The sequence below is a fragment of the Panthera pardus genome, unplaced genomic scaffold, assembly GCF_024362965.1.
Source record: "Panthera pardus isolate Hobbes unplaced genomic scaffold, ASM2436296v1 HiC_scaffold_16, whole genome shotgun sequence".
Classification (NCBI taxonomy): domain Eukaryota; kingdom Metazoa; phylum Chordata; class Mammalia; order Carnivora; family Felidae; genus Panthera; species Panthera pardus.
In genome coordinates, this window is record NW_026526721.1 from 82,513,750 (window position 1) to 82,802,107 (window position 288,358).

At 39.9% G+C, this 288,358-nt stretch overlaps 4 protein-coding genes across 15 annotated transcripts; 2 read left to right on the forward strand and 2 right to left on the reverse strand.

Moving 5' to 3' along the window:
* The first annotated feature begins 17,352 nt into the window (after positions 1-17,352).
* Positions 17,353-66,205, forward strand: PARL (presenilin associated rhomboid like). Of its 2 annotated transcripts, XM_019463311.1 has the most exons (10): positions 17,353-17,511; positions 29,198-29,393; positions 29,883-30,023; positions 32,623-32,671; positions 45,068-45,163; positions 46,195-46,344; positions 48,021-48,091; positions 62,253-62,354; positions 62,494-62,591; positions 65,880-66,205. In XM_019463311.1, exons 1-10 carry the CDS (start codon positions 17,387-17,389, stop codon positions 65,989-65,991), a joined length of 1,140 nt encoding a protein of 379 aa, XP_019318856.1. In that variant the 5' UTR covers positions 17,353-17,386; the 3' UTR covers positions 65,992-66,205. The 2 variants fall into 2 exon arrangements, with proteins under 2 accessions (XP_019318856.1, XP_019318857.1); XM_019463312.2 differs by lacking the exon at positions 48,021-48,091 and having other exon boundaries at positions 65,880-65,995.
* A 113-nt stretch (positions 66,206-66,318) lies between these two features.
* Positions 66,319-77,568, forward strand: MAP6D1 (MAP6 domain containing 1). Its single transcript, XM_019463314.2, has 3 exons — positions 66,319-70,053; positions 74,724-74,841; positions 75,342-77,568. The coding sequence occupies exons 1-3, from the start codon at positions 69,677-69,679 to the stop codon at positions 75,420-75,422; spliced, it is 576 nt and encodes a 191-aa protein (XP_019318859.1). The 5' UTR covers positions 66,319-69,676; the 3' UTR covers positions 75,423-77,568.
* Positions 77,569-78,665: 1,097 nt separating this feature from the next.
* YEATS2 (YEATS domain containing 2) lies at positions 78,666-191,201 on the reverse strand. 5 transcript variants are annotated; one of them, XM_053903594.1, is made up of 32 exons: positions 191,011-191,201; positions 181,195-181,302; positions 170,218-170,335; positions 166,784-166,881; positions 166,150-166,242; positions 162,606-162,851; positions 160,086-160,201; positions 148,876-149,037; positions 143,886-143,997; positions 137,847-137,895; positions 135,200-135,376; positions 130,459-130,698; positions 128,843-129,001; positions 127,092-127,195; positions 125,359-125,466; positions 124,649-124,831; positions 116,589-116,847; positions 113,664-113,825; positions 111,339-111,511; positions 110,400-110,558; positions 106,866-107,042; positions 103,749-103,932; positions 96,454-96,582; positions 95,865-95,963; positions 89,825-89,927; positions 88,848-88,921; positions 86,670-86,749; positions 85,373-85,574; positions 83,657-83,883; positions 82,671-82,745; positions 81,861-81,934; positions 78,666-80,436 (listed from the first exon to the last, which is right to left on the reverse strand). In XM_053903594.1, the coding sequence occupies exons 3-32, from the start codon at positions 170,318-170,320 to the stop codon at positions 80,328-80,330; spliced, it is 4,236 nt and encodes a 1,411-aa protein (XP_053759569.1). In that variant the 5' UTR covers positions 170,321-170,335; positions 181,195-181,302; positions 191,011-191,201; the 3' UTR covers positions 78,666-80,327. The 5 variants fall into 5 exon arrangements, with proteins under 5 accessions (XP_053759569.1, XP_053759568.1, XP_053759570.1 ...); XM_053903593.1 differs by lacking the exon at positions 181,195-181,302; XM_053903595.1 differs by lacking the exons at positions 181,195-181,302; positions 191,011-191,201 and adding an exon at positions 190,818-190,925.
* A 22,472-nt stretch (positions 191,202-213,673) lies between these two features.
* On the reverse strand, positions 213,674-256,792 carry KLHL24 (kelch like family member 24). 7 transcript variants are annotated; one of them, XM_019463298.2, is made up of 9 exons: positions 256,689-256,791; positions 249,635-249,763; positions 247,575-247,637; positions 239,617-240,597; positions 230,690-230,874; positions 229,368-229,486; positions 225,027-225,215; positions 223,500-223,688; positions 213,674-218,799 (listed from the first exon to the last, which is right to left on the reverse strand). In XM_019463298.2, exons 4-9 carry the CDS (start codon positions 240,534-240,536, stop codon positions 218,599-218,601), a joined length of 1,803 nt encoding a protein of 600 aa, XP_019318843.1. In that variant the 5' UTR covers positions 240,537-240,597; positions 247,575-247,637; positions 249,635-249,763; positions 256,689-256,791; the 3' UTR covers positions 213,674-218,598. The 7 variants fall into 7 exon arrangements, with proteins under 7 accessions (XP_019318843.1, XP_019318844.1, XP_019318846.1 ...); XM_019463299.2 differs by lacking the exon at positions 256,689-256,791 and adding an exon at positions 256,525-256,624; XM_019463301.2 differs by lacking the exon at positions 249,635-249,763 and having other exon boundaries at positions 256,689-256,792.
* Between the last annotated feature and the right edge of the window lie 31,566 nt (positions 256,793-288,358).

A 288,358-nucleotide genomic window follows, 5' to 3' on the forward strand; every position in this document is an offset into this window, starting at 1 on the left:
CTGAGTTTACCTTCCAAGAAGGTGACAGAGTCAGCAAGAAGAGCCCCTACACGGTCACCCTGTTGAAGCCCCCTGCTGCATGCGACCCTTCCTCCAGTGTCCCTCCTTTTGGTGCTGTTCTCTTATCTCTCTTGGTCTTTTCTCACCTCCCTCTCCCTGCTTTGCCCCTTAAATGGAGACATTTCCTGCCTTTTCTCTCCTGCGTGGATCTTTCACTCTTAAGGGCACAGTGACATACCTTCAGCTGCGGGCTTGGCCTGTCTTAGCGCCGAGCATCGCCACTGGCGTCCTCCAGGTGCCTCAAATAGCCTCTCGAAAGTCTAACAATGCTCCCTGTCTTAATTAGCAGTCCCGGGGCCTCCTTAGTCTTCCAGGCTAGAAGCCTTGAATTATTTCTGCTCTCCTGTCTCTTCCCAAATAAATTCTGTCATTCCAGGTCCTACATATCACCACCACCACCCCTTTCTCTCTCTCTCTGCCCTAATTAAGGCCCACCTCCCTTCTTTTTCATATTGTAGCTACAGCTCATAACTAGTCTCCCTGCCTCATTGTCCTTCTACTGCCCAAATGCTGACCAAAAATGCAAGTTGGTCAAATGCTTTACCCATCAAAAATCTTCAAGGAACAATTGCCTATAAAGTGGCCCATATTCCTTAGCTTGGCATTGAGGGTGTCCATTATCTGGCTCTAACCCTCCTTTTCTATTCAGTATTCCTAAAAATATTTTTCACACCTTTAAGTCTTGGCTATTAGCTTGGAATCTCTCTTATTTAAAAAAGCCATGTTTTGGAGCACATCGCTGGCTCAGTCGGTAGAGCATGAAACTCTGGATGTTGGGGTCATGAGTTCAAGCCCCACATTGGGCATAGAATGCACCTAAAGTAAATAAATAAGCTATATTTTTTAAAACTGGTCAACTATTATCTCCCCCACAAAACCTTTCTCTTCACATCCCTCTGGGTTCCTATAACCTTTTCCTTACGCATCTATTTTAGGGTTTGTTTCTGTTTTCTTTGCATATTATAATGGATCATTTTCTTATATTTCTGCCCATGAATATAAAATTCTTTTATTTTTTAAGTTTATTTATTTTGAGAGTGAGAGTATGAGTGGGGGAGGGGCAGAGAGAGAAGGAGAGAGATCCCAAGCAGGCCTCATGCTGACATTGCAGAGCCCGATGTGGGGCTCAAACCACAAACTGAGATCATGACCTAAGCTGAAGCCAAGAGTCAGACGCTTAACTGACTGAGCCACCTATCTGAATATAAATTTAAAGGCAGCAAATCTTATTTTTGTATGCTTTATAATTCCTGGCTTAAATACTATGTTTTACATATAGTGGGTGCTTAATAACTGTCATGCTACTCAGCTGACTCTTGAATAGTGCTGCCCTGCCTTCAAAGCTGAGGTTCAAAGAGAGCAGCTCCCTGTGGGGAAGCTTCCTGGAACACTCAGCAGAATTCTAAATGCCAAGTTCATTGCAAACTGTCAGATGTCACATCACTATTTCCCCTTCTAGAAAGGCTGGAGACTAGAGTCAGCAGTTGTAGAGTGTTTACAGGAAGCAGAGCGGATACTTGCAAGAGTGAAGGAAGGCACAAATAATAAAATGTGCAGGGGCGCCTGGGGGGCTCAGTTGGTTAAGCATCTGACTTTGGCTCAGGTCATGATCTCATGGCTCATGAGTTGGAGCCCCACGTTGGGCTCTGTGCTGGCAGCTCAGAGCCTGGAGCCTGCTTCAGATTCTGTCTCCATCTCTCTCTCTCTCTCTGCCCCTCCTCTCTCTCTCTCTCTCTCTCTCTCTCTCTCTCTCTCTCACACACACACACACACACACACACACACTCTGTTAAAAATAAACATTAAAAAAAAGTTTAATAATAAAATGTGCAAAACAGTGCCATGCCCTCTAGCACTGACCTTTGCCCTGGTTGCCTGGATATAGTGTCTGAGACTAGAATCCCTCCTTTGGTTAGAGGTCCCTGGGTCTTCCAACCCTCCCTAGTCATAGCTACAGTCCCTTGGGGACTTTACCTAACTGTCCAGGGCCAATCAGGCCACCTGTATTTGTTTCCATTCACTCCTGTGGGACACTGGGGCACATTGCACAAGTTAAACACAAACAAGAAATAAAGGCCCCTCTTTGTTCAGGTGTATGGAGATAAGTTTGGGGACCTCTCCTGCCTCACCTCTCATTTCTCCCATCTCTAGTGGTCTCTGTATCTCCTGATACTTGGGTTCTTTCCCGTGGATGGAGATGTGGGGGGCAGGATGGAACATCCTCTCGGCACTGAACATGGATTAGGCACTGGATTTGGGTAGATCTAGAGGTGGGAGAAGCCACCTGAGCCCATCTATTGAGGTGGGGGCTGAGAGCTCTATAGTGGGGGGCAGTCTGTCACGGGAAATGGCTCCTGCCTGGGGCACAGCCCCCTGGGATGAGTCTGTGATGTGCACTCCTTATCCACTTTCTTCAAAGGCCACAGAAAGGGCTCTCACCTGGATGGAGGTCTGTGGGCAGAGAAGGGAGGCAGAGAGGAAAGGGCATGTTGGCTCTGAAGAAGGGGTTTCTGAGGGCAGCATCAGACAGGTGAGGCCTTGCAAAGGAGTCCCCTACAGCTGCATCAGAGCCTCTAGAAGCATGACTAGCTTCTAGAAAACATCTGTTTTCTGTTAGCCTTTAACAAACTTCCTTTTGAGTATGCAGGCTTGTCCCAGCTGGGAGGCAGCTGTGGAAAGAGAAAACTGAATTTGGAGACAGAAGATCTGGATTACTAAACAAATCAGTTCACCCTTCTAAGCCTTGCTTTCTTCATCTGTAAAGTGGAAGCAGTTTTCTTCACAGTAGTATAGAGGGGACTGGTTTAGAAATTTGATGTGAAAATACCTCATGCAGGGAAGGTGCCCAGCCAAAAACATCTTAGTTGATTTGAGTTGTTCCTAGAGGACCAAGAGAGAGGGGTCTGAGTTTTGTCCATCCTTGGCCTAGAATCCTAAAGAGAAAACAGGGGGCCCCGTGGCTTGGGTGGCAATGATGGCTAGAATCACAGGGAGGCCGCCTATGAAGGTACAGCTTGAGGGTGGACTCCCACGGGGTCAGACATACTCTGCATGGGAGCTTCCCTTCAGGTGGGTAACTTGTGGCCCACCTCCACCATCTCAGGAGCCCACAGCACACAGTCTGACACTGAAGGCCTTGGCCAAGAAATGAAGGAGTTGGTACCCTGCTGGGGTCTCCATTCCAGATCCGCGTCCCTGGACCTGCCACCCCTGGAATCTGAAGGCTGTCAGGCCTTGTGTGCTGGGTGTGTCTCTGGCTTAGGAACTGCATCCCACCCTCAGCAGCCAGACAGTGTGACCTTGGGCAAGAGAAGAAGGAGGGGGAGTTTAAAGTTCAACACATCTGGGAACATTGAGTAGGCAAGCCTCCCACTAGGGTAATACGTTTCTGCAACTTAAAGAAAAGTCTTCAAATGCCCTATCTGATTTTGAGGAGGTTTTGGACAACATTCCCGGCCAAGATACCCAAATGACAGCTGAAGCCAAATGGAATGTGGTCAGTGGAGTCAAAGACAGATGAAATATCCATCTTTCTATGTCACCCCGATCTCCAAAAGTAGGAGTTACCATCACAGCCCCTGCCCAACTACCTTCATCAGCGCTAAAGCCTCTAACAAAACCCCCATGACTACTAGCACCCCCAACTACCATCCACGTATACCAAAACCACCAAACTGTCTGAATTTCATCGAAGGCTAGAAGAGTATTCTAGGCTACATGTGTAATATTTCAGTTGAGAATGGTTGCTGGCCTCGAGTAGCTCATGCTGCAGTGGGAGAGGAAGTGGTCAAAGAGTCTGGGCATATATAAAAGGAGCCCCAATGTAGAAGCTCCTATAAGTAGGTCACTGGTGTGCTACGGAGGAAGGTTGTGCACTGTGGGACTGGGTCCTGGGGGCCACCATGTCCTGTCAACGAGTCCACATCACCCAATGACACCTGAGGACTCTGACAATGCTGGAGAAACCCAAAGAAAGGGAGACCTGGTACCCGCCTTTAGGTGCTTGTCACATTGTGGAAAAGATGACGGAGGCACAAAACGTGGTCAACAGAGCTGGGGAGTCACCCAGAACAAGGCAAGGACCTTAGGTCCTTATAGGTGATGGTTGGCATGTTTAGCGAAAGTGGTGAGGGATTGGTGGGGTTGACTAGAGAAGTCTTCGGAGAGGTTAGTTTCTGAAACAATGTTATGAGGAAGAAGAACATGATTTATGGGAGAGGGGAAGGGAAGTTCTAACAAACAGGTAGCAGTTTTGTGGGAATGGCAGCAGCAACAAATATTGTACAAGCATTGTACATTATCCACACGTAAGGTCTAATCCCCCCATTCTGCCCAGTCCTAGGCAATCACTGATTTACTTTTGGTCTCCATAGATTTGCCTATGCTGGGCATTTCATATGAATGGAATCAATATGTTCTTTGTGACTGGCTTCTTTCACTTAGCATAAATTTTTCAGGTTCATCCTTGTGATAGCATGTATCAGTATTCCATTCCTTTTTATTGTCAAACAACACTCCCCTGTATGATTATACCACATTTTTATTTACCCATTCATCAGCTGATAGACATTTGGGTTGTTTCTACTTTTTGGACATTACGAATAATGCCACTATACACATATGTGTGCAGGTTTCTGTGTGTGCATATTATCATTTCTTTTCCGTATATACCTAGGAGATGAATTGCTGGTTTACATGTTAAAACTCTGTAATTAATCATTTGAGGAACTGCTTCCAAAGAAGCTGCACTATTTTACATTCTCTATGGGATCACTCACCCTCCAGCTGCTAATTAGATTGATCGGAGAGTGAAGGAAAAGTGAGGATGGGGTATTTATCCCTACAGAATTGCCATGAACCAGCTGCCTTCTTCTATCAAAGGCCAGAGCTCTTGCCAGTGACCCTCTCCACCAAGCTAGGGGCTCCAGGTTCTTCCAACATCCCTTTCCTTTAACTTAAAAAAAAAAATAGTAGTAAATAAGTCAGTCAATAAATAAATAAATACATAAATAAATAAATAAAATCCCTTGGGGCGCCTGTGTGGCTCAGTCAGTTAAGTGTTTGACTCTTGGTATCAGCTCAGGTCATGATCCTGTGGTTTGTGGGTGTGAGCCCTGCATTGGGCTCTGTGCTGACAGTGTGAAGCCTGCTTGGGATTCTCTCTCTCTCTTTCTCTGCCCCTCCCTTACTTGAGCTCTCTCTCTCAAAAATTAATAAACTTAAAAAAATTTTAATGTAGTAAAATATACATAACATAAAATTTACCATTTGAACTATTTTTATGTGTACAGTTCAGTGGCATAAAGTGCATTCACTGTTGTGTATTCGTTACCAGCAACCATCTCCAGAACTTTCCCATCTGCCCAAACTGAAATTCTGCACCCAGTAAACAATGTCCCTTGACTCTTTAAGCCTCAGGTGGAAAAGGCCCTTCACTGTGGCTAGCCCTGAGCACTGCTATGCTCTATGGTTCCCCTCACCCCTGCCCACACACCTTCTTGTAAACCATCTTTTATTAAACTACCCTCAATTTACCAACCTGAGCATACCGTCTGCCTCCTGCCGTTACTGGTACAGGTATAGAGTTCTGTGAGGGCAGTTGGCTTTCTCAGTTGTACAAACGAGCACACCCAGTTAAATGGAGGCTGCATAACTTGCCTGAAGTCACTCACCTAGTAAGAGAAAAGCTAGGATCTAGACCCAGCAGTCTGGCTCCAGGACGGTTGAGACAAAAGCAAAGGCTGCAGAACCTGACGACTGATGAACATGGGGACCCCAGGCAAGGTAAGGGTCCAAGCCAACCAGAGCTTAGAGCTGGGTAGAGCGCGGTGACGGGATGCTGGCGAGGCCTCCCGGGGGCTGCTTAGTGCCTGGTCAGAGGAGAGAAGGAACCATGAGCTCGGGTTTCCTCATAGCAGGAATAGCATATCCTGAAGGGAGACGATGCCACTCCAGGGGCTGCCCCCATCCCTCCCTGAGCAGACCCACGCAGCCAGCTGAGACTCCCAGGTAGAGGCTGAAAGGAGGTTGACTAGGGTTGGGCTCCATGGGCCAGAGGTGAGTTTACTGTGAGAGTGAGAGTATCTCAACCTGCCTCAGGCTGAGCAGCAGGGCCTGAGTGTGACTGGTATGACCAGATGGATTTGCTCCATTGGGAAAGATTCCGGAACTTGAGTCCCTCCACACCAATCCTCTGAGACACCACCGGCTGAGAGCGCTGGCATAAATGCTGAGGTCAGGCAGGGTGGGCGAGGAAGGTGGCCAGAGGGGACTAAGAAGGAGGCTGGAATGAACTAGAAGCCCTGGGACCAGGAAGCAGAGGGGTGAGGGGAGGTGCAGGTCCAAGATGTAGCCCCTGCTCAACGGGCTGGCTTTACTCACGTTGGCCTCCTGCTCCAGAAACTTGGCACCTTCTCCTGAGGAAGGGCACTTCCTGCTGGTTCCCTCCCCTTCCCATCCTAGGAAACCTGTGGCAGCCAAGCTTTCAGCTGCACCCGGAGACACTGCTCCAGGTGGCAATTCTGTCCTGGATTGGAGGCCCCGAAGGGGTAGGCAGATGAGCCTCCCTCTCTCAGTCCAGGGACACTAGAAGGAAGGAACTGAGGTCAGAAACGTGGGGGTGAATCCTGGTCCTGCCACTCACTCTGCGGCCTTGAGCTTCAGTTTCTTCACCCTTCAAATGTGGGATTTGGGAGGGGATTGCAAAAGTTGAAGGTTAGGACTGTGCAGAGCCTACCTCTGCACAGAAAATTCTGAGCTGGTGGAAGCCCGCTGCCCATGGACGTAACACAGCAAGGAAAACTAACAGGATTCTGCTCAGGAGGGTGCCTTTATGGATGGGAGGAATTTTCTGAAAACCCACGTGGGATGAGGGCACACCCAAGAAACAACTCTATACTAAGCCATCTTCTAGGGTAGATGGATCTCATCGGTTGGAGGGCTTCTGTTATGTTAAGTGGGGTTTGAAATCCAAGCCAGAGGTGAATGGCTGCTGAGAACGATTCCCTTCCCCATGACAGCAGTCAGCCCTCAATCAATGTTGACTAAATACTTTAAAAAATTTTTTTAATGTTTATTCATTTTTGAAAGACAGAGACAGAGCACAAGCAGGGGTGGGGCAGAGAGGAGGGTGCGGGGGGGGGGGGGGGCACAGAATCCGAAGCAGGCTCCAGGCTCTGAGCTGTCAGCACAGAGCCCAACGCGGGGCTCAAACCCACGAACCATGAGATCATGACCTGAGCCGAAGTCGGATGCTCAACTGACTGAGCCACCCAGGTGCCCCTGACTAAATACTTTTTAAAGATTTGGTGGAGCATACTAGATGACAGACCCAGGCTTCTCAGGCAGTGAGAAGAGCACTGCACTGGGAGTTGGCAAACCTGGGTTTTCCGTAGCTCTTATCTTCTGCTTTGTTGTTTGGCCACTATTTTCTTCCTTCCTTCCTTCCTTCCTTCCTTCCTTCCTTCCTTCCTTTCTTTGTTTCTTCTTTCATTATTTTAATGTTTATGTATTTATTTTTGAGAGAGACAGAGACAGAGACAGAGAGTACGGGAAGGGCAGAGAGGGGGAGAGAGAGAGAGAGAGAGAGAGAGAGAGAGAGAGAAAATCCCAAGCAGACTCCAACGCTGCCCACGCAGAGCCTGATGTCAGGCTCGAACTCCTGAACCGTGAGATCATGACCTGAGCTGAAATCAAGAGACAGATACTTAACCGAATGAGCCACCCAGGTGCCCCAGGCCTCTATTTTCTAACTCATAAAATGGAGATAATGATACCTACCTCAACACTTACACTTATGGTGGACTCATGTAATGTATGGAAAGTCCACACTGGACACTGAGCCCTGAAGAAAAGTATACTTACAATTTAACATTATCTGTAAAACGGGTAGATCACCTCCCAGGACTGTTGGGGTCCAAACAAGATGCTATGTGTTGAAGTGCTGGGTTCCTGGCTATTCTAAGTGCACAGCTGGCACCAATGTGGACTGTGGGTTTGACTTGTGTGAGGAATGGGTTGGGGGTGCTCTGAGAAGGTGCACTTGAACTGAGTGTTGAGTGCAAGAAGGCAGGAGATTCACGCCAAGAGGAAGGTCCCAGGGTTGTTTGGGACCAGCTGGGCTTTCTCTACAGCCCTGGGACCCATGTCTCCACGGGGTTGGCTAAAATGGACATTGTTGTGGGTTCCAGCCTCAGTGTCTGGGCGTGAGGGGTGGGGGCTAAGAATTCACCATTGTGACAGGTCCCAGGCAGGGCTGATACTTCAGGTCCAGGGACCACATTTTGAAAATCACTGTTTAAGAATATCACTCTTGGGGTGGCTTAAGTTTGAACCCCATGTTGGTGTAGGGATCACTTAAAAATGAAACTTTAAAAAAAAACAATATCACTCTTAATGGCTGCATAACATTCCACCAAATGGATGTTTTATAATTCTTAACCCTTATTGGTGAACATTTAGGCTATTTGCAGTTTACGTGCCTTTAGCTTGGTCTGCATTTTGTATTATTTCTTTGGAACTGATTTCTAGTAGAAATGCCTATCTTGTTTTCTTCATTTGATAACAAGGTTAAGATAACAAGCACCAAATCATGATAGAGGAAGAGAGTTGTATCAAAATATTTAGGTCAAGAACACCTACTGTACATGTACATAAAACTTCAGTCTGAGCTTCCTTGGAGTCAAGGCAAAAAAAAAAAAAAAAAAGAATCTCCAATTAGTTATAACCCTTGATCATTATTCACAATATCCTTTTGAGGGTCAGTGGACAATGTATTGGGTGGTGCCTTAAGTAGGAGTTTTTGAAAGATGCAGAAATATTCTTCAAAATAGTAGCTGCTTATCTTAATACCTTTCAAGAGATAAAAGTTTAACATCAAGTTCAATACGTTTCTTTTTTTATGTGTATTTTTGAGAGAAAGAGAGAACAGGTGCATAGAAGGGGCAGGGGGGGCGGGGTGGAGATCTGAAGCAGCTTTGTGCTTACAGCAGCAAGCCTGATGCAGGGCTTGAACTCACAAACCGTGAGATCATGACCTGAGCTGAAGTTGGACGCTCAATCGACTGAGCCAGCCAAGCGCCCCAGTTGAATACATTCCTACACGAAGTCAAAAAATATGTCGTTGAGCTTTGTAGCTCTCTGGCAACCCAGCCTGAGACAGTCTCTATGCAGGTTTCTGACATGGGCTGGACAATAACACAGTGGTTCCTGCTCTTTGCCAAGGTGTACTGGGTGCCAAGGGCTTTGCACCCACGATATCATCCAGTCCTCACTAAAGGATATTGAACTGTGCTCGGCAGTAACTGGCCAGCAAGTTCATAGGTTTGACAAATGTCTACTACGATGTGAGGACAGGACCATGGACCGTGTCCTCAGGTCCTCTTAATGTTGGCAGGTAGGAGGCCCTGAGCCCTGGTGGTCTAAAAGCTGTGTCAAATTAGATCAAGTTAAAAAGGAGAGAATCAGAGTTCAGTTGTTTTATGCCACTTGGAATCAGAAATGTCCGTATTAAGAGCTCATTTCTGCCAGTTTCTTTCTGGAAATTATTCTGTAACAAGAGCTCCAAGGAGCCATTAATAGCCTGGGATCGATACTGAGCTATTGCAACTTGGGTGGGAGATGCTTTCTGAAAGAGAAATCAAAGCTTGCCAGCAGATCAGTAAATGTTACAGGTATTCCTAAACTGTTTTTAACTACTCCATCAAGCCAAATGATAGCAACACCAGCACGATCTCTAATACAGGGATGGCATTCAAGCCTGTCTTCTCAGACATTCTATTTGATTATAAGCTCCCAACTGTCATTTCCTGGGAAGAAGCTGACATGGAGTCCACAGGGGGTACCCAGCAGGCAGATGGCTCTGTAATTTGAGCTGCCCATTCTGTGTACTGGATAGGTTATACTCTGGGGCTGTTCCATGAATTATGATCAGTCACTTTGCAAGGAATCCAGAATGTCACCCAGAACAGGAAATAACAAATTCGGGTGGAAAAGAGAGTCTTGCCAGGGCCCTCCGCATCTAAACATGATTATTAATAAATGTTATAATGCAGAAGTTCCTTCATCCCAGGTAGGGAAAACAAGGGGAAATTCCCAGGGCTGTAATTAAGAAATATATCGCTCACTCAGGCAGAACATATGCCTCCCAACGCCTCTGGTAAAAGCCATAGACCAGCCTCGTGGTTCAGATGGCTGGGGTCGGCCCCCCGCTTAAGTCTGCAGTAGTGCAACTTAAAAGAAGAAATGGGGGGCGCCTGGGTGGCTCAGTCGGTTGAGCGGCCGACTTCAGCTCAGATCATGATCTCGCGGTCCGTGGGTTCGAGCCCCGCGTCGGGCTCTGTGCTGACAGCTCAGAGCCTGAAGCCTGTTTCAGATTCTGTGTCTCCCTCTCTCTGACCCTCCCCCGTTCATGCTCTGTCTCTCTCTGTCTCAAAAATAAATAAACGTTAGAAAAAAATTTAAAAGATGAAATGAAGGGGCACCTGACTGACTCAGTTGGTAGAGCATGTGACTCTTTTTTTTTCTTTGTTAATATTTATTTATTTTTGAGAGAGAGAGACAGAGACAGAGCACCAGCGGGGGAGGGGCAGAGAGAGAGAGAGGGAGACACAGAATCTGAAACAGGCTCCAGGCTCTGAGCTGTCAGCATAGAGCTCAACACTGGGCTCAAACCCACAAACCATGAGATCACATGACCTGAGCTGAAGTCAGATGTTTAACTGACTGAGCCACCCAGGCACGCCAAGAGCATGTGACTCTTGATCTCAGAGTTGTGGGTTAGAGCCCCACATTGGGTGTATAGTTTATTTTTAAAAAGGGGAAAAAAAGAAAAGTGACTTCTGAAAGTACTGTTTACATTGGCTGAATTTCTGCATTCTTAATTTGCTTCTGTTTGGGATGGAGGCGTCAAACTGCTAAGTTTTTTGTTTTTGTTTTTAACTCCAAGACACCCTATTGAAACCAAGAATCCTATGGCTAGTCTTCTGGCCTCCACAGGAGTGGCTAATTTAATTCTCAGGTGTTAGTTAAATGAGCTGTGAGTTATGAACCCTTCCTCAGAATCCCTGGAGCTGAGTGTCCCAAGTCCTGGATGCATGACCAACCCCATCCTGGTTCCACTTTGACCTTCCTCTTAGCCCAGGGCCACATGGTAAAGAGCAGAAGTCACCCTGTAGGGACACTTGGCTCCTTTATGCTCCCACCTGATCAGGCTGATTCTCCTTCCAATCACTCCTCCTTTGAGGTTGGAGTGAGGACTAGGCTAGGGTTCAAGTTCTCCTCTCCCCACCCCCCAAAAGAGTTAAGGTTAGGGTTAGGGCTAGGGCTAAGTTGGGGTTCATGTTCTCCACTCCCTGGTCCTAAAGAGGGAAGCTTTTTGTCTCATCCCCTTTCCTCTGCCTCATCACTCAGTTTTTCTTTCTCTGACATTCTGTTTCTCCCCTCATCTCCCCCCCACCTCATGCTATATTTGTTGCCCTATGCAGAACCTGGTCCTTTTCAGGTCCTTTTCAGCTGCTGGTTTTCTCCATAAGTGACAGCAGTTGTGTCTCTAGATCTGGGCTGGGAGTCTTCAGGATAAAGACAGGTGGCCCTTAGCCAGGAAAGTAAGATGCTCAGCAACTTCGCTGATGTGAGCCTGGACAAAAGAAACCCAGAAAGAGATGCTGCTGAATCTCCTGGAGGCCTCCTGCCCCTGGGTCACTCTCACCAACACAATGGGTGTTCTCACAGCTCATTTAGCCCAGTGTCAGGGCTAGATGCTGGACCAGCTGACGCTCCAGAAGCCACACCAGTGTCTCTCTGCAAAGCACCATCATCTTGCCCAATCTGGCCTCTGTGCTCCTCGATCCTGAGTGTTGGGAGACACCGCCCCCCCCCCCCACACACACACAACAGCTCAACCCAGGCCACTTATCAGACAAGGATGGAAACTTCCTGGTCAATGAGGCTTTCCTGCCATTCTCTGCAGATACTGGGCAAAACATCGGGTTATGGGTGGTAGGTACGGGGTGTGATGGAACAGCCACAGAGACAGCTGCCACCATCTAACCTTTCCCTCTGCTTCCAGGGCATCAAGTGTGCCCAAGGGACCAGCTGGCTCAGATGGAGCTCTTCCTGATGTTTGCTACCCTCTTCAGGACCTTTTGGTTCTAACTGCTGGAGGAGCCCAGGGCTCAGGCTGGACTACATTTGGGGCAGTTTGCAGCCCCAGCCCCCAAGAATCTGTGCAGTGCCCCATCTGAGCTGCCCTAGCCCAGGTCCTAGGTGGGGAGGGTCCGTAGCCAGCAGAGGGTCTGGAGACCTGTCCTCCCACAAAGTCCTTCCTCAGTCTCTCTCAGCTTCTGCAAAATTGTAGAAGAAAAGCAGGGTTTTACCCAGCTCAGCTGCTCATGGATCCCCTGATACAGGCTCTATGGAGTGACATTAGAGGGTAGACTTAATAAGGATTCTATAATAGCTTCAGTAGCTCAGTCTTGGGTTAGTTATGCTTTGGCAGGAAAGGGTTTTACAAGGTTACTTAAGGTTTGGCATTGAATCACTTGACAAGATTAGCTTGGGGAGTCAAGACTCACAAGGTAGCAACTAACTAGGTTTAGAGGGAAAGACATTTGAGAAAAACTGTAAATATAATGCTGAGGGCAAATACTATGGATGCTGGCCCCTAAGAAGCCAAAGACTGGGCAGTTTATTTTCTGCCCTCTCCTGCCCTCTCCTGACCAAAGGGAAGAAGTGCAGGTCACTGCAGACAGATCTTGTCCGTTACCAGGCAAAACCAGCGACCAATGCCAACTGTTCTCAACAAATTCTCCAGCAAGCACTCTCTTTCCTTCTCCCTAGCCCCTGGCCAAGTTTTGAAACATTGTGTCTCCAGACAAAGGCCTATTTATTTAAAAAAAGATATTAAGTAAATGCAAATTAAAAAATTTTTTTAACGTTTATTTATTTTTGAGACAGAGAGAGACAGAGCATGAACGGGGGAGGGTCAGAGAGAGAGGGAGACACAGAATCTGAAACAGGCTCCAGGCTCTGAGCAGTCGGCACAGAGCCTGACGCGAGGCCCGAACCCACAGACCGCGAGATCGTGACCTGAGCCAAAGTCGGACGCTCAAGCGACTGAGCCACCCAGGTGCCCCAAGTAAATGCAAATTAAAATAAAAATGAGATACCACTACACATGCTTTAGAACTGCTAAAAACAAAATCCTGACAATCCCAAGTACTGGAAAGGGTGCAGAGCAACTGGAACCCTCATACTCTGCTGGTGGGAATGAATGGTACAACCATTGTTTTGACAATCTCTTGTACAATTAAACATTATACCATAAAACCCAGCCATCTCAGTCCTAGGTATTTACCCAACAGAAATGAAAACATGTCCACACCAAGATATACTGTGTGATTCTATTTCTATGATACTTTGTTTAAATATGCAATTTATTGTCAAATTGTTTCCATACAACACCCAGTGCTCATCCCAACGGGTGCCCTCCTCAATGCCCATCACCCATTTTCCCCTCCCCCCACCCCCATCAACCCTTAGTTTATTCTCAGTTTTTAAGAGTCTCTTATTCTATGATACTTTTTAAAAGACAAAACTATAGGGACATAAATCAGATACGTGGTTGCTGGGGTCTGGGAATGGGGTTATGGGTTGACTGTAAAGGAGCATCAGGTGATGAACATCAGGGTGATGGAAATGTTCTGTATCATAACTGGTGATGGCTCTACATGGGATGTATTTGTCAAAAGTCATAGAACTATATACCTGAAAGGGTGAATTTCATTGTATATAAATCATGTCTCAATAAATCTGACTTCTAAGAAAGGCACGTCTTTCTTTTTCCTCCTTTGAGGTATTTAGAAGATGTACATATGAATTCATCAACATTTCAAGTTAGTAGGATATCAATCGTTGCTGCTACACTGAGCTGGGCGATTCCCATTAGAATTAAGGAAAGTTGATGTATTAATTAGCCTCTGGCCTTTTCGCAAGCAAGCTTACCAGTTCCTCTAGACTTTGTGAAATCTTGAAGATTTCTCACAGACAACTCATTTTCTGTGTGGAACCATACCTATGGCCTGGAGAGTCCAGACTGGGACCCACTGAGCAAGTTGGGTCCCAGAAAGTAGCAGAAAGACTGGGGATTTCCTGTCTGGGGTCTCCCCCATCCCTTCCTCAAGGTTGGCAGCTGTTTGTGGCCCAGGCAGGCTATAGGGTGGAGGAAACACCTAATCCAGGACCCCTAATCCAATCCCTTTTTGCCTCCCTCTCCTAAGCCTCTGTCAGTTCTTGCCCTGTTAGAGCCCCTCTGGAGTCTCCTGTTTTCTGCCAGCAACCAAACTCATTGGCTTGCAAATAAGGTAAAATGAAATCCCAGACTCGACACCTATGACATAGCCAAAGGGAATTTATTTTAGTTTCTCAAACAAACCATGCCCTGAAGGACATCACAAACACTATTCTCTGCCTAGAACATTGCAGTTCTTCCCTACTTTTGGTCACCTCCATCCGTTTCCCTGGGAAGCATTCTCCCTGCCACCTGTTCTGTGGTATTTCCCCCTTCTTCTAAACTCCCATAGAGCCTTCTGTTTCTTGGCTCATAGCACTTCTTGCAGTGTGTTGTAATTGCCTGTTTATTTACTTGCTCCCTTCTCCACCAATAGAGCAGGATCTCTGGGAGGTCAGAGATAGTGTCTTCCAAAACACATCCTAGTATATTGCCTGGTATACTGAAGGTGTTTAATAAATATGTATTGGATGAATACAGTATTAGAGTGATAAGCATAAAGCAGTATGAAATCACAAATAGAGGCCATATAAATCAGAGTGGAGGACTGAGAAATATCTCAAAGGAAGCCAGAATGTCACCCCAAAATATGCCTCTTCGACATAAAAATTATTTTGAGCTGAAGGCAATTAAGAAGTAAATGCAGAAAAAGCTCCCCTTTTTCTGCCTAAAGGCAGGAAATGTCTCCTTTCCTCGAGACAGACTCTTAACAGCCCAAAAGCCAGAGACCAGGGACCGGAGTAATCTGCAAATAAACCTTGTAAAACTAACCCTTATCTTTAGGTGGGAAGGAAGCTAGGTAGCTAGCAACTACCTAGCCCTAGTTGGACTACCTATAATCTGAACTTCATTGCCAATTATTCACAAATTATTGTTTCTTTGTCTAAAAGATATAAAAATTTCCTGGTCTCTTCTTCAGATCTTTGTTCTATTGTGAAGACTCCTATGTACATGTAAAAATAAAATAAAATTTGTATGCTTTGCCACTGTTAATCTTCGTTTTTTAGGTTTATTTATTTATTTATTTTGAGAGAGAGAGAGAGAGAGAGAGCACGAACAGGGGAGGGGCAGAGAGAGGGAAAGAATCCCAAGTAGGCTTTGTGCTGTCAGCATAGAGCCTGATACAGGGCTTGATCTTATCAACCATGAGATTGTGACCTTAGCTGAAATCAAGAGTCAGGTGCTTCAGCAAAGGAAACAATCAACAAAACTAAAAGACAACCAATGGAATGGGAAAAGATATTTGCAAATGACATATCAGACAAAGGGCTAGTATCCAAAATCTATAAAGAGCTCACCAAACTCCACACCCAAAAAACAAATAATCCAGTGAAGAAATGGGCAGAAAACATGAATAGACACTTCTCTAAAGAAGACATCCGGATGGCCAACAGGCACATGAAAAGATGCTCAACATCGCTCCTCCTCAGGGAAATACAAATCAAAACCACACTCAGATATCACCTCACCGCCAGTCAGAGTGGCCAAAATGAACAAATCAGGAGACTATAGATGCTGGAGAGGATGTGGGGAAACGGGAACCCTCTTGCATTGTTGGTGGGAATGCAAACTGGTGCAGCCACTCTGGAAAACAGTGTGGAGGTTCCTCAAAAAATTAAAAATAGACCTACCCTATGACCCAGCAGTAGCACTGCTACGAATTTACCCAAGGGATACAGGAGTACTGATGCATAGGGGCACTTGTACCCCAATGTTTATAGCAGCACTCTCAACAATAGTCAAATTGTGGAAAAAGCCTAAATGTCCATCAACTGATGAATGGATAAAGAAATTGTGGTTTATATACACAATGGAGTACTACTTGGCAATGAGAAAGAATGAAATATGGCCTTTTGTAGCAATGTGGATGGAACTGGAGAGTGTTATGCTAGGTGAAATAAGTCAGGCAGAGAAAGACAGATACTATATGTTTTCACTCTTATATGGATCCTGAGAAACTTAACAGAAACCCATGGGGGAGGGGAAGGAAAAAAAAAAAAAGAGAAGAGATTAGAATGGGAGAGAGCCAAAGCATAAGAGGCTCTTAAACTGAGAAAAACTGAGGGTTGATGGGAAGTGGGGGGGGGGGGGTAGGTGATGGGCATTGAAGAGGGCATCTTTTGGGATGAGCACTGGGTGTTGTATGGAAACCAATTTGACAATAAATTTCATATAAAAAAAAAAGTCAGGTGCTTAACCCACTGAGTCACCCAGGCACTCCTCCTGTTAATATTTAGCAGTTTAATTTTCAGACCTGGCCAGGGACCTCAAGGAAATGGAGGAAAACTTTTTCCTCCCCTACAGCCTGCTAGAAAAGATGACAATTGAGGTTGGTCTGAAGGACAAGTTGGTTAGGTAGGTTGAGTAGGGAGAGAAGGGGAAGGTGTTTCAGACAGTGAGAATGGTATATGAACTCTGGAGAAGCAGGTGCTTTTAAGAAACTGCAAATCATACAGTTTGACTGCAGCTAAGGTCGGAGGGCAGGATGGAGTGGCAGGAAATAAAGCTGCCTGACAGGTAGGCAAGGTTGACTCATGAAGTTTGTATTTCACCTAGAATCCGGAGTTTCATTTCAGGTTTGGACTTTTTGTTAAAGATCAGAGGCACATCCTCTTAAGTATGTCATAACATGAAACTAAGAGATCAGAAAAAAAGAGAAGTAATATAAGAGAACTTGGGTTGCAATGACGGTTCCTCCACTCCTTTCTGAGCCTCTGTAAACCAGCGATGATAATGGCCGCCTCAACAGTTTTGCGAGGATTACACGCAGTAACTTCGGTAAAGTCCCTGGTACGTGGCATTACTCAATGAGTGCTAGTTTTTCCGTCTTTTTTTCCTCTGGACCTCATGTGCAAACCAGGCGGAGGCCGCGCCGCTCTCCGAGCGCCGCGGAACCCTTGGGTGCGTTGGGCCTCCGCTCAGCCGTGCAGGGGCGCTCTAGGCTGCTCCTCGGCGCTCTATGGTTTTTCCTTCGCCCCGGAAGTGGTTCCGCGGCAGGGGTTCGTAAGGTCGGGCCATGGGGGGGCAGAGGTTGGGAAGATGGCGTGGCGAGGCTGGGCGCAGAGAGGCTGGGGCTGTGGCCGGGCGTGGGCTCCGCCGGCGGGCGGCCGCAGCTGCGAGGAGCTCACTGCGGCCCTGGCCCCGCCGCGACTGCTCGGACGCAGGTAAAGATCGCCTCTCCTGGCTTCTTTCTCCTCGGTTCCTCAGCTCTGGCCGAGCATCCTCGGGGGTGCAAGCCGTGGGGTCTCTGGAGCTGCCTTCGCTCACCCCTCTCCTCACCCGTCCCTTCCGGTTTCCGTCCTGCTTTCTTCTCTCTCTTCCGTCCAGTCCTCGCTTCTCGCCGCGCCACTCTGCCCCGAGCCGGGGTGCACAGTGACCGGCCCTACTCTCCGTGAGCTCGCGCGGGCTGTTCCTTTTCCCATCAGGAAGGACGTGGGGGGAAGGGGAACTAGTCTCTGAGGGCTGAGGGCGTGCAACCCTCATAATCCCGCGAGGAAGTTACTGGTACCATATTTTTAAGTGAAGCGGTGACACAGGTGTTAGAATAGCAGAATTGAGAGTTTATTCTCTGTCAGTCTTTATAAACCTCTGTTCTACAATTATTTTCTTTAGCGTTAAGAGAAAGAACTAAGGGAAGACGGGGTCAGAAGAGGGCATCCCTTTGCCTTCTACGAAGTCGTAGGAAAGGCTTTTTTTTTTTTTTTTTTTTTTTTTTAAAGAATGGAGACCCTGGAATATTTTGTTTTCACATGATTTGGAAAGAAAACTACAGTACTGGTTTTCCCGAGTAGAAGCTGTATGAAGAGTGTTGTCTATCAGTGTTTGCTGCTTTTGTTAATTCACTTCTGAATTAAGAGAAGAGAAAAATCCCTCAGCTGTCCAAGATTTTGATGTGTATTTAACTTGAAATTTGTTCCTGGGTGTTTGTTTGTTTGTTTGTTTGTTTTGAGAGTGAGTAGGGAGAGGGGCAGAAGGAGAGAGAATCTCGAGTGGGCTACACGCGCAGCATGGAGCCCGACACCGGCTCGATCCCACTACTCTAGGATCATGACCTGAGCCGAAATCCAGAGCGGGAAACTCAACCAACTAAGCCACCCAGGTGCCCCTTGTTCCTGTTCTTTAATCCGGAGTTTCATCCTTCCCCGTTTGAGTTGGAGTTGGTTCCAGATGCCTGGAATCCATCTGATTGTTGGTAGCAAGGAAAGGTAGAGCGTTCAACAGAGGGGCGGCCAGTAGCAAATATTGAGGGTCCATACTGGTAGAGCCATTACCCAATTTTAAGAATCACCTGGAGTGCTTGTAGAATGTATTTTCCAGGCCTCACCCCAGTTCTATCAACTCAGAAGGAGGGTAGGGAGTGGAAGAGCCTGTAGTTCTTACAAGGACTGCAAGTGAATCAGGATAGGGATTTGTGAAAACTTGCATACACACTGTACTTTAACTTCATGATACACCTTAAACATGGAGATTCAGGCACTAATCTTAAACTCCCGGGGAGGTGGAGAATGAGAAGGTCAGGTGGAGGTGGTAATAGATTTCAGGGGTCCAGGTTCCATAGTTTATCCCAAATCCCTATCAGAATTGCATGATTTGAGGGGAAAGAAAAATTAATATGGCTATTAGGAAACAACAGGTGTGTTAATATTAAAAATATGTGTAAGGAACGGAAAGTGAAAGACATTTTTGAGAGTGTGCGTGTGCCCGTGTAAGTAGGGAAAAGGGCAGAGAGGGAGAGGGAGAATCCCAAGCAGACTCCGTGCTGTCACTGCAGGGCCAAGGCAGGTCTTGATCCCATGTACTGTGAGCCTAAGCCAAGAGTAGGACTCTCAGCCAGTTGAGCCACCCAGGTACTCCTCATTTTTTTTTTTTTTAAGCTTGCCATTTATTTGCAGAGTTGGAAAAGGACATTTTTATGGTTGCGTAGAAAAATGTGCATTACAAAAGAATATGAGTAAGCCTGAAATAGTATATATGCCTACTCACCTCTGGAAACAAGCACTTTAAAGTTAATAGGAAGAATGAGTTACCTTGTATGTAACTTTATTAGGTCTGCTTTGACTTCTTGTATTTCTAAGATTATACAGAAGAATGAAGCTAGAGGTGAGGTTAAAAAGCAGAGTTCTGGGCTTAATCCTTATGATTCTGTTATGATAGGCCTGAAGCATGGCTGAGAATTTGCACTACAGGTAGTGATATAGAAGTTCTGTAAACTGGCAGGTCTAAGGCGGTCCACCAGCTAAAAATGGTTTCTACATTTTTAAAGGGTTGCAAAGCAAAATAATATGTGACAGATGTTTCTTCAACTAAAATATTTAGTCTCTGTTCCTTTACAGAAAAAGGAAAAAATATCAGGCTCTTCAGAAGCTTTACCATATTCAAATTTCTGGCAGCACTTCTGAGAAATGGTTTAGTGTTGAAAGAAGCCTGCATGATTTCATTTGTATGGGAGTATCTAAGAGAATAGTTGGTTGTTCAATTATTTTCCCTGTTTAATTTACCATCTGTTAACTCAGGATAGGTTTTAAGAAAATAATTTGGTCATGCAAGTGTTTGTCAAAATCCCCTCTCCCCTAAAAACATTTATTTTTAAGTGGAATGACTTTATGTATCCTTGGACACATGCTGTCTCCATTTGAACATTAGGCCATTTCTACTCAATTTATTCATGAAAATCTTTAATAACATAGACATTAGTGCCGACTTGTACTTATACCCAAGTTGCACTGTTAAAAACAACTCACAAGACAATTCATCATTATGCCAGCTAATACATAGATAATACTTTTTTCTATTTAAAAGTTATGGGATCATGTTAAAAAATTGAACTATAACAATTATATGGCCAGTAGTGACTCAGGTATTCATGAGATCTTCCCCCTTTGAGTGCATTAGACTGCTTTCACAAATTCCTGGTTATTGGCGGAAGGACCAAAACAGCAGAGCTAAATGGCGGGCATGTCTTTATGAGATGGTATATGCCTCTAATACCCCTCTCCTCCCATTCCGCTCTCCCCTCACACCATCCATTTTATCATGTTGTTTTTGTTTTCCGAACTTACTTAAGGTAAGTGATTTATTAAGTCATCTTTTCCATCTTTTGCACCGATGTGAATGGGTAGCGCTAAAGAACCTAAGCTTGTAAATATCTCTAACATTTGCAATTGGAGACATTTATCATGTTTTTCCTTCTTGTTGTTGCATTTTAAGAAATTTAACACAAAACTCCCCCTAAAGACAAATGTACTTTGTCATATAATGTGTGATGAAGTACTCCATCTAAAAGCATTTTTGTAAAAAAAAAAAAATTTTGTACTAACAGAAAACTGTACTCTAACCAATCTCAGTGATTAGGGGAATTTATTGGTTTTTGCAGTTAAAAAAGTCCAGAAGCAGGACTGGTGAAACAAGATTTGGTGTTTCAGATTGTCACCAGGATTCCATTTTTCTTCATGGCTTGGCTCTGCTTCCTAAGTGTTAGCTTTATTCTCTCAGCATGCTGTCTCATTCTCATATCTCAAAATGGCTGTTAACAGCTCTTGGGACTATATACTTTTAGGTTCACATCCAGCAGAAAAAGTTCTCCAGTATTCAAACAAAGTCTTGAAATTGAATTTCACTGGACCAACTTGGCCTGATTTGAGATACATGCCCATCCTTGAATCCTTTGAAATTGGCAGAGAGTGGGGTGTGTAGGTTAGCTTAAGCTAGTCCGGAGCTTGGGTGCCTCCCCCAACCAAATGGCTAGAAATTCCAGGACACTGTTACGAGAGGGAGAAAAGGGCATGGATGCTGGGGGTCAGTGAGGAATGCTTACTGTCAGCCCTAGTTAAATTTTTGTGTTTAAATTCTTTGTTACAAATCTGAATTTTTGTTAGTCCTAGTTAAATAGGATTAACTTGTACATAACCTTTTTTTAAGTTTATTTTGAGACAGAATGTGTGAATGGCGGAAGGGCAGAGAGGGAGAGAGAGAAATTTCCCAGGCAGGCTCTGCACTGATAGCAGAGAGCCTGATGTGGGGCTCGAACCCACAGACCGTGAGATCATGACCTGAGCCAAAGTCGGATGCTTAACTGACTGAGCCATCCAGATGCCCCTGTACATAACCATTCTAATTGAAGTAGAAATATTGTTGGGGGGAGTGGTCAGGTTCTAGCTCCTTGCTATTGAAAGTGGTTTGTGAACCATGCTTAGGCATCTTGGACCGTGGTGGCAAAATTATTTTGTGAAAGGCCAGATAGAAAATGACCAGGCCACATATAGTCTCTGTCACATACTCTTTCTTTTCCTTTAAATAATTCCTTGGGCCACCTGAGTGGCTCATTCTTTTAAGTGTCAGACTCTTGATTTCGGCTCAGGTCATAATCTCATGGTTCATAGGGCCCCCCACCTCAGGCTCTGGACTGACAGCTGAGGGTCTTGCTTGGGATTCTCTCTCTCCCTTTCTTCCCCTACCTTCACGCTCATGTGCCCTTCCCCTCCCTCCCTCCCTCCCTCCCTCCCTCCCTCTCTCTCTCTCTCTCTCTCTCTCCCTCCCTCCCTCCCTCCCTCCCTCCCCACCCCTCTCTCCCCCCCCCTCCCCCCCTCTCCCCCCTCTCTCTCCCCCTCTCTCTCCCCCTCTCTCTCCCCCTCTCTCTCCCCCCTCTCTCCCCCCCTCTCTCCCTCTCTCTCCCCCTCTCTCCCCCTCTCTCCCCCCTCTCTCCCCCCTCTCTCCCCCTCTCTCCCCCCCCTCTCTCCCCCCTCTCTCCCCCCCTCCCCCCCTCCCCCCCCCCTTGCAGCTTTCACCTTTTCCCTCTTAGAACACTCCCAACTGCCATGACAGAAGCCCCCACTAGCTTGATTACTGAGAGACCATTTGGTGAGAGATGGCCAGCCGATAGCCCATACAGGCCCCAGGTGTGGGAGTGAGGCCATATTAGACTGCCCAGCTCCAGTTGAGCGCTCAAAGGACGGGTTGTGTAAGTGACCATAGGTGACACCAGAAGGACTGCCCTCCTGAGGGCAGCTAACTTAGAAAGTCTTGAGAAATAATTACGGTTTCAGGACAGTTAAGTTTTGGGGTGGTTTGTTATGCAACAATAAACGAGAAGACTGGGGAAGCTGCTGCCAAATCAGGATCTGCTGACCTAAGTAAGAACTATGCTGCCTTCACCGTTATTTTCGCTTGCAAATTGATGCCTTATGTCTTGCCTTCTTATTCAGTTTTGACTTCAGGTATTGAATAGGTATAACACTAATCAAAAGGACATCTGGAACCTAACTGAAAGGATACCTGGGAAACACAGTTTTTAGGTTTCCAGCCCCTGTGGTGTATGAATATGTGCTGGGTAATAGGAATAGATGTTCAGTGAACCAATACATTGTACTTAATTCTGTCCAACAAGGTCTGTATGTCTAACTGTAATTCCCAATAATATGTTCTTTATATATATATGTGTGTGTACATATACACACACACACACACTTTTTTTTTTTTTTTTTTTTTTAAGATTTTAAATCTACACTCGTTGTCAGGCTCAAACTCACAACCTGAGTTGCATGCTCCACTGACTGAGCCAGCCAGGAGCCTCTGTGTGTGTGTATTTTTTTGTTTTTTTTGGTTTTTTTTGGTTTCACCTTCAAGATACATATATTTATTTTTTTTACTTTCTATAATTTATTTTTTATAATTTACATCCAAGTTGGCACATGGTGCAACAATGATCTCAGGAGTAGATTCCTTAAGCCCCTTACTCATTTAGCCTATCCCCCTGCCCTCAACCCCTCCAGCAACCCTCCATTAGTTCTTCATGTTTAAGAGTCTCTTATGGTTTTGTCCCCCTCCCTGTTTTTGTATTATTTTTGCTTCCCTTCCCTTATGTTCATCTGTTTTGTATCTTAAAGTCCTCATATGAGTGAAGTCCTATATTTGTCTTTCTCTGACTAATTTTGCTTAGCATAATACCCTCTAATTCCATCTATGTAGTTGCAAATAGCAAGATTTCATTCTTTTTGACTGCCAAGTAATACTCCATTATGTGTGTGTATGTGTATATACACACACATCTTCTTTATCCATTTATCCATTGGTGGACATTTGGGCTCTTTCCATTCTTTGGCTACTGTTGATAGCACTGCTATAAAATTAGGGTTCATGGGTCCCTTCGAAACAGCATACCTGTATCCCTTGGATAAATATCTAGTAGTGCAATTGCCGGGTGGTAGGGTAGTGCTATTTGTAATTTTTTGAGGAACCTCCATACTTTTCCAGAATGACTGCACCAGTGTGCATTCCCACCAGCTGTGCAAAAGAGATCTTCTCTCTCCACATCCTTGTCAACCTCTGTTGTTGCCTGAGTTGTTAATGTTAGCCATTCTGACAGGTGTGAGGTGGTATCTCATTGTGATTTTGTATTTCCCTGATGAGTGATGTTGAGTATTTTTTCATGTGTTGATTGGCCATCTGGATGTCTTCTTTAGAGAAGTGTCTATTCATGTCTTTTGCCCATTTCTTCACTGGATTATTTGTTTTTTGGGAGTTGAGTTTGATAAGTTCTCTATAGATCTTGGATACTAACCCTTTATCTGATATGTCGTTTGCAAATACCTTCTCCCATTCCGTTGGTTGCCTTTTAGTTTTGCTGATCATTTCCTTCGCTGTGCAGAAGTTTTTTATTTTGAAGAAGTCACGATAGTTCATTTTTGCTTTGGTTTCCTTTGCCTCCAGAGACGTGTTGAGTAAGAAGTTGCTGCAGCCCAGGTCAAAGAGGTTTCTACCTGCTTTCTCCTCGAGGATTTTGGTGGCTTTCTGTCTTACATTTAGGTCTTTCATCCATTTTGAGTTTGTATCTGTGTATGGTGTAAGAAAGTAGTCCAGGTTCATTTTTCTGCATGTCGCTGTCCAGTTTTCTCAGCACCATTTGCTGAAGAGACTGTCTTTATTCCATTGGCTATTCTTTCCTGCTTTGTCAAAGATTAGTTGGCCATATGTTTCTGGGTCCATTTCTGGGTTGCCTATTCTGTTCCATTGATCTGAGTGTCTGTTTTTGTGCCATGTGTGTATTCTTAATATATGTACTCTGCATCTGAATTTAACCCTGGAGCCAACTTGTGTCACGTATTCTTGGTGTCCTTGGCCTCATACTTATTTCTAAGGGGAATATTATTCTCAGCAAAAGGTCTGAGTTTGCTTCAAGTTTAGATTCCCGACCTGGTGTGTTTGTGTTCCTTTTCAAACATTGCACTTCAGAATTTGAAATAAGTCGATGAGCTGTGGAAGTAATCTTTCATTAGATCTGATTGAGTACGTTTCTTCTATTATTATACCATTAGAGATACAAAGAAGTCTCATTCTTCATCTTTCTTGGTCTAATAAAAAAAAGTAATGCCAGAAAACAACACTGGGTTACAACTTGTGGTCTTTAAAGGGAACATATTCCTGTTACTTTATGTCACATTTTTGTTTTTTGGCCCAAAGTGGTGATGTTACTTTATTTATTAACCTAGCTCCGTGTTGCTTTGAATTGTTTAATAAAAATTAAATCCAGAGGCACCTGGGTTGCTCAGTTGGTTAAGTGTCTGACTTTGGCTCAGGCTATTATCTCACAGTTCGTGAGTTCCCATCCCAAGTCAGGCTCTGTGCTAACAGCTGGTAGCCTGCTTCAGATTCTTTGTCTCCCTCTCTCTTTGCCTCTCCCCCACTTGTTCTCTCTCTCTCTCTCTCTCTCTCTGTCTTTCTCTAACATAAACATTAAAAAATAATTTAAAAATTCAATTGTAGAGTGTTAACATTTGCCACCTAAAGATATTTTTAGTGTTTTTATTATTTTGAGAAAGAGAGCATGAGCAGGAGCGGGGCAGAGAGAGAGGGAACGCAGGATCCGGGCTCTGAGCTGTCAGCACAGAGCCTGACGTGGGGCCCAAACCATGAGATCATGACCTGGGCTGAGGTCGGAGGCTAACCAAACTGAGCCACCCAGGCGCCCCAATATTTGCCACTTTAAAGGTGTTGTCATGAATACATTTGACTGTAAGTAAATTTATTGTTTAAATGAGGGGGGTAGTTTGGGGTGCCTAGGTAGCTCAGTTGGTTAAGCATCCGACTTCAACTCAGGTCATGATCTCATGGTTCGTGAGTTTGAGCCCTGCGTCAGGCCCTGTGCTGACAGCTTGAAGCCTGGAACCTACTTCACATTTTGTGTCTCCCTCTCTCTCGCTGCCCCTCCCCCACTCACACTCTGTCTCTCTCTCTCTTTCTCTCTCTCTCAAAAATAAAAACATAAAAAAATTAAAAATAAATGAGGGGAGTAGTTTAAGTAGATGGAGGTAAGTGGCTACTGTCTGCTCAGTGGGTTAAAAATGTCAGTATTTGAATCTCTTGGCATTCAAGATGACTGCCCCGGGGCAGCTGGGTGGCTCAGTCAGTTAAGCACCGGACTTCCGGCTGAGGTCATGATCTCACAGTTCACATCGGGCTCTGTGCTGACAGCTCAGAGCCTGGAGCCTGCTTTGGATTCTGTGTCTCCCTCTTTCTCTGTCCCTTCCCTATTCACGCTCTGTCTCTCCTTCTCTCAAAAATAAACAAATATTAAAAAAAAGATGACTGCCGCAAATCTAGGCATTTACATCCCCATTCAAGGCAAACAGAAGGGGGGAGGGGTGTGACCTTGGTGATATGCCAATTTTTATCAGATAAGCAAAATCTTCCCAAGAGGTACCTAAAAAATTCTTTTTTTGTTTTTTAAGTGTATTTATTTGTTATTGGAAGAGAGAGAATCCCAAGCAGTCTCCATGCCAGCAGCACAGAGCCTGACATGGGGCTCCAACCCACAAACTGTGAGATCATGACCTGAGCTGAAACCAAGAGTCAGATGCTTAACCGACTGAGTCACTCTGGGGAACCCCTAAAAAACTCTTGTCTCTCATTTTGTCAGAATTCTGTAATATGGCCACCTTCTGCCATAAAGGATGCTGAAAAAGTGAAGATACTTATCTTTTTTAGTCTCTGCAGAAAAAGGCAAGAGAAAAAGAACTAGACATAGATTTGGGATTAGCTATTTAACAGTATCTGCTAAGAGATATTCATAATTCTGGTAACAGGGCTCTGAAGGAAGTTCAGAGCCAGTGAAGGCAACATTGCCTTTGTTTGAATAAGTTCATCACTTTTCAAAATAGATTTCCTTGAAAAGAATAGCACTTATTTAGAAGTATAAGTTATGAGTTATTAAAGATTTGGAGGTAAATTACTTTATCACTATTGCCCACCCTCACAATGTGACTTCTGAGAAGTTGATTTGTGGAGTGGACTCAGAATTTTCAAAGAGCATACTAGGCAAGTAATAGTAATAATAGTCACTATGCCATTTTTCTGAGTTTCATTTGTTTCCAGATGCCTACTAGACACCATCTAGGTATCCTACAATGCTAACAATACTTGATGTGTGTAAGTGTTAAGTGTATGGCCCATGGATTGTGGCAAATGTATACACCTATGGAACCATCACTGAAAGATAAACATTGTTTTGCTCAACAGTGTTCCTGAGATTGATCCATAATGTGTGATCAGTAGTTTTTTGTTGAGTAGTACTGCATTGTATGAATATTCCACAGTTTATCCTTTCCCCTTTTGATGGAAATTGAAGTTCCAGTTCTTTGGCTATTAGAATAGAGCTGCCATGACCACAAGCGTTTTGAACACTGCCCAACATGGAATTTTTCATGTTTTATCTTCCAGTTTCCTATTTTGGTGCTTCTGATTTCCCTTGTCTTGGTGAATACTACCATCTTCCTTTCAGTTATTCTTAATAGAACTAACAATCATTCTTGACCTCCTTCTTCTAATATAATTATTGACCTTTGTTAGGGACTGGGCTTAGTGATAGAGGTACAGTGAATACAAAATTGTCCAGTTGTGGTAGAGGCAATAGTTGACATAAGTAAAAGAGTCTATACAGGTTGCTTTGGGACTCTAGGAGTCCAAAGGAGACCCCCACTCTGGGCTTCCTGGAGGAGGAGATAAAGGTACCAAAGGGAGGTACCAGACAGAGGAGTAGCCCTGCTGAGTTTGATGGAAGAATGGAAAACTATTGTGGGGTTTAGAGCAGGAGAATGACATTACATTTGTGCTTAATAAAATGTGGAGGATGAATTGGAGTGGGACAATATTAGAAGCAATGAGACCTGTTAGAAAATAGTAGAGTATTCCAAGTCAGAAGGGATGAACTAAGGAGTTGTATTGGAACTGGGGAGAGATTTTTGGCCCTCTGAAGAGGCATTTGAGGAACTGTTGAATGTTTGAGAAAAAGTGGTAGGAGAAAAAACAATACGTTAAGATAAAATGTTTGGAGTTAAGTAAGCTGTTGCTGTAATCCAGGCATGAGGTGAGGGACTAAGAATGAAAAAAATATTTTTATTTGACAGAGTTTGTTTTTCATTGGACGGAAAGAGTAAAGGAGAGAGAGAACTCCAAAATGACCTCTAGATTTTTAACCTCAGTGATTGAAAGAACTGTGGTCTCTCCAAAAGATTGAGGATGTCAGCCATTTGCAACTACGTGGATGGAACTAGAGAGTATTATGTTAAGTGAAATTAGAGGAAGACAAATATCATATGACTTCATTCATATGAGAAATTTAAGATACAAAACAGGTGAACATAAGGGAAGGGAAGCAAAAATAATATAAAAACAGGGAGGGGGACAAAACATAAGAGACTCTTAAATATAGAGAACAAACTGAGGGTTGCTGGAGGGGCTGTGGGTACGGGGATGGTCTAAATGCGTAAGGGGCATTAGGAATCTACTGTTGAAGTCATTATTGCACTACATGTTGCACTAACTTGGATGTAAATTAAATAAATTAATTAAAAAGAAAAAGATTGAGGATGTCAGAAAATGGAGCTGTTTATAGAGGTGGAGTTTTCTTTTAATACACTGGTTTTAAAGTAATTGGGAGCATATCCAAATGGAAATATTCAGTATATGGTTGGAAATACAATATAGAAGATGGAAGTTAAGACTAAAGAAATATATTTGAATCATTTACTTACAAGTCATCCAGGCCACAGAAATACATTTATTCTTCAAAGTTTTGGAAGGCCTTTCCGATTTCTGCTTTCAAGGAGCTTTGAGTCTGGAAAGATGGTATGTTTAGAGTACAATGGGAACAAACAGAAAGGGGATTCTACATTGTCTACTTAGGAGAAGTTACAGTTTTACAAAAGAAAAAAAAAAAGAGATTTGTATCGGTTGAATGGAGAGTGTGTAGAGGAACTATTGGAGCCTTTGAGAATATCTGTCACTAAGGGATAGGAAAAAAGAGCCATGAGGAAAGTGAATTTGAAGAATAGGGAATGCAATCTTACGGGAACTAGGCAGAGCTGGTAAGTATCATCAATAGTGTCAAATATTTTGAGGTCAAGCTATGAGGACTCAAAACAACAAAACCTGGGTGAGCCTGGGTGGCTCGGTTGAGCGTCCGACTTCGGTTCAGGTCATGATCTCACGGTTCGTGAGTTCGGACTCCATTTCGGGCTCTGTGCTGACAGCTTGGAGTCTGGAGCCTGCTTCGGGTTCTGTGTCTCCCTCTCTCTCTGTTCTTCCCCCGTTCATGCTCTGTCCCTCTCTCTCTCCTTCAAAAATAAATAAAAACATTTAAAAAAAATAAAAAATAAATAAAGTTGCTATATTTTTCTAGAAAGGCACGGTTCAGTGTTTTGACTTTGAATTCTACCTGGGAGTAGGCATCTTGGCTTCTTTGGAGCTACAGAATGAGAGTGAACTAAGATGTTGATGATGGCAGGCCAGGGGTGAGGCTCATAGAGGTTGATGTTTCCAAGACAGTGCTCTTGGTAATCTCTTATTTTCCCCTTAAAGGTTTAACTTTTTTATTCAGCAAAAATGTGGATTCAGAAAAGCACCCAGGAAGGTTGAACCTAGAAGATCAGACACTGGAACAACTGGTGAAACATACAAGAGAAGTGCTTTGATTCCTCCTGTAGAAGAAACAGTCTTTTATCCTTCTCCCTATCCTATAAGGACCCTTATAAAGCCCTTGTTTTTCACTGTTGGGGTAAGTGCTCGTGTCACTAGGAGTCACCTAACTTGCTGCTGGTGTAGTGTTGAAGTACTGTTTGTCCTATTTGGTCTATCTTAAAGGCAAGTGGAGGGGGATTTAAAGGATCTGGGTATCTGGGGTCATGAATGATTACAGGAGAATGTGAATTTAATAATTACTATTAGAATCTGGTTCATTTATGTAAGCCCTGGAGAAGAAACTTATGGGCCTCTTATTTGGGGTAACTTTTCATGTGATACTAAGTTGATACTTTGAATTTTATTTGAAAATTTCTGGCTGTAAACAGGCTCCAGGGTACTGTGGAGTTAATAAAATGTGGGAACAGTTAAATATTCTTTTCACCTAATAGGTTTTACTGTGACAGATGTTCCTGTTCCTTCTGTTGCTTTGTAAGAAGCAATGAAAATGAAATATTTTCCTTGGAACTATGTGTAGGTCTATTTCTCTTTTGAATTTATTTTGTGATATATTAATTTTATGTAGTTTACAGGCTGTGCATTTGGATCAGCTGCCATTTGGCAATATGAATCACTGAAATCCAGGGTCCAGAGTTATTTTGATGGTATAAAAGCTGATTGGTTGGATAGCATAAGACCACAGAAGGAGGGAGACTTCAGAAAGGAGGTAAAGATAAACATGGCTTTCTTCTAGTTGATCATAAATTTTGAAGTCTGGTTATTTGTGAAGTGTTTTTAGTGACTGACGACCTTTAGATCAGCAAATATGTAGTTAGTGAATTTAATATTCTTCTTTAGAGTCATTTCATTGTGGTGAGTATTTACTTATGCTTTGTATGTCTGGCAGTATTGTACTTGACAGTGTTCCAGGAAGTTTGTACCTCTACCCACATGTATCAAAAATCAAGTTGCTAAAAATTAATGTTGTGGTGTCTCTCTCAGCCCTACTAAAGTTGAAGGGCTACTGTTTTGTATCACCTTGCTGGATTATTTTAGAGTCCATATTAGAATCATAGGCAGTTTTTCAAAACATTTATGCTTCAGGTACAGAAATAGTATGTAGATTTTATTTTTAAGTAATCTCTACACTCAGTGTGGGGCTCATACTTACAGCCCTGAGATCAAGAGTCATATGCTCCACTGACCACACCAGCTAGGCACCCCTATTATGTGGATTTTAAAAAGCTTGGTGACATGTTTACATACCTTTGATAAATACCCTCTATTTCTAACTGCTCAGGGCATGAGGATGCAAGAAAAGGGTACAAATACAGAGCTTTTAGAACTTTTCATTATTTCACATGTAAGTTGGTGACCCTCTTTCAATTTCTTAACTTTTTTTGTTTTACAAATATTGCCTTTCAAATAAAATATATTTATGTCATTTGACAATACTTATTGAGCACTGAGGCCTTAAGTTAATATGTGGATCCAGGTTCATTTGGTTTTCAAGTACCTTTGGTTTTTTTGTGTGTGACACATGCCTCTCTACTTGGGAGAGAAGGTTGATGTCCGCTTAATTTTCTCCTAATGATAATTCAGCGTTCTTCAAAGTACAAAGAAGTATTCATTCTTCGTTTCCCCATAGACATGCAAGTAGCATGAGCCATACCTGTTTTAGAGAGGCTTGGTGTCAGAAGGACAGTGGGTGTAATATTTGCAGGTGAAAGCTACAATAGTTAACAGTGATTTATTCAGTACAATATGTTTGAGGAGGTAATCACACTGACCTGTTCCATAATCTTGGATTCCTTAGAATGCTATGGGTTTCCAGCACATGGCTGTATTATAAAGTTTTGATGGCCCAGTTGGTTCTTTAGAATGGTGAAAAGTGACACAAGCAATATACATAATCTTTTCCAAAGATGGATTTGTTTATACTAGGTAAACAAATGATAGGTTATAAAATATAAAATCCATGCCCATTAAAGAAAATTAAAACAATACATAAATATAACATGGGGAGCAAAAGCCCTGGGAACCCCTGCCACACCACTATATATTGTAGGGAGTAAGGTCTGAAAGCTCATACACAATTGAATTATAAATACAAAAATGGAATCATTGTATATGCATCAATATACATACTGATCTGTAACTTTTTTTTTTTTTTTAACGTTGGATTTCTTTCTGTATTGGTATACAAAGTATGGTTCAATTTCATAGTTAGAATTTGTTTTTTAGGGGCACCTGGATGGCTCAGTTGATGAAGCATCCAATTCTTGATCTCAGCTCAGGTCAATCATGATCTCCTGGTTGGTGAGATCGAGCCCCATGTTGGGTTCTGTGCTGATAGTGCGGAACCTGTTTGGGACTCTCTCCATCTCTGCCCCTCTCTGTGCGTGGTTTTTTTTTTTTTTTTTTTTTTTTTCTCTCTCTCTCTCTCAAATAAATAAACTTAAAAATATATTTTTTACTTTAAAACTTTAGTCATGGAAAAATTTCAAACAGATTTAATAAAGAAAAATATAATGAACCCCTGTCATCCATCCTCAGTGATTATTGACACAAGGCCAACTTTGTTTCCCTTCTTTCCCCACCACTGATTACTGTAAAGCAAATCCTAGGCTTATTTTGATGTGTGTCTTTTTTTCTAAACCTCAAATTATCATACCTTAAAAGGTAATTTTAGAAAATATTCTTGGTTAGGATTCTACAACTAGATTGGACCTTGGTGAATAATCACTTAAATTTGATACCTATTACATCTGATAGTGTGCTAGGTGCTTTATGTTATTGATAGTTCTCACAGCAGTAATGCCACTGGTCTATTTACTGTCTGCATTTCATATATCAGATAACAAGTTTAGGAGTAATTTGTCTGATGTCCCAGAGCTAGACAGTCGCTCTGTAGAGAATGTGAGCTAGCTATAAAGCACCTGCTTTTCTGTTTTGCCACATATTTATTATGTCTGTTTATTGGTAAGTTTAAAATATTTTCCTAACGTTTATTCATTTTTGAGAGACCGTGCAAGCAGGGATGGGGAAGAGAGAGAGGGAAACACAGAATCCGAAGCAGGCTCCTGGCTCCAGACTCTGAGCTGTCAGCATAGAGCCTGACATGGGGCTGAACTCAGGAACTATGAGATCGTGACCTGAGCTGAAGTCGACTCTTAACCGACTGAGCCACCCAGGCGTCCCTGTTTATGGGTATTTTTACACATGAGGAATCTTTTTATGCACAAAGCTTTTTCTCTCTGGCTTTTCATTTTCCTAGCCTGAAAGTATTTACCATATGGTGATAGGCAATTTTCCTTCTGTTTTAGATTAACAAGTGGTGGAATAACCTAAGTGATGGCCAGCGGACTGTGACAGGTTTGTGTTAGCTTACACGTTTTAGCCATTCAAGGGAAGAGAAATCAAACCAAAAGGTACAGTATGTCACAGTCAATGGCTTTTGTACTCTGCTCACCAGTGGTTTAGAAGACAGAGTCTCTGTACCTTCAGGCTAATGTAATAGTATAACAAGTAGTGTGGCATAATGGTATATGTGATGCTGTGGGTCAATTGCTTTCTAATTTTGACGTAGTATGACACTGATCAAATAATCTATCTTTGTTGTAGAATCCTAGCTTGTGTAATAGGTTGTATTTATTACTTCCCTATTAAAGAAATTAAAGGGGATATTGATTAAGCACCTTCTTTATGCAGAATGCTTTATACACATTCTCTCCCTACCTCACAGGGTTGTTTACCGGGTAGTTATCTCCCTTTTTACCAGTAAGGAATGGCTTTCAGAGAAGGAACTTTTCCAAAGGTCACACTGCTAGTAAGTAGTAGAGCTAAGTTGCAAAACCCAGGTCTGTCTCATTCTGAAGCTGATTTTCTCTTTACCATGCTGTTTATAAAATCCTCTTTGAATAAATATAAGCATGCCATGCATGTCACCATGATAATTTAATTTTTGTTCTTTGTAAATCTTTATGACAGACAAAGCTGGCTTTTCAAAGTAACACTTACACAATATTTTATGGACTTAGTTACTTGAGAAATTTGGGGAAATGGATTTGAAAGTTTAACAATTGTACGGATAGGAAAAAAAATCTTCCTAGAAAAATAGCAAAATACTGCTTTTTCTCAAATACAGTTAGTCTTAATGGTACTCAATTTTTTTACCTACCTAAGTGGAGAAAAGGTGCTTATTTTCTTCCTTTGGACTCTTTCCTCTGTCTGGAAGGTTTACTTTTTCTGTCTCCTTGTTGGAACCTGAGCTGGTTTTTTAAGCTTATGCTTCAGACATTTCTTCTCATAGGAAATGTTACTGGACTGAAGTGGGTCTGCTCCTTGCTGAGCTATAGACCGACTACACAGGTGGAGTTGCCTCACAAGGTTATCCTTATTTGTACAAATAAGGAGACCATGGGGAATAATTTCCAAAGCCATGACTCTCTGACAGGGGTAAGCAGGCTCCTTTCATCAGGGCTTGAGATGAATATTGAGAAGGCACTTTGTGATTTGTCTGTACAGGCTTCCCCTCACATGTTTCTTCTCCTGTTACAGCAGTTCGTTAGTATCTAAAAGATGAAAGTGACCATTAGGCAGAAGCTTCTGGGAGTTTCCTGAGTTCAGGGAGTCTTGCTGGTAACAGAAGTGCTTTCATTTTTTTGAACTCATTGCACTTTTTAATCATTTATAACACAGCCTGCCTTAGTAATTGTGCATGCAGCATCCTAAAGGACAACGGTGAGATTTTTTTTTTTTTTTTTTTTCACTTTTTGTAGCAACTAGCACATGTCTTGCACACACAGTAAGGGCACTTGATGAAAATCTGTTAAGTGAATGAATGTTAAATGGACTCTTGAATCAAAGGATTGAGATTTTTCAAAAGTATATTGCCATACTGTAGAATTGATTAGTCAGTGAGGTTTAATAAATATGATACCTTTCAAGATAGCTCTATACTAATACATCTCTTTCCATTGGGATTAACAGGAGAGTTTTGGTTTGTTTGCTTGTTCTCTGAAAGTAACCAAAATTAACAGTATTTCCTTGGGATAGCAAAGTTTTGATTTCCTTTGACATTTTCAGATTTTATGCCATTAAATATTTGAAGAAACTTGGGGTCAGAATTTAAAATATTTCTCATGCCAGGGGTGCCTGCCTGGTTGCTCAGTTGGTTAAGCATCTGACTCTTGGTTCTGGCTCAGGTTGTGATCTAGCGGTTCATTGAGCCCATGTTGGGCTGTGTGCTGACAGTGTGGAGCCTGCTTGGAATTCTCTCTCCCCTTTTCTCTGCCCATCCCCTGCTCGCGCATGTGCTCTCTCAAAATAAACATTAAAAAAAATAAAATATTTCTCATGCCAGTGCATAGCGTATTCAAAGAAATTGGTATTTGGAGATAACTGAAAATCAGAATTTCCCCTAGCTTTTTTCTTTTCTTTTAGTCTAATAATTTATTTGGCACATAGGATGTAGCAGTAGGAATAGACAGATGTTTTTAATCTAACTAGCAGCTTGTATGTAAAGTATTTTGAACCACATAAACGTGAGCAGTCATGCCAAATCCTTATTGTGAAGTTATCTAAGTGACTTTAAAAGCTGAGGAGATGCTCTTTGATCCATTCAGCGTCACCTCAGACTTCTGTTGTAGGAAATAATTATTTTGGTAGCAGTGAGTCTAGCTATACAACATTTGTTCGTAATGTTTAATAAGTTAACTATATACTAAGAGTCTCATGTTTATGTGCTATTCTCACGATTACAGTTACGTCTTGTTTCTTCAGAAGTGTCCATTCATCCAGCTTACCTTGCTTAGCTCTCCCAGTTGCTTCCTTTGGGCTGATCCTAAATGAGGTTGGCTTAGCTCCTGATTTTATTTGAGGATTGATTTATGGGGTGACAGATTGACTCTGTACCACTCTCTTTCTTGGATAGCACGTGCTTTCTGTTGTTGTTGTTTTGTTTTCCTTTTTGAATTTTGAAAGAACTTGAAAAGTCCTTTCAAAGCTCTTTGAGACCAGTGTGTTTCTTTGCTTTGTAGTATTCACTCCTCGGTAGTGGCAACATGAAAGCTCTGGTAAGTTAAGGATGTCTGATTGTTACATTGAACATTTTACATAAGGACTCCTTGCTGTCTGAATCTAATGAGCTCCTGAATTTGGATGGCAAGATTTTGGATACAGGAAGTCCAGGCACATAGTTGAGGCATAGGAAATGTTTGGTTCCCGAGCTTGAGATAGCAAGGGGTATCTCAGATTTACCCATATCTCTTTGGTTCCTAGGTTTAGATAAGAACAAATCATAAAGGATACCTGTAATTTATTGTTAAGGTAGAGTCCAGTGATGAGGTGAAAAACCTCCCTGCCTTAGAGTTGATGATGTCCAGTTTGGAATCCCTGGTTTTGACTCAATCTCAACCTGTCCCTGGGAATCCCTTTTTCAAGTGTGCTAGATAACTGGTCTTGCTCCTTGTTTTTCCTCCTTGTTTGGTTATTTTGGGGATTTTTTTTTTTTTTAATTTTTGGTATTAATCTTAATTACTACACAGAAATCTCTCCCCAAACTTCACATTTCTTTGAACAGTTTTTATATGTTCACTTCATATTTGTAGGTGCATCAGATAGCATTCTTCAGGTTAGACTTGTGCCTGATGCTTTTACATTTAAGCTCTTCTCCTGTTCTGTTGTGTTGATCTGCAAGGCTTTTAAACCTGCACTTGAAGTCCCTAGGCAACCTCTAAGGAGAGGATTTCCTCTACCTTTCTAGTTTTCAGACACTTGCCTGGTTTTCCTGTTAACCCAGTAGAATGCTTACTTTACTATTTGGTAAAGCTGAGAGAGAAGAACCTACCAAATTATTGTATCTGATGAAGGAGGAGACAGGAAGGAGGAGGATGGGAAGAGAAGACTGGAGAAAACAATGCCCCATCCATATCTATTGTCAGCTCCAAAGTTTAGGCACTGCTACCCCAGGGCCTTGACCCTTCTGCCCCAACTTCTAGAGTCTATTTTTTTTTTTTTTTTAACATTTGTTTATTTTTGAGAGAGAGAGAGAGCGTGCGCATGCACAAGCAGGAGAGGGGCAGAGTATAAAGGGAGACAGAGGATCCTAAGCAGGCTCTGTGCTGATGGTAGAGAGCCTGATGTGGGACTTAAACTCATGAGCCATGAGATCATGACCTGAGCCAAATTCAGACACTTAACCTACTGAGCTACCCAGGTGCCCCTAAAGTCTGTTTTTCCTTTGCTTTCTGCTTCTACCAGGATTACTTTATTTTTTAGTTTCAATTTTCTTTCCCCTTATACCTTTCAAAGATTTTGAGCTATACTTCCTAGACTAAGGTCTGCTTCCCTGTTCCTGAAGTTGTTCATAAGGCAGTGTTTACTTGGTCTTCTAGTTAATCTTAACCTTTTAATTTGTCACTGTTTTTCCTGAAACTCGTGGTTTCTCAGTCTTCAGACAAGTTATTTTTATAGGGTAAAGAAAAAACTAATGGTTGAGTGCCAGTTAGGCTTCAAGTACTAGGATAGGTACTTTACATACATACTGTTATCATTATTAGTCTTCATTGAAAGAGCCCTGTTAGTGGTGTCCTTATTGTTCAGAATGGGTAACTGAGGCTCAGAGAGGTTAAATAACTTGTCTGATATCACACAGTTTTAGCTGGAGATGGGGAACACACTCCTTCTTAGTTTAAATAATAGACTTTTGATTACGTCTTTTCACTTTCAACTATAGCAGATCATCACTAAATTACCTTTCTGGTGAACCACACTGCCTACTCCCATCCCAGGTATTTGGGTGTTTATTGACAGCCCAAATTGCAGCAAATTGTCCCGAAATGGCAGGCTGGCATAGGATGGCTGGGATAAAAGGGAGCCCTTTTTTGGCTACTTAGATTAGTCTTTGCCATTGTAAAATGAATAAATGTGCATGCAAACAGATTGAAATAGTGGTAAAGAATATATCAAGTGAAAAATAAGTCTTTCTCACTGTAGACTTCCAGTGATGCAGTTTCTGTCCCCATAACAACCACTCCTTTTTAGTTAAACTTGTATGTTCTATTAAAGCATCTATTTTTTTTTTTAATTTTTTTCTTTTTAACATTCATTTTTGAGAGGTAGAGCACAAGCGGGGGAGAGTCAGAGAGCGACATAGAATCTGAAGCAGGCTCCAGGCTCTGAGCTGTCAGCACAGAGCCCAACGCGGAGCTCAGATCCACAAACCGTGAGATGACCTGAGCCGAAGTCAGACACTTAACCGACTGAGTCACCCAGGCGCCCCAAGCATCTATTTCTAAATAGGCATTTATACTTCTCCGCACCTATTTTTTTTTAGTCCCTTGATATTTTAAAGGACATTGTATCAATACAAGTAGGTCTATTGCTTCTTTATATTTTATTGAGGTATAATGTGCATAGAAAAACATGCACATTTCAGAGGTACAACTAATTTTCACAAACTGAGTACATCCGTGTAATTAGCACCCGATCAAGAAATGGAAATTACCAGCACCTTGGGCTCAGAATGTTCTTTTTTAATAACGTTGTGGTAACTCATGGAAATGAATATTATGTAGCAAGTCTTTTATTAATGGATATTTCAATAGGTTATAGTCTTCTATATTCACTGCAGTGAATATCCTTATATAGAGATATTTGTACTCTTTTGCAAGTTAATTTTTAGGATGAGTTACTGGAAATAGATTTGCTGGATGTCAAAGTTGTCTTGAAGTTGTATACCAATGTAAACATCCTCCATTAACATACAGAGTTTAAATAAGTCCTTTATTTCTAAAAGTTGCTCACAGAGGAGGTTACATATTCTCATCTGCAGGGAGGGTGCAGAGAAATAACCCCTTTTGTGGTTAGTTTGTAAAGGTCTTTGTCTCCCTTATTGTGGATTTGCCCTATTCTTTTCATCTACCCCTATCAGTTTCTATTTGTCTCCCGGCAGGAGGATTGAAGATGGGTAGTCTTTCTGGATTTTCTCTTGACTCTAGAAAGCTGTGGGACCAGTCCTTAACTGGTTTTGTCCATACTGCCCAGGAAGAGAAATTGTAGTCACTGTGTGAAGCCAACAGGATGATCCCTGTGCCTATAGTCCTGGTTCCTAGGGAACCTGAGGTAGGGGCCACTTGAGCTCAGTTCTTTGGTTGTCATGGTTGTATATACGAGTCAGTGTCTGGACTGGCCAGGTTTAGCTTCCTTCAGATAGAGAAGCTGTGGAGTGGTGAGCTGGCCCACCTCATCAGCAGAGGGGATCCTGTACTTAGCTACTGAACCCCAAGTGGGATAGTGGGTCCTTTTTTAGGAAAAGAGAAAAAAAAGGTTGTACTACCTTCGTTGGGCTAAGGAGGAAAATGGACTGAGATTATTGAACCAAGCAGGATTCCCAAATTAGTATATATTTCTTTTAATCAAGATATTATTCACATATCTTATAATTTGCCACATAAAAGTATGCAGAACCACTTGAGTGGTTCTTATTGTATTCACAGTATTGTGCAACTGTCATCATCCCAGGACATTGTCATCCCAAAAAGAAACTCCATACCTATTAGCAGTCACTCGCCATTCCCCTCCTCCCCTCAGCCCTAGGCAGACACTAATTTATTTTCTTTCTCTATGGATTTGCCTGTTCTGGACATTTCATATTAATGGAATCACATATGTGGCCTTTTGTGTCTGCTTTGTTCACTTAGTGTAATGTTTTCAAGGTTCACCCATGTTGTGGCATGATGTATCAGTCCTTCATTTCTTCTTGTGGCTGAATATTCCATTATGTTGTTTATTTATCTGTTGATGGACGTTTGAGTTATTTCCATTTTTTCGTTATTATAATGCTGTGGATTTTTGTGTATACATTTTCATGTAGACATGTTGTCATTTCTTTTGCTAATATACCTTGAGTGGAATCATAGGGTCATATGGTACTCTAACTTTTAAATTGTGGTAAAAACAAAATATACCATGTTAGCCATTTTTTTTTTTAAACATTTATTGATAGCATGAGCATGGGAGGGGCAGAGAGGGGGGAGATACAGAATCTGAAACAGGCTCTGAAAAGTCAGATGCTTTATTGACTGAGGCACCCAGGCACCCCCATGTTAGCCATTTTTAAGTGTACAATTCAATAGTGTTAGGTATGTTTACATTGTTATGAAACATTTGTAGAACTCTGTTTTGTCTTGTAAAACTGAAACTCTATGCTAATTACACAACTTTGCACACACAGCCCCCCCCCCCCCCCCCCCCCCCGCAGTCCCTGGTAACCATCATGCCACTCTATTTTTACAAATTTGATTATATACCTTATTTAAGTAGAATCAAACAGTATTTATCTTTTTTGACTGGCTTATTTCACTTAGCATGCCCTCAGAGTTCATCCATGTTGTAGTGTGTGATAAGATTTCCTTCCTTTTTATGGCTATTGGGTGTATATCTTTATTCCATTGTGTGTATATATCACATTTTGTTTATGCATTCACTCATTGATAGACATTTAGGTTTCTTCTACCTCTTGGCTATTGTGAATAGTGCTACTGTGGAGATGGATGTGCAAATACCTCTTTGAGACCCTGCTTTCAGTTCTTTGGGATATATACCCAGAAGTGGAATTGCTGCATTATATGGTAGTTCTATTTTTAATATTTTTGAGGAAGTTCCATACTGTTTTCCATAGTGGTTGCACCACTTTGTAATCCCACCAACAGTGCATAAGAGTTCTAATTTCTCCACATCCTCACCAGCACTATTTCCTTTTCTGTTTTTTTGATAGCAGCCATCCTAATGGGTGGGTGAAGTAACACATTGTGGTTTTGATTTGTATTTCTGTAATCGTTAATGATGTTGCACATCTCTTCATATGCTTGTTGGCTATTTGAACATTATATTTGGATAAATGTCTATTCCAGTCCTTTGCCTATTTTTATTTATTTATATTTTAATTTTTAAGTCTACTTTGAGAGAGACAGAGTGTGAGCAGGGGAGGGGCAGAGAAAGAGGGAGAATCTCAAGCAGGCTCTGTGCTCAAAGTGCGAGATCATGACCTGAGCCAAAATCAAGAGTTGGTTGCTTAACCCACTGAACATAATTCAGTCCCTGTTATATTTTTGTTTTCATTCATCTCAAAGTATTTTCTGATTTCCCTTACGATTTCTTCTTTGGACCATTGGTTATTTAGGAGTGTGTTAATGTCTGCATCTTTGTGACTTTCCCTATGTCTTGTTGATTTGTAATTTCAGTTCATTGTGATCAGAGAATGTAATTGTATAATTTCAGTGTTTTAAAAATTTTTTGAGGTGGCTCAGTCGGTTAAACATCCAGTTCTTGATTTTGGCTCAGGTCATGATCTCATGGTTTGTGATATCAAGCCCCACTTCAGGCTCTCCGCTGTTGTCAGGCTCAGCACCGACAGATTCTTGGGAATCTCTCTCCCTCTCTCTGCACCACCTCCCCAAATAAATCAATAAAACTTTAAAAGAAAAAAAATTATTGAGACTTGTTTGTGGCTGAACATATGGTCTATCCTGGATAATGTTACATGTGCTCTTGAAAAGAATGTATTGTCTTGTGTTGAGTGTTTTATAGATGTCTGTTAGGCATAGCTGGTTTATAGCTTTGTTCAAGTCTTCTGTTTCCTTGCCAATGATCTCCTCTCTTATTGCAAATAAGGTATTGAAGTCTCCGACTATTATTGTTAAACTGTTTATTTCTCTTGAGTTCAGTTTTTACTTCATATATTTTGGGATTCTATTGTTAGGATCATCTATGTTATTTTCTTGTTAGGCTTGTGGTGTACAAGATCCCAGGAATATATTGAGGTTTTATAAGCTCCTATGGACATCTCATTCCTCAGCTTTTCCTTTTAAGATTTTTGTTTGGTCTCTTGTTTACTCCAAATATTATCCCCCACTGCAGGTAGCCATGGACTTAAAACACTTGCCTGTAATTGTTTTTGACAAGTGCCCCCTGGAAAAAGGAATTGTGTACTTGAGCTCTCAGTCAAGTCAAATATAGACAGCCTTGCAAGTGGGGCTTTGCAGGGAAATATTATAACATCAAATAATAGTTCTTTGGGAATGACACTTTGAAAGAGTTCCAGCTCCATTGTACCATCTCTAGTGCTTGCTAGGCTGTACGAGAAATGTGGATTGTTTTCATAGCTTATAGCTTCAACGTATAGCTGGAAAGTGGAGGATGGGACCAGGGCAAGCTAAAGTGCCCCAGAGTTGCTGTTCTTCTTGAGATTCAGCCATTTTCCTTAAATGTCGAGTTGCTGCAAGCTTTTAGCTAGTTTCCAGAACTGTGAAAAAGTTGCTTCTGACAGCTTTTTGCCAATTTTTCATTGTTTTGTGAAGGGGAGAATTTTTCAAGGTCCTTACTTCATTATTTTCATTGATGTAATCCATTGCCTCCTTTTTGGTAAAGGTAGGTGTTGAGCCAGCAGCAGTCTTAAATCAGCGGTGTCGAGCTTGTTCAAGAGTTGACTGAGTAGGGAGGAGGCAAGTGACACTCGCTGTAAATGGAGATACAAAGACCTTAAGCAGTTCTATTTCTCAAAGGGTAAGGAGGGAACCATTATGTGAGCTTCTGCATACTAGGCACGTGTGGTATTTTGTTTAAGCCTCACTACAACTTTTGTAAGGTATATGAGGTATTTATCTTCATTTTACAAATGAAGCTGAGGTGAAGGAGATGAAATGCTTCAGACCACAAAGCTCTAATAAGTGGCATATGTAGGATTCAGACTGGAGAAGGCTGTTCCCTTTCTACCATAGTTTTCATTTATGGGTTTTCACCGTGTGACTGCTGCATTTAATTGTGCTTTCTCATTTCATCACACTCAACTGTTTAAGGGAGATTTTATTAGCCCTATCTTCCAGAAGAGAAAACTGAGGCTGAGAGGTTAGGGGCCTCTTCCCTAAGTTATAAGTAGGACAGTCAGTTCAGCTGGATTCCTTTATCCATGCCTTTAGGCAACGTGCAGTGCTGCCTCAGGCCTAGGATTACCTCACATCCTGTCCTATTCACTGGCTTCTGGGGACCAACCTGCTGTTTCCTAGATAAAGAGCCCTTTGATCTGAAATCCTAGAGTGACCAAGGTCAAAAGAAATCCTATTGGCTACCTATGTCTGTGTATAATAGAGCCCTAGATTAGGAATTGTGGCTTGGCCACTGAATTTGGCTAAAAATTTATATCTCTTACTTAGAGCCTCAGTTTTTTCATCTATAATTGGCCTTCAAAATGGGATGTGCATCAAGGAAAATAACTGCATTTTGCTTTTCTCATTTAAAATTTGTTAGTGTATTTTAGAATGAATTACAGTAATTTGTGTACATAATTTGGGTATGTATGTTCAGTTGTTTAGTGATGGGATTCTTAACTGTAGACCACAGGTCTATGAAGTGAGAGTTTTTTGTTTTTTGGGGGTTTTTTTAAAGTTTATTTATTTTTGACGGAGACAGAGTGCGCGTATGAACTGGGGAGGTGCAGAGAGAGAGAGGGAGACACAGAATCTGAAGCAGGCTCCAGGCTCCAAGCTGTCAGCGTAGAGCCTGACATGGGGCTCGAACTTGCAAACTGTGAGATCATGACCTGGGCCGAAGTCGGACACTTAACCGACTGAGCCACCCAGGTGCCCCTATGAAGTGAGAGTTTTAAGTACAGCGTGTTCTGGTGCTGATATTCTGTCTTAATTTACCAAAAAGGCCTCTTTGGGGTGAGAATTTGGCAATATTAACTCTTCGGCTACTGTTCACCTTGATATCTTTGGTTATCTCTCCCCTTCTCAAGGCTTTTCCCTAGTTGTAATCTCTTCAGTCAGAGACTAGACTCTGCGGTACTATGCTGCTTGCAGTTTCCAGAACTGTCTGCTGTATGTCACTGGTTTCAGAAAGTAGCCTGTGGAACATGCAGAGTAGTTGTTGCCATTTTTCAGCCTAGCAGGCAGGATCAAGGACCCCATTTTGCTTTCTTTGCAGTGTACCACAATTGGAGCAAATTGTATAGCCCCAATTATTTTCATGATCATGGCAGCCTGGGGCCAAACTCTTCTCAGGTCCTCCTTACCCTGAGATACCAGTCACTATGTACAGCAACCTAGACCTTAGAGGAATCTTTGGGTAATAAAGATGTTAAATAAATCACTGCTCACTTTCATAGAATAAATCTGGTCTGTTCCTCTGTCTTTGGAGACTCCGCCCTTCCTCTCCCCACCTCCCTTGTTCCAGGGTTCCAGGCTCCTCATTGGGAGGTGTACATAGTACTCGTACTTGCCTTCCTTATGACCCCTTTTTCCCATCCTTTCATGAATACTGTTCCTCTCACCATCTTTGAAGGAGTTCTAGTTGGTTATTTACTGAAAATGTATAACAGCTGTCAGTCCCCACTAGTAAGACATATGATAAAATTAATGGAACCAATTCAGTTAAATACAACAAAATACCATTTCATGTGCCATGGAGAAAAAAATGTTTCTAGCTCATCTGTGACGTACCACCAGTTGTAAGATGCATCCTGATTACAGATATTAAAAAGGAGATGTCTTAGAATCTGAAAAATAATAGCTTCCTTTCCTATCTCTCAGAAGAGAGAGAAAAACTGGAGAGACTAGTAATGCCAAGGGATAGCTGAGAGCTAAAGATGTAACAGCTGGTGAGGATTATACAATGAATATCTTCTAAAATAAATCCTCTTACCAGAATGTTGCTGGAATCCGTGCTTATTGTCCTTGAAGGAGTTGAAAGGGCTAGTTGCCTGCTAGCAATTCCTTTAATTAATTCAAGTAGATGAGTGCCTACTATATGGTCACGGAGTTGTGGTACATTGCAATTAGTGTGGTTTTTAAAGTTCATAGTTTTTAAGAATAACTTAGAATTAACTATTCAGTCACATTTTAGTGAAGAAACTATCATTAAACAATAAACCTCCGTTTAGTGGTAGTTCTAGCAGCATCTGTTCTTGGAGAAAAATGAAACAGTCCTCCAGCTCCTACATGTAAACAGTTTTAAAAGCAGTTGCAAAATTCCAGATTATTCCTGAATTCTTATCTAACATGTATTTTCTCAGACAAGTGGATTTTTATTTACCCAGTTGATACGTAGGTGTTTCCATAAGTTTAAGAGGTATTTTATTCCCTATGGAAAAAGAAGCATGCTATGTAATAGAGCTTTTCTAGTCTTAGCCAGAGAACCCAATTCTGTACATTAGTTGTCTTTGGCTTGGCCATTTTCAAACAATAATTATAGATCTGATGATTGTTGGGTACAGTGTGAACCATTCTGAAGAAATAAAATAAGGGGGCACCTGGATGTCTCAGTCAATTAAGCATCCAACTTTGGCTCAGGCCATGTTCTCACGGTTCGTGAGTTCAAGCCCTGCATCGGGCTCTGTGCTGACAGTTCAGAGCTTGGAGCCTGCCTCGGATTCTGTGTCTCCCTCTTTCTCTGCCCCTTCCCCATTCATTTTCTTTATCTTTCCAAAAATAAACATTAAAAAAAAAAAAAAGTAAAATAAGGATCTGAGCGAAGGAAGTCAGCTTCTAGAGCATTTGCAATTTTCTAGGAATTTTCTGACTATACAAAGGCATAGTTTGATACTTAAAAACATTGATTTCACTTACTTTCCCTTAGCTCACCCTCTCCCCGCCCCAAGTATATAATACTCTTACATAATTGTGGTAGAAAATCTTATTCAGGTGGACTTTTGATCAGACTTTCTTTATTCCAATTTTTAACCTCCCTAAATTATAAATCTTTATTTTGTAGGTATCATAGCTGCGAATGTTTTTGTATTCTGTTTATGGAGAGTACCTTCTCTACAGCGGACAATGATCAGATATTTCACATCCAATCCAGCCTCAAGTAAGTCTACTTATGACTTTATTTTGAGATAGAGGTAATATGAAAGAAATAAGCTTTGTGTTAACTGAAATGCTATGCAGAGGATGAGTTGCTTGTCAACAGTTGTAAGTAATATCCAGAAAATAGACTATAAGCTCCCTGAGGAAAAGGACCCCATCTCTCTTAGTGTTATATCCCAAGTACCTAAAATGTGCCTTGCACGTATCAGATAAGTATTATTTTTTTAATGTTTGTTATTTTGAGAGAGAGCACCAGTGGGGGAAGGGGCAGAGAGAGGGAGAAAGAGAGAGAATCCCAAGCAGTGGGATCTGACAGTGCAGAGCCTAATGTGGGGCTCAATCTCACCAACTGTGAGATCGTGACCTAAGCTGAAATCAAGAGTTGGATGCCTAACTGACTGAGCCACCCAGGCGCCCCAGTAGATATGTATTTTTTAATGACGTAAGGTCCGTGATCACTACAAGTTCACTCTTTGAGGAGATTATTATATACAACTTTATATCTGTACTTGAAATAACTTACTAATTCTTTTTTCTAACTTTTGCCACGAGGACAAGTTGCTTTCATTGAACTGAGAATTTTTATTGGTTGCTTACTAAGTAGAAGAGAGAGATTTAAGATAACTTTTTACCACTTTGAAAAATGCTATCTTTTAAAATTTTTTTTAGTGTTTGTTTATATTTGAGAGAGATGGGGAGTATGAGCAGGAGAGGGACAGAGAGAGATGGAGACAGAATCTGAAGCAGGCTCCAGGCTCTGAGCTATCAGCACAGAGCCCGATGTGGGGCTTGAACTCACAAGCTGTGAAATCATGACCTGAGCTGCAGTCGGACGCTTAACCAACTGAGCCACCCAGGCGCCCAAAAAAATGCTACCTTAAACCATCTTATTTAAGCTTTTGAACTGGCTCTGTTTTTGTTTCCTATGTTCGAGTTGTTTCATAATAATAATGAAAAAAATCAAAAGTAGATAATTTTTAGGTCATGGCTGTGTGTCCTATGATTACCAGACTGTTTTTCTTTCTCTTGTAGAGGTCCTTTGTTCTCCAATGTTGCTGTCAACGTTCAGTCATTTCTCCTTGTTTCACATGGCAGCAAATATGTATGTTTTGTGGAGCTTCTCCTCCAGCATAGTGAACATTCTGGGTCAAGAACAGTTCATGGCAGTGTACTTATCTGCAGGTAATAAGCTTTAATCTCAGGATCTTTTGGAGTACGAGCACGCTAACCTATCTGGAGAAGGAACAAAGGGAACGATCATAGCTGAATTCTACATATGAGGATTGTATGTAGGGAATTATACATACTGTCTGTAGAGAAGGACATCGCAGGCTGGTGGGGTTGTTGGCTTTCCTGCTTCTTGTTTCGCGATTTCTTCTTAGATTATTTAGGTATGTTTAGTTTTAAATTAGGATAGGATGGGTTAAGATTCAGTGGAGAATTTAAGCATGTCGTTTTTATCTCATTAGGCCTTGGCTACTTTAGCTCAGGCCCACCGTTTTATAGATAAATTCTTCCCAGACTTCCTGGCTGTCTCAATCATCTGGATCTTTGTTAAATAACCTTAGGCTCATTTCCCACAGTGTGTTCAGTTTCCAGAAAGCTTTATTTTAGACCAGAGCTTTGTAATAAGATCGTCAAGAATGAGTTTTTTCTCTTTTCTGAAAGCATATATCTTAGTCTGGAGCCACTCCAGTTGTGGTCCTGGGGATATCATCGTTTCCTTATTTCAACTAGGAAGTGGTAGTAAAGGATTCCAGGTTCCTAGATGCTACTAAACTGGCAATTGGTCTGTTAAATTTTACCTCTCTATTTGCAAAATGTATTGAATTAAAAACCACATGGCATGAAAATTCGTTTCTGAAGTTCCTTCGTTTACTTTTTTTTATTAAAAATGTTTCTTAAGTTTATTTTTTTTAGTAATCTCTACACCCAACATGGGGCTCGAACTTACAACCCTGAGGTCAAGAGTTGCATGCTCTTCACACTAAGCCAGCGAGGTGTCCCTGAAATCCCTTTATTTAAAAAACAGTACATCATACTGTAGTCATATGGTAGTATGGAAAAAAAAGCACTTGAGAGCTTGAAGACAGAAGACCTAGTTTTACTGGATCTTATTTCTGCTACTTGCTGTGTGATACTGCAGAAAAGACCATAATAACACCTCTTTGAGGATAATGATACTCTCTCATGACAAGTGGTTGTAGAAAGGATTAAATAGACACATCTACCACAAGGCATCAAAAATGGGTGCTTAGTCATTGTTAATTAAATACCCATGTAGCTGGTCCTTCAAAACTAGAAACTGAGCAACATCTTTGGCCTGTGCCAGAAGTGTATAGTTTTTTCCCCAAGCACTAGTTGTATTGTTGTAGGTTACACATGGGTCTGTTTCAGATGATTAATTCCTGCTCTACAGGAAGTTTTTTAAAATGAGCCACATTCAGCTTAGATGACATTGGAGCCAAAGGGACTTGTAAAAGAGCATCTAGTCTAAATTGCAGCAGAGTCATTTGGCAAGCTGGGTAAAATATAGATTCCCTGGTCCCGTTCCCAAGAATCCGATTTAGTGTTTGGAGTGCAGCCCAGAGGATTCCCTGACAGTTGGTGAGTTTGAAACTAATCTCTTTTATGTTATAGATAAGGAAAGTGAGAACTGAGAGGTAAAGTGAAGGACCCTGTGTCACTCAGTAAGTTGTGTAGTTGGTCACACTTACAAAATATCTGAAGTGATAGGATAAGTATTCATACCTGCACCTTGTACTGATCCAGGTAGAAATCCAACATTGTTAGTCTCTGTGGGGTGGAAACCATTTTTATACTACACTAAAATTATTGAAATGTGACTTATTTCTCAGGCGTTATTTCCAATTTTGTCAGTTATGTGTGTAAAGTCGCGACAGGAAGATATGGACCATCACTTGGTGCAGTAAGTATTTGTAATGTAAATTTTCTTAATTTAGTCTTTAACTTCATTTTGAAATAATTTTAGACTTATGGAAAAGTCCAAAATTATTACAAAGAGTTCTTATATACCCTTTACGCTACTGTTAAGTACAGAACCACAGTAGAATGATCAAAGACAGGAAGTTAACATTGAAACAATACTAACTAATCTGTGTCTAATTTAGAATTTATAGAGTCTTGGGGCACCTGGGTGGCTCAGTCGGTTGAGTGTCCGACTCTTGATTTTGGCTCAGGTCATGATCTCATGGTTTGTGGGTTCGAGCCCTGTGTTGGGCTCCATGCGGGCAGTGTGGAGCCTGCCTCAGATTCTCTGTTCCCCTCTCTCTCTGCCCTTCCCCCACTTGCGCTGTCTCTGTCTCAAAATAATAAAGTATTTACAATACTTTATTATAATAATAAAAAATTTAAAAAATAGAATTTATGGAGCCTTGTAAACTTCAGGCTATAGCTTTTAACCATTGGTCATTTACATATACTGTACTTACTAGAACAGACTACAAATCAAGAGCATAGTCAGAACAGTGGGTATCCATTCCTCAAAACCAGACAGCCTAATCAAGCATTGGAAAATTCTCAGTAATTACAGATTTGAATCTGGTACTATATCCTCTGTTTAGTCACTATTTGAGTGTCTTCTGTGCAGATTAGACTAGTAGGCACTGTAGTAGAAACTGGGGATATACCAGTGAGCAAGATGATCACAATTCTCTTCCTGAGCTATGTTCTGGATGTTTAAACAGAAAAAGTGTTGTGTTTTTTGTTTTTGTTTTTTGTTTTTTTAGTTTAATGGAAATTTCTAGGCACATGGAAATCTTTGTATAACATCTCTCTAAAGACTACACATTCATTTTGTACATGTTTAAACACTAATACACTTAAATATATTCAGATAGAGAGTTTCATATTTAAAGAAACTAAGAAGGTTCAGTTTTGGAAGAGAATTCTTATGTAATCATCCCATAATGTGTGTGTTCCTCATATTTGTGCATACTTAATTGTCCTTTTTTTATACTTAAATTTCTTAATGAGACCTGTATCTTGTCCTGTCACCTACGTGATTTCTTAAGCCCCCGTTTTTTCCTTCATGGAATGTTTTATATACAAGATTTGGTGCTGGTGTAATTTACATATTTCAAATCTTTTACCTCATTCACCGCCTAAGCACCTGTTATGTGAAGGCAACGAAGACCACGCTAAAAGGGCTGAGTGTTCTCTAGAGGACTTCAGGGGTTCTGAGAGTAGGGATACTTTTTTCATTAAATGAGAGGATCTTGGAGGGCATTTTGATGTGCTACAGGTGTTATTCTCATTTTGCAGATAAGAAACTAAAGTCCAAGATGAGAAGAGTGTGACAGATGGTATTTGGAATTAGGCTGGGTTTGAATCCAGCTCTGCCACTTATCTGTGATTTCTAAGACATATTACCAACCCTCTCTGTTTTTCTGTATAAAATGGGGACAATACATCTCTTTCTGATCTGCAGTGCAAGTGTGTTTAGATGGCCTAGCATAATAAGGAGCATGTACTAAAAAACGTGGTAGTGGTAGTTCCTGTTCAGTCATCAATTTTGTAGAGCCATGTCAGAATAAAATTATTATCCCCAAATATTTTCATTCATTCTTAGTTAAAATTAAAGAAAACTAAGTCACCAAGTATAATAATATTTTTAGTGAGAAATCTAGAAACAAATACTGTTGACAAAGTTATGTTAGAAAATACGAAGTATTGGTCTTACTGGCTTCCTTGTAATCCTGTGTTAAAGGATGAAGGGCTAAAGAATATTTGTCAGTTGACATATTGGCATTAGGGAGCAAGAATACTGGATTTTGGTAAGGGTTTTATTTAGTTAGAGCTCTGGATGTTCTGAATCTCATTTAAAAATTGTTTCTTAGTTATTGGTAGGAAGCTTTAACCTGCTTTTAAAAAATTTATTTTCTGTGAAATGTAACCCTTAATTTTGAGATGGCAAAGATCAATGAAATGTTTGCGGTAGGAAACCGCATTTGTTAAAATGTTAGAGATGTGTTTTTTGCTTGACGTATATCACAGGCCAAATTGAAGCTTGCTTAACATACGATAACTTGCTTACTGTAACTTCATTGATTTAAGTATCACTGATTTAACCTGTTCTTAAACTGAGTTCTCTAAGTCAGGAAAGTATCTTTAGTCTCTTCTTACAGCATTGCAAGTAAAATAAAATGGTCACTAGAATGGATTCATTTGGAATTCCTTTTTTATTTATCTATCGTGTTTGGAGTATATCTCTTGTATAACTTTCTTAGTGGCTTTTCCAGTATCTGTACTTCAGTTATCACAGTCTGCTGGTGGGAGTGTCATTTTACCAGTTTGACGTGAACCTTACCTCCCTTTTCATCCCTGTGTCCTCCCCAAATTATAATATATAATTGTCTTAAATATTTCCACTGCGTGCATTTAGAATATTGGCTACTGTTATTATCATTTGTGCTTCAACCATTAAACATCATTTAGAAAATTCCAAGGGAGGAAAAGTCTGTTGTCTGTATGCATAATTTTTCTTCTTCTCCATTGTTCTTCTTTCTTGATGTTTCAAGATTCTTCCTTCTATCATTTCCTTTTTATTTAGAGAATTTTCTTTAGCCATTCTTTCAGGTAGGTATGACAAATTCTCTTTAAGTTTTTCTTGGAGGATGTCTTGATTTTCCCCTTCATTTCTGAAGGATATTTTCACTGGATAAAAAAGATTCCAGGCTGACTTTTCTTTTGGCACTTGAAAAATGTTGTGCCACTTCTTTTTGGCCTCCATAGTCTTTGAAGAGAAATCCTTTGTTGTTCAAATAGCTGGACTTCAGATCATGATCTCACTGCCCCCATCAGACTCTGTGCTGACAGCTCAGAGCATGGAGCCTGCTTGGGATTCTGTCTCTCCTGCTCATTCTACCCCCCACCTCCCTTCTCTCTCTCACAAGAATAAACAAACATTAAAAAATATATATAGCTTTTGCCCTGTACGTAAGGTGGTGTTGATCTCTCTGAAGATTTTTTACTTTGTCTTTAGTTTTCAGAAGTTTGACTCTGTTGTCATGGATCTCTTTATGTTGATCTTGTTTGGGGTTTGCTCAGCTTCTTGAAACTAGAGGTTTATGTCTTTGGGGAAATTTTCACCTGTTATTTCTTTGAATGCTTTTTCAGCCTCACCTTTCTTTTCTTTGGAACTATGATGACATGATGTTAATATAATCTCTAGGGTCTCTGAAATTCAGTTAATTTTTTTAAGTCTGTCTTTCTGTAGTCCAGATTGGGTAATTGCTACTCTGTTTCAAGTTCACTGATTATTTTCTTTGTCCTTTCCATTCTGTTTGGGCCCTATTATTGTTTTTATTTAGGTTATTGTATTTTTCAGTTCTAAATTTTACATTGTTCTTGGTATCTTCTGTTTCTTTTGGCCTTTCTGTTTCTGTGCTATTTTTTCACTCGTTTCAAGCATGCTTGTAACTACTTATTAAAGCATTTTTATGATCGCTGCTTTAAAATACGTGTCAGACAGTTTTAATATCGCTGTGTCATCTTGTTGGTTTCTGTTGTGTTATTCAGGTTGAGGTTTTTCTGGTTCTTGGTATGTTGAGTGATTTTTAAATGAGACCTGGACATTTTGGATATTATGAGACTTTGAATCTTATTTAAATCTGTTCATGAGGCTGCCCCTGCCACTGCTTTGACGAGGGGAAGGTTGACCATTACTGTCTGGTGAGGTGAAAGTCCAGGTTCTTTACTCAGCCTCTTTTGATACCTAGGGTACAAGGACTCTGGTTACTAGGAGGCAGGACTTGGAGTTCTGGAAGTTCAGTCTCCTATGTAGACCTTTCCTGGCTAGGAGGAAGAGGGTGCCTTGTTACTGCTGCCCACATGACCTCCTCTGACACTACCCCGTCAGCGGTATCATGATGCCTCGTTGCCATCTGCAAGGGTAGAAGTCTAGGCTCTCCACTCAGCCTTTGTTGATGGGGATTGGGCTGCAAGCTTTTCTGTTGTTTGGCTGGAGTAGAGTGGTTATTATCTAAAAGCTGACTGTCTTGCTAGGCTACCCTTTCTTGGTCCTTTGGCTAGAGAGAGCATTTTGGGGGATGGGGATAGACCTATTATGTCTGAGTTCATTGGGATTTCCAGGTCATGAGCTTCTCCAGAGCCAAGTCTGAGCTGTATGAGGCCAAAAGAAAACCCAGGGGACTCACCACTGTGTCATTCCTTGGATCCCAGGGTTCCTTAGCCACTCTCCTTTTCTTTCTCAGCCTTTCAGAGTTGTCTTATGTTTGTTTTACATGTAGTGCCAAGGTTTTTGGCTGTACTTATAGAAGCACAAAACCCCTTAGAGTAAATTCATTTAAAATTTATGGTGCAAAAAAAAATCATACATGTAAACAATATGATATGAAGATTATATAGATATAGGAAATTATTTATGAAAATTATTTACTTATGAAATAAGTAAAAAAATTGTACGCATGTTGATTGCAAGTACATAACCAGTGTACATAAATTGTTGGTGGAGAATAAAAGATCTTCATCTCTAACCAAGGAGGCAAGTGTCTAGAGTCTGTGTGAGTTGGGGTTAATAACTCCCTGAGATTGTACCTAAAACATATATGAATGTGAAATTTTTCTGAGGAGAAAGGGTCCCTGTTCACTGTATTTTTAAATGCCCCTGACTAGAAAAGGTTAAAAAAAAAAAAAAAAAAAGGGGCACTTGAGTAGCTCAGTTGGTTGAGCATCTGACTCTTGATTTCGGCGGGGGTTATGATCCCAGGGTCATGGGGTTGAGTCCTGTGTCAGGCTCCATGCTGAGAGTGGATATTCTCTCTCTCTCAAAATAAAAACTAGAAAGAAAGAGAGGGGCACCTGGGTGGCTTCATCAGTTAAGTGTTCACCTTTGGCTGAGGTCATGGTCTTGGATTTGTGAGTTCGAGCCCTGCGTTGGGCTCTGTGCTGCCAGTGTGGAGCCTGTCGGGGATTCTCTCTCTCCCTCTTTCTGCCTCTCCCACACTCTCTCTGTCAAAATAAATAAACTTGAAGGAAGGAAAGGAAAAGAAAGAGAATGAATGAATGAATGAATGAATCTGTGCATGGAGGTAGGCCCAAACATTTGTCAAAAAAGGAAGTTGGGATTTATTCAGATACATAAATGTTTACATTTGTGTAGGTAAAGGTCACTTTGAGAAAATTCTAGGACAATGGAACTGCCTTCTATCTTTAAAATAATGTATAAGGGGCGCCTGGGTGGCTTGGTCGGTTAAGCGTCCGACTTCGGCTCAGGTCACGATCTCGCGGTCCGTGAGTTTGAGCCCCGTGTCGGGCTCTGGGCTGATGGCTCAGAGCCTGGAGCCTGCTTCTGATTCTGTGTCTCCCACTCTCTCTGACCCTCCCCCGTTCATGCTCTGTCTCTCTGTCTCAAAAATAAATAAACTTAAAAAAAAAAAAATTAAAAAAAATAAAATAATGTATAAGAACAATAAGATATAGAGAAACTGGTTTTACATAGAAATGCACAGTAATGAGAATTTTCTTTCATACTAAAATATCTGTAATGAGCATTTTAGATGGAGAGCATAATCATCTATGGAGAAATAATGTAGAGGCACCTAACAGAATTTTAATGTTCTTCTTTCACATCAAGCAGTCAAACTCTGTTGGCTTCATTTGAGGGAAAGTGTAATTTTATTGGGTTTTTTCCCTCTCAGAAAATAAGGTTTCAGCTTGATTTGTTTGGAGTTTCATTGAATTGACATTTAAAAAAAAAATTTTTTTTTAAAGTTTATTTATTTTTGAGACAGAGACAGAGCATGAACGGGGGAGGGTCAGAGAGAGGGAGACACAGAATCTGAAGCAGGCTCCAGGCTCTGAGCTGTCAGCACAGAGCCTGACGCAGGCTCGAACTCACAAACCGCGAGATCATGACCTGAGCCGAAGTTGACTGCTTAACCGACTGAGCCACCCAGGCGCCCCTCATTGAATTGACATTTTTAGTTTGTTTAAAAATAAACCTGGGATACTAGAGTTGCTTGTATGCAATAAAACCTGGAAGGTGATGAGCTACTGTTCACTCCAACTTTACAATTCTTAGTGACATTGACACCTACTGTGCTTAATGTTAATATAGCACGTGCTGATAGTTTTGGGGGGCGGATATTGATGTTCTAGGCAGAACAGATCTTTCAGAATAAATATAAATATGGCCAGTATAAAATGTTGTACCATGACCCAGCAAGTTTGTGAGGAAATAAACCTGCAATCTTCTGATGTGGTTCTGATATCCTGAAAATTTGCTGTGAACCCATTTAGGACCTGGAGTAGGGAACCAGGGAAAGGTGAACAAGTTATGGAGGCTGTGTATGTGCATATGTGTGTTTCCATACAACCAGTAATCTCCCTGTTAAGGGAAGTCAGGATTTTGGAAGAACCTTGTGTGTTACAGTTAGACTTGTACAGAAGCCAATTTGGTCCAATATGCAGTAGCAGAGAGTTGATCTTAAATATAGAAAATAGAATGCTGGGGGTGTCTGGCTGGCTCAGTTGGTGAAGCATGTGACTCTTGATCTCAGGGTTGTGAGTTTGAGCCCCACATTGGGTGTAGAGATTACTTAAAAATTAAAAAAAATAAGATAGAATTCTGACTCCTAACCCCCACTGCATAATGGCAGGTACCACCACCACCTGCCTTTACTGTGCAGTTGAGGTTATTGTTTCCTTGTTGGTCTTAGCACTTTTTCAGCCCAAGGACTAGGGTTTTTTTTTTCATATTTAAATATTTTTATTTAGTTATTTAAATCCAGGTTAGTTAACATATAGAGCACTAGGGTTTTTGTTTTTGTTTTGTTTTGTTTTTTGTCTACTTACCTTCACTGAGATCTTTGGTTTTCCTTCCAAGGGATACTCATACTGTCTTTCCATCCTGCAGTTATCCCAGCCCATTCCTGGGAATGCAGCCTGAGCAGGTTTCCCTGTTTGGGTCAGTTGGCAACTGTGTATTAGGGATTTGGGATATCTGGGATCCCTGGGACTCCTAACACTTTATTAGTAATTACTAAAATGTCACATAATCCTGTGTTTTGAGTCAACCCTTTGTACAAATGGTGGTTAAGAGTGGTAGATGCTAGGGGCGCCTAGCTAGGTAGATGCTAGGTGGCTTGGTCAGTTGAGGTCTGACTGTTGGTCTCTGCTCAGGTCATGGTCTTGCAGTTGTAGGATCAAGCCTCTTGTCGGGCTGTGCACTGACAGTGTGGAGCCTGCTTGGGATTCTCTCTCTCCCCCACTCTGCCTTCCCCCACCAAATAAATATTAAAAAATTTAAAAAAGAGATGCTATTTTTTCAGAAATAGCATTTTTAATACAAAAATGTAGGAACCTTTCCTTTTATTTATAGGGGTAATCAGTTACAGGATACCTTTTATAAAAATCATTCTTCTCTTAGATGTCTTTTTTAACCTCCTCCTTAGAAATTATTTATTTATGTATTTATTTAAAGTTTATTTATTTTGAGAGCAAACATGAGGCAGAGAGAGAGAGAGGGAGAGAGAGAGGATCCCAAGCAGGCTATGTGCTGTCAGCACAGAGCCCAATACGGGACTTGAACTCCTGAACAGTGAGATCATGACTTGAAATCAAGAGTTGGATGCCTAACCGACTGAGATACCCAGGAGCCCCAGAAATAATTCAAATCTTACAGAAAATTTTCAGTACAAAGGACTTCTAAGTCTTTTAAAAAATAAAATCACTAGGGTTTACTGAGGTATAACCGATGTGGAAAAAACTGCACATATTTAAAGTTTACCATTTCAGGACGCCTGGGTGATGCAGTGGGTTGAGCGTCTGCCTTCAGGTTATGATCTTGCCGTTTGTGAGTTTGAGTCCCACATTGGGCTCTCTGCTGTCAGCACAGAGCCCTCTTCAGATCCTCTGTCCTTCCCCCTCGCTGCTCGCTCTCGCTCGCTCTCTCTCTCTCTCTCTCTCTGAAAAAAATAAACATTTAAAAGATAAAGTTTATAATTTGGAAAGCTTGGACGTGTGGATCAAGATAATGAATACAGTCATCATCCCTGAAAGTTTCCTGGTGCTCCTCTGTAGTCCCTTCTTCCTGCTTCTAACCCCCTTCCTGGGCAACAGCTTCTCTACTTTGTTATGATGATTTCATTTGTACTTATTTTCTAGAGTTTAGTATTAATGGAATCATCCAGCATATACTCCTTTTTGTTACTGTTCTGGCTTCCATTACTCTATTTGAAATTCATCCATGAAGTTGTGTATATCAGTCTGTTCTTTTGTATGAGCGAATAATGTTCCATTATTTGGATATGCCAGAATATGTATATCCATTCACCTGGTGGACATTTGGGTTTCTAGTTTTAGCTGTTACCAAAAAAAGCTGTTGTGAACGTTTGTGTATAACTGTTTGTGTGCTTTCATATGTCTTGGAATGTCCAGATCATAATGGTAAATAAGTATTTAACTTTTAAGGAATTTCCCAGCAATTTTCCAGAGTGATTATAGAATTTACTTTCCTATCAGCAGCATGCGAGATTTTCAGTTTCTCCACATCCTCACCAACACTTGGAATGGTTGGTCTTTTTATTGTAAGCAGTATGTACTGATACCTGTGTAGTTTTAATTTTTATTTCCTGACTCATCTTTTCATGTGCTTACTTGCTATTCATATATCTTCTCTGAAGTGTTCAAATATTTTGCCCAGTTAAAAAAAGATTTTAATTATTTTCCTTTACATAGTCTGGATACAATCCTTTATCAGATTTTTGAGATGCAAATATTTTCTTTTAGCCTATATCTTGCCTTTTCTCAACAGTGTCATTTGAAGACTGTAAGTTTTTAATTTATATGAAGTTTGATTTATTAATTTTTTTCTTACAGATCATCCTTTTTGGTCTCATAACTGAAATCTGTGCCTAACTTAAGGTCACAAAGAGTTTCCTCTTATGGCTTCTTTAGAAGTTTTTATTGTAGCTTTCACACTAGGTCTTTGTGTCACTCTGAAAGTGCAGCAAAATGCTCTTGAACCACATTCACCAGTTTTTAACATTGTGTCACATTTCACTTACTGTTTTCTCTATTCACACTTTTTTTTTCCTGAACTGTTTGCAAGTAGGTTGCATATATGATGCCCTTTTACCCCTAAAATGCTTAAGTGTATATTTCTGAGAATACGAATATTTTACTCTTTCCAGTTATCAAATTCAAGAAATTTAATATTGATATAATACTTTAACTTATTAACATATTCCAGTTTTGTCAATTGTCCCAGTAATGTCCTTTGTAGTTATTTCTCCCCTTCTAAGATCATGTATTACATTTAGAGGTTATGTTCCTCTGGTCTCCTAAAAGCTGGAACATTTCCTTCCTTAGCCATTTTTGTTAATTGAGGTATAATTGCCATAACATTGTATTAGTTTCAGGTGTACAACCTAATGATTCGCTATTTGTATATATTGCAAAATGATCACCAGAGGTAATCTAGTTAACGTTAACAGTAAGACTGTCACTGTGTATAGTTAATAAATTTTTTTTCCTTGTGATAAGAACTTTTAGGATTTATTCTCTTAGCTTTCACATATGCAACACAGTATGAACTGTGGTCACCATGCTGTACATTACATCTCTGGCTTATCTATTTTAAAATGGGAAGTTTGTACCTTTTGACCCTTTTAACCCATTTTGGTCTCTCCACCCCCAACTCTGGCAACCACCAGTCTGTTCTTTCCATACACGGGCTGGCTTTTTTTTTTTTTTTTTCTTTTTTCTTTTTTCTTTTTTTAAGATTCTGTACATAAGTGAGATCATACAGTATTTGTCTTTCCCTGACTCATTTCAGTTAGCATAATGCCCTCAAGGTCTATCCATGTTGTCACAAATGGCAAGATTTCCTTATATTTTTGTGGCTGAATAATATTCCTCTGTGTGTGTACATACCACATTTTCTTTATCTGCTCATCCATTGTTGGACACTTAGGTTGTTTCCATATTTTGACTATTGCAAATAACTGCAATGAACACGGGGGTTTATTTACCTTTTTCGGTTAGTGTCTTTGGAGGGATAAGTACCCAGAAGTGGAATTGATGGATCATGATAATGCTCTTTTTAATTTTCTGAGGAACCTTCATAATGTTTTCTCTAGTGACTACACCAGTTTACATTCCCATCAACAGCGCACAAGGGTTTCCTTTTCTCCACATCCCCACCAACACTTGTTATTTTCCTTTTGATAATAGTCATTCTAACAGGGGTGAGGTAGTAATCTCATTGTGGTTTTGATTTTCATTTCCCTGATGATTAGTGACGTTGAGCATCTTTTCATATGTCTGTTGGCCATCTGGATGTCTTCTTTGGAAAAAGGTGCAGATTCTTCTGCCCATTTTAAAATGGACTGTGGTTTTTTTGTTCTTGAGTTATGTGAGTTCTTTATATATATATCAGAAATTAATCCCTTATTAGATAGGATTTGCAAATATTTTCTCCCATTTGGTAAGTTGTCTTTTTATTGTGTTGATGGTTTCCTTTGCTGTGCAGAAGCTTTAGAGTTTGATGTAGTCCTACTTGTTTTTGCTTTTGTTGCCTTTGGTCAGCCTTTCTAAAATTTTTCATGGAATTAACAATTTTGGACAGTACAGGCCAGTTATTTTATAGAATGGTCATCGGTTGGGTTTGTCTGTTTCTTCATGATGAGATTCTGAGTGTGTGTTTTTGGTTGGAATGCTACATGAGTGGTGTTATGTCCTCAGGTACCACACAGTTGGAGGCAATAATGTCCATTTGTTGACTGGTTGTTATTCAGCTTCTCTACTATAAAGTTGCTGTTTTCCTTTACCTTTTAAAGTTAATGTGTAATGTGTGAGGGGATACTTTGTGATTTATGTAAGTGTTGTGATCTCTTCTTCATCGACCCCTCTCACCCCCCTGAAATAGCATCCATTGATTATTGTAGCTTGACTCAGTTTTTGCTGTGATGGTTGTTACAATGGTGAATGTAACAATGCTGTGATGGTTGGCGGTATAGTACATCTCATTTGTTTTCCCTAATGTTAACGTCTTCTATAGCCATAAATTATCAAACCTAGGAAATTAACATTGGCATAGCCCTTTTTTTAAAATTTTTATTTTAGAGAAAGAGTGAATGAGCAGGGGAAGAACGGCAGAGGGAGAGAAAGAATCTTAAGCAGGCTCCATGCCTAGTGTGGAGCCCAACATGGGGCTCTCCCACAACCCTGGGTTCATGGCCTGAGCTGAAATGAAGAGTTAGATGCTCAACCGACTGAGCCACCCAGGCGCCCCGGTATAGGACTTAAACCGCAGACTGTATTTGGATTTCCTGTTTTTCCATGATGTTCTTTGTTTTGTTGTAGGATACCGCATTGCATTTAATTATCATGTCTTTTCAGTATCCTCCAGTCTGTGGTGCTTTCTCCGTATTTGTCTTTCATGACCTTGAAACTTTTGAAGAATAGTGGGAAGATGTTTTGTAGAATAGCCCTCAGGGAAGTGTTATATTATTACTATTTTTTTTAAGATTTTATTTTATTTATTTATTTGGGGGGCAGGGGGGATAGGTGGTGAGGGGCAGAGAGAGTGAGAGACAACCCAAGCAAGCTCCCCATTGTCATTGCAGAGCCCTACATGGGGCTTGAACCCACGAACCATGAGATCATGACCTGAGCCAAAATCAGGAGTTAGACGCTTAACTGAGCCACCCAAGTGCCCCTAAAAATTTTATTTTTAATCTGTACACCCAGTTTGGGGCTTGCATTTACAACCCTGAGATCAAGAGTTACACGCCTCACCAACTGAGCCAGCCAGGTGCCCTGGAGTTTTTTGTTCGTTTGTTTTTGTTCTTAATGTTTTTATTTTATTTTTGAGAGAGAGAGGGAGAGAGTAAGTGGGGGAGGGGCAGAGAGAGAGGGAGACATAGAATTCGAAGCAGGCTCCAGGCTCTGAGCTGTCAGCATAGAGCCCGATGCAGGGCTTGAACCCATGAACCATGGTATCATGACCTGAGCCGAAGTTGGTGCTCAACTGACTGAGCTACCCCGGTGCCCCAGTTTTATTATTTTTAATAAGTGACTAAGAACCGAGAATTTTGGCTGAAGACAAATATAGTTAAAGTACCAGCCTCCCTTTGCTTTCCCACTGGTCTCCAGCCACACACAGGCTTGGTTCAACTTGGTTTTCTGCTTGGAACACTCTTCCCATCTCTTCCCCTTCTACTTCGCCAGCGCCTGGTGACCCTTCCATGCAAAACTTGATGTCATTACGAACCCTGAGCTGAGCTTCTATCGGCTCTCCCTTCCATGTGTTGCCAGAGCATGCCCTGCTTCATCATCATGGCTGATCGTGTTTTGTTGTTACTTTTTCTCTGTAAGCTCCATTAAGGAAGGAATGTGGGTTTTGTTCCTTTCTGTACCCCCAACATTTACATAGTGCCTGGTGCAAAGTAGGCCTCAAGTATTTGGGTGAATGATTATTGTGAGACTTAATATTAACTAGGGATTATGACCTAATTTTTCAAGTATTCTACCATTTAGAGGAAGTGGGAATATGTCTAACATTAAGAGTTTAAATTAGCATTATTTATCAAGATATTTCATAGCCATTATACATTTAAATTATGAAGATTATGTAGCAACCTGGAAAAACACATGATTAAAATAAAAAATACAGCCAGGAGCACCTGGGTGGCTCAGTTGGTTAAGCGTCCCGCTCTTGACTTTGGCTTAGGTCATGATCTCACGGTTTGTGAGTTCGATCCCTGCGTCAAGTTCCACGCTGATAGTGTGGAGCCTGCTTGGGATTCTCATATTCTCTCTCTCTCTCTTTCTCTCTCTTTCTCTCTCTTTCTCTCTCTTTCTCTCTCTCTCTTCTCTCTCTTTCTCTCTCTTTCTCTCTCTTTCTCTCTCTTTCTCTCTCTTTCTCTCTCTCTTTCTCTCTCTCTTTCTCTCTCTTTCCCTCTCTCTCTCTCTCTTTCTCTCTCTCTCTCTTCTCTCTTTCTCTCTCTTTCTCTCTCTCTCTCTTCTCTCTCTCTCTCTCTCTCTTACTCTCTCTCTCTCTCTCTGCCCTTCTCTCACTGTCCCTCTCAAAATAAATAAATAAAACTTAAATTATCATTATAATTTCAGTTATAATAAATGGATGATTGATTGTAAGGTTGTGACAATGTAGACTTTTTTTCATGTTTGTTTATTTTGGAAGAGAAGGAGAGAGATAATTCCAAGCAGGCTCTGCACTGCCAGCGCAGAGCCCAACATGGGGCTCGAACCCACAAACCATGAGATCATGACATGAGCTGAAATCAAGAGTCAGACACTTAATTGACAGTCATCCAGTCACCCCTAGATTTTTTTTTTTTTTTTAAGTAAGTTCTAGGCCCCACGTGGGGCTTGAAATCATAACCCCAAGATCAAGAGTTGCACGCTTTACCAACTGGCCAGCCAGCCACCCTGACATTTAGGTTTTTATTGCCTCATCTGAGGCTGTTGGAGGAAGCGCTTCTAAGGCAGGTGCATGTGTGTCCCTGGAAGGATGCTGTGGGGGGTGGGTCATGCAGAGCCATGGGACAAACACGGCATGCTTTCCTGGAGCAGAACATTTGCTCAAAGGTTTTAAAGAAAACGCTTAGTTTTATTGTGAAGTAGGATGGAAATTTCATGTGAATTTATTTATTTATTTATTTATTTATTTATTTATTTGTAAACAGAAAGCATTCTACTTGGAAGAAATTCCACACGTCTGGGTTTCTTTGGGCAAATTCATGCACACACTGGTTGAAATGGCTTTGCTTTGTGGGAATTTGAGAATTTCTTTTATAGTTATTAAATGATGCATAATCATGCTTAACATTGTCCCTGAAGTTCATTAAGCACTCACATGCTGTTTGCTACACACCTTGTTCTTTCCAGGTTAACTGTGTAATGGACTGGAGCCCTTTTGCCTGATACTTTGTATCTTAGTAACTAAAAAACTTTTAAGCTTTGTGCTAACCTAGAAATGTGTGGCTTATAAACTTTCTGGAAAAAGTATTGCTACTTCAGATTGTAGTCACTAAACGGTTGCACATTCAGAGTTTGACCTTTTCACGTGTGTTCATTTGCAGTCAGGCGCTATCATGACCGTCCTTGCTGCTGTGTGCACAAAGATCCCAGAAGGGAGGCTCGCCATTATCTTCCTTCCAATGTTCACATTCACAGCAGGGAATGTGAGTATTTTTATGAATTGAAGTGCTGGGGACAGTGGTGATATTTTTACATTCGTTGAATTCTTGCCCTTAAATTAGAAATGTCAATGCTGGAGGAATCAAAGTTGTACCAGTTCTGTTCTCTTTTGCTGACTTTCAGGCCCTAAAAGCCATTATTGCCATGGATACAGCAGGAATGATCCTGGGATGGAAATTTTTTGATCATGCAGCACATCTTGGGGGAGCTCTCTTTGGAATGTAAGTTTGAATATAACTGATCGCTACACTGCCTTCTTAGGTGCTCTCCATCCCCTCACCTTAGGAAGGCAGAGCAAGGCAGTTAACTGTGTGAGGGAAGCCGGAGGAGGTAGGGTTAGGAGGGTGAGAAAACTTCAACGTGCTTTGCTTCGGCCTTGCCCACTTTCACCATGTGAGGTGGGAGGAGAGAGGATCGGTCCTGCCCCAGCCTTAGTTGTTGGTAGAGAGACTATGCCTTTACTCTGCCCTTAACCTCAGTTTAGGATTGAGGTGAGCGGTCAGGATTCCTCGTGAGCGGTCAGGATGCCTAGCCCTGCTTGGAGACCGTTTCCCAGCCCCTGGTGTGTGCTGTCCTCTTCTTTCCCTGCTCTCAGGCCTCCTCTCTCCTGCCACCACTCACACCTGCCTGTCGTCGGTGCTGGGCAGACAGAGAATGGACACTCTGCCTGTGGCAAGTGTGTAGGTGTGTGCTGTTTGAATTAGTAGAGGCTGGGGATCATAAGCCAGTGTTGACCACTTACTGGGCACCTTCTTCATGGCAGGCTCTGAGCTAGTGGTTTACATTCCACTGTTATTCCTTCCATTTTACTGATGGGACACAGGCCGGAAGTGATCTTCCCGTGGTCAAACAGCTGGGAGCAGAGCAAAGATTTAAACCCAGATCCAAAGCCCTTCCCGCCCCCGTCACACCAGATTGAGTACAGTAACATTGTGTTCACAAGATCTTCCATTTCTGCTTCAGACCACAGACTTTTGCCTAAAACATAGTAGTGCTGGAGTGACTGTCGCAGAAATTGCTCAGAACTCCTGGGGCCCATCTGACCATGAGAGTAATTGTCTATCTGATACAGTGGCTCCCCTGATAGACTATCTTTTCCTGCATAAATGTTGCCTTTTGCCCTTACTTGATTTTTATTTTCTTTCATGACAATAGAAAACTGAAGTTTTTAGATTTAAAAAAAAAAAAAAAGAAAAAGAAAGAAAAATCTATTCTAAGTGGAGAAGTTTTGCCCAGTAGGCGGTGGAACTAAATGCCATTATGCCATTTATAATTTTCAGTGATGATTAAAGAATAGCATATGTGAGTTCTAGCTTTAACAGCAGCACATTATAAATAGTAGAAACTGACCTGGTATTACAGTATGAGAAACATAAAGACTTACGAAAAAGAGTTCTGTTTTATGAACTCTAAATTTATCTCTCTGGATCCTCCCATGTATACTTAAAGGATCTTCTCCCCAGCAGGTTTTTATTCTTCTGAACTATAATTAGATGACCTTTTCCGTTCTGAAAATAATTGGATCAAATGTATTTTAAAGTCCATGATCTGAAAGGCAAAGGAATCCTTTCTCTTTGCTGTTTCTAATTTCAACTCCTTTCATTTACTAGATCTCAGTCCTATCCAAAATTCATCTTTTCTAACATCTTTAATTAGACTTATAAAGCAAAAGATTTAGAAATCCTTAATAATGGTAAAGATTCCATTAGTTTCATCCTGCATGTTTCCTTGACTCTGTGTCCCTCACCAGGTATTAAGGTCTTCACCTCGTACTTTTATAATAATAAGAGCCAACATCCATTGGCTATTTGCTGTGAGCCGAAACCTAAGGCCTGACTTAATACTCTTAAGTCCTGTGAGGTATTCCATTTTATAGAAGGGAAACTGCTTTGAAGAAAGGAACTGTTGGAGGTCACACAGCTGGTCCTTGAAGAGTGGAGTTTCAGAGTGAACACTAGGTTGTGAGGCTGCCGCAAAACAGGGGGAAAAAACCCAAAAACTTAGAAATTAGTCATTTTAAAGTGTTTTCCTAATTTTAATTTAGCCAAATGACCTATTTGAATTTCTAAGTATGATTGGAATAGTTTACCTGTAACATTAAAGTATTTAACTCTCTGCTTGAAATAAGTGGGTTACAGAGATTTGGGAAGACATTTTATTAATGGAGCGTTCCTGACAAATGATTCATTTCTTGCAAGAGTTTTACGATTGCATTTGAATCTTAGGTAATCCTTTTTCTGTTGTTCTAAGTTCCACACAGAATTTGACTAAGTCTGAAAGAATTTTGTAACATTCCTGTTACATGTCTTTTTTTTTGTTTTTCAAAATTCTAATGGTGACTATTTTCATGTTCGTATTTTAACTATATTTAGTGAATATTAAGATTCAAGTACTGTATGGTAAACATACTCAGAACATTAAAAAAAATCAAAACATTAAACTGCTATTCTGATACTAATCTAAGCCATTTAAATAGAGCATTTTTTTTAGTCATTTGTCTGGGGAGATGCAAAGATCAACACAGTCTGGTCTCTGCCTCAGGGAACATGAAATCTGTTTGGGTAAAACAGGGCAGAAATAAAGGCTTCAGTCATAGTAGCTTTCAATAACAGCCATTCCACATCAACCCCACCTCCTCCAGGAGGCCCCCTCAGCCTTCCCCTAGCCCAGGAGAAGAGGAGGTAGATGCCCCTGAGTTAGGCTTGCAGCCTGTGCTTCCCTCTCAGGTAGAGCTCCTGGTCTTGTAGTACCTAGGCCCATGGGCGTTTAAAGTCAGGCCCTTTTCATTGGTCACTGAACTGTGTGTGCTTGAACTTACAGCAGGTGCTCCCTAGACTCCCCAGCAGTGGTCTGGGTATAGCTTTCAGAGGCAGATTTAGGTTCTCGTCTTCGTTCTGTTGATTCCTAGTTGTGCGGCCTGGGCAAGTTACATTACTAAACCTGTTGGTGCCTTAGCTCATTGCTTCTGGCTGCTGTGTAGGCAGTTTTTAACAGCAGAATGGGGATTGGAGCTATATTTTAAAAGGTGGGAAGAATTTGGATTAGCAGATGACCCTTTGTGTAGCCAGATGGAAGATGATGAGAAACATTTAAACTATTAAAGCCATCATTAGTGAACTGTAATTCTGACATTTCATACACTTCATGTAGAAAAAAGAGTCCAGGCTTAGAATCTGTGTGACCTTCAGGTGAGTCCTTGATCAACCACTTAAAAGCTGTTAGCCCCTGAACCAATTGCTTTTTCTGAAAGGAGGTGAGGCTTCATTGCAGTGGTGAATCAAAGGTAGTGTGTCACACACGGCCCCATCCCACTTCGACCTTTTACATATTCCATATTAAAGATAAATCATTGATCTCCATCAAATAAATTCATCAGCTATTTTAATAAGCAAGATAGTAAATGATAGTGGCATTCAGTTTTATATGTCAACTTGATGTCGTCATTATACTTAACATTTGTATGTCCTACTGTTTGAATGTTGAAACTGGTTTGTTTTTCTTTTCCCCAGATGGTATATTACTTATGGTCATGAACTCATTTGGAAGAACAGAGAGCCTCTAGTGAAAATTTGGCATGAAATGAGGACTAACGGCCCCAAAAAAGGAGGTGGCTCCAAGTAAAACTGGGGTTGGATGATCCTGGTGCATGTGGCCCATGCCGCCTGGAGAGCCCCAGGAATACGTTGGCCCTGGAGTGACCACATCTTTGCTCCTGCCTGGAAGACACCCAGCATCTAGCTTTCCCAGTATTTTAAACTGTCCTCAGCACATGTCTTACTAGAAAGTGAATTATGACAAAGTTGTGAAATAAAGGTTTATATCTCTAGTTTGTAAACAGAGGGTGTGTGTCCCTTTAGAAGAGTACTCATGGTGTCCTGGAATCTTTGCTGTTAGTTGTTACAGTTGACATAGTTTAAGCCGTGGACTTGGCAGGAGTGCACAGGGAAAGACATGATATTCACAAATGCAGGTGTTTGTGCTTTGGCCTTCTTGCATTTCTGCTTACTCACCTACCCCTTTCTTTGGTTGGTCTACAGGTTTAAAAAAAAAAAAAAATGTTAAGAGTATCTCCTGTCTGGCTTGGTCTGAAACAACAGCTGTAGTATTTTCTACATTTTCCCAAGAAAGGTAATGTTTTCTGGCAGTGAGTGGCATATACAAAAAGCTATTTTTAGGCTTTGCTTTCTAGGTTAAAATTGTAGCTAAATTAAGAGTTAGAAGGAACTATCACGGATAACCCAGACTTGAATTTGAGCCTGACTGCATCTTACATTTGAAAACGTACACTCTTGAACTGAAGCATCTTACTGAAATAGACAGTGGTCATTGTAACAGCTTCACTATAGCAGAACTCTTGTTGCCCTCGTGATTGAAAATTACTTCTAAGAAATGCCTTTTGAATTTAAAAGTATTTGTTGAGAAGATTTACAGGAGAGTTTTCAGTCTTTCAGTGGCCTTGAAAGGTAATGCAAGATCTTGCACCTTGCATGGGAGAGGAGCACAGCCATCTGTATTGTGTGGTGCTGGGCATGGAGCATTGGGCTGTAGGGAAAGGAGTGAGTCGTGCCACCTCACGTGGTGTTGAGAGCTGAATGGCAGTATGTGCCTGCACATAGGAATTGTCCAGGATTGGGCGATTCTTTATATTTTTCCCCCAGATTCTTCTCTAGTATGAAGTGCCGCTTTTTACCAGGCAGAAAGGATTCTATTCTAAACTAATATCACATCCAGGAGAGAGTTGTTTTTTAACCCAACCCTCACTTTGCCAGGAAGGAACCGGGGTGGCTGCGTGTGGGAACTGCTCAGGGTCACACTGCTGTGCTTTGACATTTCTGACTACATTATGCTAACAACCCTGTGACATACAGATGAGGCAAGAAGCATTTTTCAGAGTTGGGATGGGAGGCTGAGATCACATGGACATTCCATATGGAGTCCACAGTGAAATTTATGTCTTGCTGTGGGAAGGCTAGGAGCACAGGCCATGAAGACATGTCTCTTCCTGCTTTGTGTTGGTTAGGGAAGGAACACTGAGAAGGTCAAGTCCCTTAAATCACTTCTCTGTCCATAACATACCTCAGTGCTGGAGGCTTTGAACAGCCCAAGTGCCATTTTCTCCGTGAATGGCATTGTGAAGGGTCAGAGCCCAGCTCTGGAAGCCCCAGCCTTACTGTCTACAGCTTTGGCGGTGGTCCCTGCTCTTTACCCACTAGGGTGTTTGCTCACTTTGGCTTCTCTGCTGACGTGTGAGCACCCGAAGGCTGTGCTCCACCTGGCTCCTGTGCCTCTCAGGCCGTGTCGCCTCTACTGGTCTGGTAAGTGTCGTGTCCCTAGGAATGCAGCTCTCCTCTCCCTGCACTTCCCCTGGCTTCAGTTTTCTTCATGAGCATGTCTTCTGAGCTCCAGGCCCACAGACCACCTCCGTCCTCAGTATGTGCATCTTCTGCGTGCCAGGTATGGTTTCAGGTGCCGAGACCCCACTGCACAGGCTGGCACCTCAAATATCACTCCTGGCTTTAAGGGGCAGTCTCACCAACTGGAAGCCAGAGACAGAGCCATTCTAGATTTCCTTCCCTCATCTCTTATTTCTAGAATCCAATGCCCCTTCCATTTCCAGTGCCTGTGCCTTATTAGTTCAGTCCCTTGTCTCTAACCTGGACTGTTGAGACTGTTCTCCAGCTGGTCTCTAAAATTTCCTTGTGTGTCTCCATCTGGCCACATAGTGCTAAAACACTTCTGTCCTTCCCTTGTGTCCCCCGTGAAAAGCTTTAAGTATGGCTCCTGAGGCTTGCCCGGTCCCATCTCTCTGCCTTTTGCTGAACCTCCCGACCCCCTACCCTGCATTTCCACCCTGACCCAGGGCCCCTCATTACAGGTGGCGAGGCCAGCCTCCCCACCCTCTTTCCACTTGCCTTAATCCAGTTCTGTTGTTGCCCTACTACACTAAATCTTCTGGGGGCCCCCAGCATTATTCCAGGCGCATAGAAATGCTCTTGGTTGGTTGATGAATGAAGAAATAGAAGAGCTGCCTTTTTTTTTTTTTTTTTTCTTTTTCCTGCAGGACGGAATACTGTAGTCACCAAATGTCCCCACTGCCTAACCCTGGGCCCTGGAGCACAGAGGTCACACAAAGACAGCTTACCCCACCCAGGGAGAGCAGGTGTGTAACCTCCCAGTGTCTCCAGTGTGTTTCTCTTCTCTTGGGTCATGGCCTGGTAGGGCAGCTGCCCTGTCACCTGCTGTGACTGGAAGCTTAGAGAGGCGATGGTTTGGGAGAGGAGTCCTGACTGGTCAGGGCTGTACTGCAGTTCTCTTTTCTAAGGTGCAGACTGGATACTGTCCAAGTATATGCTTGAGATGGAGCTGTGGGTAATTTCATGCTTTCAGTAGCTTAATTAGTCATTGCTCTGCAGTGCACGTTGAGGTCACAGGTCAAATGCTCAGGAAGTCTATTGTGTGGCCAGGGAGTTCGTTCTGATGACCTGTCATGCTTTAAACAGGCTGACCTTTCGCCTGAAGGATTACCCAAACTTTGCTCTGCAATAAAAAAAGAATGCCTGCAGGAGGGAAGAGAATTTTTAAAGCACAATGATCAAAGATTTGTCGGCAGCTTTATAACACTAAACCCTCTGTTGCCGTGCTTTAAAATTAGGAATTTTAAAACCCAGGGAAAGGGTTTAAAACCCAATTGAGGGCTAATGCCAGTTCTCAATGAAAATTGAATTGGTTGTTACAAATTTAGCACCGTAAAGGCAAACAGTGACTCACTGGCCGATTCAAACACGTGTTCTCTGGGAAGCATGGCCCCACGTCTGCCCTGTGATCCCCGCATCGTGGCACCTCGGTTCTGTGCGCCGCCCGCAACTCCCCGCGGAGCAGTCGAGCGCAAATGCAGGACCGCCACCCTGGCAGGTGCGGACTGCGGTCAGCAAGGCATCAAGGCATCGTTGCCACCCAGCCCTCGCTCTCTGTGAAGCCAGGTCCGATTTAGAAGACAGCGTTAAAGGGAACTTGATTAAATTATGAGACCTTCAAGTTGGACGCTGGTAAATTCCTCCAGGCAGTTTCGGTTGCCTCCGCTCTCCCTTAACCCCCTCCCCGTCTCTGCGCCCATCCGGCCGTGCTCTTCCGCGGCTGTAGCCCAGGCCAAGCGCTGTCGCCGAGCCCTCCACCCTCCCCGGACGGCCACCCCCAGGCCAGGGGGCGGCGCTGCGGCGGCGCGGGGAGGGCCGCGGGGGCGGGGACGCCGGGCGGGGGCGGTGCGGCCGGGAGCGCGGGGAGCCGAGCGGCGGGCACCGGGGCCGGCATGGCGTGGCCCTGCATCAGCCGCCTCTGCTGCCTGGCGCGGCGCTGGAACCAGCTGGACCGCTCCGACGTGGCGGTGCCGCTGACCCTGCACAACTACTCGGACCTTGAGAGCGAGGAGCCGGGCCCGGGCGGCGGCGCCGCGCGCAGGGGCCCGTCCCCTGCAGGCGCCCGGGACCCTGGCCGGGACGTGCCACTCACTCAGTACCAGCGGGACTTCGGTGTGTGGACGCCCGCGGGGCCCAGGGATGCGCCGCAGGGGCGGGGGCCCGGTGCGAGCGGCCGTAGGAGCAAGCCCCCCACGGCCCCCAGCCGGGGCGTCTACGTGCTCCCCATCGGCGACGCGGACGCGGCTGCAGCGGTGACCACGTCGTACAGGTATGGGGCTGCAGGCAGGGGAGTGCTTGGAGTCGGGACCTGGCGGTGGGAGGAAACAAGCCGAGAGCCTTGAGGACCACGTTGGGTGGGAGGGAGGAGGCGCCTGGAGCCCCCATCGCACACCACTCCGGGAGGCGGCCTCGGAGGCCATCCCCTTTGGTCCCAGAGCACGGGAGGCGTCGCCTTTGCTGCTCCCTGACCAGCCTGAGTGAATGAGCGAGCATCTCTGCTGACAGGGAGCTCACTACCTCGCTCACAGCCCGCTCTCCTCTCGGGCAGCCCTGTCAGAAATACCTGCCTTTGACTGAGTTAAAATCTGCTTTAAGTTTCACCAAGTGGGCCTAACCATAGGCAGGGGGCGTGCAGGCCAACTGCGTGAGCTCCCTCTGGCCAATGTACTGTGGACTTTCTGGTGGTGAGGACCACACGGAGCTCCCAGTAGGTGGTCCCCGGGATCTCATTGAGTGCCCGAGAGCCAGTGACTTGGCCTTCGCTGAGGACAGATCTGTGGGTCCACCCTGCCCCCACCTTAGCTCTGCCCCTGGACAACTGAGGGCTTCCTTTTTTCTCTTATTTCAAAAGTAACATAAACTCAACATAGAAAAATTGGAAATTATAGACATTACAACAAGTTAATATTCCCTTAATCCTACCCAAACTGGTAGTTCTTTCTAATCCTTAACATTTGAGTGTATATCCATTTGTAATTCTTCTATGGTTAGATCCTTACTGTACACATTTTTCCATCTATTTTGGGTGTCTGTGCATGTTACTAGATGTTCTTTTACAACGTGAATTTAATCGATGTGCAGTATCTTATCCTAGGGATATACTATCCACGCATTGATATGTCCAGTTATTAATCTGCCGTCGTATCATTGAATATCTGGGATGTTTCTAATTTGGGACCATAAAAACCCTTTCTTTGATCCAGTACTTCATTTCCAGGAGTTTTCCATACAAGTATCCTTGAAGGTGGGGTGGGAGCTAAGGAGTATAAGGTATGTTGCAACATTGTACCCCGGAAGATAGAAACAGTCCCACTGCCCTACTGATGTAGGGGCTGGTTAATTATAGTCCAGAGGATGGGCTACTGGGAGGCCTAGAATGTACTGATAGCAGAAGATCTTGGATGGGTATGTGTCAAAAACAAAAACAAAAACAAAAACAAACAAACAAACAAACAAAAAACCCAAAAAACAAAACAAAAAAACCCCAGAGTAGTGTGCTTCTTATTTGTGTTTTTAAAAAGGGTATTGATATACACTTATCTGCTCAAATAAGCATAGGTTATCTCTGGATGGATATGTGAAAAAACAGGAATCTTTGGGGAGAGGCAGAGTGGGGAGAAGGAAGGGATGTTGCCAGGGTTGGAAGGGCACTGAGTGACTTTTCATTCTCTGAAGAACTGTTTATTTTTAAACATGTACACATACTACCTTTTAAAAAAGTTTTTTAGAGGAAAAAATAACTTCTGTGATAAGCATCCTTATAGCTGTCTTTACTCTTATCAATTTCATTAGTATAAACAGAATTAAAGGGACAAAAAGGTATGAACTTTCTCCCTTAGTCTGTTGTTGATTTTGAGAGGGAGACAGAGTGAGTGGTGGAGAGGCAGAGAGGAAGAGAGAGAATCCCAAGCAGGCTCCATGCTGTCAGCACAGAGCCTGATGCGCGGCTTGAACCCACAAACTGAGATCATGACCTGAGCTGATGCCAAGAGCCAGGCACTTAACCGACTGAGCCATCCAGGCACCCCAGTTTTATTATTTTTAAAATCAAAGGTGTTAAGGTAGAATTTCCATACAGTAATTTTCAAGATATGTAGAACATTCTATCTCCCCAGAGGTTCCTTCCTGGGCGTGCAGTTTTTCGGGAACTTCATAGGGGAATGGTAGTTGCAGGATGGGTCTTGCATTCACTGATGCATGCTCTAGCCAAGCTGCCGAAATTCACAGGGGAATGTCAGGGCAAACACGGAGTCCAGCTCAGGCCCTAGCCAGGCTGTGGATGGTTCTGACTGCTGTGTGCCAGGCCCGGCTGGAGGGGCCTGGATGGTGAGAGGTCTAGAAGGCCAGAGGGCCTGGGTGTGCACCCCTTCAAATGGCTGATGTTCCAGACCTGGAGCAGGACCCGGGGCAGAGCCCGTGGGGAGCTAGCTTCAGCTCAGGGAAAGGAAGAGCTTTCTAATAATTCGCATGGAAGGAGGGTGGTGTGAACTGCCTCAGGTGTGCTGAGCTCCTCCTCACTGGGAATGTTCAGGCAAAGATTGGGCTTTTAGAAGCGGCCCCTCACTTGTCTTAAGCAGATGGTGGGTTTGGACGTCTTGCTGGGTCTTCCCAGCTCCAGTAACGCCAAAGGTACCAGTCGTTATTCTCTGCTTAGCACGTACCAGGCACCAGGCTCAGGACCTCCTCCCATAGATTATCTCCCCAAGACCTCACTCCCCAGATGTTGCCGCCTCTGAGCCCCTTAGTTTCTTGAGGTGTCCTGCAGTGGTGGAAAGGTACTGCCCAGAGTTGGGACTCACTGGAGCTCTGGTTTCCTGGGGTATACACTTGGCGGGTCACTTGGTCTCTCTGACCCTTTCCTTGTTTGTAAAACAGAAACAGCCAGAGCTTGGCTCCCTAGGCCCCCATATCCCAACTCTGGCCAAGACCCACGACCACTGCTGAACTTGGTTTCCCCCAACACCATGCCAGCTGACCTCTGGGACCCCTCACCTCCCCACTCTAGGGCTTGACGTGTGCAACTCCATCCTGACTCTTCCTCGTAAGATGCATGTTATCTGAGCAAACGGTTTGAGGAAATTCAGTAGGAAAAGTAACAGATCCAGGGAATCCAAAATACCAGAATATTTGTGGCCACTCACCAGCCCCTGCTGCTCCTGTGAAAGCTATCTGCTTCACTTGCTTGGTCAGATGGGTGCAGGGGATCTTGCTCTCACGACCAGCCTGGGTCTCTCCTGAGAAGTTCCCAGAGCCTCCCCTCTGGAATTCTCTAGGTGCCATTGGCACCTTTGGCCCAGGTTCTAGCTCCACCCACTCCAGAGACCTCTTTCCTCAGTCATCCTCCTTTATCCTTTCTCGGTGAGTCAAAGGGCCAACCATTGAAGTGCCCAGCACGAATAACCTTGTACAAGTGGATCAGTAGCCTTTTTCATGAGGAAACTGAGGATCAGAGGAACGAATGGCCTTGAAGCCCTGTTGGGCTGAGAACTCAGGGCTCTCGGTGTTGCCACAGGTGGCCCCTGACCCTCAATGGGACAGCCACCCCCAGGGTCCAGCTGAGGCCCAAACGAGCTGGATGGGAACGGAGCCTGGTCAGGGGAGGCGCATGGTGTATGTGGCTGTGTTCTTATTCTTTGCCAGAGCCATTTCTGCCTGCCTTCTTTCCCAGGCAGTCACCCGGTTTCTGAGGTCCCTTCTCCATCCCACTGCAGTCTTTTCTCACTGGTCTCCAGCACCAGCCTTGCCCCAGGAGCAGCCATGGGCATCACTCTCACTCCTGGCTCTGGTCACTTTCCATGTTGGGACCCCTGCAGCCACCGTGGGGTGGCAGGCTTAGGCTGCCAGGCCCAAGGCTCAGCTCAGTTTGGGGACAGAAGGGCACGCCCAGGGGAGGACCCGTTTCCGCAGGAGAAACAGAATGGCAGATGGCTCAGGCAGCTGGTCTTTGGAACCTTGCAGCTTCAGAAGCCAAAGTGATGTGATAGGACCCTGGCCCCACTTGCCTCCTGGCACCCCCAAGTGCTGACTGTGGCCAGGCGCAGCTGCTCCCTCCATGAGCGGCCTGCCCAGTGGTGCCCAGCTGTGCCACTGCCACCAAGGAGAAGAGGCAGCTTTGTTGACTTCTGGGCCTGAAACCCAGCCAGGGCTGTGGGTGGGATGGGACAAGAATGGACCCAGCCCACATGTGGGTGCTGCCCCTGGCCAGCTGGACTCTCTCCTATAGAACATTGCCTTGGCCAGGTGTGCCTATGGACACAGGAGGTCTCTGCCTTCTTGAGCTTTCTAGCAGGGGAGCTGATAGAATTAAAGGAAAGAGGGCTTTTTTGTGTGCGGAGGAATTGAGGAATTAAATCTTTATCAAAAAATGGACTCCGGGAACATGGAGCTAATCTGTGCCTGCCTTGTCGCTTCTGTCCCGGGAGCCGCCCCCCCAACCTCCCCACCACCTTCCTTCCCGTACCCAGGCAGATGTACCCATGTGCACGGTGCCATGCAAGAGCCAGACCGGCTTGTAGTTTTTTGAGTCACCCCTCCAATCTGTCCTGTCTTTGTAGGAGTTAATAAGACAAATTATTAAAACATAAACATGATACTCTTGTTTTTCCTTCTCAGTTGGAACCAGGTATGGAAGACTTTTGCTGCACTGGGTGCCGTCTAGGCTGGCATCCTGTGGATGTAAAGGCCACCAGTGAGCTGGGGACTGACCATCATAGGTTCTGGGTGGCTTGGAGACAAAACAGGAAGCACTGAAGGAAGGGCTGGGATGTGGTTTCTGATGCCCAGCACCTACTAGGTGCTTGCGTCTGGATCCAAAGCAGGATTTTAGCAGTGGAGGTTGGCCAGGGCATTCCAGGAAGCACGGGGCAATGGCAGTGGCCCCTGAAGAGTCAGGAGGGATGACTGACATTGTGCAAGGGGAGTCCGTGTTCTCTGTTGCAGACAGGAATTCCAGGCTTGGACTGGAGTGAAGCCGTCGAGATCCACAAAGGCAAAACCCGCCACGGTCCTCACAACCCACAGCTCCGGCTGGGACGGCAGCCCTGGGGTCAGCTTTCAGGTCAGGCTGAAACTGGTGCTGTGGGGCAAGGGGCTGGGCTCCCGGCTGCACCGGGTGTGGGAACAGAGGCCTTTTCCCCAGGCTAGGGACTGAGATTGGATGGTGCAAAATGTCATTATAGCCACGGACAGCACTGAGCACTCAGTCATCCCCCAACAGAGAACCAAGATGGTCCTTTGTTGCCAGCCAGGTGGGCATCTCCTTACTGCTGGCTTGAGTGTCCCCTCCCCTCCTAAATCCATGTTACCCATTACCAGTGAGGACTAGCAATGAGCCTTCCAAGTCCCTAGCGTTTGTGTGAGAGGAGATGGGAGGGAGGTGATTCAGGCCTCAGCAGAATGGAAAGTCCTTGCCCCCTGCATATGTTTCCCCTTGGACCCTTTAGGTCAGCAGTCTCAACTCTTGGAGGACAGGAGGAGGGAATTTTCTTCCTGGAGCTGGGGGAAGAGGGAAAGTTGATGGAGAGGCACACTGATATGGGGCCACATTTCATTTTTCAGGCTACTGAGGGGAGGAAGAAGTTCACCCCTAACCCATCAGCCATCTTTCATGCTCCTGCTCCCCGGATCCTCAACGTGTGACTGCCACCAAGGAAGAGTGCCATGGTGGAGTCGGAACACACTGCTGCTGAGATGGGGAATGGGGTGAGATCTTGGGACTGGTCCCCTGCTGTCCCAGGGGAAAGGCCTGTCTTTTGCTGCGGGCACCACTCTCCCCCACTGCCACCCGGACTGTGGGCCTGGTGCAGAGCAGAGGCGCAGATGGACATGGCCCCACACAGCTGGGCTCTGGGCCTCAACCATCCTCTTGTTCCTCAAGACGAGTATAGAAGGCTTCAGATCTTTTTTAAATTGCCTCTTTTGGCCACCCTTCCGTTTTTAAATCTGAAGAACTTAAGGATCAATTCTGCTGTGAACTGAATTGGTCCACGAGGGCTGAGGACTAGGGACAGAACAGTTGCTCGAAAGAAACCAGTAAGGTCCACCTTCTTGTTTTCCCAGGCTGCATGGTAACTTTGTAACCTATGGCCACCCACAGTACTGTCCTTGGATATTCCTACAAATGGCCCCACCATTCAGGTTGTAGAAGAAATCTTAGGTAATCACCTGCATGTGACTCATGATGATGCTGAGTAACCAGGATGACATTTCCAAAAGGTACAGAGTATCAATTATATGGTTTCAATTTCAAAGACATAATTTAGGGCCAAGATGACCTTTACATTTTAACAAAAGGTTTCTTGTGCTGAGTGCTTTAAGTACTGAATGAATGACATTTACCTTGGGGCTTCTGAGCCCCATAGTTTATTACTAATTCCAGTTTTTTCCCTTAACAGTGGACTAGAAGGGAACATGGTACACACCTGCTAAGCACTGGGAGCTTTTTGGGGTAAGAAGTGTCATTAGCCTTACTCCCTGAAAGACTTTAGAGTGTCATCTCTACCAGCCCCTGGACTCCCACCCTGCTCTCTCAGTCACAGGGAGCTGTGAGGAAGCAGCTGTTGTCTTTGGAAAGCTGCCTCCTTTCCCAGTAAGTCCCAGCCCATGTGGCCATAGCCACAGGGAGCCAGCCTGGCCCGGGTTTGCACAGCAGGTGGTCAAACCTTTGAAGGAGTTTCTGCCCCTTCTTATAGATTAGGGTGCACAAGGTAATGGCAGTTTTGGGTAAAGGAAACTCAAGGATTTCCCTTTGGATCTTTATCCCGCTCCAGCCCCAAGGGGCTCTGGCGAACATTTACTTAAGCAGCCCGCAGTGGCACTCAGGTTTCACAGCCCCTGAGAGCTGGAGGGAACCTAGTCCCTCAGAGGGGCTAGCTCTGGCTGGCACAGCCTTCCCTCAGTCCTGCAAAGGAGATGCTCTGAATCATCTTAAAGCCAGAACCCAAATCATATGCTTACACAAAGAGTTCCATTATTTCAGACTTCATTGGTTTGCATGTTAAAGGTTTCTGAGGGAAAAGAGACTGCCTGCTGCTGTGCATTCTGTGGGAAATGAACAGATTAACCGTACAATCCGATTTTACTAAAATGCGAAAATGCACTGTTACGGTTTGTTATTTCCTTAATTATAAACATGGAGCACCTTCTCATATGTCTTTATCCTCCTCTTGGTAATAAGGACTTTATCAACTACTGCTGGTTGACCCTTGGAGGCTTGCAAATCTTAGGGACTCCCCCTTGGGACTGCCCTCCACACTGGCATTGGATGCAGTACCTCACGGAGATCACCACCCTCCCTGCAGCCGAGCCCTGGTGCGGTACCTCAGCGGGGTAATGGGGGCCTGCCTCTGGAAAGCATAGTGCGTGCCCAAGGAACCTTTCTGGAATGTGCCAGGACAGCTTTTCACAAAACCCCCAATCCAATCATCGTCCTCACCATACTTCATTAGTAGGCGATCTGGGTTCTGAAGAAGGAACTTCCTCCACCCATGCTAGGTCTCAGTAAAGCCTGCCCTCATGTTACTGGAGTGGCCTTCCAAAGCACCTGAGACCGTAGTCTCAACTGTGTGGTGTCAACCCCCAACATATGTCCTACACATCTATATAAACTAAAGTAGAAAAATACATTGGAATACTAATGGTGGTTATCTTTGGGAAGGGGAATTATGGGTAACAAATTTTTTACACCTTGCTATATTTGCTAAAGTTTCTACATAAGCATTTTTGTATTAATTCTGTAAAGAGCAATGTTTTTAAAAATAAAAATTCAATCTGTTAGCTAATTTCAGCCAAAAGAGTTCAGAATCAATGATTCCATAACCAATGTTAGCACTGCCGGCAGCCGCCTTGATCGGCCTTGAGGATGCACCATGAGGCCCAGCCAGAGGGAGGCCCCTCCAAAGTCCTCACCTGCATTTCGATCAAGGTCTGGCCTCTGTTCCATGGTGCTTCAAAACTCAGAAAAACCCATCACAAATGGGAATACTCTCACACCTGTACTAACACCAGGATTTTAGGCCAAACTCCAAAAAGCAGCTTTTGAGAAAACCTTGACCCTGCAGCCCACCCTGAGGAAGATGGGGGAACCTCCCCTTTGAGTGGGATCAACTCTGCCAGCCCTGTGCACACAGGCTTAAGTAAGAGGGAGTCTCCAACTGAGGTGGAGTGCCTGTGACACAAATCCCTGTCCCATGGTTCCCGTCAAAACTGTGGCTGAGGCACACACTCGGGACAGGAGCCTAAGCACTGCCCCTCTTCTCCTTCCTCCAGACACTTCACTTCCCTAGAGGCTGACAGTAAGTGAAGTCTGGTCCCAAGAAAGCTACGTACCTGGACTCCCATCACGTCCTTCCCTTCCGAACTTCTTGCCTTTGAAGAACCAAAGCTTTCAAAGCCCTTAGTTCTTACTAAGGGTGAATGTAAAAAGTGGTCAGTTCTGAAATATTTCTGCATCTTTGGTAATTTTTTTAGACATTCTGATAGCAGATGGTCACAGCAGGACTGTGTCACAGGAGTAACTTCTTCCAGACCTCAGCAAAGACCAATTCTATCTTTCCGGAAAATCCAGTGTGCTGCTTTGTTAGACAATAGGAGCTGTTTTCCCTCTTGGCCTTGGCTTTGAGGAGGCTCTGAGCTCAATTAGGTAGTTTGCCCCAAAGCTGTCAGAAATAATTACTTCCACAGTCAACATGCATCTTCCAATTTTTTTTTTCAGATTTTTATGTAACTGTAATCCTTTATCTTGAAGAGCTGTAAATTCTTTTTGGAAGGAAGTGGAATAATTAATGTAAACCCACAAATACCTATACCTCTGCCCCATTCCAGCTCTCTCTGACTTAATGTAAGAACCCTACCAAGTGTAGTGTTCAAACTCCGAAGAACCCATCACAAATACTAAAAGATTTATTGCAGACTTCTGTTACACAATTATGTTACATGTTATGATACAAACACATTTGAAACATTAACACATGGGAACTATTAAATCATTTAATATTTCATTTGCAAAAAGATAATTACTTTAGGCTTCCATACATGTACTAAATGAACCTGTTGCCATTTGGACCAAATCTTCCTGTAGATCTGTCACAGTCCACTGCTGAATAACTCTGTGCACTTGCCCACTCACCTTGCTTGCAGCAGTTCATGTATAGAGTACCTGAGCCTTTATGTACTCGATTTTTTTTTTTTTTTTTTACTAAATCTGGGCCTCCCACTGCCTTACCAAATAGATTTCCTTTTGCATCTGCAATCCTCAGATGTTGAATAAAGAAGTGCAGATTTCTCAGTCATTACCCTGTCTTCCGTTCCTGACCCAAACGCCTACAGAACTCATGAAAATGTGAATTATGTTGGTTGGATAAGTTTGACTCACAGATTTCAAACTTCCTCCAAGCAGATTCCCAGTAACACAATAAATTCTTTCCTTTCCTTCGACACAGACTATGTTAGGAAGATTAGGACAGAGTATCTTTAATGGAACTGGACGTCACACGGGGCACTGCAAACCTCCCTTCTTCTGTTCACCTCTCCCACCGAGAGGGCTCCACATATGGATACAACCTATTCTCACTGCTTCTGAGCACTGACATTCCTGCCTTTTGGCTTCGGCAGTTATTTCTCTTTAAGGCACTCAGTGTTTCCTTGAAAAGCTTTTCTTCTTTGAAAAGACTGAATGGAAAAGAACAGGACACTAAATCCACTGACAAGACTTACGGTCCAAGCAGGCCTGCCCCAGAGGCTGCCCCCCAGGCACTCAACCAGGCACTCAACATGGGCTCAGTGGCAGGTGCTCCCACATACCACTCTCCGCCCCGCACGCACGCTCGCAAAGCTGGTACAAGTCTGCCAAGTACCTGGAGTTTGTGGGTGTTCTCGATTACTAACATTATTTTAAAAGCTTCCCGACTATAGCAAACCTCTCCCTGACTATGCTGGGATCTATCCCTGGACAGTTCTCTGAGCCTGGCTGTAGTAATGTTCCTGTGCTCCACGAACAAAGACTTCTGCTCAGCGTGCAGGCTCCCAGACTTTCTTGTTTTCCACAAGGCATTACTGCTTCCTATAGCTGACTGGGTCCTCTGCACCACGGCCACCGAGTGCCGAGCCCAGTCTGTCTCCAGAGGTTACCAGGTAACTGCTGGAACTGCCTGTAACCTCAGAATGGGTGAAAACCTCTGGTGCCAGTCTTATTCTCTGCCTACACTCAAGCCGAAGATGCCCCTTGACGCCCAGAGGAAAGAAGGACCTGCTACACATGGCCTGGCCCAGCTCTAAGATTCTCTTTACAGAGAGTGAGCAAATGTCAGCTGACAGAGCACACATCCACTCACAGCTTCATTCTAGAATCAGGAAACAAGGTTCTGTCCTGAAGGGATTTGACCTGGGACTGAACACTCTTGGTGTTACAGAGAATTAGGTGGAGACAATGGTTTGGTAGCCATAATATTCTGAGGGACACAGAAAATAACCTCCTTCCCCAAAGAGGAGACATCACAGTTCAAAGCTTCGGCTACATCTTCAAATCCTGCTTTTCCAAGGGCATCTTCATTGATCTTCATTCAATATCCCCATGTGTTTATTTGTGAGGAAGTCCAGAAAAGGAATGTTGCAAATGGCCTGGTGGATGTTGCTCACTGTGATTTCTTTGGGAATCCTGTCGAAAAAACAAAGGATATTAGGTGCAATTTTCTCAGGCATTTAATAATTGAATTAATCCTTTTATCAAGCAGACCACCCCGTACACAGGCCCTACTGGAAGGGGACAATGCTGACACCCGGTTTAGGGCCGCATGGGGTGCAGAGAGGCCAGGTGCGTCCTCTCACTCGTTCTCCTTCCCTATTCATTTCTTTCACTTCGGCCAAGACTGGCTTGCCCTCTTCACTGCCAGACCTCTTTAGGGCTCAAATCTGACTTCCCAGTCACAGGTATGAGATGGATTTCAAGAACTTGATTGAGTGGGGAAAAAAGACTCTGAGGATTGAGGAAAGAGGAAGGAAGTAAAGTGGACAGCACAACAGAATGTCTTTGTAATTCAATCTTAGACTAAAAGCTGAGTCAAAGGACCACAGTACTGTGGGCCCCTGTTTCTGTCTTGGGAAGATGGGAGGCGGAGTCCTGCCAGGCCAGTGTAATGTTAAATGTTCTCATCAAGAGCGCCCAGGCTACCCTGTATCTGCACAGCCAGGACCACGGCAGTGAGCAGGGGCCGCAGAAGGCCCTCAGCCCACTCTTGGATCTCATGCCGGGAAAGGAGCATTCCAGAAACTCCCGTTTCCCCTTCCTTCTTTTTAAAGACATCTTCCACGCTGCCCAATGTATTATATTCTTGTGATGTCTCACCTAACGGTCCTCTGATCTAGGCCTCTTCATGTCCTCAGACACTCATACATCTGTAAATTTTACAAATTTATGACACGCTTTAAGCATATATACTGGGATAAAATACTTGCTTCCTTTGAAAGGAATGCCAGGATGTGGAACAAAGAAAAGCCTGTCTGCCATTCTTCAGGGCCTAGGAAAAGGCAAAACTCCGTGTCCTGATCAGTGATAATTAGGGAGGCAGCAAAGCAGTGGTGAGCCTGTGGGCTTTAGAGCCAGTGAGGTCTGAGGTGAATGTAGGTTCTCTATCACACATGTGCAGGGAAAGGCAGGGAACACTAACTTTCAAAGCCCAGATTCCTGACTTCTAAAAACAGGGTTACAGTTCTCCAATGGAAAATAAATCAGGTAACATATGCAATGTGTGACTCCAACATCTGACACATGACAGACAGTATTATTATCTTTAATTGCAAAGAGTTGGTATTTGTTCAACCCTGTAGTGTTGGAACAGTGTGTCTGAAGTAGTGACTGGAAAGATACAGACCTTGGGGAAACAGTGAGCTTTCACAACGAGAGAGTCTCTCAAAATGACCAAGCAGACCCCTGAGCCTGTCTACCTCTGAGAATGTCCCAAGCACGGCCACCTCCATCTCCAACTGGATTGATTTCAGTAAGTATAAAACCTTTGGATGGGCAACTCAACTGTCAGGAAAGATCTGTAAACCTAGTACCACGGACTAAAGAGATAGGAGTACCTGTTGTGAGATGCTGTCTGGTATCCAACTGCCAAAGCCTGTCTCAGGATGTCGTTCACCAGCTGCTCTGTGGCCTATGACAGAAGACGTGATTACTCTCAGAAACGGCCACCTGCCTGCTGGTAAGAAGGGACACATCTGACCCCGTCCCATACACAAAACTTGGAAAACAACTGTATCTCAGGATCAAAAGTCCTTAAGAAAAAACTCAGCGTTCAAGTAACAGACCACGAATATTAGCTCACAACAATAGAGCCCATGATTCTGAGAAATTTTGAATGGGGATAACGTTCATTAATCAGACACTGTTTTTTAAGGAAAAAACAGGTGAGGGTTATTTGTGAGTGATATCTGCTGCGAGAGGGGTCCATCAGGAAAGGAGCTGCTTCAGGCCAGGTAAGGAAGCAATTTTGTCATCCTCTTGCCCAGGGAGGGCACGGCTGTGGTTATTTCTCTGTTGCTGTGACATGTGGAGAAAACCCAAGGCTTTGCTTTGAGAGCATGTTCACCTCAGAATGCTTCAAAAGGCACTAAGAAGTATCATTAGAGTGACACCAGCGCAAAAACTCTTGGAGATGCTTTAACACTCAGAAGACCCATGATTTAGTTCATTTAAAAATCAGAAGGAGGAAAAAAAAGAGGAAATGTTAAGCCTGAATAAGATGAAAAAACTTATCTCCGATGTTCCATTTCTGCCTTTGTCCCTTATTCAAAACAGCCTGGGACCCAGACTATCCTGCCTGGCTGGCACCTCAGTGCTTCAGCCCCTGGAGGCAGCTCATGGGCCCTCTGCTGCCAGCAGGCACCCACCTTTAAAATCATGTCCTCTACCACAGACGCATACACGTTCTTGTGAAGTGCCACGGGCTGCAGGGTGATCCCAATCTGGAAAAGGAGAAGAGAGCCATTTGTTCCTCCTTCTACCCTACAAACAACCTCTCTCCAAACAAGCACACTTCTTGGATACCCAAAGGGATGTCCAGTTGAAAGAATAACTCTCAAGCAATCTGGACAGAACTCAGGGGAAGTAACACAAAATGTAACAACTGGAAGAATACGCTATCCTATTTCTCTTTGTTTCTGAGTGGTTGTTAAAAAATACTATTATAATCCTGCTTTTACCCCCAAATCTCCTTCATGAAGATCATGGTCAGAATTGCCACGAATTCTGAGTGTAGGATTAAGACACTGGAAAGCCTAGAATCAGACTTCAGGCCCTGTTTGCAAAAGGTGATGAACATATACCTGGAGACTGTGTCTTGCCCCATCTGGTATTTTCTCCTGTAAAGAAAGACTCTTCCCCTCTGGGTCCCAAGTACAGGTGACAGATGCTGAAGAGCAGCTGAGCTCCACCAGAGGAGGAGAGAGAACTGTCTCCAGTACCGCAGGGTAGTGTGTGTGCCACACCCACACCACAGGCAGGGCACGTGGGGGCTATAAGATGTTAGGGCGAGCTGACCCTCTCAAGTACCACTTGGCAATATTACCGCGTGCCTCAGGAGGGAGAGGTGCTTCTATACCGAGGCGAATGAGAGCAAAGATGAAAGTAGAAAGTGTCTACACCTAGCTGCCTCTGCTTCAGTTCCACGGCCAGCAAGCAACCTTTCCACATGTAATTAGTTTTCCTGCCCTGATGTAGCAAAGGGGACACCCAGAGAGCATAACCCAAGTCCGTCAGGCACAAGTGACTCACACATTTCAGACAGGAAAGTCTGGTTGTCGGTTTATAAAGCTGAGGGTCTGAGTATGAAGCACCTGGTTTGTGACCAAAAAACACAACAGGCCACAGCCCCTACCTTCTGTGTGATGTCACCAATAAATTCAGACCCCAGTGTGGGTGGCAGGTACAACTTCATTTCTTCCTGCTTCTCTTCCTGTTCTTTTTTGACGTTGATCTTTAATGGCTCTGGGAGGCTGAGGATATCCACCTCCTCTTCATTCTCCGGCTCTCTTTTCTGGAACTGCTGTAGGTCCTCCAGTTTCCGGCAGAGGCTGTCCGCAGAGGAGAATGACGACGGGCACTCTAAATGAGAGGTACTTAGTCTTAGGGCAGTTGTGGTGGCAAAAGAAAAGGACTTTCCATCTCTGTAAGACCAACAGTCTGAGACCCAGAGAAGAAGGGATGAGTATCAGGGGAGCTGACCTTCTCTCCAGTTCTAGAATTCTATGGATCTGTAACTGTGAGAACTAGTGATTCATGAGACAGACAAGCACAGAGACCGGCATCTCGTGTTAATGTATATGTGATGTGACTGCAATCTAAGACAAAGCAGACACTACACAATTCTGACTTACGCCACCCAAAACTAGGCCATCCCCTCAAGCCCCAAATGCTAATGAGTAACTGATTTTCATATCTTAAATCTGGAAAACTTAAAAGTGCACAGTGAAGAAAATAAAAATCACCCACATGAGCACCTCTCACTGCTCAGAGGTTAAGTACTGTTAACATTTTCATTTTTAATAAGTCGATTTACACAAAGTCTAACAAAGAGTATTAGAACTTGAAAGCCAGAAGAGGAGGACCTGGGAATCTTACAACGGGCTTAGGGGTGCCTAGCAGGGTGGTGGCAGGGCACCAGCTCCTGGCTTATTTTGCTTCACTGACTGGGTACTTACAAATTAATCGGCCATATTAACAGAAAGCATTGTATATGTAAAGTATGGTGCTTCATGTATGCCACCAATGAGGTATGGAGATAATCAGTATGGTTTCTGTCCTGCAAAGAACTTAGATATTTCTTTCTGACAAACTGTGAAGGTTTGATACTAAATGCTGCTGGATTTCAGAGGAAGGAGAGGTCGTCCTGCATGTGGGCTCTCTGGACAGCTTCAGGGAGAACACTGAACTTGTGTCTCAAAGGTCTCCCACACTGTCCCTGGATCCCAGGCTCCCTCAGAGTGGGAGGTGGCGCTTCTGCTTTTCTACACAAGTAGTGTAGGTCTGGGAGGAGAAAACAACCTTTCTTATTAAGGTAAAACTCAAAATATCTTTTATGCCCTGCTCCCACCCCATACAGCACAACTCTTGGTTTCTTTACCATAAAACAATTCATCCTGTCTAAAACATTATTAGTTGTTTCCAGCTGAGCCTCCAATGCTGGGTGCTGCACTTCCTAGCTAGGTCTGGAAATAAAGTAATGGATAAGGCAGCAACTCCATCTTCAAGGAGATTGGGTAGACTTGTCTACGAGTGGTTGCAAGGTTACAAAGGAAGGAGAAGTCAGTTCTATCTGGAGGAAAGGAGGTGGGTTAGGAAAGTCTTCAAAGAAGAAATGATCTAACTGTGTGCCTGCTGTATGTCACAGGCTGGAACATTCCTGGCTGGGGCAGGGGAGGACAGGACACACAGCTACAGGTGAGCACATGCTCATGTTCTTTAAGGTGGCTCTTCAAGTCCTCTGGGGTTGAAGTGGTCCAAGAACCGTGGAGGCTGAAGGGATGAGAGCGTGTTCCACGGAAACACCTCTCGGGCTACTGATGGTGCCCAGTGAGCCCCACCAAAGGTGTACCTGGCTCACTGTCGATTTGGGTCAGCACATCCTCAATAGAGTCCCCGTCGCTCCTCAGTGTCTCAGGATCAGGTGGGGTATAGCCATGGCAGCGACACCAGTGAGCAATGTGCTTGGTTTTAAGGGGAGTCAGGTGGTGAAATCTTGGATTCTTCTCCAGTATTTCTTGTAAGACTTTGCGCATTGTCATTGCTCTTTGCCACTTAAAAAAATATTTTTTTGAACCATAATCAATTTCAACTTAGCAATTTGTTAAAATAAATCATTCAACTGTAAATTACCATGCTAACTTGTCAGAATTATTTTTTTTTAAATCTGATTGTGCTTTTTAAAAGTTAAAAAAATTTTTTTCTTTAAATGTTTATTTATTTTGAGAGACAGAGTGTGAGCAGGGGAGGGGCAGAGAAAGAGGGAGACACAGAATCCGAAGCAGACTCCAGGCTCTGGGCTGTCAGCACAGAGCCCGATGCGGGGCTCAAACCCACAAGTGAGATCATGACCTGAGCCTGGCTCAACTGACTGAGCCACCCAGGCACCTCTAAAAGTTTTTAAAGGAAGTAAAGGAGGGGCGCCTGGGAGGCTCAGCCAGTTAAGCATCTGACTTTGGCTCAGGTCATGATCTCATAGCTCGTGGGTTCGAACCCCACATCGGGCTCTGTGCTGACAGATCGGACCCTGGAGACTGCTTTGGATTCTGTGTCTCCCTCTGTCTTTGCCCCCCCCCCCCCATCATGTTTGGTCTTTTATCTCTCTCAAAAATGAATAAACATTAAAAAAATTTTTTTTAAAAGAAGTCAAGGAATGTATATCAGATGTTTATGAAATAACAATGAAACTCCTAGGCTCTTCACCTGGTCTCAACCCATGGTCTCCTACTGCCCTTTTCCCCCAGTCTTCCCCAAACCCATCACACCAACTTCCTCAGAGTATGCCTTCACACGTGCCAATTTCTCCTGTAACCCCATCATCTGGCATAGGAGCTGCTGCATTGGAAGTAATCAACAAATACCTGGTTTCATTTTAATATACTGAAATTCATATAAGATTTTTAGAGATTTTTACCAATGCAGGATAAACAAGTAGACCTTTCAAAGGCTAGCTCCAAGTGTTTAAAAAATGAGATTTTTAATGGAGGAAAAAATTCTACCACCAAATATTTAATAAAATATGTTGCAAATTTTGTCACTGTTCCAGAAGACAAGGTTTATGGAAGCAGCCTGAATGTACATGTGTTCTGGTTATTTTCTTCCCAGACTCAGTGGCAGCCTGCATCACAAACAGGCAGACAAAGGATTACCTCAGCAGCTCTCCTTTTTCCAATGTTCCAGCCATAATACTGCTCCACAGACTTCGCAGAAAAACAGCTGGCATCTTCACCTAGAATGCACATATCCAGCAAACTCTATTAATAAAGTTGGTATGATTTAAATCAAACCTTATCTGCGAGGGATATGTCCCAAAGTTTCTTTAGACCTATTTATTGGATATACATTCCTTACTGGGCAAAATGGATATACGTTCCTCACTAACACAGAGAGAGAGCTTCTCCTTAAAAGAGAAGGCATCTTATTACTGGTGTGTACTCAAAACAACATTAGTCTCTGGGAAATCGGCTTCTTTGGCAGAGCAACCTTCATGGCAGTCGACTACCTATTCAAATCAGTGGAGATGGCACTCCACTAGGGACATGAGGTCTGAGGTCTAGCCCTGGCCTTGCCATGAACTCACTAAGTGGTGTCAGGCATCCTATAGCACCCCTCTGGCTTCAGTTCTCTGATCTGTAAAATGAGACCATTGGGACAGATAGTCTCTAACCTGCCTTCCAGTTCTAGTATTCTATATTTGTATCTAAGTTTTTAAAAAACATTTTTGGGGCACCGGGGTGGCTCAGTCGGTTAAGCATCCAACTTCAGCTCAGGTCATGATCTCACAGTCCGTGGGTTTGAGCTCCACGTTGGGCTCTGTGCTGACAGCTCAGAGCCTAGAACCTGTTTCAGATTCTGTGTCTCCCTCGCTCTCTGCCCCTCCGCTCGTGTGCAATCTCTCTCAAAAATAAACATTAAAAAAAATTTTTTTTAAGTAAAAATAAAAAACAGATTTCTGATTTTTTTTCTGCCAGGCTAGGAAAATGTCCCTGAAAGTTTCCTTTGAACTACCTGAGAATGACCCCCCCTGACTTCAACCAAGAAAAAAAGAGGTAATTTCTTTGCTGTTAGAAAAAAATAAGCAGGGGGGCGCCTGGGTGGCTCAGTTGGTTAAACATCCGACTTCAGCTCAGGTCATGATCTCACGGTCCGTGAGTTCGAGCCCCGCGTCGGGCTCTGTGCTGACAGCTCGGAGCCTGGAGCCTGCTTCCGATTCTGTGTCTTCCTTTCTCTCTCTCTCTGCCCCTCCCCTGCTCACCCTCTGTCTCTGTCAAAAATAAAATAAAACATCAAAATAAAAAAAATTAAAAAAAAGAAAAGAAAAAAATAAGCAGGGCAGGCTGTACTTGGCCTGTCATTTTCATATTCCCATGAATGTAACATGATAATCTATTTCATCCCTTCCCTATAAATGTTTGCAAGGTGCCTGGGTGGCTCAGCTGGTTGAATGTCAGCTCTTGATTTTGGCTCAGGTCATGATCTCACAGTTCATGAGTTCAAGCCCCGCATCGGGCTCTGTGCTGATGGCATATAGCTTGCTTGGGACTATCCCTCTCTCTCTGCCCCTCCCTCCCTCTCCCTCTCAAAAATAAATAAATAAACTTTAAAAAAAAAAAAAAAAAAAAAAAGGAAGTTTAAATGTTCGTAGTCATCTTGCCCAAGAGCGTACGCCTGAGTATCAACAGGCTATCTGCCCCCTAAAGGCAGCTGATTCTGTCCAAAGAACTGAGAGGCAAGTTTTTCAGTCTTGTTGACGATGGGTAGTGACAGAACAGACTTCACTGTTGGGAGTCTTGACAACTGTGCATTTGTACAAAGTGAGGGATCGTGAGGGATAAAAGATTAATGGCTTTAGAGTCAGACCTAGGTTAGTATCCTCCCTCACTACCCACTGCTAGTGATCTTTGAGTAAGTTACTTAGCCTTGGTTTTCTCATCTGTAAAATGGAGATAATACCACCTATCCCACAAGAGACAGTAAATGTACTGAGCCTGCACAGAGTCTGGCACATTGCAGGCAAAGACTAATCTGCCTTAATAAGCATTAAAAACTAATGCAGTTTTATACAACAGATTTACTAAGATTTACATACAACAAATGTAAAAAATTCCTTCCATAGATCATAGTGTTAACAGTAAAAGGCCAACTGGTTGACCAAGATATTATGAATTCTAAAATCCTGCAAATGAACTATAGTTGTAACTAAAACCTCCTAAGATAACTACTACATCAGTATTAATTTACACTACAATATGATTTAAGTTGACTCAATAAACCAAGTAGTTCACAGCTTTAAAAATGCATCCATATATTCAGTATAATTATCTTACTTTTTGCAGTGATTAAGGGAATCTTCTTTACCACTGCTGTTAAGAGTTGCTGGATAGTCTCTAAATGGTCTATCCTGAGAATAAAAAAAAAAAGATTAAGGTAGTAAACACACACAGTGGTTTCTAGCCACATATATATACACACATACACACATACACATACACACACGAATTTATGTACATATCCTCTTTCCAAGGGAATTAAAACATAACGAATTGTACTAGGCAGGTCTTTCCTTTCATGGATAGCCTTTTAAACATAAACCAGATGAGACCCCAGGAATGGCAAATTACGCAAATATGTTTAATTTTATGTTTTAAAATTAAATAATCACATACCTTTTTCAATTCAATGCTACTAGAGCAGAAAATTTTCTATATTCAAATGCCTATTCTTAGGGTTATTACAGCTCATGCTGTCACCTATCATGTGAAAGTGGCTAAGTTTCTGTTGTCCCCAGTAATTTGACATGCTTCAAAATACATGGGCAGAGGTGGGTTCCCAATTTGGAAATTAGAAAATCTCATGAAATGTTTTTAGAAAAAGCAATGACTGTGTATGGCCCATGAAAAGGCAGCTGTTTAAGTTAGGCAGGTGTATGGATACTCAGACATAAAATGTATACACACCTGAGTAATTACCCCACAGAAATTTCATACCCAAGGATTCAGCAAAGAAAGTACATGTTGTCAAGCTCCACTGGAGGGAGATCTGTACCACCTGAGGCTTCCAAGGCAACAAATCCAGTGCCTCCCGCCCTTAGATGACATCAGTGTATTAACTGAAGACTCCTGAGCTGTGCATCAAGCGGAAACACTTGTTCAACTGCACATGGACAGAAGGTCCCACCCATCAAGGGGCTTACTTCTATACACACACAACTCTGCACATACTCAGCTGTCACAGGAACGGGTTTTAAAAAGTATCATAAAAACACCAAAATCACAACTCCCTTAGAAAGGACTGAAATAATTACTTAATGACATAGTTTCCCAGTTCAGAACTTTCTTCTGTTTTCACTGGTGTCTGACCCTCCTGAGAGAGGCAGCCTGGCCCAGGCGTTTCTGGTTCAGTCTTTACTACAAGGGAAGAGCAACAAAAGAGAGCTGTAAGCCTTCAATGACGGAAGGACATGTGCAGGCAGAAACAAAAGCTCTTCCACTGAAACTCAGGGAGGAAACTGCCACAGCAGCTGCTGCAGAGACACAGCTAGGGGACTGAGATGGCACCCATCATCACAGGATCAGCAGACAAGGGAAGAACTGTTACTCTGGGTCTCAGGGGGAGCAACCCTAGGCTCATGACAAGGCGGGCAATAAAATGGCTTTTTATATATTTCTTAAAGGGCCAACCACACCACTATGTGAGATCCCCACCATCTCTCTCTCACGTGCGTGCCCGTGCGCACACGCACATGCACACACACTCACACACACACACATTAAAATACAATGCTGGCATGTTCTAATATCCTATTGGATATCATCTCTCCAGCTAAGTTTATCAACTTTCAGCATTATCTTAGTGTTCTGAGACATAAGGCATAAGCAAAATTCAGATCTGCTGTGCTTGGAAATAACCAAGCCAATCACATTAGGCTTTAATCTTACTAAATCTACTGACAGAAGATAGCAAGGTCTCAGGTGCATGTGTCTCCCTGTATTTCTGCGTCTTTTTCGTCAAAAAACCATGACCACACACTTTCTGCTTCTGCATCAGCTTCCTTGCCTTTAATCCTTCCCTTTCAACTCACCTTGCATATCCGGACCAGAAAATTTTCCTAAGTGACCTTTTTAGTGTCATTTCCATACTTAACATCCTTCAGTACTTTCCTATGTAACAAGAGTCTACAAATGAGATCTACTAATACATCTCTATACATCTCTCTTCCTTTTTATTGATACATAGCTTGCAAAAGATGTACAAATATTAAGGGTATGGTTCAATTACCTATGTCTACACCCATGTACACCACTCCAATTAAGATATAGAGTTATTTCTAGTCCTCAACTAGGCTCCCTATGCTTTTGGTAGTTCCTCCCTGCCAAAGATAATCACCTTTTGTCCACTTTGAATTTCACATAACTGGAATCTTACTGCACATAATCCTTTGCATCAGCATCTTTTTAGCTATTAAAAACAACAATGCAATGGACGTTCCTGTATATGTCTTTTGGTGGATGGACATATGTGTGCACTTCCTAGAAGTGTATTTGCTGGAATGGAGGGCAGATGTAGGAAATTTACTAATTAGAATCTAATAAGATTTATTAGAAATCTAATCTAATTAGAAATCTAACCTAATCTAATAAATGTAAGATTTATTAGAATCTAACCTGCAGTTTGGCAGATCAGAAAATGTCAAACTGCTTTCCAAAGTGATTATATCAATTTCTAGTCCCATCAGCAGGGCATGTGAGTTCCAGCTGCATCACATCTTTGCCAAAACTTGAATGGCCAGTGTTTTATTTGGTGATGTAACAGCATTTCACTATGGCTTTAATTTGTATTTCCTTGATGACTACTGACATTGAACAACTTTGCATATCTTTATGAGCTATCTGGATATCCTCTTCAGTGCAGTGTCTGTTCACCGTTTTTTAAAGAAAAATTAGTGTCCGTATTTTTCATATTGATTTTTCAACGGTCTGCGTATGTATACTCTAGCTATGACTCCTTTGTTAGATGTATCAATCACCACTATCTTGAGTATGTGGCTTGACTTTCACTCTTAATTTTGTACCTCTAATGAAGTGAGGTTCCCAGTGTTATGGACCTTTTCTTTTATGGCTAGTTTTCTTACCTGTTCTGTTTACAAAGCACCTTTGCCCAAGGTCATGAAGATATTCTCTTCTAGATGCTTTATTGCTTTACCTTTCACATTTAGCTCTATATCCAACTCAAATTAATTTTTGTTTATGGTGTAAGGTTCAGTGTTTTCCCAAATGGATATATCTAATTAACCCAGCATTATGTATGGTAATGATCATCCCTTCCCTACTGAATGTCATAATCAGGTGACCATATACGTGGAAGTCTATTTTTGGGTTCTCTTTTCCATTCCATTATTCTGTTTATTCTTGAACCAATTCAACACTATCTCTACAGCTTTAAATTTTTTTTTTTAATGTTTTTATTTATTTTGAAGGAGAGAGAGACCGAGCGTGAGCAGGGGAGGAGCAGAGAGAGGGAGACATAGAATGTGAAGCAGGCTCCAGGCTCTGAGCTGTCAGCACAGAGCCCGATGTGGGGCTCAGACTCACAAACTGTGAGATCATGACCTGAGCCGAAGTCGGACGCTTAGCCGACTGAGCCACCCAGGTGCCCCTATCTCTGTAGCTTTTTTTTTTTTTTATTTTTTTTTTAATGTTTATTTTTATTTTTGAGAGAGACAGAGACAGAATGCGAGTGGGTTAGGGGCAGAGAGAGAGGGAGACACAGAATCTGAAGCAGGCTCCAGGCTGTCAGCACAGGGCCTGACGCGGGGCTCGAACTCACGAGCTGTGAGATCATGACCTGAGCTGAAGTCGGACGCTCAACCGACTGAGCCACCCAGGCACCCCTCGCTGTAGCTTTAAAGTGTATATATATCTGATGGTCCAAGTTCCCTAGTTTTTTGTTCTTCAAAACTGCCTCAGCTACTCTAGGCCTTTGCATTCCCACGTATATTTTAGATTTAGCTTGTCCATTTTTGGGGTGGGGAGAAAGCATAACACATCATGTTTTTAGTAAGTTAACATAATTATTCATATTTGTAAGAAATTAGTTGAGGCCTGAACAACTTGCAGGACTGGAGAGCCAACCCTCCCCCTTCAGTCAAAAATCCATGTGTTTAACTTTTGGCTCCCCAAAAACTTAACTATTAACAACGTACTACTGACTGGAAGCCTTACCAAAAACACAATTGATTAATACATATTTGCATGTTGTATATATTATATACTGTGTTCCCATAATGAAGCTAGAGACAAAAAAAATTAAGAAAATCATAAGGAAGAGAAAATACATTTACAGTACTGTATTGCAAAAAAAATCTGTGTAATAAGGGGGCCTGCACTGTTCAAACCGGTGTTGTTCAAGTGTCAACTGTATTTATAATTTATTATGTTTATAATGGAATATCCTCCTTCCATTTATTTAGGTCTTGTTAATTTCTCTCAGAACTGTTTAGTAGGTTGCTAGCACTTAATTTCTACATAAAAATTAAAATTTTATGTATTGACTTGTATCAAATGACCTTGCTAATTTCATTTTTGACAGTATATATTCCCCCACTCCCTAGTGATTTCAAGACTTCAAGAAACAGAAAGGGGGTGCTTGGGTGGCTCAGTTGGTTAAGCGTCTGACCTCCACTCAGGTCATGATCTCATGGTTCGTGAGTTCAAGCACCGCGTCAGGCTCTGTGCTCACAGGTCAGAGCCTGGAGCCTGGAGCCTGCTTCAGATTCTGGTCTTCCTCTCTCTCTGCCCCTCCCCCATTCACACTCTGTCTCTCTCAAGAATAAAAAACTAAAAAAAAAAAAAAAAAAGGAAAAAAAAAAAAAGACACAGAAGGAAGTCCTCAGAAAAAGTTCTAGTTCTACAGGTGCAAGTACACTTATATTAATCTGGCCCTCAAACTACTACAGAATTATACTGTTAGCATTTTTAGGTTGACACAGCTATTCTACTAGAGAAATGAAAACATATGCTCTTAAAAACTTATACATAATAACTTTTAACAACTCTAATGTCCACCAATAGGAGAAAGAATAAACAAATCATGATGTATTCCTACAGTGTGGAATACTATTCAGGTACAATAAATATGAATCTGAAAAATATTATGGTGAGTAAATAAAACCAGACGTGGAAGAATGCATGTGCTCCCATTCATATAAAGTTAAAAAAAAAGCAGACACACTATTCTATTCTAGTCTATTCTAAGGGAAATCAGAACAGTGGCTGCCTATAGGGGTTGGAAACTGACTGGAAGGAGCACAAGGTGATGAAAATTTCTGTATCTTGAATGGAAAATGGGTTACATGGGTTTATAATAAAACTCATCAAATGGTATGCTAATTATCTTTGCATTTCAATATACAAAATTTTATAATTAAAATAAAAACAGATGTCCTGACCCCAGTCCAAAATTAACTGAGTCAGGGGTGCCTGGGTGGCTCATTCGCTTGAGCATCTGACTCTTGGTTTCGGCTCAGGTCGTGATCTCACAGTTTCCTGAGTGTGAGTCCCATGTCGCGCTCTGGGCAGACAGCATGGAGCCTGCTTGGGATTCTCTCTCTCCCTCTCTCTCTGCCCTTCCCCCACTTGCGCTGTCTCTCTCTCTCTCTCTCAAAATAAATAAACCTAAAAAAAAATTTAACTGAATCAGAATCTGCATGAGGAAGGCCTATGAAATATAGCTACTATTGAGGAGAACTACTGGTCCAGACTAATCCAATTCTTTTATTAGCAATCTTTTGATCAGAGGTTGACAAACTTTTCCTATAAAGGACTAACCAGTAAATATTTTAGGCTCTGTGGGTCATATGACCCCGGGTGCAACTGATTAACTCTGAGGTGGCAGAGCATCCACCAATAATATGTAAATAAATGGGAATGGTTGGGTGCCAATTACTTTTATTTAAAAAACAGGCAGGGGAGGGGCGCCTGGGTGGCGCAGTCGGTTGGGCGTCCGACTTCAGCCAGGTCACGATCTCGCGGTCCGTGAGTTCGAGCCCCGCGTCAGGCTCTGGGCTGATGGCTCGGAGCCTGGAGCCTGTTTCCGATTCTGTGTCTCCCTCTCTCTCTGCCCCTCCCCCGTTCATGCTCTGTCTCTCTCTGTCCCAAAAATAAATAAAAAACGTTGAAAAAAAAAAAAATTTAAAAAACAGGCAGGGGAGGGGCGTCTGGGTGGCTCAGTCGGCTGAGCATCCGACATCGGCTCAGGTCATGATCTCACAGTTTGTGGGTTCGAGCCCCGCATCAGGCTCTGTGCTGACAGCTCAGAGCCTGGATCCTGCTTTGGATTCTGTGTCTCCTTCTCTCTGCCCCTCCCCCGCTCATGCTCTGTCTCTCAAAAATAAATAATGTTAAAAAAAAACCTTTTTTTAAAAACAGGCAAGGACTGTAATCAGCAAATCCATGTTTTAGTTGGTCATGCTGTAAGTAACAAATTCACCTTTCTTCAAGACTACTGTGAAAGATCCAGCATGCCTGAGAAGCAGACCTACTTCAAATTCTGACTACACTGCTTTTTAACTTTCAAGATTTGGGAAGTAGATACTTACTATCTCCAAACTTCACTTTCCTCATCTGTAATACGGGCATAATAGCTATCCTGAAGGACTGTGATAATTAGTGATATATATAAAGTAGCCAGCAAGGTTCCTGGTATCCTTCAGGCTCTTAACACATGGTAGCTATCATTATTACAGATGTTACAGATTTCAAAATGTGTTGCTCTAACCCATTGCACTATCTCAATCTACTCAGTAGTCAGAAATGTCCCCCTTGCCAGCCTGCCAAAGTTTGGCCCCACCTAAAGCTCCTTTACAACGATACACCCTAGGTGAGTCCCCTAATTGGTTTACTTCCCCCAAACAAACCCTACTGCTCCCTCAATCTGGCACGCCCCTTCCCCCTCCACAGCTTAACATGCTTCACCCTTCTTAAGTCTAGGTTATAATCCCTGCCCCGCACAAAGTCCTACACCTCCACACCCACTCCACACCCCACCAACCCTGACCAGACATCCTAGACCAAAACATTTCACATTCACATTTTCCAGCTCACTTATGCTGGAGTTATCAATCACTGCCTGCTGTCTACAACTCAGTTCAACCTGATTGTAAGTTCTTGGAGGACAGAAATGCTGCTTTAAACATCTCTGCATTTCCCTCAATGTCAGGTCTACTCTAAAATACTCTAAGTATTTCTGAAGGGACTGATTCACAGATGCTGAAACTTGAAGGGACCCAGATTACGGTAACGCCTTGCACGAAACTTCTGGGCAAAAATACCGTGAGAAACACCTACCTTTTGTAACAGCTGCTGGAGCAGAGCTGGGGACAACTGGGTTTGGGGAAGCTACAGGCAGAATGGCAGGTGATTTGTTGGCAGAAAATGACTGAACCACTAACAGGGAAAAAAAGGGAGAGGATGTAAGAAATACAGAAATCATTCTAATGATGACCTAACTCCCAGGTGATGGCCCCATTTTAGACTAAAGGCACAAGAACAATTTCAGTACATTAAAAAGGTCCTTATTAATACAGTGATGTGACAAGGTAGGGTAGGCTGTTTACTATTAGCACCAGGGTAACTGAGCTTTTATTATCTTCCACTGTGGAAATGGGGGCTTGTCACTAAGAAAATAAAAATCCAATTAGCTTGGAACTCTCCTGAACACTTAAAATGTTCCCCTGCTACTCAACTTTAGAAATGGGGAGTTATTTAGAAGCCGATGGGTCATCTGGGGTTTATGGTGTCCCAGAGTTCAAAATGCCAAGGACAACTCTGATGGCTAAAGGGAAGACCAAATGGGGAGGGGAGCCTGGGAACCACCCCCCAGACGCCCCTGCCAACAGTCCTGGTGGCAGCCGAAACCCGTGGGTGAAGGACTTACCTTTATTCACAGGCATCAGTATGGTCTGTACACCTCCAGATGTATTTACACTGAGTGGCTTGAGCTGGCTGGGGATCGTCAGGACAGCCTGCTGGGGATTGGATTGGCTGGAGTGAATCTTTAGCAATCCTAAAATAAGTTGGAAGATAAGGCCAAGCTGAAGATCAGATGCTTTCTGAGAGTCCTGCCTTCTTCAGCATTCACCTTTCCTCACAGGAGGAAGTTCTTAGGACATCCACCCCTTCAGTAAACAGAGAGCTGGAAGCAATGGATGTGACAGATTTCACAATGAAAACAATGACGTGACAGTGAGGATTTATTTTTGCTCCGTAATCATGAAGTAACAGAAATTTTTGGAAAAGCAACACTAATCAACAAGAGAAAACATGAAAAAGTATTAAAAAAATTAAAATTAAAAAAAGAGAAAAAGTAGGGGCGCCTGCATGGCTCAGTTGGTTGGCCATCCAACTCTTGATTTCGGCTCACGTCATGATCTCACAGTTTGTGAGTTCAAGCCCCGCACTGGGCTCTGGTAGTATATAGCCTGCTGGGGATTCTCTCTTTCTCTCTTTCTTCCTCTTTCTTTCTTTCTTTCTTTCTCTCTCTCTCTCTCTCTCAAAATAAATAAATAAATAAAACAATAAAAAAGAGAAAAAAATCCCCGAAAGCCCAACCACAGCAAGAACAGTATTAACATTTTAAGACAGTTCTTTCCATGTTTGTTTTCTGTGACAATTTCTGTGTTTTGTATATAGCTGTGACAGGTACAAACTGAATATAAAATTCTGTCTTCTGATTTGGTTAACTGTCATTTTCTTACTTTAAAACCTTCTCTAGCTCCTGGCTGCCCAGAGAATGTTTCCAAAATTAGTTTCAAAGTATTCAGAGTCCATTTTAAGCTCATCCCAGTTTATCTGCATCCCCTTCACACCATCCTTATAGATCAAATACTCCTATCTGTGTACTCACCATACCTTCTAATTTCCTACTTGTGTGCAGTTCTCATCTTTCAAACATCAAACATTCTCCACCTATTATTATTATTTTTAAGTAAACTCTACCCCCAATGTGGGGCTCAAACTCACAACTCCAAGATCAAGAGTCGCATGCTCTACCAACTGAGCCAGCCAGGTGCCCCTCCACCTGTCATTTTAGAAAGGGTCACCCTCTTCCACTTTCCTTTTAGGCTAAACTTCCATATTCCCATTTCCACTATTCAACTATTGGAGGCATTCAGAGGCCGGTAAAAACAATAGGCAGTTACTGTGAGACAGCACAAAAGACACAACACAAACACATGCTGTCACACACTTAAAAACAGCAATAGGAAAAAAAACAGCTTAGAGGCTAAAGATACTTTAAGACATTGGAAAGCAGAGGGTATGTATGTGTAAAAGGAAAATAATAATCTTAAAACCTTTCTGAAAAAAAGCCTTATAAAAATCTTTCTTTGGAACAGATGAATGTCAAATCAGATTGTAAGTTGTTTTTTTTTTTTTTTAATGTTTATTTATTTTTAAGAGCAAGAGGGAGGGAGAGCACACACACAAGGAGGGGAGGAACAGAGAGAGAGGGAGACAGGGAATCTCAAGCAGGCTCCATGCTGTCAGCATAAAGCCTGACGCAGGGCTCCATCCCACCAACTGTGAGATCATGCCCTGAGCCCAAATTGGACATTTAACTGAGCCACCCAGGTGCCCCTAGGTAGTAAGTTCATACCGAGATGTACCCTCAAAAGGAACAACAGTGATGTACAAAAACAGACACTTAGATCAGTGGAACAGAATAGACAACCCAGAAATGGACCCACAAATGTATGGCCAACTAATCTTTGACAAAGCAGGAAAAGACTATCCAATGGAATAAAGACAGTCTCTTCAGCAAGTGGTGCTGGGAAAACTAGACAGCGACATGCAGAAGAACAAACCTGGACCACTTTCTTACACCGTACACAAAAATAAACTACAAATGGATGAAAGACTAAATGTAAGACAGGAAGCCATCAAAATCCTTGAGGAGAAAGCAGGCAAAAACCTCTTTGACCTCGGCTGCAACAACTTCGTACTCAACACGTCTCTGGAAGCAAGGGAAACAAGAACAAAAATGAACTACTGGGACCTCATCAAAATAAAAAGCTTCTTCTGCACAGTGAAGGAAACAATCAGCAAAACTAAAAGGCAACTGATGGAATAGGAGAAATTATTTGCAAACGACATATCAGATAAAGGATTAGTATCAAAATCTATAAAGAACTTATCAAACTCAACACCCAAAAACCAAATAATCCAGTGAAGAAATGGGCTAAAGACATGAATTGACACTTCTCCAAGAAGACATCCAGATGGCCAACATATGAAAAAATGTTCAACATCACTCATCATCAGGGAAATACAAATCAAAACCACAATGAGATACCACCTCACACCTGTCAGAATGGATAACATTAACAACTCAGGCAACAACAGATGTTGGCGAGGATGTGGAGAAAAAGGATCTCTTTTGCACTGCTGGTGGGAATGCAAACTGGTACAGACACTCTGGAAAACAGTATGGAGGTTCCTCAAAAAATCAGGAATAGAACTACCTTAGGACCGAGCAATTACACTACCAGGTATTTACCAAAGGGATATAGGTATGCTGTTTCAAAGGGGCACATGCACCCCAATGTTTACAGCAGAACTATCAACAATACCCAAAGTATGGAAAGAGCCCCCAAAACCATCGATGGATGAATGGATAAAGATGTGGTATATGGAGTATTACTCGGCAGTCAAAAATGAAATCTTACTATTTGCAACTATGTGGATGGAACTAGAGGATATTATGCTAAGCAAAATTAGTCAGAGAAAGACAAATATCATATGACTTCATTCATATGAGGACTTTAAGATACAGAACAGATGAACATAAGGGAAGGAAAGCAAAAATAATATAAAAACAAGGAGGGGGAAAAAACATAAGAGACTCTTAAATATAGAGAACAGAGGGTTGCTGGAGGGGTTGAGGAAGGGGGGATGGGCTAAATGGGTAAAGGCATTAAGGAATCTACTCCTGAAATCATTGTTGCACTATATGCTAACTTGGATATAAATTAAAAAATAAACTATTTAAAAAAAACAAACTATTAAAAAAAAGGACAATGACTCGATTTTTCATATTTTTCAAATTCTTATTTTTATCAAAATATTACATGCTTATCAGTTGAAAAGTAAAAAAAGTGCTGAAAAGGCTTTTAATTAAATATAGTCATCCTTTCCTCCACCTTCCTATCCTCATGTAGTTCCCTAGCAGTATCCACTTTCAACCGTTTTGGCCCTGTTTTTTAATATATATGTCGGCATTTTATTTATTTATTTATTTATTTATTTATTTATTTATTTATTTATTTATTTATTTATTTTTAATGTTTTTTATTTTTGCAAGAGACAGAATGTGAGTGGGTTGGGGCAGAAAGAGAGGGAGGCACAGAATCTGAAGCAGGCTCCAGGCTCTGAGCTGCCAGCACAGAGCCTGACACGGCACTCGAACTCACAAGCTGTGAGATCATGGCCTGAGCCAAAGTCGGACGCTCAACTGACTGAGCCACCCAGGTGCCCCTATATCTCAGTATTTTTAAAAGAAAATGTATACTACAGGCCTTGACTAATTTTGATGTAACATTTTGATGTTACACATTGACTTATTATTAGTGTAGATCTGGGCATTTTAAGGCACTTATAACCTTCTCTTTCCCTGTCCACCAAGAACTGTTCTCTACTGATTCAAAGAATACCATACAACGATTCCATTTTGTTCTCTGGTGTTAACATTTCCTCCTTTTTCAGTTGCTTGGCTCTCCTTCAAAATCTTACTAAGTCTTCCCACTTCCCTCAAAAATGCCATAAGCTGCTCCTTTACATAATTCTCCCTGCAGTCAAATCTCTCTTATGGTTCCATTTTTATAAAAGGTATCTTTTCTGAAGAGCTCTGATCTGCTCCACTCTGTTTCCTAGGCCTGCTGCACAGCTGTCATACTGCAAACATTCTTCACCATTACACTGGGACTTCCCTTTACCTTCCTTCTATATCGGACCCTGTTTCTTCTTCTAAGTCTACACCTCTTCGCTCTGATAAAAAACATGTATTTTAGTAATGTCTTGAGACAGGGCACATAGGAAATACATTTAGAACTGTGCCTGTCAGAAAATATTTCTGCCCTCACTCTCCATAACAATCTGCCTGACTACAGAATTCTCAACTGAAAATAATTGTCCCCTAGAATTCTGAAAAGCAGTATCACAACTTCCAGTACTGCTGAGAAGCCCAATGATAATGTAATTTCTGAGTTTTTCTACTTCTTCTTCTGACAACTTGTAAGACTTTCACCTTGTCCCTGGTGTTCTGATTTTGTGAACAAACTGTGCCTCTGTGTGAAGCACCTTTCATTCATTGTGTTGGACACTGTCTTTTGAACTTGGGAGTTTGTTCTTTTCAATTCTGAGATAAACTGTTTCATTTCTTGGATCATTTTCTTCCCACTATTTCCTGTTTTCTTTCTGGAACTCCTTTTAGTCTGATGTTGCCAGGACTCCTGACACATCACCGAATTTTCTTTCTTAGTGTCCACTTTTTGGTCTGTTCTCTGCTTCTATCTTGTGTCCCCCAGTTTAGTCTAAATGCTGCAGCCAGTGATTCTATTGAAAGGTAAGGCAGATAATGTTACTCCTTAGTTTAAAACCCTCCAATGGCTTCCCTTGGTGTAAAAGTCAAAGTTCTTAAGATCTTTTTTTTTAAAAAAAATTTTTTTTAATGTTTAATTTTAGAGAGAGAGAGAGCACACTAGTAAGGGAGAGGGGCAGAGGGATGGAGAGACAGAGATTGAGAACCTTAAACAGGCTCCAATGCTTAGCCCGGAGCCCGACACAGGGCTCGATCCCATGACCCTGGGATCATGACCTGAGCTGAAATCAAGTGCAGACACTCAACTGACTGAGCCACCCAAACTCCCCTGAAAGTCAAAGTTCTTAAAATGACCTACACAGACCCTATGTGACTTGGCCCCCATCACTCTGACTCCCTTGCTCACTCTGCTCCAGTCCTAATAATGACCTTGTTCAGAACAGTCCATAATGTACACAAAAAATTGAACTAAAAAATTAATAATTATACCTCAGTTATATAAAGAGGCAACACCCACACAAAAAATTAATGAGCAGCAGAAAATAGTTTGATTACTTTATGAAAACATTATATACAGCAAATTTCATCAGCAGCATCCCAGGATATAAGAACTTAAAGCAGGAAGATTTCATTTATTTCATGTAAAATACTTAATTAGAAAGTGGGAGGGCATTTATTTCTCATAATAGCAACCCTCTATTTCTGTAATTTCTACTCCGGGCTTAACATGGTGCCTGCGAACATTCTATGAGCAAAGAACAGCACTCCCTGTACTAGAACTTCGTCAATGGTAACTGGCAGGTAGGTGGAAGTCATGGGAAACTCTACCAGCTTTAATCTTTTGGTCTTGAACTAGCCAAAAAACAAAAGGACACAGGGGCTTGGTTTGGAGTTGTGTGTGGAATGTAGTAATAACAGCTATAAGAACAACATCCACAATCTTTTATCCAAGGGTACTAAGGTTATGTGTGTGCATGCATGTATTAATATATGTGTGTGTGTGTGTGTGTGTGTGTGTGTGTGTGTGTGTGTGTGTGTGTAACATATATCTCAGCGACAGTTTTTTCTGTCAGTGCAACCTGATAAGCTTTTATCAATCTACAACAAGGCAATACAAAAACTAAGAGTGTTTGGAAACTTCTGTAACATTGTGACATTGTTGTTGACATTTTTAAAAATAATTTTTTCAAAAAGTTTATTTGAGAGAGAGAGAGAGAGAGAGAAAGAGAGAGAGACAGCGCAAATGGAGGGAGGGGCAGACAGAGGAGGAAAGAGAGAGAATCCCAAGCAAGCTCTGTTCTGCCAGCTCAGAGCCCAATGTGGGTCTCAAACCCACAAAACTGCAAGATCATGACCTGAGCTGAAACCAAGAGTTGGACGCTTAACTAATGTCACCCATGCACCCCTGCTGACGTTCTTACAGTATTTTACAGAAGTATCTGTCTGTATTAGATTGTACAAAAACAAGCAGAAAAACTGATCTTTCAAGTTTGAGAAGCAATGCTGTATATTATATCAGTCCCCTGGCATGTGGGGCCACACAGTGTCATCCAAGCACCTTAGTATTTTTGTGGCAAAACACAAATTTTCATTTTAAGTCGTACAAATAGCCTGTCAATGAAGGTCAGATTTCACACTAAAATTAGTTATGCAAACAAAGAAACAAAAAAACACCTTTGGTTTTCACAGCTTTTCAGATCTTAAAATTAAAAGGAATGTGGACTACACAACATTAAACACGCTAATAGCGGCCATTATTTATATAACAGCTACTACATGTCAGACAGCATTCTAACCATTTACATATTAACTCATTTCATTCTCTCAACTGTATGAGGTAGGTATTAGTATCAACCTGATTTTCAGCCAAGGAAAATGAAGCAAGTTATTTTAACTAAGGCAACCTGGCTCCAGGATTTATGCTGCAAGTTAACCAAAGAAGTAAAAGACACACTCTTCTGGGACCATTTAGTGCTGGCACAAAAAATATACACCTTACCAGGCCTCATACACATCACTCTAACACTACCCAGTATAATAACTAATGTTAAAAATCGTGACTTGGAGTCATCAAGGGTAATTTATATACTTTGTTTATGAAAGCAAAGAGTATGGATAATGTTTTGTAACATGTTCCATTCAAAACTGATGATGAAACAAAAAAAAGATAATGTTACTTTAAGGAGAGTAAACTCTCAGTTCTCCACAAAATTACATTATGAAAGCAGCTAAAATACTCCAGAGTTCCAGATGGCTAAAGTTTTATTATATCACTTAAAAATTATTATTCAATCCATGAAACCAGCTCAGACTTAAAAATCCACATGTAGATTTTATTTTATTATTATTATGTTTTTTAAGTAGGCTTCATGCCCAGTGTGGAGCCCAATGTGGGATTGAACTCACGACCCTAAGATCAAGACCTGAGCTGAGATCAAGAGTCCAATGCTTAACTGAATGAGCCACTCAGGCGCCCCATTTGTGTAGATTTTAAAGAAAAATAAATTATCTGAAAAGCAGCTATGTGGAAAATGTTGCTGGGTTAATTTTTTTTTAACTTATACAAAATACTGCTTAAGACCAAAATATTCTAGCGCAAAGAAGGGAGAGAGAAAAAATATTATGATACAACTGACCTGATACGGTGGCTTTTCCAGAGATTGTGTTTGGTGTGGGCACCAGGGACGTGGCACTGATGACAGAGGGAGCAGCAGGCTTGCAGGTTCCCACGGGGGCCTGGCTCACACACACTGGCTGCTGCCCAGAAGTTTTCATTACAGGGCCTACAGCAGATGATGAACTGGGAACTGCTCCTTCTGACTGCTCACACACAGGGCGGAAAATAATAGAAATTAAGAAGAAAGCAATGTAACTTACTCAGAACAGTAACTGGCAGATAGCATACTCAATACATGTTATCTATTAGCTATTGTATTACCTACCTATTAAATACCATGCATTTAAAAAGAGCGCCTCTCTAGTTTAGTGTTTCCTAAACTTTTAAAGATTTCACAGACCAGGCAAAGTTAAAAAATTATAAAACAAGGAGGCATCATTGTGTTATCACATTAAAAAACAAAAAACAAAACAAAAAAAAACTCACCACCTACTACATCACTTTATAAAAGGATATTTCAATACCAAATAAAGGAGGACATAATCTCAGAATATAAAAGTGGAATAAAATGAGCATTATTAAAAACTCACTATAATGTTTGTCACATTCATTCAACCAACATCTACTTCATGGCAGGCACAGTGTTAAATCCTAAAGCCCAGAGAGAAAAGCCCTCAAGGAAAACAGGTTGACTGACGAATGGTATAGTAGGCATAGGTACAAGGCACCATTAAAACTGAGAGGAAAAGAGATGCTGGGTGGCTCAGTTGGTTAAGAGTCCAACTCTTGATTTTGGCTCAAGTCATGCATGATCTCATGGTTCGTGAGAGCAAGTCCTGCATTGGGCTCTGCGCTGATAGTATGGAACCTGCTTGGGATTCTCTCTCCCTCTCTCTCTGCTCCTTCCTTGCCCATGCTCTCTCTCTCTCAGAATAAATAAGTATGCTTTAAAAAAAACAGAGAGGAAAATTACTATTTCTGCCTAGGGATGGGGAGAGGAGAGTATTGGGAAAAGCTTCATGTACAAAAATGGCACTTTAGGGGGATCTTCAAGATTCAAGACAGGAAAAGGGGGAAATGAATGTTTCTTAGCAGAAGATAGTAGGTAGAAAGAGAGGCATGAAAGAACATGGTTATGTTCATGGGACTACATGCAAAGTAGAGTGATAACAGGCATGAGAGGTAGTAGTTGTAGGAGATGAACCTTAAAAAGCAAGCAAAATCAGCTTCAAAAAAAGTCCCTGGGGTGCCAAGACAATTCAAAAGGGAAACAGACTTTAAATGTTGGTAGGCCAATTGACTGTCTACATGCAAAAGAATGAAGTTTGGCCCTTACCTCACACCATATAAAGATTAACTCCAAATGGATCAAAGACCTATACATGAGCTAAAATTATAAAACTCTTAGATGAAAATGTTGGCTTAAATTTTATGATTTTGGATTTGGCAATAGTTTCTTAGCTATGATACCAAAAGCATAAGCAATAAAAGAAATACACTGGACTTTATCAAAATTAAAAAGTTTTGTGGTTCACAGAGTATCATCAAGGAAGTGGTAAGATGGACCACAGAGTGGTAGAAAATTTTTGTAAATCTGGTAAGAGACTTGTATCTAGAATAATAATGGCAAAGAATCTGAATAGACATTTCTCCAAAGAAGATACACAAATGGACAATAAGTACATTAAAAGATGCTATCATTAGCTATCAGAGAAATGCAACTCAAAGCCACAATGATTACCATTTCACACCCACTAGAATGGATACAACAACAAAAAAAGGAAAAGAACAAGTGTCAACAAGGATGTAGAAAAACGGGAGCCCTCATACATTGCTGGTAGAAGTCTAAAATGGTGTAGCTGCCTGAGAAAACTGGCAGCTTCTCATAGTGTTAAACACAGTTTATGATATGATCCAGCATTTCCTTCCTACAATTAGCCAGAAAAACCAAAAACCTATCATTACACAAAAACTTGAACATAAATGTTCATAGTAGCATTACTGATTATAAGTAAAAGGTAGAAACCACCCAAATGTCCTTCAACTAATAAATACATAAACAAGGGGCGCCTGGGCGGCTCAGTCAGTTAAGCATCCGACTTTAGTTCAGGTCATGATCTCACAGTTCGTGAGTTCGAGCTCCACATCAGGCTCTGTGCTGACAGCTTGGAGCCTGGAGCCTGCTTCAGATTCTGTGTTTCCCTCTCTCACGGCCCCTCCCCTGCTCACACTCTCTTTCTGTCTCTCAAAAATAAATAAACAATTAAAACATAAATAAATGTGTAAACAAAATGTGGTATGGCCATAAAACTGGATATCGACTATTCAGGTATAAAAAAATACTGATACATGCTACAACCTGGATGAACCTTGAAAATACTGTTAAGAGAAAGAAGCCAGACATGAAGAGTAGTTGCCTAGTACTGGGGGTAGGAGGGACTGCTATTGGGTATGGAGTTTCTTTTAGGAATGTTAAAAAAATGTTCTAAAATAGAAAGTGGTGATGGTTGCAAAACCTTGAGAATATAATAAAAACCACAGAACTGTATGCTTTAAAATGGTAAATTTTATAGCATATGAATTATATTTCAATTTTTTTTATTGATTTTTAATTTTTTTAATTTTTAATTTTTTTTAAAGTTTGAGAGAGAGATGAGGAGGACAGGAGGAGAGAGAGAGAGGGAGAGAGAATCCCAAGCAGGCACTGTCAGCACAGAGCCCAACATGGGGCTTGATCTCATGAACCCCGAGATCATGCCCTGAGCTACAATCAAGAGTTGGACACTTAACCGACTGAGCCACCCAGGTGCCCCTCCAATTAAAAAAAATTTTTTTTTAACATTTATTTATTACTGAGAGACAGAGGAGGAGCAGAGAGAGGAGGAGACACAGAATCTGAAGCAGGCTGCAGGCTCTGAGCTGTCAGCACAGAGCTCGACATGGGGCTGGAACCCACAAACCATGAGATCCAGACCTGAGCCAAAGTCAGATGCTTAACCAACTGAGCCACCCAGGTGCACCCCACTCCAATTTTTTTTTTTTTTTTTAAATAGAATATGGCCCACTGACATACCTGCTAAATACCTTAATACTTTTATGTTTCATTATGGTTTTCTACTGTTGTGCTAATTCTCACCGGCTGTGCAGGACCGTTTGCTGAGAGGGTCACAGCTGGGGAAGTGGCGGTTGTGATAACCCCTCCTGCCACTCTCAGCATTGTGGTTCCAGGTTTTGAGAGTTGTGAAGTGGCTGGTACAGACTTCAGTGTGCTATCAGATATTTTCATTAGTGATGCCTGTCCCCCAGGGGCTGCCTGCAGAAACAAAATCAGTTGAAGTAATAATGTTGCCTTGGTTTATAGGCACAATTTATTCCTTACATACACAGGCCCCAAGAATTAAAGCACATCCAAGAAAGTCTTGCTAATCAAAAACATAGGAGGTGTTTGTGCACCTTTCCAATAAACACTCAAGTTTATGACATTTTACATACAAATGTTCCTTTAATGTAGAACAAGTGAATGCATGCACTTACAAGTCACTATTTGGCAATAGTGACTTCAAAGATACTAGGTCATTTGTTATCAAAATAATGGAGTCTAAAATGCTCTTAAATATATGTGTAATCTTTAAACATGAAAATCTAAACAATATGGGCCAGATTTAAATGGGTAAGTTAAGTGCTCTAGGCTAGTACCTTAGCATTTTATTATTGCTCAACAAATGTAGTACCATTAACAAATTATAGTTTTAGTGGGTTAAATTAAGGCTCAGCAAACGTTTCCTGTAAATGGCATTAAGCATTTATAGCACTGAAGGCCATATGGTCCTTGTTTCAACTCCTCAACTCTACTGTTACACGGGTGTGGCTGTGTTCCAGTAAAATATTATTCATAAAAATAGGAAGCCTTGGGCACAGTTCACTGACCCGTGGCCTAAATGACTGCTTACTGCCCAAAATTAATACACCCCACAAACAGATACCATTTATCAGTCCCTAGAACTGTGTGTCAGTAATGGCAAAAACACTTTCATGTATTTTATGTCAATGAATCTTTTCATAAACTTTATAGGGTAGATTTTAGTCCCATTTTACAGATGAAGAACTTAAGCTCAGTAATTTTACCAGGGTCATACAGTTAGTAACTGGAAGCGCCATGATTAGAATGCAGAAGTAGTAGCCATTGGAGCCTGATACATACAAAAATCTTAGCCATACAAAAATGGCTAAAATTAAAAAGGATGACAGTCTCCCATATTGGTGAGAATGAACAGCAACTGTAACTCTCTCACATTACTTATGGGAGAGTCAAATGGTACAACCACTCTGCAAACCATTTGTCAGTTTCTTATAAACTTTCTTATTTTTTAAAAAAATTTTAATGTTTTATTTATTTTTGAGAGAGTCAGAGTGTGAGTAGGGGAGGGGCAGAGAGAGACGGAGACACAGAATCCGAAGCAGGCTCCAGGTTCCGAGCTGCCAGCACACAGCCTGACTCAGGGCTCGAACTCACAGACTGCGAGATCATGACCTGAGCTGAAGTTGGACAATTAACCGACTGAGCCACCCAGGCGCCACCTTATAACTTTCTTATTAACATATACTTACCCTAGGACCTAGCTATTTTACAGTACAAAATATCTATACAAGAATGTTCATAATAGTATAGTTCATTTAAAAAAAAAAAAAAAAAAAGAGGGTATGTTTTAGAGTGACAAATGTTTTGTAACTTGACTGGGATAGTGCTTGCATGAGTTTGTACACTGGTCAACACTCATTGAGCAGTACACATATGGTCTATGCATTATTTTATGTAAATAATACCTTATTAAAAAGCAACAGGTGCGCCTGGGTGGCTCAGTCAGTTAAGCTCGACTCTTGACTTTGGCTCAGGTCATCAATTCACAGTTTGTGAGATTGAGCCCCACGTCAGGCTCTGTGCTGATAGCATGGAATCTGCTTGGGATTCTCTTTCTGCCCCTCCCCCACTCATTCTCACCACCCCCCCAAATAAATATACTTAAAAAAAGAAAAAAAGCAACAGTAATTGTTCTGCAGTGGTAGAACAGGAAGAAAGTCACTCCACTAGCTGCAACATAAGCAGGTAGGAAGAAATAAGCTGAGATTTTAAAGAACTGCCTGAAGAATTTTAGGGCCTCATATCTGTTTAAAATACTAAGTGCATCTGACCAAAGGGAAATTAGTACTCAAAGAAATGAAACAGTACTAATATGAAAAATATATGATGGAGAAAAAATTCCTTTTTTACAGATATAACCTACCAAACCTTCCTCAAGGTAAAACAAATAACCTGAATAGTTCTGTATCTACTAAATAAATTGAAATTGTAGTTAAAAACCTTCCCAATCAGGAAAACTTGAGGTCATTATGGCTTCACTGGTGTATTCTAGTTAAAGAAAAAAATAATACCAATTCTACATAAAATTTTTTACACAAAAAGTGAACGAGAGAAAAGTTTTTGTTTTTTGTTTTTAAGAGGGAAAAGTTTCTAACTCATTCACTTATGTGATATCAAAACCAGACAGGAATTACAAAGAAAACCACTGACCAATAACCCTTACAAAAACTCTAAACAAAATTTTATCAAATGAAACCCAGCAATACATTAAAAGAGGATAACATGTCACAAACAAGTGGGGCTTATTCCAGGAATGCAGGGCTGGTTTAACACTTAAAAAAATTTTTTTTAATGTTTTTTAAGTAATCTCTACCCCTCAACATGGGGCTTGAACGCACGACCACAAGATCAAGAACACACGCTCCACCAACAGAGCCACCAGGTGCCCTCTTATGATCTTCTTAGTAACATTTTTTCTCTAGCTTACTGTAAGAATACAATATATAATACATATGACATACAAAATGTGTGCTAGTCAACTATGTTATTGGTAAGGCTATTAATAGTTAAGTTTGGGGGGAGTCAAAAGTCATATGAGGATTCTCCACTGTGAGAGAGGTTGGCACCCCTGACCCACCCCCTGTTGTGCAAGGATCAACTGTACATGGATACTGTGGATGGCATCACCTACTACACTATTCAGAATCTCCCACACGAAGTTCCTCCAGAGACATTTTAGAATGAAGTATCAAGAAAACCTGTTTCTTCTAAGGAAATATGTAGGTATTGTTTTGCCTCTCACAAACTGAATTTTATAACTGATCATGCTTCTGATTTGCTTTGGCAAATTTTATTAATTATATAGGACATAGCTGTTTGCATATCTAATAACTCTGGCCTTATCTTCTCATTCTACTTGTATTTTCCCAAATTTCAAGATTTTATTCTTATTTTTCTATACTGTTTTATTATCATTTTCTTTTTTTTTTCTTAATGTTTATTTTTTGAGAGAGACAGAGAGAGAGAGACAGAGTGCAAGCAAGGGAGGGGCAGAGAGAGAAAGAGAGACACAGAATCCAAAGCAGGCTCTAGGATCTGAGCTGTCAGCACAGAGCCCGACATGGGGCTCAAACCCACAAGCTGGAGATCATGACCTGAGCCAAAGTCAGATGCCTAACTGATTGAGCCACTCAGGCGCCCCTTACTATTCATTTTCTTGGGCAACCTTAATTTCTTTGTGGAAAAGGATAAGCTGTAAAAGTTTTAATAAATGCCATAACCACCTTGTATTTGGGGTATGTGTTTATTTACCTGGGTAAACAAAGTGGTTTTTTGTCCAGAGATGACTTTTAATGTTTGTTGCCCTTGTGCAGAAGATGTGCTGACTCCCAGCGTTCCTTGGACCACTGACCCAGTAGTCAGCTGTTTTCCAGATGTCTGGGGTGATGGCTGACCAACTAAAAATGTGCCCTAGAAACAAATAAAGACCTACTCAGTAATTATTAAGTTCAAATGACTTGTCCTGACCCTTTAAATCACAAGGTCCCATGTTACAAGCTACAATGTCCCCCTTGAATTCTCCAACTCAGCCAAAATAATTGTAAGGAACAGCTCTGCTCTCAGGGTCCCTCCCAAAAGCTCTCCCCACTTTTAGAACTCTGCACAGTAGCTGTGGAGCAGGCTGCTTAAAAACTCAAGTTTTACAACTGAGTCTTTAAATCTGGATTTAATTTTCAAGATTCATAACTATCCATCCTTAGTAAGAACATTGAGAACAAAAATTCTTAAAGAGGAGTCAAGACTTTAGCAATGAGGGGAAAGAAAGTTGAAACTTGTTCCTAATCATGAATCCAACCTAAATCCAAATACCTTAACTTGATAGTACCTCTTTGGTTACTCCCTTCCAAGAGAAAATTTTCAACTGCACATGAACACTACTCACTAACTCATGGATTTGGAAGGCAAAAGCATAGGAAAAATCTTTCTTTGAGTCAGAAAGATCTGGGTTTAAATCCAAATTCTATCATTGGCTTAGCAGAGACATCTTGGGAAAGTTACTTAAGTCTTTCTGAATGTCTAGGACCTCTTGTCTCAACATAAAACAAGCCCAAAATAATATAGATTCATAACATAGCTAAAATGTTAGTATTGACTCCTGATCCCAGAGATGTAAAGATAAATCCACTATAATTAAAGGCAGTTATTAAGGAACCAAAGGATTTAAAAGACACCAGTCACAAACGATCAGACCTGAGGCGTTTGCTTTAGGATATAAGATGTGTAAGTCAGGTGCTGGGATATCCCTCCAGGGCCTGCAGGGCTCTGAGTTCCTCCTGTTCCTCCTCCTCCACCTCCACTGCCACTGCCGCTGCCACCGCTGCCTCCGCCACTACCACTGCCCGCAGCTGAGCCAGACTGGAGGTCTGAAAATACAATGAAATGACAGCAACATCAGAAAAGGTATTAAGAGGCTTAACAGAAAGACAGATGAGCCCAGAGGGATGTTTCCCTTACAGCGACATTCCTTCCCTTTTCTATTTTCTCCTTTCTTTTCTGTAATGTATCTATTCTGTGACAAGAGTGAGAAGAACATCCTAGAACTGAAGACTGATCTACTTCCAACTGAAGGACAGTTGACTAGTTCAGCTCTCGGTACAATGAAGAACTTAACTTTAACAAGAGTTTTGACTTAGTGTGGGACATCAAGAAAGAGTGTGATAGTGACATTTTTAACCAAGTGCTGACTGGAATGTGCTCAGAGAAGTGCTTATAAACATTCTGGCATCTCATTTGATTTCAGTGAAACTGCTGGAATTTAGTGTAATTTTACAGTACCTTTTCTGTTGCCCTCTGCCCCAGAAAAAACTGATTTTCTTCACATTCATAATGACTCCAGGGCCCCATTTTTTTTTCCTTTTAAAATTCTACTTTAAAGCCTTTGAATTTTTTTTACTTCCCACTTGGTGACATAATATATACAAACTAAAACCTAAATAGCTCTCTGGGTGACTTGTGGAATACTCACATTGTCCTTTTCTTACATATCTTTTATATACTACAGCTTAAGTAGGAGGAAAAAATGCCAGGGTGAGAGAGCAGAAATCACCCATTATAGTTAGTAAACAAAATGGCGACTAGCTCACACACTACATTTTGGCAAGAGTGGCTAATTTTTAGTGAACCTATTATACCAATTATACTTGGGGAGGGGGGGTGCTTTTAAATCTTATTTAACATAATTTGTCAAACTGGCTTACATACAACACCCAGTGCTCATCCCAACAAGGACCCTCTTCAATGCCCATCACCCACTTTCCCCTCTTCCCTTGCACCATCAACCCTCAGTTTGTTCTCTGTATTTAAGAGTCTCTTATGGTTTGTCTCCCTCCTTGTTTGTTAACTATTTTTTTCCCCTTCCCTTCCTCCATGGTCTTCTGTTAAGTTTCTCAAGATCCACATATGAGCGAAAACATATGATATCTTTCTCTGACTTATTTCACTTAGCATAATACCCTCCAGTTCTATCCACAATGCTGCAAATGGCATGATTTTATTCTTTCTCGTTGCCAAGTAGTATTCCGTTGTATATATAAACCACATCTTCTTTATCCATTCATCAGTTGATGGACATTTAGGCTCTTTCCATAATTTAGCTACTGTTGAAAGTGCTGCTATAAACATTGGGGTACAAGTGCCCCTATGCATCAGCACTCCCGTATCCCTTGGGTAAATTCCCAGCAGTGCTATTGCTGGGTCACAGGGTAGTTCTCTTTTTAATTTTTTGAGGAACCTCCACACTGTTTTCCAGAGCAGCTGCACCAGTGTGCATTCCCACCAACAGTGCAAGAGGGTTCCCGTTTTTCCACATCCTCGCCAGCATCTATAGTCTCCTGATTTGTTCACGTTAGTCACTCTGACCGGTGTGAGGTTATACCAATTTTACTTCTGATTGAGAGGGAAATAATTCCCTTTACTCTTTCCTTTCCAACACCAAATTGTTTTCTCTGTATGTCAAAACAAAAGTTTGTCAATCTAGATAAACCACCTAATTTCCTTGGGGTTTTAAGGCTTGTACACTAAGGCTGACTCTCTATTTCTCTTTCCATCTCCAAACCTAGCAAACTTAACATGCACATCTAAATAATGGCAGGCAGACACACTTGATTCCACTCCTATTCCTATCCCCTCCAAAATAAATATAGGCTCTCAGCTAACTTCTCCACAGGTGTCACATTTCTAGATATCACTGAAAAGGAAGAACTCTTTTTTGTTTACAGTTCACATGGACAGGTTTCTCTCAACACACCTTCAGTAGCCATACCTCTCCAATGTATTTTGTATCTGATCCCAAACTCTGAGTAGATAAATGCAAAATAACAGTATCACCTCCTGGGACTACGATCGTTTAAGCCTACTTCTAGTTAAATTATATGCATGTTTTAAATCCATGTGGGCAAATACTACCATCATACAGAGCTATGGAAATACTTCCTGAAACAGGTAAGAGCTGCCCCTGGGTGGGTGAAATGAACATACCCAGAGGCCCAAGAACCAAAGATTTAATGATGGACTAACTAGCATTGTTGGTAGCTCGTAGGATGGCTCCTTGAGGGATCAGCAGCAGTTTTCCTTTTCCTGAAGGGTTCTTGCTGTTCGTTGTAAGGTAGAGTTTGGTGCCAGGAGGCAAATTTGCCAAGTTGGCCAGATTAGTGGCTGGTAGCTGTAATGTTGCCATTACTAAAATGGTAAAGGGGAAAAGGAAAAAAAAAAAAAAAAAAAGAGGAAAAACAGTTATGATAAATTTGAACTGAGGTCAATGCTATCTCTAAAATTAAAACAACGTAGTAAGATACTTACTGAAAAACATACACAGTAAACTCTACAGTTTTCTTAAATACACAAGGTGGACAGTCTTAAATATCTTGCTACCTAAAAAATAATCTATATACTAGAAGAGCTTGCTATAAACTAGAAAGGAATATTTGTACATAAATAGGATGACCATATGTCCCAGTTTGCCCAGAACAGTTCCAGTTTATACCTGTGTCCCAATGATTATTAATAGTAATTCTTGGGGCGCCTGGATGGCTCAGTCAGTTAAGCCACCGACTTTGGCTCAGGTCATGATCTCGCGGTCCGTGAGTTTGAGCCCCGCGTCGGGCTCTGTACTGACAGCTGAGTCTGGAGCCTGTTTCAGATTCTGTGTCTCCCTCTCTCTCTGACCCTCCCCCACTCACACTCTGTTTCTGTCTCTCAAAAATGAATAAACGTTAAAAAAAAAAAAATTAAGAAAAAAATAGTAACTCTTTTTACTCTCACAAGTACTATAGTTTAGACAATCAATGAAATAATCACCTTATTTATGGATGAATGTATATTTCCTCCCAATTGTTTAAAGCCCCTCCAATCAATTGCTAGTGATGAATGAATCTACTGATTTGAAACTAGACTTCTTATCTCTCTCACTTTCTAAGAACTAAGAAAATGCCACAGTTAACAACTGGCACATATACTATGAAACTATAATTCAGTCTTACCTATGTCAAAGAGCTTTCGCTTATCCCTTAGAATTTACTTCTCAATGCACAGGGCTGTAAACCTTTAAATGAGATTCTTAATTGGAGACTTACACATCAAAACTTCTGCAAATGCTCCAAATCCCCACAAAATGAAGCATACAGAACCATGTGAGTCACCAGAGGCAAAGGACTCTCATGGCCTCCTCCAGCCTGCTGGACTAGTCCTCCTTCTCATTACTACTTCACTGTGCAAGGTTTGGGGAACCAAGAACCTAGAAGCTGCCCCAAAACATCAGGGACTGATATTAAAACTGAGTGCCATTATCTCTCCACTACTGGCAGAACTAATCCCACTTTACACCATATGCATCTCAGCAAACCTCTCTGGTCTGTCACCCATACCCGGAAGTCCAGCCCCAAACTGCTCTCCATTCCTGATCTGAGTCCACCTTCTCAGGCCCTCCTCCTCCCCCATCTCTTTCACCAAGCCCCCAGGAATTCCTGCTGTGGTCAATTACACCCTTTAGAATCTCCACCTCTTTCAACCTTAATGTCTTTTTGTGTAACTAAACACTAAAAGTCCTCTGAAGATAGGACTTCTTCTGCAGCCCCTTAGCTAAAAGCTGGTTTTTTGTTTGTTTTTTTTAATCTTACCTCAGTGTATGAGGGCCAGGACTAGAAGAGAAGCCTTTTTGCTCTCCAGTTTGGCTTTCAGACCATTACCACCCCTCATTCCAGAGGAAAAACCTGCTGGCTCCTGTTAGGATCATGCATGGCTCTACCACCTTACCCCTTGCTTTTCTACTCTCATTTACTGAACCCCTAGTCACTTCCCCTCAATTGCTAAAGACTGACTCCTGACTCAGTCTTGCTGTATGCCAACAACTGTCATCCTCAGTGACAGCACTGCAGATGACCTGTTTAATTCTCTGGCTTCTCAGGTACTTCATTTTCTAAACTCCCAAGATCATTTCTTCCAATCTATCTCAAGCACTCTTTTTTAAGGCCACAAATGGACTTTGTCATCACCAGCAATTCATCACCTCTGAAATCTTTATTTTGGACATCTACTACCTTCTTTTTCTTCTTTCTTATGAATCTTTTATATTTATTTTTTATATTTTTTCAAGTGTATTTATTTGGGGGGGGAAGGGGGGACAGGGAAAGAGAGAGAGAGAGGGAGACAGGGAGGGAGGGAGGGAGTAGAAGGGAGCAGGAGGGAGGGAGGGAGAGGGACAAGGAGAGAGAGAGAAAGAGAGAAAATCCCAAGCAGGCTCCACACTGTCAGGGCAGAACCTGCTTGAACTCACGAACTGTGAGATCATGACCTGAGCCCAAATCAAGGGTTGGTAGTGTAACCATCTGAGCCACCCAGGTGCCCCTATTTTATTTTGAATATATAAAGTTGGTTCTGGAATTAGTTTTGGGTTTTTAAGATTTTATTTTTACATAATCTCTACACCGAACGTGGGACTCAAACTCACAACTCCGAGATCGAGTCACATGCTGTACCAACTGAGCCAGCCAAGCACCCCTATTATTTAGTTTTTAAGTTTTCTTTTTTTAATTTAATTTTTTTATTCAAGTACAATTAACATATAGCATGAGCTTCAGGTATACAATATAATGATACATCAGTATCTCAAAATGCTGCTGATAAATGACCATCCCAAGATTTTAAGTCTGAATACAACCCAAAGTGGAGATAAGGTCAAACAAAAATTATGTCAGACCAGAAAGCAGTTATCAAGAAAAACCCTCTATTTCTATTACTCTTGCTAAAACACACACACACACCCCTCTTAAACTACTTACAGATCTCTACGTAAAATGTTACATGAAGAAGATTAACATATTTTTATATACTCCTTATAGCACTAACCAACAGGTTTTCTTAGAACCAAACACTGAAAAAAATCACTAGCAAAGAACAGTTTAGAAAGAGCTGCTGCTGAAAGGGCCCCGCAACAGTATCAGTTACCTGAACCCTGGGATCCACTCTTCTGAGGGCCGGCGGCAGTGACCTGAGCCTTGGTTAAGGCTTGCACCGGCTGAGCAACAATGGTGCCTCCACCTCCGCTCACAATTGCTTTGGCAACTCCTTGGGTCACAACTTGCTTTGGACCAACAGCTTTGGCAACAGAAGAGCTGGCCTTGGCTACAAGGATTTGGCCGCCACTGATTGCTACAGCCTGTTTCACTGCTGAAGGTAAAGTGGACCCAACTGGCACCCCAACGACCTGTTGAAAATAGAGAAGAATCCAGCAGTGCTTCTTCTCAGTCCTTTCAAGGACTCTTCGAACAGAACAGTCACTCTGTTCTAGCAAAGAACAAAGCAAAGTTCTAGCTATGACTTTAATTTAATCCTCTAGGAATGATACCTATGATAGATGTGAAAACATTTCTCACATTTTGGATAGTATTACAATAAAAAGCTACAGTTTTTGTCTTAACCCCAGCTACTATCTAGAACTTATTTTATGTGTTTTTAATTAAAAAAAACTTAGAAAATACAAAAATACAAAGAAAAAATTTCTACTTTTCCAGATATAACCGATTTTAAAATTTTACTTATTTTTATTAATTTTTTTTTAACATTTATTTATTTTTGAGAGACAGAGAGAGATGGAGTATGAGCAGGGGAGGGGCAGAGAGAGTGGCTGACACAGAATCCAAAGCAGGCTCCAGGCTCTGAGCTGTTATGACAGCACAGAGCCCGATGCGGGGCTCAAATCCACAAACTGTGAGATCATAACCTGAATCAAAGTTGGACGCTTAACCAACTGGGCCACCCATGCGCCCCATAAATTTTATTTATTTATTTATTTAATTTTATTTTTAATTTTTTTTTAATGTTTATTTATTTTTGAGACAGAGAGAGACACAGCATGAGCAGGGAAGGGGCAGAGATAGAGGGAGACACAGAATGTGACTCAGGCTCCAGGCTCCGAGCCGTCAGCACAGAGCCTGATGCGGGGCTCGAACTCACGAACTGTGAGATCATGACCTGAGCCGAAGTCGGACGCTCAACCAACTGAGCCACCCAGGCGCCCCAATTTTATTTATTTTTAAAGTAAACTCTACCCCCAACATGGGGCTCAAAATCATCACCCCAAAACCAAGAGTTGCATGTTCTATCAACTAAGCCAGGCAGATGCCCCAGAAATAACCTCTTGATATTTTTAATGTATTTGCTTCCAACTCTTTTTAATATACATTTTAAAAGATTTTTTAAATATTTTTTATTTTTGAGAGAGACAGAGCATAAGCAGAGGAGGGGCAGAGGGAAAGGGAGACACAGACTCTGAAGCAGGCTCCAGGCTCTGAGCAGTTATGACAGCACAGAGCCCAATGCAGGGCTTAAATTTACAGACCATGACATCATGACCTGAGCCTAAGTCGAACACTTAATCAACTGAGCCACCCAGGTGCCCCTTCTTCCAACTGATTTTTAAGAAAAGTCATCTTTTTCTAAATACTTCCAATTTTTCATTTCCTTAAAGGTCAACATTTGGTTAAAAGGTCTAAGCAAGAATATTTTTTTAAAAGACCCAATACCCAAATTATGAAAGTTGAAAATATCTGGTTCTGAAAATATAAAGTGAACTCTTTCAAGTAAGAAAATACTACAGAACTCTTCAGACAAAGTCAATAGAGGATGTTAAATTACAAGAAACAATTCAATTAATGGTAAATTGGGGCAGGGTTTCCACTTCCCAGTTCTTTATTTCATAAAAAAGAACTTCTCACCAGGAACTATTGCAAAGAGTCTTTTACAAGATTAAAAGAATACCCAAAGACCTGCTCTCTAAAAGTGAAAATGAGAAAGCATAAGCACTTCTCACCCATCAGATTGGAGTCAAAAACTTTAAACTCTGATAACACCAAGAAGTGGCTAAAGGGTCTGGGGAAATAGGAACATCTATCTGTTCCCTGATGAAAGAAAAGTAAGTTTGTACAGCCACTCCAGAGAGGTACTGGCATATCCACTAAAATTGAAAATTCAGGGGCGCCTGGGTGGCTCAGTCGGTTAAGCGTCCGACTTCAGCTCAGGTCACGATCTCACGGTCCGTGAGTTCGAGCCCCGCGTCGGGCTCTGGGCTGTTGGCTCAGAGCCTGGAGCCTGCTTCCGATTCTGTGTCTCCCTCTCTCTCTGCCCCTCCCCCGTTCATGCTCTGTCTCTCTCTGTCTCAAAAATAAATAAACGTTAAAAAATAAAAATTAAAAAAAAATTTAAAAAAAAAAAAAAAAAGAAAGAAAATTCACATACTCCATGTTGTAACAATTCTACTTTTAGAAATATATCCTAGAGAAATCTTAGACACGTGCTCAAGGGAACATAATGTCCAAGATAGCATTATTTATAATTACAAAAAACTGTCAACAAACTTAATACCTATAACATGTAGCAACATACTTAATGTCTACAGGTAGAGTAATGGATAAATTGTGGTATAAGACAGACAATGGAATAGCATACACTAGAACTACATGTATCAGCATCAACAGACTGACAGTACAAATCCTGAATGGAAGGGGAGCTGAAGAAAAACAGAATATATATATATATAAATATATTTTACGTAAATCTTCAAAATATACAACATTACATGTTATTTATGGCTATGGATTTATGCAATACAAAGTATGAACTCGAAAGCTACACATTCACATTCATGATAGTGTTGCTCTGGGGAAGAACAAAGTGGACTTCAACTCTGTCATGTTTTACTAGGAGGAAATAGGAGATGAAATAAATATGAACGTGTTAATTTGGGGTGGAGGATACATGGGTATTGATTATATCATTGTATTTTACTGAAATTTTAGCATCTTTTTTCAACTAAAAACAACAGGATTACCTAAGATAAATGATAAACATGCAACTGATGAATGAAACTCTTAAGTTAAATAATTAATAAATCATACATGGTTTCTTTTCAAAGAATGTGAATACAGTAAAACACACTGGCCACATGCTTGGACAATATGACTGATGTGAAAAAAACGGTCCCCTAATCAAGTGTTATAAATTACCGTGTAACAAAGAACAAAGAGTACGGGACTTTATAAGCAGTCAGACCTGGTCTCCCAGTTTTGTTCCACTAGTTTGTAGCTGGAAAAGTTATTTAATGTTTGTGAGCTTTAGCCTTAGACAACTCATTTATAAAATATGGATAAGATCATGAGGCATAAATGAGGATAAGTTTATCAAATGCCTAGCCAGTATGATGAACACAGTAAATGATAGCTGCTGCTCTCCATGGCACTGGTTATAATTAACTGAAGAACAGTAATTTATGAGGTTACATGAAGATGCAAAGGATACAGAGTACCAAATGGATAAGCATTCGGCTAGGGCAGAGGATCTTAGTCTTAAATCCTAGACTCATTAGGTCAAAAAGAAATTAAAGTATATACCAAGTGGTATCTGCTTTAAAATATCCTAGAAAGAGAAATAAGATTAGCAAAATGTTGATAATTGTTGAAACTGGGTAATGGGCATTATAGGATTCATTACCAAAGTCTCTCCACTTTCATGTAAGTTTAAGGCAGGATGGAAAGGAAGGATGGAAAGGAAGAAGAAAAGACTCAAAGACTCAATGGGGAAAAGCAAGTTAACTTAGAATAGAGAAGAAAAATCCTCCCAGCTATACTGGCATGGTTAAAACAATCCAGATCTCTCTACTCTGACTGTATAAGCCTCATTCTGAAGGCAACATGGAGTGTCGCTGTGGCCAGAGCTGGGCATAGTCACTTCCCCTACAGATGTGGAAGTATAAACTCTTCTTATTAATCAGCTTTTTTTTTTTTTTAAGTTTATTTATTTATTTTGAGACAGAGCGAGCAAGCACACGAGCAAGCAGGGGAGGGGCAGAGAGAGAGAGAGAATCTCAAACATGTTCCACATTGTCAGCGCAGAGCCCAAAGCAGAGCTTGAACCCAGAAACCATGAGATCATAACCTGAGGTGAAACCAAGAGTCAGATGCTCAACCAACTGAGCCACTCAGGCACCCCAATCAAGAACTTTTCTGTGTATTTATGGAAAAAAAAGTTTCTTAACGTAGGAAAACATTTTTGGAATACGGCACAAAGTGCCAGTTGAATCCCAATATCCATTCTTGTTTTCTCTCTCATAGTAAGAGAGCTCCCGGTTTTTAGCTATGTGGACATGGCCACATAGAATATTTCCCAGCCTAGAGCTGGTCTTCTGATTTCTGGCTAAAAGAATAGGAAGAGAAGTGATGAGTGCAAATTTTGGGTTATGCCTCCTTACACCTCCTTTTCTCTTCCTGCTGGCCAGAAATGCAAACATGGTGGCATGAGATAAAATGGTTATCTTATTAGCCCACAACTTGAGAACCAAATTTTGAGAATGGCAGAGCAACAAGATATGAGTGTCTAGATTCTTGATGATTGTCGAAGCGACATACTAGAACTGCCTACTGGTCTTTTATGAGTGAAAGAAAAACTTAGGCTTCTGGTTTTTGTATTTCTCTTTTATAGTAGTCAAACTTTTTTTTCCCAAGACGAGAGTTTTCACATTTCCTGAATATATCAAATTTGGTAATTCACTGCATGAACTAAATTACACATCATCTATTTTCATGTTCCTTTTTTTTTTTTTTTAGTTTTTTAAAATGTTTATTATTTTTGAGAGAGAGAGAAAGACAGAGCATGAGCAGGGGAGGGGCAGAGAGAGAGGGGAGACACAGAATCTGAAGCAGGCTCCAGGCTCTGAGCTGGCAGCACAGAGCCCAACATGGGGCTCGAACCTATATGCCTTCAAGCTGTGAGATCATGACCCGAGCCAAAGTCGGCCGCCGAACCGACTGAGCCACCCAGGCGCCCCTATTTTCGTGTTCCTAAACCAACAAACAAAGCAAAAAAATCTTAAAGGAAAACATATGGATTGGACCTATTTTCTTTTCTAAAACTCCATGCATCTTAACTTGCTTTTCTCAGCTGTATCAACCTCTATTCTCACTCAACGGCTTCAAAATTTCCAGGATATGACATATGTAATCTCTCCCAAGAGCTAAATAAAATGTGGTATCCCAAGTTGGCCACAGGAGGGCAGTTTTGATTAGCAGAGCTTATCCACTAGGAGCATACCACTGGCAAGATTAGCACCCCCCAACTCCCATCTTGTTTGAAAAAAGAGAGAATGAGGAAGTCTGGAATTCTACTGGGGAAAATCCTACTCACAGCTGTCTACAGACATCATAAGGAAGACTCTTAAGTAGGTCACTATAACCTCAAATTAGTTTTTCTTTCTTTTTTCTTTTTCTTTTTCTTTTTTTTTTTTTTACAATATAACACTTTGGCCTAGAACGTGAACTTTTCCCATTCACTTCTCTCTGCATTCCTAACTTCCTTTAGTGTCACAAAGCAGACACCCTTTGTTCTATATTGTTGTAAATATTTCACTTTGATTCATGCTCTGATTCAGTGTTTTTGTTTGTGCTCTGTACAGACCTTTGCAAGTCAGAATTTACTTTAACAACCAGAAAGTAAGGATTCTATGTATGCAATTTTCTCTCCAGACACTGAAGAGTATGGCCAATTATGATTTAGTACTTAATGATAAGTACATGGTACTCCTGCACATTTACATAGGATTTGTCCGTAGTCATTTAAGCTACTATCATTTATTAAGCGCTCGCTCTGTGCTAAGTCCTTCATGTACAATGGTTTCTAATTCTCCTATAACTCTGAAAGGCAGAGGAGAGTATTACTCCCTTTTACTAGATGAAAAAACAAAGTTTAGGAAGACAAACCTGCCCAGGTCACACAAGCAAGGAGTGGCTGAGATCTGGAAAAGGCTCTAACTCCAAAGCTCACCTTCTTTTTACTATGCCACACTGGTTCTTTCTCACACGAACCCACTAAGTACTTAGCTGTCCCTTAAAACAGCACCTCTCTACTTTCATGAAAAAAGATAAGCTGTATTTCTATTGTGCCAAAGTTGAATGGAAGGTAAAACAGTATCATTTTGCTCAAGCTTCTGCTTTCTGGGCAGGCACTTCAGCAATAACCAGGGACAGTCTGTACTTGCAGACAGCTCCTTATCTGGAGTCCAAAGCATACACTAAATTTCCTAGGTAAACAGGAAATGTCTTTTCTCATGGTCTTCTGCTTTTGCGCATTTCTTTCACACTCCTCTATGCCTTTTTCAGGTGCCCTTAAACTCTATTCAGGGCATTCTAGCACAAACCCATCCATTTTTTCTTAGTTCTGCATTGCCATTAAGTAGGTGGCAATGTGACAAGAAAGCCAATACAGTTGTTCAGCAACACAGAGGAGTGGATTTGCAAACTGCAAAGTGTAAAAAAGTGAAACTAATTTGTTCAGAGCTTCTGAGCATAAACAGCAATACTATTGACTCAAAAACCTAAATCAGACATTCCATGTAACTTTGGTGAAGCAAATTAGATTCTGAAGAACATGTAAAATGTGTCTGAGTAACAAGCCCAGATAATAGTAACAGAAAGGACTTTGCCAAAAGGCTTACCCCTAAGGCCAAAAAAATGGAGCACTGGGAAGCAGTTGGGGGTGCCTGTCTTCGTGATTCTGGCTAGAGAAGCCCCAAAGTCAAATATGATGCTATAGCTTGGTGGTTCCTAATTTTGCCTAATCACATGAGTCAGCAGGATGGCTTAATAAAAATCCAGATTCCTAGGGCCCCTAAGAATATTCTGATTCAGAAAGTTTGATGGGGGCCTCAGTATCTATATCTATACGTTTTAAAGTTAATTTATTTACTTATTTTGAGAGAGCGAGAATGCATGTCCATGTGGGAAAGAGGCAGAGAAGGAGGGAGAGAGAATCCCAGGCAGGTTCCGCACCGTCAGTGCAGAGCCCAATGCAGGACTTGAACTCCCAAACCACAAGATCATGACCTGAGCTGAAGTTGGACACTTAACCAACTGAGCGTCAGTATCTATATATTTTAATCATCAGATGAGTCATGACCAGATAAATTTGGGAAAGTGGTTAATGGATTCTTATAAATTTTAGAACCATACAGATTTTAGAACATGAATTTTTGTCTCAATTCATGTGTAGCTATCTAAACTAACCAAAATATCTAAAACCATTTTTCTATTTTAAAGTACTCTTCTCAAAGCAATTCATCTACCCCTAGATAGGCTGGCTTTCAAGTTGAAAAGCACTTCATGTAATATTCTGGATAGCTTTACAATGTATCTGCCCCCAAAATGAGCTAATTTAACTATGTTCTAAAAGCGTGTTTAGGTTCCAGACAATGGCTCACAAATTTTAATTAGCTCTGCAATGGAAGATTATGGAATCAGCAGACCTAGGTTCAAATCCTGTGTCACTTGTTAGCTATAAACTCTTAAGGAAGTTGGTTGACCCCTCAGAGCCACAGCTTCCTTGTTTGTAAAATGGGGTGCAGAGTATCCACCTTACAAGGCTGTTTTAGAATTACAGACAGCGTGTGAGAAGAGGACACACACAGGCACTCATAAGCACAACCAATGCAGGAAAACATGAATCTACATGCAATTTTATAGTTCTCTCGATATATTAATTCCTCACATCTCCAAATTATAAAACAAATAAATTCTCTCGAGGGTCAAGAATCAGGAAAAAAAAAAAAAGAGTCAAGAGTCAATAAAGAGATCACACAGCCTGAACATCAGAGGTGTAAACTGTAGCACTTGCCTACCAGAAATAAAGAAAACAGTAGACCTTGGTCCCGTGGCCTTTACACTTGAATCAAGTGGGAAGTTGTGTACATGAAGTCTATCACCTTTATTGTCAGATGACAGTGTCCCTTTGCCTCCTCAACTGTTCTGGGGCCCTCTACATGACACACCGCTGCTCTTGTCAAAGATTACTGCAAGAGCAGATGGGTTTAACATTGACTGACTTGCTTTTCCAACATGGCTTCCATCTACAGGTTTTCCTGGAATCAGCAATCCTATCACCTGAATCTTGTCAGCACCTGCCTATTATTTAGGGAAATAATGTTCAATTACATAATGACCTCCCCATCCCTACCCAATTCAAACCTTGGAGGGCTGGATCTTTGGTGACTGGGATGTCCCTTCTCCAGCAGTTAGGACCTGTTTTTGAGGGGACACAGCTATCATGTGACCCCCTTTCACAGTCACATACTGAGGGAGTGGTGACTGGCTGGCAGCCCCTGTTGCAGGCACATGAGAGGCTTCACCAGGTTCCTGTTTGATGATTACCTGGCAACAAACATGATAACGACACTGAATAAACATTCCATGAAAAAAGCCACTAATATCTGAATCTATTCAGCTTGTAGGAATGAATGAATGAATGAAGCTCTGTAAAAATTGACCCCACCAGGAGAGTAAAACAAAAACAAAAACAAAACAAACAAAAAAACCCCGCTTAAATATAGCCCATAAGAGCTATCAAAAGGACCACAAGTAGGATCTGGATTTGATCCTGTATTTCTGCAAACCCAACCTAGTCCATTTGTTCTGGATTTTGGTGGCAAATGGCAGAAGAAACAAACACACACAACGTTTGTGCTCTCTGGAGTTACCATCTTGCTGGACTCCAAAGGCTGCCCTGTGGACACTACTGAATAAATGAAAACATGTTGCAGAAGTAAGATCTTAAGAATTAAGGCATACTAAAAAGTAACGTGTAGTAAGGTAGTGTCCGTCAACTCCAATATGCCACAAAAATTATTACGTAACAAAACCATATCAACTCATGGGATAATGCCCTAACAAATACTCACTTTTGTGAAAGCTCCAAGTCCTCCAGTTATAGGCTTGGGACTCTGAACCTTAGGGTGACTCCCAATTGGACAAAGAGGTGGCATAGATGCAAACAAAGAATCCTCCTGCTGTGTATGTAAAAATATACACTGTTCAATTATGATACAATAAGTGATTTCAGATATCCCAGTCACTTATATTTAACATAAATCTGTGACATCCTCTAGCAACATAACCAATACACAAAAGAAAACTAAAAGCTCAAAACTCTTTGGAGTCTTCCAAGCCCCCACACTTGCATTTTAATATTGTCTTAGAAACCAAATGCAAGGAAAGGCTATAACCTGGCAAGAACCTACTCATCTGTGCCCCTCACAGGCTGAAAAGACTCTTATCATACATTTGACTCTTATCTAACATTTGTAGACTCTTATCTACAATGTAGATACAATGTGGACTCTTATCTAACAATGTAGAGTCTTATCTAACATTTGACTGACTCATTGGTGTACATGTCTAGTCCCCTGCCAGGTCATAAGCCACTGAAAAAGACTGACACTGTACTTTATTTCTTTTCTATCCCTAGAGTCTAGGCACTAAATAAATAAATGTAACAGGTGGTTAGAGTGTTTTAGTATTTATACCCTTTCAATAGTACTTACACAACTTGACTTATCTTTACTCCAAATAAATACCCAACACAGGCAGAAATTTTTCAATAAGTATTTAAAAGACAACAAAAAGAACCTGAAGAGTTATTAAATGCAAAAACAATGAAGGTCAACATTCAAAATTACTGTCACTTGTCTCTAATTCTCAAATACAAATTGTAAATTTCAGAGGCAATTTGCCATAAATTAGGGACAAGTAACAAAGTTAAGAACACTGCTTAGCTGTGTAACGAAAAGATCAACAAACATTAAAAAACAGACTGACAGAGAATTACAGCCTTCAAGGCAATTATTACAATTTAGGCATTCATGTAACACGTGTTCACAGACAGCACTGAACTCAGAAAAATGTCACCTTGGACCAGAAAACTATTCAACAGCATCACCATTAACTGCTTACATATAAGAAATGTTGTGTTAGCACTAGTCACATAGGAGATGATCTCTGAATTCTTAGTTCTTTCTCACACATGAGTTTATACCTCAAAGTCTCTAGGCAGCCATGACCATGATGAGTAAGCTGAATAACTAACCAAACAGTAGGGACTATCTTTGCTAAACAATGAGCAGATACCTAGCACTCTTAGATGAACAAGTCAGAGCATACCTTAAGTTCTAATTTTAAAGGCCTTCTTACTCTGAAGAAGGCGGGGGAGAGGACAAAGAAAAAAATTGTGGAAAGATAAGAATCATTTTCAAGTAACTACATGGCTGACACCTAGAAAAAAAATGTATTTACTCCTTATTGGTACAAATATAGGAAGAAAAGACGTATACTGCCAGATGAATAAGGAAAAATTTTATAAGGAAAAATGTGTAACAAAACTGACCCCTCCCCCCCCCTCAAAATAGCTGCCTCCCCATCATAGTAAGTTTTCAAATAGATACCAACTGTCCAACTGATGGAAGTATTGAGAAAACACTTTCTACACTAGGAAAAGGTCAAGAGTAAGGTAGGGGAGTCTGGAGTAGATGGTCTTCAAGATTCTTACTAGCTTGAAGATTCTACTTAAATTCTTGCTGAGCTTGAACTTACTGTGTTTAGAAACTGGCAAAGTGTAATAATGCAATAAGAGTATTACCTTGACAGTAGATGTTACAAAACTGCTTCCATGAATTTTAGGAATAGGGGAACCTGTTCCTTGGGAGGCCTGAGAAGCAGTAGAGAGCTTGTTTGTAGGACTTCCTGATAAGCAAGGCATATTTAAAAATAAAGCACAAAAAAATTTACAAAATGTAACTTTAAAGTATTTTCCACCAACCTTCCCTTTTCCCCCAATATTTTTCATTTTCAAAGGTTGAAAACTCACAACCATGAAATTATTATAGAAAAAACACTTAGAGATTCCTCCTATGAAGTTGACCACCTCGTTAACCTAAAAACAGACAAGAAGCTAGTAAGGACATGTAGAAGAATAAATAAGTAAACATTATATACTCTGCTATTTAAATAGAGACACCAGAACACAATGATATTGGTTATTTAACAATGTGCCAAATGTATGCATTCAAGTGAATGCTGGCTCCATAAAAGTAGTTTCACAGGAGGCTAGACCTGTTCCAAAGTGCTGCCAACATTAAACATTTTATATTCCGTCTGTACAACTGCCTTTAGGGACTGATAACAGTAAGTCTCATTATCTATAGCCAACAATTAATCAAGACCAAAATGGTATTTGATCACCTGCTCCATTTACCAAACTTGCTTACAAAGACTTTTGGCTGATTCCTAAAACTAAACACCCTCAAAGATTCCTATTTGGCATCTCTAAATACATTCAAAAGGCTATTAAGTAATTTCTGAAAGCCTTTTTTTTTTTTTTTTTTTTAAGTTTATTTATTTTGAGACAGAGAACACGCAGGCACAGGGAGCAGGAGGGAGAGAATCTTAAGCAGGCTCCATGCTCAGTGTGGAGCCCAGCATGGGGCTCAAACTCACAAACTGTGAGATCATGCATGACCTGAGCTGAAATCAAGAGTCCGACACCTAACCAACTAAGCCACCCAGGCACCCCTGAAAGCAGCATTTTTAAAGGAGCTCCACAGTTACAATCATGGTTAAAGGACCTAACTTTTCTAAAAAAAAAAGTACCTGGAAAGACCCAACATACATTCATGTGTTAAATCAATTATGTTTAAAAAAAAAAAAAAAAAAAAAATCAGTCTCATTGTAGTCACTTCTCTTTTCACTATTTCTCTTAAAGCTACAGAAACTTAGAAGCATGTGTTTACATAGTTTAATTGAAGGGACTACATAAAATAATGTTAATGAAAATACTGCGAAAAAACCTGAAAAGCACTCTGTAGTTACAGATTATGGTGACAAACACAATGAATCCAATTCTTATTCTTCCTATCAGAGGTCCCTTTTTAGAACTGCAGAGTTCAATTTCCTTCCCACACACAAAATTTACCTTATTCACAGAAAAGTAGAGATCACTTTTTTACTTGACTGGTGAAACACGTACATGGTCCACAAAGGTATTCTTTTTTCTAAAGTTTAATTTGGAAAATAACTACATTGCTTGCAGGCCCAAAAAAGAATTATCTTCCAAATAAAAATAAAACATCTTTTTTTTTTTTTTTAAAGAAAATTAATTATGGCCCACTTTTACTCTTTAGAAATTAAAAAGAAAAAATCCTAAAAAATACAACTTTTACAAAAAGTACATCTTCCCTGAAAGAAACCGCACTGGAGTTACTATTCCAGATCCTCTCCTCTTTTTATAAAGATTTCATTACTCTATTACATGACTACTAAGTCCACACTAAGATTTCATCTTTACGAAAGATCAAACCTTTGGGATAACACAAAGACTGATCAAACGCACACCTGTAGTGGGAGTGGTGGCTCCAATAACCTGCCCTGGCTTGTCCAGGATAACATAGGGATTATTAATGACAGAGCTGGCAGTGCCTTGCTTCACATGGACTGGAGTGGAAGTTGGGGTTCGAGGCAGCGGTGATGGACTTGGAGTTGATATGGGGGAACCTTTATTAATAAAAAAGAGAAAAGAGAAACCAAATAAACAAAAGAGATCTACTCAACCCATCTAAGGTGATGAAGATAATGCAAGAGGGGCAGGGCTACCAGGGAAAAGAGAATGGGACTGTGTATTTCAGACAATGAGCAACAGCAGCAGTGTAGCTGAGGCAGGGATTAGTGTATTTCCCTCTCCACATCTTTGCATCAGCAGGGAGCTTTTGAAAAACAGATTCTGAGATGCTAGCCAAGACCCACTAAATATAAATCTGTACTTTAACAAGATTCTCCCCCATACACCCATCCCAAGGCACATTAAAGTTCAAAAAGCAGAGCTTTATAGAACAGCGTGAAACCGCTGAATCCCTAAATAAAACTCTTAACAACTTGGGCAGATTGTTATAACTATGGTTACACTCAAAGACACTAAAATTAGAGGAAATAAGTGAACAGCCAGACTTACAAACCAGGCAGGAGTCTTGATTTACAATTAATTTCCAATAGGAAAGTAGGAAATTCACCCACCCAAAACAAGTCTGCCAATCCTATGTCAGAGCCACAATCCGGAGATACCTGTTCCCACAGAACACTCTCAAAGGTTACCCACGTATCATTAAATATCCTCAATGGTTTTTGTATCGATCAAATGTGTCATCCATGAATTTCTCTAAACTTCAAACCAATTTCTATGTCAGCCTATTTCACCTCTGAAGCAGCAAGTTCCAAAATGCTTCTAACTTGTAGGTAAAATTATACGTCCTTCACCTTTCATGAATTTCAAAAACTTAGATATTTCTGCTTAGTTGTCTGTTTTTAGCACCAAAGACTCCTTTTCTCTCCCTTCATATACAGAAGGCTCCCACTGCCTAGATATTTCTGCAGACTCTCTTTCATGTCTTTTCTGAAGTGGTATAGTCAAAACCATAAAGTATATTCCTACCAGAAGCCTACCTAACATGAGACTGTCATGAGACAATGGACAATTCAACTTTAGTGAAAGTGAAGGCTCAGAACTACCCACTGATAACAGAAATGAGTAATGTTCTGTGTGGTTAGAGAGTATAAAAGACATTTCAATCCCAAACCAATTCCCACCTTTAAAGCTTTAACTCCACACCAAAAGGCCTCTAATTTTTCTTTTTTATTACTAGTCACTCTGGTTTCTATATATAATCCATAACCTTAATCTCTACCTTAGCTGAAACCATACATCCTAGTAAACATTTTACCTGCACCAATTCCTGGAGATGAAACTTGACTGCTTTGAATTTCATTTCTTTCCTTGTAACTATTTCCATATGAGATGACTTCTGTTTTTGCTTTGTGACAACTTTGCTAATTAACAGCTCACTTGTTAAATAAAAAAAAACCCTACTTAAAAGAACTTAAAAAAAGAAAGCCATAATACATTCTGTCATTCCAACAATTTTTTATACACATCAACTTGACACATATCACCTATATACCTGAAACAATCTTGCAACTCATGGTGATGGGTTGGAAGGACTTTCCAGGTGACTCAGGATTAGGAATCTGACTTTGTGGCACAATTTTGCAGCTTGATGCTATTGGCTGAAAAGCTGAATTGCCATGAGAACAAAAGGTAACTTTCTGGGATGTTGTCATTTTGGTGGGCGTCCGTTCCAATGAAGACGGCAAAGAATAAAATGTAGTGTGTCTCTCAGCTTCAGTGTTGGCTGGGAATCCTATTTGAAAGGAAACAGGTCAATGACAAGTCAGAAATTGCTTAGGAATCATAAAACCTTACTATCGTGGAAAAAGAATGAAACAATAAAGATCCCTTATTTCAACAATCATCTTTAAACCACTCACTAGTAAAAAACACAATTGGCATATGTACGAACCCTTTATACATTTTTGGATGAAATGTAAATTATGTTTAGAATCATTTTATTAAAACGCTTCTTTCAAAAAATTAGAAAATGTTAACTATAAAGCATGTATAATATAAAAAGTACACAAGTGTATTATGTTCTGCCATTTTTTATATGAACTAAAAAACTATAAATTACAAAAAAAGAAAAACTCAAAAGAAAGCATTTGTTGGGGCGCCTGGGTGGCTCAGTCGGTTAAGCGTCCGACTTCGGCTCAGGTCATGATCTCGCGGTACGTGAGTTCGAGCCCCGCGTCGGGCTCTGTGCTGACAGCTCAGAGCCTGGAGCCTGTTTCAGATTCTGTGTCTCCCTCTCTCTGACCCTCCCCTGTTCAAGCTCTGTCTCTCCCTGTCTCAAAAATAAATTAAAAAACGTTAAAAAAAAAAAATTAAAAAAAAAAAAGAAAGCATTTGCTTAATCTAATAATGCCCTATTTTGCTAAATGCCCATGAAGAAGATGCAACTGAAATTTAAAGAATAGTTAAAACTTATAAAAGGACTAAATTATTAACATCACATTAAAATATAGGCTGAGAGAGTAAATTGATGCCATTTAGAACCAGTTTTATATAAGAGAAGTGATTTAATGATATATATACTTATTAAATGAAAAAACACCGTAGTCAAAATACATTTGCTGATGATGAATCTTATATTTTTAATTCCAGTACAGTTAACACACAGTGTTCTATTAATTTCAGGTGTACAATATGGTGATTCAACAACTCTAAACATTACTCAGTGCTCATCACAAGTGTACCCTTAATCCTCACCACCTATTTCACCCATTCCCCTATCCATCTCCCCTCCGGTAACCATCAGTTTGTTCTCTATAATTAAGAGTCTATTGTTTTTGTTGGTCTCCTTTTTTTTGTTCATTTGTTCCTAAAACTCCACATATAAGTGAAATCACATGGCATTTGTCTTTCTCGGACTTCCACTTATTTATTTATTTTTTTTTATTACTAGTCACTCTGGTTTCTATATATAATCCATAAACTTAATCTCTACCTTAGCTGAAACCATACATCCTAGTAAACATTTTACCTGCACCAATTCCTGGAGATGAAACTTGACTGCTTTGAATTTCATTTCTTTCCTTATAACTGTTTCCATATGAGATGACTTCTGTTTTTGCTTTGTGACAACTTTGCTAATTAATAGCTCACTTGTTAAATAAAAAAAACCCTACTTAAAAGAACTTAAATACTCTTTAGAGCCATCCATGTTGCAAATGGCAAGTTTGAGTCTTTTTATGGCTGAGTAATATTCCATTATACATATATAGCACATCTTTATCCATTCATCAATGAACACCTGGGCTGCTTCCTAATTTGGCTGTTGTAAATAATGCTGCAATAATACTGTGTGCATCTTTTCAAATTCATGCTTTTGTATTCTTTGGGTAAATACTGTAGTGGAATTACTGCATCATACATATGGTAATTCTATTTTTAATTTTTTAAGGAACGTTCATACTGTTCTTTCCACAGTGGCTGCACAAGTCTGCATTCCCCCCAACAGTGCACAAGGGTTCTCCTTTCTCCACATCCTTGCCAACACTTGCTGTTTCTTGCATTGTTGATTTTAGCCATTCTGACCAGTGTGAGGTGATATCTCCTTGTGGTTGTGATTTGCACTTCCCTGATGATGGGTGATGTTGAGCATCTTTTCATGTGTCTGTTGGCCAACAGTATGTCTTCTTTGGAGAAATGTCTGTTCATGTCTTCTGCCCATTTTTTTACCTGAATTATTTCTTTTTTTGGTGTTCAGTTGTATCAGTTCTTCATACATTTTGGATACTAACCCTTTATCTGATAGGTCATTTTCAGATATCTTCTTCCATTCACTAGGTTGTCTTTTGGTTTTGTTGATGGTTTCCTTTGTTGTGCAGAAGCTCTTATATTGATGTAGTCCCAACAGTTTATTTTGTTTTTGTTTCTCTTGCCTCAGGAGACATATCTAGAAAAATGTTGCTACTGCAGGTGTCAGAGAAATTACTGCCTGGGCTCTCTTCTACGATTTTTATGGTTTTAGGTCTCACATTTTAGGCCCTTAGTCCATTTTGAGTTTTTGTGTATAGTGAAAGAAAGAGGTCCTGTTTCATTCTTTTATATGCTGCTGTCCAGTTTTCCCAACACCATTTGTTGAAGAGACTGTCTTTTTCCCAATGCATAGTCTTGCCTCCTTTGTCAAAAACTAATTGACAATATAAGCATGGGTTTATTTCTGGGTTTTCTATTCTGTTCATCTATGTGTCTGCTGTTGTCCCAGTACCATAGTGTTTTGATTATTACACCTTTGTAACAGATCTTGAAATCTGAGATTGTGACACCACCTGTTTTATTCTTTTTTTCTTTTTTTTTAACATTTATTTATTTTTGGGACAGAGAGAGACAGAGTATGAACGGGGGAGGGGCAGAGAGAGAGGGAGACACAGAATCAGAAGCAGGCTCCAGGCTCTGATCCATCAGCCCAGAGCCCGATGTGGGGCTCGAACTCACGGACCACGAGATCGTGACCTGAGCCGAAGTCGGAGGCCTAACCGACTGAGCTACCCAGGCACCCCTGTTTTATTCTTTTTCAAGACTGCTTTGGCTCTTTGGGGGGGGTCTTTTGTAGTTCCATACAAATTTTGGGTTTGTTCTAGTTCTATGAAAAATGCTGTTGGTATTTTCATCGGGATTGCATTAAATTGCTTTGGGCAGTCTGGACACATTAACATATTTATTCTTCCATCCATGAGTATCAAGTATCTTTCCATTTGCTTGTGTCATCTTCAATTTCTTTCATCAATGTTTTACAGTTTTCAGAATATAGATCTTTCACTTCCTTAAGTTTATTCCTAGGTATTTTATTCTTTTAGTATGATTGTAAATGGGACTGTTTCCTTGATTTCTCTTTCTGCTTATTATTATTGTTAGTGTATAGAAATGTTAACAGATTTCTGTATATTGATTTTGTACCCTGTGACCTTACTGAATTCATTTATCAGTAGTTTTTTGGTGGAGTCTTTGGGTTTTTTATATATAGTATCATGTCATCTGCAAACAGTGATACTTCTTCCTTACCAATTTGGATGCCTTTGATTTGTTTTTCTTGTCTGATTGCTGTGGCAAGGACTTCTAGTACCATGTTGAATAAAAGTGGTGAGAGTGAACATCCTTTTCTCGTTTCTGACCTTAGGGGAATTGAGTAGGATGTTAGCTATGGGTTTTTTCATATATGGCCTTTATTATGTTGAGGTATGTTTCCTCTAGACCTACTCTGTTGAAGGTTTCTATCAAGAATGATGTATTTTGTCAAATGCTTTTTCTGCAACTATTGAAATGATATGGTTTTTATCCTTTCTGTTGTTGATGTGGTGTATCATACTGATTGGTTTTCAAATACTGAACCACACTTGCATCCCAGGAATGAATCCCATTTGATCACGGTGAATGATTTTTTTAATGAATTGCTGGATGTGATTTGCTAATATCTTGTTGAGGATTTTTGTGTCTACATTCATCAGAGATAGTGACTTGCAGTTCTCCTTTTTTTGTAGTGCCTATCTGGTTTCAGTGTGAGGGTAATGTTAGCCTCAGAGAATGAATTTGGAAGCTTTCTTTCCTCCTCTATTTTTTAGAATAGTTTGAGAAGTATAGGTATTAACTCTTCTTTAAATGTTTGGTAGAATTCACCTGTGAAGTTGTCTAGCCCTGGACTTTTGTTCGTTGGGCATTTTTTGATTACTGATTCAATTTCACTGCTGGTAATTGGTCTGTTCAAATTTTCAATTTCTTCCTGATTCAGTTTTGGGAGGTTATATGTTTCTAGGAATTTATCCATTTCTTCTAGGGTGTCCAATTTGTTGTCATAAATAGTTTTCATAATATTCTCTTATAATCCTTTGCATTTCTGTGGTGTCAGTTGTTACATTGTACTTTAAATAATAGATACTTAACATTGTTTCTTGTTCACACAACTAGACACACAACCAAAAACTCTTCCTATAACATGTCAGAAGAAACCATTATAATCATCAAAAAATGAACATTTAATGTCTTTTAGTAAGTTTTATATTCTATAAAACATGTAGAACTTCATGAAAAAATTTTTTCTGAGAATAAGGATTTGGCTATTTTCACAACTGGACTGTATAGGTAGAGGCAGCATGCCTATTTATGGAAAACTTATTTTCCATACACTCCTCAGTCTCTACAGGAAGCAGTTCAATATCATATTATGCAAATGAGAGAAAGGAATGCCCCAGAGAGTGATTCCTCTGTACAAGGAAAAATCCATTTCCATATAAGGAAAAATATATTACCTTTCTCCACACAAGTATCAGGTACTGGCTCATGTGACTGCTTTATCGGTGAGGAAGCTTTCACTGGGGCTGGAATGGTCAAAGGCAAAGATGGTGGGGCATCAGAGATGTCTGACTCGGAAGACTGAGGATAAATGGAGTCTTCTCCAAGAGAATGTCGGTGGAGCTCAACATCCACTACCTACACAATCAGGCAACAATTGGACTCATGAATCCATCATCAGTGTCACAGAAAGCCCCAAGCTTGTCTAAGAACGTGGTACTCTAAGAGATGTAACAAATGATTTTTAATCATACTTCAAAGGCAATTTCAATCTAAGAACTAAATGACTTACCCCAGAATGTAATCTAGTCTGGTTTAATAGATAAATAACCCAGTGAAACCAATCATATAATTTGGGACTATTTGCTGTTTCTATGCCTTAGAACACTCTTCCCCCACAAATCCCTGTATGACTGCCTCTTTCTCATCAAGTCTCAATCAAATGTCACCTTCTCAGAGAGGCTTTCCCTAACCAACCTAGCTAAAGCAACTCCCTTGTCCCCCAGCTACTCTCTTCTTTATATCACTTATTTCCTTTTGTTTACTATATATCTTCTTCCCATTCTCAACACTATCAAGAATATAACTCTTTAAGAACAGCAGCTATCTCTCTATATCCCCGTTACCAAGACCAGTGTCTCCTATATAGTACATGCTCAATAAGTATCTTTATATCTTCTTCCCATTCTCAACACTATCAAGAATATAACTCTTTAAGAACAGCAGCTATCTCTCTGTATCCCCATTACCAGGACCAATGTCTCCTATAGAGTACATGCTCAATAAGTACCGTTTGATACAACAGAGCACATTTCCCTAAACAGAATAAGGTTTAATTGGCTAATTCTAACTATAATGGCTACTGCTGATATAGCATGAACACTACCAACAACAAAACAAGTGGAAGGAAGGGCATGGGGAAGAAGAACCAAGTTGGAGGTCTCATTTCCAGACTTTAAAACTTATTATTACAAAACTATAGTAATCAAAACCATGTGGTACTAGGATCGAGAAGACACATAGACCACTGGAATAAAATGCCACCTCATATGTATGGCCAAATTATTTTTGACAAGAATGCCAAGACCACTGGGAAAAGGACAGTCTTTTCAACAAATAGTTCTGGGAAAACTGGATATCCACATGCATTAGAATGAAAGAAGACCTTTACCTCACACCATATACAAAAATTAACTCAAAATGGATCAAAGACCCAAACAGAAGACCCAAAACAGTAAAACACTTAGAAGAAAATATAAGGGCAAAGCTTCATGACACTGGATTTGGCAATGACTTCTTGGATATGATATAAAAAGCACAGGCAACAAAAGAAAAAAGAGAATCACTGGACTGCATCAAAATTAAAAACTTCTGTGCATCAAAGGACACGATCAACAGAGTGAATAGGTAATAATACACAGAATGATCTGATGAGAGATTAATATCAAGAATACAGAGAGAACTCCTAAAACTCAAAAACGAAAAACCAAACACCTGATTCAAAAATAAGCAAAGGATCTGACTAGACATTTCTCCAGAGAACATATACAAGCAGCCAATAAACACATGAAAAGATACTCAACATCAATAATCATTAGGAAAATGCAAATCAAAACCACAATGAAATACCACCTCACACTCATTAGTTTGGCCACTAGCAAAATAATAGAAAATAAGTGCTGGAAAACAGGTGGAGAAACTGGAACCATTGTGCACTGTTTGTGGGAATGTAAAATGGTACAGCTGCTATAGAAAGACTGTGGCTGTCCCTCAATAATTAAAAATAGAGCTACCATGGGGCACCTGGCTGGCTTAGTCAGTGGAGTGTACAGCTACTTATCTTGGGACTGTAGGTTCAAGCCCCATGCTAGGTATAGAGATTTCTTTAAAAAATAAAATCTTCCAAAAAAAAAAAAAAAAATAGAGCTACCATATGATCTAGCAATTCCACTGTCTTGGGTATGTACCCAAAAGAACTGAAAGCATAGACTCAAACAGATATCTATACACCCATGTTCTTAGCAGGATTATTCAAATAACCAAAAGATGTAAGCAACTCAAGTGTTCATTAACAGATCACTGGATAAACAAAACGTATATACATACAATGGAATATTATTCAGCCTTTTTTAGGAAGAAAATTGTGATGCACGCCACAACACTGATGAACCTTGAGAACATTTCGCTAAGTAAAATGTGCCAATCAAAAAAAAAAAAAAAGAAGACTGCATAATTCCACTTATATGATGCCTAGAGTAGTCAAAACTTCACAGAGACCCAAAGTAGAAGGGTGTTTGCCAGGGGTTGAAAGGAAAGGGGAATGGTTACTGTAAATGGGGATAGTTTCAGTTTTCCAAGAGGAAAAGAGTTCTGGAGATGCATGATAGCAATACATGCACAAAAATGTGAGTATATTTAATACCTCTTAACTGTACAATTAAACATTGTTAAAATGATACTTTATGTGCATTTTAATCTTTTTTTTTTTTTATTTAAAAAGGGAGAAGAAAAACTCTTTAAAAAATTCAGCACTCGTTTTTTTCCAGTTAAAAATGAAGATCAATTTTCATTCTACTTATTCCCAAATAATACTGCAGGAAAAACCTACCGTCTCTGCTCCAAGAGTCTGCAGGCCAGTGTAAGTTCTATCCAGCTATTGAAAGACAAAAGAAGAGTGTAAAGTTTCACTAAGCTTACTTATAAATCTTAGGATACAATCTCATCTAAAACCCCTTTCACCACAAGTCTTCGTAACATAGGATCTATTTTTTCATAATATATCTATTCATCACTTCGATAAAAACCCTCTGAATTGGAGGGATGAGTAAAATTAATAAAAACAACCTCAATCATATAGTTATTATACCTTTAATATAAACTATATACTTCTAAAAATATTCTAAGCACTATCTAAAAATGGAGGAAGTTTTACACAAAATGGTGTTTACTATAGCCATGAACTGGAGACATAAAAGTCCAGCTATAGAGGAATGCTTAAGTAAATCCTGAACCATCAACTGTGAAGTATTCTAGCCATTTAGATGGTGTTTACAAAGATGATGTAAAAAATGTAACATAAACAAACTTTACACCTACATACAAAAATGCTCAGTTCTTATTCCTGTATTTTATTTATACTATCACTTTAAAAAAATAATCTGTACACACACACACACAATTACTTAGCCATAAAAAAGAATGAAATCTTGCCATCTGCATCAGTATGGATGGACCTAGAGGCTATTATGCTAAGTGAAGTAAGTCAGGCAGAGAAAGACAAATACTATAGGATTTCACTGATGTGTAGAATCTAAAAACCAAAACAGGGGCACCTGGGTGGCTCAGTCGGTTAAGCGTCCGACTTCAGCTCAGGTCACGATCTCACGGTCTGTGAGTTCGAGCCCCGCGTCAGGCTCTGGGCTGATGGCTCAGAGCCTGGAGCCTGCTTCTGATTCTGTGTCTCCCTCTCTCTCTGCCCCTCCCCCGTTCATGCTCTGTCTCTGTCTCAAAAAAAAAATAAATAAATAAATGTTAAAAACCAAAACAAATGAACAAACAAAAACCAGAAACAGACCTACAAATACAGAGAACAAACTGGTGTTTGCCAGAGAGGACAGGGGTAAGGTGTTGGGCAAAATAAGTGAAGGAGATTAAGAGGTACAATCTTCCTGTTATGTAAGTCACAGAGATGAAAAGTACAGCATGGGGAATACAGTTGATAATACTGTAGTAACTTTGTACAGTGACTACACTTACTGAGTTTCGTATAGAATTGTCAAATCACTATGCTGTATACCTATAACTAATATAACACTGTATGTCAACTGTATTTCAATAAAGATAAAAATCAGAAAAAGTTTTTGCTTAGCATAAACAATTTGTTCCTCAACAGCATTTTTGCTTTTTGCAATAAAGCACTCAAACCTCCATCCTCACCAAAAAAAAAAAAAAAAAAAAAAAAAGAGGATTTGTGGAGCTTATCAATATAAACATTACACAGTAAGATCAATGGGGGAAAACTATTAAGTTTGGTAAAAAGGAAAGATGATTTACTAATCAGTAAATAGAAAACTCTAAGACTTGCAAAAAGTACATTTCAAGTTCTGGCTGAGGTCCTTAGCAGCCAACACAGACATGACAACTCAGTCATGAGAACTAGTTTCGTAACAAAAAAGGCAATGCAGGGTGAATTCACACTCGTTCCATGGAAGAGATCTAGAATTTTAATACTTAAACCTTAGCCAACAGTATGACTGTTAAAAGGAGGTGGGCGGGGCGCCTGGGTGACTCAGTTGGTGAGGCATCCAACTTTGTTCGGCTCAGGTCATGATCTCATAGTTCATGGGTTCGAGCCCTGCATCTGGCTCTGTGCTGATAGCTCAGAGCCTAGAGCCTGGAGCCTGCTTTGGATTCTGTGTCTTCCTCTCTCTGGACCTCACCTATTTGTGCTCTCTCTCTCTCTCGCTCTCAAAAAATAAACATTAAAAAAAATTTCTTTTTAATGATGTGGGCAATTTTAGGCTATGCCCATTTTCTTTTTTTTTTTTTTTTTTTTTTTTTTAGTTTTTGTTCCTTTTTTGTTCCTATTTTGTTTAGTTTATGTTCATATTCTCCACAGCATGGAAATAATAGTCTCGCTGTAATCTGTAGTGGCCTATGTTTCACTCTTGGGACCATACTTTATGAGAGACATTGATAACCTAGAACTGTTATCCAAATGGCAAGAGAAACTAGAAAGCACTGTGTACAAGGAATGTTACAAGAATAGGTTCTGCCTGGGGGCGCCTGGGTGGCTCAGTTGGTTAAGCGTCCAACTTCAACACAGGTCATGATCTCGTGGTTCATGGGTTTGAGCCCTGCGTTGGACTCTGTGCTGACAACTTAGAGCCTGGAGCCTGCTTTGGATTCTGTGTCTCCCTCTCTCTCTGCCCCTCCCCTGCTCATGCTCTGTCTCTCTCTCTCTCAAAAATAAATAAATGTTGGGGCGCCTGGGTGGCTCAGTCAGTTAAGCGGCCGACTTCGGCTCAGGTCATGATCTCACGGTCTGTGAGTTCGAGCCCCACGTCAGGCTCTGTGCTGACAGCTCAGAGCCTAGAGCCTGTTTCAGATTCTGTGTCTCCCTCTCTCTGACCCTCCCCCGTGCATGCTCTGTCTCTGTCTCAAAAATAAATAAGCGTTAAAAAAAAAAATTTATAAATAAACAAATAAATAAATGTTAAGGAAAAAAAAAAAAAAGAAGAATAGGTTCTGCCTGGAAAGGATTTAAGAAGAGCCATGAAGGCCGTCATTAAACATTTTTAGGATTCTTATAAAACAACACAAAGTCCTGTCCTGTGCTATTCTAGAAATCAAACTAGGACAAATAAGATCAAGGTTTTTTGTTTTGTTTTTTTTTACAAAAAAAAAAAAAAAAGACAGTTTTAGTTAAATTTATGGAAGAATCTTCCAAAAGTTTATTTACAAAATGGATAAAAGGGTTGTTTTGGGAATTACTGTGCTCCATGGTGATGGTTCATCAGGGATTCAGGATGTGGGAATTTCATAGATTCTGGGAACTTCAAATTTTACATACCTCTAATACTTGAGTACTTAGTACTTAATGTAATTATTACAGTATCAAATATAGATTTTTAAGCATTCCAGCAGCATTTCAAAATACAGAGAGATCACTATGGGTTTAGTCAGGAAAAGTTACATAGGAATCTGAACTTGAAGAATGTTAAGAATTCAAACAGGCATTATTAAAAACAAACAAAACAAACAAACAAACAAACACAAGAGAAGAAGGCCCAGGGCATTTCTGGGATGTGAATAACTGACCTGGCTGGAGTAGGATGTCCATGCAGGGCATTAGTGTGAGATAATGTAGGAAAAAAGTGTGTTGAGTCAAAATGTGAAGAGCCCTGAAGAGTCAGGGAAGTCTGAACTTGAGTAAAGGGAATTCAATGAAGGTTTCTCAGAGAGGAACAGCATAATGGTTTTCCTATTTCAGGAAGACTAATCTGATGGTGCTCAGAATGGATTTAGGGTAAAGGAGACAGATTAGAATTAAAGAACTTAATCAGGAGACATTAGAATAATAGCCTAGGCAAGAGCAGGAAAGGAGAAGGGTAGAATCTAAGAAAGATGATGAAGAAAGAATAATAGTCTGCAACTGAACAAATATTTAGAACAAAGAGGGGAGAATCCAAGATGGCTCTGAGATTTAACACAGCAATAAAAGGGAAAATACTCCAGTACAAAGATCACATGGTCACAACACAGTGTTTAAGGCCTGAAGGCCTATCAATACATAATAATAAAATTAAGCTTTCCAGAAAAGCCGATAAAAAAACTTAAATACTGTCCTTTTAAAAACACTGTGTCTTGGGGCACCTGGGTGGCTCAGTTGGTTGAGCATCCGACTTTGGCCCAGGTCATAATCTCATGGTTCACAAGTTCGAGCCCTGCACTGAGCTCCATGCTGACAGCTCAGAGCCTGAAGCCTGCTTCAGATTCTGTGTCTCCCCCCCCTCTCTCTCTGCCCCTCTTCTGCTCATGCGCTCTCTCTCTCTCTCTCTCTGTCAAAAATAAACATTAAGAAAAAAAATTTTTTTAAATAAATGAAAACATCAAAATAAAATAAAATAAAATAAAATAAAATAAAATAAAATAAAATAAAATAAAATAAAATAAAATAAAATAAAATAATACAAAACAAAAACTGTGTCTCAAACTTCCATCAGGACCTCTAAGTGATACGGACAATATAATAGTATAAGAACTATGTAAATAATTCCTTATATTTTAGAAATTAGGGCTGGGCCCAGTGCAATGTAAGATTAGTATGTGCAGTGCTTAAAATAAGATAAAAGGAAAGCAACTATTTTAGACCTTCCTCTAATCTTGCCCCTCTGAACAAAGTGGCTGTATGTGCTTGATTCCATTCCAGTTCCTCTGCTAGGTTATAATGCAATCTAATCTTATAGTAATCTCTCAGATATAACTTAAACACAAAGTTTAACAGTGCTGTCACCAATGGAGAGCAAATTTTAGCCTTAAGGTTGAAAAAGTTGTATTTGTAAGGCACCTGGGTGGCTCAGCCAGTTAAGTGTCCAACTTTGGCTCTGGTCATGATCTCATCTCACAGTTTGTGAGTTTAAGCCCCACATCAGGCTCTGTGCTGACAGCTTGAAGCCTGGAGCTGCTTCAGATTCTGTGTCTCCCTCTCTCTCTGCCCCTCCCCAGCTCACACTCTGTCTCTCTTGCTCTCAAAAATAAACAAGCATTTAAAAAAAAAAAGAAAGAAAGAAAAAGTTGTATTCGTAGAACAAAGGGAATTCTGCAGATGTACCGACATTCATTTAGTTCAATTTTGGGAGCCAGTAATGGGAATAATGTGGTAAACCACAAAGTAAGGGTGCTTTGGGAGAAGTTTAATATTAGAATTTTATCTTATGTAGAGAAAATCTACATGAGACTACATAGAGGAACTAGGAAAACATTTTAAAAAATGGTCTTCCAATCATAAAAGTTAAACATGCTTATTATATAAAATTAGAAAAAGACAAAAACAAAAAATAGAAAATAAGGGCAGGAGAAATTGCCCACAATGTCATACTACAATTACTCCAACATTTTGGTATATTTCTTTTGTGTTTTTTCCACCTATTTAAAATCACAGTTGACTTCATACTATACATACATATTATACCCTGTGCTTTTCACTTGCCAGAGTTGGTAGTTTTTCCCCAGGTATAGAAAACACATCATAATATATAACTTAAAATGGCTGCATAATAAACCATGTGGATATATTAATAAGGGATTTCTTAAAATACGAAATTACAACTTTGTACAGTACTTTCAACTTTCTAAAATATGTTCACTCCTGTCTTAATGCTTCCAAGATAAACATATTCTATTCTATATCCTTATGAGATAAACAGGCTTATTATTTGCCTCATTTTACAAAAAAGTAAATAGGTTTTTTTAAATGTTTATTTATTGTGTAAGAGAGAGAGAGAAAGAGAGAATCCCAAGCAGGCTCCATGCTCAGTGCAAAGCCTGACATGGGGCTTGATCTAACAAACCAGGAGATCATGACCTGAGGCAAAATCAAAAGTTGGATGCTTAATCAGTCAAGCCATCTAGGCACCCCGTAGATTTTTTAAAGATTTCAGTCACTTAGTCTCAGGTAACACAGTAACAGTGAGCTTTGATCAGAGACTCAAGTCTTCTGATTCTCTGACCAGTTCATCTTTTTAAAGAACATACATTCTGCTGTAGTGCAACTGCTCCCCCAACCTTCAGGGAACAAAGGAGTCTTGTAGCAGTATGCATCACACAATCAAAAATATTAACCCTGCTTCCACTGTCCTTAGCTACTTCTCTCAGGAGGCCTAACCCATTGCTTTAAGTAACCAGACACAAAGAGGAACTTCAGGGGTGCCTGGGTGGCTCAGTTGATTGAGCATCCAACTCCTGATTTCATCTCAGGTCATGATCCCAAGGTTATGGGACTGCTTAAGATATTCTCTCTCTCCCCACCCCCCGCCCCTCTGTCCCCCCCTCCCCCCAGCTCACACTCTCTAATTTAAAAAAAAAAAAAAAAAAAAAAAAGGAGGTAATTCACTTCTGGGGAACAATGTTTTGTTACAATACCTTCAGATTATGTATGATATCTATCCGTTTGTTCTGGCTGTCTTTAAAGTGAACTTGAACTCTGACAGGAAACTCGCCCCAGCCTCTTCTGGTGAGGTGAAAAGGAGGCTCTCTAGGGAAAAGCAGGTATTAACACATTAAGCCACAGTCAGTCTCTCATTCTAGACAGGAAAATTTTCTCGTATTGGTAAGTCAGAAATTCAGAGCCTCTTACTATCGTTTACATTTCCTCATTTGAAGCTAAATCAATATGAATTTTGCTAAGATGCTAAAAGAAAAACTGAACTCAAACCTACATTAAACTTTCAATTACTGAATAGAGATATTTATAGTATATAATCCAATATCATTATTTTCACAGTGATTCAAGGTGATTTGTTGGATATCATACATTAGAAGCCAGAATCTTTGCCTGCTACTTGACAGACACAGGCTGTGAGGTATATGTTCCTTACCCCAGACACTCATATTTATTCCTCCACTCTGGCAAAAACAATAGATCACAAATGCTCATCTGAAAGTGACAATTTATTTGAAACTATCCACTAACCTGATTTAAAAGATCTTATGTTCACAATATGATCTTCCCCAGTGATTATGATTTTAGTGGATAGAGAGAAATGTGTGTGAATGTTAACTGGATTAGAGAATTTTTAGTCAAAACAGAATTTGTGAAAGAAACAAAAAGGAAAGTTGGTGAAAAAACAACTAGCAAATTATTAACTGATGCTGGGTATATAAGGGTTCAAGACACTCTACTTTTAAATATGTTTGGAATTTTCCACATAAAAATACTTTAAATTTAACTGAGAGAACTTCATGTACTCAAAAATAATATGGTTTAACAGGGGAGAGAGAATGCTTTAAAGTGAAAATGTTCATTATGAATCACTACCTTGGAATTACTATAATGAGAGAAGATGCCAAGATGACAGGGAGGAAGAAACATTCAGCTGGATGTGCTTTTCAAAAACTAAGAAGAGACATGAATTCAGTAAGGGCTGAGTCCAAGAACACAACCTGAAAGGAGTCTAACAACGGATGTGAATTACCAAGCACAAGGCTACCAGGAAAGCTCAAGTCAGGAAAAATCCACGAGTACGAGAGTAGGATGGAAGGGAGAAAAAGCAATAGCTATGTTATAAAACAGAGAGAAAGAAAACTAGAGTGTCCTGGGTGGGAGAAACCAGTTGAACACCAGGTGAGTTATAGTAAGTAAAGTAGCTATGATGTTGGTATAGGTCCAGACAGAAATTAAAAAGTTTACGGTCAGGGCGTCTGGGTGGTTCAGTCGGTTAAGCATCCAACTTCAGCTCAGGTCATTATCTCGTGGTTCGTGTGTTTGAGCCCTACGTCGGGCTCTGTGCTGACAGCTTGGAGCCTGCTTCAGATTCTGTCTCTGTCTCTCTGCCCCTCCCCTACTCACTGTCTCTCTGTCTCTCTCTCAAATATAAAAAATAAAACATTAAAAAAAAATTTTTTTTTAAGTTTAGGGTCAAATGAGAAGATTGACTTGATACAGTAATTTGAAAAGGGATGAAGTAGGGCCAAGGCATGGTGAATGTAAGAATAATAATTAAAGTTTTATTGATGACATGTTTGGTCATTTAAATTCCATTAAAGCTAAGTAGATAGCCTAAATTCATTTTTCAATACATCAATTATATTGTTTGTATGCTGAATTTCTCTTACAACAGATATTGCAAATTAGCGGTGTTCCTCAATTTATGTACATTGGCTAAACTCTCATGAATGAACAGGAAGGACTGCTGTCAGAGAAGACAGACAAACAGCATAGAGGGCCAGGAAAAAGGAACAATGCTTTTAACAGGAAATTTCTCCCTAACCATATTTTTGGAAGCAAAAAAAGGAACCTAAGACTTACCAACAGACATCACCTATAGAAATGTTAAACTTCAAAAGATACACGTATCTCACACACAAAAAGACTGCTTCCCTCAAACAGACTTTTTTATTTCTGGATTCCTCACAGAAGGTGAAATGTATCAATAACCAAGAAGGAAAACTCAGAGAATACTGGGTTAAAAAAAAAAAAATGGCTTTACTAGATATATACAGCATGGAGTACAACTCCTTGTCCAAGTAATTAATTCAAATGGTCAACCAGTCTTCCAAGGTCACTTCTAGTGACCTAAAACTCATTACTTAATGAGATTCTCTACCACATTTCTGAACAGTTCCATTATAAAAATATTTCACCTTTCTCCTACATGTTAGATCTACTATATGCCTTTTGCAATCACAAATTCTTCCTCCACATGACCTTCAAAAACCCTAAAACATCCCCTAAGTTTCTCTTTTTAAAATGAACACATTCTATTCCCTGCAACAGCAGCAGACACTTAAATATTTACTATGACCCAATCACTGTTTTAAGCCCTTCATATCTATTAACTTATCTAATCTTCACAATCACACTACGAAATGTCCCTTCTGAGACACAGTGAGGTTGAATAACTAACTTCCCCAAGGTCACACAGCAAATATGCAGTAGAGCTGAGATTCAAACTCAGGCAACAAACTCCAGGGCCCACACTTTAACTGCTAGTTGTCCACATCCCTGTGGTGTGAGATCTCCTTACTGTTCAGACGACTCTCCTCCCAGAGGCATAACACCATGGCTAGATATTGTCAGAATGCAGGGTAGAGCAAGTCTGCTTTACCTCTAATAAAACAGCCTAAGACTGAATTACCATGTGAAATGACCTGGTTTCACTTTTTTGGTTTTTACTTTTCAATGTGGCAATTAGAAAATTTTAAATTACTTACGTGCGTCATAATATTAGACAGTGTAGCTCTAGAGAGCTCCTATATTCAAGCTAAATGAAACAGATACAACGAACTTTAGTCACTCATGTACTAGGACCAGAATACTCTACTAAACTTCTCAAAGGAAGGAACCATGTGTTCTTCATCTTTGCAATCCCTGCATCAAGTCCTGGACCTAGAATGCATTTAGTGACTATCTTGTACCTAAAAGCAAAGTTTACTATCAGAGCCTTTAGGAAGCTGGCTAAGGATGGTCGTGGTAACTGAACCAAATGTCAAAAAGATGCTTCTTAGCAGAATCTACAAGTAATGTACTGTGATGAGCAAATTCAGAGTACATGAGAAACACACATTTGCTTATGAGCTACAGGGGAGATTAACCCCAAGAGTCTCCCCTACTCATCAAATTACTTTAGACACCTGATGTGAAAAACATCTTAAGATCCATGTAAAGAACATGGAGAGGTACAATTAAATCCAGGATATATGCTGGGGTGCCTGGGTGGCTCAGTCGGTTAAATGTCTGACTCCTGATTTTGGGTCAGGTTGTGATCTCACAATCCATGGGATTGAGCCCTGCATCGGGCTCTGTGCTGACAACGTGGAGTCTGTTTGGGATTCTTCCTCTCCCTGCCCCTCCCCCACTCATGTTCTTGCTCTCTCTCAAAATAAACTTTTTAAAAATAATAAAATCTTTAAAAAATGTAAGGAAAAGATGGATCATTGATACTGGGATAACTATCATCCATATGAAGAAAATAAAAATCCCATTTCCAAGTATTTTCCCTTCTGACCATCTATCAATTCCTATCTTTCCAGCTCCATTCCTAATCCAACTATTTTTTGAACCCACTGGGAATTCCACTTCTTACCCATACCAATTTTCACTACCTCTCACTGCTCTTTATATAATTTCCTTCTCTCCTTACTCAGCCTATATTCTACAGTATACCAGTATCATAATAACCTCATTTAAAAAGTGAGGAAATCAATGAACTTAGAAATTAGGGTTCTGGGTGAGCTGTCTACTTCCACGTCAAAGTCCTTGAGAATGACATCAACAGGAAACATCAGGACATTGGCTAAAACTGTCTTTGAAAGAGGGGAGTAACTGGGAAATTAGTAGATGTCTGCAACAAGGAGGACGATACAATGCTCCAAAGGAGCTGAGGGCTTTTAGGCAGAAAAGGGGAAAAGATGATCTAGAAGCCACAAATATGTGCAAGAAAGACACACACCCCACCCCTGGACCTAACGGCACATGGTATAAGAGAGAAAAAACAACTGTTGTTTGAAAGTTGTTCTCAGAAGCAGTGTTCTTAGGAGAGAGCCATGTTCTATTTTATTTATTTAGTTTAATTTTTTTTTGAGAGACAGAGAGCAAGCGGGGGGAGGGGCAGGTAGAGAGAGAGACACAGAATCCGAAGCAGGCTCCAGGCTCCGAGCTGTCAGCACAGAGCCTGATGCGGGGCTTGAACTCCTGAACTGTGAGGTCATGACCTGAGCCCAAGTTGGATGCCCAATGGATTGAGCCACCCAGGCGCCCCAGCCATGTTCTGTTTAAGAGTCAGGAGTGGAGAGAAGTTCTGAAGAGAGATAAGGATATAAATTTCACTGATAATAAACCAAAACCACTTCTACAATACATTCACACAATGAATGTATATGTGATATGCAACATCACATAAAGATGTAAAGAATACCTAAATGAAACAAATTTCAGAATAGTATACATATAAAATCAATCCATCTTCGTGAAATAATAATACCAACAATAACAAACTGTACTAGGTTAATATATGTAGGAAAAATATCACTGGGGTTACTTCTGAGAGGCTGAAATCATGGGAACTTTGAAAATTAAATATTTCTGTAATGTTAGAATCCTATGTTTAATACTATTATATTATGATATAAAAAACAGGAAACTTTTACATTTCATCTGTATCTACATAAATAAGTTCAGCTATTTCCAGAAGGAGGAGAATCCACTAATGTAATTCTGACAGGAGGAAATAGTGCCTTTACAGAGAGACAATAATCTGCATGAAGGAACCACAATTAAAACTACATTGTGACTAAAAGCCAAAACTAAGTAAATTATTAATAATAATTAAAGGGAATTTTCTCAAGTAAAAACACTCTTCTTCCACATCAGTAAATCTGTAATTCCTAAATTAAATAACTTAATTGTGCTTACCTAACTTCCACAAGGTCATTTGGTTTATAACTGGGATGAAGAAAGAACCAAACTTTCTTGACAAAATGATTAATGCTGGGTTCTCTACGAGACCCTCGGACATATACCATCCACTTGTGGGTTGACTGGTCATTTTCTTCTCTCTTATCAGGAGGTATGTACCTGGAGGAGAAAAAAGAAAGAAGCCTGAATTCTTTTTTCCTTCAAAAACCTAGCAAAACATTTAACTCCTACTTAAAACAAGATTAAAAATCAATTATAAGAAAACAACTGGGAATTCATAAATATACGGAGATTAAAGAACATGCTACTGAACAATCAATGAGTCAAAGAAGAAATCCAAGAGAAATCAAAAAATATCTTAACTGAAAATGGAAATACAACATATCAAAACCTAAGGGATACAGCAGGTTTTAAGAAGGAGATTTATAGCAATAAATGCCTACATTAAGAAAGATCTCAAAAGAATGAACAAAGCTCAAAGTTAATAGAAAGAAGGAAATAATAAAGATGAGAGGGGAAACAGAAGAAATGGAGACAAAAAGAGCTATTTTTTTTTTTAAAGGTAAACAAAATAGACAAACCCTTGGCTAGACTTACCAAGAAAAAAGAGGAAGGACTCAAATAAAATTATAAATAAAGAGGAGATGTTACAACTAATAGCACACAGCTCGTGGATGGCTCAGTCAGTTAAGTGTCTGACTCTTGGTTTTGCTAAGGTCACGATCTCACAGTTCGCGAGTTTGAGTCCCATGTCGGGCTCTGTGCTGGCAGTGTGGAACCTGCTTGGGATTCTCTCTCTGGCTCTCCCCTGCTTGTGAGCTCTCTCAAAAAAATAAACTTAAAAAAAACAAACAAACAAACAAACAACTAATACCACACAAATACAAAGGATCATAAAACTATGAACAACTATATGGGCACCTGGCTGGCTCAGTTGGTAGAGCATACAACTCTTGATCTTGGGGTTGTGAGTTTGAGCCCCACATTGCACGTAGAAATTATTTAAAAATAAAATCTTAAGGGGCACGCCTGGGTGGCTCGGTAGGTTGGTCCAACTTTGGCTCAGGTCATGAGATCACAGCTTGTCAGTTCAAGCCCCACATTGGGCTCTGTGCTGACAGCTCAGAGCCTGGAGCCTGCTTCAAATTCTGTGTCTCATTCTCTCTCTGCCCCTCCCCCACTTGTACTTTGTCTCTCTCTCTCTCAAAAATAAACATTAAAAAAATTTTTTTAATAAAATCTTAAAAATAAACAAAATGTTTTTTTAAAAAAAACTATGAACAATTAAATACCAACAAACTGGACAACCTAGAAGAAATGGATAAATTCCTAGAAACATACATGCTACCAAGACTGAAGCATAAAGAAATAGAAAATCTGAATAAAACAATTACTAGTAAGGAGACTGAAATCAGTAATCAGAAACCTCCCAACAAAGAAAATTCCAGGATCAGATGACTTAAAGGGTGACTTCTACCAAATATTTGAAGAATTGACACCAATCCTTCTCAAACTTTTCCAAAAAAATACAAGAAGAGGGGACACTTACAAATTCATTTTACAAAGTTAGCATTACCCTGATACCAAACACAGACAACACTACAAGAAATTACAGGCCAATATCCCTGATAAACATAGATGAAAACATCCTGAACAAAATATTAGCAAACAGAATTCAACAGTACATTAAAAGATCATACACCATGATCAAGTGGTATTTATTCCAGGGATGCAACATCTGCAGATCAATCAGTGTGATAAACTACATTAACAAAATGAAAGATAAAAATCCTATGATCATCTCAACAGATGCAGAGGAAGCACTTGACAAAATTCAACAGCTATTCTTGAAAAAACTCTCAACAAATTGGGTATAGAGGGGACATACCTCCAATAAAGGCCACATATGACAAGCCCACAGCTAACATCACAATGGTGAAAAATTAAAAGCTCTTACTCGAACTAAAATCAAGGACAAGACAAAGATACCTACTCTCACAACTTTTATTCAACATAGTACTGGAAGTTCTAGCCAGAGCAATTAGGCAAGAAAAAGAAATAAAAAGTATTCAGACTGCAAAAGAAGAAGTAAAACTGTCTCTATCTGAATGGGATATTAAATACAGAAAACCCTAAAGACTCCACCTAAAAACTGTTAAAAGTAATAAATTCAGTAAGTTTGTAGGATATAAAGTCGACATAGAAAGTCAATTGTGTCTCTATACACTAACAACAAACTATAAGAGAATTAAGAAAATAATCCCATTTACAATTGCATCAAAAACAATAAAATACTTAGCAATAAATTTAACTAAGATGAAAGGCCTGTACACTGAAAACTACAAGACACTGATGAAAACAACTGAAGACAAATAAATAAAAAGATACTCTATGCACATGGACTGGAAGAATATTGTTAAAATGTTCATACTACCCAAAGCAATCTTACAGATTCAATGAAATCTCTATCAAAATCCCAACAGTATTCTTCACAGAAATAGAAAAAACAATCCTAAAATCTGTATGGAATCATAAAAGACCCCCAAATAGTCTCTTTTCTGATTAAAAAAAAAAAAAAAAAAAAAGAAGAAGGCATCATACTTCCCGGTTTCAAACTATATTAAAAAGTTATAGTAATAAAACGCTACGGTTTGGCATAAAAACAGACACATAGATAAATGGACTAGAAGAGAGCACAGAAATAAGCGCATGCATATATGGTCAATTAATTTATGACAAAGGCACTAAGATATACAATAGGGAAAGGACAGTCTCTTTAATAAATGGTGTTGGGAAAATGGGACAACTACATACAAAAGAATGAAACTAGACCCCTATCCTATACCACATATAAAAATCAACTCAAAACAGATGTAGGACTTAAATTTAGGACCTGAAACCATTAAAAAAAAAAAAAAAAAAAAAAAAGACCTGAAACCATAAAACTCCTAGAAGAAAACTTTTAAGGGTAAGAAGAAAGGTTACAGGGGCAAGCTCCATGACAGGTCTGGGAAATGATTTTTTGGATCTGACGCTGAAAGCACAGGCAACAAAAGCAAATAAACAAGTTTCTGCACAGGAAAGGACACCACCAGCAAAATGAAAAGGCAAATGAGGAATGAGAAAAAATATGTGCAAATCATTTATCTGACAAAAGGTTAATACTGAAAATATATAAAGAACTCACACACAATTGAATAGAAAAAAAAAGTCATAAAAATCTATTTAAAAATGGGCAGAGGAACTAAATACACGTTTTTCCAAACAAAACATACAAATGGTCAACAGGTACATAAACAGGTGGTCAACATCACTAATCATGAGAAAAATGCACATTAAAATGAGTTATCACCTTATACTTGTTAGAATGGCTATCATCAAAAATATGAGATAGCAAGTGTTAGCAAGAACATGGAGAAAAGGGAATCTTTGTGCATTATTGGTGGGAACATAAATTGGTATAGCTACTATGGAAAACAATATGAAGGTTCCTCAAAAAAATTTAAAAAACTGCCACATTGCTGTGTATATATGCAAAGACAATGAAAATGGGTTATCAAAGTGCTATTTGCATTCCCATGTTCACAGCAGCATTATTTACAATAGCCAAGATATGGAAACATACATGTCCGTTAACATATGATTGAATAAAGATGTGAATGGACAAAGATGTATACACATATACATACAGTTAATCCTTGCACAACATGGCTTTGAACTGTGCAGGTCCACTTACATGTCATTTTTTTACAATACCGTAAGTGTATTTTCTCTTATGACTTTTTATTTTTTCTTTTAAAGTAAGCTCTACATCCAACATGAGGATTAAACTCATGACCCTGAGATCAAGAATCTCATGTTCTACTGACTGAGCCAGCCAGGCACCCCTTTACGATTTTCTTAATATTTTCTTTTCTCTATTTTATTTCTCTATTACTCGTAACATGCAAGATATGTGCTAATCAATCGTTTATGTCACCGATAAGGCTTCCAGGCAACGGCAGTCTACTAGTAGTTACTTTTGAGAAGTGAAAAGTTTTATGTGCATTTTCATCTGTGTGGGAGGTTGATGCCCCTAACCCTCACATTGCTCAAGAATGCTAAAGGGTCAACTGAGTGTGTGTGTGTGTGTGTGTGTGTGTGTGTGTGTGTGTGTAAGGGAATATTATTCGGCCATGAGAAAGAAGGGAATTCTGACATCTGTGAGAACATGGATGGATCTGGAGGGCATTATGCTAAGTGAAATAAGCCAAACAAATACTAACATGGAGAAAGACAAATACTACACAGTATCACTTATACATGAAATCTAAAAAAGTCAAGCTCGTGAAAACAGAACAGAAATATGGTTACCAGAGGCTAGTGGTAGAGGAAATACAGAAAGTTTGGTAAAAGGGTACAAACTTTCAGCTTTGAGATGAATAAGATCTGAAGATCTAATGTATAACATGGTAACTACAGTAGATAACATTATAGAATTTGCTGAGCGAAAAGAACTTAAATGTTCTCACACTCCCCAAAAAAAAAAGATAAGTATGTGAGGTGATGGGGCGCCTGGCTGGCTCAGTCAGTGGAGCATGTGACTCTGAGATTGTGAGTTCAAGCCCCACATTGGGTGTAGAGATTAAAAATAAAATCTTAAAAAAAAAAAAAAAAAAAAATGGGGCACCTGGGTGGCTCAGTCGGTTAAGCAGCCAACTCTTGATTTCAGTTCATGATCTCATAGTTGTGAGTTTGAGACCTACGTTGGGCTCTGTGTTTGGATCCTCTGTCTCCCTCTCTCTGCTCAGCCCCCACTCACACTTGCTCTCCCTCTCTCAAAAATAAATAAATGCTAAAAAAATTTAAAAAGTAAACATGAGGTGATACTGGATATGTTAATTAACTTGATGGCAGGAATCCCTTCAAAATGTATACTTATATCAAATTACAATGTACACTTTAAATATAATTTTGTCAATTATAGGTCAATAAGGCTGAGACCATTTTTTTTATTGAAGTATAGCTGACATGTTACATTAGTCTCAGTATACTACACAGTGAGTGATTCAACACCTCTATACATTAGGCTATGCTCACTACATCTGTCATCATACAACACTATTACAATACCACTGACTACATTCCCTACACTGTACCTTTCATCCTCATGACTATTCATTCCATAACTGGAAGCATATACCTCCCACTCCCCTAAAAAATATTCTAACTTAAAAAATTTTTAATTCTAGAAAGATTTAATAGCTCTATCCCCTAACCAATCAAAGTGAATCTTTTGCTGTTAATCTTTTAAAAGTATTTATTTATTTATTTATTCTGGTTTCTAAGGAGCATGCCCTTAAAGTTCGTTTTATTTTCTGATTATCATCATCCAATTAAAAAAAAAATCAATTTTGCCTTTCCAAGTGGAGGTAGAAATGAGGTAGAAATAAACTGGCATATTTTATTCCCGGGCTAGGGTCTCTCTAGCTTTCGGGCTGATTTCATTTAGGTTTCAGAGTGCTATAACTCTGAACTCTTCATTGCTGCCACAAAGTTTGCAACTGGTCTCTTGCCTTTTAAAAGACAAAACAGGGGTGCCTATGTGGCTTAGTCGGTTAAGCACCCAACTCTTGGTTTCGGCTCAGGTCATGATCTCCCATTGGTGGGTTTGAGCCCCATGTTGGACTCTGTGCTGAGAGTGCAGAACCTGCTTGGGATTCTCTCTTCTCTCTGCCTCTCTCCTTCTTTCACACTTTTCTTTCTCTCAAAATAAAGTTTTAAGAAATAAATTAAGAAAAGCCAAAATACACCATCCCCTTAAGTCCTGACCATGGTAAAACTAGTATCTTTAGCCCTCCCTTTATTTCATGAGGCCTTATTACATTGTTAGAAAATATTGTCATGGCCTTTTTTTTTTTGAGAGAGAGAGACAGAGAGAGACAGAGAGAGAGAGAGAGAGAGAGAGAGCAAGCACACACAAGCATGAGCAGGGAAGAGGGACAGAGGGAGAGAAAGAATCCCAAGGATCCCCCCATGCTCAGTGTGGAGCTCGATGTAGGGCTAAATCCAACAACCCTGGGACTATGACCTGAGCTGAAATCAAGAGTTGGACGCTCAACCAACTGAGCTACCCAGGCACCCCAGTCACAGCCTTCTATACATTTACCTGTGCCTGTGGTTATCCTTAATAATGCAGCGGGCTAAGTTATATTGATTTCTAATGTTAATCCAAACTTGCATTTCTTGATCATGAAGTATTATCATTTCTGTATTTACTGAATTCAGTTTATGATTTTGTTCAGTATTTATGCACTTCTATTCACAACTGTGAATGTCCTATAATTTTCTTTTTCTCGTGAACTGTTTGGCTTTATTTAAAAAGTTAGGCTATCCTCATAAGATAGCCTGATTAAGTGTTGTCTCTTTATCCTCAGAAGATTTTGGGGGGCTTTCTGGTTACTTTTTTTTTTTTTTTTTAAGCAATCTCTATACCCAACGTGGGGCTGGAACTCACAACCCCAAGTTCAAAAATTGCATGCTCTACCAACTAAGCCAGCCAGGTGCCCTCTCCAGAAGACTTTGTATACAACTGAAATTATGTGTTCACTCAGCCTGTAAAGCAATCTAAGCCTAGTAGTTTGGTTTGGTTTTGTGATCGGAATGTTTTAAAAATCAGTAATTAAAGTTACTTAGTAGTTGTAAGACTATTCAAAGTTTTTCCTTTCTTGAGTCATAAACAGTATTTTTCTAGGAACTCTCCATTTCACCTAAATTTTTAAATGTACCGGCATAAAGATGTTGGCATTATTTCTTACCTCACAGTACATCATTTGTAGCTATGTCTTTTTTCCTTAATTTCACCAAGTTTGTGTATACAGGGTTTTGTTTTTATTTTTTTCTAATTTCTTTGCATCATTCTAATTGAGATGGTTAGTTCATTAATTTTAAGCTTTTCCTCTACTGCAGACATCTAAGACTATACATTTCCCTTTAAATATTCCTCCGGTGTTATCCTACAAGTTCTTATTTGAGTATTTAGTTGTGAATATTTTAATGTGATTTTTTCATTGACTTATGAATTGTTTGGAAGTGGTTTAAATTGCTAGACATAAAATTTTCTAGTTATCCTACTATCATTGATTTTTTTCTTTTTCAACATTTATTTTTGAGAGAAAGAGAGACAGAACACAATGAGGGGGGGGTAGAAAGAGACAGAGACAAGTATCCAGACTCTGAGCTGTCAGCACAGAGCCTGATGTGGGGCTCAAACCCATGAACCACAAGATCATGACCTGAGCCAAAGGCTCAACTGAGCCACCCAGGCGCCCTACTGTCACTGATTTCTAACTTTACTGTAACAGTGATCAAAAACAGTAGTCTGGGGGCACCTGGTTGGCTCAGTCAGTGGAGCCTGACTCTTGATCTCAGGGTTGGGCTCAAGCCCCATGCCGGGTGTAGAGATTGGTTAAAAATAAATCTTAAAAAAAAAAAAAACAAAAACAGTCTGTATGATACAAGTCCTTCAATATTTGTTAGAGCTTACTTTATGGCTTATTATGTGGTCATTTTCATAAATGTTCCTTATGCTTAAAGATGTTTCAACTATTACATGTAATAGTCTATGTGTGTATATCAGATCAAGCTTTGTTAACTGATGTTCAAATCTTTTATATTCATATAGATATTTTGCTTGATCTACCAATTACTGAGAAGGTGCATAAAATCTCTCAGTATACTAGTGCATTTAGAAACTTCTCCTGTGATTCAGTTTTGGTTTAGATACTTTAAGACTATTGTCTAGTACACTGTTATTTAATATCACCCTGTTGAATAGAACTTTTTAACATTATATAATAACTCTTTACCTTTATGAATACTTTTAGTCTTAAATTCTATTCTCCCTGATATTAATATGCTACACTAGTTTTCTTTTGGTTAGTATCTGCCAGCTAAATCTCACTTATTTGCTTACTTTCAATTTTTCTGTATTTAGATGTGTAACTGATAAACAACAGAGAACTAAATTTTAGATGATTTTATATCAATACAATATCTTTTAACTAGATAACAATCCCTAGGCATTTTTTATAATTGATATGTTTAGATTTGTTGTTACTAGAGTATTTTACACTATTTGCCTTGTTTTTTTCTCTTCATCAAATCCCTCCTCCTGTCCCTGCTTGCCTTCTTATGGAATCAGGGGTTTTTTTTCCCTTTTTTCATTCAATTTCCCCACCTTCCTCTTACTACTTTTAAAGTTTAAATCTCTAGGGGAGCCTGGGTGGCTCAGTCAGTTAAGCGTCCAACCTTTAAATTTTTTTTTTTTTTTTTTTTTAATTTTTCAGAGAGACAGAGACAGAGTGTGAGTGAGGGAGGGGCAGAGAGAAAGGGAGACAGAATCCAGAACAGTCTCCAGGCTCTGAGCAAGCTGTCAGCACAGACCCCAATGCAGGGCTCGAACTCACAAACCACGAGATCATGACTTGAGCCAAAGTCAGTCACTCAATCAACTGAGTCACCCAGGCGCCCTTAAGCATCCAACTCTTGATGTCAGCTGAGGCCTTGATCTCAGGGTCGTGAGTTCAAGCTACATGTTGGGCTCACATGCTGGGCATGAAGTCTACTTTAAAAAAAAAAAAAATTATATATATACTAGCCATATATATATATATATATATATATATATATATATATATATATATATATATATACACACATATGGCTCAGTCCGTTAAGCATCAGACTTCAGCTCAGGTCATGATCTTGCAGTTCATGAGTTCAAGCCCCACACTGGGCTCTCTGCTGCTGATACAGAGCCTGCTTTGAATCCTCTGTCTCCCTCTCTCTCTGCCCCTCCCCTGCTCTATCTCTCACAAAAATAAACCTTAAAAAATAAATAAAATAAAAACATATGTCTATTCTTTTAGTTATTATCTCAGATTAACAAGCATTCTTAACAAGTCTAAAATAAATCAATAATTTTTCCCTCTTCCACAACAAACAAGGACTTTACAACTCTCATGTCAACCATTCCCTCTCTACCATAATTAACCATAGTTAACCAGTATTTTAGTTCTAGCTGGTCTTCAAAAGACCCAAAAACGTACAAATTAAATGTACTTGTTTGAAATGTCAATGACTGTTTCTCCCAGTCGTCTTGTGGAATGGTGGGTCTATCTAGATTTCCAGTTTTGGACTTTTCTGAGCTGACTGGTCTTGTACTATTGTTAAGCCCCAACTCTTAACACTTCACATGGTGTATCAGTTCCCTTACCTAAATGCATACCCACTCTAATATCATCTATAAAACAGAAATCTAATTGCCTTAATCATATTTTATGCTTCCATTTATTTATTTAATTTATTTATTTATTGAGAGTGAGTTCGGGAGAGGGGCAGGAGGTAGGGGGAGGGAAGATAGAAAAAGAGAACCCTAAGCAGGCTCCACGCTCAGTGCGGAGCCCAATGCAGGGCTCGACCCACCACCCTGGGATGATGACCTGAGTCAAAATCAAGAGTTGGACATTCAACCAAGGTGCCCCTTTATGCTTCCATTTAAATACTATCACACAGACCATTAGAAATCTTTGTTTTTATTATCCTGAGACTCTTTAATGTACTTGTTTGTTATTTGTGATCCATTAACTGGGGCTTGGAAGACTTCTCCCCCAATCTGATTTTCCCCCCCCAAAATAATTACTGTCTGCCTGAATCCTTTATTTTCAATAACTGAATCTAATTACAATTTTCATAAATATATCAACTTACTCAATAATCAAATATTTACTGAAAATCAACTGCTATAAGGTACAAAACAAACAAGACATACTTTCTACCCTAAAGAGATTCCAGTCTGATTTGGGAAAATTATATAAAAACAGAAAATGATTATATGATAAAGATGACAAGAGAGCATAGGGAAAATATATTTCATGAGGGAGGAGAAGGGCAAATAAAGACTTTGTGAGGAAATAACATTCTTACACTATTTGAAGATTTAGGTCTATCCATTCCTAGATATTTGGCAAAAATGATGGTGTTCCCACAAGACACCTTGAGATACTTATATAATCATATATATAAGTATATATAACATATAATCATATATATAACCATAATCATAGTTAAAGAGCTAGCCCCTCAGCTTGGAGAAATTCTGTCTTCAAGACATGCTCTGCAATTTTTTGTTAAAAATTTAAAAGACTTCAATTTGGGCAACAAATATTTTTAGCCATTAGCTAAGGCCCCTGAAAATAGAACTAGTTCATAGATCAGAAAAAGTCAAAACTTCTTCCAATTTATCCATACTAACAAACTTGATAAAATACACCATTTGTATATGGGGTGCCTGGTTGGTTCAGGTGGTGAAGCACACGACTCTTAATCTTGGGGTTGTGCGTTTGAGTCCCACGTTGGGTGTAGAGATTACTTAGAAATAAAATCTTAAAAAAAAATAACACTCCATTTGTATAAAAGCTCATGTCTTGGGGCGCCTGGGTGGCTCAGTCGGTTGAGCATCTGACTTCAGCTCAGGTCACGATCTCACGGTTCGTGAGTTCGAGCCCCGCATCAGGCTCTGGGCTGATGGCTCAGAGCCTGGAGCCTGCTTCCGATTCTGTGTCTCCCTCTCTCTGACCCTCCCCCATTCATGCTCTGTCTCTCTCTGTCTCAAAAATAAATAAACATTAAAAAATAAAAATAAAAATTTTGGTGCGCCTGGGTGGCGCAGTCGGTTAAGCGTCCGACTTCAGCCAGGTCACGATCTCGCGGTCCGTGAGTTCGAGCCCCGCGTCAGGCTCTGGGCTGATGGCTCGGAGCCTGGAGCCTGTTTCCGATTCTGTGTCTCCCTCTCTCTCTGCCCCTCCCCCGTTCATGCTCTGTCTCTCTCTGTCCCAAAAATAAATAAAAAACGTTGAAAAAAAAAAATTTAAAAAAAAAAAATAAATAAAAATAAATAAATAAAAATTTAAAAAAAAAAAAAAAAAAAAGCTCAGGTCTTAGAAATTTTTACCAAGCACAATTTTACTCTATGTCAAAGATTAACAGACACCCTGAAGCAAGAGTTTCAAGTCTTTAGACTCAGTTTACTTTTAAAACAACAAAGAGTTTGGGGGAAAAAAAATCCTTAAGGCCTCTTCCTACAGTAATACTATAATAATAAAAGTATGCAAGAGTATTAACATAAATGGACAGCTGAAAATAGGAGAATTCAATTGGATACTTACTTGGACACATTGCCCACTACTATTGTTTTCTTTACAAAAAGACGTGAAGTCTCATCTCCTGTAAGATCAGCATTCCGCTGCTCTGTTTTATGAGAGCCAGTAATACTAGCAATGTCCTGAAAGAAATCACAATCAATGTTTACTTTCAATGTGGACAATTTCTAACAGGCAGAAACCACAAAATCACAGAAGGTATGCATAGAGTAACTCAGATTTTTTTTTAAATTACCACATTCTCTGGCTTTGTAGTACCTCTCAGAGCATTAAAGAGTAGTTTTACTTGATCTTTTGCATAGTTTATGCTTGTTCACTATAACTCCATATGTATGTGTGTTTTTAACAGTCATACACCTCTGCTTCGTATATGCAAATAGGATATGGAAGGATACACAAGAAACTATTACAATGGTTACTCCTGGGAAATGGGAATGGGGAAAGGTCAATGGAATTTACTTTCTTTTCAACCTTTTGTATAATCAAAATTTTTTCAATGAGAAATAACATAGACATGATCAATTTAAACTTTGTAGAGATAGACTGCCAGGGTTTAAATCCTGACTCTTCCCATTTACCAGATGTGAAATTTTGTGTAATTACTTCTCTGTCAAAATTTCCTCATTAATAAAATGAAGATAACAGGGATGCCTGGCTGGCTCAGTCAGTAGAGAATGAGATTCTTATTCTTGGGGTTGTAAGTTTGATCTCCACATTGGGTATAGAGATTACTTAAAAATAAAAATCAGGGGCGCCTGGGTGGCTCAGTCAGCTAAGCGCCCGACTTCGGCTCAGGTTGTGATCTCAAGGTTCGAGCCCCACATCGGGCTCACTGCTGTCACAGAGCCTGGAGCCTGCTTCAGATTCTGTGTCTCCCTCTCACTCTACCCCTCCCCTACTCGCGCTCTATCTCTGTCTCTCAAAAACGAATAAACATTAAAAAAAGAAAATCTAAAAAAAATAATAAAAAATAAAGATAGCAGTACCTGTGCCACATGATTGTTTTGTACAGTTCTCAGAGAAGTGCCTGGTACATATGTAGTAAACACTAAATATTTGTTACATAAACATGAGCATGTATATTACATACAAGATGGTAAGTTTCTAAATCCTATGACCAGTATTACCTAAATTATTTTTAATTGAAACAAAAAACAGCATCTGACTTCGGCTGAGGTCTTGATCTCATAGTTTGTGAGTTCGAGCCCCACATGGGCTCACTACTGTCAGCACAGAGCCTGCTTCAAATCCTCTGTCTCCCTCTTTCTCTGCCCCTCCCCCACTCTCCCTCTCTCACAAAAATAAATAAAACATTAAAAAATACACACACACACACATAAAAACAAACAAAAACAAACAAAAAGGGGTGCTTAGCTGGTTCAGTCAGTAGAGTATATGACTTTTGATCTTGGGGTTGTAAGTTCAAGCCCCATATTGGGTGTAGAGATTAAAAAAAATCTTAGAAAAAAAAAAAACCACACACACACACACACACACAAAAAAAAATGCAGTATTTGCTCAGAAATAATAGTGGTTAGAAACAAGTAAATCCAAACATTAAGAGTTTTCATTTTTGGTTGGTGGCATCATGAATGACTTTCCTATTGTTTTTACTTTCCTGTAAATTTTTCAACAATGAACACGTACAGATTCACAATCAGAAAATTTTAATTTGATTTTTATCAAAAATAAATCAAATCCGGGGCACCTGGGTGGCTCAGTCAGTTAAGTGTCCAACTTCAGCTCAGGTCATGATCGCACAGTTTGTGGGTTCCAGCCCTGCATTGATCGGGCTCTGTGCTGACAGCTCAGAGCCTGGAGCCTGCTTCGGATTCTGTGTGTCCCTATCTCTCTCTGCCCCTCCCCCATTCGTGCTCTGGCTCTCAAAAATAAATAAACGTTAAAAAAAAATTGAAAAAATAAATAAATAAAATCCTTGATGTCTGAGTATGTGAAAAGCAACCTGGAGATTTCCTCTACCACAGAACCCCTGGCTAGGAAAATCATCCAGTAAGGGCTCTATAGCCAAATATTATATATACCGATAAATTCAGAGCAGTTTGATACAGGAACTCAAATAAGAAACTGGCAGGATCAAAGAAGAATAAATGGTTTTCAATTCTATTTATTATTTGTCAAGTTTCCCCCAGTTTTTAAAGCATTAAAGTTCCACAAAGGAAAATGCTGAAAAGAAAATAAAACATGACAGAATGGAAAGACTTTGGACAAGGTCACAGAATTGCCAATTCCTCAAGGTTTCTCTCATATCTATGTGGATGGCATCTAGGAGTTGTGCGGTACACAGTTCTGATTCAGTTTAATTCTCAGCTTAATTAAGTTTAATTCTCAATTCTGATACTTGTGGGCAAACAGAACTTTAACCTCTTCAAGACGGCTTCCCCATCTCCAAAAGGGATATAATTGACTTATTTCCTAGGGTTCTTATGAAGAGAAAATGAAATAATACATACTTAGAAAATACTAGTTCCCTTCTCCTCTGACTCCCTCCCACCCATCCAACTATACCCTTCCAGTATTTCGACTTGGTCTCTGTTCCATGTTGTTTGAGAGTCTTTCCTCTATATCCATATTGCTGTTATTGTCTTTGTCAGATAAGAAGTCATTGTGTTGAGATAAAGAATCACTTTCTGAATGATTGGCTGATGGTGTTTCTGATCTCTGATTGGCAGGAGAGGATGACCTAGATGGTGATTCCAAAAATTTCTTGATAGCAGGATGATTAAAAACCATTGTATCACATGTTTTTGATCCCTGCAAAAATGAAAGCAAGCAAATTAAACTTTTAATCTTTCTAAAACCTTATCTATTTAGGGATCATGCTTGAAATTCTTCAAAGTCTCCCCACACCCATAAAACGAAGTCCAAGCTCCTTAACGTGGGTTAAGGAGTCAACAAAACAAAAACAAGAAAGTGATAAATAATTGTGTGAAGGTCCTAACACTGAAAGTTAAAAATGCAAGTTCTCTGAAAATGAGAAATCAAGGTGAATAGGTAGTAACATATAGAAAGTAAGATCTGACTTTTAAAAAATTAGTCTCACAATGCTTTAACACAAACTCATCAACTGCTCTAAATAAAACATTCCTGTAAGAGACATAAAGATTTTTTTAAATGTGTATGTAAAATGGCTCCCACACAGGAGTAAAATGTAGCATAAAATGCTGTAAAATGATTAATACTTACATATATTTGCTATCAGACCAGTACTGAAGCCTGGAATATTTTTGTGTATCTTGTTACTTGGATACAAAATACAGTGTACTCTGTTATAATGTGATTCACTCTACAGTTCCTAGGCAGCACAGCTTTTAAAAACCGTGCTATTAACATCATTTAGTGAGAGAAAAGGAGTCAAGAGACTAGGATTTCAAAGGAACAAAACTGCTGAATCTCAATAATAAAGGGTATTTTTTAGAGCTGTGATGTATTTTGTTACAGCAAACTAAAAATAATTAAATGGCAGATTGTAATAGACAAAAATACACCTAAATATCCTTGAATAAATCCTAATCAAAACAGCAAAAAAAAAAATCAGTGTACTTCTAGACCACCAAGTAACAGTTCAGAAGTGCTAATGGTTTAAAAAAAAAAAAAAAAAAGGCAACAAAATATTAAATGGACAACCACCTCTTCAGACAGAATAACTACAAGCCCCATACCATGCAGCTGCTAGCTTATAAGAAAGGACTTTAAAATCTGCATTGAAGAGCATCTCCCAAAAATTCATATGCACCCTGAACCTTGAAGGTGACTCTATTTGGAAATAGACTCTTTGCAGATATGATCAAGTTAAGATGAAATCATACTGCTTTAGGGCCTACCTAGTTAAGACGGAAATGTGGACAGAGAGAAACTAAGAAGACACACAAGAGAGAAAATATCCATGTGAAGATATACAGAAACTACAGTGATGTAGCCACTAGTCAAGGAATGCCAAGGTTTGCCAGCAACTGTCAGAAGGTAGGCGAAGGCAAAGAAGGATTCTTCCCTACAGCCTTCAGAGACAACATGGTCCAGCCAACACCCTGACTTAGGACTGCTAGTCTCCACAATCATCAGATAATAAATTCCTCTTATTTTAAGCCATCAAGCTTCTGGTAATTTGTTATGATAGCTCTAAAAAAATAGCTCAGGGCCCCTGGGTAGCTCAGTCAGTTACGGGTCTGACTTCAACTCAGGTCGTAAATCTTAAGGTTCGTGGGTTCGAGCCCCACGTCAGGCTCTGTACAGACAGCTTGGAGCCTGGAGTCTGCTGTGGATTCTATGTCTCCCTCTCTCTCTGTCTTATCCCAGCTCGAGCATGTGCTCTCTCTCTCAAAAATAAACATTTAGAAAAAAAAATTAAAAAATAGTTTAGACTCTAATATGCATTATGGAAATTCCTAAAGTAGAAGAAACAACTACCTAAGATTAAACTCAAATAATGCTCCAGATTTCTCCAAGACAATGTCAGGAGTACCACCAATGCCAGGTACCCTAAGCTCCACAGGATGACATGAAAGCCAAAACACAGCACCTCTTATCTGTAAAAACCATGGGGAACAATGCAAAGAAAGCAGTATGCTGTCACACCTTCCCCAGCCCTGCCGCCATTCTCACTGAGCCAGTACTGTCCAAGAGAATGATCTGAGAAAACTTATGAAAAAGAAATTTTAAAATGAAAAACGAACAAAAGTTATGCTGAAATTATCAAACTGTCAAACAAGAACTTTGTTTCAGTTGAACCCTATCCCCATTCCTTTATAACTGGACCAATCTAGTGGTAATCACATTAACTAAGTGGTTAAACTTAATATCTTTAACAATAGAACAACCTGATTACTATGTGACCTGATGTGATATAATCATGAGGTATACAGAATCACTTAGGAAGTATTATTGCCAAAAACCTCTAACTTTAATCAAATCTTTAGACCCAACTACCAGTTTGCAAAAAAATAGAGGGAATGAAGGAATAACCCAAGGGGAAAAATAATAAACCCAAAATGTGGGATATCCTATAAACATAAATGAACTATTCTCTTCAAATAAGTCAATATCATGGGGAAAAGGTGAAAGAAGTATTTTAGATGAAATGAGTCTAGAGAAACAAAACGTCCAAATGTAGCCCATGAACCTTAGATCCCGTGTCAAAAACAAGCTTTAAAAGGTATTTTGGGGACGGGGCTCTGGGTGACTCAGTCAGTTAAGTGTTCAACTTTAGCTCAGGTCATGATCTCACAGTTCATGAGTTCGAAATCCGCGTCAGGCTCTGTGCTGACAGCTCAGAGCCTGGAGCCTGCTTCAGATTCTGTCTCCCTCTCTCTCTGCCCCTCCCCCATTCGTGTGTGTGCGTGCACGCTTCTCTCTCTCAAAAATAAACAAGCATTAAAAAAAATTTTTTTTAATCTTTAAAAGATATTTTGGGGACAACTGGGAAAATATGAATGTGGACTGGTTATCAAATAATATCAGGAAGTCACAAAAGAATGTCCTTTAGGAAATAAATGATTTAAGTATTTAGGGGTGAAGTGTCATGATGCCTGGAACTTATTTTCAAATGTTCTAGAGAAAAATAAGATAAATAAAGCAAAATGTTAAAATACGGAATCTAAACAAGCATAAACAGGTGTTTATTTCACCTCTTCAGTGTACTTGAAATTTTTCATAAAGACTGGGGAAAAAAATCAGGGTTTCCTGAGTAAGGTATATATACTGAAACTACAAATTGCTGTTCATTAGGAAAATCAATCTACCTATAATTTGCTCCAAAGCCGACCATAATCAAATGAAGAATAAGGCAAGAACAGGGTCTCATTCAACTTTGTATCTGCAAATCCTAGCAACAGTGCTGAATATTAGTTGGAAAAGGATTAAATAAAAAGGAAAAAATGTTACTTGGGATTATTGACAGTTTATGTATTTTCCCAGGAAGGGAGGCGAGGCTTCTTGAATTCTGAAGGCCAATACAAGATACGTTTCAAAGGCAGGAATTTCACATTAACACTGATTTCCCCTTCATACAACAAATATGGATGGCCAGAAATGATTGTATATGAGGAAAACTTACCTCAGAAACTTTTAGAAGGCCTGCAGAAGCATAGTAGTTGGCAACAATGCAGGCACGAAGTTTATCCATCATCCTTCTTGCCTCAATCAATCGCTACAAACAAATGTTAACTCATTAAAAAAATGGAAATGACAGAAGAGATACACTATAAAAATTTTCATAAAATAAGAAATACAAATGACCAAAAGCTCAATTTCTCTAATAAGCAAAGGAAAGCAAAAACATGACTATTTCTACCTATCAAACTGGCAAAGGATTGAAAGGAATGACAAAAGCCAATGTTTGCAAGAGAATATAGACATGTTAATATGAACATTTGTGTGTATATATGCATATTCACTGAGAAACGTCCATAAAGAAACTGGGCACAAGAGCAAAGAGGAATTATGTTTTGGGATGGAATTTCAGGTAATTTTTTTTCATTATGTTTTCCTGCAGTTTCATTTATAGAAAAAAAATGCCTTTTTTCCAGAATGAGAAAACTCTTTAAAAGAACGGCAAAGGGAAAAAAAACATAATTTTATCTCAACAGATCTTTTTTAATTCATCATGTATAGATTTTTTTGCAATAGCTTTGTTGTTTTTTTAAATTTATCACCATTTTTTAAATATATCACCATTATCACCATTATACCTGATCGATGACTTCAATTTCATGTTCCTTATTCTTCATTTCAAGTGCAAATTGTTCCTTAATAATAGTCTCAATCTTCTGCACAGCAGCATCTCGAGCTGCAAAAAGAACATAAAATAATCCAAGGTCTAATTAATCCGTGACTGTCTTGATTTAAGTCAGCATGCAATAGAACAAACCCAGAAACAATGACTCCTAAGTGGAGAAACCTAGTGGCTGTCACCTTAATCAATGATGAAAAGTTAACGTCACTAATACAGGTGCAAACTGACCTCATGTGTTTTCTGACATAATGAAATGTCATCACTCTATGCCGTTCTGGTGAAAAATGCTAAATCTAATCACAGGGAACATCAAACAAACCTAACTGAAGGATATTCCACATAGTAACTGGCTTATATGATTCAAATATTAGAGTCAAGAAAGACAGAAAGGTTGAGGAGATTAGAGATATGACAACAAAATGCACTGTGTGATCCTGGACTGGATCCTGGAGAGGGGAAAACAGTTATAAAATACAATACTGGGACAACTAGTCCCTGTTATTCAAGTGTTGAATATGGACTATAGGTTACACAATGTAACGGATGAATGTTAAAATTTCCTGCTTCTGATAATAGTACTATGATCACATAAGAGAATCTCCCTAGGAAATAACACTGTGTTTACAGGTGTCCAACTTATTTTCCAACGATTTAAAAAGAATGATGTGGGGGCGCCTGGGTGGCTCAGTCAGTTAAGCGTCCGACTTGAGCTCAGGTCACGATCTCACGGTCCTTGAGTTCGAGCCCCGCGTTGGGCTCTGTGCTGACAGCTCGGAGCCTGGAGCCTGTTTCAGATTCTGTGTCCCCCTCTCTCTGACCCTCCCCCGTTCACACTCTGTCTCTCTCTGTCTCAAAAATAAATAAACATTAAAAAAAAAATTTAAAGTTATTTAAATAAAAACTTAAACAAAGAGAAAAAAGGAAAGAAAAAAAGAAAAGAAAATGCCTCTAAATGTGATAGAATTCTGATGATGACTACTCAAAATAATATGCAACTCAGAGTCTAAAATATCAGATACAAGAGAAAAAAAAAGACCCAAATGACTGCTTGAAAAACCTGGAATTTGGGGGCAGCTGGCTGGCTCAGTCAACAGAATATACAACTCTTGACCTTGGGGCTGTAATTATGTTCAAGCCCCACTTTGGGTGGAGAGATTACTTCAAAATAAAATCTTTAAAAAGAAAAAAAAAACCTGGAATTTTGCAAAAGGATTCTGTGTTTATAACATGAAAAAATGATGTTCACCCATGCTTTGAAGTATATGAAAAACTGCAGAGAAAATTTGGCTACTCTGATGGCCATATCACTTTCTCATTGTAAAACATGACATTATATGGCAACTTCAATGTTGCCATTAAACTTCAATGTATACTAGTAATGGAATAAGAGAGCATTCTTGTGGATATGTCTGCATGGAAGCAAATGACTGATATTTCTCATCATGAAAAAGAAAAGTATTTTCTAGTATTACTATATATATGTCCTCGTCTATAGAAACCAGCAGATACTCTTAGGGAAGGCTGAAAAGTCAGAAACTGTGATCACTGAAGGCTATTTTATCATAAGCTCCTCAGAAAGAAACACTTCTAAATTATCCCTTTCATAGAATAAAAAAAAACACAAACAAAACAATACAAGCAAAGGGAAGCATCCTACCAAATCTACTTTGAGAAAAATTCTGAAAAATAAAAACATGGCTTGGGATTAGGCAGAGTATGGACATCAAAAAGAAGAATAGCAAACTGTCTTTCAGTAAGAAAAAACCATCCCTGTCAGGCTGAGTATCTGGGAACTTACACCAGATTTAAAATGAAATTATGGGGGTGCCTGGGTGGCGCAGTCGGTTAAGCGTCCGACTTTAGCCAGGTCACGATCTCGCGGTCCGTGAGTTCGAGCCCCGCGTCAGGCTCTGGGCTGATGGCTCAGAGCCTGGAGCCTGTTTCCGATTCTGTGTCTCCCTCTCTCTCTGCCCCTCCCCCGTTCATGCTCTGTCTCTCTCTGTCCCAAAAATAAATAAAAAACGTTGAAAAAAAAAATTTAAAAAAAAAATGAAATTATGATGTTTACTAAAACAGTTTTTCCTACTCTTAGTTTTCTTTAAAAAAAAAAGTTATGCCATGTGATGCATTTGCATAATGGATATAAGCTTCACATTTGTTTGGCTTATTACAGAAAGGAAATGACTTTTCCTTATAAATAAAATTACAACTGAATGAGGGGAAAGGTTGCAGTGAATGAAATGGTTTCATTATTTGGAATTCAATTTGATAATTTTTGGTCCACAAAGACTTTCTGTGGTACATATGACCTGACTGCACTGAGAAAGACAGGAATTTTCTTTCACTACTTCAATTCTAGCAGCACTAATCTTTGTGGAGCTACAACACTTTATGACTTGGCTGCCTTCTTTACCCAGCTGTAAATGTTAACTTACATGGACTTACTATTTAAATAAACAGTAATGAATTCCAGGAATAATTTAAGAACTCAAATTCAGGGGCACCTGGGTGGCTCAACTGGTTAAGCATCCGACTTTGGCTCAGGTGATGATCTTGTGGTTTGTGAGTTCGGGCCCGCATAGGGCTCTGCTGTCAGCATAGAGCCTACTTTGGATCCTCTGTCCCCCTCTTTCTCTGCCCCTCCCCCACTCACGCTCTCACTCTCAAAAATAAACATTTAAAAAAATTAAAATAAAATAAAATAACTCAAATTTAGCAACTTTTTCTGAGAGAGCTTAAAACATTCTGGGTAGCTACACACAGTTGATGATTTGCTCTTCAACCAATTATATGATCTTGGGCAAGTAGTTTAATGCCCCTTAACTACTAGCAACTAAGTGCAGGAGTTAAACTAGATCACTATTTCTCAAATGTATATCATTCGTATACCACCTTTAAGTTACCTACACCACATCTGAGAACCCTATGAAACACCTAATTAACATAATTAAATAATATTTTTACATTATTTTAGCCTCATCCTAAGCAAAAGTAGTCACAAAATTACAAGTTTGATGAGACCATCACCTTTCCAATAGACATTAAAATAATATGCAACAATTACAATAAAAAACTTAACCCAATGTGCCACCTATAATCATCTACCACACTGCAGTATACATATTATAGGACTTTATGGTTGTAACTAACACACAACCATAGCTAAAACTTACAGCCAGTCTCATTACTGACACTTCACTGTCTACCTGATTGTCTTCCTGGCCTCTTATGTCACAAATGGCGTATTGCTATTAACAGAGCACTTAACTAATCCCTCTTCAAATTATATACAGCAGTGGAAATGCATTTTGTTTTAGTTTTCTGTAAATCTTATAGGGAGGCAGATTCAACAAAGAAATAAATAATTTCCTAAGGGAGGTGAATTTCTACCTGAATTCTCAATTGCTTTATGTCGCTTATTTGGAAGGGCCACAGATACATCCTCATAATCAGGGTCGGTTTCTTTGATTGTCCGCTTGATTCCAGACATCATGACATTCGTTCTTCACTGTGAAGTAATAATAAATAAACAAGTAACACTGTTTGATGCCAGTACTTATAAATATATGTCTACACATATATAAAGGGAATATTACATAATGGTGATAACTCATAAGTCTCAGTGTAAACATGCACATATCCCTGTTAAAGCCAAAAGCATTAACTACCTTCAAAGGTTAACTTTCAGGAAAAAAATCATCATCATCTGTTAAAAAGCATAGGTTTGCCTTTCAAGAGAAAATCCTTTAACAAGGCAGCACACTACTCAGGCTTTTCAAAAGGGGCCAGTCTTTCAATGAAGGGCACTCATAACGAAAGGAAAGAAACCAGACTCTGATAACAACATGGTTAAAGCCCAAATAGCATCTTGGAATTCACAATGCAGCCACCATATTACAAAATATGAGAGGCACCTGGGTGGCTCAGTCAGTTAACCATCCGACCCCGGCTCAGGTCATGATCTCACAGTTTGTGGGTTTGAGCCCCTCGCCGGGCTCTATGCTGACAGCTCAAAGCCTGGAGTCTGCTTCACATTCTCTGTCTCCGTCTCTCTCTGCCCCTCCCCCGCTCACACTCTGTGTGTCTCTCTCAAAAAATAATAAAATAAAAAATTTCTTAAACTTAAAAAAATGAGCAATACATATAGTTAAGCTCTCAATAAATAATTTATCATACAAATCCTCTTTCTGCTACTTAAACGTGCCTGCTACATAACAGGTACTCAATAATATTGATCATTTATCATTATTCATAATAAACACAGACTTATATTAAGACAGCAAGTTTGCAATCTGGTAAACAAGTCCTATGTACACAGGTCTTTGAGTAAAACAATCCCATAAATATTCCAGGTCTGCACTGTCCCAATACATTAGCAACTACCCATATGTTGCTATTTGGTGTTAAGTAAACTGTTAAAAATTAAAAAAATAAAGTTAGGGGTGCTTCAGTGGCTCAGTCAGTTAAGTGTCCAACTCTTGATCTCAGCTCAGGTCATGATCTCATAGTTTGTGGGTTCAAGCCCCACATAGGGCTCTGTGTTGAGGGTGCAGAGCCTGCTTGGGATTCTGTTTCTCCTTCTCTCTGCCCCTTCCCCTCTTGTTCTCTCTCACTCTCTCTTTCCCCACCCTCCCCTCACCTCCCCACCCCCGCTCAGTCCCTCCCTCCCTCTCAAGATAATAAACATAAAAAAATAAAGTTAATTCAAAATTCAGTCCCTTTCTTCACATTTCAATTTTTCAATTTCAGAAGTAGCCACATTTCAAGTGCTCAATAGCCGTCAGTAGTTTAGTAGCTACAATATTGGACAGTGCAAATACAGAACATTTATATCACTGCAAAAAGTTCTACTGGACCCTGTTCCTCTTCTAAACTGTGTTTCATTGAGCATTTATTAATATTTCATGAGTTGATTTAGGAAATGCTGTCCACATCAGCACTGTCCAAAAGATATATAATGTGAGCCATGTGTGGAATTTAAAATTCTCTAGCAGTCACTTTAAAAAAAGGAAAAAGAGGGGCACCTGGGTGGCTCAGTTGGTTAAGCGTCAACCAAGTCTCTTGGTTTCGGCTCAGGTCATGATCTCATGGTTTGTGAGTTCAAGCCCCACATTGGGCTCTGTGCTGCAGGCGAGGAGTCTGCTTGGGATTCTCTTTCCTTCTCTCTCTGCCCCTCCCCTGCTCACTCACTCTCTCAAAATAAATAAACTTAAAAAAAAATTTTTTTTTTAATGAAAAAGAGGGGAGCCTAGCTGGCTCAGTCACTAAAGCATGCAACTCTTGATTCCGGGGTCATGAGTTTGAGCCCCACATTGGGCTCAAAGAGATTACTTTAAAAAAAAAAAGGGAAAAAGAAATGGGTGAAATTAATTCTAATAATATTTTTGCTTAACCAATGTACCCAAGTTTTACATTCTTATCTTTGTGCTAAGTCTTTAAAATCCAGTGTGTATTTTACACTTCTAGCACATCTCAATTTGGACTAGCCACACTTCAAAGGCTTAGTACCACCTTGGCCTAGTGACTCCCTTACTGGGCAGCAAGGGCCTACTGATACAGTATACAGATAAAAAAAAACAGGTCTAGGGTGGTTACATGAGTTGCCTCATAGAGCACAATCCATGACACAGAAAAGAAAGAGCTCCCTGATTTCCAGACCTGTGTTCTACTGCTAATGGTTATTTACCTAACCAAAAGAAAAATACACAATATGTATTTATTGAGGCAATAAAAAGAGTGTGTTTTTTGTTTTTTGTTTATTTTACACAGAGAGTGTGAGCAGGGGAAAGGGGCAAAGGGAGAGAGAATTCCAAGCAGGCTCCACACTCGGCACAGAGCCTGACGTGGGACTCGATCCCACAGTGCTGGGATCACAATCTGAGCCAAAATCAAGAGTTGGATGCTCAACTGACTGAGCCATCCAGGTGCCTTGAGGTAATAAAAAGTTTCAAAATAAAATTAATAAAAATAAAATACTAACCCAAAAATTTTGACTCAGTTAAAATAGAAATAACAATTTAAAAGTTTCTTGGCTTAGGGGTGCCTGGCTGGCTCAGTCAGTGGAGCATTTAACTCTTAACCTCAGGGTTGTGGGTTTGAGCTCCACATTGGGTATAAAGATTACTTAAAAATATTTTCCTAAAAAAAAAAAAAAAAAAGTTTCTTAGCTTAGTCCAGTTCTTTCATCCATCCCAGAGACAGGCTTACTTGAATCAGATGGGAGAGAGACCCATTATGTAATGATATATACTTAAAACCTAGATCTAAGAGATCATTTTTCCTGTAATTGCTACCTTCTATAATATCACTAAGCTTAAAAATGTTCAAAAATCTTTAGCATTTATAAATATCCTGAATCAAGCCATTTAATGTTTGTTCACTATCATTACATAACTGCTTTAATTTAGCATATAAATGAATCTTTACTTTTATAGAGGCCCTGAATCCAACTATTATTTTCTGTTTTTAAGGTTTTTAGGGGCACATGGTGGTTCAGTTGGTTTAAGCCTCTGACTTCAGTTCAGGTCATGATCTCACAGTTCGTGAGCCCCACATCACGCTTTCTGCTGACAGCTCAGGGCCTGGAGCCTGCTTTGGATTCTGTGTCTCCCTCTATCTCTGCCCCTCCCCTGCTTGCACTCTGTCGCTATCTCAAAACACAAATAAACATTAACAAAATTAAAAAAAAAAAAAAGTTTATAAAAAGTGACACGTAATGGGGCACCTGGCTGGCTCAGATGGCAAAGCATGCGACTCTTGATTTCGGGGTTGTGAGTTCAAGCCCCACTTTGGGTGTAGAACTTACTAAGAAAAAATAAAACAAAATAATAATAATAAAACATTTCTTTGAAAAGTAAGAAGAAGGTCGCATTTGGTCTGCAACTAGTTTCAGACAACCTGAAAAAAATCTTGGGTCACTACATGAAGAATGCATTCTAGGGGCACCTGGGTGGCTCAGTCAGTTGAGTAGCCGACTTCGGCTCAGGTCACGATCCCGAGATTCTTGAGTTCGGGCCTCATGTCAGGCTCTGTGCTGATAGCTCAGAGCCTGGAGCCTGCTTCAGATTCTGTGTCTCCCTCCCTCCCTTGCTCATGTTCTCTCTCTCTCTAAAACGAATAAAAACATTAAAAAAATTTTTTTAGGGGCGCCTGGGTGGGGCTCAGTCGGTTAAGCGTCTGACTTCAGCTCAGGTCATGATCTCGCAGTTCGTGAGTCCAAGCCCCATGTCTGGCTCTGTGCTGACAGCTAGGAGCCTGGAGCCTACTTCAGATTCTGTGTCTTCCCCACCCTCTCTGCCCTTCCTCTGCCTGTGCACACACACACTCTCTCTCTCTCTCTTAAAAATAAATAAACATTAAAAAATTTTTAATAAAAAAAGAATACATTATAAAAAAAAGAATACATTCCTAAAAATCAATAAACCTCATTCCTTCTTCTTTAATGCAGATGGGAAAAAACACACCTCCTATTCTCCAATAAACCTAGAAGCAGAGACAGACACATCCCAGCAGATCTCCAAATCTGTTTCTGCACCACACCATTTCCTTGGTGACCACCTGTCTCCTACAGCTTGCCAGAGCCTTATGGGATCATTCTGTAAAGATGAGTGAGTCCAGCATCATCTTCACTCATCCATTCTATGGACTTCATAATCTGAATATTCTCCTCCTACTTCCCAAGAGTAATAGCAGCTCCTCCCCAGAAAGCCTGGGGATCCTTGAAGAAAACAATATTTTATTTCACCTTCACTTAAGCGATAAAGCAAAACTCTTTCACTTTTGCTCTAAAACTGGGGAAACAGAAGGGAAAAAAGAGAAGAATTTGTAGAGAGGTTGGGGTGGGTAAGGAAGAAACCACCAATGAGTTAACCTGTGCTGCCAAGGTTATTCATATTTCATGCAGCCCATGTAAGAAAGCTTTTCCTGTCATATTTGGGTATAAATTTGGGCCTCCAATAAACATGTTTAGGAAGATTTAGGTCCACACTGGGCACTTTTTAATAATTCAGGTCTGCTTCTGTCTAGCAAGAACAATACTAAAGTATACACATGCCACATTCAAGTATACACTAGCTAAGCTAGGCACAAGTGCTGAGGCATGCTCTCACCATGATGTAATAATACATGAATGGAATGTGTAACAAATGACCCATGGTCATATCAAGTTTTGGATTCTTGTCTGACTTTGAGATTTATGAAAAGAAAATTATGAACAGTTGCTAGGTATTATCAGATTCAACTTTGAAACAAAATGTCCTACTAATTTTCTCCGGTTTTGAATCAGATGAAACTGAAAAGAATAAGGAGATGGTAAATGTGAACTGGTAAAAAAAAATCTGTTACTGTTTATAATTTGACTTTGAGAAAAGATTTTCTCCATACCATGGGACCAACGCCAAACACAGAAACATAGAGAAACATACATAATGCTGATTCCTCTAATTTAGAATTTTTATCTCACTGAAACAGACTCATTATAAAAAGTGAACGTCTTTCCAGCGGGGAGGACCTCTCCATAAGAACATACTCCTCGCAAAGGACCTCCTCTACTCAGCACTCCTGGAAAAGAGGAAGCACAAGAAGCACCTGGTTCAGAGACCCAACTCCTATTTCATGGATGTGAAGTGCCAAGCATGCTACAAAATCACCATCCTCTTAGCCATGCACAAACAGTAGGTTTTGTGTGTTGGCTGCTCCATTGTCCTTTGCAAGCCTACAGGAGGAAGAGCAAGGCTATAGGAAGTTGCTCCTTCAGATGGAAGCAGCACTAAAAGCAGCCTGAACCAACATGAGTGGAACACTATCCCAATGATCACGTTTTGTTTTGTTCTTAAGTATGCTCTACACCCAGTGCAAAGCCCAATGCAGAGCTTGAACTCCCAACCGTGAGGTCATGACCTGAGCTGAGATCAAGAGTCAGAAATCTAGGGGTGCCTGGGTGGCTCAGTCACTTAAGCATCCACCTGTTGATTTCAGCTCAGGTCATGATCTTGAGGTTTGTGAGTTTGAGTCCCACGTCGGGCTCTGCACTGACAGTGCAGCTCCTGCTTGGGATTCTCTCTCTGCCCTTCCCATGTGTGTTTCTCTCTCTCTCTCTCTCTCCCTCTCTCTCTCTCTCTCTCTCTCAAAATAAATAAACCTTAAAAAAAGGTTCACCAAAAAAAAAAAAAAAAAAAGAGTCAGACACTTAACCGACTGAGCCACCCAGGTATCTCAGCAATAAACACATTTTGGAATAAAAAGGAAAAGGTAAACATTGTTGGGGCACCTGGCTGGCTCAGTTGGTAGAACATGTGACTCATGATCCTGGGGTTGAGTTCAAGCCCCTCATTGAGGGTAAAGCTTACATTTAAAAAAAAAAAAAAAAAAGTGGGGATCTAGGTGGCTCAATCGGTTAAGCATCCAACTCTTGATTTCAGCTCAAGTCATGATCTCAGGGTTCATGAGATCAAGCCCCACGTCAGGGTCTACACTGACAGCACAGAGACTGCTTGAGATTCTCTCTCTCTCCCTCTCTTTACCCCTCCCCCACTTCTACACACACACACTCTTTCAAAATAAACTTAAATATATATATACATATATATACACACACACACAAAGTAAATGTTGTCAATTTAAACTTAAAAAAAAAAAAATACACATTTTCCCCTACATACAATGTAAGAAAGCAAAACTACCCTACCATACCTGTTCAAATAACAAGTCTGAGTTCTTGAAAAAAGTTAAAGACCAAAAGCAAAACTAAACCTGGTAATGTTCTATCTTTAAATATGAAAGAAAAAATAATTTTAAAATGAAACTGTATAATTAAAAATACAATTATGTAATACAGTCACTAGAAATTCTTAGTAAAAGATCTTAGTTCTTATGTCAGAGTATACCCAGTCCTACAATCCTGTCTTGCAAATAATTTTACAAGATGTGGCCAATTCTGGGGAAAGGAGTGAAATCTTATAAATAAGGTCCTTGAAAAATATGCAATGTACTTTGTGAGGTATCTTCTCAATATAAACTTCTATGATCCTCATGCATTTGAAACTCATCAGAACCCTGAATTTTGTGCTCACTCAAGGCAACTTTTCGCATCTGATTTAAAAGGGGAGCCAGGGAGGAGCAGTACAATCATTTTCTACCTGATTCCATACAGACAGATGTTCCTAAGATGTTAATAATGACTTTATCATTCTTTGGCCCTATCCTTTCTAAATTCTTCATTTCAAACAAAATGTTTTCCCCTTTGTAAACAAGACAACCAACATTTCTTTATTAAATATCTGAAAGAGAGAATCTACAATCCATTCTTCTCTATTAGCCAAAGAAACATTTGAAAATGTCTGTAAAAAACAAAACAGGGAAAAAAAATTGGAGGGGCACCTGGCTGGCTCAATCAATACAGCATGCAACTTTTTTTTTTAATGTTTATTTATTTTTGGCAGAGAGAGACAGAGAATAAGCGGGGGAAGGGCAGAGAGAGAGGGAGACACAGAATCTGAAGCAGGCTCCAGGCTCTAAGCTGTCAGCACAGAGCCTGACACGGGGCTCAAACTCACAGACCGCGAGATCATGACCTGAGCCAAAGTCGGACGCTCAACTGACTGAGCCACCCAGGTGGCCCAATACAGCATGCAACTCTTAATCTTGGGGCTGTGATTTCAAGCCCCATGTTGGGCATATAGATTGCTTAAAAAAAAAAAAAAAAAAAAAAAAAAAAAAAAAAAAAAGGAGAATGGATAAGCAAATTGTGTATACCCAATGAACTCCTGATCTAAGCAAGAACAGAAATGAATCTCAAAATCATCTTGGCAAGTAAAAGAAGCCAGACACAAGAGTACATATGTGAATGATTCCACTTATACGAAGTTCTAGAACAAACTAATCTATGGTGAAAGAAAAGAGAGTAGCTGTTCAGGTGCTGGTGGTGGGGACTGACTGGGTGGAGTAATAAAGGAACTTCCTGGTGTAAGAGAAAATTTTTTATCTTAACAAGAGTATGGGTTGCATGGGCATAAGCAATGTGAAAATTCACCCAACTGTACACTTAAAATCTGTGCATTTCACTGTATATAAATTACAGCTCAATTTACAAAAGGGCTATAAAAATATTTATCTAATCATGTCATCCCCTGCTCAAAACCTTCCAGTGGCTTCCCACAACACTTAGAATAAAATCACATCCTTAACATGACCTACAAGATCTTTACATGAATTGGGCCCTACCTCCCTCACCATCCTTCACCATTAGCATCAAGACACACTGGTTTTCTTTCTGTTCCTCAAATACACCTCAATCTTTTCTTAGGGTTTTTGGTTTTGGTTTTGTTTGTTTTTTTTATTTTTTTATGTTTATTTTTAAGAGAGAGAGAGACAGAGAGAGACAGAGAGAGAGAGAGACACAGAGCATGAGGGGGGAGGGGCAGAGAGAGAGGGAGACACAGAATCTGAAGCAGGCTCCAGGCTCCACAGTGTCAGCACAGAGCCCAACACGGGGCTCAAACTCACCAATCATGAAATCACGACCTGAGCCTAAGTGGGACGCTTAACCAACTGAGCCACCCAGGCTTCTTTTTAAGTAAGCTCTACACCCAACATGGAGCTTGAACTCACAACCCTGAAATAATCATATGCTCTACTGACTGAGCCAGCCAGGTGCCCCTCCTTAGGGTTTTTGGACTTCAGGCTCCCTCTACCTGGAATGCTCTTTCCCCAGGTTAGCTTTACTAGATCTCAGGCTCAAATGCCCACCTTATCAAAGGCCTTCCTTAATCATACTATTCAACACAGCTTTCCCCATGTTCTCCTTCCAAAGTTCCTGGAAGCTCACAATAAATTATTTGCTAAATAAATAAAGGTATAACTTAAATATACGCCAAAATATGAATACCCAAGGGAACATACCTACCAGCCTTCAGTAACTTTTATCACTCTTGCCTAATACTTACAAATCTATTTGATAATGCTACATTTCCAAAGGTATTATAGCTAAATTTTAAAAATAAAGGGATGTGCAAATTTATTATACACAAGCACATCCAGATGAAGAGACAGCTGGCACGGCATGCTTAATAACAAATAGGATCATTTAAGGCAAAAAAAACATTTAATATAATAAAGATTATGTTACTACTAAAGGACACAATCACAAAAATGTCATAAACTAGACATCAAACATCAAAACATACAAAATAAACCTGAAGTACAAGGACAATTTAAGAAAAATCACAATTGTTACAAAATAATCTGAACATATGTCTCTCAGAAATTTAAAAGATCAAGAAAACAACAGATGAAAATACAGAGTATACAGATAATGCAATTTACAAGCCAGATTTAACAGCTACATACAGTTCTGAACACAACAGAGAATACTGTTAAAATATCTATAAAAATTCATTGAAATTAAATCATAAGATAGAACATAAAGAAAGTCACAATTATTACAAAACATGGAAATGTTATGGGGCACCTGGGTGGCTCAGTCAGTTGAGTGTCCGACTTCGGCTCAGGTCATGATCTCGCAGTTCATGAGTTCAAGCCCCACACCGGGCTCTGTGCTGACAGCTCAGAGCCTGGACTGCTTCAGATTCTGTGTCTCCCTCTCCCTCTGCCCCTTCCCCGCTCATGCTGTCTCTCAAAAATGAATAAATGTTAAAAACATAGAAATGTTACAGCCATATTCTCTGATCCTAACAAAATTAAATAGGAAATCATTAACAAGAACTCACTATGATATGGAGAACAAGATACTCTTCTAAGTTTGTTTATTTTTTGAGAGAGAGAGAGAGAGCGAGAATGAGTGAGCGCACAATCAGGAGAGGGACAGAGAGAGGGAAAGAGAGAATCCTAAGTAGGCTCCGTGCTGCCAGCACAGAGCCCAGTGTGGGGCATGAACTCACAAATCATGAGATCATGACTTGATCTGAACCCAAGAGTCGGATGCTTAACCAACTCAGCCACCCAGGTGCCCCAACAAGATACTCTTCTAAATAACTCATGGCTCAAAGAGAAAATTAAAATAAGAGTATTTTAAAATTAGCAACAAAGAGAACATAACATTTCTAAACCTAAGAAGATGTGGTCAAAGGCATCAGCAGCGAAAAATGACAGACCAGTTTTCATTTGTGAACACAGACACAAATCCAATCCAGCAGGGTATTTAAAAAATAGAAAAATAACTAGACTTATTTTTTTTTTTTTTTAACGTTTGAGAGAGAGTGCACATGCACACCCACATGAGCCAGGGGTTGGGGCAGAGAGAGGGAGAGAGACAATCCCAAACAGGTTCCACGCTATCAGTGTAGAGCCCAAGGCAGGGCTGGATCTCATGAACCTGTGAGATCATGACCTGAGCCAAAATCAAAAGTGAGAGGCTTAGCTGAGCTACCCAGGCACCCCTAGAAGCTTTCATTACCAGCAATAAACAAAGTATTTAGGAGATTCAGAAGCAAGGTGATTTGCAATGCACATGTCTAATGTTGAATCTTTAGGAATATATTAATGCCACTAACTTTCAGTAATCCAAATATATATGATCCATTTCATAAATTATATATTGGGAATTAAATATAGCAGCTTTTAGGAGGACCTGGGTGGCTCAGTCAGTTGAACACCCAACTCCTGACTTTGGCTCAGGTCATGATCCCAGGGTTGTGGGATAGAGCACCTCATCAGGCTCTGCACTGAGCATGGAGCCTGCTTAAGATTCTAAAATTTAAAAAAAAAAAAAAAAAAAAAAAAAAGGCTATACTGAGAAAAATCATTTGCATAAAGAAGTCTTATCAAAAAAATCAAAATAAAGGGGCATCTGGCTGGCTCAGTTAGAAGAGCGTGCAACTCATATCTTGGGGTCATGAGTTCGATCCCCATGTTGGGTGCTAAAAAAATAAACTTAAAAATCAAAATATATTTCAATGTCAACTTAAATTTTTTCTTCTGAAGATTAGTCATAGAACTGTCATCTCTCACTGACAAAGGTAACTGAAAATATACACAAATAATTTTCTCCCCAAAATCATGCTTTTTTTTTTTTTTTCACAATACAAGGAATCTGAAGTAGCTTATACGAAAGACTCAGATCAAGGGAAATCTAAAAGGGAGAAGATTCAGTTCTGATTTTAAGTTGGTACTGACAAAAATTCTGTACCCTAATTGTTCTAAGATCTTTTACACAAGACCATTTGAATACACTCTCATTTCTTGGTCAACATAATTACTGTTTCTTCAACTCATCTGGTATGGGGGCAGGGGGGGAAGGTCTTTTAAGTAAAAACGATCACAATTTTACACTGGACCAGAATGGTGGGGAGCTGATGGGAGGTCAGTTCATCGCATCATACTGACATGGGCTATTCCCAGTATAAGGGTCACCTGGCTGGCTCAGTGAGTTAAGCATCTGACTCTTGATCTCAGTTCAGGTCTTGATTTCAGGATAATGAGTTCAAGCGCTGTGCTGGGCTCTCACACTGGGCACGAAGCCTATTTAAAAAAAAGAAAAGAAAAAGAAAAAAAGTCCCTGGAACATGATCTTGTGTCCAGGGGTATCTCCCAGTATGACATGTAAAGAGCTGAGCAAAATGGAAAAGCTAGAAAGCTGAGCTCAAAAAAAATTATATTATTTAAGTATTATATATTTCCAGGTCAAAAACACATACTTTCCATTTATAAATGAAATTGCTAAAGACCATGTAAGTTGCTATAAAGGTCAGCCCCAGGATTCATGCAGGCCAATACTTGGTCTCCAATGTGCAAAGCAACGTGAAAGAAAATCTAGAATAAAACAACTATTCTAAATTATCCATGCCACTGCTTCTATCCATTAGTGCAACAACTGGATAGCTGGCCTTAGGAAGCTTTACCCTTCCTTTACTCCAGGACTTCAACATACACTTTCTCTGGACAGAGTGACCTACATGAACTGTTTAAAGGTTTTGAGATACTTAAAGCAAATTCTTAAGTTGACAGAAGGGAGACACCATATAGGGGTACCTGGTTGGCCCAGTTGGAGAAGCATGTAACTCGTGATCTCAGAGTCATGGGTTCGAGTACACAGTTGGTTGGAGACTGCTTGAATACATAAACTTAAAAAAAAAAAAAAAAGAGAGAGAAAGAAACAAGGGAGGGTACATAACCTTCCAATGACTTCCCTGGTGTCACTTTCAGACAAAGATCACTGGAATAGTCTGAAATGATAGCTGATTTCATATGAGAATCCTGTTTCAATTGTGAAGCCCTAAAAGTTTTTTTTCCAAAAGAAGCAAAAGGAAACAAAGCTGGTCTACAATTCCAGGTTGAAAAAGGAAGGAACTGGACCAGATCAAGATTATGTCAAACTCTTGGACACAGTCACTGAGAATACATAAACTGAGCCAAATCTTGCACACTTCACTAAGTAGGGATTTTTCACTGGAGTTTTCAAATGGACAACGACAACACATTCTATGGGGATAAGTCTCATGCTTTTCCATGTGAAGCTGAGATTCTTAAAAGGAAACAAGCAACTTAAAAAGGGGACATTTTTTAGAAAATGGTTTTTTCTTTAAATCAACACTCTCTAGTCTAAAAAACTATCTATTTATAAAAATCTACCTACTGATAAAAATTTTCTGGAACCAGATATAATGATGGCTGCACAACTTTGTGAATCTACTAAAAGAAAAAACACAGAGTTTTACACTTTAAAGAGTGAATTTTACAGTATGTGAATTAGATCTCAAAAGTCATTATAAAAAATAACAATGATGGGGGCGCCTGGGTGGCTCAGTCGGTTGAGCGGCCGACTTCGGCTCAGGTCATGATCTCACGGTCCGTGAGTTCGAGCCCCGCGTCGGGCTCTGTGCTGCCAGCTCAGAGCCTGGAGCCTGCTTCCGATTCTGTGTCTCCCTCTCTCTCTGCCCCTCCCCCGTTCATGCTCTGTCTCCCTCTGTCTCAAAAATAAATAAACGTTAAAAAAAATTAAAAAAAAAAAAAATAAATAACAATGATGGCATACCTCACTGGCTCAGTCAGTGGAGCATACAATTCTTGATATTGGAATTGTAGGTTCAAGCCCCACAATGGGTGTAGAAATTACTTAAAAAAAATAAAATCTTGGGGCACCTGGGTGGCTCAGTCGGTTAAGCGTCCGGCTTCGGCTCAGGTCATGATCTCATGGTTTATGGGTTCCAGCCCGGTGTGGGGCTCTGTGCTGACAGCTTGGAGCCTGGAGCCTGGAGCCTGCTTCAGATTCTGTGTCTCATTCTCTCTCTGTCCTGCCCCCACTTGTGCTCTAGTCTCTGTCTCTCAAAAAATAAATAAATGTAAAAAAAAAAATTAAAAAATAAAATCTTAAAAAAGACAAACCCAATATATATTAACCTTAAACAAAAATCTATTTACAGATTATCCTTCCCCAAGTACATGAGTGCATGCTATATGTGCATTTACAAAGGGGCAGAGCCATCAGTTGGGTAATCAACATTAGGAAGACTCACATCATGCATTAGGAAGCTCCCCTGCTCACACACACACTCTCCGTCTCTCAAAATAAACAAATAAACATTTAAAAAAGAAAATTTGTGGGATGATACATGTTTACTATCTTGATTGTGGTGATGGTTTCACAGGTGTATAAATAAGTTGAAACTTCCCAAATTACACATTTTGTGCAGTCTGTAGATGCCAATTGTACCTCAATGACACTTTAAAAACCTACAACTTTCGAATATAGTCAGCCAGAAACACATATAAAGTATAAACAATGAGATCCCTCATTCACTGTGGGTGGAAATGTAAAATGGTGCAGCTGCTGTGGAAAAGTTTGGCAGCTCCTGAAGAAGTTAAACAGAACTGGGGTGTCTGGCAGGCTCACCTGGAAGGACATGCAACTCTTGATTTCAGGTCACGAGTTTGAGCCCCACATCAGGTGTAGAGATAACTCAAAACAAAAACAATAAAACCTACACTTAAAAAAAAAAAAAGTGGGGTGCCTTGGTGGCTCAGTCAGTCAGATGTCCACTCTTGATTTCAGCTCAGGTCATCTCATGGTTCATGAGTTCCAGCCCCACATGGGGCTCCATGCCCTGCTTGGGATTCTCCCTGCTCCTCCTGCTCTCTCTCTCTAAAAATAAATAAACTTAAAAAAAAAATTTTTTTTAAGTTAAACGGATTTACTATATGACCTAGCAACTCCATTCTTAGGTATATATCCAAGAGAACTGGAAACACATGTTCACACAAAAAGTTACACCTAAATGTTCATAATAGCATTATTCACAATAGTGAAAAAGTATAAACAACCCAATATCCATGGATTGATGCCTGGACAAACATAATGGGGTATATTCAGACAGGAGAGTATTACTAAGCAAAATAATGAGGTACTGACACATGCTATATCACAGACAGACTGAATGTATCATGTTAAGTGAAAGAAGCCAGATACTAAAGGCAATGTGTTATATGATTCTATTTATATGAAATGTACAGAAACAGGCAAATCCATAGACTCAGTGTGGTTGCCAGGGGATGAGGGGAGAGGGAACAAGGACTGGCTGCTAATAGGTACAGGGTTTCTTTCTGGGGTGATGGAAATACTTTGGAATTAGATGGTAGTAATGGTTGCACAACCTTGTAAATATACTAAAAACCATTAAATTATACACTTTAAAATGGTGAATTTTACATTAAGTGAATATGTCAATTTTAAAAAATATACGTACCCTGAAACTAATTTTTTATAAACAAAATAGAGAACAATCACCAATGTATTCATTAACTCAATGACTAAAAACATACAAATCAAGAGGAACTCCCCTTGGCATTCTCCTCACCCTCAGCCTTTACTACCAACACATAACACATCTCCCCCATCCCCATGCACCCCCACAGTTCATTCTTCAGATAAACAGAATAAACAATCCTTGGCTGGAGAACTAGTTCCACCTCTCTTTGTCTGCAGTCATCAAAGTTCGCATGCCTGAACATCTCACAATTACCTTTCAATGGATTCATATTTCACCTCTACCTTCTCTCTTGCTTACTGAAATGCTATTCAACTTTCAAGAAATCCAATTAAATTCCAACTCATCCATGAAATGCACTCCAGCCTTCAGAAACTTTTTTTTCCTAACTCCCACAAAACAGATGTTACAGACACAATTTGCTTCATAAGCCTTGTTTTCTGAGGGAAAAATGTACTGACCTTCACCCACCACTTGGTAGCAGTGTGGAAAACAGGATAAAAGGGAGCCAGGATTAAAGGTAGGGAGATGGGGGTGAATTTAAGGATTGGCAGTGAAAATTCAAATAAAAATCTCTGGTTAAACAAGAAGAGAATCCTCTTTCTGAGAAATCTATCCTAAGAAACTGCTCTCAATTTACTCTCATATGTGAGCTGCACTTACAGATCTATAGTTTAAGTGTTAGTTCTCCTCTTCCTGTATATTTTATAATAAAAAATTGGTAGTAGTCGATGGCAAATTATAGTGCATCCAATGAATGAATACGAAGGGTTTTTAATATGGAGGGATATGATCTTATATGTAAAAACCCTAAATATTCCACGAAAAAAAACTGTAATAAATTAATTCAGCAAAATATCAGGATACTAAGTCAACACACAAAAATCAGCTGCATTTCTATACTAAAAAATCTGCAAAGTAAATTACAGAAACAATTCCATTTATAACAGCATCAAAATGAATAAAATACAGTTGACCCTTGAACAATGCAGGCATTGGGGGCACCAACCCCCACACAGTCAAATCCATGTATAACTTTTGACTCCCCCAAAACTTAACTACTAACAGCCAACTGTTGACCAGAAGCCTTACCGATAACATTAACAATTAACAAATATTTTGTATATTATAAGCATTATATGCTGTATTCTCACAATAAAATAAACTAGAGAAAAAACTAAGAAAATCATGAAGAGAAAACACATTTACAGTATTATACTGTATCCAAAGAAGTCCACATATAAGTGGATCTGCACAATTCAAACCCATGTTGTTCAAGAGCCAACTGTACTTAGGAATTAACCAAGGAAGTCAAAGAGTAATACAATGAAAACTACAAAACATTGCTGAAAGAAATTAAATACAACATAACTGAATGGAAACATATCTCATGTTTACGGATTGAAAAATACTGTTTAAAACTCAGTACTACCCAAAGCCATCTACAGATTCAATGCAATCCCTATCACAATCCCAATGACATTTTCCGCAGAAATAGAAAAACCCATCTTGAAATTCATATGGAATTTCAAGGGACCCTGACCAAAACAATCTTGAACAAAACTGAAGAAGTCACTCCTGATTTCAAAACTTACTAGAAGCTACAGTAATCAAAACAGTTTGGTACTGCCGTAAACAGAAATAAACAGACCAATGGAGAAGAGAGCCCAGAAACAAAGCCTTGCATATATGGTCAAATGATTTTTGACAAGCGTACCAAGACCATTCTATGGAGAAAGAATAGTCTTTTCCACAAATGGTGCTGGGAAAACTGAATATCTACACGTGAAAGAATGAAGTCAGACCCTTAACAACATACAAAAATTAACTCAGAATGGATCAAAGGTTTAAATATAAGACTTAAAACAACAGAACTATTAAAAGCTTCACAACATTGGATTGGCAAAGATTTCTTAGATATGACACCAAAAGCACAGGTAAAAAAAAAAAAAAAAAAAAAAAGACAAACTGAGCTTCATGAAAATTTAAAAATTTTGTGCATCAAAAGACACTATCAACAGAGTAAAAAGACAATTCACAAAAAGCTAAAATATTTGCAAATCATACATTCAATAAGGGATCAATATCCAGAATATATAGAGAGAACTCCTAAAACTCAAAGCAACAAAAACTTGACTTAAAATAGACAAAAGATTTGAATAAACATTTCTCCAAAGGTATACAAGTGCCCAATAAGCACATGAAAAGATGCTCAACATCACTAATATTAGGGAAAAAAGTACAAATCAAAACCTCAGTGAGATTATTACCTCACACCCATTAGGATGGCTATCAAAAACAAACAACAACAACAACAACAACAAAAAAAACAAACCCAGAAAACAAATGTCAGCAAGAATGTGAAGAAACTGGAACCCTTGTACAGTGTTGGTGGGAATATATGAATATACGTGCAAGCCACTATGGAAAACAGTGTGGCAGTTCGACAAAAAAACTAACAATAGCATTACTGTATGATCCAACAATTCCACCCCTGGGTATATACAAACCAAAAGAACTAAAAGCAGGACCTTGAAGAGGTATCTGTATACCCATGTTCTTAGCAGCATTATTTATAAGAGCCAAAACATGGAAGCAACCCAAGTGTTCATCGACAGATGAATGGGGAAATAAAATGGGATATATACATACACTGGAATATTATTCAGCCTTAAAAAAGGAAAGTTCTTTACTAAAAGAAAAACACTGATTCAAAGGGAAACACATGCCCCTATGTTTATAGAAGAATTATTTATAATAGCCAAGATATGGAAGCAGCCCATGTCCACTGATGAATGAAGAAAATGTGATATATATATAAACACAATGGAATATTATTCAGCCATAAAAAAGAATAAAATCTTTCCATTTGCAAGGACATGGATGGACCTGGAGGTTATTATGCTAAGTGAAATAAGCCAAAGAAAGGCAAATACCTATGATTTCACTCATTTGAAACTGTTAAGAAACAAATGAGCAAAGGGGAAGAGAGGAAGAGAGAGACAAACCAAGAAACAGACCCTTAACTATACAGAACAAACTGATGGTTACCAGAGGGGAGGAGGTGAGGGGATGAGTGAAGTAGGTGTTAGGGATTAAGGAGTCACTAGTCCTGATGAGCACGGTGATGTATGGAATTGTTGAATCACTATATCCTACACCTGAAACTAATATAACACTGTATGTCAACTGGAATAAAAATTAGTTAAAATAGGGGAACCTGAATGGCCTCAGTCAGTTAAGTGGCCAGCTCTTGATCTCAGGGGTCCTGAGTTCAGCCCCATATTGGGCTCCAATGCTGGGCATGGAGGCTACTTAAAAAAATAAAAATGATTTAATTAATTAAAATATGTAATTTTTTTTTAAAGGAAGGAAATTCTGACACCTGCTACAACATGGATGAATCTTGAGGGCATTACGCTAAGTGAAATAAACCCATCAGAAAAAGACAAATACTGTATGATTCTACTTACATGAGGTACTTATGGCGGCTGCTATAGGGACTAGAAGAAAGGAGGAATGGGGAGTTATTGTTTAATGGGTATAGATTTTCAGTGTTACAAGATGAAAAGAGTGGTGGAGATGGATGGTGGTGATAGTTGCACACTGTTACAAATGGATTTAATACCACTGAACTGCACACTTAAAAATGGTTAAGGTAGTAAATTTTAGGCTATGTGTATTTTACAATTGAAAAAAAAAAGCATATATAGAAGTTAACCATGTATTAACTTGGGATCAGACATGTGTCTCCTGATGGAGCATATATAATAAACTCATTTATTCCCAGAAAGGAAAAATACTTAAGGGGGGAAATTCTGCAAGCTCTACGTAAAACTACATGTTTTCAATATCTAAAAGAACTCTTGACAATCAATTCCCAAAAGTGATAAACACAAAAAGATACACACAGGACAGAAACAGAAATTCACCAATGACCAATATATGTGAAAAAATTTTCAAACACACTAGTAATCAAGGAATGAAATACTAAACAAGACACCATTTTTCACCTATCAAATTTAGTTGTGGAGCAGATGGAAATAAGGCATGTTGAAGAAGGCCCAGGTTTTTGTAATTCACACTCATTTTCACTTACTCAAGCCGCAATCAATTATTCCAATCTAGTTTCCATCTCCCACTTCTAGAACACTGGATAATAATACCAATGACAAAGGGGGGGTGTGGGTGGCTCAGTCGGTTGAACATATCTGACTTCAGCTCAGGTCATGATCTTGCGGTTTGTCAGTTCCAGCCCCACACCGGGCTCACTGCTGTCAGTGCAGAGCCAGCTTGGGATCCTGTCTCCCTCTCTTTGACCGTCCCCCGCTTGCATATGCATACTCTCTCTCTCAAAAACAAACAAACGTTTAAAAAATAATAATAATACCAATGACCAGGGGTGCCTGGCTGGTTCAGTCAGTGAAGCATGAGACTCTTGATCTCTGGGTTGTGAGTCAAGCCCCATGCTGAGTGTGGAGATTACTTAAAAATTAAAAAAAAAAAAAAAAAAGTAATACCAGTGACCAAACCAACAACCTCCAAAACCAATTAAACATCTCAGAAGAAAGGATGGACCAATTCTCTTGTCTTCTGTGAACTTATTTTTCTTGGTTTCCATCACACCGGTCTTTTGCTCCCCTACCTACCTCCCCCCCCACCACCACCTACCTCACTGGCTATTTCTTCTGTCCTGTGTTCAATCTTCTTCCTCTACTACATCTTGAAGTATTGGGGGGGACCAAGTGCCAATTTTCACTTCTCTATCTATACTTTTTACCTTGGTGATCTCATACAGTCTATACCTTTCGATATCATCTATGTACTGAGTACTCCAAATTTTTATCTAACAGCTCTTGGCTCTCTCTTCCATGAGATCCAAACCTGTTCACCCAATTGCTTCCTCAACTACCAACTTCACAACTGATAAGCATCTCACATTTAATACACCCAAAACAGATCTCATGATTCTTCCCACCTCAAACTTCTGTTCCATTCTTCTCCCTCTCAGTAAATGCCACCATTTACTCATAGTTGCTCAAAACAAATACCAAAAAGCAAAGAATTCTCGGGGAATGCAGCTGGCTCAGTGAGTAGTTGGTACAGCATGCGACTCGATCTCTCAGGCTCATGAGTTCAAGCCCCACGTAGGGCACAGAGTTTACTTAATTAAAAAATAGATATATATTTTTTAAAAAGCAAAGAATTCTCCCATTCCCTCATCAATCCACTTCCAAGTCTTGTTCATTCTACCTCCAAAATATTTTTAAATCTTTCTACTCTTCATCCCTGCCATGGACCTAGTCCAAGGTACTGCAAACAGCATCCTAACTGATCTCCCAGCTCCCCACTCTTGCCCTCTTTCTCCACATAGCAGTCAGATTATGCTACCTGCCTTCTTAAAACCTTCAAAGGATTCCTACGAAAACTAAATTCCTAATCAGGGCATTATCTGCTCCTATCTTTGAAAGAATATACACAACCAAAAATATACAATAACATCTCTAGGCAGTAGAACTATGAATACTCTTCCTCATTTCGCTTGTATTTTTAAACTTTTCTATGATGAATACTTGCTTATTAAGAGGAAACGATATTGTTGAATACTGTGTATTACATCGCATTTTTACACCTTAAGGAAAAAAGAAAATGGAAAATTGTAGGTAAACTCTAACTGTAACTGTTATAAGCTTAGATGAAAATACTAGCAAACATAAACACTGTAAGAATGATGTGTCAGGGCTATGGGATTATCGGTGATATTTTCCTCCTCTACTTTCTATTTTATAACATAATTACACTCACAACAGAAAAAAAGATTATGAGATAAACCTCATTCATTGTCTTCTGCAATCTGGCCACAACCCACCGAACCAGTCTTTCTTCCAACTACTCACTTTCCCAAGCTTTCCACTCTAACCTCGCACTGTCTCACACATCTGGTGCTTTAACTCGGGCATATCCCTGGAAGATCCTCCAACCTTTTTAAATCCCACTCATCCTTCACAGGGGAGGGGGGCGGTAAGGATGGCGACAGGTTGGAGGTAGATTTCACCGTTCTTGTTGGTAAATCCACAACTTGCTGGTACCGGAGCCAAATCTCATTTCCGATCCCATCACAGGCCACCAAGCTTAACATCCTGAAAGCTCCGGCCACTGGGGCCCAAGGGACCCCCATCCCCGCAGAGAGCACTGTGCCCCTTAGAAAAGGACCCCCCACACAGCCAAATTCCAGGTTGCCGCTTCGAAGACTCCTCCGACAGACACACTCACCGCGGAACCAGCCCGCCCCTCCGGTCCTCTTCTATCCGCAGTCACTCGCTCCCCCCTCCGCTCCGCCCGGGACCGCGCGGCCACCCGGGTGGGGGAGGGGAGCGCACGTGCCCGCGCCGCCCCCGCCCAGACAATGCCCGGGAGAGCGGAGCGCGCGCCCGGCCGGCCGGAACCCGCTCCCGCCAACACTCACCCTTGCCGGGTCTCCCGCCGAAGCGCAGGGCCCGCTGGGCGCCGCGAGAGGACACGAGGAAGGTGCGAAAGCGGGCGAAGCTCCGCGGAGCCGCCCCGCCACGAGGCCCCAGCGACCCCAGAGCCCGCGGAAGCACAAGGCTCGGCGGAGCCCGCCCGTCCCTCCCTTTCGGCCCCGCACGTCAGCAGCAGGGGCGGGGCGGGACGCGCGCGGCGGCGGCGGCGCGCGCGCGCGCGCGGCCCCGGGGGCGGAACTTGCAGAGATGTGGGCGGGGCCAGGACTCCAGCTGGTGCTGGGGCCGAGGCTGGCCGGGCTGGAGCTGTGGTTGGCGGTGGCCCAGACTCTGATCCCGGCCGGTGCTGCCGCACTGCCTGGGGAGTATGGATGTTGGTTCTGGCAAAGGCACCATCATCATTTATCATTTTCCATCCTAGAAGACGGCAAGTTCCAGCCTCAAGTTTGACAGAATATTCCTTCTGCCGGCATATGTGAAGCTTCTACAGTAGTAACAGTAGCTATGATTTGTGTATGTGTATCATCTTGTACCAAGCTTTGTGCTAGGTTCTAGGGATACAAATAACAATAGTTATTACTAACCTATGATACAGATGCAGAAATTGGGGCTCCAAAAGGTTGGGATTTAACTAGTTTACACAACTAGTGAGTGACAATCCATCAAGTCCAGTTTACCTGCTAAATATCTTTTGAGCCCACCTTTTTCTTTCTCCCTATACCGCCCTACCCCAGACCCCATCATCTCCTGCCCAAGACTGCTGTAGCCGCCCAACCGGTGTCCAGGGATCTGTTTCTGTTCCCCTTCAATCTGTTCAAGTCACTGTGTAAAGATTTATCACTGGAGCTGAGTGATAAGTTTAGAGAGAGTTTCCTATATAATTTTTTATACTTTACATATGTTATCAATTTTTAATGCTTAATAAAAATGTTTTAAAGAGTTCACTCCTTTATCTCCAATAGCAAGCCCAGTGCATTGCATGTGGCATGCACTCAAAAAGTATTTGTTGAATGAATGAGTTAATAGGACCAGGAACTGACTCCAAAACTCTGTATGATAAGGAAATTGAGGGTTTTATAACATGTCACCCCTGGCCCCCTGACCTTAAAGTCTATCAGGGGTAAAGACAGATTGACAATATTTGTTCAGCAAATTTTTTTTTTTAATTTTTTTTTTCAACGTTTTTTATTTATTTTTGGGACAGAGAGAGACAGAGCATGAATGGGGGAGGGGCAGAGAGAGAGGGAGACACAGAATCGGAAACAGGCTCCAGGCTCCGAGCCATCAGCCCAGAGCCTGACGCGGGGCTCGAACTCACGGACCGCGAGATCGTGACCTGGCTGAAGTCGGACGCTTAACCGACTGCGCCACCCAGGCGCCCCGTTCAGCAAATTTTTTATTGCGTTTCTGTTCTGGCACTGTCTGCCAAGCACTATGTTAGGCACCGAGGATCAGAAAGGAAAAAAACCTATCCTGCCCTTGTGAAATTTACAGACAATCTGATCTGAAAGGCCAGGAAAGGCTTCTCTTATCCTGAAGCTAAGACCCAAAGAGAGAATAGGAATTGGGGAGGTAAAAAATAAATTTCATAGAGAAAGAAGTAGGGTAAGAGGTCAGCATGAATGGGTCAATATTCCCCTGATTTTGAGGTCTAACCCTGAGAAAAGGGCATAGTAGTGTCCAGCTGACTAGGGATTGAGTGGGGCTAGAAACCCACTTCCCCTAGCCCAGCTTAGAAGGCTGAACAATTCTGGCAAATGTCTCACACTGAGCAGGGCTCAGGAGTAGGGGTATTGGGGAGAGAGAGGATGATGCTGCTAGTTGTCCACACCTTGCAGATGGTGTGCCAGAAACCCAGACTTCTCTCGATGCTCCCTGACAGGCAAAATAGCATGGTTGAGAGCCATGGATGGGACAATGTGCCAGGGACTAGGTGATCCTAAGCCAGGGGCAGTGGTGGATTGAATGGCAGGGGATGGCTGGAGAATGTGACTAAGACCCCAAGGATGAGCAGAGCTGAAGCCTCCAGCAAGAGCAAAAGGGTTCCCAAGTCAGCTGATGAAAGGAGCAGGGATTGGAGGGGCTGGGGTGAGAAAGTGAGACATATGAATTTCACGGTGCTGAAGCAATAGATCACGAGCTTGCCAGTCAACAACCTCAGGGCTGTGGTGATCAGGAGTGACTAGGGAGCAGAAGACAGTGAGGACCCTGGCTACAGCTCTTAACTCTGCACACAGATCTGAGACCCTTCTGGCCACTGCTTCTAACCTTCCCTTTGATCTTGCAGGCCATCTTGGGAAGTCAAGGTGTGGAAGGGAAAGTTCTGGCAGGACTGCAATTTTAAGCTGACAGAATATTTACCTCAAATGAGATCTTTTAAGACCAGATAACTTTAACTGGCAAGTTTAAGTTCAGCCCAGTCCCCAAGAGCAATGACAGCCTCTGAAAAAAAAGTTTGCCTCATTTAATAAGAAATAACATAGCTACAAATTTCTACACATATGCACTCAGTGTGCACATTTTCATAACAGAGATAAGCTCTATAAAGGAAATGGGCATAGTGAAGACAGCACAGCACAGAGGGAGCACATTTAATATGGAGGTAGAAAAGGCCTCCCTGAAAAGACATTAAGTGAAACCCTGAAGGCAGTAGAAGCTGTTTGGGCATGATAATAATGCTTAAGACAAGGTAAGAAGAAAGCCCAGGGTAACTTAAGCAAGAGTAAAATGGCTGGAGATGAGGCTGGGAGCAAGATCACACAGGACATGGTGTTATGATTTTGATCTTTGCCATAAGAACAACAGGAAGTAATTAAAGAGTTTTAAACAGGGGTGTAATGTATTTTATTTGCCCTTTTAAAAAGATTGCTTACCTTGGCGAATGGGTAGGGATGACTGGAAGGGTGTGTGAACAAAGAAGCAGCTAGACAGTTACAAAGCAATTTGAGTCCCCCAGACGAAAAATGAGGATGGCTTACACTGAACAGCAGAGATGGAGGGAAGTAGATAGATTCAAGAATTGTGGACAAAATACCAAGAGCCTTGGTAATGAATTGAGGAGAGACTGAACTCTGCTAAGTCAAATGCACGAAGAAAAACCGACCCAATCCTTTAGGCAGACACAGTCCTGTACGCTGGAGGTTGGATTTCAGTCCCCTCCTTAGCCAGGCCTCTTCAGCCCGCATTCACCTGCACAAGTGGAGGTAGGCCTGGGAGGAGAAGATCAGAAGGGAGAAAAATAGAGGGTGGCTCCCAGGTTTCTGGCATTGGCAAACAGTGGATTTGCTGAGATGGCTGAGTGCCATTTACTGAGAAGAGGGACGTGGAGGAAGAACAGATTTTGTGTGTTGGGGATTGGGTGAATCAATAATTCCCTTTGGGACATTTTAAGTATTCCCCTGACAAGATGAAACAGGCATCCCTACATAGGACCCTGGGGCTCAGAGGAGAACTGGTGGGTGGTGCTGTCAAAATACCATTTAACAGGTAGTTGGTGAGAGTTGGTGAGATTGCAATGAAAGTACAGCAAAGGAAACAATCGACAAAACTAAATGCAGCCTATGAAATGGGAGATATTCGCAAATAACATATTGGATAGAGGGTTAGTATCCAAAATCTATAAAGAACTTCTCAAACTCAGCACCCAAAAAACAATTAACCCAGTTAAGAAACGGGTGGAAGACATGAATAGACATTTTTCCAAAGAAGACATCTAGAAAGGGGCACTCAGGTGGCTCAGTTGGTTAAGCATCCAACTTTGACTCAGGTCATGAGCTTACAGTTTGTGAGTTTGAGCCCCACATCGGGCTCTCTGCTGTCAGTATAGAGCCCACTTCGGATCCTCTGTCCCCCTCTCTCCCTGCCTCTCCCCACTTGCTCTCTCTCTCAAAAATAAAAGAAGACATCCAGATGGCTAACAGACACATGAAAAGATGCTCAACATCACTCATCATCAGGGAAATACAAATCAAAAGCACAATGAGATACCACCTCACACCTGTCAGAATGGCTAAAATTAACAACACAAGAAACAACAGGTGTTGGCAAATATTCGGAGAAAGGGGCACCCTCTTAAATTGTTGGTGGGAATGCAAACTGCTGCAATCATTCTAGAGAACAATATGGAGGTCCCTCAAAAAACTGAAAATAGAGCTACCCTAGGATCCAGCAATTGCACTATTAGGTATTTACCCAAAGGATACAAAAATACAGATTTGGAGGGTTACCTGTACCTCAATGTTTATAGCAGCATTATCAACAATAGCCAAACTATGGAGACAGCCCAAATGTCCATTGACTGATGAATGGATAAAGAAGCCGTTGTGTGTTTGTATTATATGTAGTATGTATATATAATATATAATGGAATATTACTCAGCCATTAAAATAATGAAATCTTGCCTTTTGCAATGACATGGATGGAGCTAGAATGTATTATGCTAAGCAAAATAAGTCAATCAGAGAAAGACAAATGCCATATGATTTCACTCATATGTGGAATTTAAGAAACAAAGCAGACAAATATATGGGAAAGTGGCGGCGGGTTGGGGGGAGAGGCTCTTAACAATAGAGAACAAACTGAGGGTTGATGGAGGAAGGTGGGAGGAGATGAACTACATGGGTGATGGGTATTAAGGACGGCACTTGTTGGGATAAGCGCTGGGTGTTGTGTGTAAGTAAGGAATCACTGAATTCTACTCCTGAAACCAATATTGTGCTGTATGTTAACTAAATAAAATTTTAAGGAAAGTATAGTTTAGAGGGGTTGCGCAGTCATAGCCTACAATGTCACACTTTGCTTTAAACAAGCCAACACTCTGAACATTGAGAAATTTCACATAATAACCTGGATTTCTCTTTCTGTGAAAAACCAGAAGCTGTATAACCTGGACCCACCTTGGTATAATCAGATATTAGCTAACACTATGTATGTATCAAGCAGTGTTCCAAGCACATCACAAATTTAATCTAAATAACAACTTTCTTCTTCTTCCTCTCTATTAAGGAAGAGAAAACTAAAGCCCAGAAGGGTTGAGTAACTTGTCAGACAGCTAGGAAGTGGAGGAGCTGGGTTGCACACCCAGGCCGTCTGGCACCAGGGTCTGAGAACTTAGCTGCCACGCCATGGATGCAGCTGGAAAGCTGCAGTCCCATTTAGAGAAACCCTATGGCCTTCAGGGGATGGTCCCATCACTCCCCATTGTCTTCCTGCCCACCCCCATTCCATACTGAGTGTCAGTTGCCCTTTATTGTTTTACTTGCGCTGCTGTTTTCTGTTAGAGAATTATTTCTCTATACCGAGTATCAAGTTAAAAATATTAAAATTGAGATGTCTAACTTCTATGGGTAAGAATTTAAAAATCATTTGTGAAATTTCTGTATGTTATCTGATCAGATAAAACTGGTAAAAACAGGTTAATATTCAGATTAAATATGTATGAGAAACTCTTACCTATGTTTCCATGCTTCTGACACAATCATACTTCAGAGGTGATTTCTTATTCTCAAGTATATAAGATTAAAATGATAGAGCCACGGCAACTAAAATGTTAAATAAGTTTTAAATTTCAAACAGTTTTATTTAAATAAGGCTGAGATCAGGGAGATCTTGACAATACACTTAAACTTATTTTCAAGTCTTCGGAAAAAAATATAGTCAGTTTGGGGTCTTATAGCCTCTCAAGCGGGAAAAGCAAAGGTGGGAAAGGAGAGAGAGAAAGGGAGGTTGGTGGTTTAGGTTGCCCACTGGTCTCTTACTCAGTAAAAGTGTGGGAGGAAAATGGCAGTTATGGATGTTTAATGTAAAATATGAATTAAAAAAAAAAAACTATTACTGAAGTTTGTCAAGTAGGTTCCAAGAGCATTGACACTGACCCAGGATAGTTGGAGGGGCCTTACTCTGGGAGAAGTGCCAAACAGCTGTGTGCAAGGCTCCAGTGGCAAGGAGCTCTATGGGCAGACTGAAAGCAGCAATCAGGGAAACAAGGAAAGTCTGAAAGGATGGTGAACTCAAAATTCTGCCTGAGGCAGAAGCTGGCTCAGGTGGAAAATTGTTGCTAATTTCTGACCCGGAGATTCAGGTATCCTGGCCTACTCCCTGGGAAATCCACCCACCCTTCCTAAAATTAACATGAGTGAAGCCCCAGAGCCCTTAAGGTAATGACGTTCCCTTATAGGTTGCAGATACTAATTAGACTTCTTAAATGAGAACCTCACTTCTTTACAGCCCCAAGCAAACTGTTGTTAGTGCCTGGGAATTACATTCAGGCAGTTAAAAATAAGTGATTATTGGGCACCTCGCTGGCTCTGTTGGTGGAGTGGGTGACTCTTAATCTCACAGTCGTTGAGTTCAAGCCCCACGTTGGTGTAGAGATTTCTTAAGAATAAAAAATCCTGGGGCGCCTGGGTGACTTAGTCTGTTAAGCATCCGACTTTGGCTCAGGTCATGATCTCACAGTCAATGAGTTCAAACCCTGTGATGGGGCTCTGTGCTGACAGCTCAGAGCCTGGAGCCGACCTGGGAATCTGTGTCTCCCCCTCTCTCTGCCCCTTCCCTGCTTGCGCTCTGTCTCTCCCTCTCTCAAAAATAAATAAACATTTTAAAAAATATATTTTTTAAAAAATTTGTATTCATTTAAGGAAACTCTACACCCAATGTGGGGTTCGAACTCATGACCCCAAGATCAAGGGTCACATGCTCTTTTGACTGAGCTAGCCAAGCGCCCCAAGAATAAAAAATCATTAATAAATAAAAATAAATAAATAAAAGACTATCCCCAAACAAGAAACCAAATGTCTGGTTGGCCTATTTGAATTTTGGCAAAACTACGTCCCATCCTTTTAGATCTTATTGGACCGTATCATAACCCAAAAGAAATCAGGTAGTGTGCTTTTTTTTTTTTCAAGATTTTATTTTTACATAATCTCTACACCCAGCATGGGGCTCAAACTCACAACCCTGAGATCAAGAGTTGCGTGTTCCACCAATTAAGCCACCAGGAACCCTTAGTGCTTCTACTCTGTGTGGATTATGCAGTTACCATGGAATATAAACTTTGGGAATGGGGAAGATGATGCAAGACATGTTTTCATTCATGCAAAAAAAGGCAAAAAATTTTTTCTTTTTGCCCTGAAAGGAAACTTTCTATGACTGGAACTGGTGGTTGGGTCCTCTGTGTTTGTTTCACATAAAAATAAAGCCTCTAAATGTGGCTTTACTTGGAACCCTAAATGTGGAGAAATTGGAACTCTCATACATTGCTGATGGGAATGTAAAAGGGTGTGTAGCCACTTTGGCAAACAGCTTGGCAGTTCCTCAAAATGTTAAACACAGAGTTACCATATGACCCAGCAGTTACTCTCCTAGGCAAATATTGAAAAGAAGTGAAAGCATACGTCTACATAAAATTTGTACATGAATGTTCATTGTAAATTTTATTGTATCTCAATAAAGGTTTTTTTTAATTATTATTTTTTAAAAAGAAGTCTCTGAGGGGTGCCTGGGTGGCTCAGTCAGTTGGGCGTCTTACTTCAGCTCAGGTCATGATCTCATGGCTGGTGGGTTCAAGCCCTGCATCAGGCTCTGTGCTGACAGCTCAGAGCCTGGAGCCTGCTTCAGATTCTGTATCTCCCTCTCTCTCTCTCTCTCTCTCTCTGCCCCTTCCCCACTCACACTCTGTCTCTCTGTCTCTTAAAAATAAATAAATATTAAAAAACCTTTTTTTGAGTAGTCTCCGAGCATAGGTTAAAAATTTCTGAAAATTACTTGTAAAGGTAAAGGCAAAAAAAATACAAAATTTCCAACCAACCAATATGAGTCGGTTTAGGTGGAATATAGATCATGTAAAAAGGGGAATGTACAAAATAGTTCTTATTTTTTAACTTTTTTTTTTTTATTCTTGAGAGAGAGAGAGAGAGAGTGAGCGCATGAGCAGGGGAGAGTCAGAGGGAGAGGGAGAGAATCCCAAGCAGGTTCTGTATTGTCCATGCAGAGTCTGATGTGGGGCTCAAACTCACAAACCATGAGATCATGACCTGAACTAAAACCAAGAGTGGGACACTTAACCACCTGAACCACCCAGGTACTCTGCCAAAATAATTCTACTTGAACCTCAGGGCAAGTTTTTAAAGCCTAAAGACTTCTGATTTTATTTTGGTTACATTTCCTTGTCTTTAATTAGCTTTTAGGTGTCCAGGTAATACAATACTGAGATATTTTCATTATTGTTTAATGTTTTTGAAATGAACTTCTATACTACAGCTCTCTGTTATGAAAGATAAATAATGACACTGGTGCTGAGCTTATTTTCTGACAGAATTTTTAATAACCTTTAATTTCCTTGATGATATTGATGTGTATTATCCTCTGCTAGTTTTTATCAGGATGTTTCCTGGCTTTCTATTTTATGATCCATCTGTTCTAGAAATGCCCCCAAATGCCCTTAGTCAAGAGGTATAATCCTGACTGTAAATAGCCCTCATCCCCAAGTATAAGAGGCCTCTGGCGGCCTTGCCTGAGCCAAAACAAAGAATATTGCATATATCAGTTTTCAAAAATCAATTGCTGCTGAGAGTGCTATCCTGTTGACCCTGATGTTAGAAGTCTTAATCTGCCTTCACAGTGGCAGATTTGGGGATGTTGCCCCTGTAATTAGTTCTCAGTTCCTCCAATGCAAGTGAGTCGGAGATATCAGTTGAGCAATTTCAGAAGAGCAATCTTCTACAAATTGACCTTGGCAGTGATACAAACCACATGGGTAATAACTTTTATTCTCCAAACATCTCCAATCTCTTATGTTGTATGACCATTATGTTTCTCCTCCTATGCTTATAAAATGCCTTATTCATATGTTCAGAGTAAATGCATCCAGATTTGGTGTTCTCCAACTAAGCAACATATAATGTCGGAACAGTCATAAATGTGCCTAGAGAAGAATTGTTCACATTATAAAAGGAACAAAAGGAGGAGAAACTGTCAGGGAATTTTCCCTGCTGTTTTGTATTGTATTCATTGTAGAAAAGACCAAGTGGAGAATCTGAGCAGAGTTTGTGTATACAATGAATTCATGGCCCAAAATTCAGGCAGTCTGGTTTTTTTTCTTTTTTTAAAGTTTATTTATTTATTTTGAGGAGGGGGGAGGGCGGGAGGAGCTGAGAGAGAGGGAGAGAGAGAGAACGCCAAGCAGGCTCTGAGCTGTCAGCGCAGAGCCCAGCGCAGGGCTCTTACTCATGAATGGTGAGATTATGACCTGAGTGGAAATCAAGAGTTCGACTCTTAACCGACAGAGCCACCCGGTGCCCCCACGCAGTCTGCGTCAAAGTAAAAAAACAAAGCAACAAAACAAAACACGATAGTATTGGGTATAATAGTTGGGAAAACTTTTCTTTGACCCTTAACTGTATACTGCTTGTACAATGTTTACATTTACATTTTGCACAAAAGATTTATTTATGCAACAACAAAGGCATAAGAAGCTGTGCCTATCCTCTTCCCCTTTTGTCACCCTGTCTTCTCCTTCAGTAGATGACATACAAAACAACTTAGCAGACTTCACATTCATTCCCTACCCACAATCCCTTGTCTTCTTCTATAGAAGCTGGAAGGTTGAACACTCAATTTTTTACCATCCCCTGCAGCCAGGAATGACCATGTGGCTCAGTAGCCAACAAGATGAATCCATAGTTCAGTGAATGAAAAGAGACTCCCAAAGAAGGAGGAGAGTTGTAGCTAGTTTTGCCTTTGCCCTTCTGTCCCTCTAAATTTGGATGTGATTCCTGAAGGTCCAGCAGCCATCCTTCAAATATAAGATTATAAGCCAAAACCTTAAAAATGGTAGCACAGAAAGAAAGCAGGAGTCTACGTCTTTAATGATAGTATTGAGTCTCTGTACCAGGTCTAGACCGCCAACTTGCTTTGTGAGAAAAATATCATTTGCTTAAACAACTTGTTGCCAGGTTTTCTATTATTTCTAGCCAAGGACATTCCTGTATGACACATGAGATTTCTTCAATGTGTTTCTTTCCTTATTCTCATCAACTTCTTTGATAATTCTTTCTCAATTTCTATCCCAACCTCCTCTTTCTCTGCCAATGCCTAAATACTGAGGTTTCTAGATCTTCTGTCATTGGTCTGTTCTCATTTCTTGAATAAGTTTCCCCAAAGGTACAGGTTGAACTGCCCATTACGTACCAATGAGTTTCAAATCTTGACCATGAATTTAGGCCTCTGTTCTGAACCTGGGCCATTATTTTCTTAAATATTTATTTTCAAGTACCTTTAAGACATTTCCCCTTGAGTGGCCCTGAAGCAAATTCAGTCTATCCACAGTTTAATTCATTTTTTCACCAACCACTCAGTTATCTAAGATAGAAACTTTGGAATCTTCTATTCTGCATTTACCCTCACAGATCTCATCCAGTTGGTCTCCAGGTGTTACTGAGTCTACCTTCTTAATTCTTAGGCCAGGTCTCTCTTCTTTCCTCCCTCAGCCATCATCCTGGGCCAGGTCCCACTTTCTCTCACCTGGATTCCCACACCTCCTCACTGGTTGTGTTGCCATCTTGCTCTTCTCATCAAATGCATCTCAGCTGCCAAGCCAACTTTCTACAACACAAATCTGACCACCTCACTCTGCCATTTAAGGGGCCTCCCAGTGCCTCACCCCCATTACCCTGGGCTAGCGGTTCTCAAATTTTAGCAATCAGCATTAACTGCAGGACTTGTTCAAACACAGATTGGTGGGCCCTTCTCCTGTGTATCTTATTCCATAGGTCTGGGGTGGGTCCTAAAATGTGCATTTCTTTTTTTTTTTCTCTCTTTTTAACTAGGCTCCACACCCAATGTGGGGCTTAAACTGAGATCAAGAGTCACATGCTCTACCCACTGAGCCAGCCAGCCACCCCCTAAAACGTGCATTTCTAACAAATTGGGGGATGATGCTGATCAAGGGCCATAATTTGAGAACCACTGGCCTAGGTTAAAATTAAAACTCATTAGCATCAGGTTTAAGACCATTTACAATCTACTTTCCCAGTTTCTGGCTGCTGCTCACCACATTCCTGAAATTCTTTCCAAAGTCACCTTCCACTTCTATGGAAAGCTAAGGTCTTAACTCATTCCCTCTCCTGCCTGGAATGCAATCTGTCCTTCTCATTCCTGACAAATTCCCTTACCAATTCTTCAAGGAAAGTCCAGCTCTGACCATCTATTTTCTTTTTCTTTTCTTTTAAAAAAATTTTTTTAATGTTTATTCATTTTTGAGAGCGGGGGAAGGGGCAGAGAGAGAGAGGGAGACACAGAACTGAAGCAGCTCGAGGCTCTGAGCTGTCAGCATGGAGCTTGACGCAGGGCTTGAACCCACAGACTGTGAGATCATGACCTGAGCTGAAGTTGGCTGCTTAACCAACTGAGCCACCCATGTGCCCCAAGGCCTTCTATTTTCTTGAAGAAGTAATTAATTTGCTGCTTCCTCCTCTATACTCCTTGGCACTTTATACGTAGGGTACTTTATAGTCTTGCTACTTAAATTGGTCCTCAACAAACACTAGGAGCATCACTGGGAGCTTGTTAGAAATGCAGACTCTCAGGCTTCACCCCAGACCTACTGAATCAGAATTTGCAATTTAACAGGATCCTCAGGTGATTCCCTTGCATAAAGAAGTGTGAGAAGCCCTGCTGGGCAGGGCCTCATGCTAGGCATTGCGATAGATGGTTTGATGACAGTATTTCCTTTGATTCCTTCAGCAGTGCCATGGCTCATTATTATTGCACACAATTTGTAGAGGAAGTGGAGGTTGGTAGTAGGCAGAGCTGGGATTCAAACCTAGGACCATCTGGCTTAAAAAACCCTGTGCTTGCTGTGCTATACCAATTGTCTCTCTGTTACAGGTCTTCACACGTAGCATTGTAATTATCCATCCATAGGTCTGTCTCCTTATCCATGTAAGGAAATGCTGAGCAGGGCAAAGTCTCTGGACTTCAAGGATAAAAACAAGGAAGAACTGGGGCGCCTTGGTGGCTCAGTCCATTGAGCTTCCGACTTTGGCTCAGGTGACGATCTCATGGTTCATGGGTTTGAGCTGACAGCTCAAAGCCTGGAGCCTGCTTCGGATTCTGTGTTTCCCTCTCTCTCTCTGCCCCTCCCCCACTCTCTCTCTCTGTCTCTTTCAAAAATAAATAAACATCAAAAAAAAAAAAGGAAGAAACTTTCTCACTGTCAACTCTAGTTCTGACAGCAATTTTGGGTAGGATGGGCTTCTCGAAAGAAAGAGTTTATATAAATTTTAAAAATATGACAGCTTTGTTGAGATGTAATTCATATACCACATAATTAACCCATTTAAAGTGCACAATTTGGTGCTTTTTAATATATTCACAGAAGTGTGCAGCCATCACCACCATCAGTTTTAAAATGTATCATACACCCGCTCAATGAGCTGCATGCCCATCAGCAGTCACTCTCTATTCCCACCCCCTGCCCTGCCCTGGCACCTCAACTCCAGGCCACCACCAATTTACCTCCGTCTCTGTATCCACTCTGGATGTTTCACAGGAATGGAATCGCACAATAGGTAGCCTCTGTGACTGGCTTCTTTCACTTAGCATAATGTTTTTATTTGTATATATTTTTTAAGATTTTATTTTTTAAGTAATCTCTACACCCAATGTGGGGCTTGAACTCACAATCCTGACATCAAGAGTCGCATGCTCTATTGACTGAGCCAGCCAGCCAGGTGCCCTAGATAAGAGTAATGTTTTATTATTTATTTAAAGGTCATTTTTTTTTTTTAATTTTTAGCTTTATTTTCTTTTATTTTTTGAGAGACAGAGAGAGACAGAGCACGAATGGGGGAGGGGCAGAGAGAGAGGGAGACATGGAATCCAAAGTGGGCTCCAGGCTCTGAGCTGTCAGCACAGAGCCCGATGCGGTGGCTGGAAATCATAGACTGCGAGATCATGACCTGAGCTAAAGTCAGACGTTTAACCAACTGAGCCACCCATGAGCCCCTTTAGGGTAATGTTTTAAAAATCATCCATGCTGTAGCACGAATAAGTGCTTCCCTTCTCTTTATTCCTGAGTAAAATCTCATTGTATGGATATACCACTTTTTATTTCTCCATTCTTGAGTTTATAGACACTTGAGTTGCTTCCGCCTTTTGGCTCTTATTAATAATGTTGTTATGAACATTGGATGTATCAGTTCTTGTGTGGACATATGTTTTCATTTCTCTGGTTCTATGCTTAGGAGTGGAATTGCGAGGTTATATGGTAACTCTGGGTTTAAAGTTTTGAGGAACTGCCACACTGTTTTCTAAAGGAGGTGCATTATTTTAAATACTCAGCAGCAGCCAGATGAGGATACCATTTTTTCCACATCCTTGCCAACATTTGTCATTATTTGACTTTTTTAAAAAATTCAACTTATTTAAACTAAAAAGAATCTGTCTTTTTGATTATAGTCATTCTAGTAAATATGAAGTACTATATCATAGTGGTTTTGATTTTCATTTCCCTAATAATGAATAATATAATATTGAGCATATTTTCATGTGCTTGTTGACCATTTGTTTATCTTCCTTGGAGAAGTATCTATTCAAATCTTTTGCCCATTTTTGAAATAACTTACTTTATTTTATTTTTAATTAATTAATTTTGAGATTGAGAGAGAGAGAGAGAGAGAGCGTGAGCGCACACACATGACAGGGGGAGGGGAAGAGAGGATCCCAAGCAGGCTCTGTGCTATCAGCATGAAGCCAGACACAGGGCTTGAACCCACAAACTGTGAGACTCGTTGGGCTTGAACTTCCCCACACTTTGTTTAAAATAAAGTCAGTCAGTTTTACAAGCAGAGTGTTGGGCTAGGGTGTTAGTCTCTGGTCTGCTTGATATGCCTTTTTTTTCACTGAAACTAACATACCATTGGGGGCTGGCTGGTTGAAGGGTGCCTTGACCTCTCGGTGACACTTACCTGGAAATTAGCCTAGTCAACAGGGATGTGGGGGATGAGGAATGCTGGTGACCTGCCCTTCCCAAGAAGATATCCTTGATTGGCAGCTGGGGTGAGCCCCACCTCTTGACCATACCCACTGGAAGTATAGCTTGTGTCTCATTGATTTGGGGGGGGGGGGGTGAGTTTGAGAATGAGTGGCTTAAGTGCTACAGAATCTATCTGTTCTTACTAAATTTTAGTAGATTTTCTTGAATAAATGTTTCATCACTTGCTATATACCCTTAGGACAATTTCCAGAGACTTTAAATGTTGTTGTTTTTCTTAATCATTTTCACCAATTATAGTTGTTTTGCTGGGGTGTGGGTCCACAAAACTCTTTACAATTCTGGGAGTAATTTATAACATTTTGATGAAAATGGGATCATTGCAGCTGTGGGGATAGGGATATTTGGGAGGGGGGGTAGGGATAGCAGTAGCAGAGTAAGTCAGGAATAGAAGATTGAGTGGCAATCAATTAGGACTTCCAGTTAGCATAACAAGTGAGAGACAGTAGCTGTGAACTAAACCTGGGGCCACTAAAGAATTTTGGAGGCTTTATAGCTTCTCTATTCCTTTGCTTTTCAACTTACCCTTTATGCTTCGCATAGTGATTGTCAGTCATACATAAACATTCATTACCTACTCTGTGCCAGGCACTTTGCCAAGTCCTAGGAAGAGTAAGGTTAATAAAGACAGACTTGGTCCTTGCCCTCAAGGAGAGAAGAATAAATCCCCTTGGAAAATCAGGAAAGGCTTTATAGAAGAGGCAGCATTTGAGCTGGAACTCAGATGCAAGGAAAGGGTTGCTGTAAACCTAAATTTAGACAGAAGCCCAAAACCTAATTATAAGGTCAGGGAAAGTCACTGTTATGTAGGATGTTAGGAAACCATTAGGAACATGATTTAACATATATTGATGAGATTTTTCAGCTCTAGGCAAATTCAAAATAGGTCCTTTGTCACTGGCACTCAACCTTCTTTTCTCTCTTCTCAATTTTCAATGACCTGGGGCTTTCCAACACTACCCACTAAGGCATCTTACCCCAGCTGATCCTTTCCGTTGGACTGGATTCTTGGCTAGATCCTTGGAACTCATCAAATAAGAAATGGTTCCTAATTTTAAAGAGTCCATAACCTGGGAAAGGGAGGTAAAGTGTCAAATAGAAAAGTACCATGACAGAGATATATGAAGGTGGTAATGGGGATACACAAGAGCTCATCTAACTCAGACTGAGGTGGGAGGAGGACGGTTATGGGAGTTCTCCTGAGGAAATTAAATCTAAAGTCTTTCAGAGAATGAGAGAGATAGCTGGAGGACAGGCATTCCAGGAGAAGAAAGCCAGTTCACAGAGATGGGTAAGCCCATGAAGCATTCCTCTCCGCTACCCCCTGTCCCCCAAGACTTGGGGAATTCCATATTGTATTTATTTTGGCAAGTAGCAATGCCTTCCTCTCCCTAAAGAATTCAGATGTTTCTCCCTGGCCCTTAGCAGCCAGCTAGGTGTACGAACTAGATCAATCAATTGATTGTTTCCACCAAGGATTTCAATCAAGGAGTAAGTGAGGTAAACATAAATCCGTTAGCAGTTGTGTTGGATGGGCAGGGATGTTCTATCCAGATTATTTCTGCTTAAAGATCACTGTTGTGTGTCCTGCTTCATGACTCTTTGGAGCTGCCTCAGTTTCTGCCTATTTTCCAAGTCTGATACTTGGTTCTCTCATTGATTGATTCTGTGAGCCTCTACTGCCTTCTGATAAATTCCTTATTCAGATAGAGTTGGTTTTAGTGATATGCCAACTTTGATCTTAGGCAAATCATTTGGGAGTCTCTTCCACACAAGAGACGATGAAGGCCTGAACTAAGACATTGGTATGGAGGATAGAAAGGTTGATGGATGGATAGATAGATTGAGATATCAAAGAGGTAGAGTTCCTGGCATAAGATAGGTACTCAATTGATATTTGAATGCATGATTGAATAGCAGAAAAAATTACTCCTAGATTTCTGGCTTTGAAATGCAGTCAATTTTGTTGCTATCTGTTGCAGAAGAGAGAATACGAGATAAATGAGTACTTTTGGAGAAAGAGATTCTAGAGTTTCACTGCTAGTAGTCCCATATTAAGGATTCGGGTAGAAATTTCTTTTTTTTTTTTTTTTTAAAGTGTTTGTTTATTTTTGAGAGAGAGAGAATGGGAGAGGGGCAGAGAGAGAGAGGGAGAGAGAGAATCCTAAGCACTGCACTGTTAGTGCAGAGCCTGATGTGGGCTCGATGTCACCAACTATAAGATCATGACCTGAGCCGAAATCAAGAGTCAGAAGTTTAATCCACCGAACCACCCAGGTGCCTCTCAAGTTGAAATTTCTTTAAAAAAAAATTTTTTTTTAACGTTTATTTATTTTTCAGACAGAGAGAGACAAAGCATGAACGGGGGAGGGTCAGGGAGAGGGAGATACAGAATCTGAAACAGGCTCCAGGCTCTGAGCTGTCAGCACAGAGCCTGACACGGGGCTCGAACTCACCGACCGTGAGATCATGACCTGAGCCGAAGTCAGCCGCTTAACCGACTGAGCCACCCAGGCGCCCCTCAAGTTGAAATTTCTAAAAGACATTTGGATACAAGTAGGGGCACCTGGTTGGGGCAGTTGGTAGGGCACACAACTCTTGATCTTGTGGGGGTAAGTTCAAACCCCATGTTAGGTGAAGAGCTTATCTAAAGTATATATATTAAATTTTTAAAAAAGGCATTTGGATACAAGTATATTGACTGAATATTTAGATTTAGAAGTCATTAAATACAGTCATTACTAGAGCCATAGAATTTACATTTATAAAATTATCCAGGATAATTATCTGCAAGGTAAGAAGAAATCCTGCTGATTGGGGATTTAGGGCAGAGGTGGAGGAAGAGAACATGAAGAAGAAGTAAAAGGGAAAGTATGACTACAGCCAAGATAGAAAAAATGTAATTAAGAACATCAAATTTATAGGAGTTAAATAAAATAGAGACTTGTGGATTTAGCAACAAAATGTAATTAGAACTCTTAGCAAGTGTGATTTCTGTAGTGATATGAGCCAGACTGCAGTAAGAAATGAGGCAAAGGAGAGATTTAAATTTTTCATTTTTATATTTTTTAGTAATCTCTATGCCCAACGTGGGGCTTGAACTCACACCCCAAGATCAAAAGTTGCATTTTCCACCAACTGAACCAGCCAGGCTCCCTGAAAGGAGAGATTTTTTAAAAAGAAGGTGTAGTTAGAATGGAATTGAGAGCTGCAGAAAGGATTTTAAATGTTTATTTATTTTTGAGACAGAGAGAGAGAGAGTGTAAGCAGGGGAGAGGCAGAAAGAGAGGGAGACAGAGAATCCAAAGCAGACTCCACGCTGTTAGCACAGAACCTGATGTGGGGTGTGAACTCAGGAGTAGAGAATTCATGACCTGAGCCAAAACCAAGAGTCAGAAACTTGACCAAATGAACCACCCAGGAGCCCTGCAGAAAGGATTTTAAAAACGAGAGAGGCTACAGTATTTTTAAATGCTATGGGAAAGTACTCAGTGAAAGAAGTTGAAAATCAGAGAGGGAGGTAGAGGGAAGTCCCTAAAATGCTGGACAAGGGGGATTCAGGGTTTAGATGAAGGACAGATACCTAAATCATGAAGGAGAGAGGATGGGAAATAAGTCTGGGAGGGCAAGATGTGGAGAGAGATTCTACTTCATGTCTTTCAGTCTTTGAAGGAAAGAGCAAGATCAGTTGCTGAGAACACAAGTGAAGACAGTACAGTACTCCAGGAGAGTGGGGAATGAGCTGTTGTAAAGGAACAAAGAGAGCATAGGAGCACTGGTTTGCCAAGAGTATCCTGCTCAGTTGAGGTTGGCAATCACATTTCAGAGGTATTAGTTTGTAGCGAATTGATTTTCTCTATTAGTACTCAGCAGCTTGGGAGTAGGAGCAGAGAAGGCCAATAACTGGGTTGATTTAAAGTGGGATGGGAGATCAAAAGGGTGAGCAGATTTTGAATGCTGGTGAGAGTGGTTGGAACAACATTACAACTGTGGAATAGGCTGGGCAGGGAGAGTGGGCAACCCAGGGGCTGCATGAAGAAATGTTGGAAGATGGCGATCTGGAAAAGGTCACAGGGAAAGTCACAGAATGAGAGAGGAAGGAAGGGAAGGCGTGGCAAAAGACAGAAAAGCTTTAGAGGTTAAGGTTTCATAGGAAGAATAATTCTGGTGATGGAACAATCTAAGGCAAGGCTTTGTGAGTTACTGGACTGAGTGGGGGTGAAGATCTATTGACTAGAGGTCGAAATATTGTGAGGTGAGAGCAAAGGGACAGGTTCTAAATGCTGAAATGACCCAGGATAATGGCAGAAATCAAAACGAAAGAGCAAGACTGTAAGTCAGATGCCAAATTTGCTATAAATAACATGTTGAATGGTAGGTATGTGGAAGCTACAAGTTAAGTGGAAAATGCAACAGATTAGGGGGTTAGGGAGCACCGGGTTGGCTCAGTTGGTGGAGCATGAGACCCTTGATCTCAGGGTTGTGAGTTCAAGCCCCATGTTGAGTGTGGAGACTACTTTCAAAATAAAACAAAACAAAAACTAGGACATTAGTGTAATGCTATTTCCCTGTCTCAACGAGCAGCCCTTCCCTGATTGCTATGCATTTTCTCACTTGACAGAAAGCTTCTGGAGGACAGGGACTATCTTATTTGATGTATTAGTCCCTCAGCACCTTTCCCAGTGCTTGGCACAATTGGAAAGAAGAGACCGTAAAATCTCTTTACCCTGGAAAATGATGATTCTTTATTCCCATTTACACAGTTCTCAGTAAGTGGAATGTCTGTAACTACCTCTATCACGCTATACAGAATTGATCTGTTCACATGTCTGCCGACCCTGTCAGTCTCTAAACCTTAAGAACAGGGACTGTCGGGGAGCCTCAGTGGCTCAGCTGGTTAAGCATCTGACTTTGGCTCAGATCATGATCTCATGGTTCATGAGTTCGAACTCTTCATTGGCCTCCATACTGACCGTGTGGAGCCTGCTTGGGATTCTCTCTCTCTTTCAATCCCTCTCTGCCCCTCCCCCCACTAGCTCTCTCTCTCTCTCTCTCTCTTTCTCTGTCTCTCAAAAATAAATAAACTTAAAAAAAAAAAAAGAAGAACAGGCACTGCCACATTCATTAATGCAATCCCAGCAAGGAACATTCTGCCTAATCTACATCAAGGATTCCAATGTTTGTCAAATAAATAAATGAATAAATGAATGAGTGAAATCTCAAAGCTATTAATTACTAGCATCCCTGATTAAGCACCATTGCCAAGTACTGTGCTGAATGTTTTACATTCTAATTTATTCCTCAAACCAAGCCTAAGTGGGAAGGGGGGAAACCAAAGTTCAGAAAAGTTAAATACCTTACCCAAAGACATACATGTAGTAAATGTTAAAGCTGGCATTTAAACACGGTTGGTTTTAAAATTTATTTTCATGTTATGTTGCCACTAAGCCTAGTCTAAGTGTACCAACTAGCACTTTTCAGAAAACCAGGCTTAGTGAATGGCTCCACGGTACTAACTTTATCATTAGAGCAATTATTCCCAAGGCACTTTTTTTTTTTTTAATGTTTATTTATTTTTGAGACAGAGAGAGACAGAGCATGAATGGGGGAGGGGCAGAGAGAGAGGGAGACACAGAATCGGAAGCAGGCTCCAGGCTCTGAGCTGTCAGCACAGAGCCCGACGCAGGGCTCGAACTCACAGACCTCGAGATCGTGACCTGAGCTGAAGTCGGACGCTTAACCGACTGAGCCACCCAGGCACTCCATTAAGGCACTTTTTTCTATATATGCTAGTCCTGTGTCCTTTGAGAAGATAAGATCAAATAGGCACAGATTTTAACAAAAACATGCAAGGGAAGAAATGTCCTGTGAGAGAAAACATGGAGAGTCATTAGGTCCTAAAAGCAAGTGAGGGAAAGGGGGAAAGAAGGTTGGATAGAAACATCCTGCATTACCATGCAGTGTAATGAAGGCTGGACAAATTAGAAGGGGAGTCGTGGAGGCAAAATCCACCATTAGGAGAGATCTTTTAGGAACACATGTGCCTTAGTAGCCCTGCCACAAGACATTGGCTGGGCACAGCTGGTGGGACGTGTGGCCTCAGCACAAATGCAAGATGGATTTCAAAGCCAGCAGCTGTGGCATCATTAGGTCAGTTATGCTCCCTGTGGTTGGAGGTAGGTCAGACCCATTTCCATTGGCTGCCATGCCATGCTCGCAAGCTTCTTGGAAGGTGGCTTTCTGTTTTGTTTTACCTCCTCTGCACATGTGTGGACACTGAATTCATATAAAGCCCTACCATCTTTGGCGTCATCCACCAAATCCGAGTAGAAAGGGGTAGGTGTGCATACTAATAAATAGGATCTTTTAAAATCCTCTTTTCTTCTTCTTCCATTTTACTCACTAAAACATAACTCCCTTCTGTGCTGAGCATAAGTGATTTGTGAGTCTTAATTTATAAAGGTGACTGGGTGACAATACAGAGAGGTTAATACTATTGAAATAAAAGTTGAATGTTAGTCACAGTTCCTCTAGAAACAAGAAGCACAGTATGTCACTCAGGGCCACAGGGGAAGAAGCACCAGTGTCAGGAGGCAGAAAGAAATAAGGGGAGAGCATAGTCTAAAGCCTTTCCTGGCTTTTCCGTGAGAAAGTCAAGTCAAGGCAGGGCAGGGTATACAGTTTAGGATTGGCTAGTTTGAATAATTACAGCAAGCTTTGGGACAGAGGAGCTGTTCTCAGTGTCTGGTACCTGGCCCTAGGGTGACTCAGGGCAGGGGAAATATTGGCTTGGTGTGTGAGTTAAAGAGTTAGTTGTGGGCATGGATGATATATGAAAGGTAGGCTCACCGACAAGTTGGTTACTGTTTCCAGGAATTAGCTAGTTCTAGGAAGAACAGTCTCTCCCTAGCCAGCAACGTCCCCCAGAGATGTCAAAAAATTATAAAATAAAACAAAATAAAAAATAAATTAAAAAGATCCCAACAAAATTAAGAGGAAAACCATGCCTTTTGATATTCTAAATCTCCATTAATAGTGAATAGCAGAGAAGAAGGCAGGTTTAAATCATTTTTCCCCATTCCATTGTGAGTGCAGGTGATTTTTTAAGTAATCTCTACATTCAAAGTGGGGCTTAAATTCATGACCCTGATATTAAGAGTCATACGCTCTACGAACTGAGCTAGCCAGGTGCTCCAAGAGTGCAGGTGAATTTTTTAAAGAGAAAATTGAAAGTACAAGGGGCTTCTATTCTTTACCCATTGTCCGTGATTTTCCAATTATAAGCTAACAAACACTTTTAATTTTCTCACCCCCTTCTCTGCTTTTCATATTGCATTTTTGTCCTGAAATAGCTGCATGGAAAAGGAACCAACATTTATGTTCTTTTCTTCTGTGCCAGAACTGTTCACCCTTGGACACACATCCCAGTAGCTCATCTCCTCACAATAAGCCCGTGAGGTGAGTAGCATGACCTTTCCTAAACATGGGAAAGTATGGTTCAGAGATTAAATAGCTTTATGGTATAGAGCACTGGTTGGAATTAGGTCTGATGAAGCCCATGCACTTTCCAGGTGTGGATACAAAGGAATTGGGTCAAAGAAAACAGCTTTAACATTTATTATTTAAGTAGCACTCTAACTTGCCATTTTCTTTTGATGGCACAATTTAAAAACTAAGCATAAAAAGCTAAGCCTTGCATATACTTCTGTAACATATATCTTTTCAAAATTTTACCTTGTTAATGTAAAATCAGACATTGCATCTCCAGTAAATAATATGCCCTCTCCCTGACACCTGAAAGAAAATTTCTTAAGTCCTTTACTCTTCATATTACTACAGGGGTACTTCTGAGAGCCTACTCAAAAAACACTATAGAGTGTACATGTTATAAATAACTTTTCTGGTAATTAAAAATTTTTTTGGATAGGTGACTTCCATGTAGTTCAGACTAAAACATCGATTATATGCCTATTTATACATTACGTATGATTAGGAGTATGCGGTGGCATTTCCTTTTTACTTGTTCGTTAGCCACCATTTCCTTTCCTCATATACACCAATGTTTTTAGTTTACCTTTCTAGTTACCTTATGGACATACCAGTAAACACTCACATATATTAATATGAAATTTCCTCCATTCCTTCTTTTTTTGCACAAGCATTTGGATGTACTTAAAATAAAACAATGGGGCACCTGGATGGCTTTGGTCGGTTAAATGTCCATCTCTTGATTTTGGCTCAGGTCACGATCTCACAGTTCATTAGGTCAAGCACCGAGATGAGCTCTGTCCTGATAGGGTGGAGCCTGCTTGGGATTTTCTCTCTTCCTCTCTCTCTCTGCCCCCTCCCCACTTGTGTTCTCACGTGAGCATGTGCACAGGCTGTCTCTCTCAAAATAAATATTGATGGGCATTGAGGAGGACACCTGTTGGGGTGAGCACTGGGTGTTGTATGGAAACCAATTTGACAATAAATTTCATATTAAAATAAATAAATAAAAGAACATATAAATAAATAAATAAATAAATATTTAAAAATAAAACAAAACAACAATTTTTTGGTAAACAAAATTTAATACAACTGTATAGTCAAATAATAATGGTTAAAAGACATTTTATTAGATACAACTTTTAAAAAATTAAAGAAACTATGCACAAAGTATATTTAAACAAGACATACACGAATTAATGTGCTACAACTGAATTGAGAACAAAGAAGTACAAAGCATTTTTGTTTTCACTGTGGAGATTCTGGAGCCTCTCACTAAAAGTGAATGACATTTGGCTGCCATAGGTCTGTACAAGTTGGAAAGCATATTATGCTTTTTTTCAACTCTGTAATTGTGTTGTCTTAGCTCCAGAAATTCTCAAAGATTTAAATAAAGAAACTATGGGGAGGGATGATGGGGAAAGGAAGAATAAGAACTTTTCCAAGAGAGATAAAAGAAAAAGCCTGTAGGAGGAAAAAAAAAAAGTACATAAGAATGGAACAAAAATAAGTGTGTTTACATTTTTGACATTAGATGTAGATATCGTAAATGACATTTTACAAAGTTTTAATCAGTGTTAGATGTTTGTCTGAATATCTTAGAAAGCACCTTGGTAACAAAAACAAACAATACTCCCAAATATAATAAAACTCCAAACACTCAACATTTCTTAACATTCTCATTCTGCCAAGCAACCACATGGTGCTCATTAAAAAATTTAAGAAGAAGGGAAGTTTATTTACTCTGTAGGAAACAGATATGAAACTCACTGAAGGTAAGCTTTGTTTAGAATGAAAAAAAAAAACCAAAAAACAAACAACCAAAACTGAAATATCACTAGAGAACTTAAGGCACATAAACAAATTCAGATGCAGTTATTTTGAAAACATTAAAACAAATTCTTTTCTTTGGAACAATATATAAAATAAGTTATGACTACTGCTGTTTTTAAAAAAATTATTTATGATGATCTTTAGCACTAAGTAAATTTAATATCTAAGGCCATCACACAAATGTAAAACATTCATAAAAACATTTAAAAATGTCTGAAGTATGTTGAAAATGTCTCTGGAATCACCAATTCACACTCTGGCTCAATGGTTTCTGGTGTCTAGCATTAGATGTGACAATAAGTATAGCTCCCTATACTTTTAAAAGGCCTAACCTTTTAAAAGGCCACCAAATTGCCCTCCTTCTGGTTACTTGATACGGTGAATTTATTTATTTAACTACAAAGAATGATGGGGTGAGGTGATGTAAACCTGCCTTTCAAAATAATGCACAAGAAATTCTAATAAGGCCAAAATCATGTTGAGGTTAACTGGTGTCTTGAGTTTAGTAAAATAAAGGCTTCCACAGGAAGCCTTTAAGAGACATTATCTTAACACTTGGCACCACATAAATAGTTATCTCTTCTCTTTGAAAATACAGTCTGGAGATGTCTTTTCCACATACAAATCTCAAGACACAAAAGGCACACACAACTATTTAACCCCTCTCTTTTCATGTATGGGTTCTCACAGCAATTCTTTAAAAAAAAAAAAAAAAATCTATTTGCCATATCCAGACAACAGGGAAAAGAAACACACACACCTGGTTTGCATATTGACAAAAGTAGTATAATTGAACCTTTGTCTTTCCTGAGTTTCAAAAGGGTGTATGACAGTAGAGATACATAAACAATTCATATTCACTAAGAGAAAAATGTATCAGTCCACAAAACATTTTCATCTTTCTAAATATAAAAGAATGAATGTTCAACCACCGCCTGTGTGAAGCCCCTTAACCAAATTAAATTTACTCTAGAATCATGAACTGAAGGTTATTTAGTTATGGCATTTTAAACACACCAAATAGGCAAAAATGACAAGTTAATACCCTCCCTGAGTATTTACATCATTTTTTTCCTTAACACCTGGTTTAAATGGAGTAAATATCTATATTTCAGTCATCTAGGGGGAAAAAAAGGTTACTGAAAATTCAATAAGCTACTATTTCATACCTGTGCAGTAGTCAGTGGGAAGATTAAAGTAGAAAAAGAAGGTCTTCTGTTGTAAAAATTAGACCACTTTATAGCTCACTCATACATAGGAAAACACATGTTCATGAACAAAAAACAACTATACTTTCCTGTTGATCCACAAACATACACTTGAATTCCTTTTCCCACTGAGGTATCACAGCTGGGTTTAGCAAACTCGTCTCTACCTCCAATTTGTTTTCTGATCTTGTGAAACTTTATGTATTATACAGATTCTGACTGTATGCGATTTATTACACTAACACTCATCATGTACTTTCAAACTCTTTTAAGTAATATCTACACCCAATGTGGGGCTTGAACTCACAACCCCAAGATCAAGAGTTGCATGCTCTACTGACTGAGCCAGCCAGGTGCTCCTCATCGTGTACTTTCAAATGTAAAAAAGAATGATAGAAATGCCCAAATAAAAAAAAAATCTTCTGGAATTGAATTTAATAAGGTCAACCAATTTTTACTTTATGTGCTTCCTTCTGATCATCACAAACTGATCAATTTCTTGGTGTTTGTATATATGTGTGTACATAACCGTACTATCTATCTATATACACATGTATATACATACATACTAACCCAAAGCTTATGTGAACATCTCCTATCAAAAGAAAGCCTGTCAACTATGTGATGACACTATGAATATAATCTGTCACAATTTGGTTTATGAATCCCTTTTGATATTTTGATATACTAATTATACCCTAAAATTCTTTTTTATCAATGCTAACACCATTATTTATCAATAATCACTAAAGAAAGATAAATAGTTAAAGGATATTGAAATATCAGTTGGGTAATTTCAAAAATTGTTAATTTCATAGGATCCAAGCTAAGTTCTTGGTGGCCTACTTAGTTTTAAATCATGTAGAAAAATTAAATGATATTGGTATGAAGTCTATGTTTAGACAAAATTGTTTTCTAGAATTTCATTTCAAATTTAGTACAATAAACACATGGATATTAAAAATAAATGTAAGATGAAATACAAGTAAATAGTTAACACTTTTACAATAGACAAAAGTACTATGGATACAAGTTATCTTGAGAAGATTTTTTTTTTGTGTGTGAAGTGTCTGTATTATGGGCACAACCTTACAAATACACATGAAAATAACAAGTATCATTTGTATAATCCTTAGCATTTACAAAACACTTTTCTCATACATTATCTCATCTACTGCAAAGAATTTCTGAACTAAATAATTTCCATTATCTACAAAAGGTATATTGCAGAAGTAGATGTTTATTCTAAAATTCAAACAAGTGTCCCAATTATATGTACAATTGTCTTTCAACTAAAATGATAGAAAATTGTTTTCTGAATTGCTCTGATAATTATCTCAAAAAGGTACATATCATTTCAAATTATAATTTGAAAAATTAAAATTTCCTAAACATTTGTAAGATCTTTAGAGCTTTTCTCAGAATTCAGATTCCAGCTAAGCATTGAAGTTGATGCCGTATGATTAGAAATCTCTGTATCATTCTAAGATGAGAAAACAAAAGTGGTTTATCAATGTTAGGTTTTTGATTACTAACTTGGTTTTCATAGAAATCTGGTGACACTATAGTCACATATTTGCATCATCTCTCCTGTGACAGGAGTATATAATTATGATGTGAGACGACAATAGTGCCTGGGAAGTTGAAATCCAGCAGGCTACCTGAAACATCCCTGGAACGTCCCTCAAATGTTGTAAATTATATCTGTTTATCCAGGAATAACACTAATCACTTTGCTACAGTTCCTGCCATTCCATTTGCCTTAGAAAAAAATTTTACATTCCTTTCTGAAAACTAGTAAGCTTATAAACTGGAGTTGAAAAATCTAGACAAAGGTAACTTGTTTGTTGTATAGAAGCTTGAGAATGTTGACCAGTATTTTCCACAATGGGTACCAAATGAAAGATTTATCTTAAACTGCAAATAATGCTGCTAGTTTTTTGGATAGCTAATTTTAAAAGAAAAATGGACCCACTGATAGGTGGTCCCTGCTTTATCCTTCAAAGGCAACTTAACAGTGGAGACTCCAAGATTTTTACCTGTTCACAGGAAAGGAGGATAACCAGGGAAGAGGACCTCACCCAAAGCACCATACTAATGAAGTCAAACCCTACTGGGCTAGGGAGAAAATTTGTCCCCATTTTCTACAAAATAATCTTGCAATGTGGATTTCAACTCTTTTGCCGGGTTCAAGAAAAGCTGCTTCCTTAGAGGATTTGGAGATGATACATAAATACTTTGAGAGCCACAGTGGTCATTTTCCCCTTCAATGGTCTTATATAATTTTTTTCTTAGGAATAAACCTATAATTTTAATCCCCATTTTAGGGGCATTTGCATTTCTATCTCCTACCCAATGTTCTTCCAAAAATATGTTTAATACAAGACAACAATTCTAAGAAGTAAGTCATGATAATTCAGTACTTTATGATACTCAAATTGTTACTACATTTTTATCAATTACTGAAAAAACTTTCAATAAAATTAATCAGGTTGGATATATCTTTAGTGAAAAAGATTTTTGAAACTGATTTCCCCTCTTAGAATGCATTCTAAGCATTCTAAGCATTATGTGATCCAACCTAAACGAAGCCTAAGTCATGCAGTTTTCTATACATAATATGACAAAGAATATATAGGCTTGCAGATAAACATACATAAATGAAGAAACCATTCACAAATTCCTAAAAGTTATTCAGGCAGACATTATTTCTGACTCCACATAAGTTTCTTACAAATACTTAACAAAGGTACACTCTCAAAACCCAAGCAATAACCACTATTACTTTCAAAAACAACAAAATTTTTTCCCCAATTACAGGAAAGGCTTTATTACAGTTTGAAAGGTTATTTTGGGGGGAAAGGCACCACAATTATTATCTTTACTTTTTTTGCGTACATGGCACAAAGGAGATATGTCAAGTTTCCACTCTGGAGTTTTTCAAACCTCTCATCTTGGATTGGTGTGGCTTCTTGGGTGAGGTATCCCGGCTTTAGAGCTTAAAGCATTTTTCATTGTATCTATGAATAGTCACACAGCCATGATAGGACACTGGCCTGGGCATTGCAGCTACCCCTGTGATGATACTTGTTGCAGGATCATAACAGAGAATAGTGTCTGTGGCTTCTCCATTTTCCCGTCTTCCACCCAGGATATATATTTTACCATTACACACAGACATACCACAGTTTTCCTGTTCAACCAAATAAAAAAAAAAAAAAAAAATTAATTCTTGAAGGTAAGGGATTTAGTAGCAAACTGAAAAATAAGACCTGCTTTAACAGACCAAAAAAAAAGGACACATCAAATAAGCTCCCTTTTGCCCAACTCCTGCTCTATGTATGAGTGCCAGATAATTTTGCATGAATGAAATGTTAAGATATGTTATTGGTTGGGGCCAAGATGTGGGAGGTGGAGTGGGGGCTAAGTGGACAGAGAGAAGGGTTTTAACTTAACAGTAGTTGAACAAAAATAGTTTTGAAGAACATGGCTTGCTTCTCCTATTACAGGAAGCTCTCTTATTGTAGAAAGTGGCTATTACATGACCAAGGAGTAGGAACATTACTCCTCATATAGGATTACCCCCAAGTTGAATGAATGAATGAGAGAAAGAGTTATAAACAAATTAACAAAGCACTGTTATTAGGACTTTGGCTGGCACATAGAAATTTCCTAAATAATATTTTAACCTTGCACATAATGGGATTCTTAGCTAAATTTTACTCTTTTCTGTCAATAACATAATTACTCTAAAAAACAAATATCATTGACCTAAAAAAAATTCCACAATTTTTCAAAGGATGTTCTTGACAAGAGTTAAAAAGCAAAATATGTTTAAAATAGCAACTTGTAGCTTTTAGGAATCATGCAGTCAAGAGGCACGGAAATAGTAAAGAACAGAAAGAGAAAAAGGTTGCATTAGGTCCCTTAGGTCTGCAAAACAAAGAGCTCATTTTTTTTTTTTTTTTAGCTTTTTTGCTACTTAATATTCTAAGCATTTAAAAAACTAGTCTGACTCAAATAACTGTCTAACATGAAATTACAGCTGATTTTTCCTTTTTCACTGATTAGCGTCAAAAGGGTAGGCAAACAGATGGTTCAAAAATTACCTATTAATAATGTTTACAAATATACACTTAGAAGTACTGGTAGTAAGAATGGACTGAGGAGAAAAAATAATACCAGAAATATCATTATTTTTTGCTTCAAGAGATTTGATATAGAACACCTGATTTGGACTTCAATGATTTGTCTTTGTCATAATAGATTTAATACACTTCTTATCTAAATGTTTCTTCTTTGAAATTTCCGAAGTCAGATTATTCATTAATTAGAAAAAATGTGCCATGTTTGTCCCATTGTTTTTTCATAGTTTTATCTCAATCATGTAGTTAAAAACATATTCATTGTATGTCCTGCATTATACTAGATGTTGGCAATTATCTTCCTAAGTTGTTATCATTTTATATGATATAGCTAAGTTCTGAATGAACAGTTCTTGGTGAAAATGCATTATACTTTAAAATATTCACTTAATAAGCCAGTAAATATTAGCTTTGATTAAAACATTTACAAATTAGGGCATCTACTTGGCTCAGTTGGTAGAGCATGTGACTCTTGATCTCAGGATCATGAATTCAAGTCCCACATTGGGGGTAGAGTTTACTTAAAAAAAAAAAAAAATTTAGGGGCACGTGAGTGGCTCAGTCGGTTAAGTGTCTGACTTTGGCTCAGGTCACGATCTCGTGGTTGTAGGTTTGAGCCCCATGTCAGGCTCTGTGCTGACAGCTCGCAGCCTGGAGCCTGTTTTGGATTCTGTGTCTCCCTCTCCCTCTCTGCCCACCCCCCCCCCCCCAAATAAATAAACATAAAAAAAGTTTTAAAAAAATTTTAGAAATAAGTGTAAACACTTGTCACACAGGTGAATATGACCATAATATGGGTTCTTATATGGTAAGGCACACTTTTACTTCTGCAGAACTGGAGACTGTCCTTTCCAGTAGAGGCCACTGAGCTAGAGAAATGTGATTCATTTTACTTAAATGTGATACAAGAATGATAGAAGATTATATTACCTCTGTACCATGAAGCTTAAGATACTATTATGTCCCTTTCATCAGTTGAGGCAATGTTATTTTGAATACATTACTAATTAGAGACTATACCTCAATGTCAACAACTTAAGAAAAATGGTGTTATACTCAATCCCTATTCATTATATTTATAGTCTATATCTGTTAGGGATATTACATTTAAGACTCTTAAAATTAGGTCCTTTGTTACTTCACTGTCTCATTTTTTACTTATTCAGTAAATATTTACTGAGCACCAATTAATACAAGATACATTGGGAAAGAGAAAAAACAGTATTCTTAAGAAGATGGAATTCCGGTACAGAAATAAACATTGATACTCATAACAGAATATATGACTGCCATAATAGAGGTATAAGTGCAGTGACAGATCAGATCAGATTAATTCTGAACAGGGAAACTTCAGTTTGTTGTAACATGAAGTGGTCCTTGAAAGAAGAGTAGTGTTACAAGTAGAGAAGGTGGAGGGGCGCCTGGGTGGCTCAGTTAGTTGAGCGTCCGACTTCAGCTCGGGTCATGATCTCACAGTCTGTGAGTTTGAGCCCCGCGTCGGGCTCTGTGCTGACAGCTCAGAGCCTGGGGCCTGTTTCAGATTCTGTGTCTCCCTGTCTCTCTGACCCTCCCCCGTTCATGCTCTGTCTCTCTCTGTCTCAAAAATAAATAAACGTTAAAAAATTAAAAAAAAAAAAACAAAAACAAAAAAAAAACAAGTAGAGAAGGTAGAAAAGGCATTAGAGCCTAAGAGGATAGCATGAACCAAGGCAAGAACATGTATGGTCTATATTGCAAATGCAAGTTAACAGATACTTAATGTAATTGGGATAAAGTTGCAGAAAGTGAAGCTAAAAAGGCAAGCAGGGCTCAGACAACAGAAGGTCTAGAATGAAGTGGGAAAACTTTTGGATTTTAGTCAGTATGTTTCCAATCAGAGGAGGAATATAATAGGATTCGTTGGGAAATAATGGGTGGCAAAATGGGTTAGAGAAGACATTAAACGCTAATTAGAATATTACTGTTTTTGTTGAGGGAAGAACTAATAAGAACTTGAACAAAAGCAGGAACCACAGGAATGGAAAAGAATAGGAAAAACTCTGGGGACACAGAACCGATATGTTGGATTGATTCAATTTAGGAGAAAGTGGAGGAAAATCTAAGAGATAAGTCTCGGTGTGAAACAGTAGAAAAATATATATTAGTCTCTGCCTCCAGTTCCTGTCACAGAGCTCCTAAATCCCTTGGAATTTCCTGAGTGATAGGAATGTCTTTTGTTTTAATGAGGTGACTATTGGCTGGTTCCTGGATGGGGACTGGTCACCAAAAAGATCATGCCATAATTACAATCTTGAAACTTTCATCCCCACTCCCTGTTCTCTGGAGAGGGGACAGGGGCTAGAAATTAAATTAATAATTATATAATGAAGCCTCCACAAAAATTCCCAAAGTATAAGATTCGAACAGTTTCTGGATTGGGGAAGGGTGCACCTCAACCCCAGAACAGAAGCTCCTGTGTGCTTTGGACCCTTCTGGACCTTACCCTATGTGCTTCTTCATCTGGCTGTTCATCTGTATCATTTATAATATCCTTTAATATACAAAAAACCAAATAAACACAAGTGTTTCCCTGAGTTCTGCGAGCTGTTCTTACAAATTACCGAACCCAAGGAGGGGTTATGGGAATGTTAATTTATAGCCAGTGTGTCAAAAGTACTGGGGACAAGCTGGAGCTAGTGGTTGGCGTCTGAGGCAGTGGCAGTCTTGGGGACTGAGCTCTTAACTTGCAGAATCTGACTCTAACTCCAGGTAGATAGTGTTAGAACTGAATTGAATTGTAAGACACTCAGCTGGAGATGGAGAATTGGTTGGTGTGGCACATATCTGGTGCCAGATGTGCTGTGAGTGTGAGTAAGGAAGAAACAATTCTTTTATTCACTAGGTTGCCTGGAAACAGAAAAAGTAGGGTTGGGGAAGATGATGAATTCTGGTTTAAGTTTGAAGTCATAGAACATCATAAAAAATATCAAATAGGCAGTTGGAAATTTGAGTCTGGAGCACAAGAGAGAGGTTTTAATGATGATAAAGACTTGAAGTATATCAGTACTGGGCAATAAATGTGATCACTCAGGAACAGAGTAGAAACTGGGAAGAGGGAGGGGGAAAGAGGCTCAAGGAAAACTTATATTTAAGGGTTGGATAGAAAAAGTAAGAGTATATGAATGAAACTGAGATTATTAGTAATGACCTCTGGCAGTATAACACCTTAGAGTGGTATAGGTAGAGCTAGACTTCCAGCATCAGAACCATCAAGCATTTTGGTGGTAGAAAGAGGGAGGTTGGAGCCATGAATCAAAGGCCAAGAGAAGGCTTTTGGGGAGGCAGAGGGTAGAGGTGGAGTAGGAGTACAGATAGGAGGAAGGAGACCTGAGCACAGCCATTTCTTTTATGATAAAAGCCACAGAAGGAAAGAAACCAGTTTGGGAACATTTGTTTTCTTCAAAATACCTAAGAAATAGGGATAAGGACTAGAGTAGATTCTGAAAAAGGTCAAGGGAAAAAAGTCACCAGCTCAAGTACAATAGCTGCTTCACCATGGGATGGTAAAAATTAAGCTATTTCAATAAAACAATTCTCTGGAAGGAGTTCAAAACATCATACCATATGCTTAATGTGGAGTTTTAAAAGTTATGAAATAATTCAAGCACACATAAAATATATTAACAGTGAAATTACAGTATATTTATAATGGCCATGTACTTGGTCCCTCGTTGGTTGATTTTTCTTTTGGACTGTTTTACGTTATTACCTGTCGGCTGAATGTATTCTGTACATGCATCCAGTAATCTTCAACTGGATCATAACAGTATATTGCCTTGGTCAGCCCACCAGCAACATATATCAGGTTGTTTAAGGATACGGCTGTTATACACCGCTTGGCAATTGGGATAGCTGCACGAAGTAGCCAAGAATTGGTTTCTGGATCATAAGATTGAACCTAGTAATGTATAGAAATATTTAATTAAAACTTCTAAACAACAATGCAAATTTACTTAATAAAAAAGTCTACCGATACATAGAAACATGATTAAAAATCAAATCCTATTAATTAATTTACATTAATTAATTCACGTTAGTTCACAGAATTAAGAAAGGTTAGCTTGATAGGGAAATGTCTGAATTACAAAATTCTCAGATGCAAATTTATTACTATCAAGCAGAACAGAGTAACACACACAGAGATTATTTCCAGGATGACTGGCTAGGCTATCATGGTAAGTTTCTTTACTTATTTCCGTTAAAATTAACAGTTGGGGTGTCTGGGTGGCTCAGTTGCTTAAGCATCCAACTCTTGGTTTTGGCTCAGTCTGTGAGATCTAGCCCCACGTTGGGGTCTGCACTGACAGTGTGGAGCCTGCTTGGGATTCTCTCTCTCTCTCTCTCTCTCTCTCTCTCTGCTCCTAACTGGCTCTTTTTCTCTCTCAAAATAAATAAATAAACATTAAAAAAAAAAAAGAAAATTAACAGTATAGATTAAAAAAAATTGTGTCCTATAGGATAACTATGCCTCCATTTAAATACAATTTCTTTATACTTTTAGGAAGTCATTTCTTCAAAAGAACACAAGTAAATTTCAATTCAGTGTACTTTGAATTACCACAAATTCTGTATTACTGAATTCTACATATGTAACATTTGACCACATTATATTACAATTCAATTAAAAAAAAGAATTGATTGACAAAATTCAGTAAACAATTGCTAAAGGGATTAGGTATTAGACATTTGTTTCCAGAATAAAAACAGTATTTTCTGAGGTGTGAGGATGGCACATGTTCTTTTATCCCAGGAATCCAATGGACTGCAGCAACTTTGAGCTGTCCTCCATTTACGTTACAGAGGTTTCCTTTCCTCCTTTTTGTTCTAAAAAATACTTTTAAAGTACGCAGAAGATGACCCAGTTGGAAGCAGCATAGCTACTGTATCTTACCTACTCTGCTAATTCACTTCCCAACCGTGTTTTGTGTGAATAATTTTTTGATTCTGTAGACTACTGCAGTTAAGAGGTTTAAAACAATTTATTTAGTCTAAGATCCAAACTCTGAAATTAGTCTTATTTCAAAAAAAATTAGATAAAGTTTTTTACGGAAAATTGTTAGATATATTAGGATTTCACTTCAGCAACTTGAAACTCAATGTTTTCCCCCAAAAGGATAAAGTACCAATTTTTAAAAGGTTCCTCACAATAAGGGACCTAGCTCTCTATTTGATAAGCCTTATGTAGTTTTCTCCTTATATACATCATTGGTAATTTCTATAAGATGACATGGCTTACCTTATCAGAACAAGTATTGTCATCAGGTCCTCCACCAATCACAAACAATTTGCCTACACAGCTAGTCACGGCAGGAGAACTCACTGCTTCCTTAAGGGGAGCAACTTCAGTCCATCGATTTGAAAAGGAATCATAACATTCCACGCTGCTAAGTCTGTTTTGCCCATCATAGCCTCCAACAACATATACCTAATATGCAAAATACATGGAAAAACCTTAATTGTCAAAAATCTGAATTTTTTAAGTAGTTGACTAAGAAATTAAGGGATCTGTCTTTAAAAAGCCCTTGATAACTGTAATTGCAATATATTTAGCTCAGTTTCTGAAACTTTATTGGCACCCTCTTACCACCACCAATGATACTTTTCAGACGTTTTTTCATAATAGCCCCCTCCAATGAAGTTTTAATACCACAGATATATTGTATATCCACTTATGTACTGTATATATATCTGTGCTTTATATATGAAAGAGTACAATTCTTTTCACCCCTAAGAACTGATCGTCACCCCCTTAAGGGTGATACTGCTCATGTTGAGAATTACATGATTGCTTAAATACTCACACTCATGGATAATGAAAATATTTGATTCTTATGAAATAATAAACCTATAAAACTAAAATATTAGTCAAGGATTACTAGACTGTGAGATTACTGAAGGCAGGGTCTATCTTGTTCTTCATTTTAGTACCTACTGTGCCTAGCAAAGTACCTGGGACATAATGAACTCTATACTATATATACATTTCAGTAGGTTTCACAAATATGAGGAAGGTAGGCAGAGTAATATCTTTGAGACAGGTGAACTAATCAACAAGCTATTTATTAAATGATCTATATGCAGAATAACCCATTAAGAATCATGAGATACACAAGAAACTTTTAACCTAAAGATGTTCTCCAGTTTAACATCCACAATTCCTTTAATGAACAGTCATTATCAACTCTTCCCTCCATATCTAAATAACTAGTAAGTCCCACTAAGTCTTCTTTCACAGCATCTCACATCTGTCTTTTCCTCTTGTTACCAATTGCCACTATCCTAAGTCAGGGTCCATATCATTTTATACTTCTCAATTAATCTCCTGGTCTACACTCTTGTGCTCCCTCAACCACAGATTAATCTTCCCAAAATACCTCATCAATTCCTTTTAGTAGTTCAACAATAGATGCCTAAGGGTCAAGGCCAAACTTTATACACTGACATTCCAGTCTTCCCACAATTTATCTTTCTGTGCTCCTCCAAATTTCCAGAGCAGCCAATGCTATTTCGTATTTCAATCTTGCACTTCTCACATTATGTTAAAATGGTCTCTTGGTGGGTTTGTTCTCTCAACAACATGATGTCCAGAGAAGTTAAGTAATTTACTCAAGGTCACCCAGCTGGAAAGGGTATGGCAACTGTGGCAAAATGTAGCAATTAAGGGCCTGGCTTTGAAGTCAAGAGAGGCAGGGTTCATATCTAGCATTGCCATGGAATGTAAACCTTGGGCAGTTTACCTACCCTCTGAGACTCAGTTTTAATTTCCTCAATTTAAAAATGTAGACAGTAATAATACCTATCACATATATAATTTTGAGCATTAAACTTTAATATCATTCCCCTACATGCATAAATTAATAATATATGTTGTGAGCATCAAGATGAAAGGCCTCTAGATTAAGAAAATCTGAGTTTTGTTTTGCCCCTGCTTTATCACTGTCTTTGTAACCTTGGGCAAGTGACTCAATCACTCTGAATTAGGTTTCTTTATCAATTGAAAAAGTGACATGAAATATTCTCTAAGATTCCTTCCTATTTAGATTCTATATTCCAAATCATCCTTACTATCCTACCTTAGTAGTGACAATTTATAAATTTAAATAATTTTATAGGCTTGAATTCAGTTTATACTGTAAGTTTTTTGGACAACAGTTTCTATGAGTTGAATATATGCTATGTAAGAAAGACTCCTTTCATTTCTTGACTTACTGCTTCTAAGATTTAGGTAACTTCAAGTCAAGTATACTAACATTGGTCAAATAAATTATTGCTTTCCAATCCATACATGATATTTGAGACATCAATCATTTTCATTTGCCTTTGTGCTTCCAGGCTAAATAAGTACTATTTTTTTTAGTTAGATCTCTTCTCTTTCTACCCCCTTGAATATTTTGGCTGCCCCTTTTCAGTAATATTTTATCATTCTTGACGCATGACTACCAAAACCAATACAGTAAGTACTGGAGTGCCTGGGTGGCTCTGATGATCTGAGCATGAGTTCGAGTCCCGCATCAGGCTGCTGCTATCAGCACAGAGCCTGCTTCAGATCCTCTGTCTCCCTCTCTCTCTGCCCCTCTCCCATGTTCTCTCTCTCAAAAATAAATAAACATTAAAAAAATAATATAGTAGGTACTAACAAACTAGTGATTTTGGAAAATATTTAAATAGAATTAATATTTTATTTCCATTACATCTATTTCAAGATCCTCAATGTTTCATTGACTGTCAATAGCAGCAGCACAACAGATCAATATCCTTAGGAATAAACAGTAGCTTTCAAAATGTGCTTTGAGAAACTCTAGTATTCTACAGTATATAAATTTCAAGAATCCTCCATGGGGAAATAGGGGGAGGGCACGAGGGCTGATGAGAGGCTGAATGGGAAGGGTTCCTGCACCATCTCAGTTTCAATTAGAGCAGTTCTGTTTTCTCACTGGTGGCTCTAAAATGTCTCCATAGGAGGACCTAAGAGGCAGCAATCTTTTTAGAAGAGGGCTTCAGGGAACCAGTCAAAACATGAGTAACGGGGCGCCTGGGTAGCTTGGTCAGTTAAGCATCTGACTCTTGGTTTTAGCTCAGGTCACAGTCTCATAGTTATGGGATCGAGCCCTGTGTTGGGTGCTGCACTGGGTGCTTGGGATTCTCTCTCTCTCTCCCTCTGCCCCTCTCCTCGGTCCATGCTCTCTCTTTCTATAAAAAAAACAAAACAAAACAAAAAACAAAAAGAACCCCACAAAACCCAAAAAACCCGTGTAAGCAAGTATGCTGCTTTTGCTCAGATTGCTCGTTAATTTGAGGTAGCTTTGGAGGAGCTGACAGAGATGGAGGTAGTGAAAAGCTAAAGAGCCCTTGGTATACTGCTGTATTTTTATCTGTTCTGTGTAATGGTTTTTATGTTAGATTTAACTTTAAAAAGAGGGTGTAGGCTCAGTCGGTTCAGTGTCCTAACTTTGGCTCCGGTCACGATCTCACAGTTTGTGAATTCAAGCCCCACACTGGGCTCGCTGCTGTCAGTGTGGAGCCCACTTTGGATCCTTTGTCCCCCTCTCTGTACTTCCCCGACTTGCACTCTCAAAAATAAATAAAAGCCTCTGTGCTGACAGCTCAGAGCCAGGAGCCTGTTTCAGATTCTGTGTCTCCATCTCTCTCTGACCCTCCCCTGTTCATGCTCTGTCTCTGTCTCAAAAATAAATAAACGTTAAAAAAATTAAAAAATAAAAAATAAAAATAAATAAATAAATAACGTTAAAAAAAAAAAGAGGATGTAGCTGGTTTAAAAAAGTTTGGAAACCACTAGTCTATAAGTGTTTCTCAAGTTCCTAAGGACAAAGAAGATAAATTATATACTTTTACTTTTTTTAATGCTTATTTATTTTTGAGAGAGACAGAGAGAGGGAGAGACAGAGTGTGAACGGGGGAAGGGCAGAGAGTGAGGGAGACACAGACTCCGAAGCAGGTTCCAGGCTGTCAGCACAGAACCCAACACAGGGCTTGAATTCTCAAACTGCTTCAAGATCATGACCTAAGCTGAAGTCAGATGCTTAACCGACGAGCCACCCAGGCGCCCCCAAATTATATATTTTTAAATATGTATTAGCTACAGTCAATAATCAGTTTTCTTTAAAATATGTTGTTGAATTTATCTTAACACTTACTTTAAACTTTTGTCCCTAACTTGTGTAAAGAAAAAAGATAAAATAACATCACTCTAGATAAATGTATCTCCTCCTGACTGCCAGTCAGCAAAGGAAAATGATTGCTTGGATTAGACATTGGCCTGTTTTTGTACTTGATGTAACTCCTTTACTTTCCAATGCTTCTTAGGCATTCAGACTCCAATGGAGCATAAAAAGAGAAATGTGCTTCACTGCCACAAATTCCAAATTGGGAAAAAAAAATATCCATTCAAAAGTACAGTGTCAAATTGTTTGTATCTGCAGTTTATCTACTGAGGTTAGAAATGGAAGGAAATACAATTTGAATCCAAAATACCCAGAGAGTGAGTAAAATGAAAGATTCAGCTGTGGTATTTATTTTGGAAATGTACCAGCAATAGTAATAAAAAGTGGTTTCTTACTTTACCAAGAAGGACAGCCATTTTGTGACGCCATCTGCCTTTATTTAGAGAAGCAACTCTGATCCAAATATTTAACTGTGAGTTATAAATCCACACATCACGACCATTGATTCTTCCACCTTTAAATGCAAAACAATGTACACACAATAATATATATATCACTAAGGGACTATGCTCAAGGCATAGATAATTAAAACATAGGATTTATTCAGTCTAAGAATTTGTGAATTCAGTTCAATAAATGAAAGACCCTCTTAAAGTTTAATGGAAATAGTTCCACAGAGCAGATTTAAACTTGGCTGATTATCTTGAAAAATAATAATTATAGGCCCCAAATAATAAAATGCAGAATATGAATTTTACAAATGTATGAGACTATTAATTTGAATCAGACATCAGAAGCACCCAAACAGAATTATTTAAAAAAAGTTTTTTTAAATCATCCATTTTTTCAAAAGTATACTATCGTACAAAATAAAGTATGTATTGTTACATTGTTCAACAGGTAGTAATATAGTAATCTGCAAAGCTGGTAAAATTATTAACCATGAACAGACTTAGGACCATTGATACAGTAGTTATACTTTGTATACGTCTGTCATTTTACTGTCTCTGATTTTAGATGTAACATCACATAAACGAAGTTAAGAATTTTGGGGCACCAGGGTGGCTCAGTTGGTTGAGCTTTTGACTTCAGCACGTGATCACGAGATCAGGTCACGATCTCACAGTTTGTGAGTTTGAGCCCAGTATCTGGCCCTGCTATGACAGCTCAGAGCCTGGAGCCTGCTTTGGATTCTGTGCATCCCTCTCTTTCTGCCCCTCCCCCGCTTGCACTCTGTCTCTCAAAAACAGACGTTAAAAAGAAATTAAAAAAAAAAAAAAGTAGTTAAGAATTTTAAGGAAAATCATGTTTCATAAACTTTGGGAGAATTTCAGAAAAGCTGGGTTGATTGGAGATGCTTAATTATATGGGTTATTTTTCACTTTGCATACTTTACTGTGTTCCCTAAAACAAAGTTAACAGGTAAAAGTTAAGAAAAATTATACTATATTCTATATGCATTTGATAACATTTAAAATATGATGATTACAAGCATTTTTCTAGTGGATCTCTTATAAATCACTCTAGATCATCTTGAGCTCGTTTTTAAGCACAAAAAGTCACTCTTGGTTTTATTTGTTGTATAAACTGATCTGCCTAAAGTGGGCATATTCACTTTCACTGTTTTTTGTTTTTGTTTTTTTTTTGAGACAGTACTATTCTTTAAAACAGCCAAGCTATGTTCAAATTAAAAGTTGCTACAGTAATAATTCTTTACCTGAAACAAGAATGTCATTCCTTAGAGCACAGACCGCATACTCTGATTTGGTAAATTCTGGAAGCTTAGCCAAAGACTTCCATTCTCCTGTCACAGGATCATAACACTCAGTGTATGGAAGATTAAATCCTCCAACCCGTTCACAGCCTCCAACGACAACAATCACCTCAGAATAGCCAGTTGACCTAAAATAATTATTATAGGAATGTTTAAATAATAAAATACATGCAAGATCATTGGAAACTCTAAAGACATACCATTATCACTAAGAAAGCAGAACACGATTATAAAGTAAACAGTTTATTCTCTGAGCATGTGCCAAATAATACAGGCTGCCAATGACTTACTTTGAGAACATTTATAAGGGATTTAGTGACATCATTTTCCACAGAAAATTTCTATGGGTACTTTTTTCTATGAGTTTTGCCTCAAAAATTGTAAAGCAGTCTAAAGATCCTACCTAACTCAACTGGAATCCTGGTATTAATAAGGATGATTTTCAAATGTAGTTTTGTAGCAATTCAGATGTGTATAATCATACCAAGGTAAGATAATGTAGACAAATGGTGCTTTTTCATCAGACTGCTAGTTCTAAAAAAACGAATTCATAGTATAAGTACCCTTTAAAGGAGTATGTGTACTTATTCAGAAGTTATTTTTTATAATAATCTTTTAAAGTTAAGTAATTAAAGTAATCCAAAGCAAAACACTGAGCAGTCACTAAAAGAGTTTATAACAAAGAATATTAATGGAAAAAAGCAAGACAAAAATTATACAGAAGGTCTCATCAATACTATGTAAAAAATGCATCTGGAAAGAATATACCAAAGTGCTAACGATAGTTATCTCTGGATAGTGTGGCTTCCTTCTATCAACACAAATTTTCAAGATGATAATGAGCACGGAGAATTTTTAGAGTGGAAAAAAAAAAATATTTAGAGCACTAAGAGAATCCTAAGGTTTATGTTAGTCACAGGATTCTTTTGTTTTGTAGTTTAAATTTAAGTTAGATACAGGAAAAACTAAAAACTTATCTAAGTTTTTTGTTGTTGTTGTTGTTCATAAGGATCAATAGATAGTTTGGAATTTGAAAGTTATTTGGCTTTTATATTTTTTCACAAATATAACTGAAATGAAAAATGCACCTACGTTTTATGGTTGTTATAATTTTAAGTCTCATGAAGCAAAATGCTAACAATCCCTCTTCTATTAACTTAAATATGGAGGGAAGATAGACCACATCAGAACACTGATTTGTAGTTTTAGTCATTACACTAAAGTTACACAATTACACTAGAAAAAAACAAAATTAAGCAATACTGGTATGTTCCTCTAACAGAAATACTCTATTCTAGCTACATTTACTCATAGCTTTTCCAGCTAATAATCATTCTCCTGTTCCATGTCAGCCATATTTTTCAATTATAAAATCAGAAAAATATATTGTAGAAAAGAATCTTGTTCATAGATGGAATAAAAATTACTTTTAGGAACCCAGCAAATCATATAACCCTAATCTAGTACATAGTAAAATATTATTGGAAAGATGGAAATATTATCAATACTATTTTCCAAATAATTCCAAAATGAGACTATTAAAGTATTCCAAAATGAGTAATTCCAACACAAAACTATTAAAAGTAAAAAGAATAACACCAGATACGTAGTATAACTATTAACTTCTTTCTTTCCATAAAAGTATCATTTCCCAAAATTACACTTAAAATACCTCTAAAACAAATCCATGTGATATTCCTCAAAGCCTTATTTATTTTTATTTATTTTTAAAAAAAATTTTTTTTAACGTTTATTTATTTTTGAGACAGAGAGAGACAGAACATGAACAGGGGAGGGTCAGAGAGAGAGGGAGACACAGAATCTGAAACAGGCTCCAGGCTCTGAGCAGTCAGCACAGAGCCCGACGCGGGGCTCGAACTCACATACCGCAAGATCGTGACCTGAGCCAAAGTCGGACGCTTAACCGACTGAGCCACCCAGGCGCCCCAAAGCCTTATTTATTGATTGATCAAAACAAAAGTTGCTAAATACTGTCATTGGGGTCCAACCACTCCCAATTATTTTAATGTAAAATCAATACAACTATTATTATATTATAGAATTGTGCTTTACACTTTTCCTATAACATTTTATTTGTTTTATAGTTTCTCTTTGCTTAATGTTGCTTGCCTTTTTCAAGACTTCTTCGCCTAATAAACATATATTGTATGTTTTTGTACCTTGGGACAAGAGAAAAGAGCACAAAAAGCTAATGGTCAAAACAATTAGTCCCACTAAAAAAAAAAAAAACAAAACACAAAAAAACAATTAGTCCCACTAAATAAAGGATCATTTTGGGTGTACTGGAATGTGTTTTTATTTGAAAGGATCAATAAACTAGTAATTTTGCCTGTATGGAAGGTCTTATTTGCAACCAAATGGCTTTTAACTTAAAGACAGGTCTAGTGTTCTCATTATAGAGACTGTTAACCCAATAGAAGTTATTTTTATTTCTTGAGCTTGGAAAACTTTTATCTATGGTGGGGAGATGATAGCCTTAATGGAAATAAGTTACTCCAGCTGATGATGGCAACTAGAACAAAAAGGCATTCAAGATGATACTATAGGATGAATCTATATTCCGAGATTCAAAAATATCTGAAAACTGCTCCACCAAACAAAATAATTAACTAAAATAGAGATATGAGACTACATGGTTCTTTAGTCCATAAGGTATGACACTTACTAAACTCAATGTATTAATATATCTAAAAAAAACCCTACATATCAAAAGAGGGGTTTGGTCAGTTATAGAAGCAACAAGTAAATGAATGAAAAAGTATAATAATCACAGAGGCAAACATTTCCTGTGCTCATTCAAGTTACTTCTAAGGGAAAAAGAATCTTAGGTTAGCTAACTTGAACATTACTGGTTCTTTGGTAAGAATATTTTTGTGGTTGTGGAGACTTGCTCAAGCTATACTAGCTGAGAGGATTCTGATTCTAAAGATCTACTAACTCCCTTTGTTTGGATTCCATGCTTGCCCAAACAGCCTTTGAAAACCTTCCCACTTAGTGACCTGTCCATAGTAAGAGAATACTCTAAACAGACTGACTTAAAGATCTATATGTGCTGATATAGAATAATCTCCAAGATACTTATAAGTGATAAAAACAAGGTGCAGAGTGGAGTGCATAAAAAAAAAGTAGGCAGGTATGTGCGCATATATTCACATGCCCACTTCTATATGCAAAGTATATTTCTAAAGAGTTCAAAAAACTGGCAACAGGTATCCTTTGGGGAGAATTGATATATCAAGGGTCAGGTAGAGGGAGACTTACATGTATACTTTTATGTAAAAATGTTTGAGTTAAAAATAAAGAAACTAACATGGAGAAAAATGGTAAACTATGCATACTATAGTATAACAGATTATTATTCTTAAGACGGAGTGGAAAAAATTGAAAACACTGAATTTTAAAATACTCTTTTTTTTTTTTTTCTGTGAGAGAGAGAGAGAGAGAGAGAGAGCGAGCACAAGTGGGGGAGAGAGGCAGAGAGTGAGAAAGAGAGATAAACTCCATGCTCAGCATGGTGCCTGATGCAGGGCCCGATCCCACTACCCTGGGATCATGACCTGAGCCAAAATCAAGAGTTGGATGCCCAACCGACTGAGCCACCCAGATGTCCCGAAAATACTATTTCTTAAAAACAAACAAACAAACAAATTAAAAGATTTATGTATTTATTTTGAGAGAGACAAGATAGTGAGAGTGGGGGAGGGGCAGAGAGAGAGGAAGAGAGAGAGAATCCCAAACAGACTCCACCCTCAGCACAGAGCTGGATGTGGGGCCAATCTCATGACTGTGAGACCATGACCTATGCCAAAATCAAGAGTTGGCTGCTTAACCGACTGAGCTACCCAGGCACCACCACCCCCTGCCCAAAATCTTAATCATATCTTTGTCTACTCATTGGTTTCCAACAGGAACTTGAACCTTGTCTCCCTTATGCACATAATTTTCATTATATAGTTAACTGATTATTAGGCAAGATAGACAATTATTAGAAAAATACTTAAAACTGATTCCAAACTCAAAATGATAAGCTTATTAAATCTTAGCTATCTCTATTCTTCAATGGAATGTGACAAAGAGCATCAAATTTTTCCATAGACATGAACAAACTATGCTTAAAATAAACCACATTAAGCATTTCTGTCTCTCAAACAATATTTCCTATTCTGTAAAAGTATAGCACAAATTTGTAATGCATTTTTATTATTCATAAAACAAGTAAAAACTTTTATTGTGTATTTTTGTGTCAAATACGAGCGTATACACTTTTCATATGGTATTTCCAATCCTCGCAATATTACAAAGTGGCATTAGGCTTATTTTAGACAAGAGGAAACTGATAGAGAAGTGAAAATGCTTTGCCTAAAGTCATGGAATTAACTGTTCATACAGAGCCAGATCTTAGACTAAGCCTGATTCTGAAGCCAGTATTCTGAACACATAATGATGCTTGCACTTGTTTATTAAAAAACAGTATTATGTATTATTAGTACAGAGATTTAAAGTTACATAATATATATTAATAAAAAGACAACTATTCCTAAGCTTTATTCCTATGATTGGTCTCTATTGTTTTTTCTACCAGGGCTTTACAACTGGTAGTACAGATTATCAGAATTTACATGCTCTTAGATTGGCCCATACTTTCTTTCTAAGTAACCCTATCATACTGTTTTCAGTATAATGTATGTTGGGGTTTTCTCTCTCATTTGAGAGACATGTGGGTATATATAGTTAGAATATCCAGTATGGATTGAGCTCCACAGAATACTTGGCACAGGATAAGCATTGAAGAAATACTGGCTGATGTGAGGACTATAACCTAACTGTACAGTGGTAGGAACAGACTGTCATCACCCTAATCCAGAGTTAACTTTTGCATCACTAAAGGTGGGACGACCAGATATACTATGTCTCTTAATGTAATGCCATACAATATATACACATTACCTAGGATGAATTCTAGCCAAAAATATTTAACTTGTCTCCATCAAGCTGGAGCTTGTAGAGCTAACTTCCAGTTTCCAGTAAACATAGCTAAATTCAACTAAGTAACACCATAAGGAAGCAACCTAATACAGAAGGTGCAATATTCTCCTGGGCAACTTGCCCATCAACAAGTTAAAATTATGAAAAACTGTTCTAGAATAAAAGACTTGGTGGAAATAACTACATGCAATGAGTGGTCTTTGGATCAAGGTTCATTATGGAACAGTTTAGGGATTGGGGAAATATGGATATGGACTGGGTATTAGTTAATATGAAAGAATTATTATTGGGGCGCCTGGGTGGCTCAGTCAGTTAAGCATCTGACTTTGGCTCAGGTCATGATCTCACGGTTCATGGGTTGAAGCTCCATGTCAGATCTGTGCTGACAGCTCAGAGCCTGGAGATTCTGCTCCACATTCTGTGTCTCCCTTTCTCTCTGCCCCTCCCCTATCATGCTGTTGCACACGCTCTCTCTCTCTCTCAAAATATAAATAAACATTAAAAAAATTAACAAAATATTTCAGCTCATGACCTGAGCTGAAGTTAGATGCTCACTGACTGAGCCACCATGGTACGCCTATGTTATTGTTTTAAAGATGCATCCTGAAGTAAAAATAAACAAATAATTTTTTTAAAATTGGCTGAATGAATGCATGAATAAAAGAGAGAAGTCTGGGCTGGAGATATAGGTTTGAGTGTCAATAGCATATATGGTAAGTAAAATGAAGAGAATAGATGAGATAATCTGGGAAGATGTAATATAAGGCAAGACAGACAGGTGTGAACCAAGGGGATGATCAACATTTCAAAGATAAGACATAGAACCATCAAATTGGAAAAGAGCAGCTGGAGAAGAAGACCATAAGGAAAATAGTGTTTCAGAAGCTTGTGGAGGAGAGAGCATCAAGAAAAAGTAAAACAATTGATAATGTCAAATCCTAGTGAGAGATCAAGGTGAATAAAGACTGCAAAGAAGCTAACAAATAACAAATAGAAGGTCAGTAATGACCTGATTGAGAGGAGTTTCAGTAGAGGGACTGGAGCAGAAGTCAGAGGAGTGAACTGTACTTGAAGTGGAGACATCACTCCTCTTTCAAAGAAGTTTGGAGTTTCTCAGAAAGATGAGAACCTGTACAAACAATACACATTGTTCAGATAATGAAATTCCTAGTGATTGGTACTAATATGCAGTAACAGATAAGTGAAAGAATATAAAGAACAGGAGGTGATGGTAGAGTTGTAAAATAAAGCATTTCTCTTTATATTCCTCATGTAATGCCTACATAAAATAAATATCTTCTATTACATTTACAATATTCTGTAAATTCAATGTAACTACAGTTTGGTTTTTCCTACTCTTCCCTTAAATAAAGATGACATTACAACCTTATACAGATTATTTCACTGTATGAAATGGATTGATTCCCTTAAAAATTGGATGTAAAATACATTTTTACAAATCAAATAATTAAGTGAATTGGAAAATTATCTATTTGTATTCTAAGCTTAATTATCCTTAGGCTGCAATCTGATTTCATTTATGTCATATTTTTATAATGTTAATAATAAAATAACTTGGTTTGATTTTACAACATATATTCCTTGGTCCCTAATTCTAATCTTATGCATATATAGGAGATATGCAGGAAAGGTATTATTAACCCTATGTGACCCAAAACCGTTCTCTCTGCTATAAGGGCATTCTGTTTAGAAAAATACACAATTTTGGGGTACATGGGTGGCTCAGTTGGTTGAGCATCTAACTCTTGATTTCAGTTCAGGTCATGATACCAGGGTCGTGGGATCAAGCCCCATGTAGGGCTCCATGCTGAGTGTGGAATCTCCTTGAGATTCTCTCTCTCTCCCTCTGCTCCTCTCCTCCGTGCACTCTCTCTTTCTCTCTAAAAGAAAACACACGATTTTCCCCTTGGAGGGATACTGTGTATCCGGAAAAGTTCTAGAACAGTCCCAAAGCTGTTCAGTGTTGTTTTTTTTTTTTTTAATGTTTATTTATTTATTTTGGGAGAGAGAGTGAGCACAAGCAGGAGAGGGCAGAGAGAGAGGGAGAGAAAGAATCCCAAGCAGGTTCTGCACTATTAGCTCAGAGCCTGACGTGAGGATTGATCCCATGAACCGTAAGATCATGACCTGAGCCAAAATCAAGAGTTGGTGCTTAACTGGCTGAGCCACCCAGGCATCCCCAGTGTTCTTAATTAATACATTGAAGAACCTTGGTCTTTTACATTTTTAAGCTCAGCCCAAGTTTCATAACAGTCCTTAAATAAAATAACAGCTTAAAAAAATCAGTATATTATATAATAAAATTGTATGTTCTTGTCCTTTGTTAAAAAACTGAGTAAAATATTTTATATTTCTTTCTTATAAAGCAATTACTTTTCATGAAACTCAGTTGACTTTGAAGAAAAAAGTGCACTCTAACTCTAATACAAAGAAATATTACATTATTTTTTTGTAGTTTTAATTACCCAATACTGTATCCAAAAAAGTTCAGACTGGGAGTTTTCTTAAAGTGGGTCAGACCTATACTATACTACATAAATAATAATAGCTAATAATTTTTAAGTACTTCTGCACACCACTTCTGAGGATGAGTACCTTAAGAGTTATTGCACTTAATAGTTAACTAAGTACTATTTAAATCATCATTCTCATTTTACATATGAGGAAAGAGATTAAATCTTACTATATCCAAACTAGTGTAGATTTTAAAGACATGCTATCTCCTAATCTGCTGAATTTTAATCACATATAAAACAATAATAATCAAAATCAAGTCTAAAAATTTGATTTAAGAGCTATGCTCTAGTAAATTTATAGGAAAAGTGGAGACGCTATGTGAAAATAAAAATAAACACCAGTTTCACAACAATGTGAATATATTTAACACTACTGAGTAGTACACTTAAAAATTGTTAAGAAGGTAAACTTATGTTATATGCTTTTTTTTACCACAATTAAAAAAAATTAGCTTTGTTAGAAAGATATTAGAAACACTTTTTACTGTAATATTTCTCACAATAGCTGTTTCTTGCTTATTCACAGTTTGGCACATTTAGTATTATTCCTTCAATTATTAAAGCATGGATATTATTTTTCTATAGTTTATGAATTAAAATCTATATGTGCTTTATAAATACACATTGTAAGATGATACAAATATAATACTGAATTGAATTCCCACCTCCAAACATAAATTTCTAAATTCTCTCTGATGATACAATTTTTATATTCAGAAAAAAATTTAAAAATTGAGATTGACATTAAATATAGTAACCATGGCAATAAGAAGAGATCTGAAACATGGGTTTTACATCTAAGAATCCACTCAATATATAGCAGCTTATTTACTTCACAATTATATTTCAAGTTGTCTGTTTGGAAAAAAGGGAGTCTGTAAATTGGTCGGTTGTTTTTTATATGTAGAGGCAATCCAAGACAGTCTACCAAAGTCTTTAGTCTACTTTATATCCAAAGGCCCTCTGGAAAGAAAAGTGAAATGATCTGGGATCCTATAAATGTTAAGAGAAATAAGTAGAAATATATTGAGATGTGCAGAGTTGTAAAGACCCTTTGCCATACTCTTTCATAGCTCAGAACAATAACAAAAAAATGTTACTGTTGAATCTAGCCTTCACTGGCAGAGACATTTTATTTTATTTTTGGGGGGAGCGGGGCATTTTAATTATTTACATAATCCATAACAAATCTTAAATCATATAAAGCTACATGTAGACAATACATAAAATGACTAACTGAGATTTCACTCAGGAAGTTTAAAAATATTAAACAAATAAAAACTTGTGTTGATTATGTTGTAGTTCATTCACAAACAGTTTTCTCACCTGCGTGGCCTAGTCCTTGGGGACATCATTTCATTCCCAAGTATGTGGTACCGTCTTGCTTCATGCAACAACTGATAACACTCAGGAGAATTCTGGATCAATTGGTCCACCTCAACTGTTTGGACAAAGTAGTTGGGATGCAACAGAGGGAGTCTCACATGTGTCAGGAGCTCATGTAACAGTGGTCTTCTCAGATCAACAGCACGATAGACCCAACGCATGACGGCTTCAAAAACCATCTCCTCTTTACCAATAACAAGTTCATCACTACAAATATAATCAATAAGTTCATCTTTATCAAGCTCAAGAAATTCTTCATGCTGGGACACATCCTCAAAAGTCTGTAATGCAAAATTCTTGCATTTTGTGAAGAGTGTTTTGAGGGAATGCGTATCAGCAAAGCGCTGGATTCCTAAGCAGTTACAAGGATCAAGTTGCTCCTCTAAGAACTTGGCACATGCATCACGGAGAACACTAATCTGAAAGAGGCTTGATGTTTCAAAGAGATATTGTACATTCTCTGTAGTGATCTTTACTTTTCCAGTATAAACATACTGCAAAAAACATTCCATGGCTTCAGCTAAAATACCATTAATCTCAACCAACATTTCTCTGCTTTCTCTGTGGTCGTTACAAAACATAGCTCTGAAATAGCTACTGCAGGCTGAGAGAACAGCTCTATGGCAAGGAAATTCTTTGCCTTCCACACAAATGATAACATCTGTGAATAAGCGGCTGTCTCGGAATTCATTGAATATCTGGAGTATGTTTTCAGCATGGGATGATCCTGAAGAGAAGTCAAAAAACTCACGGCCTGTCAGAGATTTAGGGTCCATTTCAAAAACTTTACGTTTAGTAGCTGGGGAATCACGCACCCCAAGATCCTCTCTGTTTAGTCTTCGTCCCAATATTAGTACCATTGTTACATCAGTTGACTATATAATTGTTGAGAAATGACTGTTAAGTATCTTCTTTATATGGCTACAAGTAAAAAAAATGAAAACATTTCAATATATAAACAGCACTCCACATAGTTTCATTTTGATGTAAACACTACGACAAAATCACATGATATATCTTATACAGGACATAGAGTATGATCTCATTTCAATTAAAATTGCTAAATAAAAATTTGCATTATGGGTACAATTTGCAATAGTATTCCTTAAACCCATCCCCTCTAAAAGTATTATGCAGTTTGTGAATTACTAATAACCTCTGTCTCCCCTATTACACAGATGGGTTCCATCTACTTACTGTAGAGTTAAGAAGGAATGCTGCAAGACAAAGAATTGGACTACATTCAGAATCCTAATATAAATGTTTTATTATCTTAATATATAGTATGCTAGAGGGGAATTCAGCTGTATCTGCCAATGGCCTTTAAAAAGATGTATACTGGGGCATCTGGCTGGTAAGGTGGTAGAGCATGCAACTCTGGGTCTCAGGGTTGTAAGTTCAAGTACCACATTGGGTGTAGAGATTACTTAAAAGAAAAAAAAAAAGGAAACTGTCTGACCATCAAGTCCCTTTCTAGCAATCTGTTCTAAAGAAATAATCAGGAATATGTGGAAAGATTTATTTACAGGGATGTTCAATGATGTATTAATAGAAAATACTTAAAACAATCTAAATGTCCTACAATAGGAGATTAGTTAAACCACAGTACATCTTAAGGATGGAAGACAGTCTACGCAGCCATTTAAAATTATGTAGACTAGGGATGCCTGGGTGGCTCAGTCAGCTGAGTGTCTGATTCTTGGTTTGGGCTCTGCTCATGACCTCACAGTTTGTGGGTTTGAGCCCTGTGCGGGGCTCTGCACTGACAATACAGAGCCTGCTTGGGATCCTCTCTCTCTGCTCCTCCTCCACTTGCATGTGTTGTCTCTCTCTCTCAAAATAAATAAGTAAACCTAAAAAACTTTAAAAAATAAAATTATGTAGACTATTTAACAATACGGGCAAGTATTTATTAGGTAGTATGTGGAAAGCAGATCATAAAATATATGCTAAAAAACAGAAAAAAATTATGTATCAGTGGTCTCAGGGAAAGAAAAAAGGAGACACATATGCCAAAAATGGTAAGCAATTTATTTATCTTCTGTTTTTTTCTATTTCCCCCAATTTCAACTATAAATATGTAGTATTTTGTTTTCAGATTTTTATATTTTATTTTTTATTTTTTTAATGTTTTTATTTATTTTTCAGACAAAGAGAGACAGAGCATGAGCAGGGGAGGGGCAGAGAGAGAGGGAGACACAGAATCTGAAGCAGGCTCCAGGCTCTGAGCTGTCAGCACAGAGCCTGACGCAGGGCTCGAACTCACGGACTGTGAGATCATGACCTGAGCTGAAGTCAGATGCTTAACCAACTGAGCCACCCAGGAACCCCTGTTTTCAGATTTTTAAAACACATGTATCTATGCCCTTCTCTCTTTTGCTGGTAAGAAACATCCCTAAACTTCTCTCAGAAATGACTATGAATAGGTAAACTAATGGATGGATTGAGGCAGGGGGCTGTAGCTATCAATTCTTTTAAATTTTGATTTTTAAGGTGGTTCTTCTACTGCTACTTTTTTTCACATCTCCATAAGTTAATATGTGATCCAAAATGTATTTGTAATTGGCCTAAGAGCACTCAGAATAACTCTCAACTATTCCCATGCCCTCATAATCTCATACAGAATTCTTTTTCTTCTTTTTTTTCTTTTTTTTTTGAGAGAGAGCAGGCTTAAGTGGAGGAGAGGGGCAGAGGGAGGAAGCCGGGGGTGGGGGAAGAGAGAGAGAGAGAGAGAGCGCGAGGGAGAGAGGGAGAGAGACAGAGAGAGAGAGAGAGAGAGAGAGAGAGAGAGAGAGAGAGAGAGAATCCTAGGCAGGCTACTCACTCAGCATGGAGCCTGACATAGGACTCAATACCTCGACCCTGGGATCATGATCTGAGCCTAAATCAAGATGCAGACGCTCAACTGAATGAGCCACCCAGGCACCCCATCATACAGAATTCCTTCTAATGGTCCCAGCTTATTTCTGAAATATTTCAACAGTCAGACATCCAGACCTAACTATGGCATCATAAAGAAGGCTTAAGAACATCAGAGATAACCCCCAAAATGAAATGCCATCCTACATTCACAAGCCACAAATAAAGTCGAGACTTGAGATTTAACAATCTTAATTTAGGACTGTATTTTATATACCCCATCACGTATTAAATTGTACCCCATTTTTAAAATCATGTGACATAACCAAGAAAATATGAAATATCAAAATCAAGAAGCAACTCACCTATTCCATTCTTTTTCATATTCTTATTCTATTTGCTTTCTTTTCTCCATCACTCTAATGACCCACATATCCTAGTTACAATATTCACTAGATGCTTCCAACTTTCATCAACTCGCTCACTGAGTTTATTTAATTCTGTCAGTTCCATGTCTATTATCATCAACAAATACTGTGTGCCCACCTTTGTCAGGATACTGTGCTACACCTATGGTTTTCAAAGATCTAAAGGTATTACTAGATATTGCTGTTGAAGTTTTTATTTTAAATATAGTTGAGACAACACATATTCACACAAAGATAAATAATAAGGAAGCATAGGCAATATGATGCCACACTGGTACACATAGCACAGTTCCCACTTACAATAGGAATGTTTTTTACCTCTTCATATAAATTAGCATTTAATCTTCCTGAAGTCCAGATGATAGAGTTTTCCCTGGGCAGATGTATGCCAGGCTATTCTGATTGTTAGGAAAAAGTACCTGGTTGTAACAACATTTGAAGGACACCTAAACGTTTGCATGTACAGAATCTTTTCTTTCTTTTTCTTTTTTTTTAATTTTTTTTTTTTAACGTTTATTTTTGAGACAGAGATAGACAGAGCATGAACAGGGGAGGGGCAGAGAGAGAGGGAGACACAGAATCTGAAAGGGGCCCCAGGCTCTGAGCTGTCAGCACAGAGCCCGACGCGGGGCTCGAACTCACGGACCGTGAGATCATGACCTGAGCCGAAGTCGGACGCTTAACCAACTGAGCCACCCAGGCGCCCCAAGTACAGAATCTTTTCAAAACACTCCTCTCTTCATCTCCCAATTTTGCAGGGAAAGTCAGAAAAAATTCAAGCAATTTTATCAGTCAAATGGAATAAAGATGTGAGTAACTATTTTCATTTGGGATCAGCAGGTGGGGATTCAGAGGCAGTAAGCTGATAGGGAAATCCATGCTGTGTTCATGTAGATTGTGTGGATTTTAAAAGTCATAAAACAACTGAAGAAGGACCATTTTGGTCCCCTCTAAGAATTCTGGCAAAAACTGAGGAAGTTCTTGGAACTCTATCAGGTTAGGCTGTAGGAACAAGTAAGAGCCGAACCTGTGTAATAATGGTCTATTAACTGGTTTGACAATACCACAGGAGCTATATTTCTTTGTATGCATTAAAAAACAGAACAACAACACTAATCTTTTTTTTAAACTGCTTGCCATGTGCCTGGCACTTTCTAAATTCTTCATACAGATTTAATGTAATCCTCCTAACAACCCTATGAGGTTGTTATTACAATTAACAAAAAGTTGTTTCATAGCCTTAGGACTTTACATACAGGATTGAGACAGATTTTTCTAAATAGGCAAGAGCTATTTACAAAGTAAGTGAAAGACTGATAGGGATAAACTTTACCCTCACTTCTAAGTTAAAAAACAAACAAACAAACAAAATTTTAAGTATTCAAATATACATGCAATTTATTTTCTGTGTAACAAAGTTTGTAATGTAATGAAACAGTTATAGCCGTAGAAACTGATGTAGAAGGCCTACTTTTTAAAAAAAAAAAAATTTTTTTTTTAACGTTTATTTATTTTTGAGACAGAGAGAGACAGAGCATGAACAGGGAAGGAGCAGAGAGAGAGGGAGACACAGAATCTGAAACAGGTGCCCGACACGGGGCTCGAACTCACGGACCGTAAGATCAAGACCTGAGCTGAAGTCGGACGCTTAACCGACCAAGCCACCCAGGCACCCCTAGAAGGCCTACTTAAATAAACAAGTAAAAATAAACCTGAGAGAATGTTTATGACTAACTGGTTTTTGGAGCAATGTCAAATACCAGATATTTAGTCAGTAAAATTAGCTTTTCTTAAATTTGAGAGAATATTAGTTTACCCACATGTTATAGTCCAAGAAAGCTAGCTTTTGAACTGAAATCTCATTATGCTTTGGAGGTTTCAGGTGACAGATTTGCCTAAGAATAAAATCTTCATTTTGTTAATTCTAATACCTAAATGAATAAAATTACATAGGCTTAAAGTATTTTATTATCAGTTTTAAAATGTATAATCAAGAACCAAAAAAACAGGGAGAGGTTTCTTCTATCTCTTTTGAGACTTTCCTGACTAGAGAGTTCACGTTTGCCTCCCTGCAGGTCACACAACTTCTTGGGTTATGGCTGCCCACGCATGTGTGTGCCATCCACGAACCCATGTACATATACATGGGTTAAAGTTGAAAAATTCACTTATAATACATATAGTCACTTCCAAATGGACAGTAGCACATATCTCGAATATGCTTTTAATCTGAAGTTATCTCAGTATTGGTTCAATACACAGAAACCTATCTCCCATAGATGAGAGATCACTACTGTGCCTGAATGCCAACTTTTTGTTGTTGAAATTGAAAAAAGTTCAAAGCATGTAATATCACAAGTGATAACCATTCAATTATGATAAACATAAATACGATATGGAATATAACTTATTTTAATCTTAATGCTTTACCAAGTTAAAGCTTCCCAAATCAAAAATTTGTCTATAAATTTGCTTACTTAGTTTAAATTCTTATTGCATTTCAGATTCAAAAAATTCACAAACTATTGTTTTTGACTGGTGATATAAGGACTGGCATCAGCGACAACAAAAATCTTGGACTTTATGCCTTTTGTGTTCTACATTTTTGTTCTCTCAATCTTTAAATGCATACAAAAACAATGCAACAGAATGCAAACAAAATGCAAAACAAAATAACACACTGTAAGAACTAAGAATTTCCTTCTGGCTAAAAGGGACAAGTAAGAAAAATGAAAAGATACTCTGTTTTCTGTATCTAGTAATCATATTGTATCTGGTATTTGTTAACTGGTATCTGTATCTGATAAATTTAGGGATAGTAGATTGAGTGAGTTAAGTATTAATATAAGGCTGATGTTACAGGAGTTAAGAAGGGTTTGTTTTCTTATGCTATTTTCTGCCTCTTATTCTTATAGCTGGTTCCTTGACTGTTGACTGACAAGAGGTCTTCCACTGCTTTCACCCAAGGTAAAACTGAAAATCCCGTATTAGAACAGCTATAAAATCACCTGCTATTACAAAGTATTCAGCAGCAAAAAGATACTTGTTTACTGCTTTGTATTTAAGAGAGACTATCTCATAGATCTGAGCTGTTTGCTTCCAAGAAGCTTTGGCCTAGCTTTTTGCACATCTTCACTTTCTCTAGACTTTCTGAGAAAGTCTCCCATTAACCAGTCTGCACAACACAAAATATAAATTCTTCCTATTGATGACAGGGTAAATAATTTACACAGGGGTCTTAGAAATATGAGATGCATTTCAAAGTGAATCTTTCGGGCTTCCAGGTATGCTTCAATAGCTTTTGTTTTCCCATTTTACACAAAGTGTTTTATTTTAACTAGTAATGGTTAAAAATGTAAAGTTACGTTTAATCACATCTCAAAGTAGAGTATCTACTATAGGTTCAAGATTTATAATAAGTGATATAATAAATGAATTCATACACAATCAAGCAAACAAAACATAAATTACAGATTGAATTCTAAAAACTGAGCAAATATCAAAGCATCATCATTCCTTTCAGGAAAGAGCAAGCAACTAAATAAGCATTGCAGGGCACCTGGGCGGCTCAGTCAGTTGAGCGTCTGACTTCTGCTCAGGTCATGATCTCACGGTTAGTGAGTTCGAGCCCCACGTGGGGCTCACTGCTGTTGGGGCGGAGCCTGCTTTGGATCTTCTGCCCCACCCCCACCCCCCTGTCCCTCCCCAGCTCACATGCTTTCTTTCTCAAAAATAAACATTAGAAAAAAAATAAGCATCTCTAGATAAAATAAGAGGGGAAGATGTTTGTTCCAAAGGAATATAATGACAGGAAGTTTTATCTAGATAAAGGTAGTGAATACAAGGGTGATCAGACTGTCAAGTCAGCAACTGACTGCCAGAGTCACATGATTTGTCTAGAAAAGCTAGATCCCTTTCTTTCTCTCCCTCATTTCTTCAGGATCTTTATTCCTGATGCTACACTTGAGAGACTTTTCTTAACATAAAGATTCTTCTGGTTAAAGGTACTCTAGCATTGGGGCACTTGGGTGGCTTAGTCGGTTAAGAGCCCAACTCTTGGTTTCAGCTCAGGTCCCGATCTCAGGGTTCATAAGTTCAAGTCCCATGTTGGGTTTCATGCTGGTGATGCAGAGCCTGCTTAGGATTCTCTCTCACTTCTTCTCTCCCTGCTCCTCCCCTGCTAACTCTCTCACACTCTCTCAAAATAAATAAACTTAAAAAGAAAAATAACTAAAGGTACTTTAGGGTTTTATTTCCAACTGTAGAACTCATGCATGTTGTAGACCTAGCTCCTGATTGCTAGGTAGATTTAAAATTATGTTTTTGGCCTATGTCACAGAAACATGAGGGGAGATAACTTATTTTAGTATTTGTAAGACTAGAGAAAAATTAGAAGAGGGGCTAAGGATATCAAGGAGGAGCTGAAACAAGTAGATAAATATCTGTTAACAGAAATGACTGTGACACTGTCTTCCTTTGATCTTGAGACTAGATATAATTTGTTCCCCATTACTCTGATTGGCCTAAGTAGTCCCTGGTTAAAGAAAGAAAAATGGTTTAGATTATCTAATAGCAATGTTTAGGAGTTTATAAATACTATAAATATAATACCTTTTGAGCATTTGCTTGATCAAAGCCCCGGTAAAAATACTTGTGTTATTTTAATTTCCACACCTAAAATAAACAGAGAACAGCAATTTATAAATAAGATACTAATCACATCATGCATAGTTGGCATTATTTACAAATATATTGAGGGGTGCCTGGGTGGCTCAGTTGGTTGAACATCCGACTTGGGCTCAGGTCATGATCTCACCGCTTGTGGGTTCGAGCCCTGTGTTGGGCTCTGTGCTGACAGCTCAGAGCCTGGAGCCTGTTTCGGATTCTGTGTCCCGCTCTCTCTCTGCCCCTCCCTCGCTCATGCTCTGTCTCTCTCTCTCTCTCTCAAGAATAAATAAAACATTAAAAAAAATTAAAAAAAAAAATACTGAAACAGTTTTAGATTTCAGTTTCTGACTTTCGCACAGTTTAAAAGTTTTGCATAGAAAGTCATTACTGAATAACAATTCCCTAAAACAAATTAATAATTTTGTGCTATTTTACATCTGCATTAGTTTCCTTATTTATCAGCTTCCTTACTTGACAATATTATCTTGGAGTAAAGTTTCTTGAAAGATGAGTAAACAAATATTTGTGTCAACAGCAAGCTAACTGGTGGCACTGAGATGACAAAAATATATATCCTGTGATAATTCTGCAAGGGATATTTGAAGACTGTCTGGTAATTGATGTTTCATCTGAGTTTGGGGCCAGTAAATAATAGAGTTGGTCTATCAGTATTAGAAAAATTGACAGTTTAGGGGTACCTGAATGGCTTAGTCAGTTGAGTATCTGACTTCAGCTCAGGTCATGATTTCAAGGTTCATGAGTTTGAGCCCCGTGTCAGGCTCTGTGCTGACAGCTCGGAGCCTGGAGCCTGCTTCGGATTCTGTGTCTCCCTCGCTCTCTGCCCCTCCCCCGCTTGTGCTCTGTCTCCCTGTCTCTAAGATAAATTAACATTAAAAAAATTTTTTTAAAAACCCAAAAATTGACAGTTTAGTCATTATGTAATATAAAACTATGGCATCAATTTGAGAAAATCAGAAAATTTCTGGTAATTCAGGAAAAAAATTTTAGTTTTTAATCCTTAGTTATCTAGATTATCCATATAGAAACTCAAATAATTATTTTAAAATCTTTTAATACAGAAATACATATTTTTTCTGCTTTGTTAAACCTTATAAACTTAGTACCTGTGGAAACCAACTAATTCAGCACAATTCTTTTTTTTTTTTTTTTTTTTTTTTTTGGTGGAAGTGAGGGAGGAGAGGAATTTTCTCTTAAGAGAAAATACTAGAACCTTGAACTGTGCATGGAATAGCAATATTATTTAAACACAAGTGGTTCTGGTGTCTTGCCCAGGTATATACAAACAGAACTTGTAAAGTCTTAACAACTTTAGGCAAATAACAAAAGTTGATCATGAAAATGAAGAAATGGACTGTTGATTTATACACACACACACACACACACACACATCTGATTATGTTGTGATTGTGAAGTGAATGTTATTTTGAAGTTTCCTTACTCCCAGAAGTTAGTCTAACTTGTATGTACCCTTGGTAAAAAATATTTCAACTTGGTCAAATTAGGGGATCATTAATCCTAGCTAAGTTAAGTGTTTCTTCCCAATGGACAATAAGATCCTGAGCCAATGTTGGGATTTGGGTCAAATGGAGAAAGGTTTCTGAGCACTTACTCTCTGTCTGGCACTTGAGTTGCAAATACTGAATTGAGATCCAGTTTAAGACTCTGCAGGGTTGTGGTCCCTGGCTGGCTCAGTCAGTACAGCATGTGACTCTGGATCTCGGGGTTGTGAATTTGAACTCCACATTGGGTGTAGAGATTACTTTAATTAACTAATTAATTAATTAAAACAACAACAAAAAAGAACTCTAAGACTAACATTAAAATAGATTCAAATTTTCAGTGTTTCACCAGCAGAAAACACAGGTACAAATTGGAATAGATTTTTCTCATGACTGATCTGGTCTACAATTATTACCTTAAGGAGTAGAATCACAAGGCAATTCACTAGGGCATTTTGAGCAGAGTTTTAAAGTAATACTTACCACCCTAATAAGTAAGGGCAAGGGACAGAGGAGGCCAATGTAAAGTCGAGAAGAGCTACAATATCACAGTTGATCTACAGTGTAGCTATGCTGCAACCAAGCTTAATTTTCCTTTAGAATTCAGGAATCCTATACAAAGAAAGAAATTACTATCAGTCTTAAAGATAGTGTGGATTAATGAGGAGCTTTAAAGACTAATAAATACCAAATAGTAAAGGAAACCAATATTTTCACTAATGTGGTCTCTACAACTAGCAGTACTGACTTGCCACATACTATGCTCTACACTACTCCATTTTCTCAAATTTAACTTTGAGTGAAGAAAAACACAGCAGAGACAACCAGAAGACTAAAAAGAAGAGGTTTATCTTTAAAGATATATAAAGTTACAAAGTAAATCCAAAGAAGGAAAGCTTAGCACAAAAACAAACACTCAGATCAATGGAACAGAATAGAGAACCCAAAAATGGACCCACAAACGTATGGCCAACTAATCCTTGGCGAAGCAGGAAAGAATATCCAATGGAATAAAGACAGTCTCTTCAGCAAGTGGTGCTGGGAAAACTGGACAGCCACATGCAGAAGAATGAACCTGGACCACTTTCTTACACCATACACAAAAATAAACTCAAAATGGATGGAAGACCTAAATGTAACACAGGAAGCCATCAAAATCCTCGAGGAGAAAGCAGGCAAAAACCTCTTTAAAATGTTTTTTTTTTTTTCAACGTTTTTTATTTATTTTGGGGACAGAGAGAGACAGAGCATGAACAGGGGAGGGGCAGAGAGAGAGGGAGACACAGAATCAGAAACAGGCTCCAGGCTCTGAGCCATCAGCCCAGAGCCTGACGCGGGGCTCGAACTCACGGACCACGAGATCGTGACCTGGCTGAAGTCAGACGCTTAACCGACTGCGCCACCCAGGCGCCCCGCAAAAACCTCTTTGACCTTGGCCATGGCAACTTCTTACTCAATACAGCTCTGGAGGCAAGGGAAACAAAAGCAAAAATAAAAAGCTTCTGAACAGTGAAGGAAACAATCAGCAAAACTAAAAGGCAACCGATGTAATGGGAGAAGATATTTGCAAACGACATATCAGATATAGGATTAGTATCCAAAATCTATAGAGAACTTATCAAATTCAACACCCAAAAAACAAATAATCCAGTGAAGAAATGGGCAAGACATGAATAGACACTTCTCCAAAGAAGACATCCAGATAGCCAACTGACACCTGAAAAAAATGCTCAACATCACTCATCATCAGGGAAATACAAATCAAAGCCACAATGAACTACCACCTCACACCTGTCAGAATGGCTAACATTAACAACTCAGGCAACCACAGATGTTGGCGAGGATGTGGAGAAAGAGGATCTCTTTTGCACTGCTGGTGGGAATGCAAACTGGTGCAGCCACTCTGGAAAACAGTATGAAAGTTCCTAAAAAATTAAAAATAGAACTATCCTAGGACCCTGCAATTGCACTACTAAGTATTTATCCAAGGGATACAGGTGTGCTGTTTTGAAGGGGCACATGCACCCCAATGTTTATAGCAGAACTATCAACAATAACCAAAGTATGGAAAGAGCCCAAATGTCCATCAGTGGATGGATGGATAAAGATGTGGTATATACATACAATGGAGTATTACTCGGCAATCAAAAAGAATGAAATCTTGCCATATGCAACTACGTGGATGGAACTAGAGGGTATTATGCTAAGCAAGATTAGCCAGAGAAAGACAAATATCATATGACTTCACTTATATGAGGACTTTAAGATACAAAACAGATGAACATAAGGGAAGCAAAACAAAAATAATACAAAAACAGGGAGGGGCACAAAACATAAAAGACTCTTAAATATAGAGAACAAACAGGGTTGTTGGAGGGGGATAGGCTAAATGGATAAGGGGCATTAAGGAATCTACTCCTGAAATTATTGTTGCACTATATACTAACTTGGATGTAAATTTAAAAATAAAAAATTATTAAAAAAAAAAAAAAAAGAAGGAAAGCCAGAAAAGTGCAACATAGTAAATCCATTATTTAAAAATGACTAGAGGGACACCTAGGTGGCTCAGTCAGCTAAGTGTCAGACTCTTGATTTTTGCTCAGGTCATGATCTCCCTGTTTGTGGCTTTGGGTCTGCCTGGGACTCTCTCTATCTCTCTCTCTCTCTCTGCCCACCCCCCACTCCTGTGTGCCCTTCCTCTCTTTCTCTCCAAATAAATAAACTTAAAAAAAACCAACCGTATACTTTTTATAAATTTCAAATATTTTCACCCTATTTTCTTAAAAGCTTATTTATTTGAACCATTCTATTTAATGACTTGTTAAAAACTATAAATTTACACTCTTGAAATTTTAATTTAAAGCTTTACTCTTGGAGCAGTGAGTGGTTCCTAAACCAAGTTTTACAAATCCAGTATTTAAAGCCCAGTCTTAAAAATATTATTTTTTCTCTTTTTTTTTCCTCTGAAAGGAGGATAAAGGGTTTATTTTACATAACTGAATGAAAAATAATTCAAGAAATAGTAAATAAACAATATATTATTTTCAACATTTCTAATTTCTTTATTTATTTGTTAAAGTGTATTTATTTGAGAGAGACAGGAAGAGAGAAAGAACCCCAAGCAGGCTGTACATCCAGTACAGAGCCCCACACAGGCCTCAAACTCCAAAACTGTGAGATCACGTCCTGAGCCAAAATCAAGCGTCAGACGCTTAATTGACTGAGCCACACATGCGCCCCTTAAAGTTTATTTATTTATTTTGAGAGAGAGAGAGTGCATGCAAGTGGGAGAGGGGCAGAGAGAGAGGGAGAGAGAAAGAGAATCTTAAGCAGGCTCCGTGCCATCAGTTCAGAGCCCGATGCAGGGCTTGAACACAGAAATCATGAGATCATGACATGAGTCAAAATCAAGAGCTGAAGCCTAACCAACTGAGACACCCAGGTACCCCTAGCGTTTCTAATTTCTTAATGGAACCACCAAGAACATATTTACCCACCATAAGACACCAGAAACCAACTAACACTTAAATTTCTTTCTCTAGGTTTATAGCAATTAGGGATTATCCCTTGTTGACTAGAATTCAAATGGTCAATATGTTCTGACTTTGATTAATGAGAGAAAAAAAGTAAGAGGTATCTAATGATTAAAACTTTAGCAGTGCTTAATGTGTCAGACTTGACAATATAGTTCTATAATTAAAAAAGAATACCCTCTTCTCTCAAATCACAGAACAAAAAAATCAGATTTCTCCATTCAGTGTTTTTCTCCCTTGCCTTGAAACTTTTGGTTACTAATATTTCCCAACCCACAAAGGAAAAAAAAAAATGCTAATTATCAAACATCACACCTAGGGTGCCTGGGTGGCTCAGGCCTTTAAGTGTCCAACTTTGACTCAGGTCATGATCTCACAGTTCATGAGTTCCAGTTTATATATATATACGTATGTGTATATATATACATATATAAATATGTATATGTGTATATATGTGTATATATATATACGTATGCGTATATATATATATACGTATGCATACATATACTTATATATGTATATATATACGCATACGTATATATATATATATATATATATATATATATATATATATGTAAAATCACACCTGCTATCAAGCTGCCTTATTGAGCCTACTCATGCTTCTCACTAGACTTAACATGTAAACTTAATGTCATTTGGTTTTATGCTAACATGTTTCTTTTAGGTATTTAATGCATGATTTTATTTTAAAATCAAATTAAATCTGCAAGGACCCTACCTGCTGCTCTGCCACTCAAACAGGTTTGAGATCCAGTATTTCAAGCAACTTCTCTATGTATAAAAGTACTTGTAAGTTAGTGACTTTTATTTACCTTAGTGGTGACACAAATTATTTACAGAATAAGTTTTAGAAACTATTGAGTACAAAGCCTAATCACTTTTAAACATCAAGTTGCTAGACTTTAGGATGTGCCAAATGCTGAAAAATTATAAGCCCTTGGGTGATGAATTTACAGTGACAAACCCATCAATTAAAGTTAGTTCAGCTATTGTGTTTTTTGTTTATTTTTAACTTTATTTACTTTGAGAGAGAGCATGAGAGTAGGGGAGGGGTAGAGAGAGAGAGAGAGAGAGAGAGAGAGAGAGAGAGAATCCCAAGCAGGTCTCCTGCTGTCAGCACAGAGCTCTATGGGGGGGGGGGGGGGGGTGTCTAACTCATGAACCATGAGATCATGACCCGAGCTAAAAGCAAGAGTCAGACACTTAACTGACTGAGCCACCCATGAACCCCAGGTATTGTTTTTAACAGGATAAAGAATAAGGGTTTTAAAATGTCAATAGTTGTCAGGTGGCCACATTTTGTTTTAATCACAACACAATCAGAATCATACAAAATGTATTTTTCATATATTTATATGGATACACTTATGAGGCTATTTTATTTACATTTTTCAGTATACAGTCCATACCTAAATATTTATTGAAAAAGGATGTCCCAAATTTCTAGGTAAAAGTATATACAAAAATAACTGCAGTCACTTAATAGTATTTATTTGTCATAGGCTTGACCTTTGGGTTTTAATGAAATGGCAGAAAAACAAGGAAGTTAAAAGAAAGTTTTCTGAAAAAGGATTAAGGTTTTAGCAACTTGAACAGAAGTCAAGAAAGTTTAAATTAAAGCTTATAGCCCTAACTCAGAATATTTCTTTTTTATGTTCAGATATGAGTCACAGGCTTTGTCTAGATATGCAAGCTTTTGAATGCTGATTTAAAGATTGCATTTTGTACTTAGATACGTTAAATGCCCTCAATGCACAAGTGATGAGGAGTGTGGGATTTCAGAAGCTGCCCTTCTGGTATAGTCATCTCCACTTGAATTTTAAAAATATATTAAGAATGCGTAACAAATGAGAACTGTTCATATTCAATTTCTGCTTCAGCCAGGGAACTCAATTTACCTCCTATAGAAATGCATTATTCTTGGGTGAATTCCTATAAATTTACAGGAAAAGAAAACATGATAAAACTCAAGTACCCTATTCATGAAATTAAGCAAACCACATCTATAATACACTGTGGCTAACGTGATTGTTCTTGGAGATTTTATTATTGTCATCTTAATTTACACTTTTTAATGTTTATTGGGGGGGGGGGGCAGAGAAAGAGGGAGAGAGAGAGAGGGTCCAAAGCATGCTCCGTGGTGTCCCTCCCAAGGAGGGCTAGATCTCTCCAACCATGAGATCATGACCTGAGCCAAACTCAAAAGTCAGAGGCTTAATCCACTGAGCCACCCGGGCGCCCCTAAATTTACAATTTTAAAACAACATATTTGTAATTCATTCAAAATTTTTAATTACAACGCAGATAAATATAGGAGTGTGCCACAGTCCTCTAAACAAGGAAAACAATCTAAACCGGGGTATACAAGGCGCTTAACTTTTAGAACGATATCCCTAAGCTATCATTTATTTATTTATTTTAAGTAGAATTCTAATTTTAATCTTAGTCGATACCGGGTAGATTTTAAATCTATTTTACTTTCCTAATAGAAATCAAGCTCGGCTGGTGGACCTAAAAAGCCTAAAAAGTAATTTTTAAAAAGCTGCTTGAAAGCAAGTGATTAATCACTAAAATCAACTGTGAACAGTCACTGCCTCAGGGGTGAGTGAGGCATCCTAAAATATGGCGTTATGGTCCTTATTTAGCTACTCATACGTTGTTTACAGAATCAGCAAGCACAAATTCACATAAGGATTTCCTTCCCACCATCTCGGTAATAAGGCGACACTAGTTAAATAGGGCTAATTTTCCGGTCCTCCAAGGGCGCCCGCGCTGCCGTCCTCTGCAGTCCCAGAACTGCCTAAGGCTCTGGCAGAAGCTGCGGCGGTCACCGAGGGACAGTCGTGACAGGGCTGGGTCTCTCGCTCCAGTCCTTCCGCGCGGGAACGCGCGCCGCTAGCTCCAAAAGGGCCGCAGGAGCGCCGAAGCCGAGAGCGCGCGCTCCCGCGCGTCCTCCAGATCACCTTCAAGGGGGCGGGGAAGAGCTGCTTGGGCACAACGACAGGACAACCGCCAATAAACACTCGGAACTCGCCCAGTCGTCCCGCCTGCAGGCAGCCGCCGGCGCCCAATCCCAGCTGTGATAACAGTCAAGAGCCCCAAGTGTCCAGAACTTGGGGGGCGGGGACATTAGGAACCAAATTAAGAAACCGAGTCCTGGACTGGTAGGAAGGTGGGGAGGTTAGGCGGGGACTCCGCGGGCTGAACGCCGGCGCCCCCGCCCGCCCCGACTCCCCGGGGACAGTCGCTCCAGGGCTGGGTTCCCGGCGCTGGCTCAGCCGCCATCCGTGGTAAACAAAGGCTCGCGGGGGGTGGGGGTGGGGGCGGGGGTAACGGTCAGGTGACAGTGCCGAGCACATTTCGTAACCGCTTTAATGGGGCTTCTCTGGCCCGTTGCCCTGGGACCCACCTTGACCCCGTCAGTCCTCCCCAACAGGACCAACGGTGGCCCCCACGAAACGAAAAGACTTGACTTGAGACCTTCTCAGTGCTTCTTTCGATTGAAAAAGAGCAGCGCCTCGTTCAAAGCCCATCAGCAACATGCGGGGCCCATCTGCCCAGCCCTGTCCGCCAGCTGCTCCTGCCCTCGAGGCGAAGGGGTGACCCGCACCTGCTACCCCCAGCCCGGGCGGCCATGCTCCTCCCAACCCGCCCCCGGCGGGGCGCGCCAGCAGCGCCGCGGTTCCGGGAGGGTAGTGCCAGGAGGCGGAGGTGCCCTCCCTTCAGGGCTGCCGTTACAGTGCCGGGATTGAAGACCAATCCCCCCCCCCCCCAGGGTGCCCTGGAGACGCTGCACCCCAGACAGAGGCCCTGCAGTACCAGCCTCAATCTCCCCTCAGGCCCCACGTCTGGCTCCGAGACGCCGGCCAACGCTGGCTTCCTTCTGCAGACACCCCAGTGGTCGCGACCTCGGCCGCCCCTCCGCTCCCGGCTCTGGCCGGTTCGTCGCCTTTCGGCTAGTCCGGAGCTGTCAACCCTGGTACCTCTCGGCGAAGGCTGGAAACGGCCAGCGGCCGCCCCTGCGTTCCCTCAGCGGCCCGCGGCGCAGCGCTCTCCCCAGCGCCGGCGTCCCCCTCCAGCCACCAGTGTCTGCTGTAGCTCACAACAAAGGAAACATGTGACCGTCCGGGCCAAAACACTGAGCGTCACCGACCCCTGGCCAATCCGAGTGGGTGCCCCCCGCCCTGGGGCACCCTGGGATATGTAGTTCCCACTCCTGGGGCGCCTTCCGGGCCACTAGGGTTTCCCGCTATGGGGGGGGGGGGGGGGTGTCGGTGCCAAATGTGAGGAGACCCAATTAGCAATCTAAGGGTGCTAATTCGGAAATACTTTGTTTTAGGTAGAAACGGGTTAAGGAAATCCATCCGTGTTAGGAGCCTAGTGAGAAACCCCGAGTCATTTGTTTATTGCCACGTCCCCAGGCAAAAGCGCGTTGCCGACAATTCTCAGAACCTTAGAGCGTGGGCCTAGGCATAGAGATCTTTTTTTTGACCCCTGTATACACAACCTGGAAATTTGAGGACCGGAGGGGTGAAAGGGACTAGCTCTGGTTGCTAGACAGGTCAGGGAAACTGCCTTTCTTTGCAAATCTGTTCATTTCACTCATATCAGTCATATCAAATGCTAGGTTACCTTTTATTTTTTTAATGTTTATTATATTTTTGAGAGAGAGAGACAGAACATGAGCGGGGGAGGGCAGACAGAGAGGAAGACACAGAATCCCAAGTAGGCTCCAGGCTCTGAGCTGTCTAGCAGAACCCCAGGCAGCTCGAACTTGCCTTAAGATCATGACCTGAGTCCAAGTCCGAGGCTTAACTGACTGAGCCACCTAGGCACCCCTACCTTTTATTTTAAACCTAGTGCAAGTGAACAACGTCACAAATCCTTATTTTCTCAGGCAGATAGATACCTCAAAGGACAGCATTTTCTCCTTTTGTTTCTGCAAACATTTTTTCAACCACCTGATTTTTCAAACATTTAACTAGGTTTTGGCTTCTAATATTGGGATAACTTCTCTCCCTTCTATACTTTATGAATACAGTCATACCTTTTTGTTAAATAATGGAATGTGTTCCAATGACCGGAGGTGGAAATAAATAAAGAAGGCATGTTTCCAGTCCTTCTAAATATACTTTTTAGGCCTCTTTTCCATCTCTTATTAAAAACAAAAATACTCAGGGAGCACCTGCTTGGCTCAATCAGAAAAGCCCAAGACTCTTGATCTCAGAGTCGTGAGTTTGAATACCACCTTGGGTGTAGAGATTACTTAAATTTAAAAACTTAAAAAGAAAATGCCTGCAATTTATTATGTTTATATATTAAATATTTAATAAATATCGAATTATATTATTTACTAAGCTTCAGACTCAGTGCTATGCACTTCACATATATTCTCTAATCCTCATAATAACCCTGCAAAATAGGTGTTACTATTCCAATTTACAGATGAAGAAACTACAGATAGGATAAAGAGTTGTCCCCTGGTCACTCAGTTATTAAGTGATGAAGCTGAGGTTTACACATAGATACTTAAAAAGAGTTTTTATTTATATTAATATAGGTACATAATTATCTTTCTAAAAAGCTTATTTACAAAGTTACATATTACAAGGCTAGTGGTAAAACAGCAGTCCCATCTCCCATCCTTTCTACTCCTCATTCTTTAGAAGCAAACCACAATTATTTGAGCTATTCCGATTATTTGTATCTATATTTTCACATAACATGGCTATGTCTTAATAAGGAAGCTGTCATGCCTGTTCCCGCCACCCTTCTAATATTATAATTTCTGGTTAAATTGTTATTTAATGTTTATGTTATTAGGACTGTGTATTTATTATTCAGTGCTGACTCAAATAATATACAATTTCCTGTCTCATATGGCTTTTTGTTTTTCCTGGAGTAGGAACCCATGGCTCTCCCTGCCTTTATAAAGTCCCAATTCCCTGGCAATGCATGCAAGATCCTTCTTGATGCACCCTGGGGTCTACCTATGCAGCCTGAACACCAGCTTCGATGAACTACCCACAGCTGCCCAAAGGACTTGCTCTGTCTCCAGGCCATTTGCATCCACAGCTTGCTCCCTATGCCTCTTATGCCACCTCCATTCCTTCACTGGGCTAACTCCTGCCTTTCCTTCCAGGAGTCCTGGGGAACTCTTCTTTCCTCCCCAATACCCTCTGGACTAGTTGTCTCTGCTCTATCTTTCCACAGCAGCCCTTCCTTACCTCCTTCTTAGCAGTTAACACATTACTTATCCATGTTTATTTACATGTCTTTCTCAACTTAGACCCCTGAGGTCAGGGATCAAGACTTTTCTTTTTTTTTTAGATTTTATTTTTAAATAATTTCTATACCCAATGTGGGGCTCGAACTTACAACCCTGAGATCAAGAGTCACATGCTCCCCCGACTGAGCCAGTCAAGTGTCCCAGAGATCATGTCTTAATTCATTTTGTATCATAGATTCCCTAGTAGATGTTCAATATGTTAACTGATGGAATGAGCTCTACTTCTTGAGGTTATAGGGATCAGAGTGAAAAAATTGCACGGGCACCTGGGTGGCTCAGTTGGTTGAGTGTCTGACTCTTGATTTTGGTTCAGGTCATGATCCCAGGGTCGTGGGATGGAGCCCCACATAGGGGCTCTGCACTGAGCATAGAGCCTGCTTCAGATTCTCTCTCCCTCTACCCCCTTTCCCCATTCACTCACTCTCTCTCTCTCTCTCAAAAAAAAAAAAAAAAGATTTGTTAAAAAAAAAAAATTGCCACCAGACACCCTGGACTCATCTATATACGGAGGTCCTCAGACTCTGTTGCAGCAGTTGTGCAGGGTAATCTAATCACTCAGAGTTCTGAGAGTGGAAGAGATTGAGGGGACCCATAGAATAGGCAGCTCTGTAGACAGGAAGAGGCCTACTGGTGGGTGTGGGAGCTCCTCAGGCAACCAGAATACAGGTAGTTTCAGCATTGGTAGAGGGCCCTGGGAATTACACCTCTCCCACAAATCAATGAGCATGGCCCGGTGGCAGTCTTTTCCTCAGCTAGGGCTGGAATAGGAGCAGAGCAGAGATGTCAAATCCAGGGGGAATCTACTGAAGTTGAGTAAGATTAAGCTGAAACATGATTTATCTTATACAACGTTTACAATTCAGGTTGGCTTAGTCATTTGAAGGAGGCAGCTACGTGGAGTAGGGGAATCAGAGGGTCTTCAGACCTATTTTCTCTTTCAGGGATATAGCATACTGTGCCATATTCTTTTCTTGCAAATACCCCATTTCCCTCTGTTCTGCTCTCCAGCACATCCACGACAACCTTTAAGGTATGGCCTATCATCCATAGTTCTTCCAGCATTCTTTTTTTCTCTCCAGCCTGCTCCATTTCTTCATGCAGACAACTGTCAGGACATAGTAAATCACCATTCTCTAAACAATATGAAACACTTTCAGACCTTTCTGGCTCCCCTCTTGGCCTCTCACACTTAAAGCCCCTGTGCACTATTGTAGTAGAAATGTTGGTCATTGGTTAAGGCTCATCTCTGGTGCTACCTCCTCTGATTGTTTCCTCTCTCCTTGACCTGCTGTGAAGCCGTGAATACCTCTCAGGTCCTTTAGAAGTGACAGTCACACTGTGTTTATATCCAGTCTCTGAATGTAGCTGTGTCCTTTGATCTCCCTTGTAACAAATCCCAGTTGCAAAGCACTGATGAATGGAGATTTTACTGAAGGTTTCATAAAGAGAAAATCATAAGGCATTTCACACCACAAAACTCCATAACAATTCCCTTCAAACATCTCTGCTCCCTCATCTTACCTTCTCTATTGGTATTAGCTACTCCTCTTTTCCCCACCAGGCACCCTCTCTTTGGACCTCTCTCCAACCACAAACTTGGGCTTCCTCCCTTTCCATGTTCTCTGCCAACCTTCCTCCTAGATACACCCCCCCCCCATCTCCTTTTCTGCAATTCGTATTTTCACACTCATCATCTTTCAAAGAGGAGAGTTCCATTCTTCGGAAGACAGAGAATATTGAGGCTCCTGGCTAGCTCAGTTGGAGGAGTGTGAGACTCTTAATCTCAGAGTTGTGAGTTCAAGCCCCACGATGGATATAGAGATTACTTAAATAAATAAAACTTAAAAAAGGGGGGGGTGCTTGGGTGGTTCAGCTGGTTGAGTGTTGGACTTTGGTTCCTGTCATGATCTCACGGTTTGTGAATTTGAGCTTCACATTGGTCTCGCTGCTGTCAGCGTAGTGCCCGCTTCGGATCCTCTGTCCCCGCCTCTCTCTGCCCTCCCCTGCTCATGCTCTCTTTCTCTCAACAAGAAACAAACATTAAAAAAAAAAAAAAAAACTTAAAAAAAAAAGACAGAGAATAGCAAAAATAACAAATGATCTCTGCCCACCCCACTCCCGCCCCATTTTCCTCCATACACTAACGTCTTAGCAAGTCTGTTACACAATACTACCTCGGAGTGTTGAGTGAAGGGGAGAGTAAACACAGCACACTATTTGCTCTTGGCACCTGAGTCTCTCCAGTCTTGAGGCCCACGCCTTCCCTCCCTTTTTCTCTGGTGAGGTTAGATGTGACTCATCTCTGAAGTCCTTTGAATGCAGAGATCCGACTCTCCCTGGCTATATAGTTACCAGGAAAGGTTTGAATTGTCCTCTTGAGGTTCTTACTCCAATCCCAACCCAGACAGTCTAGTCCCACTAGACCAGTCAAAACTTAAGGTCAAACATAGAAGCATTAGGATTCCACAAGGAAAGATACAGCTGGAAATTTTTCCATTTTGAGATCTGGGAAAAGAGGTAAGTCTGCCACCTGGTAGGTGAGCTCCCTCTCCCCTTCCCTGAGTTTTCCCCTCATGAGCACAGTCTGCCATAAGGTGTCTTTCCTCAGAGCTGAAGCAAACCCATTTTCTGCTGGTGGGTGGGGTGGCATTCCTTGCTTTGTTCTTGAAACTGTCCCAGGTTGACGTCAATGAGATGCCAAGGGTTGGTGATCCTGTTATCAAACTTGCTACACTGGTGCAGATAAGGGTGACTGGTCACCGTGAGTCCTGGGCTCTGACTTCAGGGGGCTGAGGCATACTTGCACCCTCCCTGCTCTGTGATGCCAGTCCCTACTCTGCTCTTCATTCTTCTGCCCTGAGGACATCTGATTTCACCTCCCTTTCTGCTTCCTTAATTCCTCAGTAGTGAGAATTCAGATGTTTCCTTTGGTCCCAGAAAAAACCTGACATTTTGGAAAAGTTTTGTCATAATTACTCCTGCCCTGATTGCCCTAGGTGGACCTGATTCTCCAACGGACACCCCCTAGCACCTTTTCACATGACTTGCTGTGAAACCCTCTCAGGTATGAACATACATGAAAAGTGTTTTCTCTTGTTCCTGGCATCTGGTCCCATGCTTAGGCCAGTTTAAAAAATGACTCTTCCCACTCTAAGCTCTGCTCAGCAATCTGTCCCACAGATGACTGTGAGTCCATATAGAATTCCTGCTGCTGGCCACGTGGACTTTGACGCCATCTCCAGTTTCTTGCTACCCTGTGTGACATTTAAGAGGCATATATAATTCCAACTTGATCTTTCTCTGCGGTCCCTAGCACTGCTCTCCTTCCAAATGACTGCAGTTTCTAAGAGTGTCTTGTCCCTTTGTGGTTCCCTTTTGCCTGATTGGAAGCCTTCCCAGGAATTCTTCGGCAGGTATGAAAGGGCTGGACCTGCCCAAGAATATCTGCAGCAGACCATTCCTGTTCTTGAAAGACCCCATCCAGTTTCTTAAGAAACTGCATCTGTTGAGGCTGACACACTAATCTCCAGCCTGAGAATTCTCACTTTAGTAAGCTCACTTGATGCTTGCTCATCAGATCCTCTGTCTGCAACATTCATTTTGAACAGTGCAACCTTGCCAAAGCTTTAATGCAGATCTCAGAGCAATTCCCACACAGTGATAGATAGGCCAGGGACCACCCTAATTTGTGCTATGCCATTTTTCACTCCTTACATAGGCTCAGCACTCTGCTGGTCATGTCCTCTGTCTCCCTACAAAGACTGAAAATCTAAGTGTTTCCAGTGGGGTTTTAGAGTTGGAGAGTCTAGGTTCAAAATTTATCTCGGTTTCTTAGTAGCTATATATCCTTGAGTAAATTACTTACTCTTTCCCAGTTTCCTCATCTGTAAAAATGAGGATAAAAATACCCACCTCATAGAATTATTATAAAGATGAACTGAGAAAAACAAAAACTATATATAGGGCCTGGAATATAGCAAGTGCTCAATAACAACCAAAGCTGTTACCCACCAATTCTAGCTAAGTCCTATATGCTTTGTCCTCTGATTTAAGAATAGGAGGGGTGGGGGTGCCTGGGTGACTCAATCCATTGACTCTCTTGATTTTGGCTCAGGTCATGATCCCAGGCTCCTGGGATCAAGCCCCGCATTTGAGATTCTCTCTCCTCTGCCCTCTGCCCCTCCCCTGTGCAAGTGTGCATCCTCTCTCTCCCTCTTTCTCTCTCCCTAAAAATAAAAAAATAAAAAAATAAATAAGGAGGGGTAAAGACTGAAATAAAGGAAATGTAAAAGATCTTATAACCTCTGTTATCTATATTTGAAAAACAAGCCAAAGCAGCCTTTCTGAACATTCACCAGGGTCCTGTCCTCTAACTTCTTTTGTCTTTTCCGGTGGGTATTCGGAAGATTAAAAAATAGAAAGAGACTGACTACCAGATGTAGGAAAGCAGTTTGCCTCTGCTTTAAAATATCCACACTCAAAGGCCATGTATTTCCTCTGAGTTGCAGATCAAGGGGCTAGCAGTTAAGGGTTGAGGGAGATCTATGTTTTTTTCAGTAAATTTTTGACACTAAGGAAAAAAAAAACTATGTACATATATACACTTTGCAAATGAAACAAAAATGTTTTAAAAAACACTTGCCTGACAAATGTGATCAAATAAGCTCCTGTGCTCACTACTGCAATCTCCTTTCCTTCCAGCCCCAGATCTCTTTGTAACTGGCCTAGAAACAGCAGGCCTCCTAGGTCACCAGTGCACAGGGACAGATACTCTTGACCCTGCTTGTGACAGCATCGCAAACACATGCCTGACATACCTTGGATAGCCAGTCTGGTTCTATTACTGGTACATGAAAGTTTTGCTCCTGCAGCAAATCTCTAAATTTAGATGCTTTTCAGGATGAACTCTGAATGATCTTTGTCCTGAAGACTAGTAAGGAATTGGAGGGCACCTTGCTTTTTATCTATTAATTCAAGTGCCAGAGTAAATGTTTCATAATATAAAACTTGTGAAGATCGCCATATTAATGGAAAATAAAATAAAACACAGGAAGTATCTAAGATTTCTCCTTTACAGTTCTCATAAAAATTTTACCCTGGCTTCCTTTTTTTTTTCCTTCGCTTGAGTATGCAAAGCATTACCATATTATAGCAATACACTGTAGTAATACTTTGCACACTCAAGTGAAATAAAAATAAGTCCAGGGCGAAAATTTTTATCCTGGTAGCTTTATGAAGGTGTTTAGAAATAATACATTTTAGGAATTTAGTTCTCATATAATGTCAAGGTGCTTAAATGTTGCCATTTTCATTAAAGAAAAAACAATTTCACTAATGAGAGAACTTCAGAGAATGATGAATTTACTTTAATAAAGGCTAGCCACATCAGAGTATCTTTTTCTTTTTCTTTTTTTGTACAGTCAAGGTATTTTTTAAAATTATTTTTAAATTTCTACTAGAATATATTTGATAATTAAAAATCATATAGGGGTGCCTCAGTGGTTCCGTTGGTTAAGCGTCCTACTTCAGCTCATGACCTCAGGGTTTGTGAGTTTGAGCCCTGCATTGGGCTCTGTACTGCCAACTCAGAGCCTGGAGCATACTTCAGATTCTGTGCTTCCCTCTCTCTAACTCACCTGGCTCATGCTCTGTCTATAAATAAATAAATAAATAAATAAATAAATAAATAAATAAAATACAAAACAAATTGTATATATTTCAGGTATACAACTTCAAGATTTGAAATCATTGTGAAATGATTACCACAATCAAGCTAATTAACATATTTAGCACCTCAGATAGTTACCTTTTTTTTTTTTTTTTAAGATTTTATTTTTAAGTAATCTCTATTCTCAGTGTTGGACTCGAACTCACAATCCTGAGATCAAGAGTTGCATGTTCCATGACTAAGCCAGCCAGGCTCCCACTGTTTTCTTCCTTCTTTATAAGAACATTTCAGAGCTCCCCTCTTAGGAAATTTCAAGAATACAATAAAGTATTGTTAATTATAGTCACATTGTTGTACATTAGGGTCTCAAACTTAATTCATCTTGCAAAACAGAAACTTTGTACTTTGCTAAACATCTTCACATTTTCCCAGCCCCCAGCCCCTGGCAATACCATTTTGTTCTCTGCTTCTATAGCTTCAACTTTTTTTAGATTCCATATATAAGTGAGATTATGCAATATTTGTCTTTGTGTCTGGCTCATTCATTTAGCTCATCCAGATTCACCCATGTTGTTCCAAATGGCAGGATTTCCTTCTTTTTTGAGACTGAGTAATAATCCATTATATATATAGTATAGTGTTCACACACACATACACACATGCATCAGGACATTTTTATGGATATTCAAGAAGGTAACTTCGGATTCAGATGGACTGGGTTCAGATCCTGACTCTGCTACCTAACAGGGTGATGGTGGATGGTTTATTTAACTGCTTTGATGCTTTGTCTGAAAATGCATTCTAATAATACCTTTTTATTATGAGAATTAAAAGACAGCTTATAAAAAGCACATAGGCCTCAATAAAGGATGTTATTCAGTCAGGACATAGTGGTAAGCATTATTCGTCAAGATATTATGATAAATCCTATTATGACAGGAGCTAACTTTGTGTTGATGTATCCCGGCAAAGAAAGATTCTTCTTGTTTAACAAGGAACAACATGGGGTAGTAGAAAACAAATACACAGAAAAAAGAGGGATCATGGGGGGCCCTGCCATACCTTACCCAGTCACCCTGGACAAATCACCTAATCTCCTTGGGCCCCGGTTTCCCCCCGGCTTTTAGAAAAGCCACAGCGCCTTGCACTCATGAGAGCATTTGGCTAAACTGTTTCCAAAGGCTTGTCTAGTTTTTGAAGTACGGGAAGTCTGTGTTTTTCTTTGTTAAAAGGACTTCATTGGAAAAGGTCGTTTAGTTAAAGAAGCACCTAAATCAGAACATACCTGCAGGTACAAAAAATTCTTTGGAAAGGAATTGGTTGGATCAGAGGCTACACATGACCAGAAATCAGGTTCCAGGTCTGGGAGTAGGAAAGCCTGCTTGACAGGCCAATGAGATTGGGGAGGCTAAACTGAACGTGGCTCCTCCACTGAACCTTTAAAACGACTCTTCCATTCATGAAGTAGTGCTCCCCACAAAGCCTCTCCAAGCTGCATCCCTGGCTGAGCACCAACTCCTTATGCAGTCCCCACTCCTAAGGGAGAGACTGAGCTAACCTTCCCTTTCTCTTAGTCACCCAGCTCCTGTGCCGAACCCCAGTTTGCCCCGCTCACAGCCTTTCTTGTGGGACTTGTTGCCTCCCCAAATTCAGCCCCCAGCTCTTATTATTTTTAGCTCCCAACTCAGGGACTTTTTAGAGTAAACAATCACATGCACTAGGGAATTTACGACATCACTGGCTTGTGCTCTCCCTCTTACCTTCTCATTAAAGATCCCTTGCTGTAAAAAGAAGAAATGAATATTTTTTTAAAGTTCTCTTTTTCCCGATTTAAAAGTATTATATACTGAGTAGACAACTTTAGAAAGGACAAAGAAGAAATTGCAATACATTTCCAATTTTTTACTTTATGTTTATATTAATACATCTATAGCTAGTTATAGATAGTTTTAAATATTTGAGTCAATACTATACATACAAAATAAACTCTTATATATCAACATTTAATATTCAGTTTTCTATTTCCTTCTCTCTAATCTGTTTTCATCTTCAGCCTCTTGGCAGTCCCAATGACACTGACCTGTAGCCTGGAATTAGCTTCCATCAACATGTTATAACTAAATAATTGAGATCAGTTGGAGTTTTATATGTTAAAAAAAGATGTCTTTCCCCAAATTGAAGGTGATAAAGGCTCATCAACTCTGCAAACATGAATCCCATTTTTATTTTTGATGTTTTTTGAGTCTCCTACCATACAACTACTTTAGTGTTACCTAATATTTTCAGTTTTATTTTTTATTCATCCCTCTCCTTTTCTAGTAAGACGGAAGTTTGAAATAAGATTAAAATCTTTCATTAAAATATAATTCATAATGTTACTATGCTATCAATACCACTATTTCACATGTATTTCTCACAGGCTCAGCATTTGTTTACATACTTACTATTTTATATATTTTTTTCACTTAAGACTGTACTGGGAACATTTTCTATGCTTTATTAAGTACACTCAATTAACTTCATATTGATAATGAAAACAGTAATGGCAACATTTTCTAAGCACTACTCTAGGTGTTTGTTAAGTGCTTTACTTAAAGTATCTTGTTCAATCTCCATAACAACAGTACAAGATAGCAACTATTATTAGCTAACCCCATTTTACAAGGGAAAACTGAGAAACAGGAACATTAACTACTTTGCACAAAGGATGAAGTTTAGAAAATCTGACTCTAGGGTCTGTTCTCCTTCTGAGCCATTATATAGTTCTTTGTCCTTCATAATGTGCATTGGTAGCTGTGCCTTACTTTGTTCAATTATTCCATTGTTTTTGGATACTTATATTACATCTAGTTTTTTTCTCCCCCAATTTTGATAATTCTGCAATGGACATCTTTCTGCATATAGACTTTTACTTCTACTGCAGGATTTCCTTATGGTGAATTCTCAGAAATGTAAATGGAAAATCATTTCGTCCAAAAATTTTATTCAAGGGGTGCCTGGGTGGCTCAGTCAGTTAAGCATTCAACTTTGGCTCAGGTCATGATCCCACGGTTTGTGATTTTGAGCCCAGCATCAGGCTCTGTGATAAGAGCTCAGAGCCTGGAGCCTGCTTCAGATTCTGTGTCTCCCTCCTTCTCTCTCTCTCTCTCTTTCTCTCTGTCCCCTCCCCCACTTGCACACACATATACTCTCTCCCTCTCAAAAATAAATAAATGAACATTAAAAAAATTTATTCAAGAGGCACCTGGGTGGCTCAGTCCGTTGGACACCGACTCTTGATTTCAGCTCAGGTCATGATATATTAATACATCTATAGCTATTTATACATATTTTTTGCATATTTGAGTTAATACTATACATACAACCTTAAGCACATCCTATTTAAGATTCTCTCTCTCCCTCTCTGCCCCTTCCTGGTGAGTGTTCTTTCTCTCTCTCAGGAAAAAAAAAAAAAAAAAAAAAAAAGACTTGTTCTCTCTCCCTCTGCCCCTACCACACCCCCCGACAAAATGTTCTTTTTTATTCAAAAGAACAAAAATGTTCTTATTTATTCAAAACCTTATTGGAGGAGCTGTTGGGAGAAGACAAGGAGAATTTATTCAGTTCTTTTGCCACAGGCTCTGAGCTGAGCCCCCCAACTTCACAGTGTGGGGTAGGGGACATGGCACTGAGGAATCTTGTCCCTTTCAGGCTGTGTTTGGTGTCTCTCCTGTTACAGGACTTCCTATTGTCAAAACATTTATCACAGGCATTTTAACTTGTTTCATCATGTTACCCCCACTTAAAGAAAAGCACTGTTTGTTTTCCTTCTTTGTACCCAGGACTGAAGATAATGTCCTGTACATAGTAAGTGCTTTACAGACGCTAGTCAAGTGAACAAATGAAAAATAGAGAAAGAACTCTCTTAACTGTGAACTCTCAGTTTCAATGAAATTAAACTATGATAGTAAAGATCAATACCTTGTTAGGGTATGTATTAAGTACTGAGGTGTCTATTAAGTGTTTTTATTTTGGTGCTTTTGGGGCTTTGCCTGCTAGAAGGTGCTGTGTCTCCTGGGGTTAGCAAATTCCTACAGATAGCAAACAACTCCCTTAGGAGAGTATCTTTCATATGTAAACCAACCAATCTAAGACTTTATCCCAACCAGTGCTTCTCACTGGGCTCTCACCTTTGGGTCATTGTTCCCCTGCCTTCATTGCCCCAGGGCTACGTACCTGGCTACTAGAGACAGCCCCAAAGTCCTAGAGTCTGCTGAAATTACTCAAACCACCCAATTCTAAATCTGCTTCCCTGCCTCACCTATTCCTTTCTGTTCTTGGCCATGTTTTTCTCTTGCTTCCTCTCCCTCCTGATGGATTCTAGTGCTTCTGCATGTGGCCCCATGTGGCACGGTGTACCTCCTTTGCTGGGAACTATGAGTAACTATTTTTTCAATGACAGTCAACTGCTCATATGTTGGTCTTGCTATACTTGAATAATGAAATCTACATCTTCAAGCAGAGTAGTAAAGTTGACAATGACTGAAATAATGGCTGAAACATTGTGACAATGTAGGGGAACAGTAGGGCTGCAAGATGTAACTGACAGTAATAGTGGCATTGACTACAGGTTACCATGGGTAACAGCCAAGGAGAGGGCATGATAATTATGATAATTAGTAGCGATAATAATTTTATAATCTTACAGAGCACTTCAATAATCTCAAAAAATAATAATCTCACTGCTTTACACTTTCATACATAATATCTTATTTGCTTTTTACAACACGTATCTCCAGGTAATATTATTATCCTGTCTGATTACAGAATAGGCTAGGTCTTCTGGTAAGTTCATAGAACCAGAAATAAAACTGAATATCACCAGAACCTATCTCCTCTTTGTAAAATTGAGGAAACTGAGGCCCACGGAGGGTATGATGGTTAATTTTAAGTGTCAGTTTGTTTAGGCTATGGGTTGCCCAGATATCTGGTCAAACGTCAGGTATGATGGTTAATTTTAAGTGTCAGTTTGTTTAGGCTATGGATTGCCCAGATATCTGGTCAAACGTCATTTCTGGGTGTGTCTGTGAGGGTGTTACTGGATGAGATTAACATTTGAATCTGTACACTGAGTAAAGCAGAATATCCTCTCTAATGTGGGTGGCCTCATCCAATTGGTTGAAGGCCTAAATAGAACCAAAAAGATGAAGAAAAAGAAAATTCTCTTTCTGCCTGATTGTCTTTGAGATGGGACCTTGGTCTTTTCCTGCCATTGGGTCAGACTCAAACTGAAACTATACCATTGGCTCTTCTGGGTCTCCAGCTTGCCTATTGCAAGTATTGGGGCTTCTCAGCTTCCATAATTGTGTGAGTTGATTGCTTATTATCTCTCTCTCTCTCTCTCTCTCTCTCTCTCTCTAATCTACCTACCTACCTACTTTTTCCTATTGGTTCTGTTTCTTTGGGAAACTCAGACTATAACAGAGGGGAGGAAAGTCTGGCTTTGTTTGATTCCATCCCTCTGAATTGTCACCCTAGATGTCCTTTGCTGACTAAGCCTAACTTAAGTTAGGAGCCATCTCAGAGTCTGGCAGGAAACAGGACAAAGCCCTAGCATACAGTGGCTTGGGACCAACTTCTAAGGCTCCCTTCCTGCTGAGGTCTGGCTGACACTCCCTGGTTAGCACCCAAAGTCCATCCTTTTTGCCTTGGGCCAGAGCTGAGCCAAGAGCCCAGGTTGGGTCCTTTCACCTCTGCTCACAACATTTCACAACAGCACACATCACTCCTCTTGAGACGGTACCTGAGGAGGACAAGGCTCTCCTGTAAGGTAACTATCTTCAAGTTACTGGGATGCCAGGCTGGCTTGTCCTTGGGGACCCAGGCAGGGGATCAAGGTCGCTTGAGGTTTTAAGACAGGGGCTTAGATACAAGCCATTCCCATTCTTGTAGTAGGTTCAGAATGGAAGCAGCCACCAGACTAGGATATAGAAGGCTGAATTATTAGTTCAGGTACCTCAGATTGCCCAGAAAGGAAATTTGCCCTATAGTGTAAGGTTAGGCTGGATTTGCAGCCTAGAAGAGGTAGAGTTTAAAGCACTGCAGAATAGGGAGCTGGGCAGTGCTGCTGGAGACATTTCCCTCTGCTTATTTCATAACCACCCACATTTTATTAAAAGAACCATTGGGGGGCGCTTGGGTGGCTCAGTCGGTTGAGCATCCAATTTCGGCTGAGGTCATGATCTCACAGTTCATCAATATAAGCCCCAGGGTGGGCTGGCTGCTGTCAGCCCAGAGCCTGCTTCAGATCTTCTGTCCCCTTCTTTCCCTGCCCCTCCCCCGCTCATGCTCCCTCAAAAATAAACATTAAAAAAAAAAAAGAAAGAAAGAAAGAAAAGAAAAAAAAGAACCATTGGGAGCTGAGGCATTTAATGTCCACTGATGGATCTGACCCCATTTAGAATCAGAGAACTTTTTTTTTTTTTTAACCAGAGAACTTTTATATGAGACAAATTTAATGGTAGCAGCAAAGCTTGGTGGGAAAAGAGAAGCAGCAGCAAGTTCAGACAAAGAGAAATGGCAAAAATAGAGAGCACTCAAATTGTCTGAGCTAGTTTCTGTGCTATTAACTATAGCCAGGAGCTACTCTGACTCCTGCTGATGTCACCACCAGAAATAAAATCTGACTTCTCCTCTGGATTGCAACCTTCACTAACAAATGTTGTGTCTATAAAATGTGCTGAAGACATGACCAAGAGCTGCTGTGAGGGTGCTGGCTCCGTTGGTGGCCAGCAGGGGCAGGGAGCAAGGAATTTAGTGCCAGGGAGAGAGGCACGGTGGAAGCCAAGGGCTGGGTCAACAGGCTCAGACAGGATCTGGGCAAGCGTTGGGCCTAAAGAGGTATCAGATCAGTAAACATTCAGAGGGAAGCCAGGTTCTCTGGTTTACAAAGAGATTCTGGACCAGAGGAATGGAGAAGGCAGAAATGGAGGCTGGGGGACAGATAGCATCAGGTAATTTTCAAATTTCCCTGAGAGGAGGTCACAGCCCTATAGCTTTGGATCAGGTTTTTAAAAAATGAAATTGAATAATTTTAATTTTTTTTTTTTTTTTGAGAGAGAGAGAGAGAGAGAGAGAGGGAGGGAGGGAGAGAGAGAAGGTGCATGCACGCTGGAGCAAGGGAGGGGTAGAGGGAGGAGAGAGAGAGAGAATCTTAAGCAGGCTTCACTCCCAGCTTGGAGACTGATGGGGGCTCAACCCTACCACCCTAGGATCATGACCTGAGCCTAAATCAAGATTTGGGCGCTCAACTGACTAAGACACCCAGGTGCTCCCTGCCTTTTTAAAAGTAATCTCTATATCCAACATGGGGATGAATGCATGACCTCAAGATCAAGAGTCACAGCACTCCTCAGCCTCCTTGCTCTTGCCTGTTGTCATCTCCTCTCTGTGGAGTGGAGAGTCTGAGAGAAAGAAACATAGGAAGAGACTGGAATTTCCTTCCTCTACCCTATCTGGTGCTGTTTGGTCAAGAGCCCAGCCCATGTTCTGATCTTGTCCTAATCTTTTAAACTTGAATTCTTTTCCCTGGAAGCAGTAGCCTATAGAAAAATCTTTGCGTTCTGGAGTCAGAAAGAACTGGATTCAAATTCCAGTTCTGCTACTTACTAGCTAAGTGATATTGGACAAAAGTTGTTTGATGTGTCTGAACTTCAGTTTCCGTATCTGTGAAATGGGCAAGATAATAGGGATGTAGTGAGGATTAGATAAAAGAGAAAATGGTGGCATGTGGGTGGCTTGGTTAGTTAGGCAACTGACTCTTGGTTTCTGCTCAGGTCATGATCTCATGGTGTGTGATTTCAAGCCCAGCATCGGGCTCTCTGCTGTCAGCACAGAGCCAGCACAGGATCCTCTGTCTTCTTCCTCTCTGCCCCTCCCCCACTCATGACCTCTTTCTCTCAAAAATAAACAAACATTAAAAAAAAAAAAAACAAACAATGTGAAGCATAGGGCCTGGTGTACACAATGTATTTAACAAGTAATAGTCCTTCCCTATTCTTTTTTTCTATCATGAAGGGGTTAGATTGGGTCTGGAGTTGGCATCTCAAATGAGGCACTGGAATCATCATTCTAATAACTGGAGTATGACTTGTATGACAAGAAGGTTACACATTTTCTCTACGCCTTTGACATTTTGTTCCGCAGTCTAGAACAGTGATTCTCAAACTTTACCAGGAACCAGAATCACCTGGAGGATCTGTTAAACAAATATTGGTGGGCCTGATTACCTAGAATTTCTGATCCTATAGGTCTGGTGAAGAGTCTAGGACCTTGCATTTCTAACAAGTTCTCAGTTGCTGCTGCTGCTGCTGCTGCTGCTGCTGCTGCTGCTGCTGGTCTGGAAACACATTTTGAGAAGTGCTGGCCTAAAACATTTTATTACTCTCCTATCCTTCTGGTTAACTCCTACTCATCCTTTAAGTCTCAGATTTGATTTTTATTACATCTAGAAAGTACTTTTTTAACTATTTATTTTTTTAAGTAATCTCTATACCTAATGTGGGGCTCAAACTCATGACCCCAAGATCAAGACTCACATGCTCTACCAACTAAGCTAGCTAGGTGCCCCTAGAAAGTCTTTCTTAAACCTGAAGTCCAAATTAGGCATTTATCCTCTGTACTTTCAAGGCTCCCTGGGCTTGCTTGCTCATAGGACTTATCACAACGTTCTGTAATTGTCTTATTACTTGTCTATATCTGTAATTACTTTAGAAAAGTGACTGTGTCTGTCCTGTTCATGGTTGTATCTTCAGGGCCTTGCTCAATACCTGGTACATAATAGGTACTCAATAAATGCTTGTTGCATGGATGAGTGAGCTAGACCCTGGGTAATTGGAACCAGAGCCTAGTGACTCATGAGGGTGAGGCAGGTAAAGGGAATAAGTTCTAGTGGCCAGTGGCCAGGCAAGTCTTGGAATTTAGTGCCAGGGAGAGAGGCAGATCATTGCAGGAATTATAGGTACAAGTTCTGGACCTGAGGAGCTTGGTTTACCCTCTGGGATATGGAGAACAGGGCAGAACCCCGTATCATAGAAGTTGAGCAGGGACCAAAGCTCTATTTCTGATTAAGATGATTGATTTATATATAGATGGACCTCAAGGGTATTATGTGAAATGAAATAATTCAGATGGAGAAAGACAAATACTGTATGATCTCTCTTAAATGTAGAATCTGAAAAACCAAAACCAACAAAATAAAAACCCAAGTTCCTACATACAAAAAACAGATTAGTGGTTGCTGGAGGTGGGTGGGGTGGGAAAAATGGGTGAAGGAAGTCAAAAGATAAAAAGAAAAAAATGTATATATAATATGTGGCCATGAATTTGGACATTGTTATCTGGGACTTGGGACTTCCTATTGGTTTGGGCAAGAGATATTTGTAGCGTATTTTTGTGTTTAACATCATTTAAACTATCCAAAAATTTGTAGTATTTGGCAATTTCATTTTCTGTTGTATAGACAGAGTGACACAACATATGCCTCATTAAACTGTGGAATTCCCCTCTCCCCCTAAAAAAGATGCTTGATCCAAAAAGCAGGATTTAAAACATTAGTGGTCCCATTATTGTTTGATAACTCAAACATAGGGTCTATCTTGGTGACTGTTTCATGTACACTTGAAAAGAATGTATCTTCTGTTGCTGAGTGGTGTTTTCTACAAATGTCAATTAGGCCTAGTTAATCAATATAGTTGCTCAAATCTTTGATATCCTCACTGATTTTATATTTACTTGTTCTGTCAATATTTGAGTGGGAAATATTTATACCTCCAAATATAATTATAGATTTATCTTTCTTCTTTCAGTTCAATTAGTTTTGCTTCATGTATTTGGAAGCTATGTTAGCTGTAGACACATCAAGTATTTTTATGTGTTTTTGAAAAAATTTTTACTTTATTATTATGAAATGTTCTTTATCTCATTCTAAGGTGCTGAGGTATAATCTATCGATTTTAATATAGCCACTCTAGGTTTCTTTTTAAAGAACAGCTTTATTGAGATACAGTTCACATACTACATAATTTACCAATTTAAAATGTACAGTTACTATTTTTCATTATTTTTAGATTGTACAATCATCAATAAAATCTGATTTTAGGACATTTCATTGTCCAACTCTGTTTTGGCTAGTGTTTCATGGTATGTTTTTAATATTTTGACTTTCTTTTTGTTTGTTTATTTGAGAGACAGAGTGTGCAAACAGGGGAGGGGCAGAAAGAAGGAGAGAGAGAGAATCTCAAGCAGGCTCCACACTGTTAGCTCAGAGCCCGACGTGGGACTCCATCCCATGAACTGTGAGATCATGACCTGAGCTGAAATCGAGTCAGATGCTTAACTGAGCCACCCAGGCGCCCCTCTTTATTTTTTATTTTTATTTTTTTAAATTCATTTATCTTGAGAGAGAGAGAGAGAGAGAGAGAATGCAAGCACAAGTGGGGGAGGAGCAGAGGGAGAGGGAGGGAGAGAGAGAATCCCAAGCAGGTTCCAAGCTCTGTACTGAGCTCAACTCGGAGCTTGATCTCAAGATCTTGAGGTCATGACCTAAGTCGAAAATAAAGAGTTGGACGCTGAACTGACTGAGCCACTCAGGCACTCCAATACTTTGACTTTCTTAAAAACAGCTTTATCAGCTTTATTGAGATACATCCTTTTACTTACAATCATTCTGTATTCTTACATTTAAAATGAGTTTCTTACGTAACAGAAACCCATGGGGGAGGGGAAGGAAAAAAAAAAAAAAGAGGTTAGAGTGGGAGAGAGCCAAAGCATAAGAGACTGTTAAAAACTGAGAACAAACTGAGGGTTGATGGGGGGTGGGAGGAAGGGCAGGGTGGGTGATGGGTATCGAGGAGGGCACCTTTTGGGATGAGCACTGGGTGTTGTATGGAAACCAATTTGACAGTAAATTTCATATATTAAAAAAATAAAATGAGTTTCTTGTAGGTAGCATACAGTTGAGGGTTGAGTCTTGCTTTTTTATCAATGTGATAATCTCTATCCTTTAAGTACAGTGGTAGATAATTTACATTTAATGTAATATTTGATATAGCTGTGCTCTAATTTTTTTTAAAGTTTATTTATTTTTAGTAATTTCTACAAAGTGGGGTTCAAACTCATGGCCCTGAGATCAAGAATTGCATGCTTTCCAGGCTGAGCCAGTCAGGTGCCTCAGACATAGCTGTGTTTTAATCTACCAATATACCATTGATTTCCTATTTGTCCCATTTGCTTTACTCATTTCCCCCATCTTTTCTTGTTTCCTTTTGGATTAATTGAGTATTTTATTTCCACAATAAGCTTATTATCTACATCTCTTTTCTTTGGCTTATTTTTAGTGGTGTAAGATTTACAATACACATTTTTAATTTAGAACAGTCTATTTTCAAATAATGTTACACTGTTTCATGTGTAATGTAAGAAACTTATAACAGTATACTTCCATTTCCCTTTTTTTGTCATTTGTGCTATTATAATACATTTTACTTCTACATGTATTATAAACTCTACAATATCTTGGGGAGTATTTTTGCTTTAAATAGTTAATTATCTTTTATAAGAATTAAAATGTGAGTCTTTTATATTTACCCACATATTTACCATTTTTGGCATTCCTTATTCTTTATGCCAATTTAAGTTTCCATCTGGTATAATTTTCCTTTTGTTTGAAGAACTTTTTTTTTTTTAACATGTATTCTATGACAGGTCCACTGGTGGAAAATTCTCTCAGCTTTTGTTTCTCTAAAAAAGTTTTATTTAACCTAATTTTGAGGGGATATTTTCAGGGTACAGAATACAGAATATAGAATTTCTTGGATATAGAATTCCAGGTTGACTTTTTTTTTTTGCTTGCCTTTTTATTTTTAAATTTATTTAAATTTATTTTTATTTTTTTAAGTTTATTTATTTATTTTGAGAGATTGCATGCGTATCCATGGGGAAGGGGCAAAGGCAGATTGAGAGAGATAGATATAGAGATAGAGATAGAGAGAGAGAGAAAGAGAGAGAGAGAGAGAGAGAGAGAGAGAGAGAGAGAATCCCAAGCAGGCTCTGCATTGGGAGCACATATCAATCCCAAGAGCCTCGAAATCATGACCTGAACTGAAATCAAGAAAGGGACCCATAATTAACTAAGCCACCTAGGGGCCCCTTGCTTTTTTTTTTTTTTAATTGACACACAGCATTACATTAATTTCAGGTATACGTAGTGATTCAACAACTATATGCTATGCTTACAAGTATAGCTACCATATATCACCATAAAATGCTATTACAATAGTATTGACTATATTCCCTATGCTGCACCTTTCATCCCTATGGCTTATTCATTCTGTAACTAGAAGCCTGTGCTTCTCCCTTTCACCTATTTTGTCCATTCCCCTACCCCTGCTAACCCTGCAACTATCAGTTTGTTCACTGTATTTATGGGTCTGTTTCTGCTTTTGTTTGTTCATTTGATTTGTTTTTTAGATTCCACATACAAATGAAATCATATGGTATTTGTCTTTCTCTGACTCATTTCACTTAGCAATAATACTTTCTAGGTTCATCTACATTGTTGCAAATGACAAGATCTCATTCTCTTTTTTAATGGCTCAGTAATATTCCATTGTATATATTTACCACCACTTCTTTATCCATTCATTGTTCAGTGAATACTTGGGTTACGTCCATTTTTTGGCTATTGTAAGTAATGCTGCAATAAACATAGAGGTACATATATCTTTTCAAATTAGTGTTTTTGCTTTCTTTGGGTAGCTACCCAGTAATGGAATTACTGGATTGTATGAGATTTCTTTCTTTCTTTCTTTCTTTCTTTCTTTCTTTCTTTCTTTCTTTCTTTCTTTCAGTTTATTTATTTTGACAGAGAGAGAGAGAGAGAGAGACAGAGACAGAGACAGAGACAGAGAAAGCGCTCATGAGTGGGGGAGGGGCAGAGAGAGGGAGAAAAAGAATCATAAGCAGGCTCAGTGCTGTCAGTGTAGAGCCCCGTGCTGGGCTTAATCCCACCAACTGTGGTATCACAACCTGAATGAAATCAAGAGTGGGATGCTCAACTGATTGAGCCACCCAGGCACCCCAAATTACTGGATTGTATGACATTTCTATTTTTCATTTTTTTTGAGAGAGCGAGAGAGAGAGAAAGAGGGAGAGAAAGAATCCCAAGCAGGCTCTGTGTTGAGCACAGAGCCCAACTTGGCCTGGATCTCATGAACTGTGAGACTGTGAGATCATGACCTGAGCTGAAATCAAGAGTTGGACGCTTACCTGACTGAGACACCCAGGTGCCCCAGGTTCTCTGAAACTATTTTTAGTTCCCTGAACTCTGAAGCAATAGATTCTTTGTTGTCTTCTATGCTTTTTTCAAGCCCAGCGACTAATCGTATGACTATTATTCTAAATTCTTGTTCAGTTATATTGTTTATATCTGTTTTGAACAATTCTTTAGCTGTCATTTCTTCCTGGAATTTCTTTTGAGGAAAATTCTTCCATTTCATCATTTTGGCTAGTTTTCTGTCCCTTATGTGCTTCAAAAGCTTGTTATGTGTCCTACTCTGCCTATTTTAAAACTGGAGTTGAGGGGCAGCTGACTCAGTAAGTTGTCTTTTTATTTTTTTGGTTTCCTTTGCTGCGCAAAAGCTCTGTATTTTGGTGTAGTCACAATAGTTTATTTTTGCTTTTGTTTCCCTTGCTTGAGGAGACCTATCTAGAAAAATACTGCTAAGGCCAATATCAAAGGGATTATTGCCTATTTTTTTTTTTAATTTTTTAATGTTTATTTATTTTGGAGATAGAGACAGTGTGTACATAGAGGAGGGGCAGAGAGCGAGGGAGACAGAATCTGAAGCAGGCTCCAGGCTCTGAGCTGTCAGCACAGAGCCTGATGCAGGGCTCAAACCCACCAGTTGTGAGATCATGACCTGGGTCGGAGTTGAATGTTTAACCAACTGAGCCACTCAGGTGCCCCTGATTACTGCCCATTTTCTTCTAGAAGTTTTATGGTTTCAGGTCTCACACTTAGGTCTTTAATCCATTTTGAGTTAATTTTGTGTAGGGTGTTAGAAAGTGGTCCAGTTTCATTCTTTTGCATGTAGCTGTCCTCTTTTCTCAGCACCATTTATCGACGAGACAGTCTTTTCCTTATTATGTATTCTTGCCTTTTTTTTTTTCATAGATTAATTGACCGTATAAACATGGATTTATTTCTGGACTCTTTATTTCTGTTCCATTGATCTATGTGTCTATTTTTGTGCCAGTACCATACTGTTTTGAGTACCATAGTTTTGTAGTATATCTTGAAATCTGGGAATGTGATACTTTCAGCTTTGTTCTTCATTTTCAAGATTTCCTTGGCTATTCATGGTCTTTTGTGATTGAAATTGAAGTTTTAGCATTATTTTTTCTAGTTCTATGAAAAATGCTGTTGGTATTAATAGGTTGACTTTTTTAAAAAAAATTTCAGCACATTATAGATGTCTTAGTTTCTGATAAGAAGTCAGTGGTCACTCTATTTTTTCCCCCTCTGGATAAAATGTGTGCTTCTTTGTCTACTTTTTATTTTTTATTTTTATATTTTTAAAAGTAAGTTCTACTCCCAATGTGGGGCTTGAACTCATGGCCCTGAGATGAAGAGTCTCACACTTCATGACTGAACCGGCCAAGTACCTCTCTCTACTTTTTTTCTTTCTCTCTACTTTTAATATTTTCTTCTTATCACCTTTTTTTCAGCAATTTATGATATGCCTTGCTTTTATATATTTTCAAATGTGTGTGTATATAGGGAGGGGTTACTCTGTGTGTGTGTGTGTGTGTGTGTGTGTGTGTGTGTGTGTGTGTGTGTGTATTTGTCCTGCATGGGGGTTTGTTGGGATTCTTGGCTCTGTGAATTTAGAGTTTTCATTAAATTTGGAAAATTTCAGCAACTTTTCCATTTAATATTTTTTCTGTCACTCTCTCACTTTTTCCTCTTGTACTCCTATTATATATATATATATATATATATATATATATATATATATTAGACTACTTGCTATTATAGGTCACAGAGACTCTGTTGTGGTTTTTTTTGGGCCTTTTTCTCTCTCTCTGTGCTTCAGTTTAGATAGCTTTCACTATTATGTCACCAAGGTCACTGATCTTTTCTTCTGCACTGCCTCATCTTTTGTTAATCCCTTTCAGTAAATTTTATTTCAGATATTGTATTTTTCATCTCTAGAATTTTGATTTTGTTCTTCTTATATCTTCCATTTCTCTCTGTATTATACTCATTTTTATTTTAAATACTTGAACATAGCTATACTTGTTTTAGTGTACATATTTGACAAATCCATCCCCTCTGTTATTTCTAAATTGTTTTCAACTGACTGATTTTTCTCCTTGTCATGGTTCAATTTTTTTAAAGGTTTCTTTGCATATCTTGTAATACTTGATTGGATGTTGGACATTTTGACATTTGCTGAGCATGGGATTTTACTTTCTTCCTTTAAAGAATGTTGGTTACCAGCCTTTGTTCTGGTAAGCAGTTGAGTTATTGGAAGATCAGTTTGATGCTTTTGAAGCTTATTTTAAAGTTTTGTTATTATAGGTCTAGAGTAGCCTTTATTCTAGGACTAGTGTAGTTCTGCTTGTGAGATGTGACCCTTTTGGATTCTTTACTGAATGTCTCAGGTGCTCAGTGAGGCTTCTACACCCTGACTGATCAAAACTCAAATGTATCCTGGATCTGGGTAAGCTCTGGGAATTTTTCAGGTGGTAACCACTGATTTTAATTTCCCGGGATTCTTGAGAGGATTAAATTAAGTTATGCACATATGAAGACTATTGCAGGGGGTTGTGATTAGGAATGGGTACATGAGGGATTTCTGGAGTGCTAGCAATATATTTTTTGATGTGGGTGATGGTTACATGTTCACTTTATAACTATTTGTTAAACTAAACATATTCTTGCTATATATTATACATCACAATAAAAATTTAAAGGAATAATGTAAAAAAGTGCTGACATCTACTTAGAGCTTAATAAATGTTAGTCAGCCTGATTAAATGAGATAAGATATAGAAAATGCCAGCACATAATTCAATGTACAGGGGATTCAGGATCCTTTCCTGTAAATAAACTTCTCATGCAGGTAAAACCTATATGAAGACAAGTACACAAAACATAAACACACAACTCAATGAGTTTTTCCCTATGTGAATACACCCAAGTAACCAACAAGTATGTCAAGAAACAGAACTGAATTGTTAATGTGCAAGGATATGGAATGGAATTTTTCTAGTGTCTCAGAAGTTTGGCCAAATTCCCAAAGCTGTCATAAGTACCTCCCCCTTTCTAAAGAATGTCATTATACATACCTTCAGAGCTTCTTAAAAGAAGACAGAGCTGGTGCTTTGACTATCAGCTTGCCCTCCATCTCCAGCCTCATAGGAAATCGGGATTTCAAAGGTGGCTTATTTCAGAGTCTGCCTATGAGGGTGTGATGTGATTAAGTGATGGGCTGACAAGTCATCACAGCCCCTGTGCTTCTTGGCAGCCAGAGCTGGAGACTAAGAGAGGTTGGGGGGAGCCTGACATACAGACCCCGGAGTTCAGAGTTTGAGGGGGAGGGTGGTAGTGGGGTTAGGGGTGTTCCTAATGAAATAAACATTGGTGCTTGCTTGCTGCTGGGAGTATTGTGAAAGTAAGAGGCAGGCTAGAGCAGACGGTGATGGAGGGGCAAGGAGAGAGGGCAACAGTTTGGTGGCACACGGATGTGTAAGGTCCTCGGCCAAACGGAGTGAGCGGTAAGCAGTGGGCTTTGAGCCGCCCTGACGGGGTCCTGTCCTAGAGGGCTATCTGCCAGGACTCTAGGAGTATGACAAAGTGGGGAGGGAGGTTTGCCTCCGGGGGTCAGGAGCCAAGGGGTGGATCACAATAAATTAGAGAGGACCTCATCCACATCAGGGAACCATGCACTGCCAAGGTACCACAGGGCCCCGAAGAACCCACAAACGCTTCCTCGCTAGAAGACCTAGTATTTGAAGTTCTCATCAAGTACTCATGGACGTGACTACGCTCTCCCTGGCTGGGCCTAAGCCACACCACAGGAGGGACGGCCATTCAGGCGAACGGGGCCGCTCTTCTCGCTCTGCCCGCAACCCCTCGCCTCTGCTCCCCGCGCATGGGCAGCCCACGGAAGGGGGGGGGGTGGGGTTGGGGGTAGGGGGAGCGTGTGGGGAACCCGGCGCCCTCCGCCTCCCCCCCACCTCCCCGGGGGCCGTTGTGCTCGTTCGCAGCCCTCTCCCTGGCCTCTAGACCCTATGTCGACCTCCTGGTGGTGTGTGGTGGCGAGGGTCGTGCAGCCACGCGCGCAACCTTGGCGGGGCCGCGTGTTTCTCTCGGCCCTCTGTGGTGACCCCGAGCGCTTCAGGTCTCCGCTCAGGTGCCCGTCCAGCGAACGCGTGGTTTCCTTTTCCCAGCTACCCCTCCCCCAGGCGGCCGCGGCGATGCGGTGTCCCAGCAGCCGGGAGCAGCAAGTAAGGTAGGCACGCGCGTCCCGTCCGGCGGGCGGTGCTCGTCATCTCACTGCGCGCTGGGAGCTGAGGTGGCGGGCGCACCACGTGTCACCTTTGTCGGGTTGCACGCGGCTGCGTGAGCGATGGTGGTGGGCAGAGCCAGCCAAAGATGGCGCTTTGGCCATCTTTGGGAGCTACGGTGTGTGGCCGATATGTGTGTACGGTTCGCTTCCCTTTCTGCCGGAGAAGCGAACTTCCGGGCAACGCAGGGTGCTCGGTAAAACTTCGAGGAGACGAGGGAGGCAAAGGGAAGGGCCTGTGGCACCACGGGGCATCACGATGCCCTAGGCTTGCTCATACCGCACCCCACCTCCATGCCCTGGCATCTCTGAATACCTTCCTGCCAGTGGGGGACAATCGGTGGCAGTGACCTGCGGAGTGGAGAGGAGGAGGGGGGGAAGGAAGGGAAGGAGGGAGGGAAGGGGGACCTAACACTTGAACATCAGCTGATGTTAGTCAAGAGATCACAAACTGTTCCCTTCTAAGTTAAAAGATCTTTCCCTTTCTCCCCCTCTTTTTCTCCCCCCCCAAAAAACCCCAAATAACTTAAAAAAAAAAAAAAAAAAAGACCCTTCCCTTTCTACAAGCCAATCCTGCAGGAGCCAGGAGAGTTGGATGAGGTAGCAAGAAAGAGAAATTGCAGACCACACATGCCTTCTTACCCAATGTGGATTCTTCAGCCACAAGTCAGACCTGAGGAGTGGGGAGAAGTATTGAGTTCAATGTGAGGGTTTTTTTTTGTTTGTTTGTTTACATTGGACTGGATTTTTTTTAAGGTCCTCAAATGAAGTTGTTCATATAATCCTTCCACAGGCCCTGGAAAACTTCCAGATTCCTGGGATGTTGGTTGTCCAGGGGCTTAAAAAGGAGATCCGGTAAGGCATGTTAAAAGACATTGTTAGGAGACAAAGCCATTTCCTGTTTGCACCTCTTGAGTGCAGTCCAGTGTGTGTGTGTGTGTGTGTGTGTGTGTGTGTGTGTGTACCCTTTGCTTCATCTAGGCTGTGGCAGAGTGTGAATTTCTCCTCCTCTGTAAGATGCACTTTTCCAGAGATTAGAAGTCACTAAGTCATGCTTCTCTCCTATGGACAGCCCTAGGTAAATGCAGGTAGATTTTGTTCTGTCTTCTTGGATTTATCAATCATTAAAGTATTCTGTATGTGAAGTTTTTCCTGTTGACACTGTTTAAAAATATATAGTTCTTTTCCCAACAGTTGCATTTTAAATTCATGCCTTCTCTATAGGGAAGGCATCCTGGGCCCCTTCATAATTGGTGATGCAATTAAATTCATTAGTAACAGATGTACAGGCTAGTGACCACATGATGGCATCATTGGTATTTCTGTATTTATCTCAGGATTTGTAAAATAAAACCCATGGAAACTACATATTCATTATATTTCAGTAGAAAATAATTAAGTTTAGGGTGCCTGGGTAGCTCAGTCGGTTAAGCATTCTACTCTTGATTTCAGCTCAGGTCATGATCTCTTGGTTTGTGAGACTGAGGCCAGATTTTGGTTCTGTGCTGACAGCCTCACAGTGTAGAGACTACTTGGGATTCTCTCTCTCCCTTTCTCTCTGCCCCTCCCCCTGCTCTCTCTCTCTCAAAGTAAATAAATAATTTTTTTTATTTAAAAGAATAAAAATTAAGTTTATTATATATCATTCTTCTGATCACTCCTGGTATGGCTGCTCCCTTGGATTCAGTCCCCTCTGTCTGGAAAGGGGGGGGGGGGCTAGCAGTCAACAGTGGTCTTTTGGAGTTGCCAGATCCACCCCCTTCGGTATCTTTCTGTTCGGTTTAGCACTCAGGAATGAGCCTTCAGGATGACCTATTTCATTAGTTTTGAATTTTCTTTCCCAACTCTGGAGGGATGCACTTGGTTCTCTCCATGGCAGAGAGATTGGCCTCTTTGCAGGGGTCTTATGGGGGAATGGATGGAAGAGATGAGAGAAGGCAGACTGGCAGGAATTGATAGAACAAGAGAAAGAGTTTGTGAAAAGGGTGTCCAGGAGACAGAAAGAAGATACAGGGAAAGGGTTTGGAAGGAGGACCAAGACAGGTGCATGAAACTTTTGACTGGAAGTGGTCTTACATCAATTAAAACACCAGTATTTGGGTACTTAAAAAGTACAGTGTTGAACATTTATGTAATCACAATTGCAAATCTTTCCAGAAAAATCTCTATAGGTGGCCAGTAATAGGGAATATAATTTTGATTACTGCATCTTTTGGTCTCAAAGGTTTATGTCTTCTGATTTTTTTTTTACGAACTTTGGGTTTTGTCATATTTCGATCCTGCAATTCCACGATAAAGTGGAAGGAATTTCTGAAAGGTTTTGAAGTCAGACAGACCTGAATTGTCTGTCTGCTATTATTAATTGCAAACTTGAGCCCATTACATAACTTCTCTGAGCCTTAATTTCTCCATTCATAGCTATCTACCTAAGGTAGAAACTATTAAGCAATTAAATGCAAATACAAAATGGAATGCTTAAAAACACTGAGCACACTACCTGGCACATGGCAAATAAGTGCTTGATAGGTGGTTAAAATTGTAAATAGTGTTGTGTATAGTATTAGTTTGATTAATTATTTCTGTAGCTGTAGTTTTTGGCATTTCTAAGGTTTTCAAGTCTTGTTTGTCTGAACTATTCAAAACCATACTACTATAAAAGCTTTTGCCCAGAATGCAAATTTCCTTAGTGCTATATTCCTAGAAGTGAAATGATTAGGTCAAAGGTGTAAACAGCTTTGTAGCCTGCCAATTGGTGCTTAGAGACATTGGACCAATATAAAATGCAAATACAATATCTGGGTGTATTTGTTTCCAAAGTCTAGTTGATAATGATACATTTAAAATACTTAAATTTGTGATGGGTGCTGAAAACTTCTCTCTTATAAAAGATTCAAATCTTCATATTAAAAAAAAATTTATTTATTTTTGAAAGAGAGAGCAAGCAGGGGAGGGGCAGAAAGAGAGGGAGACAGAGGATCCCAAGTAGGCTCTCCTCTGTCAACACATAGCCTGATGTGGGGCTCGAACTCACAAACTGTGAGATCATGACCTGAACCGAAATCAAGAGTCGGACACTTAGATGATGAGCCACCCAGATGCCCCTCATTTTTCTTCAGTAGTCATAAATTTATCTATCATACGTTAAAATAAAAATTTAAAAACATTTGATTCTCTAACACAACTGCTTTATTATTATTATTTTTTAAAATTTTAACTTTTTTCTGGATTTTAATTTTTTTTTATTTTTAAATTATTCTTTTTTTTTTTTTTTAATTTTAGCTAGTTAACATACAGTGCAGTATTGGTTTCAGGAGTAGACTTCAGTGATTCATCACTTACATTCAACACCTGGTGCTCATCAGAACAGGTGCCCTCCTTAAATTTTTTTTTTTAATGTTTATTTCTTTTTGAGAGCAAGAGAGACAGAGTATGAGTGGGGGAGCGGCAGAGAGAGAGGGAGACACAGCATCTGAAACAGGCTTCAGGCTCTGAACTGTCAGCACAGAGCCTGATGAGGGGCTCGAACTCACAGTCTTCAAGATCATGACCTGAGCTGAAGTCGGATGCTTAACCGACTGAGCCACCAGGTGCTCTGCAAGTGCCCTCCTTAATACCCATCACCCATTTAGCCCATCTCCCACTCACCTCCCTCCATCAATCCTGTTTGTTCTCTATAGTTACGAGTCTCTTGTGGTTTGTTTCCCTCTCTTCTCTCTACCCCCTTCCCATATGTTCATTTGTTTCTTAATTTCCACATATGAGTGAAATCATATGGTACGTCTTTCTCTGATTGACTTACTTTGCTTAGCATAATACATTCTAGTTCCATCCACATCATTGTAAATGGCAAAATTTCATTCTTTTTGATGAATGAGTAATATTCCATTGAATATGTACCACATCTTCTTTATCCATTCATCAGTTGAGGGACATTGGAGTTCTCTCCATAGTTTGGCTCTTGTTGAGAATGCTGCTATAAACTTTGAGTTGCATGTACCCCTTTGAGTCTGTATTTTTGTATCCTTTGGGTAAATACCTAATAGTGCAATTGCTGGATCATAGAGTAGTTCTATTTTTAGTTAAAAAATTTTTTTAATGTTTTATTTATTCTTGAGAGAGAGAGAGAGAGAGAGACAGAGACGGAGCATGAGTGAGGGAGGGGCAGAGACAGAGTGGGACATAGAATCCAAAGCAGGCTCCAGGCTCTGAGCTGTCAGCACAGAGCCCGACACCAGCCTCGAACTCACAAGCTGTGAGATCATGACCTGAGCTGAAGTCAGATGCTTAACCAACTGAGCCTCCCAAGTGCCCCTTTTAGTTTTTTGAGGAACCTCCATACTGTTCTCCAGAGTGGCTGCATCAGTTTGCGTTCCCACCAATACATCTGCAGCTTTAAACAGTTAACACTGGGTATTAAAAACTTATTAATCCATTTGCCAAGATTTATTAAATAATGTTTCATTGTGTTATTATTTTGTACAGTTTGTGCTTATGGTCTAGTATTTTGAGTCTGTTTCTAGGATCTTGATTCACTTTCATTTGTCATTTTTTCCCTGATTATACTCCCATATCACAGCTGATTATGATTGTCTATTTAAATGATAATATTCTTGCTAGCTTTATTTTATTAAAATTCATCAAGGACTTTTAGTTTTTTGGAATATGATATTTTAATTGTTATCTCCTGCAATCTGTATTTAACTTTGTGTGAATGTTCATCCTATTTTTGTTTATCTGTATGTTCTAATTTTTTCCATAGTGAACATGGAGAAACAGTATACATTTAAAAATAAGAAAAATATGATATAAAAGATCTTTAGTGGTAATGAAATGCAAGAGGGCAGTAGCATGATTGTAACTTCATGACTAAGTATTGATTTAAATAGGCAGAGAAACGTGGGTCATTGTCTCATTGGTTTCTGTACACAGATTCTCCAAGCTCTCCTGTTTGTTGAGGGCTGGAACATTTTATTCTTAACTACAACTCTCAAAGAATCACATTAAGACTTGCATGACCAGGAATAGTCTTGGCACAATATAGGTAGTTTGTTTGAATTTGCTAAACACCTAATAATGCCATCTTGGTATTTGTTCTTTTCTTTTATTGTGTTGACTAATAACAAATACCATGAATTAAATAAAAGGGCGATTCTTGTCTGATTTCTGTTTTTTTTTTTAATATTTATTTTTGAGAGAGAGAGAGAGATGCAGAGAGGGAGGGAGAGTGAGAGAGAGAATCCCAAGCAGGCTTTGCCCTGACAGCGTGGAGTCCAATGCGGGGCTAGAACCTATGAACTGTGAGATCATTCCCTGAGCTGAAATAAGAGTCCATGTGCAACTGACTGAGTCACCCAGGTGCCCCTGATTTCTGTTTTTGATTGAAATGAGATGACTTTGCTTCCAGACATGATAGAGTAAAATAGGGACTAGATTTACCCTCCAGATTTAAACAGCTAGAACTCTGGACAAAATATATAACAGTTTGGGAATGTGGACAGCAGATAGAACAGATCTGTGATCCCTGAGAGAAGGAAAACAAATGAGATGAATTTTACAATTGACTCAGCATACTGCCTGGATGGACTCAGTGCAGGGAAAAGAAACTCTCAGGCTATAAATATAAATTGGAGTTCAGAGAGGTTAACGCAGCTAGAGTTTTGGGGCTTTGTAAAGGAGAGGAGGATACTGTACAAAGAGAGAGCTCTGAATATTTATAGAGAGACCCCTTTAAGTCTTTGGTTGAGTGGTCTACACATTTGTAAGAGGAAACTACTGAGGCCATGGAAAGGATCACCAGAAAGCAGTAAATCAAACAATTCCTGGAGCTCACATGGAGCTGGGAATAGTTGGTGTTTCAGCAGCCAGAGTAGAAAGATCTCATAGTTTCCTTCATGGCACCAGGTAGACATCTCAGAAAGGTATTTCCTTAGCAGTAAGGCTAAATTAGCTAGCCCTAGACTAAGCTAAAGGCTGCTCTGGCTTCAAAGGAAGCTTTGAAAAGAACAAACTGATGCTAAGTAATGTGACTACATCAGAACACAATCCAGAACCAATTGAGGAAATTCAACAAAATCTAGCACTCAG

Coding starts and splice junctions, on each gene's coding strand:
- KLHL24 (XM_019463301.2), bottom strand. CDS start 240,536: ATGGTACTAATATTGGGACGAAGACTAAACAGAGAGGATCTTGGGGTG. Junction 229,487..230,689: donor GAATGACATTCTTGTTTCAG/GTAAAGAATTAT, acceptor TTGCATTTAAAG/GTGGAAGAATCAATGGTCGT. Junction 223,689..225,026: donor ACAATACTTGTTCTGATAAG/GTAAGCCATGTC, acceptor ATACATTACTAG/GTTCAATCTTATGATCCAGA.
- MAP6D1 (XM_019463314.2), top strand. CDS start 69,677: ATGGCGTGGCCCTGCATCAGCCGCCTCTGCTGCCTGGCGCGGCGCTGG. Junction 70,054..74,723: donor GCGGTGACCACGTCGTACAG/GTATGGGGCTGC, acceptor TCTCTGTTGCAG/ACAGGAATTCCAGGCTTGGA. Junction 74,842..75,341: donor GCCCTGGGGTCAGCTTTCAG/GTCAGGCTGAAA, acceptor TTCATTTTTCAG/GCTACTGAGGGGAGGAAGAA.
- YEATS2 (XM_053903593.1), bottom strand. CDS start 170,320: ATGATGTCTGGAATCAAGCGGACAATCAAAGAAACCGACCCTGATTAT. Junction 125,467..127,091: donor TTGTAACATCTACTGTCAAG/GTAATACTCTTA, acceptor TTACATACACAG/CAGGAGGATTCTTTGTTTGC. Junction 95,964..96,453: donor ACTGATGCCTGTGAATAAAG/GTAAGTCCTTCA, acceptor TTTCCCTGTTAG/TGGTTCAGTCATTTTCTGCC.
- PARL (XM_019463311.1), top strand. CDS start 17,387: ATGGCGTGGCGAGGCTGGGCGCAGAGAGGCTGGGGCTGTGGCCGGGCG. Junction 29,394..29,882: donor CCTTGTTTTTCACTGTTGGG/GTAAGTGCTCGT, acceptor AATTTTATGTAG/TTTACAGGCTGTGCATTTGG. Junction 62,592..65,879: donor GGGGGAGCTCTCTTTGGAAT/GTAAGTTTGAAT, acceptor TCTTTTCCCCAG/ATGGTATATTACTTATGGTC.